Source organism: Salmo salar, chromosome ssa06, assembly GCF_905237065.1.
Source record: "Salmo salar chromosome ssa06, Ssal_v3.1, whole genome shotgun sequence".
In the NCBI taxonomy this organism is placed as follows: domain Eukaryota; kingdom Metazoa; phylum Chordata; class Actinopteri; order Salmoniformes; family Salmonidae; genus Salmo; species Salmo salar.
This window is the reverse complement of record NC_059447.1, coordinates 22300001-22572500: the sequence shown is the minus strand read 5'-3', so window position 1 is coordinate 22572500 and position 272500 is coordinate 22300001. Positions and strand designations below refer to the sequence as shown.

At 45.8% G+C, this 272500-nt stretch overlaps 7 protein-coding genes and 1 non-coding gene across 12 annotated transcripts in view; 1 reads left to right on the top strand and 7 right to left on the bottom strand.

Moving 5' to 3' along the window:
- Window positions 1–31541: 31541 nt before the first annotated feature.
- Window positions 31542–140046, bottom strand: LOC106606705 (voltage-dependent calcium channel gamma-1 subunit). The gene is made up of 4 exons (XM_014203061.2): window positions 139590–140046; window positions 42087–42161; window positions 34932–35069; window positions 31542–34719 (listed from the first exon to the last, which is right to left on the bottom strand). Exons 1-4 carry the CDS (start codon window positions 139828–139830, stop codon window positions 34478–34480), a joined length of 696 nt encoding a protein of 231 aa, XP_014058536.2. The 5' UTR covers window positions 139831–140046; the 3' UTR covers window positions 31542–34477.
- A 12656-nt stretch (window positions 140047–152702) lies between these two features.
- On the bottom strand, window positions 152703–171605 carry LOC106606650 (voltage-dependent calcium channel gamma-4 subunit). The gene is made up of 4 exons (XM_014202993.2): window positions 171037–171605; window positions 156337–156420; window positions 154833–154973; window positions 152703–154376 (listed from the first exon to the last, which is right to left on the bottom strand). Exons 1-4 carry the CDS (start codon window positions 171257–171259, stop codon window positions 153841–153843), a joined length of 984 nt encoding a protein of 327 aa, XP_014058468.2. The 5' UTR covers window positions 171260–171605; the 3' UTR covers window positions 152703–153840.
- A 9936-nt stretch (window positions 171606–181541) lies between these two features.
- On the bottom strand, window positions 181542–185843 carry LOC106606656 (aminoacyl tRNA synthase complex-interacting multifunctional protein 2). Of its 2 annotated transcripts, none has more exons than XM_014202997.2 (4): window positions 185574–185843; window positions 184078–184296; window positions 183148–183382; window positions 181542–182630 (listed from the first exon to the last, which is right to left on the bottom strand). In XM_014202997.2, exons 1-4 carry the CDS (start codon window positions 185700–185702, stop codon window positions 182242–182244), a joined length of 972 nt encoding a protein of 323 aa, XP_014058472.2. In that variant the 5' UTR covers window positions 185703–185843; the 3' UTR covers window positions 181542–182241. The 2 variants fall into 2 exon arrangements, with proteins under 2 accessions (XP_014058472.2, XP_014058473.2); XM_014202998.2 differs by having other exon boundaries at window positions 185688–185837.
- A 22697-nt stretch (window positions 185844–208540) lies between these two features.
- LOC106606664 (parvalbumin, thymic CPV3) lies at window positions 208541–213235 on the bottom strand. Its single transcript, XM_014203003.2, has 5 exons — window positions 212963–213235; window positions 212282–212349; window positions 211319–211451; window positions 209826–209935; window positions 208541–208828 (listed from the first exon to the last, which is right to left on the bottom strand). Exons 2-5 carry the CDS (start codon window positions 212340–212342, stop codon window positions 208803–208805), a joined length of 330 nt encoding a protein of 109 aa, XP_014058478.1. The 5' UTR covers window positions 212343–212349; window positions 212963–213235; the 3' UTR covers window positions 208541–208802.
- A 5040-nt stretch (window positions 213236–218275) lies between these two features.
- On the bottom strand, window positions 218276–220871 carry LOC100137051 (parvalbumin beta-like). Its single transcript, NM_001123718.1, is given in 5 exon segments — window positions 218276–218551; window positions 219342–219451; window positions 219631–219763; window positions 219943–220009; window positions 220836–220871. Coding segments are annotated over 4 exon segments (330 nt in total). The 5' UTR covers window positions 220004–220009; window positions 220836–220871; the 3' UTR covers window positions 218276–218525.
- Window positions 220872–232252: 11381 nt separating this feature from the next.
- LOC106606669 (parvalbumin beta) lies at window positions 232253–241106 on the bottom strand. Of its 4 annotated transcripts, none has more exons than XM_045719971.1 (6): window positions 240810–241106; window positions 236238–236385; window positions 235614–235700; window positions 234605–234737; window positions 232860–232975; window positions 232253–232543 (listed from the first exon to the last, which is right to left on the bottom strand). In XM_045719971.1, exons 1-6 carry the CDS (start codon window positions 240810–240812, stop codon window positions 232521–232523), a joined length of 510 nt encoding a protein of 169 aa, XP_045575927.1. In that variant the 5' UTR covers window positions 240813–241106; the 3' UTR covers window positions 232253–232520. The 4 variants fall into 4 exon arrangements, with proteins under 4 accessions (XP_045575927.1, XP_014058486.2, XP_014058484.2 ...); XM_014203011.2 differs by having other exon boundaries at window positions 235614–235686; window positions 240810–241090; XM_014203009.2 differs by having other exon boundaries at window positions 232866–232975; window positions 240810–241089.
- The window catches only part of LOC106606667 (serine/threonine-protein kinase LMTK2), a 60605-nt gene continuing 27989 nt past the window's right edge, over window positions 239885–272500 (top strand). The window contains 6 exon segments of the mRNA XM_045719967.1: window positions 239885–240396; window positions 264160–264293; window positions 265321–265474; window positions 270190–270266; window positions 270892–271010; window positions 271438–271525. Coding sequence (XP_045575923.1) covers window positions 240291–240396; window positions 264160–264293; window positions 265321–265474; window positions 270190–270266; window positions 270892–271010; window positions 271438–271525 — 678 coding nt within the window. The 5' untranslated portion in view covers window positions 239885–240290.
- On the bottom strand, window positions 265119–265194 carry trnaa-agc (transfer RNA alanine (anticodon AGC)). The gene has a single exon. It is a non-coding gene; the product is annotated as a tRNA-Ala (tRNA).

Here is a 272500-nt window from a genome sequence, read left to right as displayed (position 1 = left end):
ATAATGGCTTGTCCTCCTCCAGAGTAATGTAATAATAATGGCTTGACCTCCTCCAGAGTAATGTAATAATAATGGCTTGTCCTCCTCCAGAGTAATGTAATAATAATGGCTTGTCCTCCTCCAGAGTAATGTAATAATAATGGCTTGACCTCCTCCAGAGTAATGTAATAATAATGGCTTGTCCTCCTCCAGAGTAATGTAATAATAATGGCTTGACCTCCTCCAGAGTAATGTAATAATAATGGCTTGACCTCCTCCAGAGTAATGTAATAATAATGGCTTGACCTCCTCCAGAGTAATGTAATAATAATGGCTTGACCTCCTCCAGAGTAATGTAATAATAATGGCTTGACCTCCTCCAGAGTAATGTAACAATGGCTCGACCTCCTACAGAGTAATGTAACAATGGCTTGACCTCCTCCAGAGTAATGTAATAATGGCTTGATCTCCTCCAGCGTAATGTAATAATGGCTTGACCTCCTCCAGAGTAATGTAATAATAATGGCATGACCTCCTCCAGAGTAATGTAATAATAATGGCATGACCTCCTCCAGAGTAATGTAATAATAATGGCGTGACCTCCTCCAGAGTAATGTAATAATAATGGCTTGTCCTTCTCCAGAGTAATGTAATAATAATGGCTTGACCTCCTCCAGAGTAATGTAATAATAATGGCTTGACCTCCTCCAGAGTAATGTAATAATAATGGCTTGTCCTCCTCCAGAGTAATGTAATAATGGCTTTACCTCCTCCAGAGTAATGTAATAATAATGGCTTGTCCTCCTACAGAGTAATGTAATAATAATGGCTTGTCCTCCTCCAGAGTAATGTAATAATAATGGCTTGAACTCCTCCAGAGTAATGTAATAATAATGGCTTGTCCTCTTCCAGAGTAATGTAATAATAATGGCTTGTCCTCCTCCAGAGTAATGTAATAATAATGGCTTGACCTCCTCCAGAGTAATGTAATAATAATGGCTTGTCCTCCTCCAGAGTAATGTAATAATAATGGTTTGACCTCCTCCAGAGTAATGTAATAATAATGGCTTGACCTCCTCCAGAGTAATGTAATAATAATGGATTGACCTCCTCCAGAGTAATGTAATAATGGCTTGATATCCTCCAGAGTAATGTAATAATGGCTTGACCTCCTACAGATTAATATAATAATGGCTTGACCTCCTCCAGATTAATATAATAATGGCTTGACCTCCTCCAGAGTGATGTAATAATGGCTTGACCTCCTCCAGAGTAATGTAATAGTGGCTTGACCTCCTCCAGAGTAATGTAATAGTGGCTTGACCTCCTCCAGAGTAATGTAATAGTGGCTTGACCTCCTCCAGAGTAATGTCATAATGGCTTGACCTCCTCCAGAGTGGTGTAATAATGGACATGGAGAGGCATTGGCCATAATCACTTTAGCCTGTTTGAAGATGAAGATGAATTAATCATTACCATAACCGGTTTGCTTTTGTGTCCAGTCAGCCAGAGAGAGTAAAAGAGAAACACACACACACACACACACACACACACACACACACACACACACACACACACACACACACACACAGACAGACACACAGAGATAGAGAGAGAGACAGAGAGACAGACAGAGAGTGTAACGATCGTCTGGAAGAGAGGACCAAGATGCAGCGTGGTAAGTGGTCATAATTATATTTAACGAAACACTTTAAAACAAACAAGAAAACGAAAGCCAACAGTTCTGCCAGGTGAACACACACAAGACAGAAAACAACTACCCACAAAACCCCAAAGGAAAACAGGCTGCCTAAGTATGGCTCCCAATCAGCAACAACGATGTACAGCTGTCCCTGATTGAGAGCCATACCAGGCCAAAACAAAGAAATACAAAAACATAGAAAAAAGGACATAGAATGCCCACCCAAATCACACCCTGACCAAACCTAAATAGAGACATAAAAAGGCTCAGGTCAGGGTGTGTACAGAGAGAGAGAGATAGTGCATTCATGGATACCAAGGGAAGCTAGGCTTCCCCAAAACATTTACCAAGAAAAAAAGAATTCAACATAAAATACATTTCACTTTCGTCTCTTTGTGTTTTCATAATTTTCCTTCAATTCAGAAGAGGCTGAATGTATCTCACCAGAGAAAGCATCCGAGCCAGCGAAACAGCACCCCTCTGCCTCTGTATGTGTAGCCATCTACACATGGGGTGGCAGGGTAGCCTAGTGGTTAAAGCGTTGGACTAGTAACCGAAAGGTTGCAAGTTTGAATCCCTGAGCTGACAAGGTACAAATCTGTTGTTCTGCCCCTGAACAAGGCAGTTAACCCACTGTTCCTAGGCCGTCATTGAAAATAAGAATTTGTTCTTAACTGCTTGCCTAGTTAAATAAATAAAAATAGCTGTCTGGTCAAAAAGAGTATGATATGTTTGCTGCCCGTAGTATTGAATGCAAGGGAAGCCAGCGAGCATTTGACCTCTAATGATAAAAAGAAAAGAATAGCTAATAATAGCCAATCAGCATTGAGTTAAACTGAGGGAGCACAACTGGGATTGGTCCTGTCAACCAAAAAAAGCATAAAGGATTTAGCTTCTCACCAAAAAAAAGAAGCTTGGATTTAGCTTCTCACCAATCACATCACATCGAGAACAAAGCGTAATTGACAGAAAAAAATGTAATTGCTGCATCTTGTTGTGTCCTCCGGTGGCTAGCCAGCTAGCTAAAATTGTCCCTTTCCTAAATTAGCCATGGATGGGGATAGGGATTTGGACTTGTGGTTTCACTTACTTCTCCGTACTGGCCAATGATTATAAAGGTGATTCTGATCCAACCATTAATTCATACATTGTTGTGCCCCTGGCCTGAGAGGATGGAAGTTGAACATGTAGCTAGATGTAGAAGGCTAATGTTAACTAGCTAACGTTGCCCATGAATGGAAGTTACGCTAGTGAGCAAGCATTTTAGCCAGGTAGCCTAGGACAACAAAAACTAAAAGTGTGTACTGTATGACAGAGTCATAGACAGTTTCGTTATTATCTATTTCACTTGCTTCCCATGCCAATAAATCCCTTTGAATTTAATTGAAAGAGAGAGAGAGAGAGAGAGACAGACATTAGAAAAACCTTGACAAAGTACAGGCACAGTGTGCACAGCCTTTCCATTGAGAATAGTAGACACAGGAAAACCTGGCTCCCTGTTGAGGAAAGGCTGTGCAACCACTGCACAACAGCAGAACCTGAGACAGAGCTGCATTTCCTGACAAAATGTCAAAAATATAAAACAATTAGAGAGTGTAATTTCCCCAAATTTGAAACCCTTATCTAAGGTTTCAAGGACCTCTCTGATGAGAGCAGTCTACCCGTCCTGTTGGGGGAGGACGCAGAGAGCTGTGGGTTGGCAGCGCACTGCATTGCTGCCTGCCATAAGATGAGGGACAGTGTCTGACAGACCAATCAACTTGCATTTGTCCTCTACTTTATGCTTATTGTTATCATTCAATGTATGGTTATTTTGACCCTTGGTTATTGTTGTTACTGTTGTCCCATTGACAATTTTGATTCTTATTATTTTCCTATTGTAAATATCCAAAGTAAGCTTTGGCAATATGTACATTGTTACGTCATGCCAATAAAGAAAATTGGAGGGAGAGAGAGAGAGAGAGAGAGAGAGAGAGAGAGAGAGAGAGAGAGAGAGAGAGAGAGAGAGAGAGAGAGAGAGAGAGAGAGAGAGAGAGAGAGAGAGAGAGAGAGAGAGAGAGAGAGAGAGAGAGAGAGAGAGAGAGAGAGAGAGAGAGAGAGAGAGAGAGAGAGAGAGAGAGAGAGAGAGAGAGAGAGAGAGAGAGAGAGAGAGAGAGAGAGAATCTCTGTGGCCTCAGGTATGACCACATGAGTAGGAGTATCCCCCATCTACATCACCACAGACCCAACCACAGCATCAGACAGCCACATACCCAGCTACATGGACACAGCTACAACCATAGACACAGCCATAGATACATCTACAACCACAGATACAGCTACAACCATAGACACAACCACAGCCATAGATACAGCTATAACCATAGACACAACCACAGCCATAGATACATCTACAACCACAGATACAGCTACAACCATAGACACAACCACAGCCATAGATACAGCTACAACCATAGATACAGCTACAACCATAGATACAGCTACAACCATAGATACAGCTACAACCATAGACACAGTTACAACCATAGACACAACCACAGCCATAGATACAGCTATAACCATAGATACATCTACAACCATAGATACATCTACAGCTATAGCCATAGATACAGCTACAACCATAGACACAGCTATAACCATAGATACATCTACAACCATAGATACATCTACAGCCATAGATACAGCTATAACCATAGATACATCTACAACCATAGATACATCTACAGCCATAGATACAGCTATAACCATAGATACAGCTACAACCATAGACACAGCTATAACCATAGATACATCTACAACCATAGATACATCTACAGCCATAGATACAGCTACAACCATAGATACAGCTACAACCATAGACACAGTTACAACCATAGATACAGCTACAACCATAGATACAGCTACAACCATAGACACAGTTACAACCATAGACACAACCACAGCCATAGATACAGCTATAACCATAGATACATCTACAACCATAGATACATCTACAGCCATAGATACAGCTACAACCATAGATACAGCTACAACCATAGACACAGTTACAACCATAGACACAACCACAGCCATAGATACAGCTATAACCATAGATACATCTACAACCATAGACACAGCTATAACCATAGATACATCTACAACCATAGATACATATACAGCCATAGATACAGCTATAACCATAGATACATCTACAACCATAGATACAGCTACAACTATAGATACAGCTACAACCAAATACACATCTACCATAGATACAGCTACAACCACAGATACAGCTACAACCATAGACACAGCTACAACCATAGACACAGCTACAACCATAGACACAACTACAACCATAGATACATCTACAACCATAGATACAGCTACAGCCATAGATACAGCTACAACCATAGATACATCAACAACCATAGATACAGCTACAACCATAGATACATCTACAACCATAGATACATCTACAACCATAGATACATCTACAACCATAGATACATCTACAACCATAGATACAGCTACAACCATAGAAACCATAGACACAGCTACAACCATAGATACAGCTACAGCCATAGATACAGCTACAACCATAGATACAGCTACAACCATAGATACAGCTACAACCATAGATACAGCTACAACCATAGATACATCTACAACCATAGACACAACCACAGCCATAGATACAGCTACAATCATAGATACATCTACAACCATAGATACATCTACATCCATAGACACAGCTACAACCATAGATACATCTACAACCATAGATACAGCTACAACCATAGAAACCATAGATACAGCTACAACCATAGATACAGCTACCGCCATAGATACATCTACAACCACAGATACAGCAGCAACCATAGACACAACCACAGCCATACATACAGCTATAACCATAGATACAACTACAGCCATAGATACAGCTACAACCATAGATACAGCTACAACCATAGATACAGCTACAACCATAGATACAGCTACAACCATAGATACAGCTACAACCATAGATACATCTACAACCATAGACACAACCACAGCCATAGATACAGCTACAATCATAGATACATCTACAACCATAGATACATCTACATCCATAGACACAGCTACAACCATAGATAAATCTACAACCATAGATACAGCTACAACCATAGATACAGCTACAACCATAGATACATCTACAACCATAGATACAGCTACAACCATAGATACAGCTACAACCATAGATACATCTACAACCATAGATACAGCTACAACCATAGACACAGCTACAACCATAGATACATCTACAACCATAGATACAGCTACAACCATAGATACATCTACAACCATATTTAACCCTTAGTTTACATTTACATTACATTTAAGTCATTTAGCAGACGTTCTTATCCAGAGTGACTTACAAATTGGTGCATTCACCTTATGATATCCAGTGGAACAACCACTTTACAATAGTGCATCTAAATCTTTTAAGGGGGGGGGGGGGATTAGAAGGATTACTTTATCCTATCCTAGGTATTCCTTAAAGAGGTGGGGTTTCAGGTGTCTCCGGAAGGTGGTGATTGACTCCGCTGTCCTGGCGTCGTGAGGGAGCTTGTTCCACCATTGGGGTGCCAGAGCAGCGAACAGTTTTGACTGGGCTGAGCGGGAACTGTGCTTCCTCAGAGGTAGGGAGGCGAGCAGGCCAGAGGTGGATGAACGCAGTGCCCTTGTTTGGGTGTAGGGCCTGATCAGAGCCTGAAGGTACAGAGGTGCCGTTCCCCCCACAGCTCCGTAGGCAAGCACCATGGTCTTGTAGCGGATGCGAGCTTCAACTGGAAGCCAGTGGAGAGAGCGGAGGACCGGGGTGACGTGAGAGAACTTGGGAAGGTTGAACACCAGACGGGCTGCGGCGTTCTGGATGAGTTGTAGGGGTTTAATGGCACAGGCAGGGAGCCCAGCCAACAGCGAGTTGCAGTAATCCAGACGGGAGATGACAAGTGCCTGGATTAGGACCTGCGCCGCTTCCTGTGTGAGGCAGGGTCGTACTCTGCGAATGTTGTAGAGCATGAACCGACAGGATCGGGTCACCGCCTTGATGTTAGTGGAGAACGACAGGGTGTTGTCCAGGGTCACGCCAAGGTTCTTAGCACTCTGGGAGGAGGACACAAGGGAGTTGTCAACCGTGATGGCGAGATCATGGAACGGGCAGTCCTTCCCTGGGAGGAAGAGCAGCAAGAGTTGGAACCTCGGCAAGAGTCTTGCCGAGGTTCAGCTTGAGGTGGTGATCCGTCATCCACACTGATATGTCTGCCAGACATGCAGAGATGCGATTCGCCACCTGGTTATCAGAAGGGGGAAAGGAGAAGATTAATTTTGTGTCGTCTGCATAGCAATGATAGGAGAGACCATGTGAGGATATGACAGAGCCAAGTGACTTGGTGTATAGCGAGAATAGGAGAGGGCCTAGAACAGAGCCCTGGGGGACACCAGTGGTGAGAGCACGTGGTGCGGAGACAGATTCTCGCCACGCCACCTGGTAGGAGCGACCTGTCAGGTAGGACGCAATCCAAGCCGGAGATGCCCAAATCGGAGAGGGTGGAGAGGAGGATCTGATGGTTCACAGTATCAAAGGCAGGTAAGTTAACAGAACATATTCTCATTTACAGCAACAACCTGGGGAATAGTTACAGGGGAGAGGAGGGGGATGAATGAGCCAATTGTAAACTGGGGAGGATTAGGTGGCCATGATGGTATGAGGACCAGATTGGGAATTTAGCCAGGACACCAGGGTTAACACACCTACTCTTACAATAAGTGTCATGGGATCTTTAGTGACCACAGAGAATCAGGACACACGTTTAACGTCCCATCCAAAAGACAGTGCCCTACACAGGGTAATGTCCCCAATCACTGCCCTGGGGCATTGGGATATTTTTTTAGACCAGAGGAAAGGGTGCCTCCTATTGGCCCTCCAACATCACCTGGTCTTCCATCCGGGGACTGACCAGGAAAAACCCTGCTCAGCTTCAGAAGCAAGTCAGCAGTGGGATGCAGTGTGGTATGATGCTGGCTAACCATGCACATAGATGCAGCTACAGCCACAGCCAAAGCCAGCCAAAGCCACAGCCAGCCAAAGCCACAGCCAGCCAAAGCCACAGCCAGCCAAAGCCACAGCCAGCCAAAGCCACAGCCAGCCAAAGCTACAGCCAGCCAAAGCCACAGCCAGCCAAAGCCACAGCCAGCCAAAGCCACAGCCAGCCAAAGCTACAGCCAGCCAAAGCCACAGCCAGCCAAAGCCACAGCCAGTCAAAGCCACAGACACAATCCTCCCACTTACAGTCTAACAGTCACGTAGACTGATTACATGGTCGGCCTTGTCTGCTGGTGACATTTCCTGGCCTGCAACGAATGGCTGATGCGAGGCAATCTATGTTTCCATGGAGACCAGCGAGCTGCAGTTGGGTTTAGATGTGCGTGGGGAGCAGAGAGAGCTGATGGGAAGGACTAGAGGGCCCAGAGGTTTCCACACCACATCTGTGGTCCCACCTGAGCATGATAAGTGGTTCACTCTCCAAACAGGAGTGCATAATTGCAGCGGTATTGAATGGATTTAGTTTAATCGCAGAGGCGACCTGAGTCGAGGTTTCGGACTCTGAGAAATCTCACCTCCCTTGCAGCAATATCTCCTTGCTGGCAACCAGGTCAGGTTTCATGATATATTACAAAGGGGACAATATTGGGCTCTCTAACCATGTGTGTGTGTGTGTGTGTGTGTGTGTGTGTGTGTGTGTGTGTGTGTGTGTGTGTGTGTGTGTGTGTGTGTGTGTGTGTGTGTGTGTGTGTGTGTGTGTGTGTGTGTGTGTGGGGGTGGGGTGGAGGGGGGGGCATGCGTAATACATGGTTGACTAACCTGCTGCAGCATTGGTATTCTTATTACCTCACTGTGTATAGAGGTTCTGATTGACCCTGTGTATAGAGGTTCTGATAGACTCCTGTGTATAGAGGTTCTGATTGACCCTGTGTATAGAGGTTCTGATAGACCCCTGTGTATAGAGGTTCTGATAGACCCCTGTGTATAGAGGTTCTGATAGACCCCTGTGTATAGAGGTTCTGATTGACCCCTGTGTATAGAGGTTCTGATAGACCCCTGTGTATAGAGGTTCTGATAGACCCCTGTGTATAGAGGTTCTGATTGACCCCTGTGTATAGAGGTTCTGATAGACCCCTGTGTATAGAGGTTCTGATAGACCCCTGTGTATAGAGGTTCTGATAAACCCCTGTGTATAGAGGTTCTGATAGACCCCTGTGTATAGAGGTTCTGATTGACCCCTGTGTATAGAGGTTCTGATTGACCCCTGTGTATAGAGGTTCTGATTGACCCCTGTGTATAGAGGTTCTGATAAACTCCTGTGTATAGAGGTTCTGATTGACCCCTGTGTATAGAGGTTCTGATTGACACCTGTGTATAGAGGTTCTGATTGACACCTGTGTATAGAGGTTCTGATTGACCCCTGTGTATAGAGGTTCTGATAGATCCCTGTGTATAGAGGTTCTGATAGACCCCTGTGTATAGAGGTTCTGATAGACCCCTGTGTATAGAGGTTCTGATTGACCCCTGTGTATAGAGGTTCTGATAGACCCCTGTGTATAGAGGTTCTGATTGACCCCTGTGTATAGAGGTTCTGATAGACCCCTGTGTATAGAGGTTCTGATAGACCCCTGTGTATAGAGGTTCTGATAGATCCCTGTGTATAGAGGTTCTGATAGACCCCTGTATATAGAGGTTCTGATAGACCCCTGTGTATAGAGGTTCTGATTGACCCCTGTGTATAGAGGTTCTGATTGACCCCTGTGTATAGAGGTTCTGATTGACCCCTGTCTATGGTGGTTTTGGTCCTGAATCAGCAGGGATGCTTTCCCTGTTAGAACGGGTGCTGATATGTAACTATGGCAACAGGGCCAACTTCTAGCTTCAGTCACTCTTCAAAAGGTCACATCTGCATGTTTAATAAAGATTAACACCCATACACACCACACTTACACACTCACGCACCCACCCACGCACACACGCATGTACGAACACACACAAAAACGTACAAACGTACACACAGACAGACACAGACAAACACACACACACACTTATAATGCTAAGCTTCCTCTCTACTTTGACTCCTTGCTTTAAAGAAATTGCTCAATTGCATCATAATTATGCAATAAAAAAAAAGTAAAGAGAGTCTACCATTTAATATAAGGAATTTGAAATGGTTTATACTTCTACTTTTTCTTTTATACTTAAGTATATTTTACCAATTACATTTACTTTTGATACTTAAGTATATTTAAAACCAAATACTTTTAGACTTTTACTCAAGTAGTATTTTACTGGGTGACTTTCACTTTTACTTGAGTCATTTTCTATTAAGGTATCTTTACTTTTACTCAAGAATGACAATCAGGTAGTTTTTCCACCACTGACACACATACAAACAGACACATACATAAACAAGCATGAACGCATGCAGACACAGACGCAGGCACACGCCAACACACACACACTGAGCGTATGACAGCCACAGGAGCTGACAGAAGGACACGTTTTTATTTTTATGGTTGTCCCCATCATTTGTCCCAGTAACACAAGCCTGTGACGATAATGACACAAAGGACTATAGCTCATCACATATCTCCACGCATCTCTTTATTAACCAGAGACAGCAGAGATATTCACACGTTCTCTGATTAGAGAGCTAGAGCTCCCACAGCTCTCATACCAAATCACTGAAAATAGATCTTTTTTTCTCCCATAGATCTCATTTCCACACCCTGATCTGTTTCACCTGTCTTTGTGATTGTCTCCACCCCCCTCCAGGTGTCGCCCATCTTCCCCATTATCCCCTGTGTATTTATACCTGTGTTGTCTGTTGCCAGTTCGTCTTGTTTGCCAAGTCAACCAGCGTTTTTGTGTCTCAGTGCCTGCTTGGCGTAGTCTCTCTTTTTCTTGCCCTCCTGGTTTTGACCCTTGCCTGTCCTGACTCTAAGCCCGCCTGCCAACCTGTACTTTTTCCCCACCTCTGGATTATTGACCTCTGCCTATCCAGAGCCTGCCTGCCGTCCGGTACCATTGCTCCACTTCTGGTTTACTGATCCCAGCCCGCCTTGACCTGTCTATTGCCTGCCCCTGTTGGATTATTAAACCATTGTTAATTCAACGCTGTCTGTATTTGGGTCTTGCCTTCAAACCTGATACTCAAACCAAATCACTGAAAATATATATTTTTTTCTCCCACAGCTCTCAAACCAAATCACTGAAAATATATATTTTTTTCTCCCACAGCTCTCAAACCAAATCATTGAAAATATGTTTTTCTCCCACAGCTCTCATACCAAATCACTGAAAAAATCTATATAATTCTCTCACAGCTTTCAAACCAAATCACTGAATATATATTTTTTTTCTCCAACATCTCTCATACCAAATATATATATATATATATATATATATATATTCCAGATGTGACTGTCTCATCTCCCTTTAATTTAGCATATATTTGATGAAGCCCATTCAAAGACAGTACAGGACTTCAACCAGGAAGTAGGCAGACGTTCATAGGGTATAGAGAATAGTGCCATTTGGATGAAACCTATGGTAGTTGTTCAACACAAAATGAGGACAATAGGGGTCTTATTAAATAGCTGGCTTATGGCTGGCTGGTTTGACTGTAATGTGCTGTTTTCTGTAAAGCGCTAACTGTTGTCTGTTGGAGGCCTCTCATTGACCTGCTGTATACTGGGTGTGTGTTGCTGTACTGAGTGTTCTGTCTGTCCTTCCTCCCCATCTGTCAGGGAAGCAGCAGGCTGCAGGGGTTCATCTCTGGGCTGACCTGGCCCCAGGCTGCAGGGGTTCATCTCTGGGCTGACCTGGCCCCAGGCTGCAGGGGTTCATCTCTGGGCTGACCTGGCCCCAAGCTGCAGGGGTTCATCTCTGGGCTGACCTGGCCCCAGGCTGCAGGGGTTCATCTCTGGGCTGACCTGGCCCCAGGCTGCAGGGGTTCATCTCTGGGCTGACCTGGCCCCAAGCTGCAGGGGTTCATCTCTGGGCTGACCTGGCCCCAGGCTGCAGAGGTTCATCTCTGGGCTGACCTGGCTACAGGCTGCAGGGGTTCATCTCTGGGCTGACCTGGCCCCAAGCTGCAGGGGTTCATCTCTGGGCTGACCTGGCCCCAGGCTGCAGGGGTTCATCTCTGGGCTGACCTGGCCCCGGGCTGCAGGGGTTCATCTCTGGGCTGACCTGGCCCCAGGCTGCAGGGGTTCATCTCTGGTTCATCTCTGGGCTGACCTGGCCCCAGGCTGCAGGGGTTCATCTCTGGTTCATCTCTGGGCTGACCTGGCCCCAGGCTGCAGGGATTCATCTCTGGTTCATCCCTGGGCTGACCTGGCTACAGGCTGCAGGGGTTCACCTCTGGGCTGACCTGGCCCCAGGCTGCAGGGGTTCATCTCTGGGCTGACCTGGCCCCAGGCTGCAGGGGTTCATCTCTGGGCTGACCTGGCTACAGGCTGCAGGGGTTCACCTCTGGGCTGACCTGGCCCCAGGCTGCAGGGGTTCATCTCTGGGCTGACCTGGCCCCAGACTGCAGGGGTTCACCTCTGGGCTGACCTGGCCCCAGGCTGCAGGGGTTCACCTCTGGGCTGACCTGTCTACAGGCTGCAGGGGTTCACCTCTGGGCTGACCTGGCTACAGGCTGCATGGGTTCATCTCTGGGCTGACCTGGCCCCAGGTTGCAGGGGTTCACCTCTGGGCTGACCTGGCTACAGGCTGCAGGGGTTCATCCCTGGGCTGACCTGGCTACAAGCTGCATGGGTTCATCTCTGGGCTGACCTGGCTACAAGCTGCATGGGTTCATCTCTGGGCTGACCTGGCTACAGGCTGCATGGGTTCATCTCTGGGCTGACCTGGCCCCAGTTTGCAGGGGTTCATCTCTGGGCTGACCTGGACCCAGCTGGAGGCCCATGAGCTGGACACAAGCTCGGATCCAGGAGGGAACATGCACATTTTCCTAGGTAATATTCATTAGGGCACAACCTCACAAAATGTTGGTGGACTCAGACTTTGTGATTATGTACACTATGTTGTAATCTTTGAAGCAGAGAGGCATGTTTGTGAGGGAGCAATGTCTTTCAGGCTTGGTTGCTAACCCAGTCATCTTGAATAGAGCAAGTCAAGTGTGTAAGTCAGTGGAGGCTGCTGAGGGGAGGACAGCTCATAATAACGTCTGGAATGGAGTCAATGGAATGGTATCAAATATATGGTTTCCATTTGGTTGATACCATTCCACTGAATCCGTTCCAGCCATTACTATGAGCCGTCCTCCCTTAGCAGCCTCCACTTGTGTATGTGTGTATGTGTGTGCTTGTGTGCTTGCGTACATCCGTGTGAATGCCAGAACGTGTGTGTGTGCGTATGCCTGAGTGTGTGTGCGTGTTTGGGAGAGCCTGTCAATCTGAATCAGCATCGGGACTGATAACGTCAGCTAGAGAGAAAACCGTTTTAATCAGAGGAGGACATTGAAGTGGATTGGTGTGAGCGTTTCACTCTCCAGTAGATATTTATTTTAGTGGGAGCATCAATCTGAGCAAGCTTCGTTCAAAGGCCGTGAGGAGGGAAAATTGTCCATGAGACAATTCAGGTCAACTCAGGTGTCAGGTGATAAACATGATAAATACTAGTACTCTCTCTGTTTCTGTTTTCATTACTTGTTCTCTCTCACGCTCTCTCTCTCTCTCTCTCTCTCTCTCTCTCTCTCGATGTCACAGGCTTATCTACGTGTCTGCTCCTCTCATTAGAGCGAGATACTCCTCCAGACGACTAATAGGAATTACCCACAAAACACACACACATGCAAGCACGGATGCAGGGAGGCATTTACACATACTTGGCACACGCACACACAAACACACACGCGAGCACAAAGACACACACACACACGTTTGTTTTACTATCCTTGTGGGGAACAAACAATTGATTCCCATTCAAAATCCTATTTTCCCTCATCCCTAACCCTAAAATTTACCCTAACCATTAACCTAACCCTAACCTTAACTCCAAACCCCTAAACCTAACCCCTGACCCTAACCCTAATTCTAACCCTAAACCTAACCCCTAAGCCAAAATTGCCGAAATGTCACCACTTGTCAGAATTGTCCTTGTTTTACTATCCTTGTGAGGACTTCAGGTTACCAAAAGGATAGTAAAAACCAAAACACACACACACACACACACACACACACACACACACACACACACACACACACACAAGCAAAGTCACACACACGCACATCTGACCACGATGCGCTTAACCAGCCCCGACAAGACAACAACCAGAGGAAGGCCACAGCAACAGGTCCCGCACCACATATCTGATTTGATTTAACAGTGAAAGCTCTCTGTTGTCATGGCAATGGACATCCTTTCTGTTGTGAAAGGCAAAGCACCTTTTGAAGTAGAAAAATAAAGGTATGCATGCAGAAACATTGGAACGAGATTGTCTCTTTTACTCCCACATGGGTATTAGTCACTTAGAGAGAGTGGATTAGTTAGCCTGGTTAGTGGAGCTTGATCGTATACTGTACTTAGCACACAAGTAATGCTGCAAAACAAAAACCAAACAACCTCTGTGAATCACTGGCTACGTCTCAAATGGCACCCTATTCCCTACATAGTGCACTACTTTTGACCAGAGCCCGAAGCAGTGTATTATTTGGGATGCAGGATGATGATGAATGATGATTCTGGTACGTGGAAGTGAATATGTCCACATGGACTAGGGCAGTTATCAGAAGGAATTATCAATATTAAATAAAAGCAATATCAACTACCTCCTCCACCATCTCCTCCATCTCCTCCTCCTCCCTTTCCTCTTCCTCCCTCCTCTCTCCTCCTCCTCCATCTCTTTCTCCACCTCCCTGTACTCCTTCTCCCTGTGATCCTCCTCTTTTCTCTTCCTCCCTCCATCACCTCATTACCTTCTATCTTTTCATGTGTCACCTGAGACGATATGTTTTGAAGACATCTTATCAATCGCTTCTTATGAGAGCAGGGCTCAGGAGAGGAAGAGGGAGATAGAGGGATAAGGCGAGGGAGGGGAGAAGGGAGCGAGGGATAGGGAGAAGAGAGATAATGAGGAAAGGAGAAAGAGAGAAAACGCACATGTGTGGTAAGAGAGAGGAAGACAGAAAAATAAGTAAGAGAGAGAGACATTATTATGAGCCGTCCTCCCCTGAGCAGCCTCCTCTGGTGTGTACGTGCGTGTGTGCGTGGGTGGGTGGGTGTGTAATGGCAAGGCAGTTAATCCTCTCACAGTGTGTAATAGAAAAAACATAATCATCAAGCACAAATTGATCTTTCCACAAGGGCTGGATTGAATAACGCCCCCATGCTCATCAGAACATAAACATTGTTTCCTCGCTGGAACATGTAAGTGCAGCAATCACAGCTCCTTACTTCCACCACTCTTCTCCTCTCTGTGAAGACTGCTGATGTAAAAACTGTTTTAGAAAATTGATTACATTTTAATGGACAGTTTACCAAGAGGCATACAAATACATTAGCCTTTCTGAGAATTCACGGTCGCCCTTAGCAGCCAGTGTGTTTAGGAGGGCGCTTGTGTGTGTGTATACAGTAACACATGCCCTCTGAACTCTGTATCTAAAGCGAGTCAGTCCCCCTCTCCTCTCCCACTTCCCTCTGCTCCCATCTCTTCCCCACCTCCCTTGACTCTCTCCCTCTGGTAGTGCTTCAGTTGCTCTCCTGCTCTGACAGATAGAGGGTACTGGGACTACACTGTCACTGTCACTGTATATACTCTCACACTCTGACAAACAGACGCTCTTTCACCCCTCTCCCCTAACCCCCCTCCCCCCACCACTACTCATTCTACAGTACTTCCCCCTCCCCCAACTGTAGCCAAGCGTGCTTAAGGTAGAAAGTGCCATTTACCACAGATCTAGGATCAGATTACCCTTCCCCAAATCCTATTCTCCAAGACTGGAGGGGGGGTGAGACCGTTCTGATTTAATCTCTTCAGTTTTGGTTGGAAAGGAAAGGGTTAACCCCCGAAGAGAAAAAAAAGATCCAATCAGGATTTTTCTCTGCTGGTCTCAGGGGAGATAAATCTAGCTAGCTAAGTCAGTCATTGGCTAGGCTAAGACATAAGAAGCTAGATAAAGGCATCTGCCATTCAACCAGTGTTGTATTCGAGACCACCTAAAGCCAGAACGATTCAAGACCAAGCCCGGAGCAAATCGAGTCTGAGTCAAGACCAAGACCGGGAGGGGGACAAGGGGTCCAAGACCGAGTCAAGACTGAGACCAAGTCCAATTTAAGACCATAATAGTAGTTTTGTCAAATCAGCACCATAATAAGAGTTCTAAATGTCCAGTATTTGTGGGTTCATATTTCAGAACAACATATGGATTCTTTAGACATTCAGAATAGTGACAAATGCATCCTGAGGGAAATTAGAGCCACTCTACAAAGTATTACTAACCAAACACAGTTCTGAACAATGGGCCTTCCACGCCTTATAAAATAATGATTATAATAATATAATAATGATAATTATATTATTATTTTCAATGATGTTCTGATTGAATGTCTTCAGCTTTTGTTGCAAAGGAAAGGGTTAACACTGAAGAGAAAAATGTCCAATCTTTCTTTGCTGGTCTCTGAGGAGATAAATCTAGCTAGCTATGTCAGCCATTGGGTAGGTCATCAGAAGCTAGATAAAGGCATCTGGCATTTAACTGTGTTAGGGCAACAGTTTGGACTGACAGTGGAATCAATCAATCACATTTTGACTGAATGAGTGGGATTGTTTTTAACAAAAACATATGGAAACTTCTACCTTCTTGAAGGCCAACAGGTCACTGCACAGTAGCGAGCAGTAGTTTTCCCACGGTCTAGATAGCTAGTTTTTGTTGTCGGCTAGTTTGCAGCGGCTGCAGCAGGTGTTATCAAGGAGGATGTTGTTGCTAATTTGTTAGATTCTCCCTTTTCAAGAATAACTTAACATGAAGTTAAGTTTCACATGATTATCATCTGGTGAGTGGAACTGTGTTTTTATTGCAGTGCGCTCGCTGTTGTTAGCCATCTCTGTGAAAATGACTTACGTGTGTGAAAAATTGTTGCATTTAAAGTGGAACTGCCAGCATTTTAGCAACATGAAATCATATTAAAATCTGTTCATATACACCCCCAGGAAGAATATGATACTTAAAAAAAATTATAATCTGACAAGCTTAGATATGGTCATTTTCATGTTTTCATAAATTCTTACAATGTTTAGGAATTACATATAATAAGGCAGTTGTGAAAATGATATAGCAATATAGAGTGGGAAACCGGCCGTGCATTTGGACAATTAATAAACACTGCAGTAAATAAAACCGAATAAAAACATTTATCAAGGCACAAAGTGAGACCCAAATGCAGACACAGGAGGTAGATGGTTGGAGTCTTACAATGTTTATTAATCCAAAGGGGCAGGCAAAAAGGTAAAAACCAGATCAGAGTCCAGGAGGTACAGAGTGGCAGACAGGCTCGTGGTCAAGGCAGGCAGAAAGGTCAGCGGGTACAAAGTCCAGAAACAGGCAAGGGTCAAAACCGGGAGGACTAGAAAAAAGAGAATGCAAAAAGCAGGAGAACGGGAAAAACACTGGTTGACTTGGAAACATACAAGACAAACTGGCACAGAGAGACAGGAAACACAGGGATAAATACACAGGGGAAAATAAGCGACACCTGGAGGGGGTGGAGACAATCACAAGGACAGGTGAAAGAGATCAGGGCGTGACAACATCTGTCTTGTCCAGGACCGTAGTCTTCACAGACTGGTGTGCTATATCCAATCACAGCTACAGTAGACCTTTATACAAACAAGCCATTTGCCACATGGGCTTGCCATCGTTCACTTTGAACTAGACTGTGTGTTTACAGGCATTTGTAACAGTACGACTTTAAATCATTACAACGCATTTGCCAAAAGCCACAAAATACACCTGAATGGATTTCTGCAAATACGTAAACATCACGGGAATCCTTACATTTGGGAACTTTACAGTCCTATTGATCAAACAACCATAAAAAGTTAGGCTCTCTCTCCCTTAGTTATGCACATCAACAACAACAAGATCAACAACTAATGCTAGCCGGAACAAGATGAGCTAAAATCTAACGAAGGAACATTAGATAAACCCTCTCAAACTAGTTGGCGGTCAAAATTGCACTGAAAAACGATTGTGAATTGTAGCCTACTCGTCCTTCTGCAGCTTGCCTGCCAATGCATGCTTGTCCCAACCAAGTACCCAAGCTAACTGGCTAAGGTGCGCTAGCTACTTCCAGACACAAATGAGAGAGAATTAAAGTTCTTGCTAGCTAACCAAATGACACCTGCATCTCTGGCTGTGTACAGCCACCGAAAAAACGATATGAGGGGAACAAGTCAGTCACTCACCCACTCCTCCAATGGCATGACATTCTCCTAGCTAACGTTAGGCTCCGTGTTTTTAGCTTGCTACGTAAATAAACTGGATCTCAGGAGCCCGTATAACTTGGTGCATATCCGGGAGGGAGATGAGTGGAAGACAGCGTTTAGTACCACATCCGGCCATTATGAGTACCTGGTCATGCCGTACGGGTTGAAGAATGCTCCAGCAGTCTTCCAATCCTTTGTAGACGAGATTCTCAGGGACCTGCACGGGCAGGGTGTGGTGGTTTATATCGATGTCATTCTGGTCTATTCCGCTACATGCGCCGTGCATGTGTCTCTGGTGCGCAAAGTGCTTGGGCGACTGGTGGAGCATGACCTATACGTCAAGGCTGAGAAATGCTTGTTCTTCAAACAGGCTGTCTCTTTCCTAGCGTATCGCATTTCCACATCAGGGTTGGTGATGGAGTGTGACGCATTGCAGCCGTGCGTAATTGGCCGACTCCAACCACGGTAAAGGAGGTACAGCGGTTTTTAGGGTTTGCCAACTACTACCGGAGGTTTATCCGGGGTTATGGGCAGGTGGCTGCTCCCATTACGTCACTGCTGCGGTGGTCGGCTGAGGCGGACAGAGCTTTTGGTCGCCTGAAGGCTCTGTTTACCTCGGCTCCCGTGCTGGCTCATCCGTGCTGGCTCATCCGTATCCCTCTTTGGCATTCATAGTGGAGGTGGACGTGTCCGAGGCTGGGATTGGAGCCGTGCTCTCACAACGCTCGGGTACGCCACCGAAGCAAAACTATGACGTGGGGAATCGGGAGTTGTTGGCTGTCGTCAAAGCTCTGAAGGGCATCGGGCATCGGTAGGACGGTGCGATGTCTTAGTGGGAAGTACTGGTGGTCCACTTTGGCCAAGGACGTGAGGGTTTATGTGTCCTCCTGCTCGGTGTGCGCTCAGTGCAAGGCTCTTAGGCACCTGCCCAGAGGGAAGTTACAACCCCTTCTCGTTCCACAGCGGCCGTGGTCACACCTGTCAGAGGACTTCCTGACAGATCTGCCTCCGTCACAGGGCAACACCATGATCCTGGTCGTTGTGGATCGGTTTTCTAAGTCCTGTCGTCTCCTCCCTTTACGCAGTCTTCCTTCGTCCCTACAGACTGCGGAGGCCCTGTTACCTCATGTCTTCCGGCACTACGGGGTGCCTGAGGACATAGTTTCTGACCGGGGTCCCCAGTTCACATCCAGGGTGTGGAGGGCGTTCATGGACCGTCTGGGTTTTCACCCCGAGAGTAATGGGCAGGTGGAGAGAGTGAACCAGGATGTGGGTAGGTTTCTGCGGTCGTATTGCCAGGACAGGCCAGGGGAGTGGGCGAAGTTCATCCCATGGGCAGAGATGGCCCAGAACTCACTCCGCCACTCCTCTACAAACCTGTTGCCCTTCCAGTGCGTGTTGGGGTATCAGCCGGTCCTGATACCATGGCATCGGAGCCAGACCGAGGCTCCTGTGGTGGACGATTGGGTGAGGCGCTCGAGGGAGACCTGGGAGGCCGCCCACGGGTACCTTAAACGGGCCGAAGGTCGGCAGAAGGCAAGCGCTGACCGGGTCTGGCTCTCGACCCAAAACCTGCCCCTCCGCCTGCCCTGCCGGAAGCTGGGTCTGCGGTTTGTGGGGCCATTTAAAGTCCTGAGGAGAATAAACGAGGTGTGTTATAGGTTACAGCTCCCCCCTTATTACTGTATTAACCCCTCGTTTCATGTGTCTCTCCTCAGGCCGGTGGTGGCTGGTCCGCTTCAAGAAGCTGAGGTGTGGGAGGTCCCTCCGCCCCCCCTGGACATCGAGGGGGCCCCGGCATATGCAGTTTGGTCCATACTGGACTCGAGGCGTCGGGTGATAGGCCTTCAGTACCTCGTGGATTGGGAGGGGTACGGCCCGGAGGAGAGATGCTGGGTGCCGGTGGAGGACGTATTAGACCCATCTATGCTGAGGGAGTTTCACCGCTTCCATCCGGAACGCCCTGCGCCTCGTCCTCCAGGTCGTCCTCGAGCCATCACCGATCCTTTTTTCCTTTTCCGTTTGTTTTGTCTGTGGTTCTTTCACACCTGGTTTCATTTGCCTTAATTTCTGTGTGTATAATTACCCCTGTTGCCTGCCTAGGTTTGTGCGGGATTATTCATGTGATGTTGCTCGTTAAGGTTGTGCCTTATTTGTTTTCACGTATTATACCAAGTGTGTATAACTTTAGGAGCGTTGGTTTTTTCCCTCCTTCCGTGAGTACTGGTTTCTCTGTTGTCAAGGGTGTTTAATTTGGTATTGTACCTAACCTGTATGTTTGTGGACTTGCCTATTAAAATACGCATCTCGTACACCTCTGCTCTCAGTGGTTGGGGTAAACATACTCAACAGCGTTCCCTTCTCTCTCCTAGTTCAGAGAACTGTTTAGCAACCAACCAAGCCACACCAAGCTACTCTGCTCTATATGGAGGATGTAGAAGTAGTGTTGTCCTCTTGATGTTTTTGTTCCCTTACCTACAGGTCATATTAGATAGCATGTGACAGTTCGCCCAAGGCCGTGTAGCATTTGTTAAAGGCCCAGTGTAGTCAAAAACGTGATTTCCTGTGTTTTATATTGACTATGAGTTTGGAATAATACTGTAAAATTTAGAAGAAATTATAATAATGACCGTCGTGTAAGAGCTGTTTGAAAAGACTGCCTGAAATTTCAGCCTGTTATGGTGGGATGGAATTTTGGCCTTTCATGGTGAAATGTGTTAATAGACCATGCAATAAGAAAGACAGTTCCAAACCTTTCTGCCAAAAACAGCAAGTTTTCAGTTCCCCCTCCCTACTCAGACCCCTCTCAGATAGTCCTAGCAAAATTATTTATTGAGACATTGCTCTTTGCTAAGAAACAATTTTTATTTATTTTTGACCATACGTACCAGTAAGGTACTTCCAGTGGTGAAAAAAGTATCCAATTGTCATACTTGAGCAAAAGTAAAGATACCTTAATAGAAAATGACTCAAGTAAAAGTCAAAGTTACCCAGTAAAATACTACTTGAGTAAAAGACTAAAAGTATTTGATTTTAAATATACTTGAGTATCAAAGTAAATGTAATTGCTAAAATATACTTAACTATCAAAGGTGCAAGTACAGTGGGGGAAAAAAGTATTTGATCCCCTGCTGATTTTGTACGTTTGCCCACTGATAAAGAAAGGATCAGTCTATAATTTTAATGGTAGGTTTATTTGAACAGTGAGAGACAGAAAAACAACAAAAATATCCAGAATAACGCATGTCAGAAATGTTATAAATTGATTTGCATTTTAATGAGGGAAATAAGTATTTCACCCCCTCTCAATCAGAAAGATTTCTGGCTCCCAGGTGTCTTTTATACAGGTAACGAGCTGAGATTAGGAGCACACTCTTAAAGGGAGTGCTCCTAACCGCAGCTTCTTACCTGTTAAAAAGACACCTGTCCACAGAAGCAATCAGTCAATCAGATTCCAAACTCTCCACCATGGCCAAGACCAAAGAGCTCTCCAAGGATGTCAGAGACAAGATTGTAGACCTACAAAAGGCTGGAATGGGCTACAAGACCATCGCCAAGCAGCTTGGTGAGAAGGTGACAACATTTGGTGCGATTATTCGCAAATGAAAGAAACACAAAAGAACTGTCAATATCCCTCGGCCTAGGGCTCCATGCAAGATCTCACCTCGTGGAGTTGCAATGATCATGAGAACGGTGAGGAATCAGCCCAGAACTACACGGGAGGATCTTGTCAATGATCTCAAGGCAGCTGGGGCCATAGTCACCAAGAAAACAATTGGTAACACACCGCCGTGAAGGACTGAAATCCTGCAGCGCCCGCAAGGTCCCCCTGCTCAAGAATACATATACATGCCCGTCTGAAGTTTGCCAATGACCATCAGAATGACTCAGAGGACAACTGGTGAAAGTGTTGTGGTCAGATGAGACCAAAATGGAGCTCTTTGACATCAACTCAACTCGCCGTGTTTGGAGGAGGAGGAATGCTGCCCATGACCCCAAGAACACCATCTCCACCGTCAATCATGGAGGTGGAAACATGCTTTGGGGGTGTTTTTCTGCTAAGGGGACAGGAGAACTTCACCGCATCAAAGGGACGATGGACGGGGCCATGTACCGTCAAATCTTGGGTGAGAACCTCCTTTCCTCAGCCAGGGCATTGAAAATGGGTCGTGGATGGGTATTCCAGCATGACAATGACCCAAAACACACGTCCAAGGCAACAAAGGAGTGGCTCAAGAAGAAGCACATTAAGGTCCTGGAGTGGCCTAGCCAGTCTCCAGACCTTAATCCTATAGAAAATCTGTGGAGGGAGCTGAAGGTTCGAGTTGCCAAACGTCAGCCTCGAAACCTTAATGACTTGGAGAAGATCTGCAAAGAGGGGTGGGACAAAATCCCTCCTGAGATGTGTGCAAACTTGGTGGCCAACTACAAGAAACGTCTGACCTCTGTGATTGCCAACAAGGGTTTTGCCACCAAGTACTAAGTCATGTTTTGCAGAGGGGTCAAATACTTATTTCCCTCATTAAAATGCAAATCATTTTATAACATTTTTGACATGCGTTTTTCTGGATTTTTTTGTTATTCTGTCTCTCACTGTTCAAATCAACCTACTATTAAAATTATAGACTGATCATTTCTTTGTAAGTGGGCAAACGTACAAAATCAGCAGGGGATCAAATACTTTTTTCCCCCACTGTATAAATCATTTCAAATTCCTTATATTAATCAAAGCAGACGGCACCATTTTCTTGTTTTTAAAATGTTCGGATATCCAGGGGCACACTCCAACACTAGTTTAGTGAGTCTGCCAGATCAGAGACAGTAGGGATGACCAGGGATGCTATCTTGATAAGTGTGTGAATTGGACCATTTGTCTGTCCTGATAACCATTTATATTTGTATTTATTAAGGATCCCCAATAGCTGCTGCCAAGGCAGAAGCTACTCTTCCTGGGGTCCAGCAACACTAAGGCAATTATACAGTGCTCAAAAAAATAAAGGGAACACTAAAATAACACATCCTAGATCTGAATGAATGAAATAATCTTATTAAATACTTTTTTCTTTACATAGTTGAAAGTGCTGACAACAAAATCACACAAAAATAATCAATGGAAATCCAATTTATCAACCCGTGGAGGTCTGGATTTGGAGTCACACTCAAAATCAAAGTGGAAAACCACACTACAGGCTGATCCAACTTTGAAATAATGTCCTTAAAACAAGTCGAAATGAGGCTCAGTAGTGTGTGTGGCCTCCACGTGCCTGTATGACCTCCCTACAATGCCTGGGCATGCTCCTGATGAGGTGGCGGATGGTCTCCTGAGGGATCTCCTCCCAGACCTGGACTAAAGCATCCGCCAACTCCTGGACAGTCTGTGGTGCAACGTGGCATTGGTGGATGGAGCGAGACATGATGTCCCAGATGTGCTCAATTGGATTCAGGTCTGGGGAACGGGCGGGCCAGTCCATAGCATCAATGCCTTCCTCTTGCAGGAACTGCTGACACACTCCAGCCACATGAGGTCTAGCATTGTCTTGCATTAGGAGGAACCCAAGGCCAACCGCACCTGGTCTCACAAGCGGTCTGAGGATCTCATCTCGGCACCTAATGGCAGTCAGGCTACCTCTGGCGAGCACATGGAGGGCTGTGCGGCCCCCCAAAGAAATGCCACCCCACACCATGACTGACCCACCGCTAAACCGGTCATGCTGGAGGATGTTGCAGGCAGCAGAACGTTCTCCACGGCGTCTCCAGACTGTCACGTCTGTCACATGTGCTCAGTATGAACCAGCTTTCATCTGTGAAGAGCACAGGGCGCCAGTGGCGAATTTGCCAATCTTGGTGTTCTCTGGCAAATGCCAAACGTCCTGCACGGTGTTGGGCTGTAAGCACAACCCCCACCTGTGGACGTCGGGCCCTCATACCACCCTCATGGAGTCTGTTTCTGACCGTTTGAGCAGACACATGCACATTTGTGGCCTGCTGGAGGTCATTTTGCAGGGCTCTGGCAGTGCTCCTCCTGCTCCTCCTTGCACAAAGGCGGAGGTAGCGGTCCTGCTGCTGGGTTGTTGCCCTCCTACGGCCTCCTCCACGTCTCCTGATGTACTGGCCTGTCTCCTGGTAGCGCCTCCATGCTCTGGACACTACACTGACAGACACAGCAAACCTTCTTGCCACAGCTTGCATTGATGTGCCATCCTGGATGAGCTGCACTACCTGAGCCACTTGTGTGGGTTGTAGACTCTGTCTCATGCTACCACTAGAGTGAAAGCACCGCCAGCATTTAAAAGTGACCAAAACATCAGCCAGGAAGCATAGGAACTGAGAAGTGGTCTGTGGTCCCCACCTGCAGAACCACTCCTTTATTGGGGGTGTCTTGCTAATTGCCTATAATTTCCACCTGTTGTCTATTCCATTTGCACAACAGCATGTGACATTTATTGTCAATCAGTGTTTCTTCCTAAGTGGACAGTTTGATTTCACAGAAGTGTGATTGACTTGGAGTTACATTGTGTTGTTTAAGTGTTCCCTTTATTTTTTTGAGCAGTATATAAAATGTAAAATATTACATGACATTAAATTTCATAACACTTTTCATAACACATTAAGTGTGTGCCCTCAGGCCACTAGTCTACTATCACAAATCTACAATACAAAATCCATGTGTATGTGTGTATAAAGTGTCTTATCATGTATATATGTGTCTGTGCCTGTGTGTGTGTCTCTTCACAGTCCCCGTTGTTCCATAAGGTGTATTTTCATCTGCTTTTTTTATCTGTTTCTACTGCTTGCGTCAGTTGCCTGAGGTGGAATCGAGTTCCAAGTAGCCATGTCTGTTCTTGACTTGGGGATTGAAAATGTAACGAGTACTTTTGGGTGTCAGGGAAAATGTATGGAGTAAAAAGTACATTATTTTCTTTAGGAATGTAGTGAAGTAAAAGTAAAAGATGTCAAAAATATAAATAGTAAAGTAAAGGTCAGATACCCCAAAAAACTACTTAAGTAGTACTTTAAAGTATTTTTACTTAATAACTTTAAATAACTGCGTACTTAATTGTTACCCAGAAATGATTTGATATTGAGATAAAAACGGAAGGGAGGAGGAGAGAGAGTGAAAAATAGGCGGAGAGGGATATAGAGAGGGTGAAGACAAAGCCATGGTTCACTGTCAGTCAGAGAGAGAGATAGAGAGAAAAAATGAAACAAAGTGTTTGTTCAGTGTCACTCAGGCCCAAGGGAGAGAGCTTGAGAGAGGGAGAGTGATGACAGTGAAGCAAAGCGATAGTCAGAGAAAATGGAGAGATACAGAGATACAGAGAAAGAACAATGAGAGAGGGACTGCAAGAGGGAGAGAGAGTTGGTGTACTGAATATAATGAGAGAAAGACAGTGAGAGAGAGAGAGAGAGAGAGAGAGAGCATAGCCTTGCTATTGAGAAAGGCCACCGTAGGCAAACCTGGCTCTCAAGAGTAGACAGGCTAGGTGTACACTGCCCACAAAAGTATGTGGAAACTGAGCTGCACTTCCTAACCTCCTGCCAAATGTATGACCATATTAGAGACACATATTTCCCTCAGATTACAAAGATACACAAGGAATTTGAAAACAAACCCATTTTTAATAAACTCCCATATCTACTGGGTGAAATACCACAGTGTACCATCAAAGCAGCAATATTTGTGACCTGTTGCCACAAGAAAAGGGCAACCCAACCAGTGAAGGACAAACACCATTGTAAATAAATGTATTTTTATTTATTTTCCCTTCTGTACTTGAACAATTTGCACATCGTTACAACACTGTATATAGACATTATATGAAAACAGAGAACTAGAGTAAAAACAGCTAGAGAGAGCGAGAGAGAGAGTGTAGGCCGAGGGCCAGAAGCAGAGGAGCTTCCTGCGAGTCATAGTACTCTACCAATCAAAACAAGAGCACTACCTCATTACTGGACAGCCACTCCAATTTAGCCCAAATCACCACTGACCAATACTGTGTGTTGGGGAGAGATGCAGAATGTCTTGTGAATGCCTCGTGAAAAAGCTTATGTCTCTAAATGTCCCAAAAACTGACCAAATAATAGTACTTTTATGTTGATCTGCTCCCTCGTGGGCAACAACATCCAAACTAGATATTAACTCAAAACAACTTGTAAGGCTATAGAATTTTATAGAAAAACACTACCAATGCAGTCAAAACAAAAACATGGTGGAGAGTAAACACGGAAAGAATGGAGAATCAAACTCTAAAAGAAAACTAAGATACTGTTTGACTGACATGGACAACCTATTTTCACCACCCTGTACGGTCAGCGTGCAACTGCTAAAATCTATAGATGATCAATTAGGCGTAGTTGAGTTATTGTACATATCTCCCCGGCATATGACATTGTTTATGCAGCAGCATACAATACATTTTTGGACTCACCTCCTTGTGCTGTGCTCACTTGAACAGGAAGGGGGCGCGGCAGTCCTTTGTGGGGAAATTTTGTCATCAAACTTTGTCATCAAAATCTGGCATTCCCTGGATTTATGGTGCTATCAAGACAACTGGGAACTTTCAAAATAACAAGGTTGAATCATGATGACGTCATTTATCTTTAGGTCGTAGCTGTAGAAAGGGGCCCAAGTTCCCGACATACAATTCCGAGTTGGATGACAGTTCAAAACCTATTTCCTAGTCGGAGCTTGTTTTTTTTGCCCGAGTTCCCAGTTGTCTTGAACTCACTGAAGTCAGATTTCCCAGTTCCGAGTTCCCAGTTGTCTTGAACTCACTGAAGTCAGATTTCCCAGTTCCGAGTTCCCAGTTGTCTTGAACTCACTGAAGTCAGATTTCCCAGTTCCGAGTTCCCAGTTGTCTTGAACTCACTGAAGTCAGAATTCCCAGTTCCGAGTTCCCAGTTGTCTTGAACTCCCTGAAGTCAGATTTCCCAGTTCCGAGTTCCCAGTTGTCTTGAATTCACTGAAGTCAGAATTCCCAGTTCCGAGTTCCCAGTTGTCTTGAACTCCCTGAAGTCAGATTTCCCAGTTCCGAGTTCCCAGTTGTCTTGAACTCACTGAAGTCAGATTTCCCAGTTCCGAGTTCCCAGTTGTCTTGAACTCACTGAAGTCAGATTTCCCAGTTCCGAGTTCCCAGTTGTCTTGAACTCACTGAAGTCAGAATTCCCAGTTCCGAGTTCCCAGTTGTCTTGAACTCACTGAAGTCAGATTTCCCAGTTCCGAGTTCCCAGTTGTCTTGAACTCACTGAAGTCAGATTTCCCAGTTCCGAGTTCCCAGTTGTCTTGAACTCACTGAAGTCAGATTTCCCAGTTCCGAGTTCCCAGTTGTCTTGAACTCACTGAAGTCAGATTTCCCAGTTCCGAGTTAACAGTTGTTGTGAGCGCGGCAGAAATCATGCTGGATTGACAGCATGGCCAATGTTGAATGTTTATCATTTTAAGCTTGAAAAAGAGACCCTTAAATCCAGACTTGGGACCACACATCCATGCTTGCAGGTAGCCACTGATTCCTTCCAAACCACTCATTGTTGAATTGACCTGTTTCTGTCCAATGGCCGATGAGCACCGGTACATTTTAGCTATAATTTCTCTTCATTATCTCTCTTCATATGACAAGGATTAAAAAGGATTTGCCAGTAGATTGTCGACTTGATTCATGATGATGACCGCTCACTAAGATTGTGAAAGTATGATGTTGCCATGATCAGTCCAATCAAAGCTGTTGTACATATAACGTGATTTGACCTAATTTTATCTGTGGCCAATGACCTTGAGCTTTAGGTTGCTTGATGGTTTCAATGTGACTGTTTGTCATTCTAATGGAGATGTGATAGGGAATACAACTTGATGGTTTCAATGTGACTGTTTGTCATTCTAGTGGAGATGTGATATGAAATACAACTTGATGGTTTCAATGTGACTGTTTGTCATTCTAATGGAGATGTGATATGGAACACAACTTGATGGTTTCAATATGCCTGTTTGTCATTCTAATGGAGATGTGATATGGAACACAACTTGATGGCTTCAATATGACTGTTTGTCATTCTAATGGAGATGTGATATGGAACACAACTTGATGGTTTCAATATGACTGTTTGTCATTCTAATGGAGATGTGATATTGAATACAACTTGATGGTTTCAATGTGACTGTTTGTCATTCTAATGGGGATGTGACTCATTCATAGGACATAGGATTTCTCTTGACTATTAAATTCGTACTGTGTACTGTACTGTACCATGTTTTCAAACTTGATTTGTTTTAATCTGCAGCTAGTTGATGCCTGTCGTGTTTGCTGAATAAAAACAGAATCAGCTGAAAGTGAAGCTTACAAACATAACTTTTCGATTAATCACCCAAAATAATTTTGGGACCAATGTCTAAATAATTGAAAAATACAGTACATCAGATCTTGTCTGATTGTTCTCTAATTCCATCAAGAGATCTGAAGTCTAGTATTGTGTGTGTTTGTGTGTTTGTGTGTGTGTGTGTGTGTGTGTGTGTGTGTGTGTGTGTGTGTGTGTGCATCCGTGCACCCGTGTGAGTGCATCAGTGCACCTGCATGAGTGCGTCCATGTGTCCTTCTGAATGTGTATCTCTTGTTCAGTTTCTCATATCTCCTCAGTCAGTCTCTGTCAAAGCTAGTCTTTCCACTAAAGACTTCAAACTGCTATGGTGTCAAATGTGGATCTGTCATAACCATGTCAGTTGATACCTGCAAAAGACCTGCAGAGGACTTATCACACTCATGGCAATTGGTTTTCTGTGAATCCACTTCTCCCAAACCTCTTTACAAGTTTACATCATCTTCTGTCGATCTCTGTTACAGATCACTGATGTCTCTCTCAGCCAGTTAGTTGTGTGTTACCTGATTTTACTGAGAAGCTCACTGTGATGGAGAAAGGGAAGCTCGGGCAAATACCAGATGTACAGGTTCATCTGTATGTCAGTGGGCTGGTCTACACTGGTTCATCTGTATCTCAGTGGGCTGGTCTACACTGGTTCATCTGTAGCGCAGTGGTCTGGTCTACACTGGTTCATCTGTAGCTCAGTGTTCTGGTCTACACTGGTTCATCTGTATCTCAGTGGGCTGGTCTACACTGGTTCATCTGTATGTCAGTGGGCTGGTCTACACAGGTTCATCTGTAGCTCAGTGGGCTGGTCTACACTGGTTCATCTGTAGCTCAGTGGGCTGGTCTACACTGGTTCATCTGTATCTCAGTGTTCTGGTCTACATTGGTTCATCTGTAGCTCAGTGGGCTGGTCTACATTGATTCATCTGTAGCTCAGTGGTCTGGTCTACACTGGTTCATCTGTAGCTCAGTGGGCTGGTCTACACTGGTTCATCTGATGGCTCAGTGGGCTGGTCTACACAGGTTCATCTGTAGCTCAGTGGGCTGGTCTACACTGGTTAATCTGTATCTCAGTGGGCTGGTCTACACTGGTTCATCTGTAGCTCAGTGGGCTGGTCTACATTGGTTCATCTGTAGCTCAGTGGGCTGGTCTACACTGGTTCATCTGTAGCTCAGTGGGCTGGTCTACACTGGTTCATCTGTATCTCAGTGGGCTGGTCTACACTGGTTCATCTGTATGTCAGTGGGCTGGTCTACACTGGTTCATCTGTAGCTCAGTGGGCTGGTCTACACTGGTTCATCTGTAGCTCAGTGGGCTGGTCTACACTGGTTCATCTGTAGCTCAGTGGGCTGGTCTACACAGGTTCATCTGTAGCTCAGTGGGCTGTTCTACACTGGTTCATCTGTAGCTCAGTGGGCTGGTCTACACTGGTTCATCTGTAGCTCACTGGGCTGGTCTACACTGGTTCATCTGTAGCTCAGTGTTCTGGTCTACACTGGTTCATCTGTATGTCAGTGGGCTGGTCTACACTGGTTCATCTGTATCTCAGTGTTCTGGTCTACACTGGTTCATCTGTGGCTCAGTGGGCTGGTCTACACTGGTTCATCTGTATCTCAGTGGGCTGGTCTACACTGGTTCATCTGTATCTCAGTGGGCTGGTCTACACTGGTTCATCTGTATCTCAGTGGGCTGGTCTACACTGGTTCATCTGTATCTCAGTGGGCTGGTCTACACTGGTTCATCTGTAGCTCAGTGGGCTGGTCTACATTTCACGCATAATGATCATTATTTGGCTAATAATGAGCGACTTGAGGGAAAACATGGGCTGGTATGACATTCTGGTCCCAGTCGGTCCCTGTTGTGATGGGGAATAGGTACGTACTCTCTATCCATGGGGAAATCCAAATAAAGTGATTACGTGGTTCTGTGCATTTAATGCATTTGTGCTATGGTGTTTATGAGTACATTAATCATTAATCAATGAATCCATATGACACTAATCATTTATAAAGCTCTATTTTATTAAGTTGTAATCAGGTGGGGGAGTTTGATCATTAACACCTGAAGAACTGAAGTTTGGTTTTTCTAAAAGAATGATAAAACCAAACACTTGTGTGTATGACAGGGATGATGTGCTGGAGGCTGACAGGGTACACTTTTAGAAAATAAGGTGCTACCTAGAACCAGAAAAGGTTCATCACTTTGAAAATAACTCTTTTTGGTTCCAAGTGGAACCCTTCCACGGATATCTTTCCACTAAGGTTCTATGTGGAACATTTTCACCACTAACAGGTTCTTAGTAAAACCTCTTTCACCCCAAAGGGTTCTACCTTGAACCAAAAAGTGTTATCTATGGGGACAAACAAAGAACCCTTTTAGTTCTAAAGGTACAGAGACATGCGTGCTGCTGCTTGGGTTCACTGCGACAGAGGCTACGTACCAAATGGCACCCTATTCCCTATATAGGGGACTACTTTTGACCATGGACCCTGGTAAAATTGAATGCACTGTAAAGGGAATAGGGTGCCATTTAGGACGTAGCCCAGGTAACAGAATGGATGTGCTACAGCAGCTAGAGGGTTAAAAGTAGAGAGGCGTGTTCTGCTGCCTGGGTCCACTGCAGGTCAGTGTTCTGCATCCATTACGGCTTCTTCTCACAGAAGCCATGACCTCCAAGATACAATGTTTATGGAGCGTTTAGAAAATGTTTGTCTCTCAATCTAGAACAGCTTTCTGAATGAAATAGAAGTGAAAGCGTGTCATGGTGGGTTAGAGATGAAGCTGTGGGGTTTCTGGCTGAAGGAAGGGAATAAAGGTCTATATATGTAAACTGTATCTCTGTTTAAAGGGGCAATCTGCGATAGAGACATCCGTTATAATTTTTTTTAATTCCCATTGAAATGCCTCATTAGCTTGGTTCAACTGTCATACCACATCAGAACCCAAAATATAAGCTTTTTTTTACTCCACAATGTAATTGTAAACAAACACTGTATATCCTCAAAACATGGTTAAAACTATCATTGATCTAAAGGATGGCGAGTCCTTGCATCCATAGCTCTGTCTATACATTGAGAGTAGTTACATATTGTATCTCGAGTCCCATCTCTCAGCTGTTTACCAAATCAGTGGCAGGGTGATCCTTTGTTGTTGTTTCAACTCCAGATTGCCTCTTTAATAACTCTATGACTATATGCTTACGGCGAAACAGCAATGGTTAGGCCTTGTAGAAAATATATATTATACTGTACCTGTCAGAGAACCTGCTACAAAACAGTGGGTTAGGTGCTTATATGGGTGAGAACAAGGGATGTTTGTGTTTAGATGTACTTGAATCTGTCAGCACAGAACATTACTGCTTTGTAGCTATTGAAATCAGTGCCTATATAAAGTGTTCCCCAAAAACAGAACATGCCTGTCACTTGTTGACTGAAAATCACCACAATTTAGCTTGTCCAGCTGGCTATAATACTTTGACGATAATTCATTATGCAACAACTGTCCTGTGTCAATAGAAAGAAAGGAATTTATCACAACCGCTTTGAAACATTCTCACACTTCATCTTTTGATTTGGAACTTTAAGTGAAACAGATGGGAAGAAAGGGGGGAGAGAGAGATAATTAAACAGTAGAGAGAGAGAGAGAGAGAGAGAAATAGAGAGAGAGAGAGAATACAATATGAGGATAGGTACACAATGGGAGATATTGCCATTCAGTGGAGACAATGTATCTGTCCAATAAAAACTGTGGTGGGCTTTAATGTTTTGTGTTCAAGCTAGATTGCAATGGATTGTTTGATGAAGCTACTATTGAACAAAAAACAACATAATATCTATCATCTTTATAGGCCTATGTTTAAAACATACAAGTACTGTATATAGGCTGTACATTCTACGTTTCCTCTGTAAACAACAAGCAGCAGTATAGCTCCCTAACTAATACAGTAGATCCTTGTACAGGCATTGCACTGGAGTGTCAATATGGTTTAATCCATTGATACATGTTCAATAAATAAACATTGTTTGTAGCTGCCTGGACGGTTGAATATTTACAATGCAACGTTCATTAAAGCATTAACTTATTTCATTACAAAAATGTAGAACGCTAGAGCGGAAATGTATATTAGAAGTGTACAAGACAGATCAAACTATATGAAATTACACAGAGTAGCAGCTCACTATGTTGCCATGTTCTTTAGCTCTTTCTGTCTCTGTGGTCACTTTATAGCAAAAGTTACATTTTAATAATGTACATTATAGGTGCGTTCGTAAATTCACTTTAGAGTGTCAGAGTGCACTCGGAGTGTGCTTTGAGTGTTCGTAAATTCAGAACGTTGTCAGATTGTCCGTTCATAAATTCAGAGTGTTTCGCTCTCGGAGCGTTCAGAGCACACACTGGACACTCTGGCCGAGGTGTAGGGTTGATCTGAGCATTCTGACTTCACATCGGCAGTCAAGCACCCAAGCCAACTGGCTAAACTTGCTTAGCTTGCTTGCTAGCTACTTCCAGACACAAATGAGAGAACACCTCACTCTGAACATGTTACTCACCCTAGCAGAGCTGGTAGAAGTGCTAGAGTGTTTTCATGTTATCAAGAGGGTTAGTGACTGTAACTGTGTTACTGGCAACAATTAAGTTCTGTTTTTTAGCCGATATTTACTTACATCTGTCATAACAACTGAGTTTAGGCAGTTCGTAAATTCCTAAATTATTCTGCGCTCTGGCACTCTCCAACCAGTGGTCTGAAATCGAAGTAAGTTGCCATGGTGAATTTACTAACGCACCCTATATCAGGGCAGTCCTCAAGTGCCACAGAGTCTGTTGCTTAGTAACGGATGATATGGACCAGGAGAGCGGACACTCTCTGCAATCAATGACAGAAATGTATCAGTTAAGGACCAAAGAAAGGAAAATCTGTGGCCCTCGAGGACTGCTCAGAGATCCTGCCTTACATCTTTATCTGTACACTTAAAACCAAGCAGTGTAGTGCAGTGTTTCCCCTTCTACCATTACTTAGGCAGGGTGCCCCACTCTCATTCCTCTGTATCCTTAACTCTGTTGCCCCCACCACCAGCCTCAATTTAGTTTATCTTCAGTTGGATTCTATAAAAACATGTATGGTTTTGGCAGCCTTTGTTGAAGATTCCCCTGGACTAGACTAGTCTGGTCAGTTCTGTTTCAATCTTTTCTGATCTGGTCTGTTCTAGTGGAGTCTACTACTAGTCTAAGGGCTCCATGGAGTCTGGCTCTGCGTCCATACAGGTCTCCCAGGGGTTGATCTGGTCAGGTCTAATCTGTTCTACTACTACTAGTCTAAGGGCTCCATGGAGTCTGGCTCTGTGTCCATACAGGTCTCCCAGGGGTTGATCTGGTCAGGTCTAATCTGTTCTACTACTACTAGTCTAAGGGCTCCATGGAGTCTGGCTCTGCGTCCATACAGGTCTCCCAGGGGTTGATCTGGTCAGGTCTAATCTGTTCTACTACTACTAGTCTAAGGGCTCCATGGAGTCTGGCTCTGTGTCCATACAGGTCTCCCAGGGGTTGATCTGGTCAGGTCTAATCTGTTCTACTACTACTAGTCTAAGGGCTCCATGGAGTCTGGCTCTGTGTCCATACAGGTCTCCCAGGGGTTGATCTGGTCAGGTCTAATCTGTTCTACTACTACTAGTCTAAGGGCTCCATGGAGTCTGGCTCTGTGTCCATACAGGTCTCCCAGGGGTTGATCTGGTCAGGTCTAATCTGTTCTACTACTACTAGTCTAAGGGCTCCATGGAGTCTGGCTCTGTGTCCATACAGGTCTCCCAGGGGTTGATCTGGTCAGGTCTAATCTGTTCTACTACTACTAGTCTAAGGGCTCCATGGAGTCTGGCTCTGCATCCATACAGGTCTCCCAGGGGTTGATCTGGTCAGGTCTAATCTGTTCTACTACTACTAGTCTAAGGGCTCCATGGAGTCTGGCTCTGCGTCCATACAGGTCTCCCAGGGGTTGCGTGGCATCTGAGGCATGGAGATGATCAACAGGCTGAGACCACTGAAGACCAGGAGGACGAAGGAGGTGCAGGCACATTCAAAGGACCAGGAGTAGTAGTACTGTTCCCAGACGGTCTCCTCGCTGTCAATCATCCGCTTGGTGGAGTTCCGCATCACCTCAACAGAGATGATGATGCAGAGACCTAGAGGGAGAAGGGGTACAGGTGACGATGGATGGATGGGCAGACGGAAAAACGGATGGAGACACGGACAGAACAAACTAATTAACGAACTAACGAACAAATGAACGAATAACTGATGAACCTGGATGGACAGGCAGAAAAATGTACAATGTTCTTTGTAGTCATGCCTGATGTATGACGTGAATATCTCAGTCAAAGTAGATGTGTCTGACCTGCGAAGGCAAAGAACATCCCAGCAGGCCTCAGCAGGTAGTCCCTCCCCTTCCCGAAGGAGCACACGACACACAGCGACCCCAGGATCATGAAGGCCAGGCTGAACACAGCGATGGCCGCTGCTGAGAGGTTGTACTCTGAGAGAGTGAGAGAGCGAGTGAGAGAGCGAGTGAGAGAGAGAGAGAGAGAGAGAGAGAAAGAAATAGAGAGAGAGAGGGAGAGAGTTAACCTGGATTATTTTCAGTGGAGAGATAATGTTCTGGAATGGGGAGATACTATCTCAACTTGTCCAATAAGAACACATAGTCCCATTTTTCTGTTGCGAAACGTTTTGCTACAGTGTGTCTTATTAAAAAATGAACATGGCATGGCCAGTTTAACATTGCTTATGACAGTGCTAATAAGTCAACTTTGAGGTTTTGTATTGTAATGTTTTGTATTGTAATGCTAGAAAGAAGGATCCTCAAGTCAAGCATTTCGGAGGATCAGGGGCCCTCAATCTGTTTATCTTACCATCTTGATTTCCAACAGAAAATCATTCAGTTCTTACTGTAACTCATCTCCCATTCTAAGGCATTGGAACTCCCACTAACCCATCCCCCTCCAATTAACCTTAATCAGCATGAAGAGAATACAGCAGATTGCCCTCTTGAACAGTGTCTTCGTTAAGTATCACTGACTATATAGTTAGCCTGGTTGAACCAGCAGACTGAATGGTGCGATCCCCACTGTGTAATGTGGTCTGTGTGTAGCTGGTGTAGAGGAGTCAGGTGCAGGACAGCAGATATGAGTAAATAAATGTCAAAGACAATACAAAATAAGCGAGCCCACATAAACAAACCGTATTACACAAAAACAATCACTCACAAACAAACATGGGGGAACAGAGGGTTAAATAATGAACAAGTAATTGGGGAATTGAAACCAGGTGTGTAAGACAAAGACAAAACAAATGGAAAATGAAAAGTGGATCGGCGATGGCTAGAAGGCCGGTGACGTTGACGTCGACCGCAGAACGCCGAACGCCGCCCGAACAAGGAGAGGGACCGACTTCGACGGAAGTCATGACAGTACCCCCCCTTGACGTGCGGCTCCAGCAGCGCGCCGACACCGACCTCGGGGACGACCCGGAGGACGAGGCGCAGGGCAATCCGGATGGAGACGGTGGAACTCCCGCAGTAACGAAGGGTCCAAGACGTCCTCCACCGGCACCCAGCATCTCTCCTCCGGACCGTACCCCTCCCACTCCACGAGGTACTGAAGGCCCCACGCCTGACGCCTCGAGTCCAGGATGGCTCGAACAGCATACGCCGGTGCCCCCTCGATGTCCAGAGGGGGCGGAGGAACCTTCCGCACCTCAGACTCCTGGAGTGGACCAGCCACCACCGGCCTGAGGAGAGACACATGGAACGAGGGATTAATACGGTAATCTGGGGGAAGCTGTAACCTATAGCATACCTCGTTCAGTCTCCTCAGGACTTTGAATGGCCCCATAAACCGCGAAGCCAGCTTCCGGCAGGGCAGGCGGAGGGGCAGGTTTCGGGTCGAGAGCCAGACCCGGTCCCCCGGTGCAGACACCGGGGCCTCACTACGGTGGCGGTCGGCGCTCGCCGTCTCCTCTGAGCGCTTAAACCATTCGTCCACCGCAGGAGCTTCGATCAGGCTCTGATGCCACGGTGCCAGAACCGGCTGATACCCCAGTACACACTGGAAAGGAGAGAGGTTAGTGGAGGAGTGGCGGAGTGAGTTTTGGGCCATCTCTGCCCAGGGGATGAACGCCACCCACTCCCCCAGCCGGTCCTGGCAATATGACCGCAGAAACCTACCCACATCCTGGTTTACTCTCTTCACCTGCCCGTTACTCTCAGGGTGAAAACCCGAGGTGAGGCTGACCGAGACCCCCAGATGTTCTATGAACGCTCTCCAGACTCTGGACGTGAACTGGGGACGCCGATCAGAGACTATATCCTCAGGCACCCCGTAGTGCCGGAAGACTTAGAAAACTGATCCACAACAACCAGGATCATGGTGTTGCCCTGTGAGGGAGGAAGATCTGTCAGGAAGTCCACCGACAGGTGTGACCACGGCCGTTGTGGAACGGGTAGGGGTTGTAACTTCCCTCTGGGCAGGTGCCTGGGAGCCTTGCACTGGGCGCACACCGAGCAGGAGGAAACATAAACCCTCACATCCTTGGCCAAGGTGGACCACCAGTACTTCCTACTAAGGCAACGCACCGTCTGACCGATGCCAGGGTGACCAGAGGAGGGTGACGTGTGGGCCCAATAGATCAAACGGTCGCAGACAACAGACAGAACGTACAGGCGCCCAGCTGGACACTGGGGGGGAGTGGGCTCTGTGCATAACGCCCGCTCTATGTCCGCGTCCAGCTCCCACACCACCGGTGCTACCAGGCAAGAGGCCGGAAGTATGGACCGCTCCTCTGTGTCATACATCCGGGACAGTGCGTCTGCATTAGCATTCTGGGAACCTGGTCTGTAGGACAGAGTGAAACAAAACGGGTAAAGAACTGGTCAGTCCAGATGAGAAAAGGGTGTTTAGCCCCCTCAAGCCAATGTCTCCACGCCTTCAGAGCCTTGACAACAGCCAACAGCTCCCGGTCCCCCACATCATAGTTTCACTCCGCCGGGCTGAGCTTCTTCGAAAAGAATGCACAGGGGCAGAGCTTTGGTGGCGTGCCCGAGCGCTGAGAGAGCACGGCTCCTATCCCAGCCTCGGATGTGTCCACCTCCACTATGAACGCCAAAGAGGGATCCGGATGAGCCAGCATGGTAGCCGAGGTAAACAGAGCCTTCAGGTGACCAAAAGCCATGTCCACCTCAGCCGACCACTGCAGCCGCACTGGTCCCCCCCTTCAGCAGTGAGGTAATGGGAGCTGCTACCTGACCAAAACCCCGGATAAACCTCCGGTAGTAGTTGGCATACCCTAGAAACCGCTGCACTTCCTTTACCGTGGTGGGAGTCGGCCAATTACGCACGGCTGAAATGCGGTCACTCTCCATCTCCACCCCTGAAGTGGAAATGCGGTACCCTAGGAAGGAGACGGACTGTTGGAAGAACAGACATTTCTCAGCCTTGACGTACAGGTCATGCTCCAACAGTCGACCAAGCACCTTGCGCACCAAGGACACATGTTCAGCGCGTGTAGCGGAGTATATCAGAATGTCGTCGATATACACCACTACACCCTGCCCGTGCAGGTTCCTGAAAATCTCGTCAACAAAGGCCTGGAAGACTGATGGAGCATTCATCAACCCGTACGGCATGACAAGGTACTCATAGTGCCCTGAGGTGGTACCAAATGCCGTCTTCCACTCGTCCCTCTCACGGATACGCACCAGGTTGTAAGCGCTCCTGAGATCCAATTTTGTGAAGAAGTGCGCCCCGTGCATTGACTCAATCACACTGGCGATGAGAGGCAGCGGGTAGCTGTACCTCACAGTGATCTGACTGATACCTTGATAGTCAATACACAGGCGCAGACCCTCATCCTTCTTCTTCACAAAAAATAAACTCGAGGAGGCAGGTGAAGTGGAGGGCCGAATGTATCCCTGCCCCAGGGATTCGGAGACATATGTTTCCATAGCCACTGTCTCCTCCTGTGACAGAGGATACACGTGACTCCTGGGAAGTGCTGTGTCTACCAGGAGATTCATCGCACAATCCCCCCGTCGATGAGGTGGTAATTTAGTCGCCCTCTTCTTACAGAAGGCGAGAGCCAAATCGGCATATTCTGAGGGGATGCGCACGGTGGAGAACTGGTCTGGACTTTCCACCGTAGTCGCACCGATGGAAACCCCCACACACCTCCCTGAGCACTCTTGTGACCACCACTTGAGAGCCTTTGTTGCCACGAAATAGTGGGGTCATAATAGGCCAACCAGGGTAGGCCCAGCACCATGGGAAATGCAGGAGAATCAATAATGAAGAGACTGATTCTCTCCTTATGACCCTCCTGCGTAACCATGTCTAGTGGAGCGGTGGCCTCCCTAATCAGCCCTGACCCTAATGGTCAACTATCTAGGGCATGCACAGGGAAGGGCATATCCACAGGAACAAGGGGGATCCCTAAACTATGGGCAAATGACCGGTCAATAAAATTCCCAGCTGCGCCTGAATCTACGAGCGCCTTATGCTGGGAATGCGGGGAAAACTCAGGAAATGAAATAAACACATACATGTGAGCAACAGGGGTCTCTGGGTGAGCCTGGTGCCGACTCACCTGGGGTGACATGACAGTGCCCTGCCTGCTGCCTCGACTCCCTGAGGAACCCCCCCCAGCACCGACCAGCAGTGTGCCCTCTGCAGCCACAGATGGTGCAGGGAATGGCCCCTCCTCCAGTCGCCCTAAGTGCAGCACCTCCCAGCTCCATGGGCATCGGAGCGGAGGTGCTGGGGGATGGAACTGACAGGCCCCGATCCGGAAGTCCGCGGGCAGTCAGCAGGTTGTCCAAATGTTTCAATATGGTCGCGTGCTGCTGGACGCGCTCCTCTATCTCCACAGGGAGGGCGTCTGCTCCTGCTGACTCCATTCTTCTGGTGAGTGATTCTGTAATGTGGTCTGTGTGTAGCTGGTGTAGAGGAGTCAGGCGCAGGACAGCAGATATGAGTAAATAAACATATTTTACAAAAAAATGTCAAAGACAATACAAAATAAGCGAGCCCACATAAACGGACTGTATTACATAAAAACAATCACTCACAAACAAACATGGGGGAACAGAGGGTTAAATAATGAACAAGTAATTGGGGAATTGAAACCAGGTGTGTAAGACAAAGACAAAACAAATGTAAAATGAAAAGTGGATGAGCGATGGCTAGAAGGCCGGTGACGTCGACCGCCGAACGAACAAGGAGAGGGACCGACTTCGGTGGAAGTCGTGACACATTGTTTCACTGAGCTCAGCATTCAGTCTGGTTTAACCACGCTACAATACACTAAAACTGTCTATTAGCTCTCAGCATTCAGTCTGGTTTAACCATGCTACAATACACTAAAACTGTCTATTAGCTCTCAGCATTCAGTCTGGTTTAACCATGCTACAATACACTAAAACTGTTTATTAGCTCTCAGCATTCAGTCTGGTTTAACCATGCTACAATACACTAAAACTGTTTATTAGCTCCCAGCATTCAGTCTGGTTTAACCATGCTACAATACACTAAAACTGTCTATTAGCTCTCAGCATTCAGTCTGGTTTAACCATGCTACAATACACTAAAACTGTCTATTAGCACTGCTTCTAGCAGAGGAGTAATGAAGAAAGAAGCCATGTCTCCAGGTGACTCATCCGACTCTCCTTTCTAACCCCCCCTCCAATCCTCCAGGCCCATTGTACAGACTACGATAAGCCAGGGCTCACTTTCCAGTCGTAACGCCCTGACTGAGCAGCAGGAGAGCATGGAGCGTGAAATAAGCGTGATCGTTCTACTCAAGTAGCTACTTTTGTCATGGCTTGGCTGTGGAGAGACACAGAGGGAGACATACAATCTGTGTCTACATGCGTGTGACCTCAGACGTTAGGGTGGGCTGCATCTGCCTGTGATACCGACCTGCTAGGGATTATTATGGATGCGTCCCAAATGGCACCCAATTCCTTATATACAGTAGTGCACTACTTTTGACCAGAGTCCGTAGAGGCATTTTGGGACATAGGCACAGCCAATAGGTCCACATGGCAAAGTGACGTTTTCAACTAAATTCACGCAAGCAGGGATGAGAGGGTACGGAAGCAACCTTTCCTCCGTTGTAACGTCTGCTTCCAACTCACACTCTCAAACACGTAGATCCCCTGAACGCAGCTCACTTTCCAGCCCACTTTCCAGCTCACACTCTCAAACATATAGATCCCCTGAACGCAGCTCACTCTCCAGATCCCAATCGCATGAATTCTGATCACCTGTTCACACACCTGTATGTTATTATCACACACTATTTAGTTCAGTTCTTTGCACCCCATCATTGTGAGGTATTGTTTGTTTTGTGACACACTTCTATTTGGAGCTCTGGTTTTCCCGTAATTTACTCCTCCTGTGTATGATAGTTTTTGCCTGCCTCACAAACGACGCCTTTTGCCTATTCCCTACCTGTACTTTAGCCTATTGGATTTCCTGCTATCAACATATTGCCTAATCTCCCGGACAACGTTACTAGCCTTTTCCCTGCCTGTACTGTTGCCTTTTTGGACCCCCTGTGTATGACCTTCTGCCTGCCCCTGGACCCAGATACCTGCCTCCTCCTGTGGTCCTTTACAATAAACACCTGCTGCTCCCTGAGCTTGAAACCAGCACTCTGTCTCCCATCGTGTTCATTACAATAAGGACACACATAGTTAAAACATGTTTTACTATTACTGGATTCTAGCTCCTGTACAAACGTCACCAGTCAACTCCATTAAACTCAAAGGTTACTTCACCTTCAACCAGTAAATCCTGCTGATGGCTTTCTACCTGTCTGTCTTAATGAGTGTTATCATGCTTATAGCATACTCTGCACACAACAATGTATATCTGTAAGGGGTCTGCAGTAGTCTCCTAGAATAGCATCTGTTTTGAGAAGAGCAATGTGAGATGCAGAAAGAACTCGTTTTTTCCCTAAAGCAGGGATAATAACTAATAGCAGGCACGTCTGGCGTGTGTGTGTGTGTGTGTGTGTGTGTGTGTGTGTGTGTGTGTGTGTGTGTGTGTGTGTGTGTGTGTGTGTGTGAGAGAGAGAGGGAAAGGGAGAGAGAAAGTGTTTGCCAATCACAGAGGGTACCATTCATGTCTGTGTTTTGACTGAATGTGTTTTATTGTCATGCTGAGAGCCCAATGAGCAGTACCACAGACACATAGTATACATCTCATTCCAATTCACCATGCCTCCCCCTCTACAGCATAGGCCCCTCATTGCATGAAAACAAGGATTTACAGTTCTGATACTTAAGGAAATGCACCATATTTGAGGGAATTGTACTCATATATTACTCAATTTACAACTCAAAACTCAAGTTGTAAATTGCTTAAAATCGCCACAGAGAATTTCACAGTGGTGAAACTGACCGAATGTATATTTTTTATTTTTTTTTACAAAACCTTGTGTTGCACTGTGGCTCATTCACCGGAAGCCTGTAACGAAGGAGAGAGAGAGAACTCACCTTTCTGAGTTTTGGCTTCGAACCCTTTGGCCTCTTCTTCCTTAGTGAAGTGTTTGAAGTAGGAGCAGTTCTTGGCTGCGGAGGGAAAGAGATGAAAACATTTATTGAAGTGGGTGCAGGTGCATGGTGGCTCTGGGTTGTATCTGCCTCCCAATGCTCCAGCACTACCAATGAGCCTGGCAGCCATTTTATTTTCTCAAAGACCACTTCCGTGGTTGCCGTCGCACTGTGAGGTATTCTAGGCAGAGAGCTCTGTAAATGTTGTAAATCATTTTGTTATTTTTTGTGTTTTTTGTTTCATTATTGAAATACTTTTGGGGGTTTGACTCCTCTGGGGGTTGATCACTTACATCTCGTGGTCTTGACTCTCAGAGTTGAAGAATTGGGATGAAAAGTGTATATTTTTGGCTTATAGCTAGCTAGCTGGCTGTTTGGATTTAAATAATGTAGCCCTGGCTTTATTGTTTCATCTGTCAGGAAGAATAACAACAAGTACAGCATGCTGTGTCCAGAGATCATTTCATCATTAATAAACATTACTTCAAAAACTTTGCCTAAAATCTGGTGTTTCTATGTCAAATGGTCTGTTTCCTATCTCCCTGGACAGAGTGATGGAGAGGTATGGTCTGTTTCCTATCTCCCTGGACAGAGTGATGGAGAGGTATGGTCTGTTTCCTATCTCCCTGGACAGAGTGATGGAGAGTTATGGTCTGTTTCCCTGGACAGAGTGATGGAGAGTTATGGTCTGTTTCCCTGGACAGTGATGGAGAGGTATGGTCTATTTCCCTGGACAGAGAGATGGAGAGGTATAGTCTGTTTCCCTGGACAGAGTGATGGAGAGGTATGGTCTGTTTCCTATCTCCCTGGACAGTGATGGAGAGGTATGGTCTGTTTCCTATCTCCCTGGACAGTGATGGAGAGGTATGGTCTGTTTCCTATCTCCCTGGACAGTGATGGAGAGGTATGGTCTGTTTCCTATCTCCCTGGACAGTGATGGAGAGGTATGGTCTGTTTCCTATCTCCCTGGATAGAGTGATGGAGAGGTATGGTCTGTTTCCTATCTCACTGGACAGTGATGGAGAGGTATGGTCTGTTTCCTATCTCCCTGGACAGAGTGATGGAGAGGTATGTTGTTTATCTCCCTGGACAGAGTGATGGAGAGGTTGGTCTGTTAATCTCTATCTCCCTGGACAGTGATGGAGAGGTATGGTCTGTTTCCTATCTCCCTGGACAGAGTGATGGAGAGGTATTGCCTGTTTCCTATCTCCCTGGACAGTGATGGAGAGGTTTGGTCTATTTCCCTGGACAGATTGATGGAGAGTTATGGTCTGTTTCCCTGGATAGAGTGATGGAGAGGTATGGTGTGTTTCCTATCCCCCTGGACAGAGTAATGGAGAGGTATGGTCTGTTTCCTATCTCCCTGGACAGAGTGATGGAGAGGTGTGGTCTGTTTCCTATCTCCCTGGACAGTGATGGAGAGGTATGGTCTGTTTCCTATCTCCCTGGACAGAGTGATGGAGAGGTATTGCCTGTTTCCTATCTCCCTGGACAGTGATGGAGAGGTTTGGTCTGTTTCCCTGGACAGATTGATGGAGAGTTATGGTCTGTTTCCCTGGATAGAGTGATGGAGAGGTATGGTGTGTTTCCTATCCCCCTGGACAGAGTAATGGAGAGGTATGGTCTGTTTCCTATCTCCCTGGACAGTGATGGAGAGGTATGGTCTGTTTCCTATCTCCCTGGACAGTGATGGAGAGGTATGGTCTGTTTCCTATCCCCTTGGACAGAGTAATGGAGAGGTATGGTCTGTTTCCTATCTCCCTGGACAGTGATGGAGAGGTATGGTCTGTTTCCTATCTCCCTGGACAGTGATGGAGAGGTATGGTCTGTTTCCTATCTCCCTGGATAGAGTGATGGAGAGGCATGGTCTATTTCCTATCTCCCTGGACAGAGTGATGGAGAGGTATGGTCTGTTTCCTATCTCCCTGGACAGTGATGGAGAGGTATTGTCTGTTTCCTATCTCCCTGGACAGAGTGATGGAGAGGTATGGTCTGTTTCCTATCTCCCTGGACAGAGTGATGGAGAGGTATGGTCTGTTTCCCTGGACAGAGTGATGGAGAGTTATGGTCTGTTTCCCTGGACAGTGATGGAGAGGTATGGTCTGTTTCCCTGGACAGAGAGATGGAGAGGTATAGTCTGTTTCCCTGGACAGAGTGATGGAGAGGTATGGTCTGTTTCCTATCTCCCCGGACAGTGATGGAGAGGTATGGTCTGTTTCCTATCCCCCTGGACAGAGTGATGGAGAGGTATGGTCTGTTTCCTATCTCCCTGGACAGTGATGGAGAGGTATGGTCTGTTTCCTATCTCCTTAGACAGTGATGGAGAGGTATGGTCTGTTTATCTCCCTGGACAAGTGATGGAGAGGTATGGTCTGTTTCCTATCTCCCTGGACAGAGGGATGGAGAGGTATGGTCTGTTTCCCTCCCTGGACAGAGTGATGGAGAGGTATGGTCTGTTTCCTATCTCCCTGGACGAGTGATGGAGAGGTATGGTCTGTTTCCTATCCCCCTGGACAGAGTGATGGAGAGGTATGGTCTGTTTCCTATCTCCCTGGACAGTGATGGAGAGGTATGGTCTGTTTCCTATCTCCTTAGACAGTGATGGAGAGGTATGGTCTGTTTCCTATCTCCCTGGACAGTGATGGAGAGGTATGGTCTGTTTCCTATCTCCCTGGACAGAGGGATGGAGAGGTATGGTCTGTTTCCTATCTCCCTGGACAGAGTGATGGAGAGGTGTGGTCTGTTTCCTATCTCCCTGGACAGTGATGGAGAGGTATGGTCTGTTTCCTATCTCCCTGGACAGAGTGATGGAGAGGTATTGCCTGTTTCCTATCTCCCTGGACAGTGATGGAGAGGTTTGGTCTATTTCCCTGGACAGATTGATGGAGAGTTATGGTCTGTTTCCCTGGATAGAGTGATGGAGAGGTATGGTGTGTTTCCTACCCCCCTTGACAGTGATGGAGAGGTATGGTCTGTTTCCCTGAACAGAGTGATGGAGAGGTATGGTCTGTTTCCCTGGACAGAGAGATGGAGATATATGGTCTGTTTCCTATCTCCCTGGACAGTGATGGAGAGGTATGGTCTGTTTCCTACCCCCCTTGACAGTGATGGAGAGGTATGGTCTGTTTCCTATCGCCCTGGACAGAGTGATGGAGAGGTATGGTCTGTTTCCTATCTCGCTGGACAGAGTGATGGAGAGGCATGGTCTGTTTCCTATCTCCCTGGACAAGTGATGGAGAGGTATGGTCTGTTTCCTATCTCCCTGGACAGAGTGATGGAGAGGTATGGTCTGTTTCCTATCTCCCTGGACAGAGTGATGGAGAGGTATGGTCTGTTTCCCTGGACAGAGTGATGGAGAGGTATGGTCTGTTTCCCTGGACAGTGATGGAGAGGTATGGTCTGTTTCCTATCTGGACAGAGAGATGGAGAGGTATGGTCTGTTTCCTATCTCCCTGGACGAGTGATGGAGAGGTATGGTCTGTTTCCTATCTCCCTGGACAGAGTGATGGAGAGGTATGGTCTGTTTCCTATCTCCCTGGACAGAGTGATGGAGAGGTATGGTCTGTTTCCCTGGACAGAGTGATGGAGAGTTATGGTCTGTTTCCCTGGACAGTGATGGAGAGGTATGGTCTGTTTCCCTGGACAGAGAGATGGAGAGGTATAGTCTGTTTCCCTGGACAGAGTGATGGAGAGGTATGGTCTGTTTCCTATCTCCCTGGACAGTGATGGAGAGGTATGGTCTGTTTCCTATCTCCCTGGACAGAGTGATGGAGAGTTATGGTCTGTTTCCCTGGACAGAGTGATGGAGAGGTATGGTCTGTTTCCCTGGACAGTGATGGAGAGGTATGGTCTGTTTCCCTGGACAGAGAGATGGAGAGGTATAGTCTGTTTCCCTGGACAGAGTGATGGAGAGGTATGGTCTGTTTCCTATCTCCCCGGACAGTGATGGAGAGGTATGGTCTGTTTCCTATCCCCCTGGACAGAGTGATGGAGAGGTATGGTCTGTTTCCTATCTCCCTGGACAGTGATGGAGAGGTATGGTCTGTTTCCTATCTCCCTGGACAAGTGATGGAGAGGTATGGTCTGTTTCCTATCTCCCTGGACAGAGTGATGGAGAGGTATGGTCTGTTTCCTATCTCCCTGGACAGAGTGATGGAGAGGTATGGTCTGTTTCCTATCTCCCTGGACAGTGATGGAGAGGTATGGTCTGTTTCCTATCTCCCTGGACAGAGTGATGGAGAGGTATTGCCTGTTTCCTATCTCCCTGGACAGTGATGGAGAGGTTTGGTCTATTTCCCTGGACAGATTGATGGAGAGTTATGGTCTGTTTCCCTGGATAGAGTGATGGAGAGGTATGGTGTGTTTCCTACCCCCCTTGACAGTGATGGAGAGGTATGGTCTGTTTCCCTGAACAGAGTGATGGAGAGGTATGGTCTGTTTCCCTGGACAGAGAGATGGAGATGTATGGTCTGTTTCCTATCTCCCTGGACAGTGATGGAGAGGTATGGTCTGTTTCCTACCCCCCTTGACAGTGATGGAGAGGTATGGTCTGTTTCCTATCTCCCTGGACAGAGTGATGGAGAGGTATGGTCTGTTTCCTATCTCCCTGGATAGAGTGATGGAGAGGCATGGTCTGTTTCCTATCTCGATGGACAGAGTGATGGAGAGGTATGGTCTGTTTCGTATCTCCCTGGACAGTGATGGAGAGGTATTGTCTGTTTCCTATCTCCCTGGACAGAGTGATGGAGAGGTATGGTCTGTTTCCTATCTCCCTGGACAGAGTGATGGAGAGGTATGGTCTGTTTCCCTGGACAGAGTGATGGAGAGTTATGGTCTGTTTCCCTGGACAGTGATGGAGAGGTATGGTCTGTTTCCCTGGACAGAGAGATGGAGAGGTATAGTCTGTTTCCCTGGACAGAGTGATGGAGAGGTATGGTCTGTTTCCTATCTCCCTGGACAGTGATGGAGAGGTATGGTCTGTTTCCTATCCCCCTGGACAGAGTGATGGAGAGGTATGGTCTGTTTCTCCCTGGACAGTGATGGAGAGGTTTGGTCTGTTTCCCTGGACAGAGTGATGGAGAGGTATGGTCTGTTTCCCTGGACAGAGTGATGGAGAGGTATGGTCTGTTTCCTACCCCTGGACAGTGATGGAGAGGTATGGTCTGTTTCCCTGAACAGTGATGGAGAGGTATGGTCTGTTTCCCTGGACAGAGAGATGGAGAGGTATGGTCTGTTTCCTATCTCCCTGGACGAGTGATGGAGAGGTATGGTCTGTTTCCTATCTCCCTGGACAGTGATGGAGAGGTATGGTCTGTTTCCTATCTCCCTGGACAGAGTGATGGAGAGGTATGGTCTGTTTCCTATCTCCCTGGACAGAGTGATGGAGAGGTATGGTCTGTTTCCTATCTCCCTGGACAGAGTGATGGAGAGGTATGGTCTGTTTCCTATCTCCCTGGACAGTGATGGAGAGGTATGGTCTGTTTCCTATCTCCCTGGACAGAGTGATGGAGAGGTATGGTCTGTTTCCTATCTCCCTGGACAGAGTGATGGAGAGGTATGGTCTGTTTCCCTGGACAGAGTGATGGAGAGTTATGGTCTGTTTCCCTGGACAGTGATGGAGAGGTATGGTCTGTTTCCTGGACAGAGAGATGGAGAGGTATAGTCTGTTTCCCTGGACAGAGTGATGGAGAGGTATGGTCTGTTTCCTATCTCCCTGGACAGTGATGGAGAGGTATGGTCTGTTTCCTATCCCCTGGACAAGTGATGGAGAGGTATGGTCTGTTTCCCTGGACAGAGTGATGGAGAGGTATGGTCTGTTTCCTGACGAGTGATGGAGAGGTATGGTCTGTTTCCCTGGACAGAGTGATGGAGAGGTATGGTCTGTTTCCCTGGACAGAGTGATGGAGAGGTATGGTCTGTTTCCTATCTCCCTGGACAAGTGATGGAGAGGTATGGTCTGTTTCCTATCTCCCTGGACAGAGTGATGGAGAGGTATGGTCTGTTTCCTATCTCCCTGGACAGAGTGATGGAGAGGTATGGTCTGTTTCCTATCTCCCTGGACAGAGTGATGGAGAGGTATGGTCTGTTTCCTATCTCCCTGGACAGAGTGATGGAGAGGTATGGTCTGTTTCCTATCTCCCTGGACGAGTGATGGAGAGGTATGGTCTGTTTCCTATCTCCCTGGACAGAGTGATGGAGAGGTATGGTCTGTTTCCTATCTCCCTGGACAGAGTGATGGAGAGGTATGGTCTGTTTCCTATCTCCCTGGACAGAGTGATGGAGAGGTATGGTCTGTTTCCCTGGACAGAGTGATGGAGAGGTATGGTCTGTTTCTCCCTGGACAGAGTGATGGATAGGTATGGTCTGTTTCCTATCTCCCTGGACAGAGTGATGGAGAGGTATGGTCTGTTTCCCTGGACAGAGTGATGGAGAGTTATGGTCTGTTTCCCTGGACAGTGATGGAGAGGTATGGTCTGTTTCCCTGGACAGAGTGATGGAGAGGTATGGTCTGTTTCCTATCCCCCTGGACAGAGTAATGGAGAGGTATGGTCTGTTTCCTATCCCCCTGGACAGAGTAATGGAGAGGTATGGTCTGTTTCCTATCTCCCTGGACAGTGATGGAGAGGTATGGTCTGTTTCCTATCTCCTTAGACAGTGATGGAGAGGTATGGTCTGTTTCCTATCTCCCTGGACAGTGATGGAGAGGTATGGTCTGTTTCCTATCTCCCTGGACAGAGGGATGGAGAGGTATGGTCTGTTTCCTATCTCCCTGGACAGAGTGATGGAGAGGTGTGGTCTGTTTCCTATCTCCCTGGACAGTGATGGAGAGGTATGGTCTGTTTCCTATCTCCCTGGACAGAGTGATGGAGAGGTATTGCCTGTTTCCTATCTCCCTGGACAGTGATGGAGAGGTTTGGTCTATTTCCCTGGACAGATTGATGGAGAGTTATGGTCTGTTTCCCTGGATAGAGTGATGGAGAGGTATGGTGTGCTTCCTACCCCCCTTGACAGTGATGGAGAGGTATGGTCTGTTTCCCTGAACAGAGTGATGGAGAGGTATAGTCTGTTTCCCTGGACAGAGAGATGGAGATGTATGGTCTGTTTCCTATCTCCCTGGACAGTGATGGAGAGGTATGGTATGTTTCCTACCCCCCTTGACAGTGATGGAGAGGTATGGTCTGTTTCCTATCTCCCTGGACAGAGTGATGGAGAGGTATGGTCTGTTTCCTATCCCCCTGGACAGAGTAATGGAGAGGTATGGTCTGTTTCCTATCTCCCTGGACAGTGATGGAGAGGTATGGTCTGTTTCCTATCTCCCTGGACAGTGATGGAGAGGTATGGTCTGTTTCCTATCTCCCTGGACAGAGTGATGGAGAGGTATGGTCTGTTTCCTATCTCCCTGGACAGAGTGATGGAGAGGTATGGTCTGTTTCCTATCTCCCTGGACAGTGATGGAGAGGTATGGTCTGTTTCCTATCTCCCTGGACAGAGTGATGGATAGGTATGGTCTGTTTCCTATCTCCCTGGACAGAGTGATGGAGAGTTATGGTCTGTTTCCCTGGACAGAGTGATGGAGAGTTATGGTCTGTTTCCCTGGTTAGTGATGGAGAGGTATGGTCTGTTTCCCTGGACAGAGAGATGGAGAGGTATAGTCTGTTTCCCTGGACAGAGTGATGGAGAGGTATGGTCTGTTTCCTATCTCCCTGGACAGTGATGGAGAGGTATGGTCTGTTTCCTATCTCCCTGGACAGTGATGGAGAGGTATGGTCTGTTTCCCTGGACAGAGAGATGGAGAGGTATAGTCTGTTTCCCTGGACAGAGTGATGGAGAGGTATGGTCTGTTTCCTATTCCCTGGACAGAGTGATGGAGAGGTATGGTCTGTTTCCTATCTCCCTGGACAGTGATGGAGAGGTATGGTCTGTTTCCTGTCTCTCTGGACAGAGAGATGGAGAGGTATTGTCTGTTTCCTATCTCCCTGGACAGTGATGGAGAGGTATTGTCTGTTTCCGATCTCCCTGGACAGAGTGATGGAGAGGTATGGTCTGTTTCCTATCTCCCTGGACAGAGTGATGGAGAGGTATGGTCTGTTTCCCTGGACAGTGATGGAGAGGTATGGTCTGTTTCCCTGGACAGAGAGATGGAGAGGTATAGTCTGTTTCCCTGGACAGAGTGATGGAGAGGTATGGTCTGTTTCCTATCTCCCTGGACAGTGATGGAGAGGTATGGTCTGTTTCCTATCTCCCTGGACAGTTATGGAGAGGTATGGTCTGTTTCCTATCTCTCTGGACAGAGAGATGGAGAGGTATGGTCTGTTTCCTATCTCCCTGGACAGTGATGGAGAGGTATGGTATGTATCCTATCCCCTTGGACAGAGTAATGGAGAGGTATGGTCTGTTTCCTATCTCCCTGGACAGTGATGGAGAGGTATGGTCTGTTTCCTATCTCCCTGGACAGTGATGGAGAGGTATGGTCTGTTTCCTATCTCCCTGGATAGAGTGATGGAGAGGCATGGTCTGTTTCCTATCTCCCTGGACAGAGTGATGGAGAGGTATGGTCTGTTTCCTATCTCCCTGGACAGTGATGGAGAGGTATGGTCTGTTTCCTATCTCCCTGGACAGAGTGATGGAGAGGTATGGTCTGTTTCCTATCTCCCTGGACAGAGTGATGGAGAGGTATGGTCTGTTTCCCTGGACAGAGTGATGGAGAGTTATGGTCTGTTTCCCTGGACAGTGATGGAGAGGTATGGTCTGTTTCCCTGGACAGAGAGATGGAGAGGTATAGTCTGTTTCCCTGGACAGAGTGATGGAGAGGTATGGTCTGTTTCCTATCTCCCTGGACAGTGATGGAGAGGTATGGTCTGTTTCCTATCTCCCTGGACAGAGTGATGGAGAGGTATGGTCTGTTTCCTATCTCCCTGGACAGAGTGATGGAGAGGTATGGTCTGTTTCCTATCTCCCTGGACAGTGATGGAGAGGTATGGTCTGTTTCCTATCTCCCTGGACAGAGTGATGGAGAGGTATTGCCTGTTTTCTATCTCCCTGGACAGTGATGGAGAGGTTTGGTCTATTTCCCTGGACAGATTGATGGAGAGTTATGGTCTGTTTCCCTGGATAGAGTGATGGAGAGGTATGGTGTGTTTCTTACCCCCCTTGACAGTGATGGAGAGGTATGGTCTGTTTCCCTGAACAGAGTGATGGAGAGGTATGGTCTGTTTCCCTGGACAGAGAGATGGAGAGGTATGGTCTGTTTCCTATCTCCCTGGACAGTGATGGAGAGGTATTGTCTGTTTCCGATCTCCCTGGACAGAGTGATGGAGAGGTATGGTCTGTTTCCTATCTCCCTGGACAGAGTGATGGAGAGGTATGGTCTGTTTCCCTGGACAGAGTGATGGAGAGGTATGGTCTGTTTCCCTGGACAGTGATGGAGAGGTATGGTCTGTTTCCCTGGACAGAGAGATGGAGAGGTATAGTCTGTTTCCCTGGACAGAGTGATGGAGAGGTATGGTCTGTTTCCTATCTCCCTGGACAGAGTGATGGAGAGGTATGGTCTGTTTCCTATCTCCCTGGACAGTGATGGAGAGGTATGGTCTGTTTCCTATCTCTCTGGACAGAGAGATGGAGAGGTATGGTCTGTTTCCTATCTCCCTGGACAGTGATGGAGAGGTATGGTCTGTTTCCTATCCCCTTGGACAGAGTAATGGAGAGGTATGGTCTGTTTCCTATCTCCCTGGACAGTGATGGAGAGGTATGGTCTGTTTCCTATCTCCCTGGACAGTGATGGAGAGGTATGGTCTGTTTCCTATCTCCCTGGATAGAGTGATGGAGAGGCATGGTCTGTTTCCTATCTCCCTGGACAGAGTGATGGAGAGGTATGGTCTGTTTCCTATCTCCCTGGACAGTGATGGAGAGGTATTGTCTGTTTCCTATCTCCCTGGACAGAGTGATGGAGAGGTATGGTCTGTTTCCTATCTCCCTGGACAGAGTGATGGAGAGGTATGGTCTGTTTCCCTGGACAGAGTGATGGAGAGTTATGGTCTGTTTCCCTGGACAGTGATGGAGAGGTATGGTCTGTTTCCCTGGACAGAGAGATGGAGAGGTATAGTCTGTTTCCCTGGACAGAGTGATGGAGCGGTATGGTCTGTTTCCTATCTCCCTGGACAGTGATGGAGAGGTATGGTCTGTTTCCTATCCCCCTGGACAGAGTAATGGAGAGGTATGGTCTGTTTCCTATCTCCCTGGACAGTGATGGAGAGGTATGGTCTGTTTCCTATCTCCCTAGACAGTGATGGAGAGGTATGGTCTGTTTCCTATCTCCCTGGACAGTGATGGAGAGGTATGGTCTGTTTCCTATCTCCCTGGACAGAGGGATGGAGAGGTATGGTCTGTTTCCTATCTCCCTGGACAGAGTGATGGAGAGGTATGGTCTGTTTCCTATCTCCCTGGACAGAGTGATGGAGAGGTGTGGTCTGTTTCCTATCTCCCTGGACAGTGATGGAGAGGTATGGTCTGTTTCCTATCTCCCTGGACAGAGTGATGGAGAGGTATTGCCTGTTTTCTATCTCCCTGGACAGTGATGGAGAGGTTTGGTCTATTTCCCTGGACAGATTTATGGAGAGTTATGGTCTGTTTCCCTGGATAGAGTGATGGAGAGGTATGGTGTGTTTCTTACCCCCTTGACAGTGATGGAGAGGTATGGTCTGTTTCCCTGAACAGAGTGATGGAGAGGTATGGTCTGTTTCCCTGGACAGAGAGATGGAGAGGTATGGTCTGTTTCCTATCTCCCTGGACAGTGATGGAGAGGTATGGTCTGTTTCCTACCCCCCTTGACAGTGATGGAGAGGTATGGTCTGTTTCCTATCTCCCTGGACAAAGTGATGGAGAGGTATGGTCTGTTTCCTATCTCCCTGGACAGAGTGATGGAGAGGTATGGTCTGTTTCCTATCTCCCTGGACAGTGATGGAGAGGTATGGTCTGTTTCCTATCTCCCTGGACGAGTGATGGAGAGGTATGGTCTGTTTCCTATCTCCCTGGACAGAGTGATGGAGAGGTATGGTCTGTTTCCTATCTCCCTGGACAGAGTGATGGAGAGGTATGGTCTGTTTCCTATCTCCCTGGACAAGTGATGGAGAGGTATGGTCTGTTTCCTATCTCCCTGGACAGAGTGATGGAGAGGTATGGTCTGTTTCTTATCTCCCTGGACAGAGTGATGGAGAGTTATGGTCTGTTTCCCTGGACAGAGTGATGGAGGGTTATGGTCTGTTTCCCTGGACAGAGAGATGGAGAGGTATAGTCTGTTTCCCTGGACAGAGTGATGGAGAGGTATGGTCTGTTTCCTATCTCCCTGGACAGTGATGGAGAGGTATGGTCTGTTTCCTATCTCCCTGGACAGTGATGGAGAGGTATGGTCTGTTTCCCTGGACAGAGAGATGGAGAGGTATAGTCTGTTTCCCTGGACAGAGTGATGGAGAGGTATGGTCTGTTTCCTATCTCCCTGGACAGAGTGATGGAGAGGTATGGTCTGTTTCCTATCTCCCTGGACAGAGTAATGGAGAGGTATGGTCTGTTTCCTATCTCCCTGGACAGAGTGATGGAGAGGTATGGTCTGTTTCCTATCTCCCTGGACAGAGTGATGGAGAGGTATGGTCTGTTTCCTATCTCCCTGGACAGTGATGGAGAGGTATGGTCTGTTTCCTATCTCCCTGGACAGAGTGATGGAGAGGTATGGTCTGTTTCCTATCTCCCTGGACAGAGTGATGGAGAGGTATGGTCTGTTTCCCTGGACAGAGTGATGGAGAGTTATGGTCTGTTTCCCTGGACAGTGATGGAGAGGTATGGTCTGTTTCCCTGGACAGAGAGATGGAGAGGTATAGTCTGTTTCCCTGGACAGAGTGATGGAGAGGTATGGTCTGTTTCCTATCTCCCTGGACGAGTGATGGAGAGGTATGGTCTGTTTCCTATCTCCCTGGACAGAGTTATGGAGAGGTATGGTCTGTTTCCTATCTCCCTGGACAGTGATGGAGAGGTATGGTCTGTTTCCTATCTCCCTGGACAGAGTGATGGAGAGGTATGGTCTGTTTCCTATCTCCCTGGACAGAGTGATGGAGAGGTATGGTCTGTTTCCTATCTCCCTGGACAGTGATGGAGAGGTATGGTCTGTTTCCTATCTCCCTGGACAGAGTGATGGAGAGGTATGGTCTGTTTCCTATCTCCCTGGACAGAGTGATGGAGAGTTATGGTCTGTTTCCCTGGACAGAGTGATGGAGAGTTATGGTCTGTTTCCCTGGTCAGTGATGGAGAGGTATGGTCTGTTTCCCTGGACAGAGAGATGGAGAGGTATAGTCTGTTTCCCCTGGACAGAGTGATGGAGAGGTATGGTCTGTTTCCTATCTCCCTGGACAGTGATGGAGAGGTATGGTCTGTTTCCTATCTCCCTGGACAGTGATGGAGAGGTATGGTCTGTTTCCCTGGACAGAGAGATGGAGAGGTATAGTCTGTTTCCCTGGACAGAGTGATGGAGAGGTATGGTCTGTTTCCTATCCCCCTGGACAGAGTGATGGAGAGGTATGGTCTGTTTCCTATCTCCCTGGACAGTGATGGAGAGGTATGGTCTGTTTCCTGTCTCCCTGGACAGAGAGATGGAGAGGTATGGTCTGTTTCCTATCTCCCTGGACAGTGATGGAGAGGTATTGTCTGTTTCCTATCTCCCTGGACAGAGTGATGGAGAGGTATGGTCTGTTTCCTATCTCCCTGGACAGAGTGATGGAGAGGTATGGTCTGTTTCCCTGGACAGAGTGATGGAGAGGTATGGTCTGTTTCCCTGGACAGTGATGGAGAGGTATGGTCTGTTTCCCTGGACAGAGAGATGGAGAGGTATAGTCTGTTTCCCTGGACAGAGTGATGGAGAGGTATGGTCTGTTTCCTATCTCCCTGGACAGTGATGGAGAGGTATGGTCTGTTTCCTATCTCCCTGGACAGTGATGGAGAGGTATGGTCTGTTTCCTATCTCTCTGGACAGAGAGATGGAGAGGTATGGTCTGTTTCCTATCTCCCTGGACAGTGATGGAGAGGTATGGTATGTATCCTATCCCCTTGGACAGAGTAATGGAGAGGTATGGTCTGTTTCCTATCTCCCTGGACAGTGATGGAGAGGTATGGTCTGTTTCCTATCTCCCTGGACAGAGTGATGGAGAGGTATGGTCTGTTTCCTATCTCCCTGGACAGAGTGATGGAGAGGTATGGTCTGTTTCCTATCTCCCTGGACAGTGATGGAGAGGTATGGTCTGTTTCCTATCTCCCTGGACAGAGTGATGGAGAGGTATGGTCTGTTTCCTATCTCCCTGGACAGAGTGATGGAGAGGTATGGTCTGTTTCCCTGGACAGAGTGATGGAGAGTTATGGTCTGTTTCCCTGGACAGTGATGGAGAGGTATGGTCTGTTTCCCTGGACAGAGAGATGGAGAGGTATAGTCTGTTTCCCTGGACAGAGTGATGGAGAGGTATGGTCTGTTTCCTATCTCCCTGGACAGTGATGGAGAGGTATGGTCTGTTTCCTATCCCCCTGGACAGAGTAATGGAGAGGTATGGTCTGTTTCCTATCTCCCTGGACAGTGATGGAGAGGTATGGTCTGTTTCCTATCTCCCTAGACAGTGATGGAGAGGTATGGTCTGTTTCCTATCTCCCTGGACAGTGATGGAGAGGTATGGTCTGTTTCCTATCTCCCTGGACAGAGGGATGGAGAGGTATGGTCTGTTTCCTATCTCCCTGGACAGAGTGATGGAGAGGTGTGGTCTGTTTCCTATCTCCCTGGACAGTGATGGAGAGGTATGGTCTGTTTCCTATCTCCCTGGACAGAGTGATGGAGAGGTATTGCCTGTTTTCTATCTCCCTGGACAGTGATGGAGAGGTTTGGTCTATTTCCCTGGACAGATTTATGGAGAGTTATGGTCTGTTTCCCTGGATAGAGTGATGGAGAGGTATGGTGTGTTTCTTACCCCCCTTGACAGTGATGGAGAGGTATGGTCTGTTTCCCTGAACAGAGTGATGGAGAGGTATGGTCTGTTTCCCTGGACAGAGAGATGGAGAGGTATGGTCTGTTTCCTATCTCCCTGGACAGTGATGGAGAGGTATGGTCTGTTTCCTACCCCCCTTGACAGTGATGGAGAGGTATGGTCTGTTTCCTATCTCCCTGGACAAAGTGATGGAGAGGTATGGTCTGTTTCATATCCCCCTGGACAGAGTAATGGAGAGGTATGGTCTGTTTCCTATCTCCCTGGACAGTGATGGAGAGGTATGGTCTGTTTCCTATCTCCCTGGACAGTGATGGAGAGGTATGGTCTGTTTCCTATCTCCCTGGACAGAGTGATGGAGAGGTATGGTCTGTTTCCTATCTCCCTGGACAGTGATGGAGAGGTATGGTCTGTTTCCTATCTCCCTGGACAGAGTGATGGAGAGGTATGGTCTGTTTCCTATCTCCCTGGACAGAGTGATGGAGAGGTATGGTCTGTTTCCTATCTCCCTGGACAGTGATGGAGAGGTATGGTCTGTTTCCTATCTCCCTGGACAGAGTGATGGAGAGGTATGGTCTGTTTCCTATCTCCCTGGACAGAGTGATGGAGAGGTATGGTCTGTTTCCCTGGACAGAGTGATGGAGAGTTATGGTCTGTTTCCCTGGACAGTGATGGAGAGGTATGGTCTGTTTCCCTGGACAGAGAGATGGAGAGGTATAGTCTGTTTCCCTGGACAGAGTGATGGAGAGGTATGGTCTGTTTCCTATCTCCCTGGACAGTGATGGAGAGGTATGGTCTGTTTCCTATCTCCCTGGACAGTGATGGAGAGGTATGGTCTGTTTCCCTGGACAGAGAGATGGAGAGGTATAGTCTGTTTCCCTGGACAAGTGATGGAGAGGTATGGTCTGTTTCCTATCTCCCTGGACAGAGTGATGGAGAGGTATGGTCTGTTTCCTATCTCCCTGGACAAGTGATGGAGAGGTATGGTCTGTTTCCTATCTCTCTGGACAGAGAGATGGAGAGGTATGGTCTGTTTCCTATCTCCCTGGACAGTGATGGAGAGGTATGGTCTGTTTCCTATCTCCCTGGACAGAGTGATGGAGAGGTATGGTCTGTTTCCTATCTCCCTGGACAGAGTGATGGAGAGGTATGGTCTGTTTCCCTGGACAGAGTGATGGAGAGTTATGGTCTGTTTCCCTGGACAGTGATGGAGAGGTATGGTCTGTTTCCCTGGACAGAGAGATGGAGAGGTATAGTCTGTTTCCCTGGACAGAGTGATGGAGAGGTATGGTCTGTTTCCTATCTCCCTGGACAGTGATGGAGAGGTATGGTCTGTTTCCTATCTCCCTGGACAGGTATGGAGAGGTATGGTCTGTTTCCTATCTCTCTGGACAGAGAGATGGAGAGGTATGGTCTGTTTCCTATCTCCCTGGACAGTGATGGAGAGGTATGGTATGTATCCTATCCCCTGGACAGAGTAATGGAGAGGTATGGTCTGTTTCCTATCTCCCTGGACGAGTGATGGAGAGGTATGGTCTGTTTCCTATCTCCCTGGACAGTGATGGAGAGGTATGGTCTGTTTCCTATCTCCCTGGACAGAGTGATGGAGAGGTATGGTCTGTTTCCTATCTCCCTGGACAGAGTGATGGAGAGGTATGGTCTGTTTCCTATCTCCCTGGACGAGTGATGGAGAGGTATGGTCTGTTTCCTATCTCCCTGGACAGAGTGATGGAGAGGTATGGTCTGTTTCCTATCTCCCTGGACAGAGTGATGGAGAGGTATGGTCTGTTTCCTATCTCCCTGGACGAGTGATGGAGAGGTATGGTATGTATCCTATCCCCTTGGACAGAGTAATGGAGAGGTATGGTCTGTTTCCTATCTCCCTGGACAGAGTGATGGAGAGGTATGGTCTGTTTCCTATCTCCCTGGACAGTGATGGAGAGGTATGGTCTGTTTCCTATCTCCCTGGATAGAGTGATGGAGAGGCATGGTCTGTTTCCTATCTCCCTGGACAGAGTGATGGAGAGGTATGGTCTGTTTCCTATCTCCCTGGACAGTGATGGAGAGGTATTGTCTGTTTCCTATCTCCCTGGACAGAGTGATGGAGAGGTATGGTCTGTTTCCTATCTCCCTGGACAGAGTGATGGAGAGGTATGGTCTGTTTCCCTGGACAGAGTGATGGAGAGTTATGGTCTGTTTCCCTGGACAGTGATGGAGAGGTATGGTCTGTTTCCCTGGACAGAGAGATGGAGAGGTATAGTCTGTTTCCCTGGACAGAGTGATGGAGCGGTATGGTCTGTTTCCTATCTCCCTGGACAGTGATGGAGAGGTATGGTCTGTTTCCTATCCCCCTGGACAGAGTAATGGAGAGGTATGGTCTGTTTCCTATCTCCCTGGACAGTGATGGAGAGGTATGGTCTGTTTCCTATCTCCCTAGACAGTGATGGAGAGGTATGGTCTGTTTCCTATCTCCCTGGACAGAGTGATGGAGAGGTATGGTCTGTTTCCTATCTCCCTGGACAGAGGGATGGAGAGGTATGGTCTGTTTCCTATCTCCCTGGACAGAGTGATGGAGAGGTATGGTCTGTTTCCTATCTCCCTGGACAGTGATGGAGAGGTATGGTCTGTTTCCTATCTCCCTGGACAGTGATGGAGAGGTTTGGTCTATTTCCCTGGACAGATTTATGGAGAGTTATGGTCTGTTTCCCTGGATAGAGTGATGGAGAGGTATGGTGTGTTTCTTACCCCCCTTGACAGTGATGGAGAGGTATGGTCTGTTTCCCTGAACAGAGTGATGGAGAGGTATGGTCTGTTTCCCTGGACAGAGAGATGGAGAGGTATGGTCTGTTTCCTATCTCCCTGGACAGTGATGGAGAGGTATGGTCTGTTTCCTACCCCCCTTGACAGTGATGGAGAGGTATGGTCTGTTTCCTATCTCCCTGGACAAAGTGATGGAGAGGTATGGTCTGTTTCATATCCCCCTGGACAGAGTAATGGAGAGGTATGGTCTGTTTCCTATCTCCCTGGACAGTGATGGAGAGGTATGGTCTGTTTCCTATCTCCCTGGACAGTGATGGAGAGGTATGGTCTGTTTCCTATCTCCCTGGACAGAGTGATGGAGAGGTATGGTCTGTTTCCTATCTCCCTGGACAGAGTGATGGAGAGGTATGGTCTGTTTCCTATCTCCCTGGACAGTGATGGAGAGGTATGGTCTGTTTCCTATCTCCCTGGACAGAGTGATGGAGAGGTATGGTCTGTTTCCTATCTCCCTGGACAGAGTGATGGAGAGTTATGGTCTGTTTCCCTGGACAGAGTGATGGAGGGTTATGGTCTTTTTCCCTGGACAGTGATGGAGAGGTATGGTCTGTTTCCCTGGACAGAGAGATGGAGAGGTATAGTCTGTTTCCCTGGACAGAGTGATGGAGAGGTATGGTCTGTTTCCTATCTCCCTGGACAGTGATGGAGAGGTATGGTCTGTTTCCTATCTCCCTGGACAGTGATGGAGAGGTATGGTCTGTTTCCCTGGACAGAGAGATGGAGAGGTATAGTCTGTTTCCCTGGACAGAGTGATGGAGAGGTATGGTCTGTTTCCTATCCCCCTGGACAGAGTAATGGAGAGGTATGGTCTGTTTCCTATCTCCCTGGACAGTGATGGAGAGGTATGGTCTGTTTCCTATCTCCCTGGACAGAGTGATGGAGAGGTATGGTCTGTTTCCTATCTCCCTGGACAGAGTGATGGAGAGGTATGGTCTGTTTCCTATCTCCCTGGACAGAGTGATGGAGAGGTATGGTCTGTTTCCTATCTCCCTGGACAGTGATGGAGAGGTATGGTCTGTTTCCTATCTCCCTGGACAGAGTGATGGAGAGGTATGGTCTGTTTCCTATCTCCCTGGACAGAGTGATGGAGAGGTATGGTCTGTTTCCCTGGACAGAGTGATGGAGAGTTATGGTCTGTTTCCCTGGTTAGTGATGGAGAGGTATGGTCTGTTTCCCTGGACAGAGAGATGGAGAGGTATAGTCTGTTTCCCTGGACAGAGTGATGGAGAGGTATGGTCTGTTTCCTATCTCCCTGGACAGTGATGGAGAGGTATGGTCTGTTTCCTATCTCCCTGGACAGTGATGGAGAGGTATGGTCTGTTTCCCTGGACAGAGAGATGGAGAGGTATAGTCTGTTTCCCTGGACAGAGTGATGGAGAGGTATGGTCTGTTTCCTATTCCCCTGGACAGAGTAATGGAGAGGTATGGTCTGTTTCCTATCTCCCTGGACAGTGATGGAGAGGTATGGTCTGTTTCCTGTCTCTCTGGACAGAGAGATGGAGAGGTATTGTCTGTTTCCTATCTCCCTGGACAGTGATGGAGAGGTATTGTCTGTTTCCGATCTCCCTGGACAGAGTGATGGAGAGGTATGGTCTGTTTCCTATCTCCCTGGACAGAGTGATGGAGAGTTATGGTCTGTTTCCCTGGAACGTGATGGAGAGGTATGGTCTGTTTCCCTGGACAGAGAGATGGAGAGGTATAGTCTGTTTCCCTGGACAGAGTGATGGAGAGGTATGGTCTGTTTCCTATCTCCCTGGACAGTGATGGAAAGGTATGGTCTGTTTCCTATCTCCCTGGACAGTTATGGAGAGGTATGGTCTGTTTCCTATCTCTCTGGACAGAGAGATGGAGAGGTATGGTCTGTTTCCTATCTCCCTGGACAGTGATGGAGAGGTATGGTATGTATCCTATCCCCTTGGACAGAGTAATGGAGAGGTATGGTCTGTTTCCTATCTCCCTGGACAGTGATGGAGAGGTATGGTCTGTTTCCTATCTCCCTGGACAGTGATGGAGAGGTATGGTCTGTTTCCTATCTCCCTGGATAGAGTGATGGAGAGGCATGGTCTGTTTCCTATCTCCCTGGACAGAGTGATGGAGAGGTATGGTCTGTTTCCTATCTCCCTGGACAGTGATGGAGAGGTATTGTCTGTTTCCTATCTCCCTGGACAGAGTGATGGAGAGGTATGGTCTGTTTCCTATCTCCCTGGACAGAGTGATGGAGAGGTATGGTCTGTTTCCCTGGACAGAGTGATGGAGAGTTATGGTCTGTTTCCCTGGACAGTGATGGAGAGGTATGGTCTGTTTCCCTGGACAGAGAGATGGAGAGGTATAGTCTGTTTCCCTGGACAGAGTGATGGAGCGGTATGGTCTGTTTCCTATCTCCCTGGACAGTGATGGAGAGGTATGGTCTGTTTCCTATCCCCCTGGACAGAGTAATGGAGAGGTATGGTCTGTTTCCTATCTCCCTGGACAGTGATGGAGAGGTATGGTCTGTTTCCTATCTCCCTAGACAGTGATGGAGAGGTATGGTCTGTTTCCTATCTCCCTGGACAGTGATGGAGAGGTATGGTCTGTTTCCTATCTCCCTGGACAGAGTGATGGAGAGGTATGGTCTGTTTCCTATCTCCCTGGACAGAGTGATGGAGAGGTATGGTCTGTTTCCTATCTCCCTGGACAGTGATGGAGAGGTATGGTCTGTTTCCTATCTCCCTGGACAGAGTGATGGAGAGGTATTGCCTGTTTTCTATCTCCCTGGACAGTGATGGAGAGGTTTGGTCTATTTCCCTGGACAGATTTATGGAGAGTTATGGTCTGTTTCCCTGGATAGAGTGATGGAGAGGTATGGTGTGTTTCTTACCCCCCTTGACAGTGATGGAGAGGTATGGTCTGTTTCCCTGAACAGAGTGATGGAGAGGTATGGTCTGTTTCCCTGGACAGAGAGATGGAGAGGTATGGTCTGTTTCCTATCTCCCTGGACAGTGATGGAGAGGTATGGTCTGTTTCCTACCCCCCTTGACAGTGATGGAGAGGTATGGTCTGTTTCCTATCTCCCTGGACAGAGTGATGGAGAGGTATGGTCTGTTTCCTATCTCCCTGGACAGAGTGATGGAGAGGTATGGTCTGTTTCCTATCTCCCTGGACAGAGTGATGGAGAGGTATGGTCTGTTTCCTATCTCCCTGGACAGAGTGATGGAGAGGTATGGTCTGTTTCCTGACAGTCTTTCCTGGACGAGTGATGGAGAGGTATGGTCTGTTTCCCTGGACAGAGATGGAGAGGTATGGTCTGTTTCCCTGGACAGAGTGATGGAGAGGTATGGTCTGTTTCCTATCTCCCTGGACAGTGATGGAGAGGTATGGTCTGTTTCCTATCTCCCTGGACAGAGTGATGGAGAGGTATGGTCTGTTTCCTATCTCCCTGGACAGAGTGATGGAGAGGTATGGTCTGTTTCCCTGGACAGAGTGATGGAGGGTTATGGTCTTTTTCCCTGGACAGTGATGGAGAGGTATGGTCTGTTTCCCTGGACAGAGAGATGGAGAGGTATAGTCTGTTTCCCTGGACAGAGTGATGGAGAGGTATGGTCTGTTTCCTATCTCCCTGGACAGTGATGGAGAGGTATGGTCTGTTTCCTATCTCCCTGGACAGTGATGGAGAGGTATGGTCTGTTTCCCTGGACAGAGAGATGGAGAGGTATAGTCTGTTTCCCTGGACAGAGTGATGGAGAGGTATGGTCTGTTTCCTATCCCCCTGGACAGAGTAATGGAGAGGTATGGTCTGTTTCCTATCTCCCTGGACAGTGATGGAGAGGTATGGTCTGTTTCCTATCTCCCTGGACAGAGTGATGGAGAGGTATGGTCTGTTTCCTATCTCCCTGGACAGAGTGATGGAGAGGTATGGTCTGTTTCCTATCTCCCTGGACAGAGTGATGGAGAGGTATGGTCTGTTTCCTATCTCCCTGGACAGTGATGGAGAGGTATGGTCTGTTTCCTATCTCCCTGGACAGAGTGATGGAGAGGTATGGTCTGTTTCCTATCTCCCTGGACAGAGTGATGGAGAGTTATGGTCTGTTTCCCTGGACAGAGTGATGGAGAGTTATGGTCTGTTTCCCTGGTTAGTGATGGAGAGGTATGGTCTGTTTCCCTGGACAGAGAGATGGAGAGGTATAGTCTGTTTCCCTGGACAGAGTGATGGAGAGGTATGGTCTGTTTCCTATCTCCCTGGACAGTGATGGAGAGGTATGGTCTGTTTCCTATCTCCCTGGACAGTGATGGAGAGGTATGGTCTGTTTCCCTGGACAGAGAGATGGAGAGGTATAGTCTGTTTCCCTGGACAGAGTGATGGAGAGGTATGGTCTGTTTCCTATCTCCCTGGACAGAGTGATGGAGAGGTATGGTCTGTTTCCTATCTCCCTGGACAGTGATGGAGAGGTATGGTCTGTTTCCTGTCTCTCTGGACAGAGAGATGGAGAGGTATGGTCTGTTTCCTATCTCCCTGGACAGTGATGGAGAGGTATGGTCTGTTTCCTATCTCCCTGGACAGAGTGATGGAGAGGTATGGTCTGTTTCCTATCTCCCTGGACAGAGTGATGGAGAGGTATGGTCTGTTTCCCTGGACAGAGTGATGGAGAGGTATGGTCTGTTTCCCTGGACAGAGAGATGGAGAGGTATAGTCTGTTTCCCTGGACAGAGTGATGGAGAGGTATGGTCTGTTTCCTATCTCCCTGGACAGTGATGGAGAGGTATGGTCTGTTTCCTATCTCCCTGGACAGTGATGGAGAGGTATGGTCTGTTTCCTATCTCTCTGGACAGAGAGATGGAGAGGTATGGTCTGTTTCCTATCTCCCTGGACAGTGATGGAGAGGTATGGTATGTATCCTATCCCCTTGGACAGAGTAATGGAGAGGTATGGTCTGTTTCCTATCTCCCTGGACAGTGATGGAGAGGTATGGTCTGTTTCCTATCTCCCTGGACAGTGATGGAGAGGTATGGTCTGTTTCCTATCTCCCTGGATAGAGTGATGGAGAGGTATGGTCTGTTTCCTATCTCCCTGGACAGAGTGATGGAGAGGTATGGTCTGTTTCCTATCTCCCTGGACAGTGATGGAGAGGTATTGTCTGTTTCCTATCTCCCTGGACAGAGTGATGGAGAGGTATGGTCTGTTTCCTATCTCCCTGGACAGAGTGATGGAGAGGTATGGTCTGTTTCCCTGGACAGAGTGATGGAGAGTTATGGTCTGTTTCCCTGGACAGTGATGGAGAGGTATGGTCTGTTTCCCTGGACAGAGAGATGGAGAGGTATAGTCTGTTTCCCTGGACAGAGTGATGGAGAGGTATGGTCTGTTTCCTATCTCCCTGGACAGTGATGGAGAGGTATGGTCTGTTTCCTATCCCCCTGGACAGAGTAATGGAGAGGTATGGTCTGTTTCCTATCTCCCTGGACAGTGATGGAGAGGTATGGTCTGTTTCCTATCTCCCTAGACAGTGATGGAGAGGTATGGTCTGTTTCCTATCTCCCTGGACAGAGTGATGGAGAGGTATGGTCTGTTTCCTATCTCCCTGGACAGAGTGATGGAGAGGTATGGTCTGTTTCCTATCTCCCTGGACAGAGTGATGGAGAGGTATGGTCTGTTTCCTATCTCCCTGGACAGTGATGGAGAGGTATGGTCTGTTTCCTATCTCCCTGGACAGAGTGATGGAGAGGTATTGTCTGTTTTCTATCTCCCTGGACAGTGATGGAGAGGTTTGGTCTATTTCCCTGGACAGATTTATGGAGAGTTATGGTCTGTTTCCCTGGATAGAGTGATGGAGAGGTATGGTGTGTTTCTTACCCCCCTTGACAGTGATGGAGAGGTATGGTCTGTTTCCCTGAACAGAGTGATGGAGAGGTATGGTCTGTTTCCCTGGACAGAGAGATGGAGAGGTATGGTCTGTTTCCTATCTCCCTGGACAGTGATGGAGAGGTATGGTCTGTTTCCTACCCCCTTGACAGTGATGGAGAGGTATGGTCTGTTTCCTATCTCCCTGGACAGAGTGATGGAGAGGTATGGTCTGTTTCCTATCTCCCTGGACGAGTGATGGAGAGGTATGGTCTGTTTCCTATCTCCCTGGACGAGTGATGGAGAGGTATGGTCTGTTTCCTATCTCCCTGGTCAGAGTGATGGAGAGGTATGGTCTGTTTCCCTGGACAGAGTGATGGAGAGTTATGGTCTTTTTCCCTGGACAGTGATGGAGAGGTATGGTCTGTTTCCCTGGACAGAGAGATGGAGAGGTATAGTCTGTTTCCCTGGACAGAGTGATGGAGAGGTATGGTCTGTTTCCTATCTCCCTGGACAGTGATGGAGAGGTATGGTCTGTTTCCTATCTCCCTGGACAGTGATGGAGAGGTATGGTCTGTTTCCCTGGACAGAGAGATGGAGAGGTATAGTCTGTTTCCCTGGACACAGTGATGGAGAGGTATGGTCTGTTTCCTATCCCCCTGGACGAGTGATGGAGAGGTATGGTCTGTTTCCTATCTCCCTGGACAGTGATGGAGAGGTATGGTCTGTTTCCTATCTCTCTGGACAGAGAGATGGAGAGGTATGGTCTGTTTCCTATCTCCCTGGACAGAGAGATGGAGAGGTATGGTCTGTTTCCTATCTCCCTGGACAAGTGATGGAGAGGTATGGTATGTTTCCTATCTCCCTGGACAGAGTGATGGAGAGGTATGGTCTGTTTCCTATCTCCCTGGACAGAGTGATGGATAGGTATGGTCTGTTTCCTATCTCCCTGGACAGAGTGATGGAGAGTTATGGTCTGTTTCCTATCTCCCTGGACAGAGTGATGGAGAGGTATGGTCTGTTTCCTATCTCCCTGGACAGAGTGATGGAGAGGTATGGTCTGTTTCCTATCTCCCTGGACAGTGATGGAGAGGTATGGTCTGTTTCCTATCTCCCTGGACAGAGTGATGGAGAGGTATGGTCTGTTTCCTATCTCCCTGGACAGAGTGATGGAGAGGTATGGTCTGTTTCCCTGGACAGAGTGATGGAGAGTTATGGTCTGTTTCCCTGGACAGTGATGGAGAGGTATGGTCTGTTTCCCTGGACAGAGAGATGGAGAGGTATAGTCTGTTTCCCCTGGACAGAGTGATGGAGAGGTATGGTCTGTTTCCTATCTCCCTGGACAGTGATGGAGAGGTATGGTCTGTTTCCTATCTCCCTGGACAGTGATGGAGAGGTATGGTCTGTTTCCTATCTCCCTGGACAGTGATGGAGAGGTATGGTCTGTTTCCTATCTCCCTGGACAGAGTGATGGAGAGGTATGGTCTGTTTCCTATCTCCCTGGACAGAGTGATGGAGAGGTATGGTCTGTTTCCTATCTCCCTGGACAGAGTGATGGAGAGGTGTGGTCTGTTTCCTATCTCCCTGGACAGTGATGGAGAGGTATGGTCTGTTTCCTATCTCCCTGGACAGAGTGATGGAGAGGTATGGTCTGTTTCCTATCTCCCTGGACAGTGATGGAGAGGTTTGGTCTATTTCCCTGGACAGATTGATGGAGAGTTATGGTCTGTTTCCCTGGATAGAGTGATGGAGAGGTATGGTGTGTTTCCTACCCCCCTTGACAGTGATGGAGAGGTATGGTCTGTTTCCCTGAACAGAGTGATGGAGAGGTATGGTCTGTTTCCCTGGACAGAGAGATGGAGAGGTATGGTCTGTTTCCTATCTCCCTGGACAGTGATGGAGAGGTATGGTCTGTTTCCTACCCCCCTTGACAGTGATGGAGAGGTATGGTCTGTTTCCTATCTCCCTGGACAGAGTGATGGAGAGGTATGGTCTGTTTCCTATCCCCCTGGACAGAGTAATGGAGAGGTATGGTCTGTTTCCTATCTCCCTGGACAGTGATGGAGAGGTATGGTCTGTTTCCTATCTCTCTGGACAGAGAGATGGAGAGGTATGGTCTGTTTCCTATCTCCCTGGACAGTGATGGAGAGGTATGGTCTGTTTCCTATCTCCCTGGACAGAGTGATGGAGAGGTATGGTCTGTTTCCTATCTCCCTGGACAGTGATGGAGAGGTATGGTCTGTTTCCCTGGACAGAGAGATGGAGAGGTATAGTCTGTTTCCCTGGACAGAGTGATGGAGCGGTATGGTCTGTTTCCTATCTCCCTGGACAGTGATGGAGAGGTATGGTCTGTTTCCTATCTCCCTGGACAAGTGATGGAGAGGTATGGTCTGTTTCCTATCTCCCTGGACGAGTGATGGAGAGGTATGGTCTGTTTCCTATCTCCCTGGACAGAGTGATGGAGAGGTATGGTCTGTTTCCTATCTCCCTGGACAGTGATGGAGAGGTATGGTCTGTTTCCTATCTCCCTGGACAGAGTGATGGAGAGGTATGGTCTGTTTCCTATCTCCCTGGACAGAGTGATGGAGAGGTATGGTCTGTTTCCTATCTCCCTGGACAGAGTGATGGAGAGGTATGGTCTGTTTCCTATCTCCCTGGACAGTGATGGAGAGGTATGGTCTGTTTCCTATCTCCCTGGACAGAGTGATGGAGAGGTATGGTCTGTTTCCTATCTCCCTGGACAGAGTGATGGAGAGGTATGGTCTGTTTCCCTGGACAGAGTGATGGAGAGTTATGGTCTGTTTCCCTGGACAGTGATGGAGAGGTATGGTCTGTTTCCCTGGACAGAGAGATGGAGAGGTATAGTCTGTTTCCCTGGACAGAGTGATGGAGAGGTATGGTCTGTTTCCTATCTCCCTGGACAGTGATGGAGAGGTATGGTCTGTTTCCTATCCCCCTGGACAGAGTAATGGAGAGGTATGGTCTGTTTCCTATCTCCCTGGACAGTGATGGAGAGGTATGGTCTGTTTCCTATCTCCCTGGACAGAGTGATGGAGAGGTATGGTCTGTTTCCTATCTCCCTGGACAGTGATGGAGAGGTATGGTCTGTTTCCTATCTCCCTGGACAGAGGGATGGAGAGGTATGGTCTGTTTCCTATCTCCCTGGACAGAGTGATGGAGAGGTATGGTCTGTTTCCTATCTCCCTGGACAGAGTGATGGAGAGGTGTGGTCTGTTTCCTATCTCCCTGGACAGTGATGGAGAGGTATGGTCTGTTTCCTATCTCCCTGGACAGAGTGATGGAGAGGTATTGCCTGTTTTCTATCTCCCTGGACAGTGATGGAGAGGTTTGGTCTATTTCCCTGGACAGATTTATGGAGAGTTATGGTCTGTTTCCCTGGATAGAGTGATGGAGAGGTATGGTGTGTTTCTTACCCCCCTTGACAGTGATGGAGAGGTATGGTCTGTTTCCCTGGACAGAGTGATGGAGAGGTATGGTCTGTTTCCTATCTCCCTGGACAGAGTGATGGAGAGGTATGGTCTGTTTCCTATCTCCCTGGACAGTGATGGAGAGGTATGGTCTGTTTCCTATCCCCCTGGACAGTGATGGAGAGGTATGGTCTGTTTCCTATCTCCCTGGACAGAGTGATGGAGAGGTATGGTCTGTTTCCTATCCCCTGGACAGAGTGATGGAGAGGTATGGTCTGTTTCCCTGGACAGTGATGGAGAGGTATGGTCTGTTTCCCTGGACAGAGAGATGGAGAGGTATGGTCTGTTTCCCTGGACAGAGTGATGGAGAGGTATGGTCTGTTTCCTATCTCCCTGGACAGTGATGGAGAGGTATGGTCTGTTTCCTATCTCCCTGGACAGTGATGGAGAGGTATGGTCTGTTTCCCTGGACAGAGAGATGGAGAGGTATAGTCTGTTTCCCTGGACAGAGTGATGGAGAGGTATGGTCTGTTTCCTATCTCCCTGGACAGAGTAATGGAGAGGTATGGTCTGTTTCCTATCTCCCTGGACAGTGATGGAGAGGTATGGTCTGTTTCCTATCTCCCTGGACAGAGTGATGGAGAGGTATGGTCTGTTTCCTATCTCCCTGGATAGAGTGATGGAGAGGTATGGTCTGTTTCCTATCTCCCTGGACAGAGTGATGGAGAGGTATGGTCTGTTTCCTATCTCCCTGGACAGTGATGGAGAGGTATTGTCTGTTTCCTATCTCCCTGGACAGAGTGATGGAGAGGTATGGTCTGTTTCTCCCTGGACAGAGTGATGGAGAGGTATGGTCTGTTTCCCTGGACAGAGTGATGGAGAGGTATGGTCTGTTTCCCTGGACAGTGATGGAGAGGTATGGTCTGTTTCCCTGGACAGAGAGATGGAGAGGTATAGTCTGTTTCCCCTGGACAGAGTGATGGAGAGGTATGGTCTGTTTCCTATCTCCCTGGACAGTGATGGAGAGGTATGGTCTGTTTCCTATCTCCCTGGACAGTGATGGAGAGGTATGGTCTGTTTCCTATCTCTCTGGACAGAGAGATGGAGAGGTATGGTCTGTTTCCTATCTCCCTGGACAGAGAGATGGAGAGGTATGGTCTGTTTCCTATCTCCCTGGACAGTGATGGAGAGGTATGGTCTGTTTCCTATCCCCTTGGACAGAGTGATGGAGAGGTATGGTCTGTTTCCTATCTCCCTGGACAGTGATGGAGAGGTATGGTCTGTTTCCTATCTCCCTGGACAGTGATGGAGAGGTATGGTCTGTTTCCTATCTCCCTGGACAGAGTGATGGAGAGGTATGGTCTGTTTCCTATCTCCCTGGACAGAGTGATGGAGAGGTATGGTATGTTTCCTATCTCACTGGACAGTGATGGAGAGGTATTGTCTGTTTCCTATCTCCCTGGACAGAGTGATGGAGAGGTATGGTCTGTTTCCTATCTCCCTGGACAGAGTGATGGAGAGGTATGGTCTGTTTCCCTGGACAGAGTGATGGAGAGGTATGGTCTGTTTCCCTGGACAGTGATGGAGAGGTATGGTCTGTTTCCCTGGACAGAGAGATGGAGAGGTATAGTCTGTTTCCCCTGGACAGAGTGATGGAGAGGTATGGTCTGTTTCCTATCTCCCTGGACAGTGATGGAGAGTTATGGTCTGTTTCCTATCCCCCTGGACAGAGTAATGGTGAGGTATGGTCTGTTTCCTATCTCCCTGGACAGTGATGGAGAGGTATGGTCTGTTTCCTATCTCCCTAGACAGAGTGATGGAGAGGTATGGTCTGTTTCCTATCTCCCTGGACAGTGATGGAGAGGTATGGTCTGTTTCCCTGGATAGAGTGATGGAGAGGTTTGGTGTGTTTCCTACCCCCCTTGACAGTGATGGAGAGGTATGGTCTGTTTCCCTGAACAGAGTGATGGAGAGGTATGGTCTGTTTCCCTGGACAGAGAGATGGAGAGGTATGGTCTGTTTCCTATCTCCCGGGACAGTGATGGAGAGGTATGGTCTGTTTCCTACCCCCCTTGACAGTGATGGAGAGGTATGGTCTGTTTCCTATCTCCCTGGACAGAGTGATGGAGAGGTATGGTCTGTTTCCTATCTCCCTGGACAGAGTGATGGAGAGGTATGGTCTGTTTCTCCCTGGACAGTGATGGAGAGGTATGGTCTGTTTCCCTTGGACAGAGTGATGGAGAGGTATGGTCTGTTTCCTATCTCCCTGGACAGTGATGGAGAGGTATGGTCTGTTTCCTATCTCCCTGGACAGTGATGGAGAGGTATGGTCTGTTTCCTATCTCCCTGGACAGTGATGGAGAGGTATGGTCTGTTTCCTATCTCCCTGGACGAGTGATGGAGAGGTATGGTCTGTTTCCTATCTCCCTGGACAGTGATGGAGAGGTATGGTCTGTTTCCTATCTCCCTGGACAGAGTGATGGAGAGGTATGGTCTGTTTCCTAACTCCCTGGACAGAGTGATGGAGAGGTATGGTCTGTTTCCTATCTCCCTGGACAGTGATGGAGAGGTATGGTCTGTTTCCTATCTCCCTGGACAGAGTGATGGAGAGGTATGGTCTGTTTCCTATCTCCCTGGACAGAGTGATGGAGAGGTGTGGTCTGTTTCCTATCTCCCTGGACAGTGATGGAGAGGTATGGTCTGTTTCCTATCTCCCTGGACAGAGTGATGGAGAGGTATTGCCTGTTTTCTATCTCCCTGGACAGTGATGGAGAGGTTTGGTCTATTTCCCTGGACAGAGTGATGGAGAGGTATGGTCTGTTTCCCTGGACAGTGATGGAGAGGTATGGTCTGTTTCCCTGGACAGAGAGATGGAGAGGTATAGTCTGTTTCCCTGGACAGAATGATGGAGCGGTATGGTCTGTTTCCTATCTCCCTGGACAGTGATGGAGAGGTATGGTCTGTTTCCTATCCCCCTGGACACAGTAATGGAGAGGTATGGTCTGTTTCCTATCTCCCTGGACAGTGATGGAGAGGTATGGTCTGTTTCCTATCTCCCTAGAGAGTGATGGAGAGGTATGGTCTGTTTCCTATCTCCCTGGACAGTGATGGAGAGGTATGGTCTGTTTCCTATCTCCCTGGACAGAGGGATGGAGAGGTATGGTCTGTTTCCTATCTCCCTGGACAGAGTGATGGAGAGGTATGGTCTGTTTCCTATCTCCCTGGACAGAGTGATGGAGAGGTGTGGTCTGTTTCCTATCTCCCTGGACAGTGATGGAGAGGTATGGTCTGTTTCCTATCTCCCTGGACAGAGTGATGGAGAGGTATTGCCTGTTTCCTATCTCCCTGGACAGTGATGGAGAGGTTTGGTCTATTTCCCTGGACAGATTTATGGAGAGTTATGGTCTGTTTCCCTGGATAGAGTGATGGAGAGGTATGGTGTGTTTCTTACCCCCCTTGACAGTGATTGAGAGGTATGGTCTGTTTCCCTGAACAGAGTGATGGAGAGGTATGGTCTGTTTCCCTGGACAGAGAGATGGAGATGTATGGTCTGTTTCCGATCTCCCTGGACAGTGATGGAGAGGTATGGTCTGTTTCCTACCCCCCTTGACAGTGATGGAGAGGTATGGTCTGTTTCCTATCTCCCTGGACAGAGTGATGGAGAGGTATGGTCTGTTTCCTATCCCCCTGGACAGAGTAATGGAGAGGTATGGTCTGTTTCCTATCTCCCTGGACAGTGATGGAGAGGTATAGTCTGTTTCATATCTCCAATGGACAGTGATGGAGAGGTATGGTCTGTTTCCTATCTCCCTGGACAGAGTGATGGAGAGGTATGGTCTGTTTCCTATCTCCCTGGACAGAGTGATGGAGAGGTATGGTCTGTTTCCTATCTCCCTGGACAGTGATGGAGAGGTATGGTCTGTTTCCTATCTCCCTGGACAGAGTGATGGAGAGGTATGGTCTGTTTCCTATCTCCCTGGACAGAGTGATGGAGAGTTATGGTCTGTTTCCCTGGACAGAGTGATGGAGAGTTATGGTCTTTTTCCCTGGACAGTGATGGAGAGGTATGGTCTGTTTCCCTGGACAGAGAGATGGAGAGGTATAGTCTGTTTCCCTGGACAGAGTGATGGAGAGGTATGGTCTGGTTCCTATCTCCCTGGACAGTGATGGAGAGGTATGGTCTGTTTCCTATCTCCCTGGACAGTGATGGAGAGGTATGGTCTGTTTCCCTGGACAGAGAGATGGAGAGGTATAGTCTGTTTCCCTGGACAGAGTGATGGAGAGGTATGGTCTGTTTCCTATCGCCCTGGACAGAGTAATGGAGAGGTATGGTCTGTTTCCTATCTCCTTGGACAGTGATGGAGAGGTATGGTCTGTTTCCTATCTCCCTGGACAGTGATGGAGAGGTATGGTCTGTTTCCTATCTCCCTGGACAGTGTTGGAGAGGTATGGTCTGTTTCCTATCTCCCTGGATAGAGTGATGGAGAGGTATGGTCTGTTTCCTATCTCCCTGGACAGAGTGATGGAGAGGTATGGTCTGTTTCCTATCTCCCTGGACAGTGATGGAGAGGTATTGTCTGTTTCCTATCTCCCTGGACAGAGTGATGGAGAGGTATGGTCTGTTTCCCTGGACAGAGTGATGGAGAGGTATGGTCTGTTTCCCTGGACAGAGTGATGGAGAGTTATGGTCTGTTTCCCTGGACAGTGATGGAGAGGTATGGTCTGTTTCCCTGGACAGAGAGATGGAGAGGTATAGTCTGTTTCCCTGGACAGAGTGATGGAGAGGTATGGTCTGTTTCCTATCTCCCTGGACAGTGATGGAGAGGTATGGTCTGTTTCCTATCTCCCTGGACAGTGATGGAGAGGTATGGTCTGTTTCCTATCTCTCTGGACAGAGAGATGGAGAGGTATGGTCTGTTTCCTATCTCTCTGGACAGAGAGATGGAGAGGTATGGTCTGTTTCCTATCTCCCTGGACAGTGATGGAGAGGTATGGTATGTTTCCTATCCCCTTGGACAGAGTAATGGAGAGGTATGGTCTGTTTCCTATCTCACTGGACAGTGATGGAGAGGTATGGTCTGTTTCCTATCTCCCTGGACAGTGATGGAGAGGTATGGTCTGTTTCCTATCTCCCTGGATAGAGTGATGGAGAGGCATGGTCTGTTTCCTATCTCCCTGGACAGAGTGATGGAGAGGTATGGTATGTTTCCTATCTCACTGGACAGTGATGGAGAGGTATTGTCTGTTTCCTATCTCCCTGGACAGTGATGGAGAGGTATGGTCTGTTTCCTATCTCCCTGGACAGAGTGATGGAGAGGTATGGTCTGTTTCCCTGGACAGAGTGATGGAGAGTTATGGTCTGTTTCCCTGGACAGTGATGGAGAGGTATGGTCTGTTTCCCTGGACAGAGAGATGGAGAGGTATAGTCTGTTTCCCTGGACAGAGTGATGGAGAGGTATGGTCTGTTTCCTATCTCCCTGGACAGTGATGGAGAGGTATGGTCTGTTTCCTATCCCCCTGGACAGAGTGATGGAGAGGTATGGTCTGTTTCCTATCTCCCTGGACAGTGATGGAGAGGTATGGTCTGTTTCCTATCTCCCTAGACAGTGATGGAGAGGTATGGTCTGTTTCCTATCTCCCTGGACAGAGGGATGGAGAGGTATGGTCTGTTTCCTATCTCCCTGGACAGAGGGATGGAGAGGTATGGTCTGTTTCCTATCTCCCTGGACAGAGTGATGGAGAGGTATGGTCTGTTTCCTATCTCCCTGGACAGAGTGATGTAGAGGTGTGGTCTGTTTCCTATCTCCCTGGACAGTGATGGAGAGGTATGGTCTGTTTCCTATTTCCCTGGACAGAGTGATGGAGAGGTATTGCCTGTTTCCTATCTCCCTGGACAGTGATGGAGAGGTTTGGTCTATTTCCCTGGACAGATTGATGGAGAGTTATGGTCTGTTTCCTATCTCCCTGGACAGTGATGGAGAGGTTTGGTCTATTTCCCTGGACAGATTGATGGAGAGTTATGGTCTGTTTCCCTGGATAGAGTGATGGATAGGTTTGGTGTGTTTCCTACCCCCCTTGACAGTGATGGAGAGGTATGGTCTGTTTCCCTGAACAGAGTGATGGAGAGGTATGGTCTGTTTCCCTGGACAGAGAGATGGAGAGGTATGGTCTGTTTCCTATCTCCCTGGACAGTGATGGAGAGGTATGGTCTGTTTCCTACCCCCCTTGACAGTGATGGAGAGGTATGGTCTGTTTCCTATCTCCCTGGACAGAGTGATGGAGAGGTATGGTCTGTTTCCTATCCCCTGGACAGAGTGATGGAGAGGTATGGTCTGTTTCCTATCTCCCTGGACAGTGATGGAGAGGTATGGTCTGTTTCCTATCCCCTGGACAGAGTGATGGAGAGGTATGGTCTGTTTCCTATCTCCCTGGACAGTGATGGAGAGGTATGGTCTGTTTCCTATCTCCCTGGACAGTGATGGAGAGGTATGGTCTGTTTCCTATCTCCCTGGACAGTGATGGAGAGGTATGGTCTGTTTCCTATCTCCCTGGACAGAGTGATGGAGAGGTATGGTCTGTTTCCTATCTCCCTGGACAGAGTGATGGAGAGGTATGGTCTGTTTCCTATCTCCCTGGACAGAGTGATGGAGAGGTGTGGTCTGTTTCCTATCTCCCTGGACAGTGATGGAGAGGTATGGTCTGTTTCCTATCTCCCTGGACAGAGTGATGGAGAGGTATTGCCTGTTTCCTATCTCCCTGGACAGTGATGGAGAGTTATGGTCTGTTTCCCTGGACAGAGTGATGGAGAGGTATGGTCTGTTTCCCTGGACAGTGATGGAGAGGTATGGTCTGTTTCCCTGGACAGAGAGATGGAGAGGTATAGTCTGTTTCCCTGGACAGAGTGATGGAGAGGTATGGTCTGTTTCCTATCTCCCTGGACAGTGATGGAGAGGTATGGTCTGTTTCCTATCTCCCTGGACAGTGATGGAGAGGTATGGTCTGTTTCCTATCTCCCTGGACAGAGTGATGGAGAGGTATGGTCTGTTTCCTATCTCCCTGGACAGAGTGATGGAGAGGTATGGTCTGTTTCCTATCTCCCTGGACAGTGATGGAGAGGTATGGTCTGTTTCCTATCTCCCTGGACAGAGTGATGGAGAGGTATGGTCTGTTTCCTATCTCCCTGGACAGAGTGATGGAGAGGTATGGTCTGTTTCCCTGGACAGAGTGATGGAGAGGTATGGTCTGTTTCCTATCTCCCTGGACAGTGATGGAGAGGTATGGTCTGTTTCCTATCCCCCTGGACAGAGTAATGGAGAGGTATGGTCTGTTTCCTATCTCCCTGGACAGTGATGGAGAGGTATGGTCTGTTTCCTATCTCCCTGGACAGAGGGATGGAGAGGTATGGTCTGTTTCCTATCTCCCTGGACAGAGTGATGGAGAGGTATGGTCTGTTTCCTATCTCCCTGGACAGAGTGATGGAGAGGTGTGGTCTGTTTCCTATCTCCCTGGACAGTGATGGCGAGGTATGGTCTGTTTCCTATCTCCCTAGACAGAGTGATGGAGAGGTATTGCCTGTTTCCTATCTCCCTGGACAGTGATGGAGAGGTTTGGTCTATTTCCCTGGACAGATTGATGGAGAGTTATGGTCTGTTTCCCTGGACAGAGTGATGGAGAGGTATGGTGTGTTTCCTACCCCCTTGACAGTGATGGAGAGGTATGGTCTGTTTCCCTGAACAGAGTGATGGAGAGGTATGGTCTGTTTCCCTGGACAGAGAGATGGAGAGGTATGGTCTGTTTCCTATCTCCCTGGACAGTGATGGAGAGGTATGGTCTGTTTCCTACCCCACTTGACAGTGATGGAGAGGTATGGTCTGTTTCCTATCTCCCTGGACAGAGTGATGGAGAGGTATGGTCTGTTTCCTATCCCCCTGGACAGAGTAATGGAGAGGTATGGTCTGTTTCCTATCTCCCTGGACAGTGATGGAGAGGTATGGTCTGTTTCCTATCCCCCTGGACAGAGTAATGGAGAGGTATGGTCTGTTTCCTATCTCCCTGGACAGTGATGGAGAGGTATGGTCTGTTTCCTATCTCCCTAGACAGAGTGATGGAGAGGTATTGCCTGGTTCCTATCTCCCTGGACAGTGATGGAGAGGTTTGGTCTATTTCCCTGGACAGATTGATGGAGAGTTATGGTCTGTTTCCCTGGATAGAGTGATGGAGAGGTTTGGTGTGTTTCCTACCCCCCTTGACAGTGATGGAGAGGTATGGTCTGTTTCCCTGAACAGAGTGATGGAGAGGTATGGTCTGTTTCCATGGACAGAGAGATGGAGAGTTATGGTCTGTTTCCTATCTCCCTGGACAGTGATGGAGAGGTATGGTCTGTTTCCTACCCCACTTGACAGTGATGGAGAGGTATGGTCTGTTTCCTATCTCCCAGGACAGTGATGGAGAGGTATGGTCTGTTTCCTATCTCCCTGGACAGAGTGATGGAGAGGTATGGTCTGTTTCCTATCTCCCTGGACAGAGTGATGGAGAGGTATGGTCTGTTTCCTATCTCCCTGGACAGAGTGATGGAGAGGTGTGGTCTGTTTCCTATCTCCCTGGACAGTGATGGAGAGGTATGGTCTGTTTCCTATCTCCCTGGACAGAGTGATGGAGAGGTATGGTCTGTTTCCTATCTCCCTGGACAGTGATGGAGAGGTATGGTCTGTTTCCTATCTCCCTGGACAGAGTGATGGAGAGGTATGGTCTGTTTCCTATCTCCCTGGACAGAGTGATGGAGAGGTATGGTCTGTTTCCCTGGACAGAGTGATGGAGAGGTATGGTCTGTTTCCCTGGACGAGTGATGGAGAGGTATGGTCTGTTTCCTATCTCCCTGGACAGTGATGGAGAGGTATGGTCTGTTTCCTATCCCCCTGGACAGAGTAATGGAGAGGTATGGTCTGTTTCCTATCTCCCTGGACAGTGATGGAGAGGTATGGTCTGTTTCCTATCTCCCTAGACAGTGATGGAGAGGTATGGTCTGTTTCCTATCTCCCAGGACAGTGATGGAGAGGTATGGTCTGTTTCCTATCTCCCTGGACAGAGGGATGGAGAGGTATGGTCTGTTTCCTATCTCCCTGGACAGAGTGATGGAGAGGTGTGGTCTGTTTCCTATCTCTCTGGACAGTGATGGAGAGGTATGGTCTGTTTCCTATCTCCCTGGACAGAGTGATGGAGAGGTATGGCCTGTTTCCTATCTCCCTGGACAGTGATGGAGAGGTTTGGTCTATTTCCCTGGACAGATTGATGGAGAGTTATGGTCTGTTTCCCTGGATAGAGTGATGGAGAGGTATGGTGTGTTTCTTACCCCCCTTGACAGTGATGGAGAGGTATGGTCTGTTTCCCTGAACAGAGTGATGGTGATGTATGGTCTGTTTCCCTGGACAGAGAGATGGAGAGGTATGGTCTGTTTCCTATCTCCCTGGACAGTGATGGAGAGGTATGGTCTGTTTCCTATCACCCTGGACAGAGTAATGGAGAGGTATGGTCTGTTTCCTATCTCCCTGGACAGAGTGATGGAGAGTTATGGTCTGTTTTCCTGGACAGTGATGGAGAGGTATGGTCTGTTTCCCTGGACAGAGTGATGGAGAGGTATGGTCTGTTTCCTATCTCACTGGACAGTGATGGAGAGGTATGGTCTGTTTCCTATCTCCCTGGACAGTGATGGAGAGGTATGGTCTGTTTCCCTGGACAGAGGGAATGAGAGGTATAGTCTGTTTCCCTGGACAGAGTGATGGAGAGGTATGGTCTGTTTCCTATCTCCCTGGACAGTGATGGAGATGTATGTTCTGTTTCCTATCTCCCTGGACAGTGATGGAGAGGTATGGTCTGTTTCCTATATCCCTGGACAGTGATGGAGAGGTATGGTATGTTTCCTATCCCCCTGGACAGAGTAATGGAGAGGTATGGTCTGTTTCCTATCTCCCTGGACAGTGATGGAGAGGTATGGTCTGTTTCCTATCTCCCTGGACAGTGATGGAGAGGTATGGTCTGTTTCCTATCTCCCTGGATAGAGTGATGGAGAGGCATGGTCTGTTTCCTATCTCCCTGGACAGAGTGATGGAGAGGTATGGTCTGTTTCCTATCTCCCTGGACAGTGATGGAGAGGTATTGTCTGTTTCCTATCTCCCTGGACAGAGTGATGGAGAGGTATGGTCTGTTTCCTATCTCTCTGGACAGAGTGATGGAGAGGTATGGTCTGTTTCCCTGGACAGAGTGATGGAGAGTTATGGTCTGTTTCCCTGGACAGTGATGGAGAGGTATGGTCTGTTTCCCTGGACAGAGAGATGGAGAGGTATAGTCAGTTTCCCGTGACAGAGTGATGGAGAGGTATGGTCTGTTTCCTATCTCCCTGGACAGTGATGGAGAGGTATGGTCTGTTTCCTATCTCCCTAGACAGTGATGGAGAGGTATGGTCTGTTTCCTATCTCCCTGGACAGTGATGGAGAGGTATGGTCTGTTTCCTATCTCCCTGGACAGAGGGATGGAGAGGTATGGTCTGTTTCCTATCTCCCTGGACAGAGTGATGGAGAGGTATGGTCTGTTTCCTATCTCCCTGGACAGAGTGATGGAGAGGTATTGTCTGTTTCCTATCTCCCTGGACAGTGATGGAGAGGTTTGGTCTATTTCCCTGGACAGATTGATGGAGAGTTATGGTCTGTTTCCCTGGATAGAGTGATGGAGAGGTATGGTGTGTTTCCTACCCCCCTTGACATTGATGGAGAGGTATGGTCTGTTTCCCTGAACAGAGTGATGGAGAGGTATGGTCTGTTTCCCTGGACAGAGAGATGGAGAGGTATAGTCTGTTTCCCTGGACAGAGTGATGGAGAGGTATGGTCTGTTTCCTATCTCCCTGGACAGTGATGGAGAGGTATGGTCTGTTTCCTGTCTCTCTGGACAGAGAGATGGAGAGGTATGGTCTGTTTCCTATCTCCCTGGACAGTGATGGAGAGGTATGGTCTGTTTCCTATCCCCCTGGACAGAGTAATGGAGAGGTATGGTCTGTTTCCTATCTCCCTGTACAGTGATGGAGAGGTATGGTCTGTTTCCTATCTCCCTGGACAGTGATGGAGAGGTATGGTCTGTTTCCTATCTCCCTGGATAGAGTGATGGAGAGGTATGGTCTGTTTCCTATCTCCCTGGACAGAGTGATGGAGAGGTATGGTCTGTTTCCTATCTCCCTGGACAGTGATGGAGAGGTATTGTCTGTTTCCTACCCCCTTGACAGTGATGGAGAGGTATGGTCTGTTTCCCTGAACAGAGTGATGGTGATGTATGGTCTGTTTCCCTGGACAGAGAGATGGAGAGGTATGGTCTGTTTCCCATCTCCCTGGACAGTGATGGAGAGGTATGGTCTGTTTCCTACCCCCCTTGACAGTGATGGAGAGGTATGGTGTGTTTCCTATCTCCCTGGACAGAGTGATGGAGAGGTATGGTCTGTTTCCTATCACCCTGGACAGAGTGATGGAGAGGTATGGTCTGTTTCCTATCTCCCTGGACAGTGATGGAGAGGTATGGTCTGTTTCCTATCTCCCTGGACAGAGTGATGGAGAGGTATGGTCTGTTTCCTATCTCCCTGGACAGAGTGATGGAGAGGTATGGTCTGTTTCCTATCTCCCTGGACAGAGTGATGGAGAGTTATGGTCTGTTTCCCTGGACAGTGATGGAGAGGTATGGTCTGTTTTCCTGGACAGTGATGGAGAGGTATGGTCTGTTTCCCTGGACAGAGGGAATGAGAGGTATAGTCTGTTTCCCTGGACAGAGTGATGGAGAGGTATGGTCTGTTTCCTATCTCCCTGGACAGTGATGGAGAGGTATGTTCTGTTTCCTATCTCCCTGGACAGTGATGGAGAGGTATGGTCTGTTTCCTATCTCCTGGACAGAGAGATGGAGAGGTATGGTCTGTTTCCTATCTCCCTGGACAAGTGATGGAGAGGTATGGTCTGTTTCCCTGGACAGAGGGAATGAGAGGTATAGTCTGTTTCCCTGGACAGAGTGATGGAGAGGTATGGTCTGTTTCCTATCTCCCTGGACAGTGATGGAGATGTATGTTCTGTTTCCTATCTCCCTGGACAGTGATGGAGAGGTATGGTCTGTTTCCTATCTCCCTGGACAGTGATGGAGAGGTATGGTCTGTTTCCTATCCCCCTGGACAGAGTGATGGAGAGGTATGGTCTGTTTCCTATCTCCCTGGACAGTGATGGAGAGGTATGGTCTGTTTCCTATCTCCCTGGACAGTGATGGAGAGGTATGGTCTGTTTCCTATCTCCCTGGACAGAGTGATGGAGAGGCATGGTCTGTTTCCTATCTCCCTGGACAGTGATGGAGAGGTATGGTCTGTTTCCTGTCTCCTGGACAGAGAGATGGAGAGGTATGGTCTGTTTCCTATCTCCCTGGACAGTGATGGAGAGGTATGGTATGTTGCCTATCCCCCTGGACAGAGTAATGGAGAGGTATGGTCTGTTTCCTATCTCCCTGGACAGTGATGGAGAGGTATGGTCTGTTTCCTATCTCCCTGGACAGTGATGGAGAGGTATGGTCTGTTTCCTATCTCCCTGGACAGAGTGATGGAGAGGTATGGTCTGTTTCCTATCTCCCTGGACAGAGTGATGGAGAGGTATGGTCTGTTTCCTATCTCCCTGGACAGTGATGGAGAGGTATTGTCTGTTTCCTACCCCCCTTGACAGTGATGGAGAGGTATGGTCCGTTTCCCTGAACAGAGTGATGGTGATGTATGGTCTGTTTCCCTGGACAGAGAGATGGAGAGGTATGGTCTGTTTCCCATCTCCCTGGACAGTGATGGAGAGGTATGGTCTGTTTCCTACCCCCCTTGACAGTGATGGAGAGGTATGGTGTGTTTCCTATCTCCCTGGACAGAGTGATGGAGAGGTATGGTCTGTTTCCTATCACCCTGGACAGAGTAATGGAGAGGTATGGTCTGTTTCCTATCTCCCTGGACAGTGATGGAGAGGTATGGTCTGTTTCCTATCTCCCTGGACAGAGTGATGGAGAGGTATGGTCTGTTTCCCTGGACAGAGTGATGGAGAGGTATGGTCTGTTTCCTATCTCACTGGACAGTGATGGAGAGGTATGGTCTGATTCCTACCCCCCTTGACAGTGATGGAGAGGTATGGTCCGTTTCCCTGAACAGAGTGATGGTGATGTATGGTCTGTTTCCCTGGACAGAGAGATGGAGAGGTATGGTCTGTTTCCCATCTCCCTGGACAGTGATGGAGAGGTATGGTCTGTTTCCTACCCCCCTTGACAGTGATGGAGAGGTATGGTGTGTTTCCTATCTCCCTGGACAGAGTGATGGAGAGGTATGGTCTGTTTCCTATCACCCTGGACAGAGTAATGGAGAGGTATGGTCTGTTTCCTATCTCCCTGGACAGTGATGGAGAGGTATGGTCTGTTTCCTATCTCCCTGGACAGAGTGATGGAGAGGTATGGTCTGTTTCCCTGGACAGAGTGATGGAGAGGTATGGTCTGTTTCCTATCTCACTGGACAGTGATGGAGAGGTATGGTCTGATTCCTATCTCCCTGGACAGTGATGGAGAGGTATGGTCTGTTTCCCTGGACAGAGGGATGAGAGGTATGGTCTGTTTCCCTGGACAGAGTGATGGAGAGGTATGGTCTGTTTCCTATCCCCCTGGACAGAGTAATGGAGAGGTATGGTCTGTTTCCTATCTCCCTGGACAGTGATGGAGAGGTATGGTCTGTTTCCTATCCCCCTGGACAGAGTAATGGAGAGGTATGGTCTGTTTCCTATCTCCCTGGACAGTGATGGAGAGGTATGGTCTGTTTCCTATCTCCCTAGACAGTGATGGAGAGGTATGGTCTGTTTCCTATCTCCCAGGACAGTGATGGAGAGGTATGGTCTGTTTCCTATCTCCCTGGACAGAGGGATGGAGAGGTATGGTCTGTTTCCTATCTCCCTGGACAGAGTGATGGAGAGGTATGGTCTGTTTCCTATCTCCCTGGACAGAGTGATGGAGAGGTGTGGTCTGTTTCCTATCTCCCTGGACAGTGATGGAGAGGTATGGTCTGTTTCCTATCTCCCTGGACAGAGTGATGGAGAGGTATGGTCTGTTTCCTATCTCCCTGGACAGTGATGGAGAGGTATGGTCTGTTTCCTATCTCCCTGGACAGAGTGATGGAGAGGTATGGTCTGTTTCCTATCTCCCTGGACAGAGTGATGGAGAGGTATGGTCTGTTTCCCTGGACAGAGTGATGGAGAGTTATGGTCTGTTTCCCTGGACAGTGATGGAGAGGTATGGTCTGTTTCCTATCTCCCTGGACAGTGATGGAGAGGTATGGTCTGTTTCCTATCCCCCTGGACAGAGTAATGGAGAGGTATGGTCTGTTTCCTATCTCCCTGGACAGTGATGGAGAGGTATGGTCTGTTTCCTATCTCCCTAGACAGTGATGGAGAGGTATGGTCTGTTTCCTATCTCCCAGGACAGTGATGGAGAGGTATGGTCTGTTTCCTATCTCCCTGGACAGAGGGATGGAGAGGTATGGTCTGTTTCCTATCTCCCTGGACAGAGTGATGGAGAGGTGTGGTCTGTTTCCTATCTCCCTGGACAGTGATGGAGAGGTATGGTCTGTTTCCTATCTCCCTGGACAGAGTGATGGAGAGGTATGGCCTGTTTCCTATCTCCCTGGACAGTGATGGAGAGGTTTGGTCTATTTCCCTGGACAGATTGATGGAGATTTATGGTCTGTTTCCCTGGATAGAGTGATGGAGAGGTATGGTGTGTTTCTTACCCCCCTTGACAGTGATGGAGAGGTATGGTCTGTTTCCCTGAACAGAGTAATGGTGATGTATGGTCTGTTTCCCTGGACAGAGAGATGGAGAGGTATGGTCTGTTTCCTATCTCCCTGGACAGTGATGGAGAGGTATGGTCTGTTTCCTATCTCCCTGGACAGAGTGATGGAGAGTTATGGTCTGTTTCCCTGGACAGAGTGATGGAGAGTTATGGTCTGTTTTCCTGGACAGTGATGGAGAGGTATGGTCTGTTTCCCTGGACAGAGTGATGGAGAGGTATGGTATGTTTCCTATCCCCCTGGACAGAGTAATGGAGAGGTATGGTCTGTTTCCTATCTCCCTGGACAGTGATGGAGAGGTATGGTCTGTTTCCTATCTCCCTGGATAGAGTGATGGAGAGGTATGGTCTGTTTCCTATCTCCCTGGACAGAGTGATGGAGAGGTATGGTCTGTTTCCTATCTCCCAGGACAGTGATGGAGAGGTATTGTCTGTTTCCTATACCCCTGGACAGAGTAATGGAGAGGTATGGTCTGTTTCCTATCTCCCTGGACAGTGATGGAGAGGTATGGTCTGTTTCCTGTCTCTCTGGACAGAGAGATGGAGAGGTATGGTCTGTTTCCTATCTCCCTGGACAGTGATGGAGAGGTATGGTCTGTTTCCTATCCCCCTGGACAGAGTGATGGAGAGGTATGGTCTGTTTCCTATCTCCCTGGACAGTGATGGAGAGGTATGGTCTGTTTCCTATCTCCCTGGACAGTGATGGAGAGGTATGGTCTGTTTCCTATCTCCCTGGACAGAGTGATGGAGAGGTATGGTCTGTTTCCTATCTCCCTGGACAGAGTGATGGAGAGGTATGGTCTGTTTCCTATCTCCCTGGACAGTGATGGAGAGGTATGGTCTGTTTCCTACCCCCTTGACAGTGATGGAGAGGTATGGTCCGTTTCCCTGAACAGAGTGATGGTGATGTATGGTCTGTTTCCCTGGACAGAGAGATGGAGAGGTATGGTCTGTTTCCCATCTCCCTGGACAGTGATGGAGAGGTATGGTCTGTTTCCTACCCCCCTTGACAGTGATGGAGAGGTATGGTGTGTTTCCTATCTCCCTGGACAGAGTGATGGAGAGGTATGGTCTGTTTCCTATCACCCTGGACAGAGTAATGGAGAGGTATGGTCTGTTTCCTATCTCCCTGGACAGTGATGGAGAGGTATGGTCTGTTTCCTATCTCCCTGGACAGAGTGATGGAGAGGTATGGTCTGTTTCCTATCTCCCTGGACAGAGTGATGGAGAGGTATGGTCTGTTTCCTATCTCCCTGGACAGAGTGATGGAGAGTTATGGTCTGTTTCCCTGGACAGAGTGATGGAGAGTTATGGTCTGTTTTCCTGGACAGTGATGGAGAGGTATGGTCTGTTTCCCTGGACAGAGGGAATGAGAGGTATAGTCTGTTTCCCTGGACAGAGTGATGGAGAGGTATGGTCTGTTTCCTATCTCCCTGGACAGTGATGGAGAGGTATGTTCTGTTTCCTATCTCCCTGGACAGTGATGGAGAGGTATGGTCTGTTTCCTATCTCTCTGGACAGAGAGATGGAGAGGTATGGTCTGTTTCCTATCTCCCTGGACAGTGATGGAGAGGTATGGTCTGTTTCCCTGGACAGAGGGAATGAGAGGTATAGTCTGTTTCCCTGGACAGAGTGATGGAGAGGTATGGTCTGTTTCCTATCTCCCTGGACAGTGATGGAGATGTATGTTCTGTTTCCTATCTCCCTGGACAGTGATGGAGAGGTATGGTCTGTTTCCTATATCCCTGGACAGTGATGGAGAGGTATGGTATGTTTCCTATCCCCCTGGACAGAGTAATGGAGAGGTATGGTTTGTTTCCTATCTCCCTGGACAGTGATGGAGCGGTATGGTCTGTTTCCTATCTCCCTGGACAGTGATGGAGAGGTATGGTCTGTTTCCTATCTCCCTGGATAGAGTGATGGAGAGGCATGGTCTGTTTCCTATCTCCCTGGACAGTGATGGAGAGGTATGGTCTGTTTCCTGTCTCTCTGGACAGAGAGATGGAGAGGTATGGTCTGTTTCCTATCTCCCTGGACAGTGATGGAGAGGTATGGTATGTTTCCTATCCCCCTGGACAGAGTAATGGAGAGGTATGGTCTGTTTCCTATCTCCCTGTACAGTGATGGAGAGGTATGGTCTGTTTCCTATCTCCCTGGACAGTGATGGAGAGGTATGGTCTGTTTCCTATCTCCCTGGATAGAGTGATGGAGAGGTATGGTCTGTTTCCTATCTCCCTGGACAGAGTGATGGAGAGGTATGGTCTGTTTCCTATCTCCCTGGACAGTGATGGAGAGGTATTGTCTGTTTCCTACCCCCCTTGACAGTGATGGAGAGGTATGGTCCATTTCCCTGAACAGAGTGATGGTGATGTATGGTCTGTTTCCCTGGACAGAGAGATGGAGAGGTATGGTCTGTTTCCCATCTCCCTGGACAGTGATGGAGAGGTATGGTCTGTTTCCTACCCCCCTTGACAGTGATGGAGAGGTATGGTGTGTTTCCTATCTCCCTGGACAGAGTGATGGAGAGGTATGGTCTGTTTCCTATCACCCTGGACAGAGTAATGGAGAGGTATGGTCTGTTTCCTATCTCCCTGGACAGTGATGGAGAGGTATGGTCTGTTTCCTATCTCCCTGGACAGAGTGATGGAGAGGTATGGTCTGTTTCCCTGGACAGAGTGATGGAGAGGTATGGTCTGTTTCCTATCTCCCTGGACAGTGATGGAGAGGTATGGTCTGTTTCCTATCTCCCTGGACAGTGATGGAGAGGTATGGTCTGTTTCCCTGGACAGAGGGAATGAGAGGTATAGTCTGTTTCCCTGGACAGAGTGATGGAGAGGTATGGTCTGTTTCCTATCCCCCTGGACAGAGTAATGGAGAGGTATGGTCTGTTTCCTATCTCCCTGGACAGTGATGGAGAGGTATGGTCTGTTTCCTATCCCCCTGGACAGAGTAATGGAGAGGTATGGTCTGTTTCCTATCTCCCTGGACAGTGATGGAGAGGTATGGTCTGTTTCCTATCTCCCTAGACAGTGATGGAGAGGTATGGTCTGTTTCCTATCTCCCAGGACAGTGATGGAGAGGTATGGTCTGTTTCCTATCTCCCTGGACAGAGGGATGGAGAGGTATGGTCTGTTTCCTATCTCCCTGGACAGAGTGATGGAGAGGTATGGTCTGTTTCCTATCTCCCTGGACAGAGTGATGGAGAGGTGTGGTCTGTTTCCTATCTCCCTGGACAGTGATGGAGAGGTATGGTCTGTTTCCTATCTCCCAGGACAGTGATGGAGAGGTATGGTCTGTTTCCTATCTCCCTGGACAGAGGGATGGAGAGGTATGGTCTGTTTCCTATCTCCCTGGACAGAGTGATGGAGAGGTATGGTCTGTTTCCTATCTCCCTGGACAGAGTGATGGAGAGGTGTGGTCTGTTTCCTATCTCCCTGGACAGTGATGGAGAGGTATGGTCTGTTTCCTATCTCCCTGGACAGAGTGATGGAGAGGTATTGCCTGTTTCCTATCTCCCTGGACAGTGATGGAGAGGTATTGTCTGTTTCCTATCTCCCTGGACAGAGTGATGGAGAGGTATGGTCTGTTTCCTATCTCCCTGGACAGAGTGATGGAGAGGTATGGTCTGTTTCCCTGGACAGAGTGATGGAGAGTTATGGTCTGTTTCCCTGGACAGTGATGGAGAGGTATGGTCTGTTTCCTATCTCCCTGGACAGTGATGGACAGGTATGGTCTGTTTCCTATCCCCCTGGACAGAGTAATGGAGAGGTATGGTATGTTTCCTATCCCCCTGGACAGAGTAATGGAGAGGTATGGTTTGTTTCCTATCTCCCTGGACAGTGATGGAGCGGTATGGTCTGTTTCCTATCTCCCTGGACAGTGATGGAGAGGTATGGTCTGTTTCCTATCTCCCTGGATAGAGTGATGGAGAGGCATGGTCTGTTTCCTATCTCCCTGGACAGAGTGATGGAGAGGTATGGTCTGTTTCCTATCTCCCTGGACAGTGATGGAGAGGTATTGTCTGTTTCCTATCTCCCTGGACAGAGTGATGGAGAGGTATGGTCTGTTTCCTATCTCTCTGGACAGAGTGATGGAGAGGTATGGTCTGTTTCCCTGGACAGAGTGATGGAGAGTTATGGTCTGTTTCCCTGGACAGTGATGGAGAGGTATGGTCTGTTTCCCTGGACAGAGAGATGGAGAGGTATAGTCTGTTTCCCGTGACAGAGTGATGGAGAGGTATGGTCTGTTTCCTATCTCCCTGGACAGTGATGGAGAGGTATGGTCTGTTTCCTATCTCCCTAGACAGTGATGGAGAGGTATGGTCTGTTTCCTATCTCCCTGGACAGTGATGGAGAGGTATGGTCTGTTTCCTATCTCCCTGGACAGAGGGATGGAGAGGTATGGTCTGTTTCCTATCTCCCTGGACAGAGTGATGGAGAGGTATGGTCTGTTTCCTATCTCCCTGGACAGAGTGATGGAGAGGTATTGCCTGTTTCCTATCTCCCTGGACAGTGATGGAGAGGTTTGGTCTATTTCCCTGGACAGATTGATGGAGAGTTATGGTCTGTTTCCCTGGATAGAGTGATGGAGAGGTATGGTGTGTTTCCTACCCCCCTTGACATTGATGGAGAGGTATGGTCTGTTTCCCTGAACAGAGTGATGGAGAGGTATGGTCTGTTTCCCTGGACAGAGAGATGGAGAGGTATAGTCTGTTTCCCTGGACAGAGTGATGGAGAGGTATGGTCTGTTTCCTATCTCCCTGGACAGTGATGGAGAGGTATGGTCTGTTTCCTATCTCCCTGGACAGTGATGGAGAGGTATGGTCTGTTTCCTATCTCTCTGGACAGAGAGATGGAGAGGTATGGTCTGTTTCCTATCTCCCTGGACAGTGATGGAGAGGTATGGTCTGTTTCCTATCTCCCTGGACAGTGATGGAGAGGTATGGTATGTTTCCTATCCCCCTGGACAGAGTAATGGAGAGGTATGGTCTGTTTCCTATCTCCCTGGACAGTGATGGAGAGGTATGGTCTGTTTCCTATCTCCCTGGACAGAGTTATGGAGAGGTATGGTCTGTTTCCTATCTCCCTGGACAGAGTGATGGAGAGGTATGGTCTGTTTCCTATCTCCCAGGACAGTGATGGAGAGGTATTGTCTGTTTCCTATACCCCTGGACAGAGTAATGGAGAGGTATGGTCTGTTTCCTATCTCCCTGGACAGTGATGGAGAGGTATGGTCTGTTTCCTGTCTCTCTGGACAGAGAGATGGAGAGGTATGGTCTGTTTCCTATCTCCCTGGACAGTGATGGAGAGGTATGGTATGTTTCCTATCCCCCTGGACAGAGTAATGGAGAGGTATGGTCTGTTTCCTATCTCCCTGTACAGTGATGGAGAGGTATGGTCTGTTTCCTATCTCCCTGGACAGTGATGGAGAGGTATGGTCTGTTTCCTATCTCCCTGGATAGAGTGATGGAGAGGTATGGTCTGTTTCCTATCTCCCTGGACAGAGTGATGGAGAGGTATGGTCTGTTTCCTATCTCCCTGGACAGTGATGGAGAGGTATTGTCTGTTTCCTACCCCCCTTGACAGTGATGGAGAGGTATGGTCCGTTTCCCTGAACAGAGTGATGGTGATGTATGGTCTGTTTCCCTGGACAGAGAGATGGAGAGGTATGGTCTGTTTCCCATCTCCCTGGACAGTGATGGAGAGGTATGGTCTGTTTCCTACCCCCTTGACAGTGATGGAGAGGTATGGTGTGTTTCCTATCTCCCTGGACAGAGTGATGGAGAGGTATGGTCTGTTTCCTATCACCCTGGACAGAGTGATGGAGAGGTATGGTCTGTTTCCTATCTCCCTGGACAGTGATGGAGAGGTATGGTCTGTTTCCTATCTCCCTGGACAGAGTGATGGAGAGGTATGGTCTGTTTCCTATCTCCCTGGACAGAGTGATGGAGAGGTATGGTCTGTTTCCTATCTCCCTGGACAGAGTGATGGAGAGTTATGGTCTGTTTCCCTGGACAGAGTGATGGAGAGTTATGGTCTGTTTCCCTGGACAGTGATGGAGAGGTATGGTCTGTTTCCCTGGACAGAGGGAATGAGAGGTATAGTCTGTTTCCCTCGACAGAGTGATGGAGAGGTATGGTCTGTTTCCTATCTCCCTGGACAGTGATGGAGAGGTATGTTCTGTTTCCTATCTCCCTGGACAGTGATGGAGAGGTATGGTCTGTTTCCTATCTCTCTGGACAGAGAGATGGAGAGGTATGGTCTGTTTCCTATCTCCCTGGACAGTGATGGAGAGGTATGGTCTGTTTCCCTGGACAGAGGGAATGAGAGGTATAGTCTGTTTCCCTGGACAGAGTGATGGAGAGGTATGGTCTGTTTCCTATCTCCCTGGACAGTGATGGAGATGTATGTTCTGTTTCCTATCTCCCTGGACAGTGATGGAGAGGTATGGTCTGTTTCCTATATCCCTGGACAGTGATGGAGAGGTATGGTATGTTTCCTATCCCCCTGGACAGAGTAATGGAGAGGTATGGTTTGTTTCCTATCTCCCTGGACAGTGATGGAGCGGTATGGTCTGTTTCCTATCTCCCTGGACAGTGATGGAGAGGTATGGTCTGTTTCCTATCTCCCTGGATAGAGTGATGGAGAGGTATGGTCTGTTTCCTATCTCCCTGGACAGAGTGATGGAGAGGTATGGTCTGTTTCCTATCTCCCTGGACAGTGATGGAGAGGTATTGTCTGTTTCCTACCCCCCTTGACAGTGATGGAGAGGTATGGTCCGTTTCCCTGAACAGAGTGATGGTGATGTATGGTCTGTTTCCCTGGACAGAGAGATGGAGAGGTATGGTCTGTTTCCCATCTCCCTGGACAGTGATGGAGAGGTATGGTCTGTTTCCTACCCCCTTGACAGTGATGGAGAGGTATGGTGTGTTTCCTATCTCCCTGGACAGAGTGATGGAGAGGTATGGTCTGTTTCCTATCACCCTGGACAGAGTAATGGAGAGGTATGGTCTGTTTCCTATCTCCCTGGACAGTGATGGAGAGGTATGGTCTGTTTCCTATCTCCCTGGACAGAGTGATGGAGAGGTATGGTCTGTTTCCCTGGACAGAGTGATGGAGAGGTATGGTCTGTTTCCTATCTCACTGGACAGTGATGGAGAGGTATGGTCTGATTCCTATCTCCCTGGACAGTGATGGAGAGGTATGGTCTGTTTCCCTGGACAGAGGGAATGAGAGGTATAGTCTGTTTCCCTGGACAGAGTGATGGAGAGGTATGGTCTGTTTCCTATCTCCCTGGACAGTGATGGAGAGGTATGTTCTGTTTCCTATCTCCCTGGACAGTGATGGAGAGGTATGGTCTGTTTCCTATCTCTCTGGACAGAGAGATGGAGAGGTATGGTCTGTTTCCTATCTCCCTGGACAGTGATGGAGAGGTATGGTCTGTTTCCCTGGACAGAGGGAATGAGAGGTATAGTCTGTTTCCCTGGACAGAGTGATGGAGAGGTATGGTCTGTTTCCTATCTCCCTGGACAGTGATGGAGAGGTATGTTCTGTTTCCTATCTCCCTGGACAGTGATGGAGAGGTATGGTCTGTTTCCTATCTCCCTGGATAGAGTGATGGAGAGGCATGGTCTGTTTCCTATCTCCCTGGACAGAGTGATGGAGAGGTATGGTCTGTTTCCTATCTCCCTGGACAGTGATGGAGAGGTATTGTCTGTTTCCTATCTCCCTGGACAGAGTGATGGAGAGGTATGGTCTGTTTCCTATCTCCTGGACAGAGTGATGGAGAGGTATGGTCTGTTTCCCTGGACAGAGTGATGGAGAGGTATGGTCTGTTTCCCTGGACAGTGATGGAGAGGTATGGTCTGTTTCCCTGGACAGAGAGATGGAGAGGTATAGTCAGTTTCCCGTGACAGAGTGATGGAGAGGTATGGTCTGTTTCCTATCTCCCTGGACAGTGATGGAGAGGTATGGTCTGTTTCCTATCTCCCTAGACAGTGATGGAGAGGTATGGTCTGTTTCCTATCTCCCTGGACAGTGATGGAGAGGTATGGTCTGTTTCCTATCTCCCTGGACAGAGGGATGGAGAGGTATGGTCTGTTTCCTATCTCCCTGGACAGAGTGATGGAGAGGTATGGTCTGTTTCCTATCTCCCTGGACAGGGATGGAGAGGTTTGGTCTATTTCCCTGGACAGATTGATGGAGAGTTATGGTCTGTTTCCCTGGATAGAGTGATGGAGAGGTATGGTGTGTTTCCTACCCCCCTTGACATTGATGGAGAGGTATGGTCTGTTTCCCTGAACAGAGTGATGGAGAGGTATGGTCTGTTTCCCTGGACAGAGAGATGGAGAGGTATAGTCTGTTTCCCTGGACAGAGTGATGGAGAGGTATGGTCTGTTTCCTATCTCCCTGGACAGAGGGATGGAGAGATATGGTCTGTTTCCTATCTCCCTGGACAGAGTGATGGAGAGGTATGGTCTGTTTCCTATCTCCCTGGACAGAGTGATGGAGAGGTATGGTCTGTTTCCTATCTCCCTGGACAGAGTGATGGAGAGGTATTGCCTGTTTCCTATCTCCCTGGACAGGGATGGAGAGGTTTGGTCTATTTCCCTGGACAGATTGATGGAGAGTTATGGTCTGTTTCCCTGGATAGAGTGATGGAGAGGTATGGTGTGTTTCCTACCCCCTTGACATTGATGGAGAGGTATGGTCTGTTTCCCTGAACAGAGTGATGGAGAGGTATGGTCTGTTTCCCTGGACAGAGAGATGGAGAGGTATAGTCTGTTTCCCTGGACAGAGTGATGGAGAGGTATGGTCTGTTTCCTATCTCCCTGGACAGTGATGGAGAGGTATGGTCTGTTTCCTATCTCCCTGGACAGTGATGGAGAGGTATGGTCTGTTTCCTATCTCTCTGGACAGAGAGATGGAGAGGTATGGTCTGTTTCCTATCTCCCTGGACAGTGATGGAGAGGTATGGTCTGTTTCCTATCTCCCTGGACAGTGATGGAGAGGTATGGTATGTTTCCTATCCCCCTGGACAGAGTAATGGAGAGGTATGGTCTGTTTCCTATCTCCCTGGACAGTGATGGAGAGGTATGGTCTGTTTCCTATCTCCCTGGATAGAGTTATGGAGAGGTATGGTCTGTTTCCTATCTCCCTGGAAAGAGTGATGGAGAGGTATGGTCTGTTTCCTATCTCCCAGGACAGTGATGGAGAGGTATTGTCTGTTTCCTATACCCCTGGACAGAGTAATGGAGAGGTATGGTCTGTTTCCTATCTCCCTGGACAGTGATGGAGAGGTATGGTCTGTTTCCTGTCTCTCTGGACAGAGAGATGGAGAGGTATGGTCTGTTTCCTATCTCCCTGGACAGTGATGGAGAGGTATGGTATGTTTCCTATCCCCCTGGACAGAGTAATGGAGAGGTATGGTCTGTTTCCTATCTCCCTGTACAGTGATGGAGAGGTATGGTCTGTTTCCTATCTCCCTGGACAGTGATGGAGAGGTATGGTCTGTTTCCTATCTCCCTGGACAGAGTGATGGAGAGGTATGGTCTGTTTCCTATCTCCCTGGACAGAGTGATGGAGAGGTATGGTCTGTTTCCTATCTCCCTGGACAGTGATGGAGAGGTATTGTCTGTTTCCTATCTCCCTGGACAGAGTGATGGAGAGGTATGGTCTGTTTCCTATCTCCCTGGACAGAGTGATGGAGAGGTATGGTCTGTTTCCCTGGACAGAGTGATGGAGAGTTATGGTCTGTTTCCCTGGACAGTGATGGAGAGGTATGGTCTGTTTCCTATCTCCCTGGACAGTGATGGAGAGGTATGGTCTGTTTCCTATCTCCCTGGACAGAGTGATGGAGAGGTATGGTCTGTTTCCTATCTCCCTGGACAGAGTGATGGAGAGGTATGGTCTGTTTCCTATCTCCCTGGACAGAGTGATGGAGAGGTGTGGTCTGTTTCCTATCTCCCTGGACAGTGATGGAGAGGTATGGTCTGTTTCCTATCTCCCTGGACAGAGTGATGGAGAGGTATGGTCTGTTTCCTATCTCCCTGGACAGAGTGATGGAGAGGTATTGCCTGTTTCCTATCTCCCTGGACAGTGATGGAGAGGTTTGGTCTATTTCCCTGGACAGATTGATGGAGAGTTATGGTCTGTTTCCCTGGATAGAGTAATGGAGAGGTATGGTGTGTTTCCTACCCCCCTTGACAGTGATGGAGAGGTATGGTCTGTTTCCCTGAACAGAGTGATGGAGAGGTATGGTCTGTTTCCCTGGACAGAGAGATGGAGAGGTATGGTCTGTTTCCTATCTCCCTGGACAGTGATGGAGAGGTATGGTCTGTTTCCAATCTCCCTGGACAGAGTGATGGAGAAGTATGGTCTGTTTCCTACCCCCCTTGACAGTGATGGAGAGGTATGGTCTGTTTCCTATCTCCCTGGACAGAGTGATGGAGAGGTATGGTCTGTTTCCGATCCCCCTGGACAGAGTAATGGAGAGGTATGGTCTGTTTCCTATCTCCCTGGACAGTGATGGAGAGGTATGGTCTGTTTCCTATCTCCCTGGACAGTGATGGAGAAGTATGGTCTGTTTCCTATCTCCCTGGATAGAGTGATGGAGAGGTATGGTCTGTTTCCTATCTCCCTGGACAGAGTGATGGAGAGGTATGGTCTGTTTCCTATCTCCCTGGACAGAGTGATGGAGAGGTATGGTCTGTTTCCTATCTCCCTGGACAGAGTGATGGAGAGGTATGGTCTGTTTCCTATCTCCCTGGACAGTGATGGAGAGGTATGGTCTGTTTCCTATCTCCCTGGATAGAGTGATGGAGAGGCATGGTCTGTTTCCTATCTCCCTGGACAGAGTGATGGAGAGGTATGGTCTGTTTCCTATCTCCCTGGACAGTGATGGAGAGGTATTGTCTGTTTCCTATCTCCCTGGACAGAGTGATGGAGAGGTATGGTCTGTTTCCTATCTCCCTGGACAGAGTGATGGAGAGGTATGGTCTGTTTCCCTGGACAGAGTGATGGAGAGGTATGGTCTGTTTCCCTGGACAGTGATGGAGAGGTATGGTCTGTTTCCCTGGACAGAGAGATGGAGAGGTATAGTCAGTTTCCCGTGACAGAGTGATGGAGAGGTATGGTCTGTTTCCTATCTCCCTGGACAGTGATGGAGAGGTATGGTCTGTTTCCTATCTCCCTAGACAGTGATGGAGAGGTATGGTCTGTTTCCTATCTCCCTGGACAGTGATGGAGAGGTATGGTCTGTTTCCTATCTCCCTGGACAGAGGGATGGAGAGGTATGGTCTGTTTCCTATCTCCCTGGACAGAGTAATGGAGAGGTATGGTCTGTTTCCTATCTCCCTGGACAGTGATGGAGAGGTATGGTCTGTTTCCTATCTCCCTGGACAGAGTGATGGAGAGGTATGGTCTGTTTCCTATCTCCCTGGACAGTGATGGAGAGGTATGGTCTGTTTCCTATCTCCCTGGATAGAGTGATGGAGAGGCATGGTCTGTTTCCTATCTCCCTGGACAGAGTGATGGAGAGGTATGGTCTGTTTCCTATCTCCCTGGACAGTGATGGAGAGGTATTGTCTGTTTCCTATCTCCCTGGACAGAGTGATGGAGAGGTATGGTCTGTTTCCTATCTCTCTGGACAGAGTGATGGAGAGGTATGGTCTGTTTCCCTGGACAGAGTGATGGAGAGTTATGGTCTGTTTCCCTGGACAGTGATGGAGAGGTATGGTCTGTTTCCCTGGACAGAGAGATGGAGAGGTATAGTCAGTTTCCCGTGACAGAGTGATGGAGAGGTATGGTCTGTTTCCTATCTCCCTGGACAGTGATGGAGAGGTATGGTCTGTTTCCTATCTCCCTAGACAGTGATGGAGAGGTATGGTCTGTTTCCTATCTCCCTGGACAGTGATGGAGAGGTATGGTCTGTTTCCTATCTCCCTGGACAGAGGGATGGAGAGGTATGGTCTGTTTCCTATCTCCCTGGACAGAGTGATGGAGAGGTATGGTCTGTTTCCTATCTCCCTGGACAGAGTGATGGAGAGGTATGGTCTGTTTCCTATCTCCCTGGACAGAGTGATGGAGAGGTATTGCCTGTTTCCTATCTCCCTGGACAGTGATGGAGAGGTTTGGTCTATTTCCCTGGACAGATTGATGGAGAGTTATGGTCTGTTTCCCTGGATAGAGTGATGGAGAGGTATGGTGTGTTTCCTACCCCCCTTGACATTGATGGAGAGGTATGGTCTGTTTCCCTGAACAGAGTGATGGAGAGGTATGGTCTGTTTCCCTGGACAGAGAGATGGAGAGGTATAGTCTGTTTCCCTGGACAGAGTGATGGAGAGGTATGGTCTGTTTCCTATCTCCCTGGACAGTGATGGAGAGGTATGGTCTGTTTCCTATCTCCCTGGACAGTGATGGAGAGGTATGGTCTGTTTCCTATCTCCCTGGACAGTGATGGAGAGGTATGGTCTGTTTCCTATCTCCCTGGACAGTGATGGAGAGGTATGGTATGTTTCCTATCCCCCTGGACAGAGTAATGGAGAGGTATGGTCTGTTTCCTATCTCCCTGGACAGTGATGGAGAGGTATGGTCTGTTTCCTATCTCCCTGGACAGTGATGGAGAGGTATGGTCTGTTTCCTATCTCCCTGGATAGAGTGATGGAGAGGTATGGTCTGTTTCCTATCTCCCTGGACAGAGTGATGGAGAGGTATGGTCTGTTTCCTATCTCCCAGGACAGTGATGGAGAGGTATTGTCTGTTTCCTATACCCCTGGACAGAGTAATGGAGAGGTATGGTCTGTTTCCTATCTCCCTGGACAGTGATGGAGAGGTATGGTCTGTTTCCTGTCTCTCTGGACAGAGAGATGGAGAGGTATGGTCTGTTTCCTATCTCCCTGGACAGTGATGGAGAGGTATGGTCTGTTTCCTATCCCCCTGGACAGAGTAATGGAGAGGTATGGTCTGTTTCCTATCTCCCTGTACAGTGATGGAGAGGTATGGTCTGTTTCCTATCTCCCTGGACAGTGATGGAGAGGTATGGTCTGTTTCCTATCTCCCTGGACAGAGTGATGGAGAGGTATGGTCTGTTTCCTATCTCCCTGGACAGAGTGATGGAGAGGTATGGTCTGTTTCCTATCTCCCTGGACAGTGATGGAGAGGTATGGTCTGTTTCCTATCTCCCTGGACAGAGTGATGGAGAGGTATGGTCTGTTTCCTATCTCCCTGGACAGAGTGATGGAGAGTTATGGTCTGTTTCCCTGGACAGAGTGATGGAGAGTTATGGTCTGTTTCCCTGGACAGTGATGGAGAGGTATGGTCTGTTTCCTATCTCCCTGGACAGTGATGGAGAGGTATGGTCTGTTTCCTATCTCCCTGGACAGAGGGATGGAGAGGTATGGTCTGTTTCCTATCTCCCTGGACAGAGTGATGGAGAGGTGTGGTCTGTTTCCTATCTCCCTGGACAGTGATGGAGAGGTATGGTCTGTTTCCTATCTCCCTGGACAGAGTGATGGAGAGGTATTGCCTGTTTCCTATCTCCCTGGACAGTGATGGAGAGGTTTGGTCTATTTCCCTGGACAGATTGATGGAGAGTTATGGTCTGTTTCCCTGGATAGAGTAATGGAGAGGTATGGTGTGTTTCCTACCCCCTTGACAGTGATGGAGAGGTATGGTCTGTTTCCCTGAACAGAGTGATGGAGAGGTATGGTCTGTTTCCCTGGACAGAGAGATGGAGAGGTATGGTCTGTTTCCTATCTCCCTGGACAGTGATGGAGAGGTATGGTCTGTTTCCAATCTCCCTGGACAGAGTGATGGAGAAGTATGGTCTGTTTCCTACCCCCCTTGACAGTGATGGAGAGGTATGGTCTGTTTCCTATCTCCCTGGACAGAGTGATGGAGAGGTATGGTCTGTTTCCGATCCCCCTGGACAGAGTAATGGAGAGGTATGGTCTGTTTCCTATCTCCCTGGACAGTGATGGAGAGGTATGGTCTGTTTCCTATCTCCCTGGACAGTGATGGAGAAGTATGGTCTGTTTCCTATCTCCCTGGATAGAGTGATGGAGAGGTATGGTCTGTTTCCTATCTCCCTGGACAGAGTGATGGAGAGGTATGGTCTGTTTCCTATCTCCCTGGACAGAGTGATGGAGAGGTATGGTCTGTTTCCCTGGACAGAGTGATGGAGAGTTATGGTCTGTTTCCCTGGACAGTGATGGAGAGGTATGGTCTGTTTCCCTGGACAGAGAGATGGAGAGGTATAGTCAGTTTCCCGTGACAGAGTGATGGAGAGGTATGGTCTGTTTCCTATCTCCCTGGACAGTGATGGAGAGGTATGGTCTGTTTCCTATCTCCCTAGACAGTGATGGAGAGGTATGGTCTGTTTCCTATCTCCCTGGACAGTGATGGAGAGGTATGGTCTGTTTCCTATCTCCCTGGACAGAGGGATGGAGAGGTATGGTCTGTTTCCTATCTCCCTGGACAGAGTGATGGAGAGGTATGGTCTGTTTCCTATCTCCCTGGACAGAGTGATGGAGAGGTATGGTCTGTTTCCTATCTCCCTGGACAGAGTGATGGAGAGGTATTGCCTGTTTCCTATCTCCCTGGACAGTGATGGAGAGGTTTGGTCTATTTCCCTGGACAGATTGATGGAGAGTTATGGTCTGTTTCCCTGGATAGAGTGATGGAGAGGTATGGTGTGTTTCCTACCCCCCTTGACAGTGATGGAGAGGTATGGTCTGTTTCCCTGAACAGAGTGATGGAGAGGTATGGTCTGTTTCCCTGGACAGAGAGATGGAGAGGTATGGTCTGTTTCCCTGGACAGAGTGATGGAGAGGTATGGTCTGTTTCCTATCTCCCTGGACAGTGATGGAGAGGTATGGTCTGTTTCCTATCTCCCTGGACAGTGATGGAGAGGTATGGTCTGTTTCCTATCTCTCTGGACAGAGAGATGGAGAGGTATGGTCTGTTTCCTATCTCCCTGGACAGTGATGGAGAGGTATGGTCTGTTTCCTATCTCCCTGGACAGTGATGGAGAGGTATGGTATGTTTCCTATCCCCCTGGACAGAGTGATGGAGAGGTATGGTCTGTTTCCTATCTCCCTGGACAGTGATGGAGAGGTATGGTCTGTTTCCTATCTCCCTGGACAGTGATGGAGAGGTATGGTCTGTTTCCTATCTCCCTGGACAGAGTGATGGAGAGGTATGGTCTGTTTCCTATCTCCCTGGACAGAGTGATGGAGAGGTATGGTCTGTTTCCTATCTCCCAGGACAGTGATGGAGAGGTATTGTCTGTTTCCTATACCCCAGGACAGAGTAATGGAGAGGTATGGTCTGTTTCCTATCTCCCTGGACAGTGATGGAGAGGTATGGTCTGTTTCCTGTCTCTCTGGACAGAGAGATGGAGAGGTATGGTCTGTTTCCTATCTCCCTGGACAGTGATGGAGAGGTATGGTATGTTTCCTATCCCCTGGACAGAGTAATGGAGAGGTATGGTCTGTTTCCTATCTCCCTGTACAGTGATGGAGAGGTATGGTCTGTTTCCTATCTCCCTGGACAGTGATGGAGAGGTATGGTCTGTTTCCTATCTCCCTGGATAGAGTGATGGAGAGGTATGGTCTGTTTCCTATCTCCCTGGACAGAGTGATGGAGAGGTATGGTCTGTTTCCTATCTCCCTGGACAGTGATGGAGAGGTATTGTCTGTTTCCTATCTCCCTGGACAGAGTGATGGAGAGGTATGGTCTGTTTCCTATCTCCCTGGACAGAGTGATGGAGAGGTATGGTCTGTTTCCCTGGACAGAGTGATGGAGAGGTATGGTCTGTTTCCCTGGACAGTGATGGAGAGGTATGGTCTGTTTCCTATCTCCCTGGACAGTGATGGAGAGGTATGGTCTGTTTCCTATCTCCCTGGACAGAGTGATGGAGAGGTATGGTCTGTTTCCTATCTCCCTGGACAGAGTGATGGAGAGGTGTGGTCTGTTTCCTATCTCCCTGGACAGTGATGGAGAGGTATGGTCTGTTTCCTATCTCCCTGGACAGAGTGATGGAGAGGTATTGCCTGTTTCCTATCTCCCTGGACAGTGATGGAGAGGTTTGGTCTATTTCCCTGGACAGATTGATGGAGAGTTATGGTCTGTTTCCCTGGATAGAGTAATGGAGAGGTATGGTGTGTTTCCTACCCCCCTTGACAGTGATGGAGAGGTATGGTCTGTTTCCCTGAACAGAGTGATGGAGAGGTATGGTCTGTTTCCCTGGACAGAGAGATGGAGAGGTATGGTCTGTTTCCTATCTCCCTGGACAGTGATGGAGAGGTATGGTCTGTTTCCAATCTCCCTGGACAGAGTGATGGAGAAGTATGGTCTGTTTCCTACCCCCCTTGACAGTGATGGAGAGGTATGGTCTGTTTCCTATCTCCCTGGACAGAGTGATGGAGAGGTATGGTCTGTTTCCGATCCCCCTGGACAGAGTAATGGAGAGGTATGGTCTGTTTCCTATCTCCCTGGACAGTGATGGAGAGGTATGGTCTGTTTCCTATCTCCCTGGACGAGTGATGGAGAAGTATGGTCTGTTTCCTATCTCCCTGGACAGAGTGATGGAGAGGTATGGTCTGTTTCCTATCTCCCTGGACAGAGTGATGGAGAGGTATGGTCTGTTTCCTATCTCCCTGGACAGAGTGATGGAGAGGTATGGTCTGTTTCCTATCTCCCTGGACAGAGTGATGGAGAGGTATGGTCTGTTTCCTATCTCCCTGGACAGAGTGATGGAGAGGTATGGTCTGTTTCCTATCTCCCTGGACAGAGTGATGGAGAGGTATGGTCTGTTTCCTATCTCCCTGGACAGAGTGATGGAGAGGTATGGTCTGTTTCCTATCTCCCTGGACAGTGATGGAGAGGTATGGTCTGTTTCCTATCTCCCTGGACAGAGTGATGGAGAGGTATGGTCTGTTTCCTATCTCTCTGGACAGAGTGATGGAGAGGTATGGTCTGTTTCCCTGGACAGAGTGATGGAGAGTTATGGTCTGTTTCCCTGGACAGTGATGGAGAGGTATGGTCTGTTTCCCTGGCAGAGAGGGGCCGACAGAGTGATGGAGAGGTATGGTCTGTTTCCTATCTCCCTGGACAGTGATGGAGAGGTATGGTCTGTTTCCTATCTCCCTAGACAGTGATGGAGAGGTATGGTCTGTTTCCTATCTCCCTGGACAGTGATGGAGAGGTATGGTCTGTTTCCTATCTCCCTGGACAGAGTGATGGAGAGGTATGGTCTGTTTCCTATCTCCCTGGACAGAGTGATGGAGAGGTATGGTCTGTTTCCTATCTCCCTGGACAGTGATGGAGAGGTATGGTCTGTTTCCTATCTCCCTGGACAGAGTGATGGAGAGGTATGGTCTGTTTCCTATCTCCCTGGACAGTGATGGAGAGGTATGGTCTGTTTCCTATCTCCCTGGACAGAGTGATGGAGAGGTATGGTCTGTTTCCTATCTCCCTGGACAGAGTGATGGAGAGGTATGGTCTGTTTCCTATCTCCCTGGACAGTGATGGAGAGGTATGGTCTGTTTCCTATCTCCCTGGACAGAGTGATGGAGAGGTATGGTGTGTTTCCTACCCCCCTTGACATTGATGGAGAGGTATGGTCTGTTTCCCTGAACAGAGTGATGGAGAGGTATGGTCTGTTTCCCTGGACAGAGAGATGGAGAGGTATGGTCTGTTTCCCTGGACAGAGTGATGGAGAGGTATGGTCTGTTTCCTATCTCCCTGGACAGTGATGGAGAGGTATGGTCTGTTTCCTATCTCCCTGGACAGTGATGGAGAGGTATGGTATGTTTCCTATCCCCCTGGACAGAGTAATGGAGAGGTATGGTCTGTTTCCTATCTCCCTGGACAGTGATGGAGAGGTATGGTCTGTTTCCTATCTCCCTGGACAGTGATGGAGAGGTATGGTCTGTTTCCTATCTCCCTGGACAGAGTGATGGAGAGGTATGGTCTGTTTCCTATCTCCCTGGACAGAGTGATGGAGAGGTATGGTCTGTTTCCTATCTCCCAGGACAGTGATGGAGAGGTATTGTCTGTTTCCTATACCCCTGGACAGAGTAATGGAGAGGTATGGTCTGTTTCCTATCTCCCTGGACAGTGATGGAGAGGTATGGTCTGTTTCCTGTCTCTCTGGACAGAGAGATGGAGAGGTATGGTCTGTTTCCTATCTCCCTGGACAGTGATGGAGAGGTATGGTCTGTTTCCTATCCCCCTGGACAGAGTGATGGAGAGGTATGGTCTGTTTCCTATCTCCCTGTACAGTGATGGAGAGGTATGGTCTGTTTCCTATCTCCCTGGACAGTGATGGAGAGGTATGGTCTGTTTCCTATCTCCCTGGATAGAGTGATGGAGAGGTATGGTCTGTTTCCTATCTCCCTGGACAGAGTGATGGAGAGGTATGGTCTGTTTCCTATCTCCCTGGACAGTGATGGAGAGGTATGGTCTGTTTCCTATCTCCCTGGACAGAGTGATGGAGAGGTATGGTCTGTTTCCTATCTCCCTGGACAGAGTGATGGAGAGTTATGGTCTGTTTCCCTGGACAGAGTGATGGAGAGTTATGGTCTGTTTCTCCCTGGACAGTGATGGAGAGGTATGGTCTGTTTCCTATCTCCCTGGACAGTGATGGAGAGGTATGGTCTGTTTCCTATCTCCCTGGACAGAGTGATGGAGAGGTATGGTCTGTTTCCTATCTCCCTGGACAGAGTGATGGAGAGGTGTGGTCTGTTTCCTATCTCCCTGGACAGTGATGGAGAGGTATGGTCTGTTTCCTATCTCCCTGGACAGAGTGATGGAGAGGTATGGTCTGTTTCCCTGGACAGTGATGGAGAGGTTTGGTCTATTTCCCTGGACAGATTGATGGAGAGTTATGGTCTGTTTCCCTGGATAGAGTAATGGAGAGGTATGGTGTGTTTCCTACCCCCCTTGACAGTGATGGAGAGGTATGGTCTGTTTCCCTGAACAGAGAGATGGAGAGGTATGGTCTGTTTCCCTGGACAGAGAGATGGAGAGGTATGGTCTGTTTCCTATCTCCCTGGACAGTGATGGAGAGGTATGGTCTGTTTCCTATCTCCCTGGACAGAGTGATGGAGAGGTATGGTCTGTTTCCTATCTCCCTGGACAGTGATGGAGAGGTATGGTCTGTTTCCTATCTCCCTGGACAGAGTGATGGAGAGGTATGGTCTGTTTCCTATCCCCTGGACAGAGTGATGGAGAGGTATGGTCTGTTTCCTATCTCCCTGGACAGTGATGGAGAGGTATGGTCTGTTTCCTATCTCCCTGGACAGTGATGGAGAAGTATGGTCTGTTTCCTATCTCCCTGGACAAGTGATGGAGAGGTATGGTCTGTTTCCTATCTCCCTGGACAGAGTGATGGAGAGGTATGGTCTGTTTCCTATCTCCCTGGACAGAGTGATGGAGAGGTATGGTCTGTTTCCCTGGACAGAGTGATGGAGAGGTATGGTCTGTTTCCCTGGACAGTGATGGAGAGGTATGGTCTGTTTCCCTGGACAGAGAGATGGAGAGGTATAGTCTGTTTCCCTGGACAGAGTGATGGAGAGGTATGTTCTGTTTCCTATCTCCCTGGACAGTGATGGAGAGGTATGGTCTGTTTCCTATCTCCCTGGACAGTGATGGAGAGGTATGGTCTGTTTCCTATCTCCCTAGACAGTGATGGAGAGGTATGGTCTGTTTCCTATCTCCCTGGACAAGTGATGGAGAGGTATGGTCTGTTTCCTATCTCCCTGGACAGAGTGATGGAGAGGTATGGTCTGTTTCCTATCTCCCTGGACAGAGTGATGGAGAGGTGTGGTCTGTTTCCTATCTCCCTGGACAGTGATGGAGAGGTATTGTCTGTTTCCTATCTCCCTGGACAGTGATGGAGAGGTTTGGTCTATTTCCCTGGACAGATTGATGGAGAGTTATGGTCTGTTTCCCTGGATAGAGTGATGGAGAGGTATGGTGTGTTTCCTACCCCCCTTGACAGTGATGGAGAGGTATGGTCTGTTTCCCTGAACAGAGTGATGGAGAGGTATGGTCTGTTTCCCTGGACAGAGAGATGGAGAGGTATGGTCTGTTTCCTATCTCCCTGGACAGAGTGATGGAGAGGTATGGTCTGTTTCCTATCTCCCTGGACAGAGTGATGGAGAGGTATGGTCTGTTTCCTATCTCCCTGGACAGTGATGGAGAGGTATGGTCTGTTTCCTATCTCCCTGGACAGAGTGATGGAGAGGTATGGTCTGTTTCCTATCTCCCTGGACAAGTGATGGAGAGGTATGGTCTGTTTTCCCTGGACAGAGTGATGGAGAGGTATGGTCTGTTTCCCCTGGACAGTGATGGAGAGGTATGGTCTGTTTCCCTGGACAGAGTGATGGAGAGGTATGGTCTGTTTCCTATCTCCCTGGACAGTGATGGAGAGGTATGGTCTGTTTCCTATCTCCCTGGACAGTGATGGAGAGGTATGGTCTGTTTCCCCTGGACAGAGTGATGGAGAGGTATGGTCTGTTTCCCTGGACAGAGTGATGGAGAGGTATGGTCTGTTTCCTATCTCCCTGGACAGTGATGGAGAGGTATGTTCTGTTTCCTATCTCCCTGGACAGAGTAATGGAGAGGTATGGTCTGTTTCCTATCTCCCTGGACAGTGATGGAGAGGTATGGTCTGTTTCCTATCTCCCTGGACAGTGATGGAGAGGTATGGTCTGTTTCCTATCTCCTGGACAGAGTGATGGAGAGGTATGGTCTGTTTCCTATCTCCCTGGACAGAGTGATGGAGAGGTATGGTCTGTTTCCTATCTCCCTGGACAGTGATGGAGAGGTATGGTCTGTTTCCTATCTCCCTGGACAGTGATGGAGAGGTATGGTATGTTTCCTATCCCCCTGGACAGAGTAATGGAGAGGTATGGTCTGTTTCCTATCTCCCTGGACAGTGATGGAGAGGTATGGTCTGTTTCCTATCTCCCTGGACAGAGTGATGGAGAGGTATGGTCTGTTTCCTATCTCCCTGGACAGAGTGATGGAGAGGTATGGTCTGTTTCCTATCTCCCTGGACAGTGATGGAGAGGTATGGTCTGTTTCCTATCTCCCTGGACAAGTGATGGAGAGGTATGGTCTGTTTCCTATCTCCCTGGACAGAGTGATGGAGAGGTATGGTCTGTTTCCCTGGACAGAGTGATGGAGAGGTATGGTCTGTTTCCCTGGACGAGTGATGGAGAGGTATGGTCTGTTTCCTGTCTCCCTGGACAGAGTGATGGAGAGGTATGGTCTGTTTCCTATCTCCCTGGACAGAGTGATGGAGAGGTATGGTCTGTTTCCTATCTCCCTGGACAGTGATGGAGAGGTATGGTCTGTTTCCTATCTCCCTGGACAGTGATGGAGAGGTATGGTCTGTTTCCTATCTCCCTGGACAGTGATGGAGAGGTATGGTCTGTTTCCTATCTCCCTGGACAGTGATGGAGAGGTATGGTCTGTTTCCTATCTCCCTGGACAGAGTGATGGAGAGGTATGGTCTGTTTCCTATCTCCCTGGACAGAGTGATGGAGAGGTATGGTCTGTTTCCTATCTCCCTGGACAGAGTGATGGAGAGGTGTGGTCTGTTTCCTATCTCCCTGGACAGTGATGGAGAGGTATGGTCTGTTTCCTATCTCCCTGGACAGAGTGATGGAGAGGTATTGCCTGTTTCCTATCTCCCTGGACAGTGATGGAGAGGTTTGGTCTATTTCCCTGGACAGATTGATGGAGAGTTATGGTCTGTTTCCCTGGATAGAGTAATGGAGAGGTATGGTGTGTTTCCTACCCCCTTGACAGTGATGGAGAGGTATGGTCTGTTTCCCTGAACAGAGTGATGGAGAGGTATGGTCTGTTTCCCTGGACAGAGAGATGGAGAGGTATGGTCTGTTTTCCCTGGACGAGTGATGGAGAGGTATGGTCTGTTTCCTATCTCCCTGGACAGTGATGGAGAGGTATGGTCTGTTTCCTATCTCCCTGGACAGTGATGGAGAGGTATGGTCTGTTCTCCCTGGACAGAGTGATGGAGAGGTATGGTCTGTTTCCCCTGGACAGAGTGATGGAGAGGTATGGTCTGTTTCCTATCTCCCTGGACAGTGATGGAGAGGTATGGTCTGTTTCCTATCTCCCTGGACAGTGATGGAGAAGTATGGTATGTTTCCTATCTCCCTGGACAGAGTGATGGAGAGGTATGGTCTGTTTCCTATCTCCCTGGACAGTGATGGAGAGGTATGGTCTGTTTCCTATCTCCCTGGACAGAGTGATGGAGAGGTATGGTCTGTTTCCTATCTCCCTGGACATAGTGATGGAGAGGTATGGTCTGTTTCCTATCTCCCTGGACAGAGTGATGGAGAGGTATGGTCTGTTTCCTATCTCCCTGGACAGAGTGATGGAGAGGTATGGTCTGTTTCCTATCTCCCTGGACAGAGTGATGGAGAGGTATGGTCTGTTTCCCTGGACAGAGTGATGGAGAGTTATGGTCTGTTTCCCTGGACAGAGTGATGGAGAGGTATGGTCTGTTTCCTCCTCTGGACGAGAGATGGAGAGGTATGGTCTGTTTCCTATCTCCCTGGACAGTGATGGAGAGGTATGGTCTGTTTCCTATCTCCCTGGACAGTGATGGAGAGGTATGGTCTGTTTCCTATCTCCCTGGACAGTGATGGAGAGGTATGGTCTGTTTCCTATCTCCCTAGACAGTGATGGAGAGGTATGGTCTGTTTCCTATCTCCCTGGACAGTGATGGAGAGGTATGGTCTGTTTCCTATCTCCCTGGACAGAGGGATGGAGAGGTATGGTCTGTTTCCTATCTCCCTGGACAGAGTGATGGAGAGGTATGGTCTGTTTCCTATCTCCCTGGACAGAGTGATGGAGAGGTGTGGTCTGTTTCCTATCTCCCTGGACAGTGATGGAGAGGTATGGTCTGTTTCCTATCTCCCTGGACAGAGTGATGGAGAGGTATGGTCTGTTTCCTATCTCCCTGGACAGTGATGGAGAGGTATGGTCTGTTTCCCTTGACAGAGTGATGGAGAGTTATGGTCTGTTTCCCTGGATAGAGTAATGGAGAGGTATGGTGTGTTTCCTACCCCCCTTGACAGTGATGGAGAGGTATGGTCTGTTTCCCTGAACAGAGTGATGGAGAGGTATGGTCTGTTTCCCTGGACAGAGAGATGGAGAGGTATGGTCTGTTTCCCTGGACAGAGTGATGGAGAGGTATGGTCTGTTTCCTATCTCCCTGGACAGAGTGATGGAGAGTTATGGTCTGTTTCCCTGGACAGAGTGATGGAGAGTTATGGTCTGTTTCCCTGGACAGTGATGGAGAGGTATGGTCTGTTTCCCTGGACAGAGTGATGGAGAGGTATGGTCTGTTTCCTATCTCCCTGGACAGTGATGGAGAGGTATGTTCTGTTTCCTATCTCCCTGGACAGAGTGATGGAGAGGTATGGTCTGTTTCCTATCTCCCTGGACAGTGATGGAGAGGTATTGTCTGTTTCCTATCTCCCTGGACAGAGTGATGGAGAGGTATGGTCTGTTTCCTATCTCCCTGGACAGAGTGATGGAGAGGTATGGTCTGTTTCCCTGGACAGAGTGATGGAGAGGTATGGTCTGTTTCCCTGGACAGTGATGGAGAGGTATGGTCTGTTTCCCTGGACAGAGAGATGGAGAGGTATGGTCTGTTTCCTACTCCCTGGACAGAGTGATGGAGAGGTATGGTCTGTTTCCTATCTCCCTGGACAGTGATGGAGAGGTATGGTCTGTTTCCTATCTCCCTGGACAGTGATGGAGAGGTATGGTCTGTTTCCTATCTCCCTGGACAGTGATGGAGAGGTATGGTCTGTTTCCTATCTCCCTGGACAGTGATGGAGAGGTTTGGTCTATTTCCCTTGACAGATTGATGGAGAGTTATGGTCTGTTTCCCTGGATAGAGTAATGGAGAGGTATGGTGTGTTTCCTACCCCCCTTGACAGTGATGGAGAGGTATGGTCTGTTTCCCTGAACAGAGTGATGGAGAGGTATGGTCTGTTTCCCTGGACAGAGAGATGGAGAGGTATGGTCTGTTTCCTATCTCCCTGGACAGAGTGATGGAGAGGTATGGTCTGTTTCCTATCTCCCTGGACAGAGTGATGGAGAGGTATGGTCTGTTTCCTATCTCCCTGGACAGTGATGGAGAGGTATGGTCTGTTTCCTATCTCCCTGGACAGAGTGATGGAGAGGTATGGTCTGTTTCCTATCTCCCTGGACAGAGTGATGGAGAGTTATGGTCTGTTTCCCTGGACAGAGTGATGGAGAGTTATGGTCTGTTTCCCTGGACAGTGATGGAGAGGTATGGTATGTTTCCCTGGACAGAGTGATGGAGAGGTATGGTCTGTTTCCTATCTCCCTGGACAGTGATGGAGAGGTATGGTCTGTTTCCTATCTCCCTGGACAGTGATGGAGAGGTATGGTCTGTTTCCCTGGACAGAGAGAATGAGAGGTATAGTCTGTTTCCCTGGACAGAGTGATGGAGAGGTATGGTCTGTTTCCTATCTCCCTGGACAGTGATGGAGAGGTATGTTCTGTTTCCTATCTCCCTGGACAGTGATGGAGAGGTATGGTATGTTTCCTATCCCCCTGGACAGAGTAATGGAGAGGTATGGTCTGTTTCCTATCTCCCTGGACAGTGATGGAGAGGTATGGTCTGTTTCCTATCTCCCTGGACAGTGATGGAGAGGTATGGTCTGTTTCCTATCTCCCTGGATAGAGTGATGGAGAGGCATGGTCTGTTTCCTATCTCCCTGGACAGAGTGATGGAGAGGTATGGTCTGTTTCCCTGGATAGAGTGATGGAGAGGTATGGTGCGTTTCCTACCCCCCTTGACATTGATGGAGAGGTATGGTCTGTTTCCCTGGACAGAGAGATGGAGAGGTATAGTCTGTTTCCCTGGACAGAGTGATGGAGAGGTATGGTCTGTTTCCTATCTCCCTGGACAGTGATGGAGAGGTATGGTCTGTTTCCTATCTCCCTGGACAGTGATGGAGAGGTATGGTCTGTTTCCTATCCCCCTGGACAGAGTAATGGAGAGGTATGGTCTGTTTCCTATCTCCCTGGACAAGTGATGGAGAGGTATGGTCTGTTTCCTATCTCCCTGGACAGAGTGATGGAGAGGTATGGTCTGTTTCCTATCTCCCTGGACATAGTGATGGAGAGGTATGGTCTGTTTCCTATCTCCCAGGACAGTGATGGAGAGGTATGGTCTGTTTCCTATACCCCTGGACAGAGTGATGGAGAGGTATGGTCTGTTTCCTATCTCCCTGGACAGTGATGGAGAGGTATGGTCTGTTTCCTGTCTCTCTGGACAGAGAGATGGAGAGGTATGGTCTGTTTCCTATCTCCCTGGACAGTGATGGAGAGGTATGGTATGTTTCCTATCTCCCTGGACAGAGTGATGGAGAGGTATGGTCTGTTTCCTATCTCCCTTGACAGTGATGGAGAGGTATGGTCTGTTTCCCTGGACAGAGTGATGGAGAGGTATGGTCTGTTTCCCTGGACGAGTGATGGAGAGGTATGGTCTGTTTCCTATCTCCCTGGACAGTGATGGAGAGGTATGGTCTGTTTCCTATCTCCCTGGACAGTGATGGAGAGGTATGGTCTGTTTCCTATCTCCCTGGACGAGTGATGGAGAGGTATGGTCTGTTTCCTATCTCCCTGGACAGAGTGATGGAGAGGTATGGTCTGTTTCCTATCTCCCTGGACAGAGTGATGGAGAGGTATGGTCTGTTTCCTATCTCCCTGGACAGAGTGATGGAGAGGTGTGGTCTGTTTCCTATCTCCCTGGACAGTGATGGAGAGGTATGGTCTGTTTCCTATCTCCCTGGACAGAGTGATGGAGAGGTATGGTCTGTTTCCTATCTCCCTGGACAGTGATGGAGAGGTTTGGTCTATTTCCCTGGACAGATTGATGGAGAGGTATGGTCTGTTTCCCCTGGATAGAGTAATGGAGAGGTATGGTGTGTTTCCTACCCCCTGGACAGTGATGGAGAGGTATGGTCTGTTTCCCTGAACAGAGTGATGGAGAGGTATGGTCTGTTTCCCTGGACAGAGAGATGGAGAGGTATGGTCTGTTTCCTATCTCCCTGGACAGTGATGGAGAGGTATGGTCTGTTTCCTACCCCCCTTGACAGTGATGGAGAGGTATGGTCTGTTTCCTATCTCCCTGGACAGAGTGATGGAGAGGTATGGTCTGTTTCCTATCCCCTGGACAGAGTGATGGAGAGGTATGGTCTGTTTCCTATCTCCCTGGACAAGTGATGGAGAGGTATGGTCTGTTTCCTATCTCCCTGGACAGTGATGGAGAGGTATGGTCTGTTTCCTATCTCCCTAGACAGTGATGGAGAGGTATGGTCTGTTTCCTATCTCCCTGGACAGTGATGGAGAGGTATGGTCTGTTTCCTATCTCCCTGGACAGAGGGATGGAGAGGTATGGTCTGTTTCCTATCTCCCTGGACAGAGTGATGGAGAGGTATGGTCTGTTTCCTATCTCCCTGGACAGAGTGATGGAGAGGTATGGTCTGTTTCCTATCTCCCTGGACAGTGATGGAGAGGTATGGTCTGTTTCCTATCTCCCTGGACAGAGTGATGGAGAGGTATTGCCTGTTTCCTATCTCCCTGGACAGTGATGGAGAGGTTTGGTCTATTTCCCTGGACAGATTGATGGAGAGTTATGGTCTGTTTCCCTGGATAGAGTAATGGAGAGGTATGGTGTGTTTCCTACCCCCCTTGACAGTGATGGAGAGGTATGGTCTGTTTCCCTGAACAGAGTGATGGAGAGGTATGGTCTGTTTCCCTGGACAGAGAGATGGAGAGGTATGGTCTGTTTCCCTGGACAGAGTGATGGAGAGGTATGGTCTGTTTCCTATCTCCCTGGACAGTGATGGAGAGGTATGGTCTGTTTCCTACCCCGGACAGAGTGATGGAGAGGTATGGTCTGTTTCCCCTGGACAGTGATGGAGAGGTATGGTCTGTTTCCCTGGACAGAGTGATGGAGAGGTATGGTCTGTTTCCTATCTCCCTGGACAGTGATGGAGAGGTATGTTCTGTTTCCTATCTCCCTGGACAGTGATGGAGAGGTATGGTCTGTTTCCTATCTCTCTGGACAGAGTGATGGAGAGGTATGGTCTGTTTCCTATCTCCCTGGACAGTGATGGAGAGGTATGGTATGTTTCCTATCCCCCTGGACAGAGTAATGGAGAGGTATGGTCTGTTTCCTATCTCCCTGGACAGTGATGGAGAGGTATGGTCTGTTTCCTATCTCCCTGGACAGTGATGGAGAGGTATGGTATGTTTCCTATCCCCCTGGACAGAGTAATGGAGAGGTATGGTCTGTTTCCTATCTCCCTGTACAGTGATGGAGAGGTATGGTCTGTTTCCTATCTCCCTGGATAGAGTGATGGAGAGGTATGGTCTGTTTCCTATCTCCCTGGACATAGTGATGGAGAGGTATGGTCTGTTTCCTATCTCCCTGGACAGTGATGGAGAGGTATGGTCTGTTTCCTATCCCCTGGACAGAGTGATGGAGAGGTATGGTCTGTTTCCTATCTCCCTGGACAAGTGATGGAGAGGTATGGTCTGTTTCCTGTCTCTCTGGACAGAGAGATGGAGAGGTATGGTCTGTTTCCTATCTCCCTGGACAGTGATGGAGAGGTATGGTATGTTTCCTATCCCCCTCGACAGAGTAATGGAGAGGTATGGTCTGTTTCCTATCTCCCTGTACAGTGATGGAGAGTTATGGTCTGTTTCCCTGGACAGAGTGATGGAGAGTTATGGTCTGTTTCCCTGGACAGTGATGGAGAGGTATGGTCTGTTTCCTATCTCCCTGGACAGTGATGGAGAGGTATGGTCTGTTTCCTATCTCCCTGGACAGTGATGGAGAGGTATGGTCTGTTTCCTATCTCCCTGGACAGTGATGGAGAGGTATGGTCTGTTTCCTATCTCCCTGGACAGAGGGATGGAGAGGTATGGTCTGTTTCCTATCTCCCTGGACAGAGTGATGGAGAGGTATGGTCTGTTTCCTATCTCCCTGGACAGAGTGATGGAGAGGTGTGGTCTGTTTCCTATCTCCCTGGACAGTGATGGAGAGGTATGGTCTGTTTCCTATCTCCCTGGACAGAGTGATGGAGAGGTATTGCCTGTTTCCTATCTCCCTGGACAGTGATGGAGAGGTTTGGTCTATTTCCCTTGACAGATTGATGGAGAGTTATGGTCTGTTTCCCTGGATAGAGTAATGGAGAGGTATGGTGTGTTTCCTACCCCCCTTGACAGTGATGGAGAGGTATGGTCTGTTTCCCTGAACAGAGTGATGGAGAGGTATGGTCTGTTTCCCTGGACAGAGAGATGGAGAGGTATGGTCTGTTTCCTATCTCCCTGGACAGTGATGGAGAGGTATGGTCTGTTTCCTACCCCCCTTGACAGTGATGGAGAGGTATGGTCTGTTTCCTATCTCCCTGGACGAGTGATGGAGAGGTATGGTCTGTTTCCTACCCCCCTGGACAGAGTGATGGAGAGGTATGGTCTGTTTCCTATCTCCCTGGACAGTGATGGAGAGGTATGGTCTGTTTCCTATCTCCCTGGACAGTGATGGAGAGGTATGGTCTGTTTCCTATCTCCCTAGACAGTGATGGAGAGGTATGGTCTGTTTCCTATCTCCCTGGACAGTGATGGAGAGGTATGGTCTGTTTCCTATCTCCCTGGACAGAGTGATGGAGAGGTATGGTCTGTTTCCTATCTCCCTGGACAGAGTGATGGAGAGGTATGGTCTGTTTCCTATCTCCCTGGACAGAGTGATGGAGAGGTATGGTCTGTTTCCTATCTCCCTGGACAGTGATGGAGAGGTATGGTCTGTTTCCTATCTCCCTGGACAGAGTGATGGAGAGGTATGGTCTGTTTCCTATCTCCCTGGACAGTGATGGAGAGGTTTGGTCTGTTTCCCTGGACAGAGTGATGGAGAGGTATGGTCTGTTTCCCTGGATAGAGTGATGGAGAGGTATGGTGTGTTTCCTACCCCCCTTGACAGTGATGGAGAGGTATGGTCTGTTTCCCTGAACAGAGTGATGGAGAGGTATGGTCTGTTTCCCTGGACAGAGAGATGGAGAGGTATGGTCTGTTTCCCTGGACAGAGTGATGGAGAGGTATGGTCTGTTTCCTATCTCCCTGGACAGAGTGATGGAGAGTTATGGTCTGTTTCCCTGGACAGAGTGATGGAGAGTTATGGTCTGTTTCCCTGGACAGTGATGGAGAGGTATGGTCTGTTTCCCTGGACAGAGTGATGGAGAGGTATGGTCTGTTTCCTATCTCCCTGGACAGTGATGGAGAGGTATGGTCTGTTTCCTATCTCCCTGGACAGTGATGGAGAGGTATGGTCTGTTTCCTATCTCTCTGGACAGAGAGATGGAGAGGTATGGTCTGTTTCCTATCTCCCTGGACAGTGATGGAGAGGTATGGTATGTTTCCTATCCCCCTGGACAGAGTAATGGAGAGGTATGGTCTGTTTCCTATCTCCCTGGACAGTGATGGAGAGGTATGGTCTGTTTCCTATCTCCCTGGACAGTGATGGAGAGGTATGGTCTGTTTCCTATCTCCCTGGATAGAGTGATGGAGAGGCATGGTCTGTTTCCTATCTCCCTGGACAGAGTGATGGAGAGGTATGGTCTGTTTCCTATCTCCCTGGACAGTGATGGAGAGGTATTGTCTGTTTCCTATCTCCCTGGACAGAGTGATGGAGAGGTATGGTCTGTTTCCTATCTCCCTGGACAGAGTGATGGAGAGGTATGGTCTGTTTCCCTGGACAGAGTGATGGAGAGGTATGGTCTGTTTCCCTGGACAGTGATGGAGAGGTATGGTCTGTTTCCCTGGACAGAGAGATGGAGAGGTATGGTCTGTTTCCACTGGACAGAGTGATGGAGAGGTATGGTCTGTTTCCTATCTCCCTGGACAGTGATGGAGAGGTATGGTCTGTTTCCTATCTCCCTGGACAGAGATGGAGAGGTATGGTCTGTTTCCTATCTCCCTGGACGAGTGATGGAGAGGTATGGTCTGTTTCCTATCTCCCTGGACAGTGATGGAGAGGTATGGTCTGTTTCCTATCTCCCTAGACAGTGATGGAGAGGTATGGTCTGTTTCCTATCTCCCTGGACAGAGTGATGGAGAGGTGTGGTCTGTTTCCTATCTCCCTGGACAGTGATGGAGAGGTGTGGTCTGTTTCCTATCTCCCTGGACAGTGATGGAGAGGTATGGTCTGTTTCCTATCTCCCTGGACAGAGTGATGGAGAGGTATTGCCTGTTTCCTATCTCCCTGGACAGTGATGGAGAGGTTTGGTCTATTTCCCTGGACAGAGTGATGGAGAGTTATGGTCTGTTTCCCTGGACAGATTGATGGAGAGGTATGGTCTGTTTCCTACCCCCTTTGACAGTGATGGAGAGGTATGGTCTGTTTCCCTGGACAGAGAGATGGAGAGGTATGGTCTGTTTCCCTGGACAGAGTGATGGAGAGGTATGGTCTGTTTCCTATCCCCCTGGACAGTGATGGAGAGGTATGGTCTGTTTCCTATCCCCTGGACAGTGATGGAGAGGTATGGTCTGTTTCCTATCTCCCTGGACAGAGTGATGGAGAGGTATGGTCTGTTTCTATCTCCTGGACAGAGTGATGGAGAGGTATGGTCTGTTTATCTCCCTGGACAGTGATGGAGAGGTACGGTCTGTTTTCCCTGGACAGAGAGATGGAGAGGTATGGTCTGTTTCCTATCTCCTGGACAGAGTGATGGAGAGGTATGGTCTGTTTCCTATCTCCCTGGACAGTGATGGAGAGGTATGGTCTGTTTCCTATCTCCCTGGACAGAGTGATGGAGAGGTATGGTCTGTTTCCTATCTCCCTGGACAGAGTGATGGAGAGGTATGGTCTGTTTCCTATCCCCTGGACAGAGTGATGGAGAGGTATGGTCTGTTTCCTATCTCCCTGGACAGTGATGGAGAGGTATGGTATGTTTCCTATCTCCCTAGACAGTGATGGAGAGGTATGGTGTGTTTCCTATCTCCCTGGACAGTGATGGAGAGGTATGGTCTGTTTCCTATCTCCCTGGACAGAGTGATGGAGAGGTGTGGTCTGTTTCCTATCTCCCTGGACAGTGATGGAGAGGTATGGTCTGTTTCCTATCTCCCTGGACAGAGTGATGGAGAGGTATGGTCTGTTTCCTATCTCCCTGGACAGTGATGGAGAGGTATGGTCTGTTTCTCCCTGGACAGATTGATGGAGAGGTATGGTCTCTTTCCTATCCCCTGGACAGTGATGGAGAGGTATGGTCTGTTTCCCTGGACAGAGTGATGGAGAGTTATGGTCTGTTTCCCTGGACAGAGTGATGGAGAGGTATGGTCTGTTTCCTATCTCCCTGGACAGTGATGGAGAGGTATGGTCTGTTTCCTATCTCCCTGGACAGTGATGGAGAGGTATGGTCTGTTTCCTATCTCCCTGGACAGAGTGATGGAGAGGTATGGTCTGTTTCCTATCTCCCTGGACAGAGTGATGGAGAGGTATGGTCTGTTTCCTATCTCCCTGGACAGTGATGGAGAGGTATGGTCTGTTTCCTATCTCCCTGGACAGAGTGATGGAGAGGTATGGTCTGTTTCCTATCTCCCTGGACAGAGTGATGGAGAGGTATGGTCTGTTTCCTATCTCCCTGGACAGTGATGGAGAGGTATTGTCTGTTTCCTATACGCCCTGGACAGAGTAATGGAGAGGTATGGTCTGTTTCCTATCCCCCTGGACAGTGATGGAGAGGTATGGTCTGTTTCCTGTCCTGGACAGAGAGATGGAGAGGTATGGTCTGTTTCCTATCTCCCTGGACAGTGATGGAGAGGTATGGTATGTTTCCTATCCCCCTCGACAGAGTAATGGAGAGGTATGGTGTGTTTCCTATCTCCCTGGACGAGTGATGGAGAGGTATGGTCTGTTTCCTATCTCCCTGGACAGTGATGGAGAGGTATGGTCTGTTTCCTATCTCCCTGGACAGAGTGATGGAGAGGTATGGTCTGTTTCCTATCTCCCTGGACAGAGTGATGGAGAGGTATGGTCTGTTTCCTATCTCCCTGGACAGTGATGGAGAGGTATGGTCTGTTTCTCCCTGGACAGAGTGATGGAGAGGTATGGTCTGTTTCCTATCTCCCTGGACAGAGTGATGGAGAGGTATGGTCTGTTTCCCTGGACAGAGTGATGGAGAGGTATGGTCTGTTTCCCTGGACAGTGATGGAGAGGTATGGTCTGTTTCCCTGGGCAGAGAGATGGAGAGGTATAGTCTGTTTCCCTGGACAGAGTAATGGAGAGGTATGGTCTGTTTCCTATCTCCCTGGACAGTGATGGAGAGGTATGGTCTGTTTCCTATCTGCCTAGACAGTGATGGAGAGGTATGGTCTGTTTCCTATCTCCCTGGACAGAGGGATGGAGAGGTATGGTCTGTTTCCTATCTCCCTGGACAGAGTGATGGAGAGGTATGGTCTGTTTCCTATCTCCCTGGACAGAGTGATGGAGAGGTGTGTTCTGTTTCCTATCTCCCTGGACAGTGAGGGAGAGGTATTGCCTGTTTCCTATCTCCCTGGACAGTGATGGAGAGGTTTGGTCTATTTCCCCGGACAGATTGATGGAGAGTTATGGTCTGTTTCCCTGGATAGAGTGATGGAGAGGTATGGTGTGTTTCCTACCCCCCTTGACAGTGATGGAGAGGTATGGTCTGTTTCCCTGAACAGAGTGATGGAGAGGTATGGTCTGTTTCCCTGGACAGAGAGATGGAGAGGTATAGTATGTTTCCCTGGACAAAGTGATGGAGAGGTATGGTCTGTTTCCTATCTCCCTGGACAGTGATGGAGAGGTATGGTCTGTTTCCAATCTCCCTGGACAGTGATGGATAGGTATGGTCTGTTTCCTATCTCTCTGGACAGAGAGATGGAGAGGTATGGTCTGTTTCCTATCTCCCTGGACAGTGATGGAGAGGTATGGTCTGTTTCCTATCTCCCTAGACAGTGATGGAGAGGTATGGTCTGTTTCCTATCTCCCTGGACAGTGATGGAGAGGTATGGTCTGTTTCCTATCTCCCTGGACAGAGTGATGGAGAGGTGTGGTCTGTTTCCTATCTCCCTGGACAGTGATGGAGAGGTATGGTCTGTTTCCTATCTCCCTGGACAGAGTGATGGAGAGGTATTGCCTGTTTCCTACCCCCCTTGACAGTGATGGAGAGGTATGGTCTGTTTCCCTGGACAGAGTGATGGAGAGTTATGGTCTGTTTCCCTGGACAGAGAGATGGAGAGGTATGGTCTGTTTCCTATCTCCCTGGACAGTGATGGAGAGGTATGGTCTGTTTCCTACCCCCCTTGACAGTGATGGAGAGGTATGGTCTGTTTCCTATCTCCCTGGACAGTGATGGAGAGGTATGGTCTGTTTCCTATCTCCCTGGACAGAGTGATGGAGAGGTATGGTCTGTTTCCTATCTCCCTGGACAGAGTGATGGAGAGGTATGGTCTGTTTCCTATATCCCTGGACAGTGATGGAGAGGTATGGTCTGTTTCCCTGGACAGAGTGATGGAGAGGTATGGTCTGTTTCCTATCTCCCTGGACAGTGATGGAGAGGTATGGTCTGTTTCCTATCTCCCTGGACAGTGATGGAGAGGTATGGTCTGTTTCCTATCTCTCTGGACAGTGATGGAGAGGTATGGTCTGTTTCCTATCTCCCTGGACAGTGATGGAGAGGTATGGTCTGTTTCCTATCTCCCTGGATAGAGTGATGGAGAGGCATGGTCTGTTTCCTATCTCCCTGGACAGAGTGATGGAGAGGTATGGTCTGTTTCCTATCTCCCTGGAGAGTGATGGAGAGGTATTGTCTGTTTCCTATCTCCCTGGACAGAGTGATGGAGAGGTATGGTCTGTTTCCTATCTCCCTGGACAGAGTGATGGAGAGGTATGGTCTGTTTCCCTGGACAGAGTGATGGAGAGGTATGGTCTGTTTCCCTGGACAGTGATGGAGAGGTATAGTCTGTTTCCCTGGACAGAGTGATGGAGAGGTATGGTCTGTTTCCTGTCTCCCTGGACAGTGATGGAGAGGTATGGTCTGTTTCCTATCTCCCTAGACAGTGATGGAGAGGTATGGTCTGTTTCCTATCTCCCTGGACAGTGATGGAGAGGTATGGTCTGTTTCCTATCTCCCTGGACAGAGGGATGGAGAGGTATGGTCTGTTTCCTATCTCCCTGGACAGAGTGATGGAGAGGTATGGTCTGTTTCCTATCTTCCTGGACAGAGTGATGGAGAGGTGTGTTCTGTTTCCTATCTCCCTGGACAGTGATGGAGAGGTATGGTCTGTTTCCTATCTCCCTGGACAGAGTGAGGGAGAGGTATTGCCTGTTTCCTATCTCCCTGGACAGTGATGGAGAGGTTTGGTCTATTTCCCCGGACAGATTGATGGAGAGTTATGGTCTGTTTCCCTGGATAGAGTGATGGAGAGGTATGGTGTGTTTCCTACCCCCCTTGACAGTGATGGAGAGGTATGGTCTGTTTCCCTGAACAGAGTGATGGAGAGGTATGGTCTGTTTCCCTGGACAGAGAGATGGAGAGGTATAGTATGTTTCCCTGGACAAAGTGATGGAGAGGTATGGTCTGTTTCCTATCTCCCTAGACAGTGATGGAGAGGTATGGTCTGTTTCCTATCTCCCTGGACAGTGATGGAGAGGTATGGTCTGTTTCCTATCTCCCTGGACAGAGTGATGGAGAGGTATGGTCTGTTTCCTATCTCCCTGGACAGTGATGGAGAGGTATGGTCTGTTTCCTATCTCCCTGGACAGAGTGATGGAGAGGTATGGTCTGTTTCCTATCTCCCTGGACAGTGATGGAGAGGTATGGTCTGTTTCCTACCCCCCTTGACAGTGATGGAGAGGTATGGTCTGTTTCCTATCTCCCTGGACAGAGTGATGGAGAGGTATGGTCTGTTTCCTATATCCCTGGACAGTGATGGAAAGGTATGGTCTGTTTCTCTGGACAGAGTGATGGAGAGGTATGGTCTGTTTCCCTGGACAGAGAGATGGAGAGGTATGGTCTGTTTCCCTGGACAGAGAGATGGAGAGGTATGGTCTGTTTCCCTGGACAGAGAGATGGAGGGGTATGGTCTGTTTCCCTGGCAGAGAGATGGAGAGTTATGGTCTGTTTCCCTGGACAGAGTGATGGAGAGGTATGGTCTGTTTCCCTGGACAGAGAGATGGAGAGTTATGGTCTGTTTCCCTGGACAGAGAGATGGAGAGATATGGTCTGTTTCCCTGGACAGAGAGATGGAGAGTTATGGTCTGTTTCCCTGGACAGAGAGATGGAGAGGTATGTTCTGTTTCCCTGGACAGAGTGATGGCGAGTTATGGTCTGTTTCCCTGGACAGAGTGATGGAGAGGTAGGGTCTGTTTCCCTGGACAGAGTGATGGAGAGGTATGGTCTGTTTCCTATCTCCCTGGACAGTGATGGAGAGGTATGGTCTGTTTCCTAGACGAGGTCTCCCTGGACAGTGATGGAGAGGTATGGTCTGTTTCCTATCTCCCTGGACGAGTGATGGAGAGGTATGGTCTGTTTCCTATCTCCCTGGACAGTGATGGAGAGGTATTGTCTGTTTCCTATCTCCCTGGACAGAGTGATGGAGAGGTATGGTCTGTTTCCTATCTCCCTGGACAGAGTGATGGAGAGGTATGGTCTGTTTCCCTATCTCCCTGGACAGAGTGATGGAGAGGTATGGTCTGTTCCCTCCTGGACAGTGATGGAGAGGTATGGTCTGTTTCCCTGGACAGAGAGATGGAGAGGTATGGTCTGTTTCCCTGGACAGAGTGATGGAGAGGTATGGTCTGTTTCCTATCTCCCTGGACAGAGTGATGGAGAGGTGTGTTCTGTTTCCTATCTCCCTGGACAGAGTGATGGAGAGGTGTGTTCTGTTTCCTATCTCCCTGGACAGTGATGGAGAGGTATGGTCTGTTTCCTATCTCCCTGGACAGAGTGAGGGAGAGGTATTGCCTGTTTCCTATCTCCCTGGACAGTGATGGAGAGGTTTGGTCTATTTCCCGGACAGATTGATGGAGAGTTATGGTCTGTTTCCCTGGATAGAGTGATGGAGAGGTATGGTGTGTTTCCTACCCCCCTTGACAGTGATGGAGAGGTATGGTCTGTTTCCCTGAACAGAGTGATGGAGAGGTATGGTCTGTTTCCCTGGACAGAGAGATGGAGAGGTGTAGTATGTTTCCCTGGACAAAGTGATGGAGAGGTATGGTCTGTTTCCTATCTCCCTGGACAGTGATGGAGAGGTATGGTCTGTTTCCTATCTCCCTGGACAGTGATGGATAGGTATGGTCTGTTTCCTATCTCTCTGGACAGAGAGATGGAGAGGTATGGTCTGTTTCCTATCTCCCTGGACAGTGATGGAGAGGTATGGTCTGTTTTACCCCCTTGACGAGTGATGGAGAGGTATGGTATGTTTCACTCCCTGGACAGAGTGATGGAGAGGTATGGTCTGTTTCCTATCTCCCTGGAACAGTGATGGAGAGGTATGGTCTGTTTCCTATCTCCCTGGACAGTGATGGAGAGGTATGGTCTGTTTCCTATCTCTCTAGACAGAGAGATGGAGAGGTATGGTCTGTTTCCTATCTCCCTGGACAGTGATGGAGAGGTATGGTCTGTTTCCTATCTCCCTGGACAGAGTGATGGAGAGGTGTGGTCTGTTTCCTATCTCCCTGGACAGTGATGGAGAGGTATGGTCTGTTTCCTATCTCCCTGGACAGAGTGATGGAGAGGTATTGCCTGTTTCCTATCTCCCTGGACAGTGATGGAGAGGTTTGGTCTATTTCCCTGGACAGAGTGATGGAGAGTTATGGTCTGTTTCCCTGGACAGATTGATGGAGAGGTATGGTCTGTTTCCTACCCCCCTTGACAGTGATGGAGAGGTATGGTCTGTTTCCCTGGACAGAGTGATGGAGAGTTATGGTCTGTTTCCCTGGACAGAGAGATGGAGAGGTATGGTCTGTTTCCTATCTCCCTGGACAGTGATGGAGAGGTATGGTCTGTTTCCTACCCCCCTTGACAGTGATGGAGAGGTATGGTCTGTTTCCTATCTCCCTGGACAGAGTGATGGAGAGGTATGGTCTGTTTCCTATCTCCCTGGATAGAGTGATGGAGAGGTATGGTCTGTTTCCTATCTCCCTGGACAGAGTGATGGAGAGGCATAGTCTGTTTCCTATCTCCCTGGACAGAGTGATGGAGAGGTATGGTCTGTTTCCTATATCCCTGGACAGTGATGGAAAGGTATGGTCTGTTTCTCTGGACAGAGTGATGGAGAGGTATGGTCTGTTTCCCTGGACAGAGAGATGGAGAGGTATGGTCTGTTTCCCTGGACAGAGAGATGGAGAGTTATGGTCTGTTTCCCTGGACAGAGTGATGGAGAGGTATGGTCTGTTTCCCTGGACAGAGAGATGGAGAGTTATGGTCTGTTTCCCTGGACAGAGAGATGGAGAGATATGGTCTGTTTCCCTGGACAGAGAGATGGAGAGTTATGGTCTGTTTCCCTGGACAGAGAGATGGAGAGGTATGTTCTGTTTCCCTGGACAGAGTGATGGCGAGTTATGGTCTGTTTCCCTGGACAGAGTGATGGAGAGGTATGGTCTGTTTCCCTGGACAGAGTGATGGAGAGGTATGGTCTGTTTCCCTGGACAGAGACATGGAGAGGTATGGTCTGTTTCCCTGGACAGAGAGATGGAGAGGTATGGTCTGTTTCCCTGGACAGAGAGATGGAGAGGTATGTTTTGTTTCCCTGGACAGAGTGATGGCGAGTTATGGTCTGTTTCCCTGGACAGAGTGATGGAGAGGTATGGTCTGTTTCCCTGGACAGAGAGATGGAGGGGTATGGTCTGTTTCCCTGGACAGAGAGATGGAGAGGTATGGTCTGTTTCCCTGGACAGAGAGATGGAGAGTTATGGTCTGTTTCCCTGGACAGAGAGATGGAGAGGTATGGTCTGTTTCCCTGGACAGAGAGATAGAGAGTTATGGTCTGTTTCCCTGGACAGAGTGATGGAGAGGTATGGTCTGTTTCCCTGGACAGAGAGATGTAGAGTTATGGTCTGTTTCCCTGGACAGAGAGATGGAGAGGTATGATCTGTTTCCCTGGACAGAGAGATGGAGAGTTATGGTCTGTTTCCCTGGACAGAGTGATGGAGAGGTATGGTCTGTTTCTCTGGACAGAGAGATGGAGAGTTATGGTCTGTTTCCCTGGACAGAGAGATGGAGAGGTATGATCTGTTTCCCTGGACAGAGTGATGGAGAGGTGTGGTCTGTTTCCCTGGACAGAGAGATGGAGAGGTATGGTCTGTTTCCCTGGACAGAGAGATGGAGAGGTATGGTCTGTTTCCCTGGACAGAGAGATGGAGAGGTATGGTCTGTTTCCCTGGATAGAGTGAAGGAGAGGTAAGGTCTATTTCCCTGGACAGAGTGATGGAGCGGTATGCATGTATAGACCAAGGAGACCCCTCTTCCTCTCTCCCTCTACTCTTCTTCCCTCCTCTTCCCCTCTCCCTATCTCCCTCTCTTGCTCCCTCCCTTTCCCCCTATCTTCTCCTCCCATGTTTGTTCCCCAGGATGGAAAATCACTAAAGAGGTAGCCTAGCAACAGGCTGCTCAGTTTTTTTTTGCTGGTGTTTTTTCAAGTAAAGGCCCATCGAATGGGACAGGAAGGGGAGGGGGGCAGTGGAGAGGATGTGGAGGTTAGAGCATGCTGAAGCTTTCAAGCCTGAATATCAGCTCCATTTGGCTAGCCTATTTCCATCAGAGAGGTGATTGTGCTGTATATGTGCCTGTGTCAATGCAGGCCTGAAGAGAAGACTTGTGGTAAGAGATACTAGGTCTGACACTTAAACTGAGGATATACTGTGGTTCTGCTTTATCTTGCTGTATCTTGACTGAACCATTGAACCATTACAAACAGCTGAATGTTGTCTCTTTAATCCAGCTAGATATCATATTGTACAAACATCTGAATGTTGTCTCTTTAATCCAGCTAGATATCATATTGTACAAACATCTGAATGTTGTCTCTTTAATCCAGCTAGATATCATATTGTACAAGCAGCTGAATGTTGTCTCTTTAATCCAGCTAGATATCATATTGTACAAGCAGCTGAATGTTGTCTCTTTAACCCAGCTAGATATCATATTGTACAAGCAGCTGAATGTTGTCTCTTTAATCCAGCTAGATATCATATTGTACAAGCAGCTGAATGTTGTCTCTTTAATCCAGCTAGATATCATATTGTACAAGCAGCTGAATGTTGTCTCTTTAATCCAGCTAGATATCATATTGTACAAGCAGCTGAATGTTGTCTCTTTAATCCAGCTAGATATCATATTGTACAAGCAGCTGAATGTTGTCTCTTTAATCCAGCTAGATATCATATTGTACAAGCAGCTGAATGTTGTCTCTTTAATCCAGCTAGATATCATATTGTACAAGCAGCTGAATGTTGTCTCTTTAATCCAGCTAGATATCATACTGAATGTTAGCCTGGTCTCAGGCCTGTTGATGCTGTCTAGCCAACTATTGTGACCACTGTGGTACAGGAGCACAAACAGGTATGGGATCAGGCTAACTTTATACCTCTCCTGGGACTGGAACTAGGACTGTTTAAAGTAGGGAAGGTAAAGAAAGGCCGTTTCATCAGGCTATAGAACCCTCAAACTCAACTCTGGACCTGGAAGCCAGTTCCGCTGTGTTTTTTAATGTTGCCCTCTAATCAGGGACTGATTTAGACCTGGTAAACCAGATGTGTGCAATTAATTATCAGGTAGAACAGAAAACCAGCAGGCTCCGGCCCTTGTAAGGTAAGAGTTGAATACCCCTGCTCTAGAGGCACCCTTGCTTTGTGTTGCCAATCACTGAGAGAGCTACTCTTTGCCATTACAACAGCACTCAACATATACTGTACACAGGCTGTGAAGACTCACATGGTGCTGATATGTGAGATTCTGGGGATAATATTTGGGGCTGTATCACTGAAACTTAATTCCAGTGAAGTAGGCAATTAGGAGGTGGTATCGCCTGTCAGTTTCGGTTTTCATTCCTCCATTAGACCTCCTCATCCTCTTCTTTCTCTATCCTCCCTATTCATCTTCCTCTGTTTCCTCTACTCCCTTCTCCAGGCTGTATCACAACCGGCCGTGATTGGGAGTCCCATAGGGCGGCACACAATTGGCCCAGCGTTGTCCAGGTTTGGCCGGGGTAGGCCGTCATTGTAAATAAGAATTAGTTCTTAACTGACTTGCCTAGTTAAATAAAGATTTAAAAAATATAATTCTCCTCCTCCCCCTCCTCTATCCTCCCGATATTCCTCTTCATATCATTATTCCCATCTCCCTCTTCCTCCCTCCATTCCTCATCCGTCCTTCTTCTTTCTTTCCTCTCCTCCTCATCCATCTTCTTCCTTCCTCCTCTTCACTCGTCCTTAACTCTCTTCCCTCATACTTCATCCTCTTCCTTTCCCTCTGCCACAATGGATGTGGTGTCCTAGACATGAGGTAATGGTCTTCAAAATGAATTGACTTTTAACAGGTTTACTTGTGTTTTCTACTCTTTCTAATCAAAGTGGAAAGAAGTCCACTACCTTTCTGCCCTCAATTTAACCCCTGGAAATGGCTTCCTTCTGGTAGCAGTGCTTAAGGGGAGATGGCATTGTCAACAGGAGAACAATGGCTGTATGAGAGGGAGTGGTGAGGAGAAAACGGTGAGGAGAAAACGGTTCTTTTTAAGTCCAGGTGCAGAATGACTGTCAGATTCTGGGTCAATGTGAATCGGGGGGCTTTTAAAAAGGCTAACCCGCACCAAGCATTCATAACTGGGTCACAATGGCCTAGGATGGTACTCAGGGGTGTGTGTGTCTGTGCATGTGTGTAATTTTAATGGCATAACCCTCCTGAGAGAACAAAGTTACAATCTGTGGTTTAGTTCAAAATAAAAACAAGTCCCATTACTAGAGTTGTCCGGTTACCATCTTACTTTATCACCACTATCACCACCACGGTCACCATTACCATCACCATTACCGTCACCATCACCCACACCGTCACCATTACCACCACCAGCAAAATCACCGTCATTAAATCCACACACCTGCCAGGTTGTTTTCTGAACGCTACAGTTTGTCACACACACACAACCCCCTGCTGTCAGCTAGTCTGGGCTCCGTGCCAACAACCAGGACAAGCAAACACAAAGCGGAAAAATGGATTAGGTGTTTAAGTGCCAACATGTTTGCTCAAGGCTACATCTGGGCATTTAAAGAAACTCACCACTTTAGCCGTACCTATCTCTCGACTGAGCAGGCTGAGAAACTGGTGTGAAATTGGGGCACCTGTCTCATGGCACATGGGGTGAAGGTGGAGGTGGATGGGGAAGCGGACCTGGTGTTAGGGAGGGTCTGTCTTGCTTGACTATCTGGGGGAAGGCTCACCTTCTGGGAGGCTGAGGATGAGGGAGGGAGGGGACTGGTAGGGAAAAAGGTATGGGAGGGAGGGATGGAGGGATGGAGAGAGGGAGGGGACAGGTAGGGAGAAAGGTATGGGGAGATAGGGATGGAGGGAGGGAGGGGACTGGTAGGGAGGAAGGTATGGGGAGATAGGGATGGAGGGAGGGAGGGGACTGGTAGGGAGAAAGGCACGGGGAGGGATGAATGGAGGGAGGGAGGGATGGAGGGAAGGAGGGGACAGGTAGGGAGATAGGTACGGGGAGGGAGGGATGGAGGGAGAGAGGAGACAGGTAGGGAGAAAGGTATGGGGAGAGAGGGATGGAGGGAGGGAGGGGACTGATAGGGAGAAAGGTACGGGAGGGAGGGAGGGATGGAGAGAGGGAGGGGACAGGTAGGGAGAAAGGTATGGGGAGAGAGGGATGGAGGGAGGGAGGGGACTGGTAGGGAGAAAGGCACGGGGAGGGATGAATGGAGGGAGGGAGGGAGGGAGAGAGGAGACAGGTAGGGAGAAAGGTATGGGGAGAGAGGGATGGAGGGAGGGAGGGGACTGATAGGGAGAAAGGTACGGGAGGGAGGGAGGGATGGAGAGAGGGAGGGGACAGGTAGGGAGAAAGGTATGGGGAGAGAGGGATGGAGGGAGGGGACTGGTAGGGAGAAAGGCACGGGGAGGGAGGGAGGGAGGGAGGGAGGGAGGGAGGGAGGGAGGGAGGGAGGGAGGGAGGGAGGGAGGGAGGGAGGGAGGGAGGGAGAGAAGAGACTGGTAGGGAGAAAGGTACAGGGAGGGAGGGATGTAGGGAGGGAGGAGACTGGTAGGGAGAAAGGTACAGGGAGGGAAGGATGGAGGTAGGGAGGGGACAGGTAGGGAGAAAGGTAAGGGAGGGAGGGAGGGAGGGAGGGAGGGAGGGAGGGAGGGAGGGAGGGAGGGAGGGAGGGAGGGAGGGAGGGAGGGAGGGAGGGAGGGAGGGAGGGAGGGAGGGAGGGAGGAAGGTACGGGGGGAGGGATGGAGAGAGGGAGGGGACAGATAGGGAGAAAGGGATGGGGAGGGATGGAGGGAGGGAGGGCAGTTAGAGGAGTCTGGGAAGGAGCTGTCATGCCCATAACGTGCTCAATGACCCCCATTTTTCAGATTAATTTTCTAAACTTAATTTTCAAGCCCACTTTTTATCATAATTATTTCTAAAAAGAGTATCCCCCTCCCCTTTTCTCCCTAGTAAGTGGTTTCTTCCAAAGTGACCCAGGAGCAAAGATATGCTAGGCAGGATGTTAGATACTCTAGTGGTGCAGGACGTTAGATACTCTAGTGGTGGTGGATGTTAGATACTCTAGTGGTGCAGGATGTTAGATACTCTAGTGGTGCAGGATGTTAGATACTCTAGTGGTGCAGGATGTTAGATACTCTAGTGGTGCAGGACGTTAAATACTCTAGTGGTGCAGGATGTTAGATACTCTAGTGGTGCAGGAACTAGATACTCTAGTGGTGCAGGATGTTAGATACTCTAGTGGTGCAGGATGCTAGATACTCTAGTGGTGCAGGATGTTAGATACTCTAGTGGTGCAGGACGTTAGATACTCTAGTGGTGCAGGACGTTAGATACTCTAGTGGTGCAGGATGTTAGATACTCTAGTGGTGCAGGATGTTAGATACTCTAGTGGTGCAGGACGCTAGATACTCTAGTGGTGCAGGACGCTAGATACTCTAGTGGTGCAGGAGCTAGATACTCTAGTGGTGCAGGATGTTAGATACTCTAGTGGTGCAGGATGTTAGATACTCTAGTGGTGCAGGACGTTAGATACTCTAGTGGTGCAGGACGTTAGATACTCTAGTGGTGCAGGATGTTAGATACTCTAGTGGTGCAGGATGTTAGATACTCTAGTGGTGCAGGACGCTAGATACTCTAGTGGTGCAGGATGTTAGATACTCTAGTGGTGCAGGATGTTAGATACTCTAGTGGTGCAGGATGTTAGATACTCTAGTGGTGCAGGATGTTAGATACTCTAGTGGTGCAGGACGTTATATACTCTAGTGGTGCAGGACGTTAGATACTCTAGTGGTGCAGGACGTTAGATACTCTAGTGGTGCAGGATGTTAGATACTCTAGTGGTGCAGGATGTTAGATACTCTAGTGGTGCAGGATGTTAGATACTCTAGTGGTGCAGGATGTTAGATACTCTAGTGGTGCAGGACGTTAGATATTCTAGTGGTGCAGGACGTTTGATACTCTAGTGGTGCAGGATGTTAGATACTACACCTGCAATAACATCTGCTAATCACTTGTATGAGACCAATACAATTTTATTTGATTTGATCTGCCGGGGATGGGCAGGATTCACAGGATTCGCAGGAGGTATGTTTTTAAATGAATTTGATCAGGCTTTGTAGCCTATTGACTCCTTCTTGATGAATAAATAAAAAATCAAATAAATTGTTTCTCTGTAATAACTAGCAATTGAATTAAATTGGCTTTGGCTAACCAGCTAGTTAAGTTCCCAATCTTCCAAACTTTTAACTAACTACCAAGCCATTTCAGGTTGTCATCTAAAATAATGGGTGCATGACACCCTGTCTACATCAGTTGCCACAACATGACTTTTTGACAGCTTATTTAGTTCATCCGAATTTACACTACAGTTCCAGAACACCGGGGTTGAGAAACACTACACTTCCAGAACACCGGGGTTGAGAAACACTACAGTTCCAGAACACCGGTGTTGAGAAACACTACAGTTCCAGAACACCGGTGTTGAGAAACACTACAGTTCCAGAACACCGGGGTTGAGAAACACTACAGTTCCAGAACACCTGGGTTGAGAAAGACTACAGTTCCAGAACACCGGGGTTGAGAAACACTACAGTTCCAGAACACCGGGGTTGAGAAACACTACAGTTCCAGAACACCGGGGTTGAGAAACACTACACTTCCAGAACACCGGTGTTGAGAAACACTACAGTTCCAGAACACCGGTGTTGAGAAACACTACAGTTCCAGAACACCGGGGTTGAGAAACACTACAGTTCCAGAACACCGGGGTTGAGAAACACTACAGTTCCAGAACACCGGGGTTGAGAAACACCTCAGTTCCAGAACACCGGGGTTGAGAAACACTACACTTCCAGAACACCGGTGTTGAGAAACACTACAGTTCCAGAACACCGGGGTTGAGAAACACTACAGTTCCAGAACACCGGGGTTGAGAAACACTACAGTTCCAGAACACCGGGGTTGAGGAACTTCAGTTTACATCCATCTCCATTTATCCAGCTGTGTCTCATCCTGAACTAATTGCCTTGATCAGGGACTCCAAAAATACTACCCTCCTGAGAGTTAAGCCAATAACCATCTGGTCCCTTCCTTCCAAATGAACAGGTAATTCAACTGTCTACTATCTACTGTCTATCTGTCTGTGAGGCACTTACATTCCTCCCAAACACACACACACACACACACACACACACACACACACACACACACACACACACACACACACACACAGAGAGACACAGACAAAGACACACACACACACAAAAACATACATCACTCCAACAATATGCCCCTAATGTTATTTCCTGGCTGACGTGACGGTGGTGTTCATTAAAGTGTTGGTTCAATTTAAAACCAGTCAAGAAGTCATGCATCATTTATAGGGAAGGTCAGTCAGTTTAAGGTCAGTTTAAGAAGTCATCAAGGCATCTTGTTGCCGGGGACAAATGCCTTGTAATTACGGCGGTAAATGACAAAAGTGTACGGCGAACAGGAGTGAACAGAAATGAACGGGAGCGCATGCCACACGTTGATCAGCTCCAATCGTTTTGGAATGCAAAGCATGTTATTAAGGTGAGTCACCCTGACTCCCACCATGGGTAGACATTTAGGTGGGTATAATCCTGTTGTGTTTTTCACACAATTCAATCACAGACTATTCTTTGCTGGCGCTGCGCTGTGTTGATGTATTCTGCCTCACATCCAACCCCTGTCCAACCCCCAGCCCCAACTGTGTGTCTTAATCAGTAGCTAACACATAACATCAGGTGACTGTGTGGCTGGAAACCTGGATAAATCCCATTATGCTTCACTTTCCTCTGGGTCACTAACAGCCCCTAATCTAACAGGAGGATGAAGAAATGTCCCTGTCTCCAAGGGCCCTCGCTGTGTTCTACAGGAGCACCATCGAGAGCATACTGTCGGGCTGCCTCACAGCCTGGTACAGCAACTACACGCAACAGACTGGCCAATAGCTTCCAACCCCAGACCATCAGGCTGCTGAATAGCCACCACTAGTAAGCTACCTGAATTTCACTGTGCCCTGTAATTACATCTGTAACCCTGTACATGTGACTATTAAACTAATCTAATAGCCTAACCACTGATCAAAACATTATGGACTAAATGTTCAAATCCTGTTGCTGCAGGATTATTTTTGCTGTGACAATATAGGTCAGATTATGATCCTACATCTCTCTGTAGTGAAGTCTATAACCACCAAACACAACTGGATCCACAATACCACAGATTGTGGTTGAATGGTATGCAGCAATGCATTGAATGGCAGCAATTGTCCCAGTGAATTTCCTCCTTGAACAAGACCATGTGGCATCTAATCGAACACCCATTCACAGGCAGTATTGAGTGAATACTGGCCTGAACATAGCGGAATAGTCACTTCCAACACTGACAATGTTGTAATTATTCAAAGCCAATGCTATCTTTATACTTGCACTTAAAAATACATGTATTCTCATGTCCATATCTGTAACCTTGAATTATTTACATAGTTGCACATCCCCATGGCTTCCACAGCTGTATTTAGACAGTTCCCACTGCCTGTCTTCCATATCTCCATGGCTTCCACACCTGTATTTAGACAGTTCCCACTGCCTGTTTTCCACATCCCCATGGCTTCCACAGCTGTATTTAGACAGTTCCCACTGCCTGTCTTCCACATCCCCATGGCTTCCACACCTGTATTTAGACAGTTCCCACTGCCTGTTTTCCACATCCCCATGGCTTCCACAGCTGTATTTAGACAGTTCCCACTGCCTGTCTTCCATATCTCCATGGCTTCCACAGCTGTATTTAGACAGTTCCCACTGCCTGTCTTCCACATCCCCATGGCTTCCACAGCTGTATTTAGACAGTTCCCACTGCCTGTCTTCCATATCTCCATGGCTTCCACAGCTGTATTTAGACAGTTCCCACTGCCTGTCTTCCACATCCCCATGGCTTCCACAGCTGTATTTAGACAGTTCCCACTGCCTGTCTTCCACATCCCCATGGCTTCCACAGCTGTATTTAGACAGTTCCCACTGCCTGTCTTCCAAGTGTGAATGACTGAATGTAGTACATCTAGCACATCCAGTTTAGCGAGTCAATTCACACACCTCGGTTGGACTAGCGAGTCAATTCACACACCTCGGTTGGACTAGCGAGTCAATTCACACACCTCGGTTGGACTAGCGAGTCAATTCACACACCTCGGTTGGACTAGCGAGTCAATTCACACACCTCGGTTGGACTAGCGAGTCAATTCACACACCTCGTTTGGACTAGCGAGTCAATTCACACACCTCGGTAGGAGTAGCGAGTCAATTCACACACCTCAGTTGGACTAGCGAGTCTGAATGTTAGTTTACGGAAGGCAATTTCCTAAACAGGGGTGCTGTGGGAATTTTCAACATACTCTTTGAAGAGATAGGGTTTCAGACGTTTTTGGAAGACGGGCAGGGACTCTGCTGTCCTAGCTTCAGGGGGAAGGTGCTTCCACCATTTGGGTGCCAGGAAGGAGATGAGCTTTGACTGGGCTGAGCGGGTGCTGACCTCCTGTTGGGGTGGGAGGGCCAAGAGACCAGTGGTGGCAGAACGGGGTACTCGTGTTGGGGTGTACAGTTTGAGCATAGCCATAAGGTAGGGAGAGACAGTTTCTCTTTCTGCTCCAGTAAGTACCATGGTCTGTAGTGGATGCGAGCTTCGACTGGAAGCCAGTGGGATGGGGTGTGGAGCAAGGTGACATGGGTGAACTTGGGAAGTTTGAACACAAGGGGGGTTGCGGTGTTCTGGATAAATTGCAGGGGTTTGATGGCACAAGCAGGGAGCCCAGCCAACAGCGAGTTGCAGTAGTCCAGACGGGAGATGACAAGCGCCTGGATTAGGACCTGCGCCACTTCCTGTGTGAGGTAGGGTCATACTCTATGGATTTTGTTGAGCATGAACCTGCAATACCAAGTCAGTGCTTTGATGTTTGCAGAGAATGACAGGATGCTGTCCAGGGTCATGCAAACGTTCTTTGATGGAGAGGTTATGGAGCGAGTAGGCCTTCCCCGGGAGGAAGAGCAGCTCTGTCTTGTCCACACTCACACACACAAACCAGCCTCTCTCTCGCTCTCTCACTCTCTCTCTGTCTCTTTCAATCTCTGTCTCTCTCTCTCTCTGTATCTCCCTCACAGTTAAACCTGTCTCTCTCTGTCTCTCTCACTCTCTCTGTGTCTCTTTCAATCTCTGTCTCTCTCTCTCTCTGTATCTCCCTCACAGTTAAACCTGTCTCTCTCTCTCTCTCTCTCAATTTCAATTCAAAGGGCTTTATTGGCATGGGAAACATATGTTAACATGGCCAAAGTAAGTGAAATAGATAATAAACAAAGGTGAAATAAACAATACAAAATAACAGTAAACATTACTCTCACAAAAGTTCCAAAAGAATAAAGACATTTCAAATGTCATATTATGTCTATATACAGTGTTGTAATGATGTGTAAATAGTTATAAATAAACATAAATATAGGATGTATTTATAATGGTGTTTGTTCTTCACTGGTTGCCCTTTTCTTGTGGCAACAGGTCACAAATCGTGCTGCTGTGATTGCACACTGTGGTATTTCACCCAGTAGATATGGGAGTTTATCAAAATTGGATTTGTTTTCATATTCTTTGTTGGTCTGTGTGATCAGAGGGAAATATGTGTCTCTAAAATGGTCATACATTTGGCAGGAAGATAGAAAGCAGCTCAGTTTCCACCTCATTTTGTGGGCAGTGTACACATAGCCTGTCTTCTCTTGAGAGCCAGGACTGCCTTCATCATTCATTATCTTTTTGTTTTCTCATGACTTGGTTGGGTCTAATTGTGTTGCTGTCCTGGGGCTCTGTGGGGTCTGTTTGTGTTTGTGAACAGTGCCTCAGAACTAGCTTGCTTAGGGGGCTCTTCTCCAGGTTCATCTCTCTGTAGGTAATGGCTTTGTTATGGAAGGTTTGGGAATCGCTTCCATTTAACTGGTTGTAGAATTTAATGTCTCTTGTCTGGATTTGGATAATTAGCGGGTATCGGCCTAATTCTGCTCTGCATACATTATTTGGTATTTTACGTTGTACACAGAGGATATTTTTGCAGAATTCTGCATGCGGAGTCTCAAATTGGTGTCCCATTTTGTGAATTCTTGGTTGGTGAGCAGACCCCAGACCTCACAACCATGAAGGGCAATGGGTTCTATAACTGTCAAATTTTGTTCCCTTTTCATGTCAAAGAAATCTCTCTCTCTCACACACACACACACACACACACACACACACACACACACACACACACACACACACACACACACACACACACACACACACACACACACACACACACACACACACACACACACACACACACACACACACACACACACACACAGTTAGAGCTGCCCCACCCGCAGACACAGTAACTCTGGGGGGCTGTGTGTGTGTGTGTGTGTGACGTAGAAGTCCGTCACTGGCCGCGGGCAGCATTTGGTACTTTAACACACGCACACATTCATCACTCCTCCCTGCTCCGTTATCAGATAAGTTAACAATGTGGGTCGACACACAAGTTAACGTCTCTATCTTAGTACATACATTTCACACTTACTTCAGTAACCAGTTAGGGTATAAAGAAATAAAGACAGGTGTTCATATTTAATATAAGCAATATTTAGTATACTTATCGATGTTATGGATGAGCGCGGTTGTTTGTTCTGTTCCTCTCTCTCTCCATCTCTGTAGCTTCCAGGTATGCTGGATAAGGACCCGAGCTAAGGGAATTGGGCTTACTTTGTAGTGCCTGTCCGGAATGGCTCATTATTGTAAACGGGCATATTGGAAGACACTGTCAGTAGTGATGTAATTTTGTAAATGTTATATTGTGATGTTGTTTCATAAACGTGTTGCAATGTATATATTTTGGTATGTTTAGATAAATGGTTTGTATGTTGAATAGGTAATTGCTTAATTAATTAGTGTTAATTGTTCTGAGGGGAGGGGCTACCCCTACAAAAGGAGCCTCTCTTTCAGTTCAAGGAGAGGCATTTTGGATTGAGCTGTGGGTGGGGCAGCTTTGTTTTTAAGCTGTCCCATAAGGTATATGTTTGATGGCAGTACTGTTGTTTTGTTCCGGAATCACTATGTAAATAAACACCGTTGCACAGAATAACTTTTGCGGCTCCGCCATCTTTTTATTTTTTATAGAGGTTAGGTTTTCCAGTTTAGCCTTCTGGCCTACTCTACGTGACATATGGTGGCAGCAGTGGGATGGCGCACCGCAAATCAGTGAATTCCAACAAGAGAGGTAAAGGAATGCGTACAGGATTGCGTTCTCAGCAGCAGCATCAACTGTCATAAAAGGTAATTGAAGTTGAAACTGGGTGGAATACCATGGAATCTTCTGGTGAAGAGGTTAATTATGAGAAACTAGGAGCCCGACCAAGGGGCCAAACACAACCAGAACTGTTTGAACTACTGGTTGAACCAGCAGATACAGCAATAAGAGACCAGCTGACTGAAGGAGCAGTTGGGGGACCAGAACCACACCCAACCATGGTAGCCCTTTTCCAGCAACTTTTCACCTGCCTTGAGAAGAGGGACGAAGACCTCAAGCAGGAGTTTCGGGGCCTACGCCAATCTATCCTCACAGCTCCTCACCAAGCGGAACTCGTCAGTGAGAGCCCAAGATTGGGTCTGCCAACACCAGGATGACAAAGGCTCGACGCAGCAGGGACTTCAACTCCACAGCAGGATCCCCAAGCAGTAATGAGGCCAGCCCCAGCACCAGGAGACCAGTCCAGCAGTGTTAACGTTCATCTTCCAGCATTCCTGAGGAAGGAGCCAAAGATGCCCTCATACCAGCAGGGGGAGGACATTGAAAACTACTTGCTGAGGTTTGAGCGAATGGCCAAGACGTGGCAGTGGCCGGAGGTAGAGTGGGCCTGCAGGCTTGTCCCATTGCTCACGGGCAAGGCCTTAGAGGCTTACACAGCAATGGATGAGGGGCTGTCCAACGTCTACAAGGGCTTGAAGGAAGCGCTGCTGATGAAGTTCGACATCTCCTCGGAGACCTACCGTCAACGCTTTAGAGCTGCATCGACGCCATCGGGTGAGTCACCGACAGAGACGTACCAGCGCCTCAAGGGTCTCTACCGACGATGGGTTCGACCAGAGGAGAAGACACAAGACGAGATCGGTGAGGTCATCATCCTCGAGCAACTTCTACAAGTTCTACCACATGACATTCGAACCTGGGTTCGAGAGCACGAGCCCAAGGACGGGCTTATGGCGGCCAAGCTTGCGCTGCAGTACCTTAATGCACGTAAAGGGGGGCCCACCACGACCTGCAGCACCCGCTCCAAGGAGTCTCCGAGACACAAGGGACATCAGAGATACCCGAGATGGTGGAGGTAACTCTGGGGGTTATGTGTCTGGGAGGAGGGAGGTAAGGGATCATGCAGTTCGCTCTGATGGGAGGGGTCTGACCTGTTTTTACTGCCGACAGCAGGGGCACAAGGCTTCAATGTGTCCACTACGTAAATCCAAGCTCTCAGGTTACTGTTATGTGCCCAGAGAGGGGGATGGTGTTCAGAATAGACAGACTGGGGAAGGGTCAGTCTTGGTACCTGTAAAAGTGAATGGTAAAAGTCTTACTGCAATGATTGACACCGGCAGTTCACTGTCGTTGATCAGAAAATGTAATGTACCTGTTAATGACATTGATTACGGTCACCAGACACTGATCCAATGTGTCCATGGTGACCAGTCACAGCAGCCCACAGCTGAACTCACAGTGGAGATTCAGGGTCAGAAATACCTCCTCAAAGTTGGGGTAATGGAGAAGCTACCTTTTGAGATGATTTTGGGGAGGGATGTGCCTGTACTCTCTGATCTGTTGGGAAGTGTGGGGGGTCAGCTATATGAGCAGTCAGTTTGCCAGTCTGATGTTCAGGTGTCATGTTCAGTTGTCACTCGTGCACAGGCCAAAGCTGGTTTACAACCTCTGCCTGACTTGTGTGATAGTCTGTGTGAGGGGGGAACCAAAGGGCCCAGAAAGTCACGCTGCCAGCGGCGTCTTGAGAAGTATGTGGGAACCCCTGTACCTGTTGCTGATGTGTCTGGGTTAGAAGTGCAATGGGAAGTTCCACAAAATTTTGCTACACTGCAGAAGTCTGATGCAACCTTGAAAGGTTTATTTGATAAGGCCTTAGCTGGGGACAGCCAATCTTCATGTGGGGGAATATACACAGACAACCACATACTCTACCTTGGGTCAGAAGCAGATAGCAGGAAGTTAGTGGTGCCATCTACATGTAGACCACTTGTTCTCAACCTTGCACATACAGTTCCATGGGCAGGCCATCTAGGGCAACATAAGACCTATCTTAGGCTAGGCTCCCGTTTCTTTTGGCCCTCCATGTATACTGATGTACAAACATACTGCAAAACATGCCCCACGTGCCAGAAAACCAGTGCTGTCCGTAGGTCTGACCGGGCTCCTCTATGTTCACTGCCAGTTATCTCTACCCCATTCAAGAGAATTGCAATGGACATTGTTGGACCCTTGGAGAAGAGTAGTGCAGGTTACCAGTATATATTGGTGATCTGTGACTATGCCACCCGGTTCCCAGAAGCCTTCCCACTCCGTTCCATAACCACTCCAAAAATAATCAGTGCTCTTGTTCAGCTCTTTTCTCGTGTAGGAATCCCAGATGAAATCCTGACGGACCAAGGCACAAACTTCACTTCACGACTGATGGTTCAACTCCACCGACAGCTGGGCATTAAAGGCTTGAGGACCACTCCCTACCATCCCCAAACGGATGGGCTTGTAGAGAGATTCAATCAAACGCTCAAGAATATGCTGAGGAAGTTTGTGGCTGACACTGGTAAAGACTGGGATAAGTGGTAACCCTTTCTGCTTTTTGCTTACAGGGAGGTGCCTCAGGCATCGACAGGTTTCTCACCATTCGAACTCCTCTATGGATGGCCAGTGCAGGGACCACTGGACCTGCTGAAGAAGTGCGGGAAGGTTCCCCAGTAGCTACCTCAGGACAGGGGATTGTCCAGTACGTTCTCCAGATGCGAGACAGGCTGGAGCGGTACCGAGAGGAAGCTAGGGCAAACCTTCAGCAAGCCCAGAAGGCCCAGAAGCGAGGGTATGACCAGCACGCTCGCCACAGAGCGTTTGAGCCAGGACAGAAAGTCCTGCTCCTCCTTCCCTCGTCTACCAGCAAGCTCCTTGCGCAGTGGCAAGGGCCGTACCTAATCGGGAGGAAGATGGGCCCGGTGACCTACGAGGTGCTGCACCGGACAAGGGTAAGGAGAAGCAAACCTACCATGTGAACCTCCTCAAGGCCTGGGAGGAGAAAGGGGAACTCTCCAAGGTAAAGTCCTTTCTGGTCCGCAGAGTAGAAGAAGAGGACGAGTCAGATGGGGTCACAGAGGCATGGAAAGGACGAGCAGAGGTCATACTGGCTCACCTAGAAGAAGACAAGCAAGATGAGCTGAAGCAGCTGTTTGGCAAGTATCCGGCCCTCTTCAGTCAGAGGCCAGGAAGAACCAAAGTCCTGGAACACGTCATTCGTTTGAAGCCTGGCCAGAACCCTGTCCGCCAGCATCCTTACCGTGTGCCTGAGAGGCTGGTGGTAGCCCTCAAAGAGGAGGTCCACACCATGATAGACATGGATGTTGTCGAGCCATCGTCAAGTGAATGGAGCAGCCCTATTGTCATTGTCCCAAAGAAGGATGGCTCTTTGCGCGTCTGCATGGACTTCCGTAAGGTGAATGCCATCTCCCAGTTTGATGCCTACCCCATGCCCCGCATTGACGACTTACTGGAGAGAATAGGTAGAGCTCATTACATCACCACATTGGATCTCTGCAAAGGGTACTGGCAGGTGCCCCTGGACGAACAATCCAAGGCCTACACTGCCTTCCGGACACCGATGGGCCTGTTCCAGTTTAAGGTCATGCCGTTTGGCCTTCATGGGGCCCCTGCAACTTTCCAGAGGCTTATGGACAAGGTCCTCCAGGACTGTGACGATTACTGTGCTGCTTACTTGGATGACGTGGTGATCTACAGCCACTCCTGGGAGGAGCACATACAGCATCTTAGCAGAGTCCTGGGGAAGATCCATGATGCAGGCCTCACGCTTAACCTCCTGAAGTGTGAGTGGGCAAAACAGGAGACTAAGTATCTGGGTTACCAGCTGGGTAAGGGTGAAGTTCGACCTCAGGTGGACAAAGTGGAGTCCATCAGGAACAGCCCTCAACCCAGAACCAAGACACGAGTGAAGTCCTTCCTAGGTCTGGCAGGATGGTACCGGAGATTCATTCCGCAGTTTTCGACCATCGCTGTCCCTCTAACCAACCTCACTTCAAAGGTGGCCAGCAACCCTGTGAAGTGGACTGAGGAGTGTGAGGAAGCCTTCAGGATACTGAAAAAACGACTGTGCTCATTCCCTGTTCTCCAGACCCCTGATTTTCAGAAGAGGTTTCTCGTGCAGGTGGACGCTTCGGCTGTGGGAATTGGAGCTGTACTGGCCCAAGGGGAGCCAGGAGAAGAGCTTCCTGTACTGTACCTGAGTCGGAAGCTGTTGCCGAGGGAAACCAGGTATTCGACAATCGAGAAGGAGTGCCTGGCTATAAAGTGGGCCCTAGATAGCCTCCGTTACTACCTTCTTGGGAGGGAATTTGACCTGCACACAGACCACAGAGCACTGACCTGGATCCAGACCATGAAGGACCGGAATTCTCGTGTGACCAGGTGGTATCTGGAGCTCCAGCCTTTCAGGTTCTGTGTCCGTCATAAGGCAGGAAAAGAAAATGTCACGGCAGACTACCTATCCAGACTCCCGAACCTGGTCGCTTCAGGAGAGGAGGAAGGTAATGTGACGTAGAAGTCCGTCACTGGCCGCGGGCAGCATTTGGTACTTTAACGCACGCACACATTCATCACTCCTCCCTGCTCCGTTATCAGATAAGTTAACAATGTGGGTCGACACACAAGTTAACGTCTCTATCTTAGTACATACATTTCACACTTACTTCAGTAACCAGTTAGGGTATAAAGACAGGTGTTCATATTTAATATAAGCAATATTTAGTATACTTATCGATGTTATGGATGAGCGCGGTTGTTTGTTCTGTTCCTCTCTCTCTCCATCTCTGTAGCTTCCAGGTATGCTGGATAAAGACCCGAGCTAAGGGAATTGGGCTTACTTTGTAGTGCCTGTCCGGAATGGCTCATTAATGTAAACGGGCATATTGGAAGACACTGTCAGTAGTGATGTAATTTTGTAAATGTTATATTGTGATGTTGTTTCATAAACGTGTTGCAATGTATATATTTTGGTATGTTTAGATAAATGGAAACTGTATGTTGAATAGGTAATTGCTTAATTAATTAGTGTTAATTGTTCTGAGGGGAGGGGCTACCCCTACAAAAGGAGCCTCTCAGTTCAAGGAGAGGCATTTTGGATTGAGCTGTGGGTGGGGCAGCTTTGTTTTTAAGCTGTCCCATAAGGTATACGTTTGATGGCAGTACTGTTGTTTTGTTCCGGAATCACTATGTAAATAAACACCGTTGCACAGAAGAACTTTTGCGGCTCCGCCATCTTTTTATTTTTTATAGAGGTTAGGTTTTCCAGTTTAGCCTTCTGGCCTACTCTACGTGACAGTGGTGTGTGTCTGTGTGTGCGCGTGCATATGAGAGTGTACCACTCACTCTCAGCTCTCTCTCCTCTGACATCTGAAGAGATGAATCTGGAAGTGGAGAGGGACAGGTCTACTGTACGCTCAGACAGAAAAGCAGGGGGAGAGTCCCTGAATCCCTGACAAGTTAGTCAAATTGTAAGGCCGCATATTGGTAAGGACCCCCACCAGCAACAACATGATACAATGAATGAAAGCCAGGAGATTAATATCTGCAGCCCATGTAACCCCTCACCCTTACTGTAGCTCACTAATAGAGACAGATATGGTCAAGAGCCCCTTGCCTCTGGGGAGACAGTACTAGACAGAGAAAGGGTTTAACCGTGTTTTTTTAGCCTCAGAAGAAACAGGGTTAGAAAAAAACCACCTTCCTGGCAAGCAGACATTAACACAGAGACAGGAGGGCAAAGAGCCATTTACTGCTCTGCTAGTTATTCAACTCTACCTGTGTCCCAAATGGCACCCTATTCCCTGTGTAGTGTCTGGTCAGAAGTACTACACTGTGTAGGGAATAGGGTTTCATTTGGGACACAGCCTTACACTAACTGACACAGAGGGTTAGAAACAATCACACTGCACCACCTGCAGGTTGGCATTTATTGGGATGACCCTTACAGCTCTGCAGGGTGGTCACTACCTGGCACAGCCACAAAGTCATACATTTGATTTTAAACCAAACCCTAACCTGAACTCTAACCTAAACCACACTACTAACCTTATGCCTAACCCTAACCTTAAATTAAGAAAAAAAAGCTAATAGTTTTCATACATTTTTACGATATATAGCCAATTTTGACATTGCAGCTGGCCAAACAAGTGGACATCGCTCAGCTCAGCTCTGCCTGCAGGACAAGATTCATCCCAATAAACGTTGACCTGCGTACCACCTGGAGGATATACAGTAAAGGCCTCCTAGCTCTTGGTAGACTCCCTGACCCTAACAAAGACAGAGGGTAGAAGCAGCCCTTACCTCCGGGCAGACTGATGGGGCCACAGCCCTGGCCCTCTGGGTCCTCCTCCACCATGAAGACGGTCTTCATGCAGAGCTTCCAGAGGCCAAAGTGGACCGTCTCACAGGTGGCGTTGAACTTGTCGAATGGCGGGCTCAGTACAGTCCAGTGGTCCGTCACCATGGCAGCCAGCATGCAGGAGATGCCCACCAGGATGATGAAGAACGTGATCTTCACCTTGGTCTTCTTCTCTTCCAACATGGTGCTGAGAGAGTGTATGAAGTGTGTGTGTTGTTGTGTATTATAGTAAAGGTCCCTGTGAGATTGTCTAGCTCCTAGAAAGCAGTATTAACAATTAGTCTTCTCCAACAGCCTCAATAAAGCACGAAACGTCTCCTCTCTCTCTCTCCAGCTCTCTCCATCCACAGATCTCTGCTTCTGCTCGAAGAAAAGAGGCCAGATAACAGTGCCCTAGATTCCTACTCTCACTCTCCCTCCCAGGAACATGTTTACAGTGTTTAGCCCGAGTCTATACAGCACTGCTGTGAAGAAGGATGTGAAGTATTTACCAAAACCGTCTCCACTTCGACCAGTCTGAGCTACTTGGGGTCAGGGGTTAGGTGCTGTGATGGGGTACGATCGAACAAGACAGGTTGAGGGCTCGACCTGGTTTAAGCTTTCATACGACATTGACGATTCAGAGGTGGAAAAGACTAATATCTAAGCCAAAGTAAATATTGCACACATTCTGTAGATATTGTTGTTCTAGATACCCTTGAAATCAAACGTGAATATTTAGAACATGTTCTTGTTAATAGATTCCCGTGTTATTTCTACCTATCAGAAAGTGTCTTGTTGCTCTCTGGCTCCATTTAAGGGGCTCATGGGAGAGTTCCTTTATTACGAGCTGATCTATTTTTCCGCCAATCACTGAGGGGCCTGAGACACGGGGGGCCCCACCTGACGGCTGCACCCAATCCAAATTCGGGAAAGGGAAGGATATATTTAAATCTAACAGAGGACTACAGAGGACTAAAGATAATATATCTTTACACCTTAATAGTTGACAGTGAAGGAATCATGAAAGGACTGTATTTAACCTACTGTCTAGTGGTGTAAATCCTTTGTTATTCAAGTACATCCATTCTGCAGATGAATGTGTTTAGTCCTTGAAAGGGCATGTAATTGTATAGCAACAGGTGTCTCCACTTGTTCCTCTGTTATTTCACATTATTTTGGTTGTTGTGTTTTAAGTGTCTGGTATTCTATATGTATAGCTGCTTGAAGATGCTACTAAATCCACCATTTATACTATACTGGAATATAAATGTAATGAATCCTCAGACTAAATAGTGAAAAAGGGACTTTTTTGGACTTAATGAATGAAACCGAATCAGAGAGAATGTGTGATGAAATCCTCCTCCACCATGAAGACGGTCTTCATGCAGAGCTTCCAGAGGCCAAAGTGGACCGTCTCACTGGTGGCGTTGAACTTGTCGAACGGCGGGCTCAGTACAGTCCAGTGGTCCGTCACCATGGCAGCCAGCATGCAGGAGATGCCCACCAGGAGGACGAAGAACGTGATCTTCACCTTGGTCTTCTTCTCCTCCAACATGGTGCTGAGAGAGTGAGTGTGGGGTGGGTGAGGGGTGGGGAGTGTGTGGGTTCAGAGTATGTGTGGGTTAGAGAGTGTATGGGTTCAGAGGGTGTATGGATTCAGAGAGTGTGTGTGGGTTCAGAGTATGTGTGGGTTAGAGAGTGTATGGGTTCAGAGGGAGTGTGGGTTCAGAGGGTGTGTGGATTCAAAGAGTGTGTGTTGGTTCAGGGGGTGTGTGGTTCAGAGGGTGTGTGTGGGTTCAGAGGGTGTGTGGGTTCAGAGGGTGTGTGTGGGTTCAGAGGGTGTGTGGGTTCAGAGTGTGTGTGTGGGTTCAGAGGGTGTTTGTGGGTGTTTGTGGGTTCAGAGGGTGTGTGGGTTCAGAGGGTGTGTGTGGGTTCAGAGGGTGTGTGTGGGTTCAGAGGGTGTGTGTGGGTTCAGAGGGTGTGCGGGTTCAGAGGGTGTGTGTGGGTTCAGAGGGTGTGTGGGTTCAGAGGGTGTTTGTGGGTTCAGAGGGTGTGTGTGGGTTCAGAGGGTGTGTGTGTGTGTGTGTGGGATGAAACAGAATCAGAGAGAATGTGTGAAATAGTAGAATCGTCATTATAGACACTTTAATTCAACCTTTCATACTGTATTTCACTGTGTAAGACATGAGGATACGAATGTCTGGGATTTTTATAAACTACTGTGCCCCACTTTAGGCAGGGACTCTGGCCCATTTTCTGTAGTGACAAGTTTCTCACAGCCCGCGGTTTAAACACAATAAATGGAGGGCGACGACGTGACAAAAGGGGAAAAAGGCACACTCTGCGGTGTGTGTGTGTGTGTGTGTGCAATTGTGTGTGTTTATGTGCACGTGCACGAATGCGCGTGTGTATCTGCTTAAAAAGACCCAGAGAATCATAATGTTTCACACTTACAGAAACAGAATGCACTCTGATAGAACTAACGTGCTCTTCAGAAACACAATCAGAAGCCTACTGAACCAGCAGATGGTCAGTAATCAGCCACACTGGAAGACAAACTAAGGCCCATGGAGTTGAATCAAGACCTTGGTGTTCATTAGCACTTTTGTTCACCTGGATTCATTCTCTGTGAAACCTCTCTTTCTCAACCCAGCCCTCCTCCCACCCTTCTTGAGAGAAAGATTAGCCATTTCTCTCTCTCTCTCTCTCTTTCTCAACCCAGCCCTCCTCCCACCCTTCTTGAGAGAAAAATTAGCAATGTCTCTCTCTCTCTCTCTTTTGAGCTCTCTCCCTCTCCTCCTCTCACTTTCGCTCTCTTTCTCTCCCTTTCTCTCCCTCCCTCTCTCTCTCTATCTCTGATGACATGTCAGTTGGGAGACCTTTCTATATTTGTAATAATGGTATATTTACATGCCGCCTGTCTCCCCAGCTAACCTCCTATCTGTGCCGGTGTAGAATCAAACACCATCCACCTGCGGTGTCGCCAAGCAACAGCCAACAGCGACAACACATGTCCCCAGCGTCCCTGGCGATGATGATCAACATCATCACACCACAGAACCTCTGTCAACCTGTGAAGGATGATAAACATCATCACACCACAGAACCTCTGTCAACCTGTGAAGGATGAGCAACATCATCACACCACAGAACCTCTATCAACCTGTGAAGGATGAGAAACATCATCACACCACAGAACCTCTGTCAACCTGTGAAGGATGAGAAACATCATCACACCACAAAACCTCTGTCAACCTGTGAAGGATGATCAACATCATCACACCACAGAACCTCTGTCAACCTGTGAAGGATGAGAAACATCATCACACCACAAAACCTCTGTCAACCTGTGAAGGATGATCAACATCATCACACCACAGAACCTCTGTCAACCTGTGAAGGATGAGAAACATCATCACACCACAGAACCTCTGTCAACCTGTGAAGGATGAGAAACATCATCACACCACAGAACCTCTGTCAACCTGTGAAGGATGAGAAACATCATCACACCACAGAACCTCTGTCAACCTGTGAAGGATGAGAAACATCATCACACCACAGAACCTCTGTCAACCTGTGAAGGATGAGAAACATCATCACACCACAGAACCTCTATCAACCTGTGAAGGATGAGAAACATCATCACACCACAGACCCTCTGTCAACCGTGAAGGATGAGAAACATCATCACACCACAGAAGCTCTATCAACCTGTGAAGGATGAGAAACATCACACCACAGAACCTCTGTCAACCTGTGAAGGATGAGAAACATCATCACACCACAGAACCTCTATCAACCTGTGAAGGATGAGAAACATCATCACACCACAGAACCTCTGTCAACCTGTGAAGGATGAGAAACATCATCACACCACAGAACCTCTGTCAACCTGTGAAGGATGAGAAACATCATCACACCACAGAACCTCTATCAACCTGTGAAGGATGAGAAACATCATCACACCACAGAACCTCTGTCAACCTGTGAAGGATGAGAAACATCATCACACCACAGAACCTCTGTCAACCTGTGAAGGATGAGAAACATCATCACACCACAGAACCTCTATCAACCTGTGAAGGATGAGAAACATCATCACACCACAGAACCTCTGTCAACCTGTGAAGGATGAGAAACATCATCACACCACAGAACCTCTGTCAACCTGTGAAGGATGAGAAACATCATCACACCACAGAACCTCTATCAACCTGTGAAGGATGAGAAACATCATCACACCACAGAACCTCTGTCAACCTGTGAAGGATGAGAAACAGTGAATAGACTCAACACCGTACGGCAGGAGACTGTCTGTCTCTGTCTCTCACCTGGGAGTGTTACTCAGTCAACTCCCAGGCCATTTTCCTTTAATACTGTATCTCCTTAATGTTCTCCCTTAATCGTTTCTGAATTATCCTTTTTTTTCTTTCGAAAAACAGCCTTAATTGGTGGCTAATTTTACCCGGCGCAGATCATCATTTTAGGGCCTTCTGAGGGACCGATTGTATTCCTTTGCTAATGACAGACAACATTACTCAAGCTAAATTAGATTAGCCCGGCCCCAAGGCCATTTCTAGTAGGGTCATGTTAACACTTAGCTATCACACAATGAATCAACAAGTATGTAGCATTAGTGCTAGTTTACACTAATGTGCCTGTTGTTATGCTAACATTGCGCTAGCTTCAACCACGGATCAGATCAGAATTCAAAACAGGAACATTATGAGGTGCAATTATGCAATCATGAGGGCTGGCAGTTAATGAGCGCAATATCATACAAAAACTCAATTAAATGTAAATGTTCAAGGGCTCGCATGGCCTTTGTAGTCTGGTATCAGATATTCATATCCAAGGATAATTTCCCCTGCTAGATCAATTGCGCTGATGCCTCTTTATTATAAATTACATTCGACAACCTCAGTAAACGTGAACTAGACAGTGAGGAAGATGTCGCCTTTGTAGTGAGTGTCAATACACTATCGTGTTCATATAGTTTCTACGTCTGTGTTTATCGTTTTAGAACAGTTAAAGGTTGATTAGAATCTTAGATAATAGTATTTTTCCACTGGAGTAATGGAACTGTAAGCATTTTTCTCCAAATCAAGTATTTTCAGTTGACTGATGGGCTATAGATTTGATGCACAGTTCCTTCACTTTATGTATGAAAAGGCATTTTAAAGACCACATTATGCCTCTGAACGTCTCGTTCTATTGTGAAGGGTCAATTACAAAGTGATGGGCCAACATTAATGTTTGGTGCATGATGACAAGAAAAGAGAGAGGAAAAGAGAGAGAAAATAATATGTTTGAGATTGCGTCATCATGTGGTATGAATGGCCTCCCAACAGAAGTTGTTCATTCGACACGCTGCTTTTTCGGCCACTGGTGATTGGCTAGTTTCAGAGGCAGGACTGTCGTCACAACCGGGGTCACCTAAACCCACTGCCTCTGTCTCCATCTGCAGCCTGTGACTTCAATTAGATGAAGTAGAGTTAAAGGGGCACTTCAGATTCTTTAAGGAGCACAGTTCCGTGTCGTGTTCAGTTACGGATCCTTCTGGAAGACATATATTGTGAAGAGCAGACGTCTTTCTTGTGGAATCTATCAGCTCCATTACATCTATCCTGTTAAAAACGTTATACCTGCATTATTTTCTTGGATTGATTATATTTCCCCTGACAGTGTGATTGATGGACATATTGTTAGCATGTGCACTGCTGCTTGTATTGAAAGCACTGTGATTGATAGACATTTTGTTAGCATGTGCACTGTTGCTTGTATTGAAAATACCAGTCTGTTCATCTAATATTCCACTACCTGTACTCCGTGTCATTTACAAATATGTTTGATATTTTTATTAGAAATTGTGCACAAATATTGAATTTAAAGCCTGCTTCATTAAATGAAGTGCCCTTCAATATAGACCACATGGAACATTCAATAAAAGTTTTTTATATGAATAAAGACTTGTTAAATTGGCCATTGGCCATTTACTTGGCTATTATCTGGTGTTTTGTGGTGGGAAACTGAGCGGGTGGAGCATAACATGACAACCCTGTTACCCATTGACAGACAGGCTAGAAATACTTGCTTTATTTCACCTCTTGAGATGGGAAAAGTGTTTTTATTAAGTAAAAATTCTGTGAAATCTGGAGAAATAAAATAAGGAAGTTAAAAACTTGAACGACCCTCATAAAGTTAAACATTTAGCAAACTGAAAGAGAAAGTAACTTTTGAGGAGTCTTATACCGCACTGAGCCAGGATAAGTGACGAGTGTTAAGAGTGAGGAAGAAAGATTTCTTACATTATCTTATTTGACCTTTTCATGTCCATAATGTCCTTGTCAAGGTAATTAAAACATACAAATTATTGACCATTTACTGGAATAACAAAGTGAATACAAAGAGTTTCACTGCAGAGATTCAAACATCACGTGTCAACATTCAGTACAGGTCAGTGATTCACTATTTGACAGGCTGTGCGTTTGCATTTCCTGACTCAGTTAATTGAGTTCCACAATAAATGCACTCCCAGGAATCCCAGTTCCACAATAAATGTTTGTTTTGTTTCGATAAAGTCCATATTTATGTCCAAATACCTCCTTTTTGTTCGTGCATTCAGTTCACTATTCCAAATGCAAAATGCGCGAGCACTAAGTTCAAACGAAAAGTCAAAAAAGTTCTATTACAGTTCATAGAAACATGTCAACATGTATGGAATCAATCTTTAGGATGTTTTTATCATAAATCTTCAATAATATTCCAACCGGACAATTCCTTTGTCTTCAGAAATGAAAAGGAACTCAGCTCACTCTCACGGCCGCGCATGTGATTGAGCTCATGCGATTCTGCCAGACACCTGATTCCAATAGCTCTTATTCTCTCCCCATTCACAGTAGAAGCCTGAAACAACATTCTAAAGACTGTTGACATCTAGTGGAAGCCTTAGGAAGTGCAATATGACCCCACAGACACTGTGTATTGGATAGGCAATCAAAACTACAAACCTCAGATTTCCCACTTCCTGGTTGGATTTTTCTCAGGTTTTCACCTGCCATATGAGTTATGTTAAACTCACAGACATCATTCAAACAGTTCTAGAAACTTCAGAGTATTTTCTATCCAAATCTACTAATAATATGCATATCCTAGTTTCTGGGCCTAAGTAGCAGGCAGTTTACTCTGGGCACGCTTTTCATCCGGACGTGAAAATACTGCCCCCTACCCCAAAGAAGTTTTAACTGACTTGCCTAGTTAAATAAAGGTTTAAAAAATTCTGATCTTTAAATGTGTGAGGTGAACTTTTGCCACCGTAAGACTAATGGAGTCACAGACAGTCACATTTACATTTAGAACATTAGAACAGAGCTAAATGATGTCATTGTGCATATGTATTAATGTCATTGTGCTTCTGTATTAATGTCATTGTGATTCTGTATTAATGTCATTGTGCTTCTGTATTAATGTCATTGTGATTCTGTATTAATGTCATTGTGCTTCTTAATGTCATTGTGATTCTGTATTAATGTCATTGTGCTTCTTAATGTCATTGTGATTCTGTATTAATGTCATTGTGCTTCTGTATTAATGTCATTGTGCTTCTGTATTAATGTCATTGTGCTTCTGTATTAATGTCATTGTGCTTCTGTATTAATGTCATTGTGATTCTGTATTAATGTCATTGTGCTTCTGTATTAATGTCATTGGAACAGGAACAGTTAGTCCTGGGTTCTTGTTGAAATCTCTTATATCATATTCCACTGATTTCTGTCTCGTTTTTAGATATGGAGTGTGACTGTGAGTGTGACAAAAAGAAAGAATGGCTGGTTGGTGTCTGTAACTTTGCTGGTGTTGACCGTTGTTCTTTACTATACACTGGTGACATATTTATTCACTGTTCATTATATTATACATATTTAATTGTCATTGATTGCCCTCGATCAGTGTATACCAAACTCTATTACAAGCACCTTCATCCTGGGGTAGCCAAGCCATCGCTCCGTCATACAATTCATCCTGGGGTTGCCAAGCCATCGCTCCATCATACAATCCATCCTGTGGTCGCCAAGCCATCGCTCCATCATACAATCCATCCTGGGGTCGCCAAGCCATCGCTCCATCATACAATCCATCCTGGGGTCGCCAAGCCATCACTCCATCATACAATCCATCCTGTGGTCGCCAAGCCATCGCTCCATCATTACAATCCATCCTGGGGTCGCCAAGCCATCGCGCCATCATACAATCCATCCTGGGGTCGCCAAGCCATCGCTCCATCATACAATCCATCCTGGGGTCGCCAAGCCATCGCTCCATCATACAATCCATCCTGTGGTCGCCAAGCCATCGCTCCATCATACAATCCATCCTCACCACTACTGCTGTATGCAAATGTGATTTCAAGCACTGGACTGTTTCCATTAAAAAAAATCCTCTGGGATGTAGGGACCTGGCATGTCTTTATTTGACACTATGAAATGTTTTTACAGTTCAAGCCGTTCCCACTGGACATGGCCCCAGATTCTATTGATGACAAATATGAAAGTTGCACAACCTAAAATGTACACAAAGGCAGCCAACTATCTCCAGGATGAGAAACAAACCAACTGAAAGTTCGATGAAGCCTGGAAGATAGCCGAACAAAAAGCAAAGTCACATAGACATGGTCTGAACAGAGAGCATTCCAATGCTATGTATTTATACACAAATAACAAACCTAAATCACAACCCTTCTACTTTGACTTCAACAAAGCGGTTAGAAATGGCAAATCACAGTATGGAAAAACATTCCAGTACCATTCCCTGCACTTCTATCTGACGGATACCATTTGCATCCTTTAACTAAGTCAAACAACATGTAGGACCACCTACCGCACGTCTTTTAATCAGAGTGTTGTTGACAAAGAGATCCGTTTCGGTTCGTTCACCTCGAGCTCTCAACTCAAAACCTTACTTTCAGTAACGCTTCCTGCTTTGAGATCAACACATGTTTTGGGGCTAACCTTACATATTACTCTGCCTACACAAATGAGAGTGAGGTTTTAATTCCGCCCTATGAGGTACTCAAAGGCACTGAAGTCCAGAAGAACCAGTGGTGTGAGGTTGTCTACACGGTAGAGAGCACTAGATCTCAGAGCAACCTGAATTGTAGATTGCTAAATGGAGTGCAATCAAACCAGAGAGGCAGTTTTTTTCCATTCAGCAGAATATCAGATAGGCCTACAGGCTTCATCATTTTATGTTCATTTTATGTTCATATTTACTGTATATTACTGATCATTCCCCAGCAATGTACAATGACACGTCATCTGAAACAAAGAAAACCGTTTCATCTGATTTGTGCTTTTACAAAGGTTTAGCTCTCAGTGTAACGGGCGTCATATAGAGGAGACCAAGCCGCAGCGTGTTGAGTGCTCATCGTTATATTTTAATGAAAACGAACACTAGACAAAATAAACAAAATGACAGCCAACAGTTCCGTCAGGTTATGCAAACTAAACAGAAAGCAACTACCCACGAAAACCAAGGGGAAAAAGGCTGCCTAAGTATGGCTTCCAGTGCGGACCACTGCTGAAGACTCCGGGCTGCGGACCGCCTCTGAAGACTCCGGGCTGCGGACCGTCGCCGGAGGCTCGGGACTGGGTGGTGTCGCTGGAGGCTCCGGACTGAGGAGCGTCGCCGGAGGCTCCGGACTGGAGAGCGTCGTTGTAGGTTCCGGACTAGGGACCGTTGCTGCAAGCTCCATGCCATGGATCATCAGTACAGGTTCGGCGCCATGGATCATCACTGGAGGCTTTGTGCCATGGATCATCTCTACAGGCTCTGGGCCATGGATTACCTCTGGAGGCTTCGTGTCATGGAACATCCCTACAGGCTTCGGACCATAGATTAACACTGGAGGCTTTTCTCGTGGAGCTGGAACAGGTCTCACCGGACTGGAGAGACGCACTGAAGACCAGGTGCTCAGAGCAGGCACCGGCCGTACTGGGCTATGGAGGCGCACTGGAGGGAGAGTGCGAGGGGCAGGCACAGGATGTACTGGGCTATGGAGGCGCACTGGAGGGAGAGTGTGAGGAGCAGGCACGGGACGTACTGGGCTATGGAGGCGCACTGGAGGGAGAGTGCGAGAGGCAGGCACATGCTCACCACAATAAGCACGGGGAGTTGGCTCAGGTCTCACCCCTGGCCCAGCCAAACTGCCCGTGTGCCCCCCCCAAAAAAAATGTTTGGGGCTGCCTCTCGTTCTTCCCCGGTAGGCTACAATACCTGTCTATTACCTGGCCCCAAGTCCAGTTTCTCCTTTCGGTCCACTCCTTCATCGACCAGGTATCCATCTCTGCTCGGGCCCGCCACTTGATCCAATCGTGGTGGGTAGTTCTGTAACGGGCGTCATATAGAGGAGACCAAGCCGCAGCGTGTTGAGTGCTCATCGTTATATTTTAATGAAAACGAACACTAGACAAAATAAACAAAATGACAGCCAACAGTTCCGTCAGGTTATGCAAACTAAACAGAAAGCAACTACCCACGAAAACCAAGGGAAAAAAGGCTGCCTAAGTATGGCTTCCAATCAGAGACAACGATAGACAGCTGCCTCTGATTGGAAACCATACCCAGCCAAAACATAGAAATACCAACATAGAATGCCCACCCCCTATCACACCCTTACCTACCTAAACAGAGAAAAGCCAGCTCTCTTAGGTCAGAGCGTGACACTCAGATCAATATTAAAAGCCTGTTTAAAACCTGCATTGCTTGCTCAGTTAAGATTGTTGTGTTGTTTTCCTGACATTGTACAGTTAATCTATGGATAAAAAAGAATGAGGCTTAACATGAATTGCAGCTTCTATTGAAACCAATAAAGAAAAACACTGAGAATGAATAGATGAATACTGACACTGTTTATGTTCTGTTATACCTATGCATTAGATTTGAGATGTGATACGTTTTACACTTGTCTTGCCTGAAAGAGAATAAACAATAGGGAAGTTGAAGGGAATCAGACACACAATAGAATGACAGACAAAACATACACAAGCCAAAGAACAAGAGGTTGCACCCCGATTTTATTTATTCTCATTCATATTAACAACTTTATGTTGACTGTTGGATGGAGACTGAAAGAAATATAGAGAACAGCAATATCAGCAAACAGAGATGTGATGGGAATAACAGGTAGTTCCTCAGAGTTAGGAGAGGAGAAGAGTACAGGCATACTGAGTGTGTGTGTGTGTGTGTGTGTGTGTGTGTGTGTGTGTGTGTGTGTGTGTGTGTGTGTGTGTGTGTGTGTGTGTGTGTGTGTGTGTGTGTGTGTGTGTGTGTGTGTGTGTTCGTTCCGTGCGTGTGTGTTTTATTGTTATAACAGCAAGGCGCAATAGTAGTCCTGTTTAAAACATTGAAAGCACATTAAAGCTGTTGAACACAGTCATAGAAAAGATGTGTTCCTCTCCCTCTACGTTCATCACTCTACAGAAGGGAACAGGAATGTGTTCAGTGTATTAAATGGCATCCCAGACAGGAACAATGGTATCCACATCCATGAGTAAAAAGCATGACCCATGCAACAAACTATCAAAGTATTTTTCCATCATCACATCTTGTCTGATATATTATTCTATTAAAAGATGTGATGTGAATTCAGCAATACTCTATACATGGTTTGTGTTGGCTTGACTTTTGTATATACATTTTCACATTTCAAACCACCACACGTTTGTTTCCAATTGTAACAGATGAGTAAGAACAGAGTTAGAACTACTCTCAATGGTCCCACAATGATATCAGCATTTTCTGTTTACGGTGGCTCCTCAGGGACAAACATCCACTTTGAAATCCCCCGCCCATAGTCCAGTTCTCTGCCTCACAACAATGGCAATAAAGCAGTGAATCCTTGAATCTCCTCCTTAAGGGGTTGAACTGTAGAAGCTATAATGGAATATTTCCTGAGAAACCAAAATGAAAGAGAAGGTTGGAGGACAAGGATGCCATGGATGACTGGAGCTCCAGGTTACAGATGTGGATTGTCGCAAGGCCTCTCGAGAGATGGCTCACTTTTCTTTCTCCCAACCTTCAGATTGACTTCTCTGTTCTGCACTGGACGGTGGAGACCTAGAACACATCTACCCAGACAGAGAGCAGACAGACAGGTAGGCAGGCAGGCAGACAGACAGACAGGTAGCCTTTCAGCTACTTCATTCTCTGTCGGTCCCCGATCCTTATCCAACCACCGGCCTGGCTGTTGAAAAGCTGAAAGAAGTCCTGTGCTCTCTTAATTCCTGGGCGAGTCGGCTTTTGTTAGCTGCTCTTTTCCTGTGACCAGTGCCCCCACAATGTCAAATCTCAGTAGGGTTTTTGATTAGAACACTGAAGGAAGGGGACTGACATAGAAATAAATAAAGATTGCAGAATGTCCATAGGTGTTCCACTGACATCATCAGGTCGGCCATATTGGACTGGACTCTACGGGGACTGAGCAGTAGGAATGATCTTTGACACTGAGATGATATGAGATGAGATGGGGATGAATTGAGATTGCTATAGGATGAAGGGTATCAGAGATAAGTTTTAAGACAGCTGGTTAGACTTAGCAGTTATGGATGAAATGTCATCAATCCAGTATCAATTTAAAAAAGAATTAAACATACACTGAGTGTACCAAATATTATTAACATCTTCCTAATAGCAAGTTCCACCCCCTTTTGCCCTTTCGAACAGCCTCAATTCGTCAGGGCATGGACTCTATAAGGTGTCGAAAGCATTCCATAGGGATGCTGGCTCATGTTGACTCTAATGCTTCCCACAACTTGTGTCAAGTTGGCTGGATGTCCTTTGGGTGGTGGACCATTCTTGATACACACTGGAAACTGTTGAGCATGAAAAACCAAGCAGCATTGCAGTTCTTGACACAAACCGGTTCGCCTGGCACCTACTAACATACCCTGTTCAAAGACACTTTTGTATTTCCCATTCACCCTCTGAGTGGCACACATACACAATTCATGTCTCAATTGTCTCAAGGCTTAAATCCTTCTTTAACCGCTCCTCCCCTTCATCTACACTGATTGAAGTGGATTTAACAGGTGACATCAATAAGGGATCATAGCTTTCACCTGTATTCACCTGGTCAGTATATGTCATGGAAAGAGCAGGTGTTCTTAATGTTTTGTACATTCAGTGTATGCACATTCAAAGGTGCTATTTGTCTTTTAAACTTGAAAATGTACAACAACACATTCTTAATCCGGAAATTAGCAGTCGTTTGGATGTGTTTTTGTTTATAACAGATGGTCATTTAATCATAGAAGTGTCCAGAATTAAATGACTATGGTTGCAAGAAAAAAGGGGCATGATATAACATAACTCTAACCCTAACCTTAACCCTCACCTTAACCAAACCCCTAACCTTAACCTAACTACAACCAATTAAGTTTAACATGGGTTCGCTGGTCAGTCATGTCCCTTTAGTTTTTCCCAGATACAAATGAATGGCTTTGTTGAGAACTCAATCCTTGGATTTTATTTCTCTATTAAACTGACAGTGACACACAGTAAGGCTGGACAGCAGTAGCTACTAACAGATGTAACAGAGACACAGAGCTCTACTCCAGTAGGCTATACAGTAGCATGCACAGGTGACAGAGGGCTTCACGTTGGACAATACATTTAGTTGAACTACGTTCGATACTTAAAGCAGGTAAAATAGTGTGAAATGTTGTACATTGAACAATTCACTCAACAGTTTCCCAACACACACTGGCAATCAAAATCCATTAACAAGAGGACATTCCACTCTCTTCTCTTTTACGCGGTTCAAGGACACATTTTAAAGGGAATGGTTTTCTTGTATGTAGTGTACGACACAAACAATGATGGTGACTAGTCTGTTGCAGTCAAAAAGCACAAAGGAACACCATGAAAGAAGCAAGCACTCTTTATGTCCAGTGACCCTTAGAAACCATGTCACGGGCAACATTTTCTATCCTTAAATCTCTGTCCATGTCCTCAGTCCTCGTTCTCATGTTGTTTTTCACTGAGGAGGGGCTTTGTCTTTTCACTGGCTCCGTCTTTCCCTAGAACCACGGACTCTGACTCTGATTCTCCAGTGTGACGGGCTACCATGGGGTCCTCCATCCCCAAAGGCCCACCTCCATCCTCCATCCACATCAGGGGGGCCTCCTCACTCCACCGGCCCGTCTAAAGCTCTTCTCACACGGGCGTGGTCCGCCGGTTGACCCCGTCCTTCAGGTCATTGGGGAAGCAGTTGTGCAACTGCAGGAAATCGCCTGAGCCGTGCTCGGGGCTGTATGCGTTCTCCGTCACGCCCCCTTTCAGACCCCCCTCACGGGTCAACGTGTACATGGTCAATTCTCCCAACGGCCCCGTTGCCGAGGTCCCACCCTTCAGCCTCACCGGCGAGTTCTCCTGCGAAGCGTCAGAGGAGCGCGAGCTGGAGTGGGACGTCCGCCGGCGGAAGCGGTAACTGGGTATGCGTGAGTAGGGTGAGGAGGAGGACATGGAGCGGATGAAGTCGCGGCGAGCGTGGAAGCGGACCTCCTTGTTCTTCTCGATGTAGATGTTGACAGCCAGGACGGCCACCATCTCAGCCACGATGAAGGACAGAGCTCCGAAGTAGAAGGACCAGCCGTAGCTGTAGGTGTTCTTCTTGTCCTCGTCGCGCTTGTCACTGGGGTCGCCGGCATTGCTGGAGATGTAGACAATGATGCCGATGATGTTACTCAGGCCTGAGAGAGTTATAGAAAGACAGAAACACAGAGAGAGAGTGTATATGAGGAAGACACCGAAACAGAGACAGAGAGAGACAGAACATCAGACAATCTCTCAGCCCATTGGTTTTCCTATTAGGCTTCAGCCCTGACTTGAGGAGCGTGTAATCAGACCTCTGGATAATACTAGTCATCAGTCAGAGATCCCAGGACACATCTTCTCTCTGGTCTGATAAGTAATGAACAGTCTTAATGATCGGTGCCACTTCTCTACATGACTGACCTCCCAGCCCTAACACACTGCTCTAATGTATGTAGAGGACAGCTCATGGCCTTCTCAGCCTGCGCTGTGAATGGACTTCACAATTCAGACCGAGCACAGGTAACTGATGAGCGTGTGTGTGTGTGCATGCATGTGTGTGTCAGGCCCTGAAGGGCGTGTGTGTGTCAGGCCCTGAAGGGGGCGTAGCTTACCTGCGGCTACGAACAGGATGCCGGCGCTAAGCAGGATGCTGTTCCTGTTGCTATAGATACGTCCCACGGCCAAACACAGCCCCCCCAGCATCAACAGACAGGTGCTGAGGATAGGAAACACACTGGACGCCCGCACAATACCTGGAGTAGAGAGAGGTATGGTTAGTCACACACACACATGCGCACACACACACACACTCACACACACTCTGGCACGATTAATAGTCAGAGGAAAAACTCCCTGCAGCTTTTTTCTGTACACACTGAGTGCTACTGTGGGTATTAGACATTGAATAAAATCACTCTTTAAAGTCTAACGTCTTGGGGGAATATAAGAAAAAATACCCATAACTTTATATGACGAGCAGTAACAACAGTTAGGATTACTACACACACAGTCACGAGGTCTGAACATTTATTAGAAGAGAAGTGGAGAAGAGAAGTGAAGTGAAGAAGAAAAGTGAAGAAGAGAAGAGAAGTGAAGAGAAGGACAGGAGAGAAGAGAAGAGAGGAGAAGAGAGGAGAAGAGAAGAGAAGAGAAGAGAAGAGAAGAGAAGAGAAGAGAAGAGAAGAGAAGAGAAGAGAAGGGAAGAGAAGAGAAGAGAGGAGAAGAGGAGAGGAGAGGAGAGAAGGACAGGAGAGGAGAGAAGAGAAGAGAAGAGAAGAGAAGAGAAGAGAAGAGAAGAGAAGAGAAGAGAAGAGAAGAGAAGAGAAGAGAAGAGAAGAGAAGAGAAGAGAAGAGAGGAGAAGTGGAGAGGAGAGAAGGACAGGAGAGGAGAGAAGAGAAGAGAAGAGAAGAGAAGAGAAGAGAAGAGAAGAGAAGAGAAGAGAAGAGAAGAGAAGAGAAGAGAGGAGAAGAGGAGAGGAGAGAAGGACAGGAGAGGAGAGAAGAGAAGAGAAGAGAAGAGAAGAGAAGAGAAGAGAAGAGAAGAGAAGAGAAGAGAAGAGAAGAGAAGAGAAGAGAAGAGAAGAGAAGAGAAGAGAAGAGAAGAGGAGAGGAGAGGAGAGGAGAGGAGAGGAGAGGAGAGGAAGAGAAGAGAAGAGAAGAGAAGAGAAGAGAAGAGAAGAGAAGAGAAGAGAGGAGAAGAGGAGAGGAGAGAAGGACAGGAGAGGAGAGAAGAGAAGAGAAGAGAAGAGAAGAGAAGAGAAGAGAAGAGAAGAGAAGAGAAGAGAAGAGAAGAGAAGAGAGGAGAAGAGGAGAGGAGAGAAGGACAGGAGAGGAGAGAAGAGAAGAGAAGAGAAGAGAAGAGAAGAGAAGAGAAGAGAAGAGAAGAGAAGAGAAGAGAAGAGAAGAGAAGAGAAGAGAAGAGAAGAGAAGAGAAGAGAAGAGGAGAGGAGAGGAGAGGAGAGGAGAGGAGAGGAGAGGAGAGGAAGAGAAGAGAAGAGAAGAGAAGAGAAGAGAAGAGAAGAGAAGAGAAGAGAAGAGAAGAGACGAGAAGAGAAGAGAAGAGAAAAGAAGTGAAGGGGAGAGAAGTCAAGAAGAGAAGAGATAATGACCACTCACGCAGGAGGTATTCTGAGCTGTCTGTGTCATAGTCATTATCATCTGGGAAATGGTTGATACGGTAACAGCTCCCTACGTTAATCCCTGCAGGACATTGAAAGAAACATTGCATTGAAAGAGGGAGGGAGGGGAGGGAGGGCGCTAGAGAGCGCGAGAGAGAGGTGGTCGAAAACAGTAGGTCCGGGATAAGGTAGCACGGCTGGTGAACAGGTCAGGGTTTCATAGCCACAGGCAAAAAGGCAGAAACTGGAGCAGCAGCACGACTAGGTGGACTGGGGAGAGCCAGGAGTCATCAGGCCAGGTAGACCTGAGGCAAGGTTCTAGGGCTCAGGTCCTCAGAGAGAGGGAGAGACAGTGAGACAGACAGACAGACAGACAGACAGACAGACAGACAGACAGACAGACAGACAGACAGACAGACAGACAGACAGACAGACAGACAGACAGACAGACAGACAGACAGACAGACAGACAGACAGACAGACAGACAGACAGACAGACAGACAGACAGACAGACAGACAGACAGACACAGACAGACACAGACAGAGACAGACAAAGAGAGGGAGAGAGAGAGATGTAAGAATTAGAAGGAGCATACTTAAGTTCACAAAGGAAACCAGATAAAAAAGGAGAATTTCACCAGATAGGACAGACGGACCCTAGCCCCCCAGCACATAGACTATTGCAGAATATACACAGGAGGCTGAGACAGGGGGGGTCAGTGAACATGATCAATTTGGGGTTCTAGTCAAGATTGTAGCAGCCGTGTTTAGCACTAACTGAAGTTTATTTAGTGCTTTATCCGGGTAGCCGGAGAGTACAGCACTGCAGTAGGCTATCTAGAATATATAGTGAAAACAATAGTGGTTCTACAATGGAACCTCGACGAATATTGAAACCTACAATTGATTTGTCAGAAGACAAACCATCCACAGAGACTAACTGATATCTTTCTGACAGATAAGATCTAAACCAGGCAAGAACTTGGCCGTGTAGACAAAGGGTTTCCAATCTCTCCAAAAGAATGTGGTGATCGATGGTGTCAAAAAGTGGTACTAAGGTCTAGGAGCACGAGGACAGAGGCAGAGCCTTGGTCTGAAGCCATTAAAAGGTCATTTACCACCTTCACAAGTGCAGTCTCAGTACTATGATGGGGTCTAAAATCAGACTGGAGCGTTTCGTATACATTATTTGTCTTCAGGAATGCAGCTTTTAAAAAAATGTTTGAGAGTAATGAATGGGAGATTCGATGTAGGCCTTTAGTGGGGGGAGGGGGGGTCAGGCTTTGGCATTTTCAGAAGAGGCTTCATTACTGCCACTTTTAGTGGGTTTGATACACATTATGTTCATCATAGGAGGGCCAAGCACAGGAAGTAGCTCTTTCAGTAGTGTAGTTGGAATAGGGTCCAGTACAGTGACGTGTATTCATGGCTGCCATTTTTTTTTCTTCTCCATTCGCAACAGGCTGAATGTATCTCACAAGAGAAAGCATCTGAGCGAAACAGAGTCTCTCTGTTTCTCTACATGTAGGTCGACTATCTGATGCTGTCTGGTCCAAAACAATATGACATTGTTGCCGCCCGTAGCATTGAATCCAAGGGAAGCCAGCAAGCATCTGGCCTCCATTTACAAAAAAAGTATACAAAACTAGCCAATCACTGTTGAGCTAAACTGAGCGACCTCAGCTGTGCATGGTCCAGGTGCATAAAAAAAGTGTTAACGACTATCAAATACCATTGAGAGCATATGTAATTGCCAGAAAAACTTTAATTGTTGCATCTTGTTGTGTTGTTTTCCTCCGGTAGCTAGCCAGCTAGTTAAAATTGGCCCTTTCCTAAATTATGCTATGGATGGAGATAGGGATTTGGAGTTTGGTTTTTCTTAATTCTCCGTACTGGCTAATGATTAAAAGGATGGAAGTTCATTATGTAGCTAGATGTAGAAGGCTAATGTTAACTAGCTAATGTTGCCCATATAAGGTAGTTAGGCTAGCGAGCAAGTATTTTAGCCAGGTAGCCTAGGACAGCAAAAAAGTGTGTGTATGTCGCGACTTCCACCGAAGTCGTTTCCTCTCCTTGTTTGGGCGGTGTTCGGCGGTCGGCATCACTGGTCTTCTATCCATCGTCGATCCACTTTTCATTTTCCATTTGTTTTGTCTTGTTTTCTTACACACCTGGTTTCAATTTCCTTCATTAATTGTTGTGTATTTAACCCTCTGTTTCCCCCCATGTCCTTGTGTGGAATTGTTTGTTTGTAAGTGCTTGTACTCTATGTTACTGGTGCGCGTCGGGTTTTTGTACCCATGTTGGTTCTTTTTGTATTGCCGTGGGTTTTGTAATTAAACTGCTCCAGCTATTACCTATTTCTGCTCTCCTGTGTCTGACTTCACTGCCACCAGATCCGCAACCCTTACAGAATTCCACACCAACCATAGGGGTCGAGGAGCGCGTCCTGGAGCAAGAGGCGATGATCCACCATCTCGGCGCCGCCATGGACCGCGTTGTCCAAATCATGGACCGCTGGGAGAGACAGGGAGTTCCTCCAGCACCTCCCCCAGCACAACAGGGGCCTCCACTACTCACTCCCCCTGCACCCGGTTTCAGTGGGATTCGCCTCACCCTCCCCGGGGAGTACGATGGGACGGCTGCCCGCTGCCAGGGGTTCCTGCTGCAGTTGGATTTATACCTGGCAACCGTCCACCCGGCTCCTTAGGGCCGTGAGAGGGTGTCCACCCTCATCTCATGCCTCTCAGGGAAAGCCCTGGAGTGGGTCAACGCCATGTGGGTGGAAGGAGATGCGGTGCTGGACCAGTTTGAAGAGTTCCGGGCAGTCTTCGACCACCCGCCTGAGGACAGAGTGGCGGGTGAACGTCTTTTCCACCTACGGCAGGGGACGAGGAGCGCACAGGAGTTCGCTTTGGACTTTCGGACCCTGGCCTCCGGAGCGGGATGGAACGACAGGGCCCTGATCGACCACTATCGCTGCAGTTTGATAAAACAGATGTTCGACGAGCATGTGTCCACATACTTTTGGTCATATAGGTTTAAAGGCCGAGACAATAAGAAGATAGAGTAGCAGAATAAATTCAACCACACCTTCGTTTCATCACAAAACCGGAGACCAACCTCTGTCCAGTGAAGTCCACAAAGCATATTGCATGTATTGTAACAAACAGTATCATGACCTACAGCGTGGTCAAGCAAGTTATTGTTTCCGACATTTTCAGACTACTAAACAACTGTTGATTTAGAACCATGGAGAGTTATCACAAGTCACAAAGAGAACAGGAGCTGCCTCCACTATTCCGGCACTATTTCAACATTTCAACAACTAAAATATACCAAAAACAATTTAGTCCAATCAACGTAAGCTAAATAAGATGTCACAGTCCATGGTTCTGATTTCTCTGTGTGTGTGTGTGTGTGTGTGTGTGTGTGTGTGTGTGTGTGTGTGTGTGTTTAAGTAGAAAAACATGTAGACTCACCCTACTTGTAGAGAAACACCAATGCCATCCTCCTCTCTTTCATGTTGACAAAACGGTCTATGACTCTGTCATACAGTACACGCTTTTATTTTTTGTTGTCCTAGGCTACCTGACTAAAATGCTTGCTCACTAGCCTAACTTCCTTTCATGGGCAACGTTAGCTAGTTAACATTAGCCTTCTACATCTAGCTACATGTTCAACTTCCATCCTCTCAGTCCAGGGGCACAATGTATGAATTAATGGTTGGATCAGAATCGCCTTTATAATCATTGGCCAGTACGGATAACTAAGTAAAACCACAAGCCCAAATCCCCATCTCCATCCATGGCTAATTTAGGAAAGGGCCAATTTTCGCTAGCTAGCCACTGAAGGACAACAACACAATGAAATGCAACAGTAAAGATGTTTCTGTCAATGACGTATGCTCTCAATGCGATTTGATAGGAGTGAAGCCAAATCCAAGCTGGCTTCTTTTGACACTCAGTTTAGCTCAACGCTGATTGACTATTTTATACTTTTTTGGTCAAGGGCGGCCAGACGCTCGCTGGCTTCCCTTGTCTTCAATGCTACGGGCGGCAACAATGTCATCCTCTTTATGACCAGACTGCATCAGATAGATGGCCTGCACATAGAGAAACAGAGAGGCGCTGTTTCACTCAGATTCTTTCTCTGGTGAGATACATTCAGCCTCTTGCGAATTGAAAGAAAATTACGAAAACACAGAGAGACGAAAGATAGATAATTTAATGTTTTCTTAATTTTGGGGGAAGCCTGGCTTCTCTTGGAATCCATGAATACACACCACTGTCGTTACCAAGACTGTTATTCTCATCTGTGTTTTGTTCTTCCTAACAGAAGAGATGTTTGGACATGACAATGACATTGCTAGAATGGACGTAATGGGTGAGCAGTCATTTATTTATGTCCAGCATTTCCCCTCTCTTGCCTCTTCCCTCCTCACCCATCTCATCTCATCCCCTCCCCCTCCTCCCTCCCCCAGAGCATCTCACTCAGACCCCAGCTCCAACCTCCCCAGTCTGTCTGCCGCCATGGCCCCTTCCACCTGTCTCTGCGTGCGTGCGTGCGTGTACGTGTCTGTCTAGGGGACGAGGTAAAGAGAATATTGCATCTGATTTGTAATCCGATTAGAGACAGGCTCCTGGGCTTGTGATTTACGAGCGGTGGTTATCAGTCTGTCTAAGGTATGTGTGTGTGTGTGTGTGTGTGTGTGTGTGTGTGTGTGTGTGTGTGTGTGTGTGTGTGTGTGTGTGTGTGTGTGTGTGTGTGTGTGTGTGTGTGTGTGTGTGTGTGTGTGTGTAACAGAGAGTAAGAAAGAGACAGAGAGACAGACAGAGTGTGAGAGAGAGACCAGTCCCTGAGGCCTTCCTGTGAGACCACCGCTGGGCACATCCTCTCCATGGCAACCCCAGTTCTGTTCCAACAGCCTGATTTCCATAATGTCTCTAAGGATGCCTTTGACATCTTCATTGTGCTTTAGTACAGCTGGCAACCACCGACAGCCTGTCACATGACTCCCTGTCAACAGCCCCCTAAGCCCTCAAGAAATATATCCCCCAACACACATACACATCTGTCTATACCTGTTGTTTACGAAGCATGTGTCAAATACATTTTGATTTGAAACAGAAAACACAGATATTACATAATGTACCCCCACACACACACACACACATGCCCTGTGAGTGAAACAGCTATCACAGCACATCATTGCTGTGGGTGACAGGGTGATGTACTTTGCCATTATTGTGAATTATCTCAGCTCAGCCAATAACGCGAGAGCCTCAGTGGAATAGACCAATCGCATTACAGTATCACAGCATCATATCCTACACTCTCTCAGCTCTCCCTGGTGTCTACCTGCCTTTTTCCTCAAGACATATCATCTCTCCAGTTGAATATTTTAATGGGCAGAGTAATTAAGGAAACCCTCCAAATGAACATCAGTACATATATCTATAATATATAGTATAGACACATCATTAATACAGCCTGGGGGCTATAATGTAATGGTACATGAGGTGGCTGTAGAGTACAGTCAGTGAATGTAAGGCAGAGTCCCGAATGTCACCTTATTTCCTTTAAAGTACACTACTACGCTACTTTCAACCAGGGACCATATGTCTCTGGTCAAAAGTAATGCACTATATGGGTGCAATTTGGGACTCAGCATTACATTCACTGACTGTACTATACAGCCGCATAGTATACCATTACATCATGAAAAGGGGCCAGTGAGGCTGTGGGTTGGAGTCTATCAGGGGGAGTAATCTGGTTTTATAGAGCTGTAAACAGATAGGACACTGTTCCCCAGCCTATAAAACAACCAGCCACTGTTCCCTGGTCCTCTCAGGTGGTAGCATAGAAATGTAATTACTAGAAGGGACAATTATTCTGTGATGGGTGGTCCAGCTCCCAGCGGCCATATTAATATGTTTCTATGGTGGTATAGGCTGCTGGGAGTGCTGAAGGCTGGGATCGCTAGGGGTGCGACTTAATAGTGCAGACTGGCTTCCTCTCCTTGTCTCCTTTCCTTCATCTTGACCAACGTGAATACCGGGGTGCATCTCAATAGGCTAAAGTGGCATTCTCTCCTTGTCTCTTTTCCTGCATCTGCAGTCTGCTACAATGTGATAAAACTGGATAGGTTAAATTCAAGTCACTTGTAAGGATCCTCCATTTCGCATTCAAACCTGTGTTTTCAGATCAGTACAACTGAATGAGAGGAGGTGAGGATGAGGTGAGGAAGCCACTTTAGACTATTGAGATGCACCCAGGATCTCCATAGATCCAGCCCACCCACATAATAAGCTGGCTCTTAGGTTTGGGCTTCAGAACTAAATATAGGAATAAATGAATCATTCAGTAATGATAGAGTTTGAGTGGCGGTTCACTGATTGAAATGTCACCTGTGTGTAATTTGTAACACAAGGAACCAAGCAGCGCTCCACCTGATTTTGTACTCCATTGGCCTATAGTTAGTCATCAGGGTAAATAATGTTATGGGGTTGTCCCCTTATTGGCTCAATAGACCCCCATATAAACTCAGCAAAAGAAAGAAACGTCCCTTTTTCAGGACCCTGTCTTTCAAAGATAATTCGTACACTTATCTCCCTCACTAGCTTTAAGCACCAGCTGTCAGAGCAGCTCACAGATTACTGCACCTGTACATAGCCCATCTATAATTTAGCCCAAACAACTACCTCTTCCCCTACTGTATTTATTTATTTATTTATTTTGCTCCTTTGCACCCCATTATTTATATTTCTACTTTGCACTTTCTTCCATTGCAAATCTACCATTCCAGTGTTTTACTTGCTATATTGTATTTACTTCGCCACCATGGCCTTTTTTGCCTTTACCTCCCTTATCTCACCTCATTTGCTCACATTGTATATAGACTTGTTTTTGTACTGTATTATTGACTGTATGTTTCTTTTACTCCATGTGTAACTCTGTGTTGTTGTATGTGTCAAACTGCTTTGCTTTATCTTGGCCAGGTCGCAATTGTAAAAGAGAACTTGTTCTCAACTTGCCTACCTGGTTAAATAAAGGTGATATAAAGAAATTAATAAAATCAAAATCAAAATAACTGCACAGATCTTCATTGTAAAGGGTTTAAACACTGTTTCCCATGCTTGTTCAATGAACCATAAACAATTAATGAACATGCACCTGTGGAACGGTCGTTAAGACACTAACAGCTTACAGACGGTAGGCAATTAAGGTCACAGTTATGAAAAGTTAGGACACTAAAGAGGCCTTTCTACTGAAAATCACCAAAAGAAAAATTCCCAGGGTCCCTGCTCATCTGTGTGAACGTGCCTTAGGCATGCTGCAAGGAGGCATGAGGACTGCAGATGTGGCCAGGGCAATAAATTGCAATGTCCGTACTGTGAGATGCCTAAGACAGCACTACAGGGAGACAGGATGGACAGCTGATCGTCCTCACAGTGGCAGACCATGTGTAACAACACCTGCACATGATCGGTACATCCGAACATCACACCTGCAGGACAGGTACAGGATTGCAACAACAACTGCCCGAGTTACACCTGGAATGCACAATCCCTCCATCAGTGCTCAGACTGTCCGCAATAGGCTGAGAGAGACTGGGGGCTGTAGGCCTGTTGTAAGACAGGTCCTCACCAGACATCACCGGCAACAACGTCGCCTATGGGCACAAACACACCGTCACTAGACCAGACAGGACTGGCAAAAAGTTATCTTCACTGACGAGTTGCGGTTTTGTCTCACCAGGGGTGATGGTCGGATTCGCGTTTATCGTCGAAGGAAAGAGCGTTACACCGAGGCCTGTACTCTGGAGCGGGATCGATTTGGAGGTGGAGGGTCCGTCATGGTCTGGGGCGGTGTGTCACAGCATCATCGGACTGAGTATGTTGTCATTGCAGGCAATCAATGCTGTGCATTAAAGGGAAGACATCCTCCTCCCTTATGTGGTACCCTTCCTGTAGGCTCATCCTGACATGACCCTCCAGCATGACAATGCCACCAGCCATACTGCTCATTCTGTGCGTCATTTCCTGCAAGACAGGAATGTCAGTGTTCTGCCATGGCCAGCGAAGAGCCCAGATCTCAATCCCATTGAGGACGTCTGGGACCTGTTGGATCGGAGGGTCAGGCCTAGAGCCATTCCCCCCAGAAATGTCCGGGAACTTGCAGGTGCCTTGGTGGAAGAGTGGGGTAACATCTCACAGCAAGAGCTGGCAAATCTGGTGCAGTCCATGAGGAGGAGATGCACTGCAGTACTTAATGCAGCTGGTGGCCACACCAGATACTGTATGTTACTTTTGATTTTGACCCCCCCTTTATTGCATTTCTGTTAGTCACATGTCTGTGGAACTTGTTCAGTTTATGTCTCAGTTGTTGAATCTTGTTATGTTCATACAAATATTTACACATGTTAAATTTGCTCAAAATAAACGCAATTGACAGGGAGAGGACGTTTCTTTTTTTGCTGAGTTTAGAAGGACAGAAGAAAAGAAGAGAGGTGTAGAAGAGAGAAGAGTATGAGTGAGTGAAGCAAAGAGAAGAGAATAGGAGGAGAAGGGTGGGGAGGGGCAGAGCTGAGGGCAGTATACAAGAGGAGAGGAGAGGAGAGGAGAGGAGAGGAGAGGAGAGGAGAGGAGAGGAGAGGAGAGGGAGAGGAGAGGAGAGGAGAGAGGAGAGGAGAGGAGAGGAGAGGAGAGGAGAGGAGAGGAGAGGAGAGGAGAGGAGAGGAGAGGAGAGGAGAGGAGAGGAGAGGAGAGGAGAGGAGAGGAGAGGAGAGGAGAGGAGAGGAGAGGAGAGGAGAGGAGAGGGGTGGAAGGTGGAGAAGGAAGGAAAAGGTAGAGATGAGAGGAAAACAGAGGAGAGTAGAAAAGTGGCAGTGCTGGTGGAAGTGAGAGCCCAGTGGCTAATTAGCACTCTTGTGGCCTTTCGGCTGACACATTTTAATTACAGACCTGTGGAGCATGCTGAGAATGCCAAGCGAGATTCAAAATAAGCTAATTATGAGCACTATAGTGAGAAAGGAGCTGTCCAGTGCTGAAATTAAACTAACAAATGACAGGGGTTTGATTTCAGCACTGGACAGCTTCTTACTCTCTGCTACAGCTAATAGCATAGACGGCAGGGATGCTGATGGGTGGGGATGCTGGACAAAAGGGATTCTTCTTCTGCTGACAAACGTATTCAAAGATTTACAGCTCCACACTCTGTGGACAGCGCTCAAGCTCTCTGCTCTGTCTGCGAATGGAACCAGTGACTGGAACCAGTGATTGGAACACAAAGTGCTTGTGGAATAGTGATTTCCAGAGCACTAAATTATGAATTTCTGAAATTACAATCACAAGGGAATAGAATTAAAGATGGCCATTGACCAATCTGAAGATAGAATTTGTGAAACAAGCCACTAGGATACATGCTGCTTTTACATTTTTATCCCATGTATCTACATGGTGAAAGAATGAACACTTCCTTAGCAGAACACGGAGAAATGAGCTGTCCAGTGCTGAAATGAAACTAGCACAGAGGCTAATATGAACACATTAGTGGGCTGTGTTCATGCTAATAGCTCTTGCTTATGTGTTACTTTAATTTCAACACTGGACAGCTCAAGATTCACTCTGCTCAACAAGTGCTTACTGTCCCCATGTTTTAGATGTGTTACAATGTGTTTCTACTGTTTGGTGTCACAGCCGCTGACTCCTCGAGAGGCTACATATCTCACACTTAATGCATGGACCTGGAAGTTGGATTGTGAGGTCAGGTGACAAATACCTTTTCGCACTGACTACACTATCAATTGCATTAACCAGAATGCTTTTTCAAGTATCAAGTTTTCATCACAGATAGAACTATGAGCCAGATATTTCACCAGATGTACAAATGTGAAGTGTCCGGTTGGCGTTTCCACTCACTACCAAATATGGTGATGAGAGGAAGCCCAGTGGCCCACATTCTGCTAATTTTCTCATCGATGAAACATTTGATCTTCATACAGTTTTCTTTTTCCAAACTACAATTTTTAACAAACAGAGTGGACTGCGTTTTGTAGACTTTACCCATTCCCAAACTTTCAAAAAATTCCATTGTTTAGATTTAGAAGGAGTGCAAGGGCGAATTGCACACACAAACGTCACTGAGTAGGCATTCCCTAGCAGAAATATGCAAATAAATATTGGAAAGCGCCAATAGTATCTCACTAGTTCGTTCTTGGCTCTGCCCACCGCCTTGCTTGTTCTGCCTACTATGATTAATTTGCTCCGATGAAAACGACAGACTTTGATCTATCTTGGGTTAGTAATAAAAACTCTTCGTTTTTATTGTCACAAGTAGGCCTACAGTGAAATACTTTTCTTGCTTGCTCTTTCCCAACAATGCAGTAATCAAGAAGTAGTGCAAAAAAGAAATACAAAAGTCAAGTAGGACCAAAACACATGAGAAATAGTTCTAAGAAGAAAAGGAGAACATGAGTAAGCTATATACTGTACAGAGTCAGTTCCAGGGTCAGTTCCAATACCATATTTACAATGTGCAGGGATACTGGAGTGGTAGGGGTAGATATGTATAGGGGTAAGGTGACTAGGCATCAGGATATATGATAAACGGAGTAGCAGCAGAGTATATGATGGCTATTTTAAGTTACGTATGTATTGTCATGTGCACTAGTACAGTGAATTGTGCACAGTCAATTGACCTTTCTTGCTTGCTCTAAGATCTGGCATGCGTCAACAACGCCTGAGCACAGTCTCTTCCTCTTGTGTTCTTATCTACTGATGATTGTCCCCATGACAACCGAGGGACACTTGTCCACTCAAATGGCGTCTGGTGTGTTGATAGTGGTACATTGATCTGTTAGCCTTGTAATACATGTTGATCTAAATGTCAGAAAGATTGTCTGAATAAATAGCATTTCTAGCCATAATGTACTGTACTGTAGATAGCCTATGTATAGTCAATTCAGATATACAGTACTGTAGATAGGTCTATTTATAGTCTATTCAGATATACAGTACAGTAGATAGATCTATTTATAGTCTATTCAGATATAAAGTACTGTAGATAGCCTATGTATAGTCTATTCAGATATATAGTACTGTAGATAGCCTATGTATAGTCTATTCAGATATACAGTACTGTACATAGGTCTATTTATAGTCTATTCAGATATACAGTACTGTAGATAGCCTATGTATAGTCTATTCAGATATACAGTACTGTAGATAGGTCTATTTATAGTCTATTCAGATATACAGTACTGTAGATAGCCTATGTATAGTCTATTCAGATATACAGTACTGTAGATAGCCTATTCAGATATACAGTACTGTAGATAGATCTATTTATAGTCTATTCAGATATACAGTACTGTACATAGGCCTATTTATAGTCTATCCAGATATATACAATAACTGTGGAACCTCTGTACATGCAAGAACTGTAGCAAACAAACATAGCAGTCAAAAATATAGAAATGCTTGTTTGCTTTTTTCCCTTTCCTTGATGACTTCTGGTTTCTTTAGGCTACTTATAGAACTGCATACTGCTCCATTCAGCTTTCAGCTACATAATAAAAATGAAACTTGGCTAAACAAAACTAAACTATCCTAAATAAAAAGACATACAGAGACTGGATTCTCTTTTCAGACTTTTATTTTGCTACATGTGTAAAAAATAAAGGTTACAACTAAATCTTGTAAGGAAAAAAGTGTCTGTCTTGCTTGTCTTTAGGTGACAGAGGTGTGCTGGCTGTACATCTCCCAGCTGTATGTGTTATAGTACACCTGAGGTGGCGCATAACAGCCGCAGCAATAGGCCATGGGCTGGACAGTCGCCCATGTGTATGTCATCTGCATCTGCTCGCTGAAATCATAACCCGATGTCTGCAACGACCCGGAGTCGGTTGCACGCGCTCCAGGGGTCTCAATGATCTCGAGGGTCTCTGAGGTCTTGGTAGCCGCTGCGGCGGTGCCACGGTTACCAGAAGACGAGGCGATGGCCGCGGCGAGTCCATTAGCAATGGTTGTACCAATGGCAGCAGCGGCGAGGTCACAGTTGATGGCCGAAGCAGTAGTCACGCGGAAATCACCTGAGCCCAGCGGGGTCTCAAGGTTCTGGATGGCTTTTGGAGCGAGTTTCTCCGCGGGGCTAGTATTGGGAATGGGGCTCCAATCCCCGGCCTCAGGTCGAAGGCTCAGTCCTTGGGCGGTAGCAACGACTCGTTTCAAACGCTCAGTTAATTCTCGAGACTTCACTCTCTTGTCCATTTCAATTGCCATCTTGATTGACAGGGTCAAGGTGTCAACTAAGTCGATGTGGGTGTCCATGTCTGATGGATTTATGATGGTTGATGGACGATGCAGCGCTTTTATAGCGTGGCGTCATAATGGATGCGAACATTTCGTCACACGTTTACATCATTCATACACATCAAGCACTGTTATCTTATTTGGTGTCATAGATTGTTTGGTTCCTGTTATGTTTACTACCGTGCTGTATGTTACACGGAATAGATAGGCTATTTGCAGGGCTGAAAGAAACGACAGGGAATAGGATGTTGAAAAACGGCGGGGATATATTGAAAAATCAACTAGGTTGTCCTAATTAGACTATCATGGCCTGTAATATATTTGATAGCCTACATAACTACTGATGTGTTGAAAAGCTATACCAATCATAGGTCTGCCATCATCCATGCTCATCAAACTTGCTCAGCCTTTCCTTTTCCAGCTGTTCTTTTCCTATAGAAAGCAGCCAGTAGGTGCAATAAACCATTCATGCAGTGACAGCACTGTGTGATAACCACATCAGAGATACTGCAATCCGGCTGCCAAGCCATTTGTAATCTCTGATGGGCCTGTCCATGCCACGCAGAGGGGGCCCGAGCCACGCCTGATTTTCAAAAAATTACCGGCATCAGGCGCGTCCATGCGCTCGTGGATGTCTGTGGTGTGGAGCGGACATGGATAGATCAGGAAAGATGAATCATTTGTCTTGAATAGGAGCTGAACACACAGAAACAGACATAGGCCTACCTTTTGGATGACATAAATTGATTATGCCGCCGAAGCCTCGTGTAAAATAACCTGGCTTATCTTGTAAACTTTTCTAGCTTTTTCAAATTGATAGTGTGTTAAAATGTTGTCCATATTTATAATTTCAACCGTGTTGCTTATTAGCAAATACATTCACTATCAGGAGGCCAACATCTTGTATGATGACGAGTTCTGGCTTTAGTCGACGTCAAACATTCTGGCCGCGTAGTTCAGCACCACCGTCAGCATCGAGCGCTCTGCTCTGTCTGCGATTGGAACACAACAAAGTGCTTCTAGAATAGTGACTTCCCGCGCGCTAAATTATACATGCCTACTTGCTAGTGATATCCACACCCCTCAGCACACGTATTCTCAAACCATTACTAACAGCATTGAGGTCAGGAGTGACTGTGGGTTGACCGAAGGGACACCTGCTTGCAAATAGGGGTGGTAAGCTCTAAGGTCCCATGAAGATAAGACAACCTTGTCATATAGGCTAGGATAAATCCCAAAGCCTTGGAAAAAACTAAACAAATACAGGTAAATAAAGTCAGTGATTTGTTGGACAGCAATTCCAGCAGCTTTGTTTCACCCACTTAAGCTAAAGCACCTCAAACTGTCATGGAACATTGTTATTCAAGTAGAGTTTGATACAAGAACATACACCTTGAAAACGTCTTAATTCCAATGGTTCTAAAAGGCTGAATGGTAATATAGTGTTGCCCTTGCCTCCGCCTCTGACCAATTAGACTACGAGCCATGTAGGCCTATTGGCTCTAGCCTATACACGACGTATTATCAAAATACTTCACATAAAACTACATTAAGCAAGCATGTCTAGCTATACCTATAAAAAATATATATGCATTTGTACATCTTTAAATGGCATAAGAACATCATATTTTACTTTGCTTGGACAATGAGATCTCTGTACAAATTCGTCTTTATTTTTAAAACCTAGTCTCTCATGTTTCCATAGCAATTAGAGAGACGTTGCCAAGCAACACCCTCAAATACAATAAAGATGTGAATGAAGGCAGAGCTCGTCCTGAAGGCAGGACTCATAAAGGTCCTCAGAGCGTCTTTAAGTTTAGGAAACAGCAACAGTGTAGTGAAAATATAAACCAACTTCACTCTGTTCAGTGATTTATGAACTTTTTAAACAAGTGTGTTGATAAACTTGTTTTCTCCATTATCTCCCACAATCCACTCATAGAATTATAGCGTCGTTTCTGATAGAAACATATTCCCTGTATTTAAACTAGATCATTGTTACGGCCAACACCTGCTGCGTTTAATGTATTTGTCATGCACATATCACTGCCAAACAGTCCTTATTAAAGACTACCCTACTTACTCTCACCTTGTTTGGCGCGCGTAAAAACGCACCCTTTGACGGCGTTATTAAGTCTCTTCCTCTCTCTTAGTGAAGAGAAGCCAATACAGTTGATAGTAGAAACAAAACAGCCCCTCTATGAGACAGACAATTACCTTGATCATTCTTCCTCCAAATACGTAACATGAAGCCAAATACTTTTCCCTTTTCTGTTCTTAATATATTAGGCTACCCATAAGCACCCTTTCTCCACATGAACTCAACATGACTTCACATTACCAAAGTATAATAGAAAGAGTAACCTATTTCAGCTTTCCTTACCTTCAATACAACAGATTCTCCACAACCCGGAGTGCGTAAGATCTCCCCTTGCCTTCTTGGGTTGTGACTGGGTGTCATCCGTACTGGCATTGGTTGCGTTGCATATGTATGCCCGTGAGTACAGCCAGTAGTCCGTCCCGACGGCTATGGTCATGAGGCTGAAAGCGGCGAAAGCCCCCACGGTAGCCAGCAGTGTCTGAACCCCACGGTCACACCACGCCATGGCGCTTCATATTATTCAACAGAGCCCCGTCTACACACACCTGGAGAGCGTCACGGCGCGGCGGGTCAACTGGTCACACCGCATGTCCACTGCGCTTTGCTCGCTCCTCTCTCCTCTCCAAGGATCTGAGACGTAGGCTTCGTGTTGACTATGGGTGACACCGGATCAAAATGTTCACTTGGAGCTGTAGCGCTCACTTCGTGTGACGGCCAGCTTGAGTGATCAGAGCGGGAGAGAAATCGGTGTCCACACTGATCTGACGCGCGCAGACAGCCCACATGTTTGGCCATTCATAGTTTCTGAATCGCCTGATATTTAACCCCAGGTTGATTTTATGTTCCAGGTTTGCTCCTGCCCCATATACCAACTTTTATTGGAATCATAACCTGTCAATATATCTGATCTATGGAGAGATGTCACTAGGAAGGGAGGGGCTGCAGAGAATAATGACAGTCTGGTATTGACATCTCTCACTGTGGTCTACCCCTCAAGCCAGGTCAAGCCTGGTTCATGTGCCAAAGACATGGATACTTGAATTACCCTCCTAAACCCCAGATATCTTGCCCAAGATATCACCCAGATACGTGGTGTTTACCAGTATTGCCTTAGACCTACTCTCACTACTTACCGCTGCCCTCAATGCCACGAAAATGGCGACAGTCACTCGTTTAATTCTTGATTATAATTTAAGCTAAACAGACTGGCAATCAGGATAGCCCAAGCCCTCTGTACAGGCTGTAAAAAATGCACTTAGATGTTTACTGAGTACATGTTACTATCAAACACACTATAAATCACAGCAGACAGTAGGACACCACTGTTCTTCACATGTAGCCTGAGGCCTATATGCTATTATAGGTATTGATGAAACAATATTATGCCACATTAACTTTTGGAGAAGACTATAGACAAGCCAATAAGACAGCCTGCATCTCAAATGGCACACTATTCCCTTTTTATTGCACTACTTTTAACCAGGACCCATAGGGCTCTGGTCAAGTAGTGCACTATATAGGGAATATGGTGCCATTTGAGATGCACAAAGAGCTACCTGGCTGCGCTAGCCAGCCTGTGACAATGACTGATACTGTATGTAGGCACAGCATGTAACAAGAGGCAGTAAAAGTCACAGTGGCCAGAATTTACAGGCTATTGTCCCTCTGTGAAGGAGCAACAGGAAGCACCATCCACCCCGATGTCATGCTGGGCTTCTGATTGGTTGGCTTCCACCAGGCCCAGTAGATGTAGTCTGGGGGTCAATAGTTTGTGTGTGTGTGTGTGTGTGTGTGTGTGTGTGTGTGTGTGTGTGTGTGTGTGTGTGTGTGTGTGTGTGTGTGTGTGTGTGTGTGTGTGTGTGTGTGTGTGTGTGTGTGTGCCTGACACGATGGTCGATCACTTACTGGAGTCTGAAGAGAGCCGAGAACAACTACCCATTGCAGCTGATGAGCGTTTACTATAGTCAATATGGAAGCAAACCCTGTGGCAACAGAGAGTCAGTTAATTGTGTGGCTGGCTGTAAGCTTTACAGCAAATTATTAGGGCCAGGAGTCTTTTATGACCATGTGACCTGATCAAGAAAAACTCCTGGGTCCTTATTCAAAAAGTGTCTCAGAGTAGGAGTGCTGATCTAGAAACAGTTCCCCTGTCTGTGATCAGTAGATGGTTTTGTGTCTTTATGTCATTGTTGTCACACTCATAAGCATGTTCACTCTAGGGTAGTGTCCCAAATGGCACCCTATTCCCTTAATAGTGCACTACTTCGCCCCAGGGCCCATAGCGCTTTATAGGGAATATGCTGCCATTTCAGTCTAATTCACCTTGGAGAATTGTTCAACTGAGCATCGCCTTTCATATAATCTATCCCTTTATCCTCCACTCTTTCCTACATTCTTTCCCATGTAGTTCTGTCCACCCTACTCCCTAACATCTACTGTTCTATCCTCCTCCATCCACCTCTCTCTGCTGTTGTTCTGTTCTTCAGTCGACCCCTCCCTAATTCAACCATACTCTCTGATGTTGTTCTGTTCTTCAGTCGACCCCTCCCTAATTCAACCATACTCTCTGATGTTGTCCTGTTCTTCAGTCGACCCCTCCCTAATTCAACCATACTCTCTGATGTTGTCCTGTTCTTCAGTCGACCCCTCCCTAATTCAACCATACTCTCTGATGTTGTTCTGTTCTTCAGTCGACCCCTCCCTAATTCAACCATACTCTCTGATGTTGTTCTGTTCTTCAGTCGACACCTCCCTAATTCAACCATACTCTCTGCTGTTGTTCTGTTCTTCAGTCGACCCCTCCCTAATTCAACCATACTCTCTGATGTTGTCCTGTTCTTCAGTCGACCCCTCCCTAATTCAACCATACTCTCTGATGTTGTTCTGTTCTTCAGTCGACCCCTCCCTAATTCAACCATACTCTCTGATGTTGTTCTGTTCTTCAGTCGACCCCTCCCTAATTCAACCATACTCTCTGATGTTGTTCTGTTCTTCAGTCGACCCCTCCCTAATTCAACCATACTCTCTGCTGTTGTTCTGTTCTTCAGTCGACCCCTCCCTAATTCAACCATACTCTCTGATGTTGTTCTGTTCTTCAGTCGACCCCTCACTAATTCAACCATACTCTCTGATGTTGTTCTGTTCTTCAGTCGACCCCTCACTAATTCAACCATACTCCCTGGTGTTGCTTCCTACCACATCACCCCCCTCCCACAACCATACTCTCTGATGTTGCTTCCTACCACATCACCTCCCTCCCACAACCATACTCTCTGGTGTTGCTTCAAACCACGTCACCTCCCCCCCACAACCATACTCCCTGGTGTTGCTTCATACCACGTCACCTCCCCTCCCACAACCATACTCTCTGGTGTTGCTTCATACCACATCACCTCCCCTTCCACAACCATACTCTCTGATGTTGCTTCATACCACGTCACCTCCCTCCCACAACCATACTCCCTTATGTTGCTTCATACCACGTCACCTCCCCCCACAACCATACTCCCTGGTGTTGCTTCATACCACGTCACCTCCCCCCACAACCATACTCTCTGGTGTTGCTTCATACCACGTCACCCCCTCCCACAACCATACTCCCTGATGTTGCTTCCTACCACGTCACCCTCCCTCCCACAACCATACTCCCTGGTGTTGCTTCATACCACGTCACCTCCCCCCCACAACCATACTCTCTGATGATGCTTCCTACCACGTCACCTCCCCCCCCACAACCATACTCCCTGGTGTTGCTTCATACCACGTCCCCTCCCTCCCACAACCATACTCCCTTATGTTGCTTCATACCACGTCCCCTCCCTCCCACAACCATACTCCCTGGTGTTGCTTCATACCACGTCACCTCCCCTCCCACAATCATACTCCCTGGTGTTGCTTCATACCACGTCACCTCCCTCCCACAACCATACTCCCTTATGTTGCTTCATACCACGTCCCCTCCCTCCCACAACCATACTCCCTGGTGTTGCTTCATACCACGTCACCTCCCTCCCACAATCATACTCCCTGGTGTTGCTTCATACCACGTCACCTCCCCTCCCACAACCATACTCTCTGATGATGCTTCCTACCACGTCATCTCCCTCCCACAACCATACTCTCTGATGATGCTTCCTACCACGTCACCTCCCTCCCACAACCATACTCTCTGATGATGCTTCCTACCACGTCACCTCCCTCCCACAACCATACTCTCTGATGTTGCCTCATATGTCCATACCACGTCACCTTCCTCTCTCAACCATACAACTTTTCCCTCCTTATAGACACTCACCCAATTCCTGGTGTTCTCCCTCCATCTATACACCCCCACTGCCATCTTCCACCAGCCACCCTCCCCCTCTCCTATACAGACTGATTCCCCAAAGCCCATCCCCCACATTCCACAGTGAGTGTGATCATACAGCTGACAAATAGCTTTAGTAAACATGGAACAGCAATATCCATGGCTACGTAAACGCTGTGAAATTCAGGTTTCAAGACTATGGAACATAAAGATGAAAATATGAATGGAATCATAACTTTATATGACAGGCAGTAAATCAAGTTCTTATTTTCTTCTCATATCGCCCCCAAGACAGACTATACAGTGATTTCATTCAAGATCTAAAACCCACAGTAGTGTGTACAGAGAACCTCATCAGCAGGGAGTCTTTCCTCTGAGTGCCGATCGTGCCAGTGTGTGTGTGACTGCCTTCAGTGTCTCCTCAGTGTATTCTGAGCCTCACAGCCAACTGACAGACAGGAGGTTTGGTCTCATCAGGCGGTCGCCAGGAGACAAGACAGAGACTCCTTGCACTTTCCTGACTCCTGTTCAATACGAATGCCCAGTCAGACAGAGGCAGATAGACAGAAGGCAGGCAGACACAGACAGACGGGTGGGCAGACGGACAAATCACCTTTATTCTGCAAATATATTCACATTCTGTTAAAGCTCCCCAAAGCGCACACATCCCTGGGTCGCTCCTCTTTTCAGTTCACTGCGGTTAGCGACTGGAACGAGCTGCAACAAGCACTCAAACTGGACAGTTTTATCTCAATCTCTTCATTTAGACTCAATCATAGACACTCTTACTGACAGTTGTGGCTGCTTTGTATGATGTATTGTTGTCTCTTTCTTCTTGACCGTTGTACTTTTGACTTTGCCCAATAATGTTTGTACCATGTTTTTGTGCTGCTACCATTTTGTGTTGCTACCATGTTGTTGTCATGTTGTGTTGCTACCATGCTGTGTTGTCATGTGTTGCTGCCTTGCTATGTTGTCTAAGGTCTCTATGTAGGGTTGTGTCTCTCTTGTTGTGATGTGTGTCTTGTCCTATATTTATATTTATATATATATATATATATTTTTTTTTATCCCAAGCCCGTGTCCCCACAGGAGGCCTTTTGCCTTTTGATAGGCAGTCATTCTAAATAAGAATTTGTTCTTAAATAAAGGTTAAATAAAATACAAATATTTGCATGTACAGGAATATGACTCTGTGAAATGGTGCTGCCACAATAAACAAACAGGATATACAGACAACCTACAGTACCATTCAAAAGTTTGGACACACCTACTCACTCAAGGGTTTTTCTTTATTTTGACTATTTTTTACATTGTAGAATAATAGTGAAGACATCAAAACTATGAAGTAACATACAGAATCATGTAACAAAAAAAGTGTTAAACAAATTCTTCAAAGTAGCCACCCTTTGCCTTGATGACAGCTTTGCACACTCTTGCCATTCTCTCAACCAGCTTCATGAGTTAGTCACCTGGAATGCATTTAAATTAACAGGTGTGCCTTGTTAAAAGTTAATTTGTGGAATTTCTTTCCTTCATGCGTTTGAGCCAATCTGTTGTGACAAGGTAGGGGTGGCATACAGAAGATAGCCCTATTTGGTAAAAGACCAAGTCCATATTATGTCAAGAACAGCTCAAATAAGCAAAGAGAAACGACAGTCCAACATTACTTTAAGACATGAAGGTCAGTCAATCCGGAAGATTTTAAGAACTTTGAAAGTTTCTTCAAGTGCCGTTGCAAAAACCATCAAGCGCTATGATGAAACTGGCTCTCATGAGGACCGCCACAGGAAAGGAAGACCCGGAGTTACCTCTGCTGAAAAGGACACGTTCATTAGTAACCAGACTCAGATTGCAGCATGAATAAATGCTTCAGAGTTCAAGTAACAGACACATCTCGACATCAACTGTTCAGAAGAGACTGTGGGAATCAGGCCAAGGACACCAATAAGAAAAAGAGACTTGCTTGGGCCAAGAAACACGAAATCTGTCCTTTGGTCCGATGAGTCCAAATTTGAGATTTTTGGTTCCAACCGTAGTGTCTTTGTGAGATGAAGAGTAGGTGAACGGATGATCTCTGCATGTGTTGTTCACATCGTGAAGCACGAAGGTGGTGTGATGGTGCTTTGCTGGTGACACTGTCAGTGATTTATTTAGAATTGAAGGCACACTTAACCAGCATGGCTACCACAGCATTCTGGAGCGATACCCCATCCCATCTGGTTTGCACTTAGTGGGACTATAATTCGTTTTTCAAAAAGCACAATGACCCAACACACCTCCAGGCTGTGTAAGGGCTACTTTACCAAGAAGGAGAGCGAAGGAGTGCCGCATCAGATGACCTGGCCTCCACAATCACCCGACCTCAACCCAATTGAGATGGTTTGCGTTGAGTTGTACCGCAGAGTGAAGGAAAAACAGCCAACAAGTGCTCAGCATATGTGGGAACTCCTTCAAGACTGTTGGAAAAGCATTCCAGGTGAAGCTGGTTGAGAGAATGCCAAGAGTGTGCAAAACTGTTATCAAGGCAAAGTGTAGCTATTTTGAAGAATATTTTGATTTGTTTAACATTTTTTGCTTACATCATTCCATATGTGGCATTTCATAGTTTTGATTTCTTCACTATTATTCTACAATGTAGAAAATAGTATAAAATAAAGAAAAATCCTTGAATGAGTAGGTGTGTCCAAACATTTGACTGGTACTGTATGTAAACTCAGCAAAAAAAGAAAGGCCCCTGTCTTTCAAAGATAATTAGTCAAATCCAAATAACTTCACAGATCTTCATTGTAAAGGGTTTAAACACTGTTTCCCATGATTGTTCAATGAACCATAAACAATTAATGAACATGCACCTGTGGAACGGTCGTTAAGACACTAACAGCTTACAGACGGTAGGCAATTAAGGTCACAGTTATGAAAACTTAGGACACTAAAGAGGCCTTTCTACTGACTCTGAAAAACACCAAAAGAAAGCTGCCCAGGGTCCCTGCTCATCTGCGTGAACGTTCCTTAGGCATGCTGCAAGGAGGCATGAGGACTGCAGATGTGGCCAGGGCAATAGCAATGTCCGTACTGTGAGACGCCTAAGACAGCGCTACAGGGAGACAGGACGGACAGCTGATCGTCCACGCAGTTGCAGACCACGTGTAACAACACCTGCACAGGATCGGTACATCCAAACATCACACCTGCGGGACAGGATGGCAACAACAACTGCCCGAGTTACACCAGGAACGCACAATCCCTCCATCAGTGCTCAGACTGTCCGCAATAGGCTGAGAGAGGCTGGACTGAGAGCTTGTAGGCCTGTTGTAAGACAGGTCCTCACCAGACATCACCGGCAACGACGTCGCCTATGGGCACAAACCCACCGTTGCTGGACCAGACAGGACTGGCAAAAAGTGCTCTTCACTTACGAGTCGCGGTTTTGTCTCACCAGGGGTGATGGTCGGATTTGCGTTTATCGTCGAAGGAAGAAGCGTTATACCGAGGCCTGTACTCTGGAGAGGGATCGATTTGGAGGGTCCGTCATGGTTTGGGGCGGTGTGTCACAGCATCATCAGACTGAGCTTGTTGTCATTGCAGGCAATCGCAACACTGTGCATTACAGGGAAGACATCCTCCTCCCTCATGTGGTACCCTTCCTGCAGGCTCATCCTGACATAGCCCTCCAGCATGCCAATGCCACCAGCCATACTGCTCGTTCTGTGCATCATTTCCTGCAAGAAAGGAATGTCAGTGTTCTGCATGGCCAGCGAAGAGCCCGGATCTCAATCCCATTGAGGACGTCTGGGACCTGTTGGATCGGAGGGTGAGGCCTAGGGTCATTCCCCACAGAAATGTCCGGGAACTTGCAGGTGCCTTGGTGGAAGAGCGGGGTAACATCTCACAGCAAAAACTGGAAAATCTGGTGTAGTCCATGAGATGCACTGCAGTACTTAATGCAGCTGGTGGCCACACCAGATACTGACTGTTACTTTTGATTTTGACCCCCCCTTTGTTCAGGGACACATTATTCAATTTCTGTTAGTCACATGACTGTGGAACTTGTTCAGTTTCTGTCTCAGTTATTGAATCTTGTTATGTTCATACAAATATGTACACATGCTAAGTTTGCTGAAAATAAACACAGTTGACAGTGAGGACGTTTCTTTTTTTGCTGAGTTTACATGAATGTTTACTGAATGTCTTTTGGAAAAGTGTCTATAGTAGAAACAATTAACTTTTTACCTGCTGGATTATTCTGTTCCCACCTCTTGGCATACTGCGTTATATGAACTGATCTGTGAAAAACCTGGATGGGCAAAAAGATTAGTTTGTCAAGCCATAGTAAATGACTCACCTGCCACCTATTGGACAGATGGGGTACTACTGAATAATTTACACTTTCTTGGCAATCCAGATTAATTTGGTTTAATCAGTGGTGCATTTAGGTAATTAAATCGTTTTTTGGGGTATCTGACAACTTTTACTTCACTTCATTCCTAATAAAAAATAATGTACTTTAGATACATTTTTCTTGACACCCAAAAGTACTAGTCAGTGGTGGAAAAAGTACCCAATTCTCATACTCAAGTAAAAGTGAAAGTTACCCAGTAAAATACTACTTGAGTAAAAGTTAAAGTATTTGGTTTTAAATATAGTTCAGTATCAAAAGTAAATGTAATTGCAAAAATATACTTAAGTATCAAAAGTACTGATACAAAAGTATTTGCTTAATAAGGAATTTGAAATGAGTTATAACTTTACTTTGATAATTAAGTACATTTAACCAATTACATTTGATACTTAAGTATATTCAAAACCAAATATTCAAAAACTATTTTTAAACTTTTACTTAAGTAATATTTTTCTGGGTGACTTTCACTATAACTTGAGTCACTTTCTATTAAGGTATCTTTACTTTTACTCAGATATGACAATTGGGTAGTTTTTCTACCACTGGGTTTAATATAGAACATAATATAGAAAATAACTTTGAGAGTCTAGGAAGAATATAGAAATACCATTATGTGATGACATAATAAAAGTGTTTCAGCCAGACAGTACATTCTGTTCCTCTTCTTAGTGTTTGTCACCAGCTGTGAAACCCCATACAACCTACTGCAGTAGTTAGTGCTTGCTTTACCAACCTAACTTACAATAGATCAGATGTGGCATTAAGTTCATATTCATCTCAGTCTAAAATTGATTGTGTAGCTCAATTAAGTTACTTTAAGATGATGCAGACATGAAGCGCAAAGAAAACCTAATATAGGGGATATTGACTTGCATTGGATTTGTGCCACATATGCTAAAAAGTTGTCATTTGGAGACAGTGACCAGGTAAACCAGAGCATAGATTGATGTCTGACCTTGTCCATAGACTTCTGGTATGGTAAGGAAACCAGGGGCACAACTTTTACTGGGAACGGGGGGACATGCCCCACCCACACATTCTGAAATTGCATTTTTGCCCCCCCAGTTTTATAATTGGAAAGTGATACAAAACAAGGCCTGGAGGAAACCAAGAGGTCATTTTGTAATGTGGGTGAACTATCCCTTCAAGGTCATTCTGTGTGTAACACCTAACACATACACTGAGTGTACAAAACATTAGGAACGCTGTCCTAATATTGACTTAGCCCCTCTTCTGCTCTCAGAACAGCCTCATTTCATCAGGGCATTCCATAGGGATACTGGCCCATGTTGACTCCAGTTGGCTGGATGCCCTTTGGGTGGTGGACCATTCTTGATACACATGGGAGACTGTTGAGCATGAAAATTATTATTATTATATGATTATTATTATTTGACCATGCTGGTCATTTATGAACATTTTAACATCTTGACCATGTTCTGTTATAATATCCACCCGGCACAGCCAGAAGAGGACTGGCCACCCCTCATAGCCTGGTTCCTCTCTAGGTTTCTTCCTAGGTTTTGGCCTTTCTAGGGAGTTTTTCCTAGCCACCGTGCTTCTTTCACATGCATTGCTTGCTGTTTGGGGTTTTAGGCTGGGTTTCTGTACAGCACTTTGAGATATCAGCTGATGTATGAAGGGCTATATAAATAAATTTGATTTGAAAAACTCAGCAGCGTTGCAGTTCTTGACACAAACCGGTGCGCCTGGCACCTACTACCATACCCCGCTCAAAGGCACTTAAATATTTTGTCTTGCCCATTCACCCTTTGAATGGCACATATACACAATCCATGTCTCAATTGTCTCAAGGTTTAAAAATCCTTCTTTAACCTGTCTCCTCCCCTTCATCTACACTGATTGAAGTGGATTTAACAGGTGACATTTCACCTGGATTCACCTGGTCAGTCTGTCATGGAAAGAGCAGGTGTTTCTAATGTTTTGTACAGTTACACTCATCGATGTCACAAAGTAACAGTCTCATTCTTTCTCAGGTTATATAAGTGAAGGTTCAAGCGATGAATGAAAGCTGAAACTAACCATACATACTGACAAAAGAAACGGGGGAAACCACAGTTCAAAGTTTGATCCAAAGTGGACATTTTAGTGATTTAAGAACAAAAACGCTACAAAGTTTTACTTTTCATACTGTAGATATCACACCAGTAGGTCCTGTTGCGTCACATTTTTCAACCGCTTCTTTAGTTAAACAGCAAGTCACACCCCATTACCACACACACAACCCCCCCCATCTGGTTAGATCATCTTGTTAGGCACGAGGGAGGGAGAACTGTGTTTACAGCCCTTTTAGAATTCAATTCATGCCCATGGCAGCGTCCAAATCAACTTAAAATGCTCCCTTCAAGAAATCAACAATCCACAATGACTAAAAACAGGTGAAAGTAATGTGTCAGAAACAATGCTATTTCCGGCACCACCATACCGCCTTCACTCTCTATATCTGTTCAGTCATTGCAAAGCTTAGATACACAAGTGAGTAAGGGAGCATTTCTAGAGTATTGGGATGTGACATTCAATTATTCCCTTTTCGTTCTGAGCACAGTGCAGAGATACAGTTAAATCCCATAGGCTGGGCCCTGGTGGCGCTGCAGGTAGAAGTCACCCTTACACAAATCTAGGGTCAGACTACTACTTCACCCCCAAACCTCTATTCCCAACAAGGGGACTGGGGCAATATCTGACTCTGGATCAATGGCTAGTGGGTATCTTCTACCTACTCCCTGAAAGCACCCTGAGATCTGCTAGGCAGTTGTGGTCACTGCAGTAGAGGGTGGGCGGGGCCAAAGTGGCCCAGGTTCTCACACGCTTTAAGCCAGCGCTGGACGTTGGCCGGAGAAGAGGCGGCGGGGCCTGTCTGGAGGACGCAGCAGTAACAGGCGATGTCAGCCAGCGAGAGCTCGGGACCGGCCAGCCAGGGGTCGCGACCCAAAGCGCCGTTGAGGGCGCGGAGGACTGCTGACCGCTCCTTAGCGCTGCCCTCGGCCAGCTGGAAGAAGGCTGTGTCCACCCAACTGTCCACCAGTGTAGCCAGGGCGGGGTCGCTGGGGTAAGGGGCAACGAGGCGGAACAAGAAGCGCGCCACGTTGGCCTCGCCCTCGATGGGGCACATGTTCTGAATGCTGAACTTCATCTGCAGTTTGGAGACTAGAGATACAGAGAGATACAGAGAGAGAGAGAGACAGAGAGAGAGAGAGAGAGAGAGAGAGAGAGAGAGAGAGGGGAGACAGAGAGAGGGGGAGACAGAGAGAGAGCGAGAGGGGAGACAGAGAGAGAGGGGAGACAGAGAGAGGGTAAGGGACAAGAGGAGAAAGGTATATTTACTCCAGAGATAATCTAAATAGGTGTTAAAAATGTTGAAAGCACCTAACAATGAAAGGACACATTGTCTATACATATGAATAGTAAATGGTGAGCGATACTAGTACGTCTGAAATCACATCTCCCTAATCTAGCTCAGTCACGTCAGTTCAAAGCTAGGTGACATTCCTAGCCATACCCTGTCTCTCACTCCACTAGTCTTTCTACCCCCCCTCCTAACATTCCCCTGTTTTTCTACCCAGTCTCTCCAACCCCTTCACTTAACCCAATCTGCCCACCCCATATTTCTCCACCTACCGTCCCCACTCTAAACCTTCTACTCTTTTACTACCCCCATCCTCACCATCTTTCCATATAAGGGTGAAGCCTAGCTGGAAACGCTGGCGGACGTAGCTGTCTGCGTGGCGCGGCCCCAGGCAGGAGAGGAGCTGCGCGGGCACACCGGAAACTGACGAGTGGACATGCACGCTGGAGAGCACCCGGTAGCGCTTGCACAGCATTGCGTGGAGCACCAGCAGGGTAAGGGGCGGTCGTGCCGGATTGGCGTTGATCACAATGTCCCGGAGGGCACCCAGGTCCTAATGGGTACAGAACAAATTATGATGATACCCTCATAAGGCGTTTCCACCAAACTTGAGTCGTGGCACAGCCGAAATAGACAAATTAAGCGGAGTATTGACAAAACTCAACTTAATGAATTGCTATTCCTATAAGATCCCTAACAGACACGAGCTCTATTCCTATAAGATCTCTAACAGACACGAGCTCTATTCCTATAAGATCCCTAACAGACACGAGCTCTATTCCTATAAGATCTCTAACAGACACGAGCTCTATTCCTATAAGATCCCTAACAGACACGAGCTCTATTCCTATAAGATCCCTAACAGACACGAGCTCTATTCCTATAAGATCCCTAACAGACACGAGCTCTATTCCTATAAGATCCCTAACAGACACGAGCTCTATTCCTATAAGATCCCTAACAGACACGAGCTCTATTCCTATAAGATCCCTAACAGACACGAGCTCTATTCCTATAAGATCCCTAACAGACACGAGCTCTATTCCTATAAGATCTCTAACAGACACGAGCTCTATTCCTATAAGATCCCTAACAGACACGAGCTCTATTCCTATAAGATCTCTAACAGACACGAGCTCTATTCCTATAAGATCCCTAACAGACACGAGCTCTATTCCTATAAGATCTCTAACAGACAAGAGCTCAATTCCTATCAGAGCTCTAATTGACAAGAGCTCTATTCCTCACCTTGCCCAGTAGGGAGTCCAGGTCTGCAGTGCCTCTAAAGGCTGTGGCTGTGGGGCTCTGGGAGAGAGAGGTCACAGTCTGGTCCAGATCAGCGTCGGGTGTGGTCACAGTCTTGGCCAGGCCATCCACGGCTGCCTTCAGTTCATAGAGCCTGCGCATGATCTTATCCTGACGTACCTCCAGGTCTCTGAACGCAGGGTCCACCTCTGTCCCTCCATTCTACCGGGGGTGGGGGGGGGTGGAGAGCTATGGTTAACACATATATATAGCACATTACGACAAACGCACACATCAGCGGTCACACTTGATTTTATGCTGCCGCAGCTCCAAAGCCTGTACTGCAGGGTCCACCTGTCTGTTATTCAAGACAAAAAGACAACGTAAACACACCCTGCCACAAACACACACACCCATGCTGCCCTCAGGGCCCTGTGAAAGAAACATGTTAACACAATACACACACATTACATGATCATTCATGTTAGGCCCAATGTTCCCTCCAAGCTGCAGGCAGGCACGCAGCTCCCCCGAACACAACGTTTCCCTTTACTGTGATCGAATCAACACAATATTAGCAACTTTCAGTGCAACATTGGTTAGGCCTTTGTCACACTGAGGGACTACATAGTCAAGCAGATAATTGTTTGAGGGGGAATGAATACTGAGAAAGGTGAAGGGATTGATTGCCAAGAAAGCTGTGTTTCCTGAGGAAATATTTAGGTGAGCTGTCAACAAAACACCAAATGTGAAAACAGAAATGTGTCATTGAGGCATTCTTATAAACTAGCTAGATAATTTGGTCTGATGATTGTAAACAGGGAGTCATTGTTGATAAGGCTGAATTCAGAGCCATTTCTATAGCCAGCTAGCAACATTATAATATAAGGCTCGGCTATGGCTGAATCCATTAGCCTACATGGCATACCTTCATATAGAAAAAGGCTACTAGAAATTACTACTCGGCTATATTAACCTAGTTGTTCATCATACTGTATAATGACATGTTTTTGCTGCTGTCTCGCTAACGTTAGCTAGCTAGCTACAGTAGTAAATTACTGGCAGTCAGTTACACCCACCCATATAATCCAGATTCAGTCTAGGACACAAAATGTCTGACCTGGGCCAATCATATGCTGGCTGCTAAAATCTATCTAACTCTGTAGAGGAAAATATCATTTTTGAGTAGTGTACTAGTAACGTCCTGTCACAAATTCTGGGGGGCACAACCAAAACATCTAGCTACAGTAGTTAACTCAACTAACGTTAGTCAGCCACACATCATTGCATCAGCCGAATAGGAGATCGGTAGGGTTGAAGCTAGGCTAACGTTAGATAATTTGCCAGATAATTAACTAACTGTTATTGTTGTGGGGCTATGCAACGTTAGCTGAATTTTTGACGACAAAATGTCACATTTATTAGCTGGCTAGTTAATTCATAACATTAGTGAGATTAGCTAGTCCATTTATGGTCGGAATTCAAATAACGTTAGTTACCTGAAGCGCATGTTCGGAGCAGCCACTTGCACTTCTCTGCGCGTGGATATTCGGCAACTTGTACATGCAGGTTGGCAAATCAATCTTTATGTCATCCCCAAAGACGGGCTTTACCTGGTACATGGCCATATTGTTGGGTGGTTAGTGCCCTCCAAAAGAACCAATATTCCAGCAACAGCTGACTTCTGGGGACCTTACTTGTCAGACCGCTGCAGCTACGTGCAGCCTGCGACCGAAAGGAAGGATGCACGACTCGGTGTCTTACGTCACATCCGGTGAAAGTGATTTGCTCTGAGAGGAGTTACGTTAGCTGCTAGCCGACATCTTTGATTTGATCAGGTCCGTCCGGACCAGGTACGATTTTGTGTGTATAAAGAACATTTCTCTCTATGCAGACTAGTCCTGGTCTAATATACTGTAGCTTCTGCAGTTATTGCTTAATATCAGCATCAGTGGCGACGCGTCATTCAGGGCAGGTGGGAAGACAACCAGTTTAGCTAAAATATATATACTGCTCAAAAAAATAAAGGGAACATTTAAACAACACATCCTAGATCTGAATGAAATAAATAATCTTATTAAATACTTTTTTCTTTACATAGTTGAATGTGCTGACAACAAAATCACACAAAAACAATCAATGGAAATCCAATTGATCAACCCATGGAGGTCTGGATTTGGAGTCACACTCAAAATTAAAGTGGAAAACCACACTACAGGCTGATCCAACTTTGATGTAATGTCCTTAAAACAAGTCAAAATGAGGCTCAGTAGTGTATGTGGCCTCCACGTGCCTGTATGACCTCCCTACAATGCCAGGGCATGCTCCTGATGAGGTGGCGGATGGTCTCCTGAGGGATCTCCTCCCAGACCTGGACTAAAGCATCCGCCAACTCCTGGACAGTCTGTGGTGCAACGTGGCATTGGTGGATGCAGCGAGACATGATGTCCCAGATGTGCTCAATTGGATTCAGGTCTGGGGAACGGGCAGGCCAGTCCATAGCATCAATGCCTTCCTCTTGCAGGAACTGCTGACACACTCCAGCCACATGAGGTCTAGCATTGTCTTGCATTAGGAGGAACCCAGGGCCAACTGCACCAGCATATGGTCTCACAAGGGGTCTGGGGATCTCATCTCGGTACCTAATGGCAGTCAGGCTACCTCTGGTGAGCACATGGAGGGCTGTGCAGCCCCCCAAAGAAATGCCACCCCACACCATGACTGACCCACCGCCAAACCGGTCATGCTGGAGGATGTTGCAGGCAGCAGAACGTTCTCCACAGCGTCTCCAGACTCTGTCACGTCTGTCACGTGCTCAGTGTGAACCTGCTTTCATCTGTGAAGAGCACAGGGCGCCAGTGGCGAATTTGCCAATCTTGGTGTTCTCTGGCAAATGCCAAACGTCCTGCACGGTGTTGGGCTGTAAGCACAACCCCCACCTGTGGACGCTGGGCCCTCATACCACCCTCATGGAGTCTGTTTCTGACAGTTTGAGCAGACACATGCACATTTGTGGCCTGCTGGAGGTCATTTTGCAGGGCTCTGGCAGTGCTTCTCCTGCTCCTCCTTGCACAAAGGCGGAGGTAGCGGTCCTGCTGCTGGGTTGTTGCCCTCCTACGGCCTCCTCCACGTCTCCTGATGTACTGCCCTGTCTCCTGGTAGCGCCTCCATGCTCTGGACACTACGCTGACAGACACAGCAAACCTTCTTGCCACAGCTCGCATTGATGTGCCATCCTGGATGAGCTGCACTACCTGAGCCACTTGTGTGGGTTGTAGACTCCGTCTCATGCTACCACTAGAGTGAAAGCACCGCCAGCATTCAAAAGTGACCAAAACATCAGCCAGGAAGCATAGGAACTGAGAAGTGGTCTGTGGTCCCCACCTGCAGAACCACTCCTTTATTGGGGGTGTCTTGCTAATTGCCTATAATTTCTACCTGTTGTCTATTCCATTTGCACAACAGCATGTGAAATTTATTGTCAATCAGTGTTGCTTCCTAAGTGGACAGTTTGATTTCACAGAAGTGTGATTGACTTGGAGTTACATTGTGTTGTTTAAGTGTTCCCTTTATTTTTTTGAGCAGTGTATATATATTCTTCCTGTTTTGCACGTTATTTTGGCATTAATACGTGTCACATATCAGTAAAAAATATATAGATAATTGAGTTAATAAATCCGCATACAAACATGGTCTCTTTTTTGTTTCCTTGTGTAAAGCAGCTCCAAAATGCAGGTGTTTCAGCCTAGCTCAGCACTTTCTGTTGTGGTGGGGCAGCCAGCGGAAAATAGTGAGTGCAGGGGTTGGTAATATTCTCTAGTTGCGCTGTGATTGGCTCAGTGTTCTGTCACTCATGGGGACACTACGTCACCACAAAGTCTACAGGTAGAGCTCGAAAATTCAAGCACCTTGGGTGCTGCCATAGACTTACATTAGAAGTGCCCAAAATCTTAGCTAGCAAGCCAGACAAGCAGTCATCATCATGCATAAAACTGGCAATCTACTGGCAAATCCTTTTCATATGAAGAGATATTATAGATAAAACGTGTTGGTGCTCATCGGCCTTTCGACATAAACATTACACAACAAGTTGGAAATCGCAAATTCAACAATGAGTGCTAAGGAGCCACTGCAGCCCCGGATCAATGGCGCCGGAGGAGATGGCTGCCGTTTTACGGGCTCCTAACAAATTGTTCTATTGTGTGTGTTTTTTCACGTTATTTGTAACTTATTTTGTACATAATGTTTCTGCCACCGTCTATTATGACCGAGAAGAGCTTCTGGATATGAGGACAGTGATTACTCACCTCGTACAGGACGAAGATTTTTTCTTTAACGAGTCGGCGGTAAAGGATTTACTTCAGATCCCCGACAAGGACCAAATCCCCGTCATTCTCATGAAGAAGAGACGGAGATATCGGGGACGTAGGTTCGGGTGCCTTGTAAGGATCCGCCTCTACCATCAGTCCTTTTAGCCAACGTGCAATAATTTCATAATAAAATGGATGATATCCGATCAAGACTATCTTACCTCCGGGACATTAAAAACTGTAATATCTTGTTTCACCACGTCGTAGCTGAACGACTACATGGATAACATACAGCTGGCTGGGTTTTCGGTGCATTAGCAAGATAGAACAGCTGCCTCCGGTAAGATAAGGGGTGGCGGTCTGTGTCTATTTGTAAATAACAACTGGTGTACAAAATCTAATATTAAGGAAGTCTCAAGGTTTTGCTCGCCTGAGGTAGAGTATCTCATGATAAGCAGTAGACCACACTATTTACCAAGAGTTTTCATCTCTATTTTTCGTAGCTGTCTATTTACCAGCACAAACCGATGCTGGCGTTAAGACCACACTCAACGAGCTGTATAAGGCCATAAGCAAATAAGAAAAAGCTAATCCAGAGGCTCCTAGTGGCTCGGGGACTTTAATGCAGGGAAACTTAAATCCGTTTTACCTAATTTCTACCAGCATGTTACATGTGCAACCAGAGGAAAAAAAACTCTAGACCACCTTTACTCTAGATACAGAGACGTGTACAAAGCTCTCTTTCGTCCTCCATTTGGCACATCTGACCAGAACTCTATCCACCTGTTTCCTGCTCACAAGCAAAAACTAAAGCAGGTAGTACCAGTGACTCGCTCAATCGGAAATGTTCAGATGACGCATGTGCTAAGCTACCGAACTGTTATGCTAGCATAGACTGGAATATGTTCCGGGATTCTTCCGATGGCATTGAGGAGTACACCACATCAGTCACTGGCTTCATCAATTAATTTGTAATTTTTTTATTCAACCTTTATTTAACTAGGCAAGTCAGTTAAGAAGAAATTCTTATTTACAATGACGGCCTACCGGGGAACAGTGGGTTGACTGCCTTGTTCAGGGGCAGAACGACAGATTTTTACCTTGTCAGCTTGGGGATTCAATCAGCTTGGGTTACTGGCCCAACGCTCTAACCACTAGGCTACCTGCCACCCCATCAATAAGTGCATCGATGACATTGTCCCCACAGTGACCGCACGTACATGCCCCAAACAGAAGCCATGGATTACAGGCAACATCCGCACTGAGCTAAAGGGTAGAGCTGCCGCTTTCAAGGAGCAGGACTCTAACCCGGACGCTTATAAGAAATCCCACTATGACCTCAGATGAACCATCAAACAGGCAAGCGTCAATACAGGATTAAGATTGGATCGTACTACACTGTCTCCGATGCTCGTCGGATGTGGCAGGGCTTGCAAACTATTATGGACTACAAAGGGAAGCACAGCCGTGAGCTGCCCAGTGACACGAGCCTACCAGACAAGCTAAATTACTTCTATGCTCGCTTCAAGGCAAGCAACACTGAAGCATGCATGAGAGCATCAGCTGTTCCGTACGACTGTGTGATTACCAGGATGTGTACTCCGAGCATGCGCTGACCAACTGGCAAGTGTCTTTACTGACATTTTCAACCTGTCCCTAACCGAGTCTGTAATATCAACATGTTTCAAGCAAACCACCATAGTCCCTGTGCCCAAGAACACCAGGTTAACCTGCCTAAATGACTACCGACCCGTAGCAATCACATCTGTAGCCATGAAGTGCTTTGAAAGGCTGGTCATGACTCACATCAACACCATTATCCCAGAAACCCACTCTTATTTTCATACCGTGCCAACAGATCCACAGATGATGCAATCTCTATTGCACTCCACACTGCCCTTTCCCAGCTGATCCTGATCCTCAACACGGGGGCCCCTCAGGGGTGCGTGCTATGTCTCCTCCTGTACTCCCTGTTCACCCATGACTGCATGGCAAAGCATGACTCCTACACCATCATTAAGTTTGCCGACAACACAACAGTGGTAGGCCTGATCACACACAACGATGAGACAGCCAATAGGGAGGAGGTCAGAGACCTGGCATTGTGGTGCCAGGTAAACAACCTCTCACTCAACATGATCAAGACAAAGGAGATGATTGTGGACTACAGGAAAAAGAGGACGGAGCACGCCCCCATTCTCATCGACAGGGATGTAGTGGAGCAGGTTGAGAGCTTCAAGTTCTTTAGTGTCCACATAACCAACAAACTATCATGGACCAAACACACCAAGACAGTCATGAAGAGGGCACGACAACACCTATTCCCCCTCAGGAGACTGAAAAATTGTGGTCCTCAGATCCTCAAAAAGTTTTACAGCTGCACCATTGAGAGCATCCTGACTGGTTGCATCACCGCCTGGTATGGCAACTGCTCGGCCTCTGACCGCAAGGCGCTACAGAGGGTAGTGAGTATAAAATACAAGAATGTATTACTGTATATACAGGGGTACCAGATCGGGGCCAAGCTTCCTGACATCCAGGACCTCTATACCAGGCGGTGTCAGAGGAAGGCCCTAACTCCAGCCACCCTAGTCATAGAACGTTCTTTCTGCTACCGCACGGGAAGCTGTTCCGGATCGACAAGTCTAGGTCCAAAAGGCTTCATAGCAGCTTCTACCCCCAAGCCATAAGACTCCTGAACAGCTAATCAAATGGCTATCCGGACTATTTGTATTTCATGTTTTTTTTAAAGGCAGTAAATGAGGCTGAATGAACTGTTTCCGCTGCCAGACAAGGCTCAGCTGATGTTGTGATGGTAAGGATTCACTCCATGGTGCTGAAAACAGAGCTCTGCTGTTGGGACAGCTTTATGTAGGCCCTAACAGTTTGTGTGCATCGTTTGTCACCGTTATAGTGCAATGAATGTATTGTTTAGTGTTGTGTTGTGTCTTTGCTGGCATGCATAAAAAAATGTTTAGTTTGCCCCACCAAGGTTTACATGCTAAAATCACCACTGATCCTCAGGAAGAATCCTGAAATACTGTTCTACTGCACTCCATCATGCCTCCACTAGAGGGCCTCCTACCACCAGGAAGACATTTGGAGAAGCAGGGAAAGGGAAAGACGTCAGCATACCACATAGAGATAGATAGAGGACTCGTCTTTATATCTGTGCTATTATAGCGTCTGTGACAGCATGGGCAGTTTGATTGAGGCTACAACCCATAGGAAGCCCCACCCAGTTGACTACTTGAACTACTTTAAAATGGTGGAAGCATGGTGGAAGCACTCAATGGCAATGTCCATGCTAAAACATGTTGAAATGGCATGATGATCCTCAATTTCTATGACACAGCAGCACATCTCTGATAGACTCCTAGACCTCTCATCATTAGAGCCCACTAGCCCAGTCCCCCTGACTATGTGACCGGACCAGGAAACACTCTAGGCCCCAGCTGAATATATATTTCTGGACATGTGGAGTTCAGCAGAGCCTGGAATCATCATTTTACATTTTACATTTACGTCATTTAGCAGACGCTCTTATCCAGAGCGACTTCCATCCCATTGGTTATTTCATTTGGCATAATTTGCATCTCGCAGTAGGCTAAACACAGAGGTAGAAAAATAAGAGGTGTGTGTGTGTGTAGGTGTGAGTGTGTGCGTGCATGCGTGTGCATGTGTGTGTATTTGAGACCAAAGGACAGTATCACATGTCTTCAATGACAAGGTAGTCTGCGTTTATTATTGCTGAGACCACAGGGCCAAATCCTATGTTGCAGTAGCGTTAACCTTATAGGTGCAGACAGGACAGGTGTACAGTGTGAGTTTCTAAGCATGTGTATGTGGTGTGTATACACAAAAGGATGAATGTGTCTGTCTTTCTTCCTTTTCCAGTTATGCTTCCTGTATACTGTATTTGCTCAGTCCAGCTGTCATAGCTCAGTCCAGCTAGTAATAATAAGATTGGCATTTAGCAGTTGTTTTATCCAATGTGACTTACAGAACTGTTGACATTGAGAGTCATACAGCATTCACACACAGACACACACACACACACACACACACACACACACACACACACACACACACACACACACACACACACACACACACACACACACACACACACACACACACACACACACACACAGGGACTTGTATGAGTTTATGTGTATGTGCACGTTCACAGTAAAGGTTGAATGTGTGACTGTGTCTTTCATTGTTTCTAGTCTGTGTGTGTGTGTGTATACAGTATGTCACATTTATTCAGTACATGTGGCCCATGCGGGACTCAAACCCTGGTTTTGCCAGCCCCATACTCTACCCACTGAGCCATTGGAACTACATGTTTAGGGCTATGGGATGGTTTCTAGTGGCAGAACCCAATATAAAAAAACAGAGTGGTTATATTTGAATAGCTATGCAAATGTCAATGTACCAGAGTCTGGTCTTGTGGTAGTGCTGCTGCCGGACCACACATACCCGCTGGCAACGGGGTTACGAATCCTACCTCTGTCTCCCTCCGTTGAATTAGCTTTCTCTTACTCCCACATAGCATTCCAGGATGTATGCAACAAGCATGCCCCTTTCAAACAATGCATAGTTAAGGGCAGAGACTACCCTTGGTTCTCAGGTGAACTAGCTGAAATCATAAGGAAACGGAGTGCTGTGTGGGCTAAAGAAAGAAGGTCTGATTCGACTGATGATTGGATGGCTTTTGTCCTACCTGTTTTGAATGGAAGTGATCTCATTCTATAGAATAACTATTGGCCCATATCTAAATTGTCTCATGGCAAAAGTAACAGAGTTCCTAGTCAATAAGCAGCTTAAAGACTACCTCCAGGAAAACAATATTTTGAGTGGTTTGCAATCAGGTTTCAGGTCAAGCCACAGCACTGTTACAGCGACATGTATGGTTTTAGATGATATTCACTGTGCTCTGAATAAGAAGTTGCATTGTGCCATGTTAATAGATTTGTCAAAGGCATTTGACACTGTGGACCCTACCGTATTGGTGCAGAGACTGAAGTGTATTGGGATTACCGGTCATGCTCTACAGTGGTTTGTGAACTACACGTCAAATAGAACCCAGTTTAATAAGGCAGATGGTTGTAAGTCTGACATCATAGAGCTTCACTCAGGTGTTCCTCAAGGATCAATTGTATGTCCCCTGTTGTTCATTATCTAGATCAACAACATTGGGAGACATATTGAGACAGTTGATGTAAAATTGTAGTGCGGATGACAGTGTTCTCTATTCAAGTGGCAGCAGTTTGACTTTGGCTTTTGAAAAAGCTCAAACAACTTTTAACATCATTCAACAGAATCTGTAGGATTTGAAGCTTGTTCTGAATTCCTCTAAAACAAAATACATGGTATTTTCCAATACTAAACACTGAAAACCATGCCATTACTACCTTGGAAGGAAATTCAATAGAGCAATTCAAGACGTACAAATATCTGGGAGTTTGGGTGGGTGAGAAGCTGAGCTTCACTAATCATGTTGAGAACCTGGTAAAGAAGGTCAAGTTGAGAATAGGTTTTTATTACCGGCATTAGGCTTGTTTTTCTTTGGAGGCCAGAAAAGAGCTGGTACGGTGTACATTCCTGTCTGTCTTGGACTACAGTGATGTCATTTATATGCAGACCTCAAACACTACCCTGAAGGCACTTGATTCCGTGTATCATGCAGCTCTTAGTTTAATTACCAACCAAAAGCGTCTGACACGCCACTGTGATCTCTATAGTGCTGTTGGCTGGTCTTCGTTGACTCTATGTAGGCTCAAACATTGGTATACTATGATCTATAAGGCCATTTTGGGAAAACTGACTCTTTCTCTCTGTTCTTCTTTGATAAGGTCAGAAAATAAATACCAATAATGGTCTCACTCCTAGTTACTTTTAACAGTTTCTAAAACCAGAATGGCTCATGGCAAAAAGTGTTTTAGCTACTCAGCTCTGTGGTCTTGGAATCCTCTCCAGACCAGCTGGAAATCGCAGGAGCTTGTTTCCTTGGAGGAGTTTGAAAGTTTATTTGATTCACGTTACTGAGGAATGTGATTGTCATTCGGACTTGATGCGGTGATACATATGATAGATTTTTTAAATCTATGACGCTTGAATGATTCTGTAATTGAAAAAATATATATATGGTGTGTCTGTCAGTTGTTACATATTTGTCTAAAACATTGTCCCCCCTGCTGCTGTCTTGGTTGGACCAGGTCTCTCTTGAAAAATAGATTTTTATCTCAATCAGACTAACCTGGATAAATGAAGGTTAAATAAAAATCTGTCTCCCTTTCTACTGTCTCTGTCCTTTGAACAAATAAAGTACTTAAGAAGACATATTAACAAAAAACAAGGTACTGTCCCGATTATTTAATGAATTAACTGTGTGTACTGTAAGTTGCTTAAATAAAATATTTCAATAACAGGAGATAACATGATTAAATAATTTGGAAACCCAATCGTTCCCCCAGTCCAGGAATGACCTGAAAGCAAGCAGCAGAGACAAGAGAGCTGGCACAGCATTAGATCCAACAGCATCTCCTCTAACATGTTACACCTGTTTGGTTCACCTTCCACCTTCCTCCCCTCACTCACCTGTCAAGGGACCTCTCTGTCTTAGTGGACTGAGTCTACTGTTACACCATACATCATGACATCATCAACCCACATACCATACCATACGATATGCATGGAAATTCATTTTGTGAAGCCAGCATACAAATACACAAAACGATACAATACACAATACACTATAATACATTCAAACTGGAAAACACTGGAAAGATAATAATTAATGTACAACATAATTATTCCATCTCTGCAGTCTACTGTCCGACCATGTATTGTGCCTACATCTGTCCTATGTCCCACTGTTCAGCATTCTACATCTGTCCTATGTCCCACTGTTCAGCATTCTACATCTGTCCTATGTCCCACTGTTCAGCATTCTACATCTGTCCTATGTCCCACTGTTCAGCATTCTACATCTGTCCTATGTCCCACTGTTCAGCATCCTACATCTGTCCTATGTCCCACTGTTCAGCATCCTACATCTGTCCTATGTCCCACTGTTCAGCATCCTACATCTGTCCTATGTCCTACTGTTCAGCATCCTACATCTGTCCTATGTCCCACTGTTCAGCATCCTACATCTGTCCTATGTCCCACTGTTCAGCATCCTACATCTGCCCTATGTCCTACTGTTCAGCATCCTACATCTGTCCTATGTCCCACTGTTCAGCATCCTACATCTGTCCTATGTCCTACTGTTCAGCATCCTACATCTGTCCTATGTCCCACTGTTCAGCATCCTACATCTGTCCTATGTCCCACTGTTCAGCATCCTACATCTGCCCTATGTCCCACTGTTCAGCATCCTACATCTGTCCTATGTCCTACTGTTCAGCATCCTACATCTGCCCTACGTTCTACTGTTCAGCAGCCTGATGGCCATCGGAATGAAACTTGCCTTGCTCCTATTCTTGCTGAACAGTGACAGGGCAAAATCTCAAAACATTGGGCAAGATTGTGTGTAGGATCCTCTACAATGTGTTTGGCCATGTCCCTTGTGGACCCCAGGGAGAGTAGCTGCTACTTTTTCAACAGCTAATGGGGATCCTAATAAAATACCCCCCAAAAAGACCTTACCCATCTATTATAGAGGCCCTGAATCCCCCTGCACTGCAGCCCACAGAGCTTGGACCCCAGGTTTACAGTCCTCCTGAGGATGCCCTTGTTGGCTGCTGACAGCCCAGTGTACCAGCCCAGGAAACAGGCAGACGGCACACTCTCTATATGACAGCTGTAGTAGTTGGAGAGTATCTGGGTGTTGACATTCAGTTGTCTCAGTCTGTGCAAGAGGTGCAGCCATTGTTGAACATTTTTATAGATTTTTATTGAGTGTTGGCATTAACACTTCTTCCTCAAAGCAAAGAACAAGAGAGAGATTTAATTAAAATGAACAATTGAGTTTGGTGTTCCCACAGCTTGTTAGGCTTGAATAATTGACATGGCTGCTGAGTTCCTGGAGGAGAGAGAGAGAGAAATGGAGAGAGAGACTGAGACCAGGGAGCCCATGTGCTTAGGTAATGGTGGGATCTAGTTATACTGGGGCTAGAACCTGAGACTAGCAGCGTGAAACCTGACAGGGCACTGTAAATCATGTAGGAACAAGGGCGGAGAGGGAAACAGCGCCCAGGAGGCAGCCAGTAGAACTAGAGGCTAGTGTGTCAGTTAGCTATCTGCTTGAAGTCCAGTAGAACTAGAGGCTAATGTGTCAGTTAGCTATCTGCTTGAAGGCCAGTAGAACTAGAGGCTAATGTGTCAGTTAGCTATCTGCTTGAAGGCCAGTAGAACTAGAGGCTAATGTGTCAGTTAGCTATCTACTAGAAGGCCAGTAGAACTAAAATCAAATCAAATCAAATTTATTTATATAGCCCTTCGTACATCAGCTGATATCTCAAAGTGCTGTACAGAAACCCAGCCTAAAACCCCAAACAGCAAGCAATGCATGTGAAAGAAGCATGGTGGCTAGGAAAAACTCCCTAGGAAAAACTCCCTATTAAGGCCAAAAACCTAGGAAGAAACCTAGAGAGGAACCAGGCTATGAGGGGTGGCCAGTCCTCTTCTGGCTGTGCTGGGTGGATATTATAACAGAACATGGTCAAGATGTTAAAATGTTCATAAATGACCAGCATGGTCAAATAATAATAATCATAGTAGTTGTCGAGGGTGCAACAAGCACGTCCGGTGAACAGGTCAGGGTTCCATAGCCGCAGGCAGAACAGTTGAAACTGGAGCAGCAGCACGGCCAGGTGGACTGGGGACAGCAAGGAGTCATCATGCCAGGTAGTCCTGAGGCATGGTCCTAGGGCTCAGGTCCTCGGAGAGAAAGAGAGAAAGAGAGAGAGAATTAGAGAGAGCATATTTAAATTCACACAGGACACCGGATAAGACAAGAGAAATACTCCAGATGTAACAGACTGATCCTAGCCCCCCGACACATAAACTACTGCAGCATAAATACTGGAGCCTGAGACAGGAGGGATCAGGAGACACTGTGGCCCCATCCGATGAAATCCCCGGACAGGGCCAAACAGGCAGGATATAACCCCACCCACTTTGCCAAAGCACAGCCCCCACACCACTAGAGGGATGTCTCCAACCACCAACTTACCGTCCTAAGACAAGGCCGAGTATAGCCCACTAGAGGCTAGTGGGCTAATGTGGGCTAACTAGAGGCTAATGTGGGCTAACTAGAGGATAATGTGTCAGTTAGCTATCTGCTAGAAGGCCAGTAGAACTAGAGGCTAATGTGTCAGTTAGCTATCTACTACCCACACTTACCGGCACTGGCTCCTTGCTGCCTAGCCAGCACAGCAGGTACTAACACTACTGTATCATTCTCTTACTGGGTCACACAGACTTGAAGAAATTACTTGAAAAACTAGAGAAAAAACTAGACCAAATAGAGTGGACAACGGATACATCTTTGCTTGAGATTTTCTAGGCTAGGTTAGAGCTAGTTGCGCCGTCAGAGGGACCAGGGGTTGAATTGGGTAAAAATGAGTTCGAAATTGACTTTCACTGTCTCATAGGGAGATAGCGGTTTAGTCACGGAACTCTCATTCAAAAATCATCTTGTAGAGTATGGTACCCATATTAGGGCAGCCTCAGTAGGTTGTCCTACTATGGACACCATATGGCCTAGAGCTACATTTTGAAGGAATTTGCAACACTTATAATCAATGTAATCCCTTAAGTGTAACAGAGCACTTAAGTCCCAGTCCTTCATTTACATTTTAGTCATTTAGCAGACACTCTTACCCAGAGCGACTTACTGTAGTGAATACATACATTTCATGCCTTTTTTTTGTGTTTTTGTACTGGCCCCCCCGTGGGAATCAAACCCACAACCCTGGCATTGCACACACCATGCTGGCATTGCAAACACCATGCTCTACCAACTGAGCCACAGGGAAGACGAACATATAGTAAAAGGAAATGGTTTAATCAGACATATACTGTTGTTGATCATCAATGTTGGACAACTGCTGCAATTTTACCTTCTGCAACCTCTTAAAGGGATATATTTAGTCCACATATGACACATACAAGTGAGTAAGTCTATGATGTCCTTGAAGGGTCAGGGGGACTAAATGACGAAACACACTGTGCCAACAATATGCTGTGGGTGTTCGTCCTATTGCCTCTGACCAGAACATCGGCCATCATTTTCTGTTCATTCATTGACGATTCTACGTGTTGAGTAGCACCCTGCATGTGGACACTTTACAAAGAGTCATCCTGCCACCTGTAATCGGACCCTCAAACTTAACTGTTACACTCAAATTGTTACCTATACACACATAATGATTAGGTGCACGTTAGGACACGTCTGCCAACACCTCTTGTAGTTAAACCTAGACAGCACGGGCCTCCTAAAATGGCCTCCATTAACTAACGACTAACCAGTCCAATAGTGGACTGTCTCTCAGTATCTGATGATGCTCCCTCATTTGGAAAAGTCCACAAAGTGCCTGTCTTCCTCTGCACAGTAATACAATTAACTCATTGTCAGGGTGGACATTTACAGCACCTTTCAGATTGAGGCGTAGTCTCGTCTACAGTACAACCATGCATTATCGCTAATGCAATTTGGCTTTAGTCTACTTACTGTAGTCTAGCCTCCTATTATAACCAATCACCTGTTCTCACTATTCTTGATGACTGATCAAGTTTTCTAGCACTGGCCAGTGGAGGCTGGTGGATGGAGAAATTGGGAGGATGTGCTCCCTAATTTTCCCCTCCCCCAGCCTCCACTGGAGTAGGAATGGTACAACACTTTTGAATTTTATTTATTAAAGGTGCAACATGCAGAAATCGCTCCACCATTTCCTTTATCCTCATTGTACCATCTATAACGCTGTGAAATATATTTTCCATAAGCAAAAATATTGTATTTTGAGCTGTTTGAAGCTGGTGTACAAAACCGAAAGTAAAAGATGCAAACATGAAACATCAGAACGGAAAGCCTAGAAATAGCGCAGATAGAACAGATCTACCGCTTCTTAGACTTGCTTTCAACGGGAATGGTGAGATCGCCCAAAAAGTTACATATTGCAGCTTTAAACTTTTATTTAACCAAGAAGACCCATTGAGGTCAGAGGGCAGCAGGTAGCCTAGCTGTTATAGCGTTGGGCCAGTAATCGAAAGGTTGGTATTTCAAATCCCCGAGCTGACAAGGTGAGAAATCTGTTGATCTGCCCTTGAGGAAAGCACTTAATTCTAATTGCTCCAGGATTGCTGATCCCTGGCTGTGAACCCACTCAGGGAGAGTTGGATATGCAAAAAAACACTTTTTATGTCACGTCTCACACTCGTACAGGTTACCTGCTTGTACATGCAGTGAAGCAGGACAAATATAAGCACTACCCTATTTGACCATTGAGGTCACAAGTGAGACCTGGCCAAAATGGATAGCTCAATGGATGATCCATGACGAGGGTGCTATTTAGAGTGCTATTTCTCACTGTCTGTCGAACATCTTAACAAAGCAGGACTAAAGCATTGTGATAAAAAAGAGGCAGTGCTGTCGTCCATTGCGTTAAACATGGGATCCTACACGGAGCTCACTGAGCCCATTGAGTCATTCTAACACGCTGGCTGAAACTTTTATGGCGTTCATCCCTGTATAGACAAGTATCAGGTGACTTCAACAGACTAGATTGGTTCCCAATAGAGACAAAGAGGAACGGCATGAGAAAAGAGAGAACAAAGAAAATCTATGTTTTTCTAAATGTTGCGCAGCACTGACTGAGTAAACAGTGACCTGGGAACTTGCACGGTGCAGGGGGACTTGAACGTCCACCTCCATGGGTATCTGTGAGTATTGCTTGTTTCATTCCCACCAGCCACCGCATCAATTTGTTATTAGCGGTGGAGGATGGGGTGCGCATTAAAGTTTCAGATAGACTTAATCAGTAAGGTGAGGTATGACCTTTTTGGTGACAATGAGGCGAAGGCATAAATTATTGAACCATTGCCTGTGAGACAAGCAAGGACTGTATAGGTTGTGTCAGAGTCGGACCAAGTCTCTTCAGACCTACGTCCAGGCCTAATGCATTGTGTCAAGTCCAGGGCCTGTGTGTGCTCGGTAGACCAACTTATCCCATCTCGTAAATGTATTTTGGTCAACATTAACCTACACTTACAAGCATCATTGGAGAAGCCAGTCAAATCTCCCTGAAGGGCAGGCTCTAGTTTCAACCTACTAACCCTAAACAGGGAGTCAGGCACATGGGTCGTAGGGGTCAGGACAGATAAAATGCTGTTTGGTTGTGTTGGGTTTTCAGATTCAGAACTTTCAGGTAGAAATGATATAATTTGATATTGTGCCTCATAACCCTACAATAATATAGATCGCATCACAATATCTAATGATACATTTTCTTTAAAGTTCCCCTTTAACTTGAAGCACGTAGAAATGTGTAACTTTAAATGAGTAACTTGAACCAATTAAACATTTCAGCTGTAAAAGCTGCATGTGCAGCAGACACAATTCAAACTTGGCTGTTTTCAAAAGTTTCAGTCTGTGTTTTTATGGGGGAATTGAAAGCATCCTTCAGCCTATAAAAACACATACAACTCAAGACTTCATTCCCCTTTATAAACCATATTTCTTGGATCTTCACAGAAATCCCCTCATTGCTGCTATGTGATCCAAGGGCCTTCAAAAGCGGGGCTGCCGCCAGTTGCCCATCCCTGGCCTAGATTTAGCCAATATTACGTTATCTAAGAAACAAACAATAATCTAGTTGCTGTTTTAATACTGTACAACTGAACACATGTAGGATATGTGTAGATTACCCTTTTCTTTAATTTGTCTCTGCAAAATATTGTAGGAAAAGCCCAGCGTAAACTGAATACACTAAAGTCCAAATAACATTTAATGTCATGCTTTTGAATCTAAAGTCAAACAAACATCGTTCAGTGAGCCACATCCATCCACCTTTGTATCAGCAAAGGATTGTGTTTGCTGACTGACATTTTCTCCACATTTGCACTGTCTGTGTCTACTGGCCATTATCTCACCATCACAGTTGCCTCTCTCTCTCCCTCCCGCTGCCCTTGAGCCATGATAATCGGCAGAGGATGGGGTGCACATTAAAGTTTCAGACAGACTTAATCAGTAAGGTGAGCCTGACACTCTTTTCTTGGTATGAAATTTTGGTGACAATGAAGCGAAGGCATCAATTATTGAACTGTTGCCTGTGAGGCAAGCAAGGACTGTATAGGCTGAGTCGGAGACGGACCAGGCCTCTTCAGTCCTAGGTCCAGGCCTAATGCATGGTGTCAGGTCCCCGGGACTATATGTGTCCTCCCAGTAGACCCACTTATCTCATCTCCTAAATGTCTTTTGGTCAACAACATTAGCCTACATTTCCCAGCATCATTGGAGGAGCCAGTCACATCTCCCTGAAAGGCAGACTTTGAGTTTCAACCTACTAACCCTTGACAGGGGGCTTGTTCAACATTGCAGCTGACAGTGCAGGTGACTGCCAACTGACTGATCTACAAATCCCCAATTGCATCATAAATAACTAGTCATTATTATTTGTAGATCAGTCAGTCACCATTTACCCACAATGCATTATGGATGTGATGCTCTCGAACATGGCCACTGTCTTTTGATCAACATTAACCTACATTTCACAGCATCATTGGAGGAGCCAGTCAAATCTCCCTGAAGGGCAGGCTCTAGTTTCAACCTACTAACCCTAAACAGGGAGTCAGGCACATGGGTCGTAGGGGTCAGGACAGATAAAATGCTGTTTGGTTGTGTTGGGTTTTCAGATTCAGAACTTTCAGGTAGAAATTATATAATTTGATATTGTGCCTCTAACCCTACAATAATATAGATCGCATCACAATATCAAATGATACATTTTCAATAAAGTTCCCCTTTAACTTGAAGCACATAGAAATCTGCAACTTCAAGTCAATAACTTGAACCAATTAAACATTTCAGCTGTAAAAGCTGCATGTACAGCAGGTACAATTCAAACTTGGCTGTTGTTTTCAAGCGCTTCAGTTCGTCTGTGCTTTTATGCGGGAATTGATAGCATCTTTCACAGCCTATAAAGACGAATAAAACTCAAGGGTTCATAACCCTTTGTTAACCATATTACATTTACATTTACGTCATTTAGCAGACGCTCTTATCCAGAGCGACTTACAAATTGGTGCATTCACCTTATGATATCCAGTGGAACAACCACTTTACAATAGTACATCTATATATTTTTTTTTGGGGGGGTGCCAGAGCAGCGAACAGTTTTGACTGGGCTGAGTGGGAACTGTGCTTCGGATCTTCACAGAAATCCCCTCAGTGATGCTATAAGTGGCTTTAACCTATTAGCCTTTTTGGTGCGTTGTATTGAATACTTAAAGGGATACTTCAGGATTTTGGCAATGAGGCCCTTCGTCTACTTCCACAGAGTCAGATACCATGCCAAAATCCCAAAGTATCCCTTTAAATCTGTCCTTACAGTGTGTGCACACATACAGACACAAAACCCCCTCTTTAGCCTGTCATAATCACAGACTACTGACCAAAATGTGTACCTGGAACAAAAACATGAATGAATCCTAGCTCAGTGTTTTACATAGAGTAACAACAACATTGTTAGCCTCGGCCAGTGAGAGAGTCTACAGTCTTCTATAATGTAGGACAGAGGGCTATGCTTTTATTGAAGATATTTGAGAATGATTACCCTAGATTTAGCCACAATTACATTATCTGAGAACAAACAATAATCTAATCGCTGTGTTAATACAACTAGAGGTGCGTAGGACAGGCTCCAACTACATGTGTGGATTAGCCTTTTTTGTCATTGTCTCCGCAATATATTGCAGAAAATATATTTATTGTCATGCTTTTGAATCTAAAGTCAAACAAACATCGTTCAGTGAGCCACATCCATCCACCTTTGTATCAGCAAAGGATCTTGTTTGCTGACTGACATTTTCTCCGCATTTGCACTGTCTGTGTCTACTGGGCATTATCTCACCATCACAGTTGCCTCTCTCTCTTTCCCTCCCGCTGCCCTTGAGCCATGATAATCTGCCTGTCACATGATCTTGTTCCCCTGTCCCCATGCTGCAGGCCGAGCAGTTCTAGGTCCTGTTCATTGGGGCATGCAAAGGAAAACATTTTTGCAACAGAAAAGGGAACTAAGCATTTACCATTGGACAGGTTCAGTCTGTTTTCTTCTGTTTGTTGATTAATGACCATGACCCTGTTGTGTTCCATTTCCTTTCTGTTTATCAGTCATGGCTGCTGACCCAACAGAGGTCACCGCTCGGTTCCATTGTGTTCCCCACCCGGCAGCTTGTGTTACCCACTGGCTTCCCCAACCTTGTCCCCCTCCCCCCGACCTGCACTTCCCCGAGCACTTACAGTATAGGGTCCTAGATTGAAGGCATGTCACAGAAGATGACTCTATTGCTGTGTCTCTCTTTCTTTCTTTCACACTGCACGCATGTATGCACACACACACACACACACACACACACACACACACACACACACACACACACACACACACACACACACACACACACACACACACACACACACACACACACATGCACACACCATTATTTTCTTCTCTGTGTGCGTCTCCTGTGGTCCTGGAGAGCAGGTATCTGGGAGATTCCCTCTGATAAGGTGGTGTGAACCTTTGAAATAAAGAGTACAGCCCACTGTCCTACTGTAAGTGATGTACTGTATGTCATAGACTGTTTCTCTCTGTTACCGCATGGCAAGCGGTACCGGAGAGTGCCACGTCTAGGTCCAAAAGGCTTCTTAACAGCTTCTACTCCCAAGACATAAGACTCATGGACAGCTAATCAAAGGGCTACCCAGAACCCTCTTTTACGCTGCTGCTACTCTCTGTTTATTATCTGTGCATAGTCACTTTAACTCTACCTACATGTACATATTACCTCAATTACCTAGACTAACCCGTACCCTCGCACCTTAACTCTGTACCCCCTGTATATAGCCTCGTTATTGTTATTTTACTGCTGCTGTTTAATCATGCTTACTTTTCTATATTTCTTAAAACTTCTTAAAGCATTGTTGGTTAAGGGCTTGTAAGTAAGCATTTCATTGTAAGCTCTACACCTGTTGTATTCAGCACATGTGACAAATAAAATGTTATTTGATTCAATTTTATGTTTGGACTGATTGACATGTATCAGGCTTATATACTGTAGTTGGGAGTAGTAACTTCCTGGTCAAATCTAGCGTACAACTAGAAATGTCTGGCTTGGTCCCATTGCTGCACTCTAATTACAGTACAGTGTAGTGGCATGCCCATAATTTCATTAGAGATTAAATACAGTTTGAGAGGGCAGCAGCTGGTGAATGAGTAGCCAGGTGTGGGTTTGTAGGGTTTGGTGTTATGGTGCTCCCGTGTCCTTAGAAGCCCATCTAAACAGACTGCTGGGAACAGGTCAGGAATGGAATGGGCAGAGAACACAGAGACAGACTGTTGGGAACAGGTCCGGAATGAGATGGGTAGAGAACACATAGACAGACTGTTGGGAACAGGTCAGGAATGAGATGGGTAGAGAACACAGAGACAGACTGTTGGGAACAGGTCAGGAATGGGATGGGTAGAGAACACAGAGACAGACTGTTGGGAACAGGTCAGGAATGAGATGGGTAGAGAACACAGAGACAGACTGTTGGGAACAGGTCAGGAATGGGATGGGTAGAGAACACAGAGACAGACTGTTGGGAACAGGTCAGGAATGGGATGGGTAGAGAACACAGAGACAGACTGTTGGGAACAGGTCAGGAATGGGATGGGTAGAGAACACAGAGACAGACTGTTGGGAACAGGTCAGGAATGGGATGGGTAGAGAACACAGAGACAGACTGTTGGGAATAGGTCCGGAATGAGATGGGCAGAGAACACAGAGACAGACTGTTGGGAATAGGTCCGGAATGAGATGGGCAGAGAACACAGAGACAGACTGTTGGGAACAGGTCAGGAATGAGATGGGTAGAGAACACAGAGACAGACTGTTGGGAACAGGTCAGGAATGAGATGGGTAGAGAACACAGAGACAGACTGTTGGGAACAGGTCAGGAATGAGATGGGTAGAGAACACAGAGACAGACTGTTGGGAACAGGTCAGGAATGAGATGGGTAGAGAACACAGAGACAGACTGTTGGGAACAGGTCCGGAATGAGATGGGTAGAGAACACAGAGACAGACTGTTGGGAACAGGTCAGGAATGAGATGGGTAGAGAACACAGAGACAGACTGTTGGGAACAGGTCAGGAATGAGATGGGTAGAGAACACAGAGACAGACTGTTGGGAACAGGTCAGGAATGAGATGGGTAGAGAACACAGAGACAGACTGTTGGGAACAGGTCAGGAATGGAATGGGTAGAGAACACAGAGACAGACTGCTGGGAACAGGTCAGGAATGGGATGGGTAGAGAACACAGAGACAGACTGTTGGGAAGAGGTCAGGAATGGAATGGGTAGAGAACACAGAGACAGACTGTTGGGAACAGGTCAGGAATGGAATGGGTAGAGAACACAGAGACAGACTGTTGGGAACAGGTCAGGAATGAGATGGGTAGAGAACACAGACAGACTGTTGGGAACAGGTCAGGAATGAGATGGGTAGAGAACACAGAGACAGACTGTTGGGAACAGGTCAGGAATGAGATGGGTAGAGAACACAGAGACAGACTGCTGGGAACAGGTCCGGAATGAGATGGGTAGAGAACACAGAGACAGACTGTTGGGAACAGGTCAGGAATGAGATGGGTAGAGAACACAGAGACAGACTGTTGGGAATAGGTCCGGAATGAGATGGGCAGAGAACACAGAGACAGACTGTTGGGAACACGTCAGGAATGAGATGGGTAGAGAACACAGAGACAGACTGTTGGGAACAGGTCCGGAATGGGATGGGTAGAGAACACGTGTGTTATAACATGATGTGGTAGTCCTCTCTTTTCCTAATGGTGCTTTATTATTTTACTGTACAAGTTTTCAGTCCTGTACAATTACAGGACTGAAAAAGCATTAACCATGTTATTTTGACATGAAGTGTCTGCGAATTAGTTATATGTACAGTCACAGGACCTAACAGATACTCCCCGTGTAAAGCAGGTCCCCGGCCGGTAATGGGAGCATGGTTGAAATGCCAAGGCAAATTGCCAGCAGGAATGAAGTCTGATGAAGCATGGTGCCCAAGCCAGTGTCTATTGTAGCCCACATGCAGAATACCGCAGTGTGTCTGGCACTGGGTCTCTAATGGTCTGGTAATCTGGTTGTCTCAATACAAGGGTGGGAACTATGTTCTGTCAACGGCTGCTCTCTATAATGGCCAGGTTCTTGCCTCAATGTTGAGGTTTCTGAGCAAAAACGTGTCATTTAATGGCGAGGCTCTAATATTTGGGTGTCTGCTTTACTGTAATACAGGGTGTTGTTTCTTTGTGGTTACTAGTTCTAATCCAATGTGCCTCTTAATTAAATGCAGAGATTAAGTTAAATGCATGCAGGTGCACAGAGCAGTGACAAGTTCTCACAAGTAATCATTTATCTTTGAGTGTCAACACTGCTTGTAGGTACAAACCTAATCAAAGAGCGTCTCACGCCTACTGTATCTGTTAAGCAAATGATACACAATAACATAGAATTGAACTGTCTCACACCGTGTCAATACAATTTTGGGCCAAATCCTAACAATTCAACACAAATCATGTATTGAGGTCAGGGGGAGATTGACGTGAATCCTGTGCACATACAGGGTCTTCAAGGATTCGGTCCTGTGTGCATTGCTCTCCTATCTGTGGCCCTATAAATCAAATCAAATCACATTGTATTGGTCACATACACATGGTTAGCAGATGTTATTGCGAGTGTAGCGAAATGCTTGTGCTTCTAGTTCCGACAGTGCAGCAATATCTAACATGTAATCTAACAATACCACAACAACTACCTAATACACACAAATATAAGTAAAGGGATGGAGTAAGAATATGTACATATAAATATATTGATGAGCAATGACTGAGCGGCATAGGCAAGAAGCGGTAGATGGTATAAAATACAGTATATACATATGAGATGAGTAATGCATATATACCATTCTATTACACTAAGTATGTCAGACAGCTTTATTACAAAGCTTAGGTCAGGTGTCACACGATCCTGCCATGGTGACCCTCAGGTGTCTATAAAGGTCACCTCCTCAGGTCCCCCCCAATCACACACACATTGTCCCACTTCTCCTCACATCCGATACCAACTTCTCTGTCAATCAACCCACTGCTGATTGTTGCTGAATTAGATAAGGTGAAGAAAAGCCTAAATGAAATGTTTTAGACAGGTGTCATGACTTTGCCCTGTTGGGTGAGGTTTATGACCCGTCAGACACGACACGGGTAAGGATGTTGCTCAGACTGCTTACCGAGAGGAACGATTTGCTGTGTGCAAGATTAAAATCAGTATGCGAATTTACATGTCAAAATGTTCCCACTGAGATTTTAACTTGGGAACCTACTTCCTAAGGATTCTCCCCAATTCTAGCGCCAGTCTGTTTGTGCTATCATACCAGGTCCGTGTCACTTACTGTGATGCCAAACCGTTTGGCTTGACAAGGACAGAAATGGGGTAGGCAACAGCACAAACAGATCTGGGACCAGGCTACCATAATTCCACCTGTGATTATACTGTCATTGGCTATTGTTACACTTTCTTCTTGAGACCCAATTCAATCTTATCTTTCAAGAGCATCTGTTATGCAGGAATTATGTTTTGTATAGATATAATGAAATGCTTTGAGACTGTGAACTTAAAATATTTAATATTAAGTATATTTTATATAAGTTCACAGTCTCAAGGAATTTCATTACTTCTGTACAAAACAAGAGCCACTGAGACTGAAACAACTCCTGCCGAGACTGTCCTAATATGGACACTGTACAGTACAATACCGTGCACACTGTCCAATAGGGTTATCACATTGTATGGCATATTATAGCAACACTGTGTGGCATTATTTCAGTACAATTCATATTTGAGTAAAAAGTCAATAACCAAGGAGGAGATTTTAGAATGCATTTTATTATTTTATTTTCTCAGTAATTTGGTAAGTGATACATTTTGGGCAATAATATAATGACCTGTCTAAAACATATGCAAAAAGCTAAAATAAAAATCGGTGAGTTGTAGATAGTCTGAACCGGAGGTTTGCAAAAAAAGAATAAATGTTTCCAAATAGATTGACAGATGTAAAACTAAAGTTATAAATCCTAGCGCTGGAGTGGGGCGCGGAGAAAGAGTTATGGAGGGTGTTGTACAGGTATTCAGGATAGGACCATGGCCTGGAACTCTGTGGGGAGAAAGGAAAGACAGGAAGATAAATAATTAGCCAGAACAAGAGAGAGAAAAGACACGTTAGGTTTGGCTCTGTGGTTTGGGACATAGTGACATCTCAACTAACTCAATGAATGAATTTGGGACATGGTGACATCTCAACTAACTCAATGAATGAATTTGGGACATGGTGACATCTCAACTAACTCAATGAATGAATTTGGGACATGGTGACATCTCAACTAACTCAATGAATGAATTTGGGACATGGTGACATCTCAACTAACTCAATGAATGAATTTGGGACATGGTGACATCTCAACTAACTCAATGAATGAATTTGGGACATGGTGACATCTCAACTAACTCAATGAATGAATTTGGGACATGGTGACATCTCAACTAACTCAATGAATGAATTTGGGACATGGTGACATCTCAACTAACTCAATGAATGAATTTGGGACATGGTGACATCTCAACTAACTCAATGAATGAATTTGGGACATAGTGACATCTCAACGAACTCAATGAATGAATTTGGGACATAGTGACATCTCAACGAACTCAATGAATGAATTTGGGACATAGTGACATCTCAACTAACTCAATGAATGAATTTGGGACATAGTGACATCTCAACCAACCCAAGGAATCATTGCAGGATGCACATTTGAGAATAGTTTACCAAGATACTACACTATATATTGTAATTGAGACTGCAATTGACAGTGGAGGTTCAATGTAGAACTGTAAAAAGTATTTATATTACCCATTGGCAATTACCATTCTGTAATCTGCTTACTATCATAATGCAACCAGATTCAGACCTGTACAATCTCAACTGATTTGGTATCGAATGAGATCACTCCTTCAAACTTCCATCAACATAATCAAACATCACTCTCATCCACCTCTTCATCGCCATCATCAACAACAACAACATCATTGTGATCATCATCATCATTATCATTTTCATCATCATCATCACCAAACTAGTGTAAGATACACACCATCTGCTCCAATCATGCCGTCGCTGTCATCATCAGCAGCAGACATGAAGGCCTTGGTCTCTTTTTCAGTCAGGACACGGGCCCCGGGGTTGAACCTCTGGAGGAAGAATCTGAAATGCACACACACACACACACACACACACCGAGACCACTAACATACCGTGCTTACTTTGACGGGGCTATTCTACACAGTTGCCATGACCGACAACTCACCACTCAACAGCAGAACCCTTCAGATATTGAGGAAGTAGTATTGTCTGGGTTACAAAGAAAAACCAATCAGACATTAATGATGAATGGACGAATGGATATTGTTTTATCCATATATCTTAGAAAACTATGGTGGTCACCCTTTTAAAAGACAATTTTAACCTCAGGATCTGAAAAAAATAACAAATAAAACAACTTTAGGAGTTGTAGAGGACATGCTTACTGAAAGCAGGCTTAATATGCCATCATTACAGTGCAAAAGGCTATGACCTATGACCCCCCAGGACTCATGAATGAACAAAATAATGACAATTGACCATCTCTTGATGAGGGCGCACTAGTAAAGATGTGCTAGTTTACAAAGCCTATCTTCAAGAAGTGGCCTGAGGCAGAACTGAGCAATTCCCGCTAGATGGGCCAGCTGCAAAGTCAAAATTGTCTATATTGTAAAAATGCATAAAAACAAATATTAGCTTTTAGGGCCTCCCGAGTGGCGCAGCGGTCTAAGGCACTGCATCGCCGTGCTAGCTGCATTACAACAGATCCTGGATCGATACCGGGCTGTGTCGACCCATGAGGGCGACGCACAATTGGCCCAGCGTCGTCCGGGTTAGGGGAAAGTTTGGCCGGTCGGGATGTCCTTGTCCCATCTCGCTCTAGCGACTACTGTGGCGGGCCGGGTGCATGCACGCTGACATGGTCGCCAGGTGTACGGTGTTTCCTCCGACACATTGGTGCGGCTGGCTTCCGGGTTAAGCGTGCATTGTGTCAAGAAACAGTGCGGCTTGGCGGGGTTGTGTTTCGGAGGATGCGCAACTCTTGACCTTTGCCTCTCCCGAGTCCGTACGGGAGTTGCAGCAATCGGATAAGACTTTAACTACCAATTGAATATGACGAAATTGGGGAGAAAAAGGGGTAAAAAAATTATAATAAAAATAATAATAATAATATATTTGCTTTTAGGCATTAGGGTTAGCAGTGTGGTAGGGTAAAGGTTAGAGTTAGGTTTAAAATCCGATTTTATGACTTTGTGGCTGTGCAAGCTAGTGACCACTGCAGAGCTGTCTCCAGAATAAGTTTCGTGACAAAAAACACTAACCTGTGCAAAATGACAGGTAGCCTAACACGTTTAGGGCCTACAGAGGATACATTTTGATATAGGCCTATGCGGCATCAAGAAGAATATATAGGCTATTTTCTTTAGGCCTAAATATTGTAGTAGAAAAAACACAACGATTGTAGTTTATCACTAACTAAAAGTCCAACAATTGTAGCCGACTCACTTGAGTTCCTCCTCCTCAATGAAGCCGCTGGCGTCGTTGTCCAGGATCCCGAAGACTTTCTTCACCTCCGCGGGACTCTTTTTGGTCAAGCCACACTGCTGGAAGAACTTCTTGCAGTTGAAGGAGTCCGGTGCTGATGGGGTAAGGATGACATGAGAAAAAATTAACAGCCGTGTTCGGCCTTAGCTCTGGTACAGGTCGTTAACGAGGAAGTGAGGGTAGGAAGTGGAGGTAGGGCTTGTGGAAGACGCGGACACTAACCCTAACCTTTACCCTTTTAGCCACCTATCCACCTATCTAGAATTCATTACATATCATATGTTTTGCGAATTCGTAACATATTGTACATTTTGCAAGTTCGTAACATATTGCATGTTTTGCAAATTCGTAACATATAACACGAATTGCAATTAGTAACATATCATATGAAATAGTTGATGGACATCCAGAAATGAATGCATACAATACGAAACGGAACATATCACTCTAAATGGAGTCTCAGATTTACACACAGAATAATATGAAATGCTCTGAGACCAGGTTGCAGCTGATTCAAATAACCTACTAATCTGTTAAGTCTAGTCTAGTTCACTCATAGGCACATCACATTTTGATTTATTCAAAAACTCCACTTAAATTAAGACAATTGTTTGCATTATAATTCCTCCTGATACATTTAGGGACAAAAAAACCTGACAGAGACCACTGCTATCTATTCTGTCCTAAATGCTTCTGGAGGGTTTCCTGTCACTTTCCGTAGCCCAAATGTGTTTCCTGTAAAATAGGCCTCATTTTGATCCACCTAAGTAGGCCTATACTTCTGTTTTTTGTTTGACATCAACAATGGACTACCTTATTTTACTTTATTTAGTATAGTGAATCTGCCCATAGCCTAGGCTACCACTAATGCGGTGAAGGAATCTAAATGAAGAAAGCAATAATGATATGAGTGGAAGATGATACCTTGGCAGTCCTTCATAGCAGCGTCTATTGCATCAGCGGAAAGGATAGATGAGAGCGACATTTTAATCCTGTCGAATGAACAAAAGTGGTGAATTATTAACACATTTAGTCAGGTAGGCTGAACAGCAATGCATGCTTCTTCTTTGAAGACAAGGCGTTGGTTTGACTGGTGCAGAATATTATAATTATTTGGATAGCATATTTGAAGCAGTTTCAGAGGCCTATAAAACATAGCCAATAATTGTGACACACATATAGCCTAAGGTCTATTGAATCAGCTCATGCACATAACAGTAGTGTTGACATAATTTCTCAGTAATTCCCCTGAGCCTATTGCTTGATCTGAGCTAGGTAGGCCTACTCCAAATACCACTACTGGCAAATTATCTTTAGTCTGCCCTTTGACTCATCTTGGTCGGAATCAATATACTGAAACCCTGTAAAATGTATTTGCTAAAACGGATAGCAAAGAATGAATTAGATACTTCCTTAAAATAAAATATGGCACAACTTTGTCTAATACGTTGTTACCGCATCCTTTGTCTAAACATTAAAGCCAAGTCAACTTCTAATTATAAACACAAACGAAGCGAATGATAAAAAAAAGACAACAGTCTGTATCCCTCAAAGTGGCAGAGAATGACTCCGCTGAGTTCAGTTCAGAGCGCAAAGTCAACTTACCGCGTTGAGGTTCTTGCCCGGTCGTTGATCCAAAAGAGAGGAGTAAGGCTATGTGGTGACTGGTGTCCGTCAGAGACGATTTATATAGGTCTGATTGAGGTGACAATAGGGAATGCTTGAATTACCTGTCTGGGTATCAAATTTTAACTGCCCGCCCCTGATCAAATTTCTTCCCTAACTAATTAACCTTTACCCTTTATAACGCCCATGGGCAGGAGACTGACTACTGTGGACATCAGTAACGCCCTTGTAAATGGCAAATTAAGTCATCAGTGCATTATTCTATATCCCCTCCTCCCACACACACCTAACCCACTCCTCCTCCCCCTCTCCTTCCCTTCTCGAATTATAATACAGTACTATAGTACAAACATGTGCAGTCTCTCTTGCCCTGTTTATACCTGGTGCTAACATGCACCCTTTGTCCTGATCAAGTCCACATTCCGATTTTGGCCACATTTTTACACAGGACGATTAAAAGACAGGCACACATTATGTCTGGAAATCAATCAAGTATAAACAGATCTGCATGGTAAAATCATTGAAATCAGCATTGTACTGGCCTCTAAAATCATTGACAGGTAGCACCGTTGACTTATTGCATCAGTAAATAAATCCATATTATTTTGAAAGAATATCTGTCAAATAATTTGCATACAGGGAGGCACCAGCTAGTCTGTTCACAATGTGATCACAGTGGAGGGTAAGCTGGGTAAGGAAGAAGGGATAAGAGACCTTTATTAAAATGTGTAGACGCGACAACCTTTGATCAGATAGTTATTGGATCATATTGATCAGATCATGAAACTCACATGTTAGTGCAAGGTGTAATCAAGGCTAATCTCTGTCTGTCTGTCGGTCTCTCTCTCCCCCCCTCTCTCTCCATCTATATATATATATATCCTCTCTCTCTCCCTCTACAAGCAGTCCCAGAGCTGGTATTTGTGTCACACATACAGTATATTGTCCTCAGTGAAAAGGGTCATTCAGTGAGAAAGCAAACTGCATTCAGGGAGAAGTCAAGCTCCAATAAACCAGATTAAATTATAAAGTGTATAACTGGGTATGTGGGTATTGGATGTTGAAATCGTTGTGGAGGGATACAGTGTGGTCATTGTGTGGCATAGTAGCCCACAGCCCCCTGAGAATGAACCCTCTGGTCCAAATCCCCTGCAAATCTGTCAAAAAATTTGCCCTCATTTGGATTTAATCAGACCACATTTTTCATTCCCTGCTACTCTGTTGGACCCACCAGATGGGGTTAGATTATCCCCTCCAAATCTAATAATACTAAAGTCAACAGATACACACACATCAGGGGTTGTCTATCACGGAATGTCATCATGACGATTTATTTAACCTTCTCTCACACTATAGGCCGGACAGGAGTAAATATTGAACTATCATGGAACTGTCCAGCGTTCTGATTAAAAGACACAAGGTCACCCTGTTTTTCAATGTCCCACTTGATTCTGCATGATGTTGTAATGTCAATTAGGGTCCAAACACACATGCACACACATAAACACACATACACACACATTTGCCTAAGGCATCTGTGTTGGAATAGAGTTTTGGGGAATGGAGAGAGAGAGAGTTCACCCAGGCCATCCCTCAGATATAAATGGTCACACTTCAGTATCATCACTGTAGCTGCTGGCGACCCATAGCGATAGGAGATCTAACAGAGTGATCCATTCAGAACAATGCTTATCTTTGCAATTCTTCACAGTGTTATTGAAGCAGTGAAATGAAATACTGCATTTGGGCAGCCTGTAAAATGTGACCGTTGGCAAAATGCCTATACCTTCAGAGGACAACCCTTAAACAATGTCAGTGTATGTGGAAGTAAACGGAGAGGTCTGCAGAGAGTGCATTAACCCTATCCCTGGGAGGATACCCTACTTCTGGACTGTGGAGAAGAGCTATTACTCATCATTGGACAAGGGGAAAGTTGAAGGTGTGCAACCTACATGTGGGCTCACTTCTCACTGTAAAGGTGTGCATGTGTTAGTGTTAGGGAGAGAGTGCACTGCATAGGATGTCAACCATGATACAGATGGCATCTGATTTGTGTCCTTTTAAATACGAAATCTGCATAAAACGAATTATTTATCAAGTTCATATCCTGTTATGATTCTCATCATAACAGGATATGTCTGACATTTAGCTTTGACGTGTTTAATGACAAGTGGCACCGCTCAACCAGAAATATGACACCCTTTGAGGTAGGGATATCGCTAAATATCCCTTATAGCCGGAGGCAGACAACAATCATAGACCAGCACCAGCTTGCAAGCAGTTCAATTCAGTGAATAACCGCGGCGCGCGCGCGTGGGGATTTATAGACTACAGTACTTGGCACCTGCCGACCACAGCTTCAGCAGCGGAAGCAGGCAGCGGTCGAGCGCATCACCTAGCGACCGCGCGAGCCCTACACAGACCGCAGGCGTTAGTGTGTTGTGCAAAGTAGATGGGTAAAGGTCGCTTAAGGACAGGTCAAGTGAACCTTATTTAAACGTACCATGCATATGTAGGCTGAATATTCCAAGTAAAATGAACCTTTAGACTAAGTGTTCTAGCCCCACGGTTATATCATTTGCATGTATTGTACTTTTTGTGCATAAATTAATTGAATGACTGCTGAAATGATCGAGTGGGCGCTTAAAGAGTAGTTGTAGTAGTAGTAAGCTTGATCACTGATCCTTTAGGACGTATTAGGCTTGTATTTTCGCTGTTTAATATTGCTGTTTTATTCTGGTGTATATTTGGTGGGAGAGTTGGTGTGGATAGTGTGTAGGCTATATTCTGTGTTATCTCTCCGAAACATGTACGCATGAGGAGAAAACATTTCCCTTGGGACCACTTTATGGTCATTTTAATATAAACGTAGTTAATTGATTCAAGGTTTTTTAATTAAAATCATTAAACCTACTCCTGCAGGTCGCTCAGTCACAGACTGACCTTTCAAATCAGATTTTCTGACTGGGCGCACAAACGAGAAATTGCGCGTCTAATGTCTCTATGTCCAATGTCCGAAACCTCTTTCTATGATTTGGGGCTCCAGCGGCAGATGCATCAGGGGAAACTCAATAGGCTCTCCCTGTCCCTGGTCGTATCTGAAAGAGAGACTGAGGAGGACACCGGATCGAGCGGTGCGCTTTACCGACAGGCGGTGATGTCATGCGCCATTCTGATACCTCATCGCCTATACGGTTACTGGCCGGTAATTTATTCATTTACATTTGCTAATTTTCCTTACAAGCTTACGTGCGGACATGGGTTGGCTGCAGGGGCAAGCCTTCTCATTGTCCCAGGGCGGGATAGTCGTAATTTGTTTTGGCTAATCCGGTGTCGAACAGAAACGGATTAGAGATGCTCCGTTGCCAAGGAAGAAACGGTTGTGTGTTGCTTGTTAGGTTTAATCATATAGCAAATTGTGTAGACATATCATACGCAGTTCCAGATAATAGGCTAACTGCATTCATTCTCTGACTTCAGTGTATTATGATTACATTACATTTTGAACATGGTCCTGAAACTTCTGATCGCAGGGATTTCCGATAGCCGCTGTCCGTGGTGCTAAATCATATTTCTATGTTATTAGCGCTATTTTATGTTTGTTTGCACTGGCTTTTTCCTCGTGACAGTGTAACTATATCGCCAAATGTCCAATACCAAAAGACAATTACTAAATCAGACAGCTCTGCCTGACATGGTTATAGTAGCCTAAATCAATTGCAGTTAGTGTTCCCGTTTTGTGGGTGTATGGGTTTAAAAAGCTGCACGAGATGTTGTTTCATGGTTCGTTCTCCGTTTTAATGTGACTCTTCAAACATACATCATGGGCCGGTGTTATATAATATGCCTACTGATGGTTTGTCGGGATTGATGGTTTCTACGGTTGTGGCTAGATGGAGTACAGCTTCATCTAGTTGTAGCGTCGGGGATCACAGTTGTTGACAAGTAGCATTTTAGCTAAGCCTAACCCATACCCTTTAATGACGTTAATTCTCCTTACCTGATGCATTAATTATCTTAACCTGCTGCGTTGGTTCTCCTAACCTGCTACGCGAAGTCACTTCTTTCCGTAGTTGGGTTAGGTTTAGCTAAAACGTTACAGTTGTCAATGAATCATCAGTCCCGACAAACCATCAGAATCACAGTACCTGTTCAGGAGAGTGTAACATTACAGTTAACGTTCAGATAGAAATGGAACCTATCGAGGGAATCGTATCAGCTTTCATGATTATTATATTCATTATATTATATTTCACTACCCTGAATACACCTCAGTACGCACCTCTGGCTCTATTTAGGGGAAACGCTGCCTTGGGAAGATTACTCACTGTCTTTGGGTTTGCCACCATCTAGTGGACTCATAACGCCGACGCATGGACTTTACTCCCATGTGGGGCTGCTAAGTAATGTCAGTAGGTCAACTGTAAAACCGCACATCAAGCCATAGAGACGCATTTGATGAGGGATTTATACATACATTTGATTGACTAAAAACATTATAAAACATATTGAAGTATGTGTTTTGTCCATATATACTGTATGTATGCAGACTCTAAGGCAATGGTTCCTAACCTTTTTCGGTTAATGTACCACCAACTGAATTTAGCTCTGCCCGTAGAACCCCTGGAGTACCCCCTCATGTGCATTTTTCCAGTAGGCCTATGGTCTCATGAGTCTTCTCAAGTACCCCCTGTAGATAGGCCATGTACCCCCAGGGGCCCTAGTACCCCAGGGGCCCTAGTACCCCTGGTTGGGACCCACTGCTCTACGGTACTGTATCAAACATAATTGGGATCACTTGAACCCCCAATCCTTGTCTCTAGTCTAGGATAGGATGTCAATTATGGATGAATCTATTGTTTAAGTAGAACATTACCTATTTTCATATGAGGGTGGAAAAACTAAATTGGTACTTGGCCTTGCTGTTCTTTATTTTATTGACTTTCATTGTCCTTCTCTCTCGCTCTCTCTCTGTCTCTCTCTCGCTGTCTTTCTCTCGCTCTCTCTTTCTCTCTCTCACACCTCGGTTTGTGTGTGCCTGTGCGTCTTTGTGCGTAATCTTGTACTTGCACAATGATCATCCTGTTTTTTTTATCAGCAAAACATGACAAATAGACTATGTGTCATGAATTATTATGTATAATTTATATCGAATAAAATAGCAGGCGTTTTCTCAATTACGGTTCATATAAACCGGTTCCTTTTATGGGTGTGAAGTTAAACTAATGGCATCTGAACTCAGATAAACACATTTGATTAATTAAATAGGAAATAATACAAAGACCTTTTATTCCAAAAGAATATTGATTATTTTTTTATCTATCGTCCTTTCCTGAAAAGTGCATCATAGATTTTACAGTAAGCAAAATTCATATCAGACATGAACACATCCGCGCTACATTCACAATCATCATTTTGGACAGTGTGCCGCACAGGAGGAAACTTCTTGCAAGCAAATGTATAAAAAGTATTTATATTCAGATGAAATGGGGAGGTCTTGGGCAATATTGTTCCTTCAGGTGAGTTCTTGGTCAGTTGCTCTTTATTGCTTAACCAATACAGCGAACTCTGCAAAAGAAAAATACAAACATTAACACTTTCCAGTGTCTTATAACATTAATTTACTTTATTATCTTAGGCCTTAATATAGATTGACACCAGATCATAAACATCGTTATTAATATTCAAGCAGTGGTGGAAAAAGTACCCAATTGTCATACTTGAGTAAAAGTACAGATACCTTAATAGAAAGTTACTCAAGTAAAAGGGAAAGTCACCCAGTAAAAAACTACTTGAGTAAAAGTCTAAAAGTATTTGGTTCTAAATATACTTAAGTATCAAAAGTAAATGGAATTTGTAAAATATACTTAAGTACCAAAAGTAAAAGTATAAATAATTTCAAATTCCTTATATTAAGCAAAGCAGATGGGACCATTTTCTTGTATTTAAAATGTACAGATAGCCAGGGGTACACTCCAACACTCAGACATCAATTTTACAAAAGATGAATTTGTGTTTAGTGAGTCTGCCAGATCAGAGGCAGTAGTGATGACCATGTGTTCTCTTGATAAGTGCATAAATTGGACAATTTTCCTGTCCTGCTAAGCACTCAACATGTAACGAGTACTTTTGGGTGTTAAGGAAAATATATGGAGTAAAAAGTACATTATTGTCTTTAGGAATGTAGTGAAGTAAAAGTGAAAGTAGTCTAAATATAAATAGTAAAGTAAAGTACAGATAACCCCAAAAAACGACTTAAATAGTACTTTAAAGTAGTTTTACTTAAGTACTTTACACCACTGTATGCAAGTGACATTGGTTAACGCATTGATTAACCCGTGTATGCTACGTTTCGTACCATCAATTCCAATCATGCCATCACCATCGGCATCACCAGCCTTGAGGAAAGCCTTTGTCTCTGCATCGGTGAGTTCCCTGGCCTTGGGGCAAAAGTTCTGAAGGAACAGCCTGGAGAAAGAGACACAAATATTAGTTTAGTTTCATTTGAATATACGCAGGCCAATGCACCGATGCACACCGACTTTTAGAATGCATGCGCACGGATACAATTGAATAAAGTGGACAGACTCCTGCATTGATTTCATCAATTGTCTGTTAGTTGTACTGTAATGGTGCATGGCTCTTACTTCAGCTCCTCCACCTCAATAAAGCCACTTGCATCCTGGTCAATGACCTTGAAAGCCTTCTTGACGTCGTCGGCGGACTTCGAGGCAAAGCCAATCGTGTGGAAGAAGGTCTTGAAGTTGAAGGTGTCGGCGGCTGTAACGCAAATATGAAGGATATATGTCTACTGTGTAACCTGCAAGTAACACACAATGCAACTACAGCCTAGAGAGGTAATCTTGTGTTCATATTGCTAATTTCACATTTATCATACAACATAATTGGGTTGAAATGGCTTTTTAGGTGGAGGGGGAAGTAAACAAAATAGGGCCTACCTTTGCACGCTTCCAATGCGGTTTTGATGTCAGCCTCCTTGCACAGATGGGCACAGGCCATTTTGAGCTGAATGTTGAAAAAAGGGATAAATTGTTACTTTAATACAACTTTGATTTAGCATGTCAACGTTCGGTATTGAGCATTGCATTTACTCTACAACATGTTTTGAGAGGTTATTACCAGGTAAGTACTAAACTATTATTATATTGTGCAATACCAGGGCACAAAAATAATGATAAAAAATATGAACAAATCACCAAACACTCAGACTTTCTACCAAACAAAATTTCAGCACGACTCAACCCATCTTATTTCATTTAAAATAGATCATCCACTTCATTACGCAGGATGTCAAACAAATATTTCAAACCGACCAGCCACTGTTTACCAGCATTTGGCTGGTGGTCGTTTGATAATAGCAGAGCCCCTTTCACCATCCGTGTGATTATAACGCAATGAGATCAAATCAAATGTGTCAAGCTGCCATCAAATGTGGCAGTCTCAACCACTGGGTGTAATTTGGGAATTCATATCAAATCCAATTGAAACATTTTTAGTGGTTCCCAAAAGGAAAGCCCTGATAGTTAAGGCAGCCCACTGCACATGTGGGTATTTGATAAAGATGTTGATGTTGCATTCCAAACGTTCCATCTGAGAAACTGATTTGCAATTGTCCAAATCCGTCCCGCTCCGGGGTGCGTCCAAATAAAGCCCAAAAATACAGAAACAAAATCTCAGCCTTTGGGTGTTTTGGATGACACAACGGCTTGCAGTCCCACGTAAATTGTAAAGTGCGCATATGATAAAATGTACAGCAAAAGGATGCTGGATGCTGTCGCACTTTTCTGGATCCTGGGTTCCTGTACTTTCTTCGCACCGCACTGAAACTCACCTCTGATGTCTTTGGTGAACGGTTGATAGAGAAGACTTCAGGCGACTGCAGCGAGTGATGTTCCCATCGATACTTCTGACCTTATATACTTTCACTCAACCGAAATTGGAGGCATAATGTAACCGACACCGGAGGGGGTGGGGGGATTGTCCACTGGCAAGAGATCCGATCTATTTTAAGTTTCATAAATGAAGATGCTTAAAAGGTGCGTTTGAAAAAAGTCCATAATATCCCCCATTGCTAAGAATATGTTCTGCTGAGTGATAGGGATGGAATCGACGGTTGCTAAAAAGATTTTGACCGTTTATATTGAGAGGCCGTGTAGCCTATGGATATCACCGAGGTCATTGGTAAGGTTTCTAAGGAGGGTTGTAGTCTTCATGTAATATGCATGCATATGCTGGACTTGAGAGGTCTGTTTAAAACGATTTTGTGTTACTCTGAATGTCTTTGAAAGAGTTTCCAGTCATTCATTGCATTAAGGTGAAGTATTGGATGTGCGTAAACCGTGTTGGTTTAGAGAAAATATGATGCTTTTATGATTTAATATTTTCATATTATAAGATATGAGGCTACACTAAACTTTTAATATTTTACATGAGAGCAATTTACTTGCAACATTCTTATGATTGCCTAAGATTTTATCACGCAATGTCTCGTGAAAGCAAATTTACGCATGATCCCAATAATCTTGCACATTCATTGGTGTATCCCGGACTAAATCTGCATAGCCAAAAAGTGTCTGCCGCTTCTGTAAACCTACAAAGGTAATGCGATCATGTGGCGTAGCCTACAGTAAATTGTACTATACTTCATGTCTAGCCTATACTGCACGCTCAAGTCCTTTGGATTTGTATCTTTTTGTTACCCTTTAAATCGCTCAGAGTACTTGGAAAATAAAGGAAAGTATGACCCAAAACAAACGTCGACATACTGTTTATTACTTTCACATGGATTGGCTTTTGGATAGAAAACAATGCACCATTCCACCATAATGTTTAACTGTTCATTACGCAATTTTACAGCAAATGTATGTTAAAGTTTATAGCGAACATTATATTTTTTCTGCAGGTGGCATCACTGTCCTATCTCTGACTGGAGGTGGGGGCGGGGATAAACCTTCACTACACCTATTTTTCTGTCTGGAAAATGAATTGATTGCGGCACGCTTATGTCGCAAAAGGTTTGCGTGTTGTATTACGGATACATTTCTTAGTTGGGTACTTACTATGTTGCACCAATGGGGTCCGTGATACACTGATTGGCTGAACACAGTCTGTGTACATGTTTTGACTGTTAAATGAGAGGATATGGAATTAATTATCTCAGATAAGCTATAATAGGACAATTGTAAGTTAGCTACTGTAAATTATTTACTGTAAGTAACTTTTAAGTATATGTAAAATAAACAACCTACAAATAAATTGCAAGATGTGCCACAAATTTTCACAAATTATGCAGATAACACAGTCTGACATGTCTGAAAATACCACCATCTCCTTAAGTATTTATAAGGGAACCCCACACACTGGTTACACTTTATTTAACATGTATTTAAAATGTCCCGCTGACTCAACATAATGACACAAGGCTATTCTTGGCCATTCTGTTGCAGTGTCAATTTTCTCCAGCACTTTGTCCCGTTCACCAAAGTGGAAGTGCCATCCAGAGAGGGAGAATCCATGAGGGGGCAGCAGGCTGGCAGACCTGCAAGGCTCTATTAGAGTAATGTGAAATATATCCTCTGCAAATCCCTTAGGAAGTATACCAGTGATTCCCAAGGACTTCCCCCACACTAGAAGCATGCCAGGACCTGGTCCAAATCCCACAGGACTCCCCTCCGATCTGGGCATTATTAAAACAGGTGCACGTCTCTCTCTCTCTCTCTCTCTCTCTCTCTCTCTCTCTCTCTCTCTCTCTCTCTCTCTCTCTCTCTCTCTCTCTTCCTCATAACCCCTCACACTAGCAATGACCTCATAGATAAACACACAGGATACATTTGAAATCTCCTCAAATGTTCCCCTATAGCCTGAGTCCCAGATCTGTTTGTGCTGTCTTGGTGTGATAGTGACATAGGAGTTCACAAGACAGCACATACGGTATATATCTGGAACTCAGCCTTATTTCTCCCCACATTGGTTTCCAAAGCATCGAGAGTCTAAGCTGAAAAGACAATGTTTACACCAAAATAGTATTTATTACTGGGTTTTCACTATTCTTCGAAAGTGTAGATACGATTGTACAATTTGCACAAGCCATTTTTAGATCATTATAACACATCCAAATAACATTAACAATACACTAAAAGGACATTGTGCTCCATGTTGAGAAATATAGTCCGCAGGCAGTTGATAAATAAAAATATGAATTTAGCTGAAAGTTAGTGATTCTTGCTAGGAGTTCTGGTTCTGTGAAAAGCGGTTGATCTTGGTCAATGGACAATTATGCCTTTACAAGGGCAAGAAACACTGTGAAAAGTGGATAGAGTAAAATTATCATTAGTATTGTGCAAAATATGCTCAACCAAGAATATTGACCTTATTGTTCATGTTTGAATAATACAATGCAGTCAACAAATCAGAAAATCAGTGTCCACCTGCTGTAGTAGCACTGAAAAAAAGATGAAAACCTCTTGCTCTTATAAACACCAGGCAGTCAATGTAGCAAATCTCCTCTAGTGTTGTTTTTCCTTGTTAATGTCATGTGGTCAGGAAAAACTCTGGGTCCCAGCTATATGTTCAATTTATTTGTTACCAGTACACCAACATATCATCGCTGCAGTGTCCCTCAACCATGATGAGCTGGGTTAAAGTTCTCTTACCGTCAACTCCAATCTTGCCATCACCATCCTCGTCCCCAGCTACCAGGAAAACCTTGGTCGCTTTTTCTGTGAATACTCTGGCGCCGGCAGAGAAGTTCTGCAGGAACAGCCTGAGAGAGAGAGATGATGATGGAGGGAGGGATGTTGGTTTAGTGTAGCTTATAAAACTTTGGCTAGTCAGACCATTATTACTGTTCCAGCTGGCTGATTGTTACTTACTGTAATGCATTGCACAGAGAATTTTCAACCAACATTTTCTTAGTGATACTTCCTCAATCCCCGACCATGAAGACAACACGTCTTTTAAACTTCCATGTCTAGTTGCAGGTGGTTCGTTTCTAAATCCTTTTTTTGCTCCATAAAGTAATCCAGCAATGTGTAAGACGCCACCTTTTTCAAATGTTCTCTCAGGTGCCGCATGTCATAATCGCAACTCAGAAATCAAGCGTTGCGTTGAATGACACTCACCTGTCTTGATCAATGAGAAGATTTGAAATAGACAAGATGGCGGCACACACATTGTTGAATTACTTAATGGAGAAAAACGTGAAACGTTTTATTTAAAAAACGTATCCAAACATCTGGGACGCATACAGAGTCATTCCCCACCCCCACTTCACCCAATCAAATCATGTCTCCCTGATTCTACTCCCTGCATACAAAAACCTACTGAAGAAGAAGCCACCAACAGAGAGAATGGTGAGACAAAGGATGGACGGAGCAGACTCAATTCTCCAGGAGTGTTTTGAAAACACAAACTGGAATTACAATGTGACAGACAATGCAAGTGGCAAGGACTACAGGCTATTACAGACTACAAAGGCAAAGCCAGCTGTGTGATTCCCACTAATGCCTCTCTCCCCAATGAGCTCAACAAATTTTATGCTCGCTTTGAGGCCACCAACACTGAGCCATCCAAGAGGGCGGCCCCTGCTGGTTCACAGCTGATCACTTTTTTTTTAAGTCAGTGACAGACTGGTTTATGAGGATTTTGATTTTAAAAGTCTTGGGGGCATGGTTTTTGTTTGACGACGACCAGGTGCTTATGCTCTCAGAGGATGACATGAGGAAAACTCTCCAGAGAGGGAATACTCAAAAAGCTGCAGGACCAGACAGCATCCCCGGCCACGTCCTCAGAGCATGCTCTTACCAGTACCAGCTGGCAGGCATCTTCACAGACATCTTCAACATGTCCCTGTCCCAGGCTGTAGGCACCACATGCTTCAAGTCAACCACCATAATTCCAGTCCCCAAGAAACCAAGGTGACATGCCTAAATGACCACCGTCCTGTTGCACTCACCCCATCATGATGAAGTGCATCAAGAGGTTGGTCATGACCCACATAAAGGCCAGCAGGCCAGGCCCACTGGACCCACTCCAATTTGCCTACTGATTCAACAGATCCACAGAAGATGCCATTGCTATCCATATGGCCCCCTCCCACCTGGACAAAAGGAACACCTACAGTATGTGAGAATGCTGTTCATTGACTACAATTCAGCATTCAACACAATTGTTCCCTCCAAGCTCATCACCAAACTCAGGGCCCTGGGTCTGGAAACCCCCCTCTGCAACTGGATCCTGGAAGGTCTGGTATGGAAACTGTTCCGCTCTCGACTGCAATGCCCTCCAGCAGGTGTTGAAGATGGCCCAGTACATCACAGGTACCGTACTCCCACCCATACAGGACATCTACTGTTTCTTTAGCCATTTACTTTCTGCTATGTTTGCTGCAGTGTTGAGAGGTGAACCTGCAGGTCAGCATTTCATTCGCTGTGGACTCCTTGTATATCAAGTGTACGGTATGATGCTGAATTAACCAACTATAACGCCTCATATGTGTACCAAATATACAAATGTGTTATTGAGGAATTCAATGTAATAGTCCGGTGTAAATGTAAATAGTCCGGTGGCCATTTGATGAATTGTTCAGCAGTCTTATGGCTTGGGGCTAGAAGCTGTTAAGGAGCCTTTTGGTCCTAGACTTGGAGCTTGCCGTGCGGTATCAGAGAGAACAGTCTATGACTAGGGTGGCTGGAGTCTTTGACAATTTTTAGGGCCTTCCTCTGACACCGCCTGGTATAGAGGTCCTGGATGGCAGGAAGCTTGGCCCCAGGGATGTACTGGGCCGTACGCACTACCCTTTGTAGCGCCTTACGGTCAGATGCAGAGCAGTTGTCATACCAGGCAGTGATGCAACCGGTCAGGATGCTCTCAATGGTGCAGCTGTAGAACTTTTTGAGGACCTGGGGGCCCATGCTAAATGTTTTCAGTCTCCTGAGGGGGAAAGGTTTTGCCGTACCCTCTTCACGACTGTCTTGGTGTGTTTGGATCATGATAGTTCGTTGGTGATGTGGACAAGGAACTTGAAACTCTCGACCCGCTCCACTACACTACAGCCCCATCGATGTTAATGGGGGCCTGTTCGGCCCTCCTTTTCCTGTAGTCCACGATCAGCTCCTTTGTCTTGCTCACATTGAGGAAGAGGTTGTTGTCCTGGCACCACACTGCCAATTATCTGACCTACCTATAGGTTGTCTCATCGTTCTCGGTGATCAGGCCTACCACTGTTGTGTCGTCAGCAAACTTAATGATGGTGTTGGAGTCGTGTTTGGCCACGCAGTCGTGGGTGAACAGGGAGTACAGGAGGGGACTAAGTACACACCCCTGAGGGGCCCCAGTGTTGGGGATCAGCGTGGCAGACGGGTTGTTGCCTACCCGTACCACCTGGGGGTCCCCGTCAGGAAGTCCAGGATCCAGTTGCAGAGGGAGGTATTTAGTCCCAGGGCCCTTAGCTTAGTGATGAGCTTCGTGGGCACTATGGTGTTATCTGCCTATGCTGGTGATATATTGCTCATCTTTTCTGGCTCTATTATGCACTGGAGAAAGTATACTATACAACGACTACTTTGTTAAACACACAAGTGAAACACAATCTGACATAGTAGGGTTAGGGTGAAGAAAAATTGGACCTGCTGATTTCTGATGACAAACTGGTATAATTCTTACCTGAGCATGTAGCCAGAGCTGCAGTCACATCAGCTGCAGTGAGAATAGATGGAGAGATCTTGCTTTGTCTGGGAAATTATAATGTTCTTATATTTAACTGTTAACACTGTCAACACTATAGGGGTCATATTTAGACGTTGTTTTCAAAAGTGAATAACCCACGAGGTTACATTAAGGTTAAAATAAAATATATAGATTTTTAATGTTTTTAAATGAGTTTTAGTATATTTTATTTGCCACTGGGGGGAAGAAACAGATGCCAACTCTGTAAATTGATCCAAACGTGTGCGTCATGCGCACAACTCCAACTTGGTGCAAACCATGCAGTGCTAGTTAAACAGGCTTCACTGTCGGTTCGGCCACAGATTTGATTTAACTAATTACCAATTTCTCAATCTTTTCAGCGTGTAGAAGCATTTATAATGTAATCTTTTTTTTCATCATCACTTTGCCAAATTTGTGACATGTGGGGAAATAATGTTTTTAAGGCTACATTACATTGTAGCCCTTTACATTCACACCTATATGGATTGAAAATGGCAAATTTGGGCACTGATAAACTCCTAAATTGGAACGTAGTGGCTGTACAGTAACATGCTATACATGACGTCAGAGCTCTGGCTCTGCGCTACACAGCTCTGTATGTTTTTATTTTATTTTTACTGACAGCTGTTCTGAACTTGTGTTGGAACTTGAGCACCTCATACGACAGTTGCAGCCTGGCCCCATCACTCCCGCTAATTGGGCAACTTTTGCAAATGTTTTGTTGTCTGAGTGAGGAAAATGCTGTAAATTAAGAAGACTATGTATTTTTGTAACATGAGACGTTGAAGATTATAATAAATACCACTTTGATGTCATATGAGCAAGCCAAACACCCATGAGTCCAAATGTGCACTTCACACAAGAAAATTAGCTGCGGAACATGCACCAGAATGCACTAATGACTCCTTTCAAAGCGCACCAAAATTGTGATCTGTTTCCCTGAATTGCATTGTGAAAGCCTAAAACTGTAACATCGTGTTGGCAACAGAACATGCTTTTAAATCATGCCCACCTGACCCAGATTGCACTTTATACTGGACTGTTTCTGGATTGAGTAAACAGTCACTGTGTGATGGCAGGGATGCAGGGTTGTATTCCTCACAAAATAACTAAGTGTACTTGCTCTAGGAGAGTTAAAAAAATGCACTTTTATGACTCTTCTTTGAGTTAAATTAAAATGACTTAGGAACTGTGCACACTTTGGAGAGGTGTGTATCCACTTGGAGACACCTGTTAGTCCTCTCATTCAAACCTTGTCATGTATTTGTCTTATTTTGCACCTAACCCGCATTTTCCAGGAATTTCCGTGTCATGTTACTGAATGTATCCATAGTATTTTCAGATTTTGTTTTCAACAAATGCCGCGAGAAGTACAGTACATGTAAAATGCACATAACATCAACAATGTAATGTTTGGATTCAGTCTTGTGTCAGGTGAACCGTTGTGTCTAATAATTTACCCATACTTTCCAAACTGTTCCCTTTCAATTGCTACCATTGTTATGCATATGGATTTTCATATTTATTCTGCAAGAAACATTTCAATTTATCCATATCCATACAAGTATCACGTTTGTGTGTAGGAACGGACCAAAGCGCAGCGTGGATATCTTTCCACATCTTTATTTCTCTGTGAGACTATGCAAGACATACAATAAACTATAAACAAAGCAACAACAAACCGTGACGAAGAGGTGCAACATACACTAACTCAAAATAATCTCCCACAAACACAAGTGGGAAAAACATCTACTTAAATGTGATCCCCAATTAGAGACAACGATGACCATCTGCCTCTAACTGGGAATCATACAAAAACCCAACATAGAAAAAAGAAACTAGAACCCAACATAGAAAAAAGAAACTAGATTAAAAAAAACAATCACGCCCTGACCTACTCTACCATAGAAAATAAGAGCACTCTATGGTCAGGACGTGACAACAAGCCAATTTCCACGAGTGTAAAAGGTTAAATAGAGCATTTTAAATAATTTTAGACATACTGTTTATGTGGTAAATATAGATTACTATTTTTTGGGTATGTTTGTAATACGAGTGTATGATATGATTCTGTAAATTGAATGACATTCACTGCATCTGTAACAGAATCACCCTCTCTTTCACGCCTATCAGAGACAGCTAGACAATGACCTCCATCTCAGGAAACCCAACTTTTTGAGACATAGATTTTGGTGATTCTCTCTTTTGCATAACTTCTGGCATTTGGAAAAATAAAACTATTAGTTATTCCATTCCATTCCTCTTTATTTTTCTCTATTTGAAAGGAGGTGCTTTACAAGCCCCGTTGAGTTTTTTTACCTCTCCATACACGCTGCACATGTACTTTTCTTTTGTCTTCTAATTATCATAATCTTATTGTTTTGCAAATAAATACAATAAAATAAAGAGGAGAACAAATCAGTGACTAATGATTATAACGGTTGGTAAGAAGCTCCAATTGTTATCCACCTTCACAACTGCTGTCCATAAATTATCAAGTTTGCCTCTGCTGAAAATTGTCCCTAAAATGTTTTTCATCCATTTTTACTGAGAGGTCCGTTGCTCCATGTAAGATTTTGGTTCCATATTCACTATTCTGATGTATTCCAATTCAATGCCCCCATCTGAGATCCCTTTGCGCACTGAAGATCGACGGAGAGCGCACATCCTACTCACTTTTGCGCTGCGTGAAGGTGAGTGAAAATCAGTGGATAACTCGAGTTGGCTGACCTTAACCCCTTTCCTTCTGTTTTGTATTTCCGTGACACGGTGCGGTGACCCACACCATGTATAGTTCGAGTCCCAGTTACTATATCAGCATCGGTTTTGCAAAAAAAATTTTATTTTTAACGTAACAAATGAGATTGTTCAGGGGCTCTGAGTTAGGGCCATGTATGTGAGGGCGTAAAGACGTGGCAGGGTCATAGCCGCCTTGAAACCAAAGTAGGCTAGGGAGTGACTTCATTGACCAACTATTCACACAGATAAAAGAAAATCAGTTGTTTGGGGATATCAATTCTCAGTCTCAGGCCAACCCTATTGATACGATGGAAAAATATTTTAAGCTCATAAAGTCACAAAATATTAGGTTTCTGTTTCCAGGGTAGAATGTCAATATCATGATAGCCTATTAAGATATGTTGCTAAGCGTAGACCCATGGTGGAAAGGAACACTTCAGCTCTTCATGACTTCATGCTTTTTCGTGATTGATCTAATTGATTTATTAATTGACACAAACACAGCTAGACATATTACGCACAAAATATTTTGATATAGTCACTGTAATACGCATTCTGACCCTTCTGCGATACCCCTGCATAGAGGACCCTTAACAATTCCATGCGGGTTAACTGTCCACAGATTCAGTAAATATGTTTTTAAAATTAAGCCTCTTACCACCTGATCCTTCTTCTTTATCGGCAATGAGTTTAAATAATGCCGGCAACCTTTACGCCCATGTGTGTGAACTAGGCTTGGCTACAAAGGTTGAATGCTATGCTCCTACACCAGCTATATAGCCACTCCAGGCAGTGGCTATATAGCTCTCAAACAACTTCACCATGACATTGTGTTTACACCTGGATGGAATGGTAGAAAGAACGCCTTCCTTTCTCAATGCAACACTGCACTAACGGGAATAGCATGTCACCTGTGTGGTGTTGGATATAGAGTATCCGTCAGTCAGTCAGTTGGGAGGCGAAGACGGATGAAGAGGGTATGAATGGAATTCGACCTGAGTGTCCTCCATCACCTTTTACTGCCTGGGAAAGAAAAGCCTTCGATCAATACAACTATTTATGAAACTGGGATGCCATGCAGAGCCATCCCACAGGACACAGACATCAGTTAAACGGCTAGTTTTGATTTACATTTGGTTGAGTTGTCAACTAATGTGGAAATCTGTTCTTTGGTCTGATGAGTCCAAATTTGAGATTTTTGGTTCCAACCGCCATGTCTTTGTGAGACACAGAAGAGGTGAACGGATTTTCTCCGCATGTGTGGTTCCCACCGTGAAACATGGAGGAGGAGGTGTGATGGTGTGGGGGTGCTTTGCTGGTGACACTGATGGTGATTTATTTAGAATTGAAGGCATACTTAACCAGCAGGCTACCACAGCATTCTGCAGTGATACGCCATCCCATCTGGTTTGGGCTTAGTGGGACTATCAGTTGTTTTTCAACAGGACAATGACACAACACACCTCTAGGCTGTGTGTGGGCTATTTGACCTAGAAGGAGAGTGATGGAGTGCTGCATCAGATGACCTGGCCTCCACAATCACCCGACCCGACAATTGAGATGGTTTGGGATGAGTTGGACCGCAGAGTGAAGGAAAAGCAGCCAACAAGTGCTCAGCATATGTGGGAACTCCTTCAAGACTGTTGGAAAATAATTCCAGGTGAAGCTGGTTGAGAGAATGCCAAGAGTGTGCAAAGCTGAGATCAAGGCAAAGGGTGGCAACTTTGAAGAATCTAAAATCTAAAATATATTTTGATTTGTTTAACACTTTTTTGGTTACTACATGATTCCATGTGTTATTTCATAGTTTTGATGGCTTCAGTATTATTCTACAATGTAGAAAATAGCAAAAATAAAGAAAAACCCTTGAATGAGTAGGTGTGTCCAAACTTTTGACTGTTACTGTATATCTCTCTATTATGTATGGGAATACTTTGGAACAGATTTCGGCCCGCGGGATGCCAGTTGGGGAGCACTGCAATAGGCTACAGCCTACTCAAATGACTTTATGTAGGCTATAAGTGTAGACTATAGGCTATAGCCTACCCAAACATTACGCATAATTGTATGCATTTATCAAAATGAATGCTCTCGGCTTTTTCGTTTAAAATAGATAATACAATGTTATATTTTATTCATATGATTCTTCATGGGCAAAGGCAGATGTTAACCCATCTATCGAAATAGGTATGTTTAGGTCTGAAAAGTATTCATTTGAATGATCTCCAGCAGAAGGCGATGTTAGTCCTGATATGTACACGCCGTAAAGGAAACACAACACTGAATGAGTTTATCAAATGTTTTTATAATTTTTCCGTAATATTTTGTTTTGCCCACATCTATCCATATTTAACCTGTCTGGCCTTATTGCAGACTGACGTATCGCTGTCAGTACAGTATAAGTAAATTCATATTGATTTAATTGATGCTTACAATGGGCTACTAATCTCATTGTCTTGATGAACGATCTCTCTCGTCGTCATCTACTCAAGAGGTTACCGTCACTTTGTGATGTACTGTAGTTGGTATCGTCCGGGCTCCGGGTCTTGTCCATGGTTGCGTGCTGAACTGTAGGCACGCAGCCTCTCGCTTGCTCTATACTGCGTCGGAAATGCAGCCTGCACAGGCCGTGGGCACTTTGCTTATATCATCACATTTAGAGCTGCGTTGTCTCTTGTAGGCACATGCAGAACACACAATTAAAATGCACTGGGGTAATCAGGCTAATAGCTTAGAACCAAATACGCACTGAAACGCCAACATAACCTTCGGGACTGTAGTAAGTCACACGGACACCATATCTACGTTTTAAATCCTTTATTAAACCATACCAGTTACCCAATGGATAGACTGACACCGACTTTAACACCTAATGTCAACGGCCATGAACTTATGTGCCAAGATGCACCATCAACCGGAGAGAGGACCAGCAGGCATGTAACTAGAGTGAGTCGCTGTGGTGGGCATTTCCCTCCAGACTTGCTGAAGCTGGGCGTTTTGGGTTCCAGACGTTGTAAAAAGTACCAAAAGAAAGAAAAAAAAGAGACAGCCCTGATGAGGAGTGAAAGCTTCATTTCAGCAAAGCGCAGAACTCTGCAAGAGAACAGAGAAACAGAGCGATGACAAAGAGATATAGTGATCACCTGACGTGTGACCTCACAGCCAAGTCACAGTGAATATTACATTCGTTGAAAAAGCTTGCATTTATTTACTGTTTCTTCCACTATGCCTTTGCAGCATTCCTTCCTTCCTTCAGATGCAATACCCCCTATCATCTGGAATAATATCAAATATAATGATATAAAACTGATGAAGATGAAACTATTATCAAGATGCTATTTCGTGTCAGCATTGGACAGTTCCTCTGTTGCTCTCCTGTCAGGTGTGTGTAGTGCTGATGTGAGTGTACCTGTACCTTCCATCCCTATCTTGCCATCCCCATCTCTGTCTCCTGCCGCTAGGAGAGTTCTGGTCTCAGCATCAGTCAACTCCCTGGCCCCTGAGGAGAAGTTCTGCAGGAATAATCTGGGGATAGACAAACAAAGAGAGGAGAGAGGAGTGAAGAACTACATGTACATTTCATGTGTCAATGCTGCTTCATTGTATTGATATGTAATGTATAGTTTATTTCAGCTTGAATACATCAGGCTCTTTCTATGAGCATGACAAACACACACACAACTACACTGAACTAAAATATAAATGCAACATGCAACAATTGCAAAGATCTTACTGAGCTACAGTTCATATAAGGAAATCAGTAAACTGAAATTAATTCATTAAGCCCTAAACTATGTATTTCACATGACTGGGAATACAAATATGCATCTGTTAGTTACAGATATCTTAAAAAATAAAGGTAAGGGTGTGGATCAGAAAACCAGTCAGTGTCTGGTGTGACCACCATTTGCCTCATGCAGCGCGACACATCTCCTTCACATAGAGGTGATCAGGCTGTTGATTGTAGCTTGTGAAATATTGTCCCACTTCTTTTCAATGGCTGTGCAAAGTTGCTGAATATTGGTGGGAACTGGAACACGCTGTCGTACATGTCGATCCAGAGCATCCCAAACATGCTCAATGGGTGACATATCTGGTGAGTATATAGGCTATTGAAGAAGTGGGACATTTTCAGCTTCCAGGAATTTTGTACAGATCCTTGTGACTTGGGGTCGTGCATTACCATGCTGAAACATGAGGTGATGTCGGCAGATGAATGGCACGACAATGGTCCTCAGGATCTCGTCACGGTATCTCTGTGCATTCAAATTGCCATCGATAAAATGCAATTGTGTTCGTTGTCCATAGCTTATGCCTGCCCATACCATAACCCCACTGCCACCATGGAACAATTTGTTCACAACGTTATCATCAGCAAACCACTTGCCAACATGACGTCATACACGCTGTTTACCATCTGCCTGGTACAGTTAAAACCGGGATTCATCCATGAAGAGCACACTTCTCCAGCGTGCCAGTGGCCATAGAAGATGAGCATTTGCCCACTGAAGTCGGTTTTGACGACAAACTGCAGTCAGGTCAAGACCCTGGTGAGGACGACAAGCACGCAGATGAGCTTCCCTGAGACGGTTTCTGACAGGTTTTGCAGAAATTCTTTAGTTGTGCAAACCCACAGTTTCATCAGCTGTCTGCGTGGCTGGTCTCAGACGATCCCGCAGGTGAAGAAGCCGGATGTGGATGTCCTGGGCTGGCGTGGTTACACGTGGTCTGCTGTTGTGAGGCCGGTTGGACATACTGCCAAATGTTCTAAAACGACATTGGAGGTGGCTTATGGTAGATAAAGGAACATAAACAAATTCTGGCAACAGCTCTGGTGGACATTCCTGCAGTCACCAGGCCAATTGCACGCTCCCTCAAAACTTGAGACATCTGTGGCATTGGGTTGTGTGACAGAACTGCACATTTTAGAGTGGCCTTTTATTCTTTAATAAGCTCCTTGATATGCCACACCTGTCAGGTGGATGGATTATCTTGACAAAGAATAAATGCTCACTAACAGGGATGTAAAGAAATGTGTGCACAAAATCTGAGCTAAATACGCTTTTTATGCGAATGGAACATTTCTGGGACCAACCCTTTCACATGCACCTCCCTCCCTACACACACAGCCACCCTAGCCAACTCATATCATACTTCAGCTCCTCCTCCTCTATGTATCCACTCTGGTCTTGGTCCAGGACTCTGAACACCCGTTGGCCCTCTGCCTCTGGCTTTCCGGTCAGTCCCACTTGTGCAAAGAACAACTTGAAGTTGAATGTGCCTGGAGCTAATGGAGAGATGGGGAAAGCGATCAAGAGAAATGTGGAGAGATGTCGAGAGGAAGTGAGAGAGTGTGAGGAAAGAGAGATCCGACAGCATGACAAGGAGAGAGAATGGAGAGGGGGATGAATAGAGAGATGTAACATTCTCTCATGCGTTAAAATTACTTTCATTTGACTACTGCAGACATTCACAATCACAAACACAAACCCTCTAGCATTTTAATGCCCTGACAATAATACGCTAGTTAAGGACATTATTATACAATCTAAACACACAGATTCACAGAATACCTGAGGGAGCCCATTCTAATGTGAACGTGTGACATTATGCTACAGATCAAATGTTTAAATCAATACATTTTTATTCACAGTTTATGCAATTACAGAGAGTCACTCAGGTCATTATGAAAACCCAATGACTCATAAAGAACAGAGAAAGAGAATGATAGATCAAGTCTGTTTTGAATAATATATTATACACCACAAACAGTTATGCTGATGATATACTGAAACGTGAGTATACAAGCATTTACATGTGGATGTATTCTGGATGGTGTGCTTTAGTCTGCCCTCTGAAGCAGATGTAATGTGTAGCTAAATAATTAAATGCTGGTGGGCTGCGAATGAAGCCTGCTTGACTGGCTTGATTTATACTTCTCTTCAATGCTCAGCATAAACACTGGTATCTGGGTGGTAACTGTTCTGCTGCTCCCCAGCCCCCTGGCTGCCTGGTTACCTGGATCCACCCTCCAACCTTCCCCCAATATAAGACCGCCCTTGGGAGTGGGACTCTTGTGTGTGTGTGTGTGTGTGTGTGTGTGTGTGTGTGTGTGTGTGTGTGTGTGTGTGTGTGTGTGTGTGTGTTCACGTGTTTGACTCACCTTGACAAGCCTTGACGGCAGCCCTGATGTCCTCCTCTCTCAGCAACCCTGTAAACGCCATGGTTCTCTGTGCCTGAGGGACACGTGTTTGCAAGAGGGAAACGCATCACAATAAATGAAAGTGGCACAGTGTGTTTTCCTGACACAAACAGACAGGGTGTTTTTTTTTTAAAGCATCAGACAAATCCCAGACAAATGTATTCAATGACAATTGCTTGACTTTTCAAGCTGTGGCTCTATGAATAAAACATTAAATACATTTTGCAAAACAATTATGGTATAATTATAAAATAGGACATGAGCCTACCCAGACCTCTCAAGGTCTCGCTTGGAGACAAAAATGTGTCCTTAAAGTTACATCGTCAATACTTTGGACAATTGTATAATTGACGATGCAACTTTAAGGACACATTTTTGTCTCCAAGCGAGACCTTGAGAGGTCTGGGTAGGCTCATGTCCTATTTTTTGTTGCATTAAACCAAATTACATTTGATTGCCTTTAAAAACCCTGAGATGCACAAAAACACTCATGAATACACAGAAAGATACAGCAATCCCTACAGAACTGCAAAAAAAAGAAAAGATCAAGGCATAATATATCTCTAAAGCCTGGCTGGTACTAACCGTTATCTGGGTGAGGTGGTGTCCGCTCTGTAAGCCAGTGATGTGCAGATCTCTGCCTCTCTTGATTTTTGCCTATTACCCAACACCACTCTCCTCCTGCAGCTTTGTGATCCAGAAAGCAAACATGACGTTTCTCTGTCCTCAAACCCTAGGAGATAACATCGCAATTGGAACTCCTCCTCCCCTTCATTAGCTAATCAGAGCAGAACATTTTTCACAACTATTGTCAACTAACTTGCAGGGGGTAGAGCTTACAACCCAGCCTGTTAATTGACTTGATAGGAATAAACAATGCCAAACTATCCCATAGTCCATTATTGCATAATGGGGGGTTTCCATGTAGAAATATTAAGGGTTGACTATGATCCACAATGATGAGCAAAGATGCTAGGATATATTTGGCTCTTTGGGGAGATAAAAGTCTCAGTCAGAATTTCACATTTTCTACAGATGTGAATGGACAGAACCTGGGTGACTCTGCAGAGTACAGTTCTCTTCAGAGTCAACATCTACTCCATGTTATGCATTTTGTATGGATTATTAATAACCACAAATGATACATCTGAGAGAGCGTAAAGTAACAAACATGACATGGAATGAAAACATAGCAGTACAATTAGGGTCTTCAAATACTTACTTAATGTGTTCAGTCCATAAACCAACGAGTACACTGAATACTGTCAACACAGGATGTGTCATTAATAACAGATTTTAAAACTCCCATCATACCCTTTTACTATAGGCTATAGAAGCAGAGTTTCTAAGGTTCAGTCAAAAGTAATCAATGTTATCCCGTTGCTTGGGTATGAAGGATGTGTCCAACTCCTTACCTGGCTCCCCCTGCCATATTTGACATAGATGCAAAACAAATTGATGTGAAAACACAATGTAGGCCTATAGGTCTACTTAGCTATATCGTGGCTTATGCGCTATCTTATCTCATGTCAACTGGTTTCAGTTAAAATTGTTGGTGTTGACCCCTTTATTATTTATTGCAGTTTTTTTGCACTGGTTCTATGCACACTCAATTGACTCCACCCACACGCTCACACATACTACACTGACACTCCAACACTCCAACAGACACATACTACACTGACACTCCAACACTCCAACACACACATACTACACTGACACTCCAACACACACATACTACATAATAGAGGTCGACTGATTAATCGTAATGGCCGATTAATTAGGGCCGATTTCAAGTTTTCATAACAATCGGTAATCGGTATTTTTGGCCACCGATTTGCCGATTTTTGTATTTTATTAGTTTTTTACTTTTTTTTTTATATATATTTTTTTACACCTTTATTTAACTAGGCAAGTCAGATTAAGAACACATTCTTATTTTCAATGACGGCCTAGGAACGGGGGTTAACTGCCTTGTTCAGGGGGGATTCGGGGATTCGTTTTTGCAACCTTGGTTACTAGTCCAACGCTCTAACCACCTGCCTTACATTGCACTCCACGAGATGAGAGTTTCCGGATTTCACCATATTAATGACCTAAGGCTCGTATTTCTGTGTGTTATTATGTTATAATTAAGTCTATGATTTGATAGAGCAGTCTGACTGAGCGGTGGTAGGCACCAGCAGGCTCGTAAGCGTTCATTCAGACAGCACTTTCGTACATTTTGCCAGCAGCTCTTCGCTGTGTTTCAAGCTGTTTATGACTTCAAGCCGGGTGGGTATAATTTGTGGAACGTTCCAACAGGAATCTATTCCAAAAACTTCGTAAATAACAAGGTTGCCAAAAAACAACGCATACAAAGTTGTATAACGGCAGAATAAGATACCGGGTAGTGAGTGGTCTATTTCATTGCGTTTTTCACTCATCACGTTTATTCCGAAAAATGTCTGTCCTCACTCTGGTTGCCTATGGACAAACATTAAGAATAAGCTACGTGGTGAGTTGATGCCTATTCGGCAGCTAGGTTTGTATGCGTTGTTGGTTGGCAACCTTTTAATTTATGTTTTTTGGAACAGATTCCTGTTGGAACGTTCCACAAATTATACAATTTTTTACATTTTAGTCATTTAGCAGATGCTCTTATCCAGAGCGACTTACAGTAGTGAATACATACATTTCATAAATTTGTATTTATTTATTATTATTATTTTTTGTACTGGCCCCCCATGGGAATCGAACCCACAACCCTGGCGTTGCACACACTATGCTGGCGTTGCAAACACCATGCTCTACCAACTGAGCCACAGGGAAGACATACCCACCCCTTCAAGCCTGTCAACTCCCAAGATTAGGCTGGTGTAACCGATGTGAAATGGCTAGCTAGTTAGCGGGTGCACGCTAATAGCGTTTCAAACGTCACTCGCTCTGAGACTTGGAGTAGTTGTTCCCCTTGCTCTGCATGGGTAACGCTGCTTCGAGGGTGGCTGTTGTCGATGTGTTCCTGGTTCGAGCCCAGGTAGGAGCGAGGAGAGGGACGGAAGCTATACTGTTACACTGGCAATACTAAAGTGCCTATAAGAACATCCAATAGTCAAAGGTATATGAAATACAAATCGTTTAGAGAGAAATAGTCCTATAATTCCTATAATAACTACAACCTAAAACTTCTTACCTGGGAATGTTGAAGACTCATGTTAAAAGGAACAACCAGCTTTCATATGTTCTCATGTTCTGAGCAAGGCACTTAAACGTTAGCTTTCTTACATGGCACATATTGCACTTTTACTTTCTTCTCCAACACTTTGTTTTGCATTATTTAAACAAAATTGAACATGTTTCATTATTTATTTGAGGCTAAATTGATTTTATTGATGTATTATATTAAGTTAAAATAAGTGTTCATTCAGTATTGTTGTAATTGCCATTCTTACAAATAAATAAATGTAATAAAAAAAAATATATATATACACAAAAAAAACTGGCCAATTAATCGGTATCGGCTTTTTTGGTCCTCCAATAATCGGCAACGGCGTTGAAAAATCATAATCGGTCGACCTCTACTACATAAACTCACACATGCTACACTGACACTCCAACACACACATGCATAATGATGACATACACTCACACATAGGCACACTTTCACACACTGCTGCTACGCTGTTATATATCCTGATTGCATAGTCACTTTTATCACTAGCTACCTACCAGTACATACTGTGTTACCTCAATTACTTCAACTACCTCGTACCCCTGCACATTGACTCGGTACAGGCACTCCTTGTATATACCCTCATTATTGTTTTTATTGTGTTACTATCTACTTTTTTTATTTAGCAAATGTTGTTCTTACTTTTTAAATCTGCAAGTCTACACCTGTTGTATTCGGCGCATGTGACCAATAAAATTTGATATGATAGGCATACCTTTCCAAGTCCTTTGCACCCCCCTAAGAAATAACAATTATAGGGGAAACACTGGATGTATAGCCTACAAGTCCATTAAATCAGGCAGGTAGAGTAGTTCATCTTTCATAAAGCATTCCTTGCATATCTCACATGTCAAGTGACTGGTCTAAAAACGCATCTAGCTTCACGTTTGACACAAAGCAATGGATGTGGACAGGGAATTCGAAGAAGGGTAGTGATTGGTCATATCGGTACATTAATACAGATTAATGGGTTGTGATTCGCTATTGTATATGTCTCAATATGCACGCCCCCATGCTATGACGTTGTAGGAACATGGCGCCTCTGAGGAGAGGTGGTGCCTGACAGTTTGGACTATTGATAAAAATATTACGTGTGAATAAATGTAGAGCATTACCGGCAATGCGTATTTATCTAAATATTATTGTTATAGAAAGGTAATAGACCTTTTCTATTTTTCATGTACAATGAAACGGCATTGTTTGAGGCATTGATAGCTCATGTTAGCTTGTCGTTGCTATTGACGCTAGCTAACGCGTTTAGTCATAATACAATGTTTGCGGTGCGGGCATTTTCATTTAGCCTGTAGATATTGCTATATATTTAACTTATTATCAATGAAATTTACATTTTATTTAGTTTATTAGTATTTAGGTATAATTTTTGACGATTTTGGATTCTCATTAGCTAGTTAGCTAGCTAAGCTAAAATGATGAGGAACCGTCATGGATTTGTGTTGTTGCTGGCGACTGGAATTTTTCTGTCGGCGTTATTTCTGGCCGAAGGTGCTCCGCTTCCGTATTCTGACACAACAGGTAAGATGACTCTAAATATATTTTGTTTACCATGTCACTGAATGAACTGTTACCATCAGTTATTCCAAACTAGTTTCAGGCCAATGCCATTATGCTAGTTAGTTAATTAGTAAGAGGAATAGTGTAACAAGCTAGTTAACTAGTAAGCCATATCGCGCTAGCGACACGCTCAACAAGCTAGCGCCAGGAAGATGGGCAGCTCTTTAGATAACTAGCTAGTTAGCTTGCCAATGCTAACTAACATTCAACATAGCCAGACAGCAACCGCCGAGGGAAGAGCGACACGAAGGGGGTATTTTGTTGCTTGTTATAGATTTGAGACGCGTTGAGCTGACGTTAGTATGTCAATGCAATATAGATGAGCTATTTTAAATGACTTGCTAGATTTTAAGGGTAGTAAACTCAGTACTCACCATACTCCTAGCCAGTCCATTTACAAGTAGTTGTATCCAGTGCAGTTGTGCTTAGTAGTAGTATCAGTTCATAACACTATTTGCCTTCAACAGTTCACTCCTTGCTTTGATAATTTGACAACAGTAACACTGGTTCTGATGAAGTGATTCACCTAATGACAATGTGTGTTGACAACCATAACATCTGAAGTTTAACAGCAACACCATTTAAAGTTATGTCTGATGAACCAAACTAGCCTTATCAAAGAAATACAGTGCATTCAGAAAGTATTCAGACCCCTTGACTTATTCCATATTTTGTTACATTACAGCCGTATTCTAAAATGTATTAAATGTTTTTCCACAACAATCTACACAATACCCCATAATGACAAAGCAAAAAACGTTTTTTAGAAATGGTTGCAAATTTATAAAACATTCAAAACAAATACCTTACTTACATAAGTATTCAGAGCCTTTGCTATGAGACTCAAAATTGAACTCTGATGCATCCTTTTTCCATTGATCATCCATGAGATGTTTCTACAGCTTGATTGGAGTCCAACTGTGGTAAATTCAGTTGATTGGATATGATTTGGAAAGGCACACACCTGCTATATAACTTCCCACAGTGCATGTCAGAGCAAAAACCAAGCCACGAGGTTGAAGGAATTGTAGATAGAGCTCCGAGACAGGATTGTGTTGATGCACAGATCTGGGGAAGGGTACCAAAAAAAATGTCTGCCGCATTGAAGGTCCCCAAGAACAGTGGTCTCCATCATTCTTAAATGGAAAAAGTTTGGAACCATCAAGACTCTTCCTAGAGCTGGCCGCCTGGCCAAACAGAGCAATTGGGGGAGAAGGGCCTTGCTCAGGGAGTTGACCAAGAACCCAATGCTCACTCTGAAAGAGCTCCAGAGTTCCTCTGTGGAGATGGTTGTCCATCTGGAAGGTTCTCCCATCTCTGCAGCACCACCAATCAGGCCTTTATGGTAGAGTGGCCAGACGGAAGCCACAGTAAAAGGCACAAAACATCCCACTTGGAGTTTGCCAAAAGGAACCTGAACAACTTTCAAACCATGAGAAACAAGATTCTCTAGTCTGATGAAATCAAGATTGAACTCTTTGGCCTGAATGCCAAGCATCACGTCTGGAGGAAACCTGGCACCATCCAAACGGTGAAACATGGTGATGGCAACATCATACTGTGGGGATGTTTTTCAGTGGCAGGGACTGGGAGTCAGGATCGAGGCAAAGATGAACGGAGAAAAGTACAGAGATCCTTGATGAAAACCTGCTCCAGAGCGCTCAGGACCTCAGACTGGGGCGAACATTCACCTTCAACAGGACAACGACCCTAAGCACACAGACAAGACAATGCAGGAGTGGATTCGGGACAAGTCTCTGAATGTCCTTGATTGGCCCAGCCTGAGCCCGAACTTGAACCTGATATCTCTGGAGAGACCAGAAAATAGCTTTGCAGCAACGCTCCCCATCCAAGCGGACAGAGCTTGAGAGGATCTGCAGCGAAGAATGGGAGAAACTCCCCAAATTACATTTTGTTAGTCACATGCGCTGAGTACACTTTGAAGGAGAGGTTGTTGTCCTGGCACCACATGGCCAGGTCTCTGACCTCCTCCCTATAGGCTGTCTCGTTGTTGTCGGTGATCAGGCCTACCGCTCATCGGCAAACTTAATGATGGTGTTGGAGTTGTGCCTGGCCATGCAGTCATGAGTGAACAGGGAGTACAGAAGGGGACTGAGGATGCACCTGTGTTAAGGATCAGTGTGGTGGACGTTGTTACCCACCCTTACCACCTGGGGGCAGCCTGTCAGGAAGTCCAGGATCTAGTTGCAGAGGGAGGTGTTTTGTCCTTAGCTTATTGATGAGCTTTGAGGGCACTATGGTGTTGAACGCTGAGCTGTAGTCAATTAATAGAATTCTCACATAGGTGTTCCTTTTGTCCAGCTGGGAGAGGGCTGTGTGGAGTGCAACAGAGATTGCGTCATCTGTGGATCTGTTAGGGCAGTATGCAAATTGGAGTGGGTCTAGGGTTTCTGGGATAATGGTGTTGTGAGCCATGACCAGCCTTTCAAAGCACTTCATGGCTACTGACATGAGTGCTACGGGTCAGTAGTCATTTAGGCAGGTTACCTTAAGTGTTTTTGGGCACAGGGACTATGGTGGTCTGCTTAAAACATGTTGGTATTAGACTCGGACAGGGACAGGTTGAAAATATCAGTGAAGACACTTGCTAATTGGTCACTGCATGCTCGCAGTACACATCCTGGTAATCCGTCTGGCCCTGCGGCCTTGTGAATGTTGACCTGTTTAAAGGTCTTACTCATATTGGCTGCGCAGATCGTGATCACACCAGTTTAGCTTGTCTGGTATGCTCGTGTCACTGGGCATCTCTCGGCTGTGCTTCCCTTTTTTAGTCTGTAATGGTTTGCAAGCCTTGTCACATCCGATGAGCCTTTGGCGCTGGTGTAGTGCGATTCGATCGTAGTCATGTATTGACACTTTGCCTGTTTGATGCTTCGTCTGAGGTGATAGTGGGATTTCTTATAATCGTCCGGATTAGAGTCCCGCTTCTTGAAAGTGGCAGCTCTACCCTTTAGCTCAGTCCTGATGTTGCCTGTAATTCATGGCTTCTGGTTGGGTTATGTACGTGCCGTCACTGTGGGGCCGACGTCATCGATGCACTTATTGATTAAGCCTGTGACTGCTGTGGTGTACTCCTCAATGCCATCGGAAGAATCCCAGAACATATTCCAGTCTGTGCTAGCAAAACAGTCCTGTAGCTTAGCATCTGCTTCATCTGATCGTTTTTTTTTTATTGACCGAGTCACTGGTGCTTCCTGCTTTAATTTTTGCTTGTGAGCAGGAATCAGGAGGATATACTTATGGTCACATTTGCTAAATGGAGGGCGAGGGAGACCTTTGTACACATCTCTGTGTGTGGAGTAAAGGTGGTCTAGAGTTTAAAACGGATTTAAGTTTCCCTGCATTAAATTCCCCGGCCACTAGGAGCGGCGCCTCTGGATGAGCGTTTTCCTGTTTGCTTTTGGTCGGAATACAGCTCATTGAGTACGGTCTTAGTGTCTGCATCGGTCTGTGGTGGTATGTAGACAGCTACGAAAAATACAGATAAACTCTCTAGGTAACTAGTGTGGTCTACAGCTTATGAGATATTCTACCTCAGGCGAGCACAACCTTGAGACTTCCTTAGATATCGTGCACCAGCTGTTGTTTACAAATATGCATGGTCCCCCCCGTCTCACCAGACGCCGATGTTCTATCCTGCCAATACAGTGTATAACCGGCCAGCTGTATGTTGATAATGTTGTCGTTCACCCATGACTCCGTGAAGCATAAGATATTACAGTTAATGTCCCTTTGGTAGTTTAATCTTCCATGTAGGTCGGTCGATTTTTATTTTCCAATGATTGCACGTTAGCTAGTAGATTGGAAGGCAGGGGGGGTTTATTAGATCGCCTACAAATTCTCAGAAGGCAGCCCGATTTTTCTCCACCGTCTCTTCACGCAGATGACGGGGATTTGGGCCTGTTCCCGGGAAAGCAGTATGTCCTTCACGTCGGACTCGTTAATGGAAAAAAAAAGAAGCTTCTGCCAGTTTGTGGTGCGTAATCGCTGTCCTGATGTCCAGATGTTCTTTTCGGTCGTAAGAGACGGTAGCAGCAACATTATGTCCAAAATAAGTAAAAAAATAAGTTATAAACAAAAAACACAATTGGTTAGGAACATGTAAAACGTCAGCAATCTTGTCCGGCGCTGAATCAGTGTACAATACAGGTGTGCCAAGCTTGTAGTGTCATACTCAAGGCTGTTATCGCTGCCAAATGTGCTTCAAGAAAGTACCGAGTATGTAAATGTGATATTAAAGTTTATTTTTAATGCATTTGTAAGCATTTCTATAAACCTGTTTTTGCTTTGTCATTATGGGTTATTGTGTGTAGATTGTTTTTTTCCTTAAATCAATTTAATTAATTTTAGAATAAGGCTGTAACGTAACAAAATGTGGAAAAAGTCAAGGTGTTTGAATACTTTCCGAATGCACTGTAAAGGCTGAGGTCATTGTTATGGGATCTATAGACTGATGAACGAGCAGAGTCTGTGTCATTACCAGTGTTTGACTTGGGCAGGAGCTCAGCGGAGCGGAGTACCAGCACCTGAAATGTACAGTTGAAGTCTGAAGATTACATACACCTTAGCCAAATACATTTAAACTCAGTTTTTCACAATTCCTGACATTTAATCCTCGTATAAATTCCCTGTCTTAGGTCAGTTAGGATCACCGCTTTATTTTAAGAATGTGTAATGTCAGGATAATAGTAGAGAGAATGATTTCTTTCAGCTTTTATTTCTTTCATCACATTCCCAGTGGGTCCGAAGTTTACATACACTCAATTAGTATTTGGTAGAATTGCCTTTAAATTGTTTAACTTGGGTCAAACGTTTCGGGTAGCCTTCCACAAGCTTCCCACAATAAGTTGGGTGAATTTCGGCCCATTCCTCCTGACAGAGCTGGTGTAACTGAGTCAGGTTTCCAGGCCTCCTTGCTCGCACACGCTGCCCACAAATTTTCTATGGGATTGAGGTCAGGGCTTTGTGATGCCCATCCTTTGTGATGGCCACCCTATACCTTGACTTTGTTGTCCTTAAGCCATTTTGCCACAACTTTGGAAGTATGCTTGGGGTCATTGTCCATTTGGAAGACCCATTTGCAACCAAGCTTTAACTTCCTGACTGATGTCTTGAGATGTTGCTTCAATATATCCACATAATTTTCTTTCCTCATGATGCCATCTATTTTGTGAAGTGCACCTGTCCCTCCTGCAGCACAGCACCCCCACAACATGATGCTGCCACCCCCGTGCTTCCCATTTGGGATGGTGTTCTTTGGCTTGCAAGCCTCTCACTTTTTCCTCCAAACATAACGATGGGCATTAGAACCGTTTGGCCATATTTGTTTTTCATCAGACCAGAGGACATTTCTCCAAAAAGTACAATCTTTGTCCCCATGTGCAGTTGCAAACTGTAGTCTGGCTTTTTAATGGGGGTTTTGGAGCAGTGGCTTCTTCCTTGCTGAACGGCCTTTCAGGTTGTGTTGATATAGGACTCGTTTTACTGTGGATATAGATACTTTTGTACCTGTTTCCTCCAGCATCTTCACGAGGTCCTTTGCTGTTGTTCTGGGATTGATTTGCACTTTTCGCACATAAGTACGTTCATCTCTAGGAGACAGAACGCGTTTCTTCCAGAGCTGTGTAACGGCTGCATGGTCCCATGGTGTTTATACTTGTACTATTGTTAGTACAGAGGAACGTGGTACCTTCAGGCGTTTGGAAATTGCTCCCAAGGATGATCCAGACTTGTAGAGGTCTACAAAAAATTTTTCTTATGAAATCTTGGCTGATTTTATCCCAATGAAGTCAAACAAAGAGGTACTTCTTCTGTTTGGCACTCCAAAAGGTCACAGTTACATTACAAATGGTCATTTTGTTCGATAAAGTCCTTCTTTATATCCATAAAAACTCAGTTTAGCTGGCGCGCTTCAGTCAATAATTCACTCGGTTTCCCTCCTTCAAAATGCATACAAAATGAATCCCAAACGTTATCAAGGAACTTATCCAAACAAGTCAATCAACGTTTATTGAACAAATGGACCATTTGTAATGTAACTGGGACCTTTTTGAGTGCCAACAGAAGATCTTCAAAGGTAAGGCATATATTATATCGCTATTTCTGACTTTGGTGTCACAACTCCCTGGTTGAAAATGATTTGTTATGCATTTGTGTGCTGGGCGCTGTCCTCAGATAATCGTATGGTTTGCTTTCGCCGTAAAGCCTTTTTGAAATCTGACACGGCGGCTGGATTAACAACAAGTTAAGCTTTATTTTTATGTATAACACATATTTTCAAGAATGTTAAATATTTGAATTTAGTATTTTTGAATTTTGCGCTCTGCAATTTCACTGGATGTTGGCCAAGTGGGACGCTACCCTCCCACGTATCCATAAGAAGTTAAGGCACATTGACTTATTTAAATCAGAATAACGATTGAGCCTACTTATCATACACTTCCTATTCCATTTGCACCCTATGGCTGCCTGAATAAATAATTAATTTAGGTTATTTAAGAACTCATAATGGTGAAATAGGAACTCATAATGTTATTCTTTAATTAATGCATAAGTGATGCGCTTATAGCACACTACATGTTGATGATCATGTTAAAAATGTATGTTAATATGTAGGTGTAATAATCCAATATGTTGGAGATTTGTTTCATTTGGTTTTGTATTCAGTTAGCACAGTATGTATTCATTGATTCATATGACCTAATTTTAGAAGTAATGTCCTTTACCTTGACACTTGTTTTAACCATGCCTGGAGAAATTACCAAGTATTCACACAAGCGTTTGAAAGTTGTGATTCATGAATGCAAAATCTGGCCCAAAAAATCAGTTACAGATTTTGTCCAAAGCGTGCAGCCCTAATAAATAGGCTATACTATTGTCATTTCAACAACCATTAGGCCTAACAATGTGTTGTGATGACATATTGGTAATGTCCATTGTTGTAAAGAATTCACACAATTCACTTGGTGATGTAAGAATTCAACGGTACAGTGCTTGCTATTTATGACATAACTGAGTGAGAGTGGTATGGACGTGATAAACAACCACACAGGGGAGAGCAGAAGAATGGCCTCCCTTTTAACCTCTCCAGCGTCTCATCCCGTCAGCGGGATCAAAATCCAGCGAAAAATCATATCGCCAATTAGCATTAAAAAAAATCATAATTAAAAAAATAAAAAAATAATATATATATATATTTTTTATAGATACACCTCTCCTGAATCGACCCACGTCGTCCGATTTCAAAAAGGTTTTACAGGAAAAGCAAATCATTAGATTATGTTAGATGAGTCCATCGTAAAAAGCAGCAACATAGCCATTTTCCGACCAACCACTTGCATCACATATAACCAAAAAACAGCTAAATGCAGCACTAACCTTTTACAAACTTCATCAGATGACACAGTAAGACATCATGTTACACAATGCATACATTCTTTTGTTCAATAAAGGTCATATTTATATATAAAAACAGCATTTTACATCGGCGTCTGACGTTGACTAACGAATTTCCCCTCAAATGCGTCCCGGGAAACAATGCTACAATTCCCTAAATTACTATCCTATAACGATTTTTTAAATTTATATTGTCAATCTAACATTTATAGATGAATATCTCTTGAGAACACCTGTCATACCAGATTTTAAATTAACTTTACTGGGTAATCACACTTTGCGATAAAAGGAGATGCGATACTCAGAAAATGAGCTAATATACAGAGCTCGGCGCCATCTTGGAACAATCGCATGTCACATCTCATCTTGTATAATATTGTCAATAATCGCCTACCTTTAGTTGTCTTCATCAGAAAGAATCCCAGGTCCACAACAGATGTATTTTCAGTCGAAAAAGTCCATACTTCACGTTCCATTAGCCTGCTGTTGGTAGCGTGTCCTTGGGCTCTCTCCAAATTCTCCGATGTGCGCAGGGCTGAAGTTTCGGATAAAATGATTCTCCCGCCTGTAGGTTCGTTCAAACCTGTCAAACGTTGTAAAACATTAATCTTCAGGGCCTGTAACACCAAGAGAGCCAATAAGATTCGAGGGGGATGATTTAATTGTCTTTCAAACCGTTTCCAAAGGTGGGGGTAGACATGGCCGCCGGCGTCATAATGGTGATGGCCCATCCCCTGTGACCAATTTCCAAAGAGTCTCATTCACTGAGTTTCGACTGTATAAGGCTCAAACCACTGTGAAAAGACTGGCGACATCTAGTGGAAGCAATAGGAAGTGCTCACTGAACCGTGGTTAACGGTGTGATTTATAGGGAAAGATGAGAAGTCGAGTCCACAATTCTGAATTCCACTTCCTGTTTCAATCGGTCTCGGGGTTTTGACTGCCATTTGAGTTCTGTTATACTCACAGACACCATTCAAACAGTTTTAGAAACTTTAGGGTGTTTTCTATCCATATATAATAAGTATATGCATGCCCTAGCTTCTGAGTTTGATTAGTAGGCCGTTGAAAATGGGAACGATTTTTTTTCAAAATGCGCTGTGGCGCCCCCTATCCTAGGGTATCCTCAACCTTGCATTGTGCTTTCCTAAAGCATTGGACTCACTGACAATGGCTAGGCTATGAGTAGCAATATGGGGAAAGGTGAATGGTGTGTGCGTTGCATTCTAGTGATGCCCATGTAGGCTAATATGTAACCTCAAACATTCCATTATCAGCACAGGTGAATCATTCACCTTGTTTTAGTTTTATTACGTTGTTTTAGTTTTATTACAGTTCACCACACAACGTACAGTAAGATGTGGAGCAATATTGGGTGCAGCATTGGTTTTACTGATGGAGACAAGAAAACTGCTAAAATGAACTCCTATGGTTTGCACAAAACAATTTAAGCAACATTGATCTTGTTCCACGAGGGGATTGAATGTCTCTGCTGTAACCAAGAAGCTTGATCTAGACACTTAGTTAGCCAATTAGCAAACCAAATGCATAGCTGGAGCCCTGAGCTAGAGGTCTTCACAGCTCCAAAAAGTTGGACCCATTCCAAAATGGACCTGGGGCTTTCCCACCCGGACCTGATATGCATAAATATATTTTAAATATAGAGACCCATTCCGAATAAACCCATGGACAACTAGATCTGTTTCTTATAGACCTGGTCAGATCCAGACCCGGTTCCATCAGTTCTGAGTGAGGGATGCAGCAGAAAAGTATTTTCTTTTTTTTCCAAAGCTACTTTATTAACTGGAGTTGATTAAGTGCGAGGGGGGGGAGAGAGGTGCCGCTCTAGCAGGTGAGGGAGGGGCCGTTCTGTGAGGGAGTGAAGCAGAGAGGATGGAGACGAGATAATTTGCGTACAGGTGGATCCGTGAAGATCTCTACCCTGAACTGGATACAATTTATTTGACACATCTTAGATTTATTATAGTTATACTTACCTTCGTTATAAGCGGTGGCGTAACACGCACCCCCGCAGCCCGCCCGAAGCAGTATTGAAAGTCATATCCGTCGTTATTTCAAAATACCCCGGTATACGGTTTGAAGGGATTATCGCCCAAGCCTATACCGTTCATGGCTATTCAACAGACCGGACTACCCAGCACACCATGCCACAATCTGTACACACCCCTTTTTTTATTTTAATTTAACCTTTAACTAGGCAAGTCAGTTAAGAACAAATTCAAGAAAAGGCCTCCTGCGGGGACGGGGGCTGGGATTAAAAATTAAAATTAAAATATAGGCCAAAACACACATCACAACAAGAGATGCAACACTACATAGAGACCTAAGACAACAGAACTTGTGAGCAAAACATTTCAACTGTGCCCCTCTTGACAGCAGAGAGAGAACTAACATTTCAGTTTCTTGGTAATTTTTTGCATGGGATAGCCTTCATTTCTCAGAACAAGAATAGACTGACGAGTTTCAGAAGAAAGTTCTTTGTTTCAGGCCATTTTGAGCCTGTAATCGAACCCACAAATGCTGATGCTCCAGATACTCAACTAGTCTAAAGAAGGCCAGTTTTATTTTTACCTTTATTTAACTAGGCAAGTCAGTTAAGAACAAATTCTTATTTTCAATGACGGCCTAGAAACAATGGTTAACTGCCTTGTTCAGGAGCAGAACAACAGTTTTTTTACCTTGTCAGCTCGGGGATTCGATCTTGCAACCTTCCGGTTACTAGTCCAACGCTCTAACCACTAGGCTACCTGCTTCCCCATAATTGCTTCTGTAATCAGGACAACAGTTTTCAGCTGTGCTAACGTAATTGCAAAATGATTTTCTAATGATCAAATAGCCTTTTAAAATTATTAACCTGGAGTAGCTAACACAACGTGCCATTTGAACACAGGAGTGATGGTGGCCTCTGTACGCCTATGTAGATATTCCATAAAAAATCTGCCGTTTCCAGCTACAATAGTCATTTACAACATTAACAATGTCTACACTGTATTTCTGATTAGTTTGATGTTATTTTAATGGACAAAAAATGAGCTTTTCTTTCAAAAACAAGGACATTTCTAAGTGAGCCCAAACTTTTGAATGTGTGTGAGACATTTTTTTTTTTGGGGGGGGGAATCCACAGGCATACAAAAAGGTGTGATGCCTTTTGCCCCTCCCTGCTCTGTCCCAATCAGAAATGTTCTCCCTGTAGGCCTAGGACTGTGGCCGTGCTGGCCATGGCCTTCCACCCCACTGAGCACTGATTTACTCCCCGTAGATAACCTGGGGCGCTAGGGGGATCCTACAGCTGCCTTTACAATTAGCCTCTACTCACCAATGTTTTTGGAGCTACGCCTGGGGTTTTAGTCAGGCTTTGCTCAACTGCTACTATGTCACAGGCGTTTAAAATTGAGAGATGTTTAAATTTCACTTCAGTTTACAACCAATTACATGGGGTGACCAGAGTAGGCTACATTTAAGAGCTATTGTTATGGTCCCTGCACAACACTGAACAGCTTTACAAAGCTACACGTTTAAAGTGGTGTATTCATTTTTTATACATTGACACAATAACAATGTTTTTAGCTTGGCTGGCAGGTTATGTGCTGTAGCCAACCATGTGATTGCAATCGTTGTCATGCCATAGCCTACATGTTACATGCATGTTCCTTTGGCATGATGCCAGAGCAGACTTGCACACATTGACAGCAAATGTTTTCTTTCTTTAATGGAAGTTGGCTAGGTCTGTTTTGCATCAGTGAAATTGTACATAGAGAAGCCCCACCTACACTGAGTCATGCTTCTGTGTATCTAGTTGGGAGAGGATCACCCCACCAATTTCTCTGTGCAACACACCGGCCTCTCATTGATGGCCAATAATGACAACTAATGAAAAAGCCAAGAGTTATTGTGACAGGGTAGGAACCAAAGTGTTTGTTAGTGTTTCCTAACGGACCCTATAACCTTTGGCTACATGTAGCTAACATATTCATGCTTCGCCAATTAAATTTTTATTTAGTAGGCCTACACCATCACTGGTATCAGGCTGTATTAGCTAGCTATGTTTGCTCTGACTCTGATTCATTTATTAGCTAGCTAATGATTAGCATTAGTGGCTAACAAGATTTAGCCGCGACTTGCTAAGAAAAGACAAACTAGCTGTTTGCAGACAATAAAAACAAACTAGTAGTATAATTGTATAACACTTGTGGATTTATATTAAGAAGCAAAGTGGAAAAACAGCATTGTTGTCATCAACATCGGGGTGTGGCTAGGTCTCTGTAGAAAGCGGCATGTAGAGCGAGAGGGAGATGGGGAGCGGAGAGAGACGACTCAAGTAGACGTTACACAAGGGAGAGTAGTGTATCACATTTAACAAACCAAACATTGAAACACTTTCATAGAAGATAAAGTAAAAACCCAAACCGGTCCGTGTAGCAGGACTGGTATATAGTAAAATACGGTACACCACCCAGCCCTAATAGGACATATGGCAACAGGTGTCAGTCTTTGTTTCACAAGTCTTTTGTAATTATTTAGGTATAGCCTTTCCATATTGTCTATGCAGTACAAATAGTACGCATACAGGCAAATAGATTGCGATTGAGCCTAAAACATGAATGTGCATAATGTATTGTCCTATTTAGTCTTGATGTTATAATGGAGGTTCTTAGGATGTGGTGCACTCCTTCCAAACAAATGATCATACTTGTACCATGATGACATCGGGAGAGCAGGGGACCTGTCATCAAGGGAGATGTCATTTGTTGTGAAGTAAATCTGATCTAAATGGGAAATGGCCTAGGTTAACATCATGCATGGTCTGGTGGTCACACTAACCTAAGTGGTTTGATGCATTGCCTTGTTGTGCAGTATGTCACATGACAATAGTTGGGTTGGGCTACTTCACCATAGACTGATTGCGATGTAGGCCTAAAGCAGACAAAACCATCCTCTTTAGTGCAGGAACCCAAATCATGTTGCGTCATCAGCTGTAGGGACTGAGTGCATTGGAGAGATATACCCCCTGTGAAAATGGGTCAGCCCCTCTGTGTGAACAAAGATCACTAAAATATGCAGGGAACCGAAATAAGATCTGGCAGCTCCCTGCGTACGGGACTACGGGCCCTACTGAGAAGCAGTTGAATAATTTTGCGGCGCTGCCAAGTCATAATATAAACCCATGACTCTAAGGCTAACGGAGGGAGAGCTGATCCCTACGCTGCCGCCAGTGTAGCACTGCCTGGGCTCTCTCTCTGCTTCTGTCATCACACGCGTACAGCAGGCCAGGGAGACATACACGGCCTGGAACCCCCTAAAGCGTATGTGGGTGGTTGCACTGACTGGCTGTAGTTTGTGGGTGACACACCACACCAAACATGCTCACCGTAAGGATTTTGTGATAGTGGATTAGACATGGGGGAAGACATTTTATGGGCTAATATTAAACAAGCCGTACTTGGGCTTCCAATAATGTAATCACACTTTGAACCTTAAGTCAAGGTGTAGGCCCCTGACTCTGATTGGTTAGACTGTAAACCAGGAAGGAGAAAATAGTTTGAAACATTCCTTGACATAATTAAACAACTGTTTTTGTTCTGGTTTATCATTAGCCAACGTGGTGTTTTAAAGGGGAATTCAGACCCCTTGACTTTCTCCACAATCTTTTAATGTTACAGCCTTATTCTAAAATTGATTAAATTGTCCTGCCCCCACCCATCTACACACAATACCCCATAATGACAAAGAAATAAAGGGAACACTTAAACAACACATCCTAGATCTGAATGAAAGAAATAATCTTATTAAATACTTGTTTCTCTACATAGTTGAATGTGCTGACAACAAAATCACACAAAAATAATCAATGGAAATCCAATTTATCAACCCATGGAGGTCTGGATTTGGAGTCACACTCAAAATTAAAGTGAAAAACCACACTACAGGCTGATCCAACTTTGATGTAATGTCCTTAAAACAAGTCAAAATGAGGCTCAGTAGTGTGTGTGGCCTCCACGTGCCTGTATGACCTCCCTACAACACCTGGGCATGCTCCTGATGAGGTGGCGGATGGTCTCCTGAGGGATCTCCTCCCAGACCTGGACTAAAGCATCCGCCAACTCCTGGACAGTCTGTGGTGCAACGTGGCGTTGGTGGATGGAGCGAGACATGATGTCCCAGATGTGCTCAATTGGATTCAGGTCTGGGGAACAGTCCATAGCAGTCCATAGCATCAATGCCTTCCTCTTGCAGGAACTGCTGACACACTCCAGCCACATGAGGTCTAGCATTGTCTTGCATTAGGAGAAACCCAGGGCCAAGCGCATCAGCATATGGTCTCGCAAGGGGTCTGAGGATCTCATCTCGGTACCTAATGGCAGTCAGGCTACCTCTGGCGAGCACATGGAGGGCTGTGCGTCCCCCCCAAAGAAATGCCACCCCACACCATGACTGACCCACCGCCAAACCGGTCATGCTGGGGGATGTTGCAGGCAGCAGAACGTTCTCCACAGCGTCTCCAGACTCTGTCACGTCTGTCACATGTGCTCAGTGTGAACCTGCTTTCATCTGTGAAGAGCACAGGGCGCCAGTGGCGAATTTGCCAATCTTGGTGTTCTCTGGCAAATGCCAAACGTCCTGCACGGTGTTGGGCTGTAAGCACAACCCCCACCTGTGGACGTCGGGCCCTCATACCACCCTCATGGAGTCTGTTTCTGACCGTTTGAGCAGACACATGCACATTTGTGGCCTGCTGGAGGTCATTTTGCGGGGCTCTGGCAGTGCTTCTCCTGCTCCTCCTTGCACAAAGGCAAAGGTAGCGGTCCTGCTGCTGGGTTGTTGCCCTCCTACGGCCTCCTCCACATCTCCTGATGTACTGGCCTGTCTCCTGGTAGCGCCTCCATGCTCTGGACACTACGCTGACAGACACAGCAAACCTTCTTGCCACAGCTCGCATTAATGTGCCATCCTGGATGAGCTGCACTACCTGAGCCACTTGTGTGGGTTGTAGACTCCGTCTCATGCTACCACTAGAGTGAAAGCACCGCCAGCATTCAAAAGTGACCAAAACATCAGCCAGGAAGCATAGGAACTGAGAAGTGGTCTGTGGTCCCCACCTGCAGAACCACTCCTTTATTGGGGGTGTCTTGCTAATTGCCTATAATTTCCACCTGTTGTCTATTCCATTTGCACAACAGCATGTGAAATTTATTGTCAATCAGTGTTGCTTCCTAAGTGGACAGTTTGATTTCACAGAAGTGTGATTGACTTGGAGTTACATTGTGTTGTTTAAGTGTTCCCTTTATTTTTTGAGCAGTGTATATATTCAGATCCTTTACTCTGTACTTTGTTGAAGCACCTTTGGCAGTGATTACAGCCTCGAGTTGTCTTGGGTGTGATGCTACAAGCTTGGCACACCTGTATTTGTGGAGTTTCTCCCATTTACTCTCTACAGATACTCTCTGCAGATCCTCTCAAGCTCTGTCAGGTTGGATGGGGATGGTCACTGCTCAGATATTTTCAGGTCTCTCCAGAGATGTTAGATCGGGTTCAAGTCCGGTCTCTGGCTGGGCACTCAAGGACATTCAGAGATTTGTCCTGAAGCCACTCCTGCATTGTCTTGGCAATGTACTAAGGTTCCTTGTCCTGTTAGGTGAACCTTCGCCCTAGTCTGAGAACCTGCTCCAGAGCACTCAGGACTTCATCAAGGATCTCTGTACTTTGCTTTGTTCATCTTTTCAGTCCCTGCCGCTGAAAACATCCCTACAGCATGATGCTGCCACCACCATGCTTCACCGTAGGGATGGTTCCACGTGTCCTCCAGATGTGACGCTTGTCATTCAAGCCAACGAGTTCAATCTTGGTTTCATCAGACCAGATAATCTTGTTTTTATGGTCAGTCCTTTAGGTGCCTTTTGGCAAACTCCAAGCGGCCTGTCATGTGCCTTTTAGTGAGGAGTGGCTTCCGTCAGACTAGAAAACAGACTATGGTTACTGTCAGAGAACCTTGATGACGTTCTTGAGTGAGGCAGCCAAATTCTGGTGTTTCCAAAGGTTAATGACTGAAATTAAATAGCAAGAAACAGTCTAAAAGAGTTCAGCTTTGTTTGGTTGATCTTTCTCACCATTCATCAATTCTAGTCACTCTGATTTTGCGCACGCAATGCGTAGCCTGGTCCCAGATTGGTTTGTGCTATCATGCCACTGGAGTTGACATGATAACGCAAACAGATCTGGGACAAGGCTAAGAAAAGGTCAGCATTGCCTTTTACAGATTCTCCAGAACAAACCTCTCTTCTGCAGCGCCCTTCTCCTCCAGCCCTAGCAGTTAGGCTACACCTTTTCCTCTCACTTCACTGCACTGACTAGCCTACAAACGGTATTTGTCAGGTGGGGGAAACACTTGTTTTTGACCTATACTCAGGATGTATGTAGATGTAGAGCAACATCACCAGGACCACTGTTTGGATGGCAGGCCCCTGAATCTTTTATTCACCGTTCATAAATGTTTCACTGCGTGGCTGTCTTTTAGCACTGTACCACAAATGTGTCTTTCTCTCTGTGGAATATATAAGACACATTCAGTTGTTTTGTGCAGTGTGGAAAATCACTGTCACTGACCGACAGAGTGGTGTTCTTCTGTAAGCTATTTTGTATGTAGCTACGACTCTCAACTCCGGTGGGACCACTGGGGTTCGGACTGGAGTGTCACCTCTTGTTTCTGTGACCTATAAAGGTGAGGTTAGATAGGAAGAGGCTGTGTTTGTTGATAGGCCTGCGTGCAGTCGTGCACTGCTAGAGCTACTAGCTTCCTGTGCCAGGCTCATGCCATGCTAGATCTGAGAGGAAATTGTCAATAGACACTGCCCAGGAGGTTTATGACTAGGTGACGTCAATAGTCTGTGGCTCACTCAATGTCCTTGTCACATGCAGAAGGAAAGGAAGCCACTCAAGACAGCATCTGTAGATCGGATTGGTACCTGACCACTGCCTCCGCCTCTGTCATTCACAACTACAGTGGTTCTCCAACTGGAGTGCCGGCAAAACGCAACAAGATGAATCTGAAGCTTAAACCAATCTATTGTCAATGGCTTTGTAACTGAGATGCCTTTGCTTTTTCATGTGCTTTCAGTTGTAAATGAAAGTGTAGTGAACAAGATTACACATTTACTAGAAGTGAAGTTATGTCATTTCTATTAGCAATGTATACTGAACAAAAATATAAAGGCAACATTCAACAATTTCAAAGATTTTACTGAGGTAAAGTTCAGTTAAGGAAATCGGTCAATTGAAATCAATTTATTAGGCCGTAATCTATGGATTTCACATGACTGGGAATACAGAGTCAGTATCTGGTGTGACCACCATTTGCCTCATGCAGCGCGACACATCTCCTTTGCATAGTTAGTTGATCAGGTTGTTGATTGTGGCCTTTGGAATGTTGGCCCACTCCTCTTCAATGGCTGTGTGAATTTGCTGGATATTGTCAGGAACTGGAACATGCTCAATGGGTGACATGTCTGATCAATGCAGGCCATGGAAGAACTGGGACATTCTCAGCTCCAGGAATTGTGTACAGTCCTTGCGACATGGGGTCGTGCATTATCATGCTGAAACATGAGGTAATGGTGGCGGATGGATAGCACGGCAATGGGCCTCAGGATCTTGTCACGGGATCTCTGTGCATTCAAATTGCCATCGATAAAATGCAATTGTGTTCATTGTCTGTAGCTTATGCCTGCCCATAACATAACCCCACCATGGGGCACTCTGTTCACAACGTTGATATCATCAAACCACTCGCCCACATGACACCATACACGCTGTCTGCCATCTGCCCAGTATAGCTGAAACCGGGTTTCATCTGTGAAGAGCACCCTTCTCCAGCGTGCCAGTGGCCATCGACGGTGAGCATTTTCCCAATGAAGTTGTTTACGACTCCGAACTGCAGTGAAGTGAACACCATGGTGAGGACAACGAGCACGCAGATGAGATTCCTTGAGACGGTTTCTGACCATTTGTGCAGAAGTTCTTCGGTTGTGCAAACTCAGTTTCATCAGCTGTCCGGGTGGCTGGTTTCAGATGATCCTGCAGTTAAAGAAGCCGGATGTGGAGGTCCTGTGCTGGTGTGGGGTTATGTGGCCTGCTGTTGTGAGAAAGGTTGGATTTACTGCCAAATTCCCTAAAACAACATTGGAAGCGGCTTATGGTAGAAATTCATATTCAATTCTCGGGAAATAGTTATGGTGGACATTCCTGCAGTCGGCATGCCAATTGCAAGCTCCCTCAACTTGAGTCATCTGTGGCATTGTGTTGTGACAACTGCAAATGTTAGTGGCCTTTTATCGTCCCCAGTACAAGGTGCACCTGTGTAATGATCATGCTGTTTATCAGTTTCTTGATATGCCACACCTGTTGGATGGATTATCTTGGCAAAGAAGAAATGCTTACTAACGGATGTAAACACATTTTTTGAGAAATAAGCTTTTTGTGCCCTTGAAACATTTATGGACTCTTATTTCAGCTCATTAAACATGGGACCAACTCTCCACATGTTGCATTTTAATTTCTGTTCATTATAAAATGCTTCACTTCCAGACTGTTTGACAAATAAGCTTACACAGTCGCTTCAGAGTGGAAGGACACAGTAAACAAACACTGATTTGCGTACAACTCACGCCCAGTGTTTGCATGTTTCTGTTTTGCCTGTGGTTTAGTCTACTTGCATTGATACAAGGTGCCCTTAACACATGCCTGTAGGCCTACTGGGCAATTACATGGTAACTGAATTATGCGTTGACTCAGATTTTTCACTTCAAACAAAAACCATTGAGTTCAAAGTTTAACAAACCATACAACTCTATGCACAAGGACTACTTTGAACAATTTTACACAGAGCATTAAAAAAAACACTGCAAAAGCTGTGCAGATGCAAAGTTTGGTAACAATTACGGTAAAACGTCCAGTTTTTTTATGCGACCACGTTGTCCAAAACCCTGTTAAATATCTGATCAGAATTTAGATTCAAAGACGTCTGCAGAAAGACTGGGGTGTCAGCTATGACATGACACCTTGAGTTTGAAAACATGCATATTGGTTATTGAAGAAGTAGATGTACATCTAGTAATTGAATTACAGTATAGGAATTACATCATGGGTCCCTGATCTGTAGTATACAGAAATGCATAATTATGGATTTCATTCTCTTCATGGTTGATAGGTACACAAAGGTAGAAATATGTATTTGGGTGTTATTCTACACATTGGCTATTGTAATGAACTCTGTCCCCAAACAACACCATTTGGTTGATCCAGACCAAATCTGAACCAATCAGACGTCTGTTTCAGAAGTTTGGACATCACAGTAGAGATCAGAGTTTTTAGCTCGGTACAGTTCTGTACTGTCCAAACTTGTGAAACATAGACATCTATGATTGGTTTAGATTTGGTCCGGTCAGGGCGAACTGACCAAATTTCAACTACTTTTCAACGTCCATGGACGTCCGGTGTCGGTCGGTGCTCAGTGGGTGAGGATGCTTGTTACAGTAAATGGAAACTGGGTAGGTGGTAGATATCAGTAAGAGCGGTAGAGGGAGCATGGAGGGAGGGGTTGTGCAGACTTTTCAGAACTGCTATGAGCTGAACATAACAGTATACCAGTGGAAGGGAGGACAGTAGCAGGTGACCCTATGAGCTGAACATAACAGTATTCCAGGTGAAAGGAGGACAGTAGCAGGTGACCCTATGAGCTGAACATAACAGTATGCCAGTTGAAAGGAGGACAGTTGCAGGTGACCCTATGAGCTGAACATAACAGTATGCCAGTGTAAGGCAGGTGACCCAACTGGTTTGTGACTACTGATTTCCCATTGTAGCCAATCGAATTGCGGTAATTCCGTTACTGATATTTCGGTAATTACGTTAGCGATTTGGTACCAGAATTAGGAATTTTAATAACTAAACTTCTTTGGGCTCAAATCCCGTTAACCCCTCTGGGATATGTGGGACACCTCGCCAACAGCCAGTGAAATTGCAGGGCGCCAAATTCAAACAACAGAAATATCATAATTAAAATTCCTCATACATACAAGTATTATACACCATTTTAAAGATAAACGTCTTGTTAATCCAGCCACAGTGTCTGATTTCAAAAAGGCTTTACGGTTAAAGCACACCATGCGATTATGTTAGAAAAAAAACCATACAGCCATTTTCCAACCATGAGAGGTGTCACAAAAGTCAGAAATAGCGTTAAAATTAATCACTTACCTTTGATCTTCATCTGATGGCACTTTAATGGCACTCCCAGGTCTCCATGTTAGACGACAAATGTTCGTTTTGTTCGATAAAGTAAATCTTTGTCCAAATACCTCCTATTTGTTCGCGTTTATTCCAGTAATCTAAATGCACAAGGCGCGCTCACAAGTCCAGACGAAAAGTCAAAAAAGTTCCATTATAGTTCGTAGAAACATGTCAAATGATGTATATAATCAATCTTTAGGATGTTTTTATCATAAATCTTCAATAATATTCCAACCGGACAGTTCCTTTGCCTTTAGAAAGGAAAGGGAACGGAGCTCGCACGATAAACAACTCAAGGCTTTCAGCCAGACCCCTGGTTCAAACAGCTCTTATTCGCTCCCCTTTCACAGTAGAGGCCTGAAACAACGTTCTAAAGACTGTTGACATCTAGTGGAAGCCTTAGTGCAATCTGACCCCATAGACACAGTATATTTGATAGGCAATCACTTAAATCCAACCAGGAAGTTGTTTTTTTTCTCTCTGGTTTTTGCCTGCCATATGAATTCTGTTATACTCACAGACATTATTTTAACAGTTTTGGAAACTTTAGTGTTTTCTATCCAAATCTACTAATTATATGCATATTCTAGCTTCTGGGCCTGAGTAGCAGGCAGTTTACTCTGGGCACCTTATTCATCCAAGCTACTCAATACTGCCCCCCGTTCCCAAAGAAGTTCACGGGATCGATTTGACAACATCCGGTGAAATGGCAGAGCGCCAAATTAAAAAAAATATATAAAAAAGATTTTACTTTCATACATTCACAAGTGCAATACACCAAATTAAAGCTGAACTTCTTGTTAATCTAGCCACCCTGTCAGATTTAAAAAAGGCTTTACGGCGAAAGCAAACCATGCGATAATCTGAGGACAGCGCCCAGCATACCAACACATGAAAATCAGATTTCAACCCACTAGGCGCGACACAAAAGTCAGAAATAACGATTTAATTCATGCCTTACCTTTGAAGAACTTCTTCTGTTGGCACTCCAATATGTCCCATAAACATAACAAATGGTCCTTTTGTTCGATTAATTCCGTCGTTATTTCTCCAAAATGTCAATTTATTTGGCGTGTTTGATTAAAAAAAACACCGGTTCCAACTCGCGCAACATGACTACAAAATATCTTATAAGTTACCTGTAATCTTGATCCAAACATTTCAAACAACTTTCCTAATACAACTTTTTTTTTTTTTTTTACGTAAATAATCGATTAAAGACGGGATAAACTGTGTTCAATACCGGAGGAAAATAAAGAAAGCACGTTCCAGGTCGTGCGCATCAAAACATTAGAGTGCACTCGGCTGGACCCTTGTTCTGAACTGCCGTACTTCTTCATTTCTCTAAAGAAAAACATCAACCAATTTCTAAAGACTGTTGAAATCTAGTGGAAGCTATAGGAACTGCAAGCATATTTCTATTAAAATGGGCTTACCATAGAAAACTAATGGAAAACAGATTGACCTAAAAAAAAAAATCCCTGGATGGATTGTGCTCGGGGTTTCACCTGCCAAATCAGTTCTGTTATACTCAGATATTATTCAAATAGTTTTAGAAACTTTTCTATCCAAATCTACCAATTATATGCATATCCTAGCTTCCGGGCCTAAGTAGCAGGCAGTTTACTTTAGGCACACATTTCATCCGGACATGAAAATAGCGCCCCCAAGCCTAGAGAAGTTAATAATGAATAACCAAACTTGATATAAGTAAAACACTAACTAATTGGTAGGTTTACCTTTACTTGTTACAAATGCAAACTTTCATTATCCTCATGAGAGAGAGAAATTTGAAAATATCGTAAAGGTATGTAGGTTTTTTGTAACAAAATTACAAGGCAATGTTTCTTAAACTTAAAGAAGGAAAATAATTTGTGAAACTAAATGTGTTAATATTAGTTGGCAGGGGTCTTTAATGATTGTGTTTAGTTGTATTTCTATTACCTTTTTAAGACTTCTGGTAGATGTTGTCTTAAGACCCATTTTCCATCTTCTTGCCCAGAAACCAAAGCCTTTGCTTATTCCAAATTTTTAGGATGGAAAATGGTTCAAACATTTTATAAATGCCTTAATATCTCAGAAATATAGACTCTTAGCGTTCATTTGACACCCAATTTGACATTCTCCTAAGAACTTCACATGTTGGTGCTCATGGGTCCTTTACGTGGAGATGCTCTACTACTACGACAACACTCTCTGTCAACATAAGACATTCAGTAGTTGTGGGTTAGGCCTATCTTGGAAATCACTTATTTTAGCAGGCTAGTCTTAATTGGTTGTAATTCTTCCTTTTGAAAAGGCTACTGTTGGTGCCGATAGATGGAGAGGGTATGTATTGGTTTCCACAGAGACTGGCTGCTGCTAGTGCTGGTAGCCTATAGCTAAGCCTACTGGAGTATCAGTTGCAGCGCGGTGAAGTGAACCTAAAATTATGGCTGACACATTGAATCATATCTAATGCTCCCCAAGGCGCTGCACTGATGAGTCTGACTGGCCTGATTGAGTGCTCTGTGTACGGCAGCACCAGTTGTTTGACCACAGTGATGCTACTAGGGTTTCTGTTGGCCAGCTCTCCCAGGCTATTTCCTCTGGCTTATTAAAGCTCTAGGGCTCACTTCATTTAAAATAGTAGTGTGTAGTTAAACACAGAACTATGACAATCCTACCTAAACTAAGTGCATAGGCTATCCATTGTCAAAATTTCCTCAATGTACTGATGTAAAAGGACCGGAGAGGTGAAGGCAAAATACCCAGTAGGCATCCCCCATATTGCTTTCACCTGTCCTGTGTATATAGTGCTATATCATCATGACAGGTAGGCGTTGAGGAGATGATGAAGCCACTTCAGGATATTGACATGCAGTGAGACAGGAGTATCTGACACAGGGCTGGGGCAGCAGTCAGTCAGTCAGAGGGTAGCCTGTATTCCAGATAGAATGTGTGGAGAATCAGATTACTGACATAGGATCATTATCTAGGCCTGTATCTGGGCTCTCGAGTGGCGCAGCTGTCTAAGGCACTGCATCTCAGTGCTAGAGGCGTCACTACAGTCCCTGGTTCGAATCCAGTCGGTATCACATCCCACCGTGATTGGGAGTCCCATAGGGCGGCGCACAATTGGCCCAGCGTCGTCCGGGTTTGTCCCGGGTAGGCCCTCCATTGTAAATAAGAATTTGTTCTTAATTGACTTGCCTAGTTCAATAAAGGTTACATTTAAAACATTTACATTTAAATCATTTTTTAAATTTAACCTTTAACTATCATGCTGGTGTGGTACTGGTTACTGAGATTGTAAACACTTCTTATATGATAGTGCAGATCTGTATCTGGCCTAGATGAAGTGTAGCAGGGATGAATGAGTTGGAGTGTCCGTAGTCGATTGTGAGTGGTTTGCTGTGTAAACATGTATTTTTGGGAGGAGGAGGATGGTGGTGGTGGTGGTGATGGGGTCAGTCAGTCCAGCCTCTGTTGATAGGGCTGTGGTGACAGAATGGTGAGGGGGTGGAGAGAGGATCTTGTCAGCACACTTGACATCTGAACTGCTGGCCCAGCATCTCCAGCATCCAACACGTTTTACTGCTCTGTGTGGACCCTGTCAGCCAGTTGATGTACTAATGGGAAGGAGTGTGAGTGGGGGAGGGTTCAAGATGGCAATGAAATGGTAAAAGAGAAATGGACCTCTCAAGCCTCAGCTTGTTCTGGCCTCTGAGTTGTAGAACGTGACACCAGAAACAGGATATGATCATTATAAGGAAACACCTAGGCCTATATGAATACCAGTCATCACAATTGAATGTATATTTAGCTTTTTTTGTTCATGTCCATTACTGGCGAGGAACACCAGCCTATCAAATAGAGGCATATCTGTGCTTGCAGCGCTGCATAACACTGTTCACTGTCCCAGTGGCATGTACAATACTTGTTCTTGATACAGCTTGAACTTTTGAGCTGCTCAGCACATCGCTGTATGGCATAACTAATATTCTTTGACCTGTCTGTTTTCAGAGGAGACTGCAGGTGGCCAGCCGTCTGTCTCTCTACACCTCTCTGTGGTTGTGTCACTGACTGCCCTGCTGGCCCTGGTGGCCCTGCTGGTGAACTGTGTGACTTGCTGCAAGGAGCGGGAGGTCAATTTCAAGGTGAGACTCAGGCACCTGACAACAACACGTAGTAGGCTTTAGTCAATGTCGGGACATTCTGTGCATATCTAATTTGCTCCAAAAGGGAAGCTAAATAAAGTAATGGTGGCCTAATTTACACAGACCTGTCTTGCAGTACTCTGTAGGCCACTGAATTCAATTATTATTTTTAAATTGGACCGTTATTTAACTAGACAAGTCAGTTAAGAACAAATTCTTATTTACAATAATGACCTACCGGGGAACAGTGGGTTAACTGCCTTGTTTGGTTCACAGGCAGAACGTCAGATTTTTACCTTGTCAGCTCGGGGATTCGATCCAGCAACCTTTCGGTTACTGGTCCAACGCTCTAACCACTAGGCTACCTGCCATGACCCAGGATTTTAGAACCCTTGCTTTGAGATATTGGCTATGATTAATGTAATGAGTTAAAGGGATAGTTCACCCAAATTAAAAAAGGACATTGGTTTCCTAAGCAGTCTATGGTCAATGTATGACAAAGTAAATCCATGCTTTGGTTTAGTTTCCCTGGCACTGTTTCCAAATGCTAACGTTTTAGCATTTGTGGCACAAATCCAAATCCCATTCAAGTCATGGGACTGATATTAGCATTTTTCTCACATGTCCAAGTAATTCAAAAGTATCTCAAATAAATGTTAGTCACTCAGATGATGTGACCATGATGCGCAAAAAAAATGCTAATATGATAATTCTGTTTTGGTCAAATTCAAGGATTAAACATTTTACATTTTAGTCATTTAGCAGACGCTCTTATCCAGAGCGACTTACAGTAGTGAATGCATACATTTCTTTTTTTTTTGTGCTGGCCCCCCGTGGGAATCGAACCCACAACCCTGGCGTTGCTTACACCATGCTCTACCAATTGAGCTACAGGGAAGGCATGTTAATTTGACTCATCTCGCTCTGCCTCATCCATATGTAACACACATACAATTATAACTTACACTGGTGTCAGAAGTGGGATCCCTGTGTTTGGTGAACACCGTTGTACTATTGTGTTTTTCAGGAGTTTGAGGACAATTTTGAGGATGAGATTGACTTCACCCCTCCAGCTGAAGACACTCCCTCCATGCAGTCCCCTGCTGAGGTGTACACCCTGGCAGTGCCCCCTGTGGCCCTGCCTGGACCCCCCCACCTGGAGACACCCCCCCGCATCTCAGGTCAGGGGTCAGACACCCTTACTTTCTTTAGATGCATAGTCCTACAAGTACACTACACATAGGACCAAGATTTTTTTTTATCCTGACCCTTTGCCATAACTTGGCATACAGTATCCAGGGTTGTTTTTATTAGGCACAAATCCAACTGAAACAGGAAGGGACTTCCTGGAAATGCACATAAGAAATGCAACCTTTTTATTTCCCGTTGCGAAACTTTTTCAAATGTTTTCTGTCGCATGCCGGAATGAATGTGACCCAGCAGGTATACTGTATCAGTCAGCTGGAGTTGATACCGTCATCATTCCCTTTGGACTTTCTCCTCTGCTTTTTACAGGTTGATTGGGATGAGTCTTGTCCTTGAGGCAGAGTAGAGCAGTTTCCGCTAGATGAACCAGACGCAGAGTAAAAATGAATAAAAACAAAAATGTGCTTTTTGGTTGTAATTTAAGGTTACGGTTAGGCATAAGGTTTGCTGTGTGGTTAGGGTTAATAACATTTTATGACTTTGTGGCTGTGCAAGCTAGTGACCACCCTGCGGAGCTGCCTCGAGTACATGAGTCATCCCAATAAATGCCAACCTGCCTGCTTTTTTTATACTTTAATTGGGACACTGTCATGCACTGCCTAGAGGCAACAACACATCTAATGATCTGGCAGCCTATATCCCTGGGTTTACTACTCTCTCCACACATGACCAAGACCTCTGGTTCTACTGAAGCAGTATGTCAGCCCTGCTTCCAGCCAGTGACATTATAGTGGGTTTATAGTCTGTAAACGTCGTCACATGCTCCTTTGAAGTAGACATAAAAGCTCAACTTTGTATTTATGTCATTCTCTTAGTAGGAGTCTTTTCTCGTATGCAGTGTGATAGCCTTTGAGCTGTGCCAGTCAGTCATTGCATAACAAGGCTGTGCTACATTCTCAGTAGCTCCCCCTTGGGTAGTGGACAGGTGCTAGTCTCCAAACACTCCCGGATGCTGTTGTATCAGGCACACACGATGTTGTGAGAGCGCATCATTCGCTTTCGGTTCATTGCATAGGGCCAGAGCTTATGTCTTTGTACTTATTATTGATTTGTGACTTAATTTGATGGCTAGATGTGATCACTCCATTTAAAGGGGCCCTTTGAAAAAGAAAATGTTCAGCCCGCTGAGATCAAGATTAGGTCCACAACTGATGCAAAAACATGACTGCATTATCGCACAAATGCTGTTTCTGTCTGGGGAGTAGGTCAAATCCTTGTAATTTTATCATGTACTATTGTAAAGGATTTATTCAAATGCTTAGCCAGATTATTTTAGTCTCTAAGAGTACCCCCACTGATTCATATGAAGACAGGATAGGGCCAAATCTGTCTGAGGTGCATATAGGCCGAGGGTTTATATTCTACTTCCTGGCCCGTAATACATTCGACGCTCTAAATTAACATTTTTTTTATTGGTAGCAGTGGCCCTCTCAACTCAAAAACGTTAGGAAGCACCACATTAAATTTAAGAGCACCAGAAAATAAGATTTTTTAAATTGATTGAGATACAGCCTATATTTACAGCCTACACTGTAAAGACATTAGTTTATTCTAAAAGCTAAAATGTTGATGAATACCTGTCATTGAAATTACAAAGTCATTTGTAGAATAATTAGTTTTTTCTACGTTGTGTAAAACCAGTACATTTAATTGTACACTGTCTCTTTAAAAATGGCCCATTTGCGATGATGACATGCAAGAGATCTGTCGTTCATTCATTGGTATGATCATTGATCTCCTGAAGAAGCTATCCCTTTTCCTTTCTTTCTGTGCCACAAAATGTTTGGATATACTGGTAGGGCTCCTGAGTGGCGCAGCGGTCTGAGGCACTGCATCTCAGGCATCACTACAGTCCCTGGTTCGAATCCAGGCTGTATCACATCCGGCAGTGATTGGGAGTCCCATAGGGTGGCGCACAATTGGCCCAGCGTCGTTCGGGTTTGGCCGGTGTAGGCCGTCATTGTAAATAAGAATTTGTTCATAACTGACTTGCCTAGTTAAATATATATTTTTTTTTTAAGTTACCAGGTTGTTAGCTAGCTCGCCAATGAGGTGACATGACTGAACAAAGTATAACCAAATTGCAAGTGAATAGTTTTACAATGGTATGGTTTGAATGTAAAATGTGGTTCCCGCTATAGGAAGATAGAAATGTTTAGGCGGTAATATCGGTCAGATCTTTTGACATTGTTGGGCTACAAGCAAGCAGTTTTTTTGCTGTAGTAATGGTGCAACCATGACGCTATCAAATCAGGTTTGTTTTCTCCAGGGTACTCAGAAACAACGGTACAGCGAACCCTTATCATTAGGCTACAACAATTATTATCTGGGTGATCTTTTCCTAGTCGCACAGTGCTCCCAAAATAACATCTCTGGCCGCACAAAAAAATTGTTTGTCGCATATGCGACCAAATTAGTTTCACTTTAGAGCTCTGAATACTTTTGATGTTAAGTCCCCTGAACAAGGTTTGTTGACCTGATTTGTGTGGGCAACCCTTGCATAACTTCTGTGTTGGTTTAGTTGGCTAACTTGGCTCAGTGAAGCCACATCCGCGGGCTGTTCTCCTCATGTACTGTAAGACATTTCTAAGTAGATTCAGTGGCATGTGACAGAAATATCCAATGGTCAGTATTTCTTTCTGTACTAGTTCCATATGGGCCCTGTGTAAGGTCAAAGGTTAGCCACAGTTTACATGCTCAGGCTTCATACAGTGAGGGGAAAAAAGTATTTGATCCCCTGCTGATTTTGTACGTTTGCCCACTGACAAGAAATCATCAGTCTATAATTTTAATGGTAGGTTTATTTGAACAGTGAGAGACAGAATAACAACAACAAAAAATCCAGAAAAACACATATCAAAAATGTTATAAATTGATTTGCATTTTGATGAGGGTAATAAGTATTTTACCCCCTCTCAATCAGAAAGATTTCTGGCTCCCAGGGAGTGCTCCTAACCGCAGCTTGTTACCTGTATAAAAGACACCTGTCCACAGAAGCAATCAATCAATCAGATTCCAAACTCTCCACCATGGCCAAGACCAAAGAGCTCTCCAAGGATGTCAGGGACAAGATTGTAGACCTACACAAGGCTGGAATGGGCTACAAGACCATCGCCAAGCAGCTTGGTGAGAAGGTGACAACAGTTGGTGCGATTATTCGCAAATGGAAGAAACCCAAAAGAACTGTCAATCTCCCTCGGCCTGGGGCTCCATGCAAGATCTCACCTCGCGGGGTTGCAATGATCATGAGAACGGTGAGGAATCAGCCCAGAACTACACGGGAGGATCTTGTCAATGATCTCAAGGCAGCTGGGACCATAGTCACCAAGAAAACAATTGGTAACACGCTACGCCGTGAAGGACTGAAATCCTGCACCGCCCACAAGGTCCCCCTGCTCCAGAAAGCACATGTACATGCCCGTCTGAAGTTTGCCAATGAACATCTGAATGATTCAGAGGACAACTGGTGAAAGTGTTGTGGTCAGATGAGACCAAAATGGAGCTCTTTGGCATCAACTCGCCGTGTTTGGAGGAGGAGGAATGCTGCCTATGACCCCAAGAACACCATCCCCACCGTCAAACATGGAGGTGGAAACATTATGCTTTGGTGTTTTTCTGCTAAGGGGACAGGACAACTTCACTGCATCAAAGGGACGATGGACTGTGCCATGTACCGTCAAATCTTGGGTGAGAACCTCCTTCCCTCAGCCAGGGCATTGAAAATGGGTTGTGGATGGGTATTCCAGCATGACAATGGCCCAAAACACACGGCCAAGGCAACAAAGGCGTGTCTCAAGAAGAAGCACATTAAGGTCCTGGAGTGGCCTAGCCAGTCTCCAGACCTTAATCCCATAGAAAATCTGTGGAGGGAGCTGAAGGTTCGAGTTGCCAAACGTCAGCCTCGAAACCTTAATGACTTGGAGAAGATCTGCAAAGAGGAGTGGGACAAAATCCCTCCTGAGATGTGTGCAAACCTGGTGGCCAACTACAAGAAACGTCTGACCTCTGTGATTGCCAACAAGGGTTTTGCCACCAAGTACTAAGTCATGTTTTGCAGAGGGGTCAAATACTTATTTCCCTCATTAAAATGTAAATCATTTAATAATATTTTTGACATGCGTTTTTCTGGATTTGTTTGTAGTTATTCTGTCTCTCACTGTTCAAATAAACCTACCATTAAAATTATAGACTGATCATTTCTTTGTCAGTGGGCAAACGTACAAAATCAGCAGGGGATCAAATACTTTTTTCCCTCACTGTATGGGAAGGAACTAGATTAACATCTTTATGTATGAAGCTTTTGTTTAAACACTCCTGTGCCTTTTTCCTGGGTATCCATAATGTGTAACACTACTGTTGTTTTTCCATTAGTAAATACAGCCAGAACATATCCTGGCCTGAGCATCTGATCTGAATAGAATCCTGCTACTGTGTTTAGATAACTGACAACACAACTGCTCCAGTATTCTGAATTGATTGAACTCATGCCCTGGCTGCATCTCTTCAGAGAGGAAAAACAATACAGATGAACATTTGATTTCATGCAACAGCCTAGTTAAATAAATAGAAAAAACAAACAGGTGCCATTGTGTCACCATGGTTTGGTCTGGGACCAGAATGCTGTGTACTACGACATACCTGCAGATCACACACACTAACTCTGGGTTCTTTTTTTTGTTGGCCACCGCAGTGGGTTCCACTGGCTCTCAGGTGGTCCGTCACAGTCTCAGCTACATCCAGGAGATTGGGAACGGCTGGTTTGGCAAGGTAAGACATTTCTTCCTGAGAAGGTTGCAAAATTCTGTTAACTTTCCCAAAATTCCAACCCTACTCCAGATTCTTTAGTCAGTTGTCTCCAGTAGCCTGTACAGTGTGTTTGACAGGGAGCGAGTATTTCACCCGGGGTTGAATTTTGGTGTACGTAATAAAAGCAGACAGCTGCTCACTTAGTCACAGTTGAAGCTCATCTTTAATGATATAACATGGTAAATATGAGCAGAGTAGCCCCTTCACCACCTGGCAGTGTTCTATGTTGTGATTCCTCTGCCGTCTCTCCATGGCTCCCCTGGCCTTGACCCATCCTGTAGCTACACCCCCCCATCCTGTAGCTTCATCCCGTAGCTACACCCCCATCCCCTAGCTACACCCCCCCATCCCGTAGCTACACCCCCATCCCGTCGCTACATCTCCTAGCTACACCCTCCCCTAGCTACATCCATCCCCTAGCTACATACCCCCCTCATCCCCTAGCTACATCCCCACCATCCTGCCCTTGTTTTCAGAAAGACCTGCCTTCCTGCCCTGCCTTTCTGCAGACTACCAGTGTTTTGGCTCGACCCATGCTTCCTGTGTGTTTCCTTCCCCGCACTCTAACCTGTGTGTGTGTGTCCAGGTCCTCCTCAGTGAGATCTACACAGACCCGGGTGGGGCCAAGGTGGTGGTCAAGGAGCTGAAGGCTAACGCAAGTGCCATGGAGCAGAATGACTTCCTGCAGCACGGAGACCCTTACAGGTGAGCTACTGGCATGTCTGCTGGGAGAGGCTGAAAAGGGGCATTTTGGCCATTTATTATATTGTCATGGCAATATCAGGGTCATTTTCAGGTTTTCAGGACAATTTTGCCAAAGGCCCAGTTCCAACAATAAGCTAAACGGAACACACCAGATTAAATTAGAAAATACATTATAGCAAGAATCTAAATAACAGTGTAACAGATCTGTCAGTACTTGAATAAAGTAACTTAGGTATTATAATGACAGCTACACCTCACTTCTCCTAGTGGAGCAGCACCCTCTGCCTTCTAACTTGGACACTGCAGTGTTCTTATTTCACTAGTCTTTAGTAACAGAATGGGACTGGAAGAGAGCTGTAGTCCTCCAGTATTCACATCAGTGATCTAGACTACAGTAGATTGTCTTAACCGGTGTTTCTCTTCATAGAGTTCTGGTGCACCCTAACATTCTGCAGTGTCTGGGCCAGTGTGTGGAGGCTATCCCCTTCCTGCTGGTCTTTGAGTACTGCGAGCTGGTGAGTGTCCTCATTTACTGTGCAACCCAGAGTTTACTATCATTTATGATCGTATGAGTCAATATACAGTACCTATTATAGTTTATCAGTGAAGCCTTTTAAAAGTCAAAACATCAGAACATGTTTTGGATGGATCCCACAGCTGCCACCAAATGATATGTCAACTTGCCAGGCATTTTTCCTAACTCATGATCAGCGTGGAAGGGAGTAATTAGACCATCCTGTCGGTCTGACTGTGGTAAGCTCTGCTTGTGGGCAGCTTAGACTCCAGTTCCAATGCCATCCAATAAGTAGACATCATTTAGTCTCCCAATCACCTGGCCTTACAAGCCCCCCCCCCCCCCTGTTTAGCCGTGCATCTTAAATTAGCTTGCCTATCCGTCTTGGGTTATTGGGGAGCCGCACTCCGTCAATGCTGTCCATCATGGCCTGATTTATCTAGTGTTTTTCTTGATCTATTCTGGGCCCTTCTTGCCCCTGTGCCTGCCCAGGACCAGAGAGCTGCATAGCAGCAGGTTTCATCAGGGACCCGTCTCAGCTCACATTCCCTCACTCAACCAGCAAACAGGCTCCATTTACCCCACATCCTGCTGTGTTTGTGTGTTTTGTCTCCACACCGGCAATATGTTGGTCCTCATAGTGCTTTTTTGTCAACTCGCGCTGTGTGCGCACGTCAGAAAGTTCAGTCTTGGTAGAATATAACATTACCCTGTTGATTAGTTCCTACCTGTCTTTAAGGATTAGCTGGGAGTTTCAGAGGTATTTATTTCAATGTGTTTCCGTTCCCCCTCTTGGGGTTAGTGTTTCGGCTGAGTCTGTTTCGGGATGACAGGCTGTAAGTCAGGCATGTGGATGGTATGTTCTGATTCAGTTCGGCCAGAGCTCATTTTTCAGTGCATCTGAAATGCTGTTACCCGCAGTGGCATCAGCCCTCGGTGTGCTTGTGTGTAAGTGGGGCGTGGGAGGGTGTGTGTG

Excerpts from the sequence above, each read along its gene's own strand:
- LOC106606705 (XM_014203061.2), bottom strand. The coding sequence starts at position 139,830 with ATGTTGGAAGAGAAGAAGACCAAGGTGAAGATCACGTTCTTCATCATC. Across the intron at positions 42,162-139,589 it reads CCCCATCAGTCTGCCCGGAG|CCAAGAACTGCTCCTACTTC; the intron begins GTAAGGGCTGCT and ends TTCCCTCCGCAG. Across the intron at positions 34,720-34,931 it reads GATGTTCTTTGCCTTCGCAG|GTCTCTGCATCATCATCTCT; the intron begins GTCAGACACATC and ends TTCTCCCTCTAG.
- LOC106606650 (XM_014202993.2), bottom strand. The coding sequence starts at position 171,259 with ATGGCGTGGTGTGACCGTGGGGTTCAGACACTGCTGGCTACCGTGGGG. Across the intron at positions 154,974-156,336 it reads CAGCTCAGAATACCTCCTGC|GTATTGTGCGGGCGTCCAGT; the intron begins GTGAGTGGTCAT and ends TCTCTACTCCAG. Across the intron at positions 154,377-154,832 it reads CATCCTGTTCGTAGCCGCAG|GCCTGAGTAACATCATCGGC; the intron begins GTAAGCTACGCC and ends TAACTCTCTCAG.
- LOC106606656 (XM_014202997.2), bottom strand. The coding sequence starts at position 185,702 with ATGGCCATGTACCAGGTAAAGCCCGTCTTTGGGGATGACATAAAGATT. Across the intron at positions 184,297-185,573 it reads GCTCCGAACATGCGCTTCAG|AATGGAGGGACAGAGGTGGA; the intron begins GTAACTAACGTT and ends CACCCCCGGTAG. Across the intron at positions 183,383-184,077 it reads TGGACTCCCTACTGGGCAAG|GACCTGGGTGCCCTCCGGGA; the intron begins GTGAGGAATAGA and ends TGTACCCATTAG.
- LOC106606664 (XM_014203003.2), bottom strand. The coding sequence starts at position 212,342 with ATGTCGCTCTCATCTATCCTTTCCGCTGATGCAATAGACGCTGCTATG. Across the intron at positions 211,452-212,281 it reads TGCTATGAAGGACTGCCAAG|CACCGGACTCCTTCAACTGC; the intron begins GTATCATCTTCC and ends TTACCCCATCAG. Across the intron at positions 208,829-209,825 it reads CGGCATGATTGGAGCAGATG|AGTTCCAGGCCATGGTCCTA; the intron begins GTGTGTATCTTA and ends TTCTCCCCACAG.
- LOC106606669 (XM_045719971.1), bottom strand. Across the intron at positions 235,701-236,237 it reads ACCACCTCACCCAGATAACG|CACGTGTCCCTCAGGCACAG; the intron begins GTTAGTACCAGC and ends CCCTCTTGCAAA. Across the intron at positions 234,738-235,613 it reads TGCCGTCAAGGCTTGTCAAG|CTCCAGGCACATTCAACTTC; the intron begins GTGAGTCAAACA and ends TCTCTCCATTAG.